Source organism: Notolabrus celidotus, chromosome 17, assembly GCF_009762535.1.
Source record: "Notolabrus celidotus isolate fNotCel1 chromosome 17, fNotCel1.pri, whole genome shotgun sequence".
Lineage (NCBI taxonomy): Eukaryota > Metazoa > Chordata > Actinopteri > Labriformes > Labridae > Notolabrus > Notolabrus celidotus.
The window spans coordinates 8,274,818-8,563,175 of NC_048288.1; the positions used below are offsets into that span (position 1 = coordinate 8,274,818).

Genomic DNA, 288,358 nt, shown 5'->3' on the forward strand with positions numbered 1-288,358 from the left:
ATCTTCATAAGCATCTCCGAAGCACATAGGAGTGTCTCCCCCTGGTATGGTGGGCGTATCTGAAGGCCGAAATGCGATTACATAAATCACTCTCTAATTTCGACCAAGAAAATATTCAGGAGCCAATTGAAAGCAAAAAGTAAACTTGTTTTCACTTAGGGCCCCTTTCAGAGTGATTGATTGATGAGTATTGGCGTTCAATAAAGTAGGCTATCTGTCTAATGTCTCCAAGCTATTAAAGCTCATATAGGCTTCTGCTTTCATGCCGTTTTTTTTATCTAAGCATGTGCTGGTAAGCAATAAGATATTTGCAATGGAGAGATTTAAGTCTGCAAGTAAACCAAAATAAAAATACTCATGTATAATGATAAAAAACGGGTTGATTCACTGTGATAGACATTCCTAATTGATGTAGGCCTAACTGGCTTGTGACTTCACTTATTTTTCTTTTGTTCTCATGGATTTACTCTGCACCACACTGCATGTGTTTCACAACCTGCTGCAGACGGGATTATATCATGTAAGAGGTTCAGCAAAGGAACCCCATCAGACGCTCAGTAGTCTTGGCGTTCGAAATGAAGTGTTTGCTCCCTCTGCCGGGTAAACCAGTGCACAAGCATCACCTGCTGTATTTAGTAAAAGCCGTAATGTTACGAAAGTAATACAAGTGAATGTTATATTAAAAAGTGTCCTGTTGCAAATTTTCACTAACAATGAGTTCATAGATTACAGACGGATATTTTCGCTTTACTTGAGTCGCTCAAAATGTGTTACTTTAATAGGAACCACTTTCCAAATACAATTAAACGAAAAAACACCCGAAAGACACAAAACTATCCAATTCAAACTGAAGTGTGACAAAAAACATTTTAACAAGATTGTGATTTATTTCAAGAGAAAAGAAAAAAAAAGCTTTTATTTTACAAAACTTTTGTAGAATAATGAATGAAATGTTCAAATCAGGCAACTGGGAGGACACTCCTTAGGGGTCCTAAATGCTTTAACGCGCACATGCGCACAAGAAAATTCCTCTTTCTCGGTGGACGCAATGGCGGACGCAGAGTAAGTGTTTTCGTCTATATGAAAATCTAAGTACATCCAGTGTTTAAATGATCATCATGGTTAATTTTACAATCCAAATAGATTGCATAGTGTCCTTACTTCTATATACTCATCGTATTAGTTAGGAATACCTTTGTTTTTGTGATAGAGATCACTTTATTGAAATGTATGTGTAGTAGCTTTACAACATGGCTGTCTCTGTAGCCTCTGTGCATTTAATACGTGGTATATTCACCTTTTAGAATATACAGTAAGTCAAGATAAGTGTGTAACAATATTGCCGACTGCTATGCAACCACACATGCTTTTTAGACACGTATGTTAGCACTAAATGAGGTTTGCCAACACGTACTGAAGCCGGTAAATGACAGGTTAGCTAGCTATCAGCTACTCACGACAATGTGGGCAGCTTCTCCGACTTAAGTCAGGTTTCCCAGGTTGTTTCATTTTCTCAGTGTTGCCTGTTTAGTCCTGACGGTATGTGTATGTCCTAACAGAAAAAAGGTTCCGGCGGTCCCTGAGAGCCTTTTGAAAAGGCGAAAGGCCTTCGCTACCATGAAGGCCATGCGCATCAAGAAGATGCTGGCTGACAAGAAGGTAAGCTACATGCTTGTGATTTGCCACATGGAGTCATACTTTTCTCGAATAGATGATATAGCAAGTGTCCCAATTTGTTATTGGGTTTCTGTAATGTTGTACTTAATGCGTGTTTACAGGCCCGCAAAGTGACCAGGAAGCTGATCTACAAGAGGGCTGAGAAGTACCACAAGGAGTACAGACAGATGTACAGGCGTGAGATCCGCCTGAATCGCACTGCTCGTAAAGTGGGAAACTACTACGTGCCAGCTGAGCCTAAACTGGCCTACGTTGTTAGGATCAGAGGGTGAGCAGTGCATTTTATACAAAGAAAGAATTCATACTAATAGATCTGCATTATATAAATTGATTGCATATCCAACATGTTATTTCTAAATGTTGGTGAAAATGCATCATCTACTGAGTGCAGCTGTATGCTTCCTCCAGCACAAAATCTTATGACAAGGATGTGTTTGCCTGGCAGTTTAGATATTATGTAAAGCCAGGTAAGACACAGATTCAATGTCTGGATACTAGGGTTACTGCTATGATGACTCTCAGTTCTCAAATTGTGGTTAATGATGCACCCTCTTTCCCCGACATATCGACCATGGTGATGCACCTAATGTAATAAGCCAATTATGTCTGAAACCACAATATATACAATCTAACACAGAACTGTACACATTTGTGAAACCACATGCTAATCATTGTCTGTGTTTTTGTTTTCTAGTATCAACGGTGTCAGCCCCAAGGTCCGCAAAGTCCTGCAGCTGCTCCGTCTGCGCCAGATCTTCAACGGTGTGTTCGTCAAGCTGAACAAGGCTTCAATCAACATGCTCAGGATTGCTGAACCTTACATCGCTTGGGGGTAAGGCTGGGATTTGTTTTTCTTTACTCTGCTCTTAATACTGAGCATCAGAAGAATAGTGCACTCTTAGTGTGGTCCATGCAGGATAGTCCTGTATGTCACTGTGTGCTGATGCTTACCGTGAAGGTGAATGTGTCTCTGGAATGTGGTTGATGATGCTGAACTTTTTTCCCCATCTTATCGACTATGGTGAATCCTGACTGAAACTAAGCCAGTTTTGTCTGAAACCACATTCTGGGATGCTTTCTGGTACAGGACAGCGTAGAGTATTAACACACCTGTACTTGGAGAACCTTCGCTGCTGTAAACTTTATTGTGTAGCTTAATTATGAATTGTCTTGAAATTAAAAGATCAGGCTGTGAAACTCCACTTCTAACTAATCTCCTGAACTGTAAAGTGAAAGTTAATACATTCACGATGGACCTGTTTGTCAATCTTCTTTACTGATGACATTGAAATCATGACCCTTAATTAAATGCACACAATGCTGCTCTGCTTTTAACTTATAATGCTAAGTAGAATAGAAATATATGTGCTGTAATCTCATTGCACTAGCTAAAGCATGGCCATAGAAAGTATAGCAGTGTTGCATACTTACATTCAGCTTAGCTTAACAGGGTTAATAGTGTTCTGCTTTTTTGGGGACCACTTTTTCTCAACACCCTGGTTCAGTCACCCCGTGAGTCTTTCTGTAAATGCACTGATACTAATGCTCTTGCCTTATATGGGCCTACTGAAAGCATTGTTTTAATGCTTATAAGTGGAACCCATGTCACTCCATACCATGCTGGTTTTACACTACATCAACATGTCTCCTCTGCACACAGCTCCCCCACCATCATGAAAGTGGAATCAGGGAAACTAGAACCAGTTTTTAAGTTGTCCTGCATCTTGTGAAGGCATGGTTGCATGGAAAGAGTACGTCAAAGTCAGTCATGTGAAAAATGCAAGTTGCAAGTAATCAAGCAGCACCTGTATGTGATCAAAACAAAGTCCCTGCAGTGCTCATTCCTTTCTCTTGAAGTTTGTGGAGTCTCCTGAACAACACTGCAGATGGTGAACAGATCACCATCAGCAGCTCTGTACAGCTTTTATGGAGGGTAATGAGTTAAAGATAAAACCCCTGGTTGTTTGAGTCTTTTGTCGTGCAGATGGAGATTTAAATATAACACTGCTACAGATGAATGCAGCATTTGGAGCTCAATCTTCTGGTGTGTTTGAAGAAAAAACTTCAGCTGCACTGTGCAAGGAATTAATGCTTGTACGTGTAGCACATATGCTAACAACCCTGTCACAGCAGGCTATAAGCCTTTGATCATAAATTGAATACAGAATCTAATTTCACCCCTTAAACACTACATTCAGCTCTCACTGAAACATCCTGTCAAACTGAACAAAAGACATCCAAAGAGGATCAGTATCAAACTCTGGTTATGAAACATGATTAGTAGGAGCACATTTTCAGTTGTTTTCATACCACTAATGTTCTGTTTTCCCTCAGATACCCCAACCTGAAGTCTGTGCGTGAGCTCATCTACAAACGTGGCCATGGCAGGATGAGAAAACAGCGCATTGCCCTCACAGACAACGCTCTGGTGGAGAAGGCTCTCGGTAAATGCATCTTTTTACTTATAACACATCACAAACACACATGAAGTGATAACTGTTTGAGAGAAACCTTCAGGTTTTGATTTAGGATGACTCTTAAAAATCATGGCCGTATACAAGTATTTTGTTTTAATTACTTTATTTACAAGGTACAGCTTTGAAAGCAGACTCATAACTTAAAGATGCTATATTGGATCAACATTAAATAAAGTCAAAGGGCTGCACGTGGTTTATGATGCATACTTTTTTCCCCGTCTTATCGACCATGGTGAGAAAAAACTGAAAACTAAGCCAGTTTTGTCTGAAACCACTCGTCAGCTTTAATCTTTATGTGATCTATTTAAGACATTTACCTTGAATGATCAAACATATTTGTTTAAAAGTTACTTGTCATGAGATACAACTAACCTTGCGGAAATGTAAAATATTAAGAACGGATTACTCCGTCAGTTTGATTGGAAGAAAATTCTCAATCACTCTTGTTAAACTGTGAAGTCAAATTTGCCTAACACACTTTTGACCTGGAATTGGCTCTGTATATCAACCCCCATCTTTCTTTACCTCACTTTGAAGAAACTATAGTTGAGTCTTTGAACATCAAGCGTGTTAAACACCCTACTTTTTGATCCACAGGCAAATATGGCATCATCTGTGTCGAGGACCTCATCCATGAGATTTTCACTGTTGGAAAGAACTTCAAGCCTGCCAATAACTTCCTGTGGCCCTTCAAGCTGTCATCACCCCGTGGTGGAATGAACAAGAAGACCACACACTTTGTGGAGGGAGGAGACGCTGGCAACAGGGAGGATCAGATCAACAGATTGATCAGGAGGATGAACTGAAGCTGTGGTGAGTCGTAGGTCTTATCAGCAAACGTTGCTCATGAGGTGTGGTTAGTGATGCATATTCTTTTTTCCCCATCTTATCGAATCTGGTGAAAACGAGCTGAAATTAAGCCAAATATGTCTGAAACCACATCTGAGCTTCAGAACACTTCAGTCTGTGCATGAGGCACAAAGGAAATCATGAAAGGGCAAAATGATCGAAATGTAGATGAGATTTGAAAAAGCCATACAATTAAGATTGTTTCCCATTTATAGTGTGGATTGTCCTGTTACCTCTCTTACACTACTTAAGCAGTGTTGCCAACTTCTCAGTGAGGAAAGAAGCTATTTTCTGTCCTAAAAGTCGCTAGAAGTTGCTAAATGACGTCATCACTTAATTTGTATTATTGAAATTATAATGAACGCTGTAGGAGTGACATGTAACGATGAGGGAGAGACAAAAAGAGGTTAAACACCCTAAATGTTTTTATAACTGCACTTAAGAGCCTACAACAAATCAAAGTAAAACGTGACATTTTTCAACCATAACATTTTCAAGATGTTTAAAGTATACAATCTACATTAACTATCTAAATGGACCAATAAGAGACAGTAGGCAGGATCAGCCAGCAGTGTCTTCATACATGGGTGATACATTTGCAGTCTGGATGCTGAGGTGAATGCCTCCTGCTCTGAATGCAGCTATGAGGGACTCAACAGCATCCACTGCTTGTTGAGTAGAGTAAGAATGATGTTTTCACATCAGTCTCCAAAAGTGTCCATTTAACACCAGAAAAAGTCCCTCATCACTTGAAGGAGTCTCTAGTGGGGTCTGAAAACTTGCTGGATATAGTGACAAAGTCACTAAGTTGGCAACACTGTACTTAAGAACTATTTTTACACTGGACATTTAACTTTATCAACAAATGTGTATATTTACATTACACTAAGGTGTTAACCTTAGCTAATGGATGTTCTTTGTATCAGATAACTAATCTCTGGTGTTTTTTCCTTTTTTCAGGTTTTCAAAGGACTCAAAATGTACAATAAAAACAAGGAAAAAAAACTCTTGGTCTGTCATTATTTTGTCATTGTGTCATTAAATTAACGAATGTGCTGTTATACATACAACCTAACAAACACAAGCAGATTATAAGCCTCTGAAATGTGTATTTAACAGTGATGGTGAGGACTAGTTTAAAAACCTGAAAAATACTGAACATTAATTTTTATGTTGTACAGATGATGCTTTACTAAAGAATATAAGAAGTTATTATACAGTAAATTGAAGTAGTAGTTATATTTGATAACAAACTGCATGAAACGTTGACGATACATAATGTAACGTTCAAACCAAGTAACGGTGAAGCTTGTTTCCATGACTACACTGTGACTCGTTAGCATTTCGCTGCAGCAGCCTAGCATAGCTGCACGGAGATGACCAGCTCACATTTCTCTTCATAATGAGCAGCTCTCTGTTTCACCAAGTTATTTAGGTGTCTCTATTTGTCGTCGGCTCCAACATGATGACTTTCCAGGTTAACCCGTCGCGACCATCCAAAGCAAAGGTGTTAATATCACAGGGAAGCTCAAACTGCAGCCAGCGCGGCCCTGCTGTGACTGAATATCCAGGATACAGGAACTTAAGAATGGGAGCAGATGGAGGACCAGCCGCTTTCAGGCAAAATAGGCTCGTAAGGAAGCAATTTCCTGCGATACAACCGTTGCACAGTAAGTATGGTTGCCCCGAAATACCTGCTACACATCCAGATGCTGCAGCTAGCTTAACGGTGTGTTAAATGGATGCTGACCAACAGTCATCTCTGCAGAGTCCAGGGACTGGAAGGACCTGGTCAGTGACTTCATTGTTGGAGGGTAAGACCTGGAGGATGCTTTTTCATGCAAACATATAAACACAGAATCATGCAAACATATAAACACAGAATAACTTGATTAACACATACACAATGCATTTTTCATATTACTTAGTGGTGCGGATTTTCTTGAATCTCTGTGTTGGGATGACTGGGTCTTACTTCTCTCTCTTTTCAACATGTGTAGGTCACCTTATTTAGCCACAGATGTCAAACTGGAGTTTGAAAACAGTGACCCAAAGGAGGACCTCTGTGGCAGACAGTTTCTGTTTGATAAGAGATGTAAGAACTGAAGAATAGGAGCTTATCTTTTTATATTACAGGTGATAAAGGTGAAGATAGAATATGAGCTATTATTTCGTCTGTCAGAGATGTGTTTAACACTTTTGACCTTAAAAATGGACATAATGTGAGAATCCTTCCTGGATTTAACCCCATTGGACAGTAGGTGGCGCTATTGTCACATGTAATGAGCAAATGTCTCTTTTCATTGCATATACACTTTACAACTTTACAATCAGATTAAAAGTTATTGATTTAAGCAAGTTATCTGCTATTTCCTCTTTTTCTCAAATATCAAAGAATCATTACTTGAGCTGCTTGTGCTGCCTCTCTTACTTTAATTTATTTTAGGTACAAGGTTAGAGAGAACCAGAACTGAGATTCCTCCGCTGACAAGGGACTACCATGTGCACAGACCTGGCAACCTGCATCCCTTCGGAGTGTCCAAGGAGCTGTCCCACAGCCACGTACAGCGGCCCTTTACCCTGGGGTAAACGCTGGATTCATGTCTCAGTCCGGTGGTTTGAGATGCCCTCTTCAAAGCACATTTACAGAAGCAGCTGCACAGATTGCAGTAATGAGACCGAGTCGCTCTGTGATATATGACAGGAATATGAAATGAGAAGAGGGCGGACAGATAGGATTAATACTGTAACTTGTTATTTATCTGTCACAAACAGAAGAGTTCAAGCTGTTGCTTAATGTTTGATATTCTGGTGACATGGGGTGCATGATTATAGCTTGCATTATTATATTGCAAAGTCAAGAGATAACAGTAATTAAATGCAATTACTCCTTCAGTTGTGGGAACAGTTTGGGTTGATAGCACATTTTGTAAATAACAAAACTCTGCCTTAACTTTCACAAAGTACATAAACAGTTTCTGAACTTTGAGAGGCATGGAAATGTTATTCTGCTCTTCTTAAAGGGAAGTGGTACTGCACAGAAAAACACCAAAATAAGTAATTCAAACATCCCATTGTGTGGACATATGTAACATATTTTAAAACCACAATTTCATCAGAGTGGGGACGCTGTGTAACACATTTATAAAAACAGAATTTGATGGTTTCAAAATCTTAAACCCTATATTTGACTGAAAATAGTGCAAAAACACGATATCACATTTTGAAACTGAAAGATGTGATTGTTTTATGAAAATATACTCTCTTTATAAATTTGATCCCTTGATCCCCTTTGTTGTTATTGCTGTGTCATGATGCTCCAAATGTCTTAAAGGTGACAAGTCAGGACTGCAGGCAGGCCAGTTTAGCACCTGGACTCTTCTACTACAGAGCCATGCTGTTGTAATACGTGCAGAATGTGGTTTGGCATTGTCTTGCTGAAATATGTTAGGTCTTCGTGAAAAAGGCATTGTCTGGAAGGCAGCATATGTTGCTCCTAAACCTGTATATATTGTTCAGCATGGAGCCTTCACAGATGTGTGAGCTACCCATGCCATGGAGCTACCCATGCCATGATCCCCATACCATCAGGGACGCTGGCTTTAAACTGTGTGCTGATAACAAGCCGGGTCCCTCTCCTCTTTAGAGTGGAGGACACAGCGTCCATGATTTCCAAAAAGAATGTCAGATTTTGATTCAGCAGACCACAGGACAGTTTTCCACTTTACTTAAGTCCATCTTAAACGGGCTCAGGTCCAGAGAAATCGCTGGTGTTTCTGGATCACGTTTATTTATGATTTCCTCTTTGCATGGTACAGTCTTAACCTGCATTTGTGGATGCAGCAACAAATAGATGTGAATTTGAGCCCATGCAGTGATTTCCACTACAGTCATTTCTGGTTTTAACGCAGTGCCACCTGAGGGCCTGACGATCTCGTCCATCCAGTCTCGGTTTTGGTCCTTGTCCCTTTTGTACAGAGATGTCTCCAGACTCTCTGAATCTTTGAATGATATTATGTACTGTAGATGATGCAATCCACTAACTCCCTGTCATTTTACTCTGAAGAACATTATTCTGGAACCGCTGAACTATTTCCTCACCCAGTCTCTCACAGAGTGTTGACTCCCCTTCCCATCATTACTTCTGAGATACTCAGCCTCTCTGGAGTGTCCTTTTTTCACCAGTCATGTTGCAAATTGACATAAGCAGGTTCTTTTGTTTGTTTTTTCAGTGTTTTCTTGACCCTGTCCCAACTCTTTCCACACATGTTGCTGACATCAAACTTAATTTATTTTTCATAAAACAGTCAAATTTCTCCACATTTGACATATCCTCAAACAATATCTTTAATTAAATATCAGATGTAAATTATTTGCAAACCATCAAATTCTGTTTTTATCAACATTTTACACTCTTATGGAAACGTGGTTGTACATAACGCCCTCATTTCTGTCTTACAGGTGCCCTGAAAGATATGAGCTCAATGCAACTCCAGAAATTCTCTTTCCAACCACTTTGGTCCTCAATGGCCGAAACACCTTCTCAGTGGGGAACTGCAAGATCAGCAGGTACCTTCGCCCTTAAACCAAATCAGACCAGGCCAGTCAATAATTCTCTTAATTATTCCTGAGCCCTGTGCCTCTTGTCCCTTATTTCTGTCCTGCAGGCCTAAGGTGAATTACCCTACCTACACTCTGCAGACTGTTAGAGAAAATCAAAAGAGTGAGTTGTTTTGAAGCGTTCCCTGTGAAGCCTTTAAAGTCTTTGGTCAGGTATTTGTTGCTCTTGACAAGTCAAGTCAGAAAGTCTTGTTGGCAAGTGAAAGAGAGAGTTCCTTCAACCTGTCCAGGTGTTTGTTGATTTATTGGCAGCAAACATGTCGTGTTTCATGGATTTTGCTTGTTCAAACAAAGTGGGGCAAGGGGCCACATAGAGACAGGCTGTGTTTAGAGCTTTCAGCTGCTGTTGGGGGTCTTATTTTGAACTTTTGCTCCAGTTTAAACTGCAGAAAGCTGCTTTTTCTCTTTCACTTTACATTTCTGTTTCAACTTCCTCCATTACACAAAATCTGTAAAGCAAAGTCAATTATCCATGGCTTGATCTCTAATTGATAAAACTTATCAAATGAATTCTACTTCACACTGAGCCTTTATTCTTGGAGGATTTTTATCTCTGCTAATTATGACTTACACAGCTGAAACCCAGCATGAATAATTAGCCCTTACATTGTACTTTTGTTTCCAGTGTTGTCTTCCTAATAGTTCTTCTCTCCCTTCATTTTCTGTCTGTCTGTCTGTCCTCATCTTTTTGCTCATAGACCAACCCTTTCCAGACCCAATGATCGGAGCGCCCCGCTCCTTCATCCACAGGGTCACTGAGCTGTCCTCTCTGGAGGGGGAGACAGTGAGACAAGAAAAGCTGAGGAAAATGAAGAAACACAGGAAACCACCATCCTGACAATCACCTTCTCCCGAGCCATACGGGTTAAGGATCAAAACCTTGGAGTCTGTGCCAATGAGGTCAGAGCAAAATAAAACACTATGTGCACCGTGCTCCTTTCGGTGTCTTCTTCTTAGCGCTTGTTTGTCCTCAGTGACGTTAGTTGCCTGCTTAACATGGCTAATCTTCACATTTTGGGATTCCTGACCTGAGCTCCTCTCCTTTAAAGATTATATGCAGTATTTACTATGGGAAATCGCAGCGTTTGCTACCAAAATAACTGCTGAAACTTAAATCTAGTACAAAGTATTTTTTATTCTGATGTCACAGCTGCATGAAAATATATTTATTTTACCTCTTAAATGGCTTGTAATGGCTGTTATGTAGTACTGCCATATTTCTCCATGTATCACCAGTATGTTAGGATGCTGTCAAGATTGGACCTCATTGCAATAGTGTTTGAAACATTGCTGTTATATATTTATGAAGCTTTGTTGAGTAAGAGGAATATCTATGAACATATTACATAGTTTAGCAAAACCATTATTGTGCCTTGTTGAACGTCTTCCTGAAATTGAATAAATTATTTTTGTTATTTGATTCCTTTGTCCTGAACTTCTTACCTGTTGAGACTATCTTCACTGGAGGAACACCAGCTAATAAAAAGAGCTGCCCTTTTGGCACACACACACAAACACACACACACACACACACACACACACACACACACACACACACACACACACACACACACACACACACACCACATATCGACCAGCACCGTTATGTGAAAACATGAAATACAGCAATGAATTATCTTCATTGCAGATCTACAGAGGAGACAGAAATGTGCCCCCAGATCCCAGAATGTGGTACTTTCCCACATAACACATTGTTTTGTTGCTGTATAGGGGGCAGTTCGTGTCTCTGAACAGTCTTCTCTTTGTTTTGACAATTGTCTTTTTGTTGAAAGAGGAATGAAGACTTCATCATGGTTTGAAGATTTGGCAGCAGGGATTCGATTTTGCACCAATTCAAACATTTGTGATAACACAGTTTGGTTCCCTGGTGTTCACCTCTGCACATGCAAACCCCAGTGCAAACGACTAGAGCAGAAAGGCAAGCATCATGATTATATGATTATAGATGAGTGAATTCAGAATAACAAACCTAAAATGGAATAAAGATATTCACCTGCTGTCATGTAGATGAGAATCACAGACGATGTTTGACCAAGAGTGTAAAGCGATGCGTCACAGCTGCAGATGTAGCTTAAGGCAGTGGAGAGTATAACTAGAATGCTCTACAACATACAAAAAGAAAAAAGGACAAGACCATTGACTGGATATTAGAGGTGAACCTGGCTTTAGAGTACAAAAAGTATGTTGAAGTGACAGAGCAGTAAACCTTTAGTTTCAAATGCCAGCAGGGGGCGACCTCACTGGCTGCAAACAGAAGTTTGACAGATAAATGTGAAGATGACTCTTCCTCTCAGCTCTTTTTTCCCACTGATGTAAACATTTCCTGATAAATTCATGATCTCAAAGTTGAATTCAGATCTTCTACGGAACATCATGATGTTCATTCTGTAGATGATGGTCCCCAGATAGAGTTAAATAGACATCACAGCAGGGAGTGCTTCATGGCCTATGCACTTGTGATTGACAAGTTGCATAGGGGGGCTTGACTTTGGAACTGGATTTTCATAGGAGAATGGTTCAAGTCCATGTGTAGTGTTTGTTCTGATCACTCATGTATCAGCAAGTTTGTGAATAGCACAAGTAGGTGATTCCCTGGCCTCCTGGAATACATCAGTAATAAGTGATCTGACCACCATTCATAAAACAAGTGTCTTAAAGTAGTTTATTCTTCAGACCTGACAAAGCTTGCATTTTCACTTCTCTACAAATCAGTGTAATGATGATATTTATTGCTTATGTGAGGAGTTTTTAGCTGGGCATGAAACAAACTGAAATGAATACTGATGCCTCTATATGACCTTTAACATCAAACTAAACCATACTAATACCAGTAACAGATGCTGGCAGGCGGTGTCAGATCAGACATTTGCTCAAACAGCCTTTATTCACACTTTCCATTGCAAAGATTCACACATTGATATGTTTGAATGTTAAAAAAACAGCAAGATAAGATTATTTTATCAGGAAACCTTACTCATGCCTGCAGTAAAGATCAACAAAGAGATGAGAGGTGCCACTTTGCCATCAGGGGAAGCCAAACACCACACAAACTGAAAGTTCCTTACAGGAGCTTTAAGCTTAAACTTGATTGAACCCGTTGATTCACAGTGAATCACTGGTTTCTTTTCAGTTTCACACCAGAGTGGATCCTCTTTGTAACTTGGAGTTAACAGTGAAACTGAGACCACCAGAAACAGCCTATGGGCTAAGAGATTACAACTTCACATCCAAACATCCACAAATCAATGAGTGACACTAAACCTCCTTTAAGTAGTCGAGCTGGAGACATAGAAGAATTCAGAACAGTTGCACGTCAAAGGTATGACCGAGCTCACCTTTTATTCTGAATGTTGTTTATTTGAAGAGAGAGAAGTTTACAAGCCTCCACTAGATAAAGAAACGGGTACTATCTTGTTATGTGTCATCAGTCATCTCCAGGTTTCAGAAGCACATGCATAAACAGCCAGGGCGTTTAAAGATGACTGTGCTTTGCAGTCTGTCGGTGAGAGATTTTTAGTGGAGGATAATGAGGGAGGCGGATCAAGATGTCTTGATGATCTGTTAGACTCTTAAGTGGGTGATTAAGGTTTGTTTTTTATTTTTCTAAAATCTCCATGTGGTTAAACAAAACTGTTGTGAATATGAAACCCTGCTGTTGAATGAGTTTCATTCCAGGGAGTGTATCCCTCCTAAAAACAAGTGTGATGTTGTCAAATGTTTGGCTCTGTTTGTGTTCCTCCCTCTCTTTCTGTGGATGGTGAGGTGTGCATTTCAGGGGACGCTCAGTGGCCTAGAAACACAGAGCCATCCCCTTATTCATGCTAAGTGAAGGGGCTGTATTCATGCTCAAATGGAGGCTGGGACTCCCTCCTCTTACAGAGTTTTTACCGTCCCTTTCAAGTGTAGTGAAACAAAATGACCTGGAACAAACAGTCAACAATGAGGGCTTTAATAAGAGCTGTACTGAGGCCTGCCCAGCGCCGGTTTATCGTTTCACTGTAGTCCCACTGAACTCTTAACCAGGACACAGTTCAGTACTTATTCAAATCAGGCGATGTTGGTAAATAACATAAACACACAACGTACAGGCTCTGTGTTTTTGTGTTTGTTTTTGAATTATATTTTCACTCCGTCTTCTATGATATTTGTAACAGAAACACAAGATACAGGTAGAGTCTGGAGTCCCCGGCTCAACCAGTGCCGTAGTGAAGAAAAGCCAGGTTGTGTTACTGTTTTCGCCTGATTTGATGTTGTGCCAGTTGAGTCTATCAGCAGGGATCAGAGAATGTAGCCTGCGTGCCAAATTATAACTTTGCCAACACTTCAAATCAAATATGCCCTAAATATGTTTGGGTCAGTATGAAAGGAGAAGAGCCAGGTCTGCTCCGGGGACAAAGATCTTTTTATGTTATACAACAAAATGATGAAGTGCAGTTTATTGAGCTCGTGCATTAACAAGAGTTAAAGCAACTTGATTAATAATATTTAAAACAACAATAGACCTTTTAAGTGTCTTTAAGCTTGTTGTTTTGTTTCTCGAACCTCACTCTTTTTGGTGCTATGGTTCAAATGTCAGCGTTTGCTGAATTGCCTGACATGAAATAAAAATGAATTTACTCTGGTTTTAGACTCTTGGGCAGACAACACAACATTTGATGATATTGTGTCATGACATCATTCACTCTTTTTTTGTAAACAAACATTTCTCACACACAAACATCATCATATGGAATATTTAAGAATAGTTTCCCCACAGTATTCTTTTTTTTTAACTTTAGCACCATGAAATTAAGGTGGCCTGCTCACTCTATTCATGCAAGATTTGTGCGTTTTAAGCAAACTTTTAAAAAGAAATGGTAACTTTTAGAACTAAATCCTTAACACAGTTAGAGACCCTGTGGTGACCTTTTCACCTTTGATGAAAAACCTTTGCCGGAGAGTGAGTGTCAGATGAAGTGATTGACAGCATACTGCAAAAACACATTATTTCTTTCTTCATTTTCTACAGCAGAGGTTCTCAGTAAGTGGCTCATTTAACTGTTAAAATAAAAAAGTACTTATGTATGTACATAACAAAAACAATGAGGAGATAAGCTGCACAGTTTCATCCACAGGGGGCAACAAAGTCAAAACAAACTGAGAGTTCCTCACAGGAGCTTTAATGAAAGGCCATCGAACATCTGCTGTGAAGCCCTCAATGTGGACGTTATCCTTTCTAGTGGAAGGCTTGATAACATGAGGTTATCCACCGGGTCATGCTCCATCTGTGAATGTTTTCTCATGACAACAGAATACATTTTTTGGCATAAAGTAAGCCGAGGTCAATAAATGCTCATTCTTTTATGTTATAATGATGTTTCTCCTGATATGAATCCAACAGGAAAAAGCTTATTAGGAATAAATAAACATAAATGACCTCCAGACTATGACTCTCCAGCTGATAGATTATGTGTGCCTTCTTGGCCTCTAAAGGAGCTTGTTAAAACATCCCTAAAGACACTTCCACTGTGCTCAATTACAAATGATAGAGCAAACAGGCGACATGTGTCAACAGGAACTCCCAGTCTCACAGCAACCTGTGTGTCTGTGTGTTCGTGTAGGGCACTCACAGGTCAGACCCTCACTTCTGCCGTCATACAAACACAGCTGAGCCTGAAACTTTATCAAGTCCATGGAAAAGGAGCTCATTGTGCTGCAAATATGCGTAAGATCTGTTTATTAGATCAAGATAGCAGAGATTATTTGTATCTTTTCAGAATGTTTGCATACACGTTTTTACAGCTGCAAGGAGGGGATGTCTTTTTATCTTCCTACCATAAAATCCAAACTTCAGATGTATCTATGGCCAGCTATGACTGAGATAAGACCTGATAGGACAAAGTGTGGCTTAAAGGTTCTGCTGAATGATTTTCGGTGCCAGTCCTTGATGTATAGCTTGTGCATTTTGTGATATTTATATACTTTGCCCTTGGCAGAGCGACAACACAAAAGTCAGAGCAGAGTAGCAGAGAAAGGGTGCGTACCCTTTCCTCTGCTATGTGACATTTCATTGTGTGATTTATGAAATCCACCGTGATAGATGCTCCCTCTCCCATACTCATTAACTAAAGTCTCATCTCTCTCCGAGGAACAGTTCAGTCCAACTACCCACCCACACATATAGCCTCATCTGCCTGCTTCTAATGTCTGCATTGATTTACACACATATGGAGGTTTATGCCAAGATGGCTGACTGATGAGAGGACAATTATCAATGATGATGGCAGGTCCGGGCATGGGGAGAAGTTTCATCAATATCTCTATCTCTGTTGTCATTAGGTCGGCGCCGCTCCAAGGCCAGTGTGCCTGCTGAAGCTTATGCCCTCGTTTAGCCATCATTTCTCTCTGGAGCAACCTGCAGCGAATGGAGCATCATTACAGGGATGGACAGAATGGCTCATCATGTAGATGCTCTAAAATATATCAGTATTGTACCTAGATTCACCTGTTCAGCCTCACTTATCTGATTCTTAGATCAGTCCCTGTCTGAATTGTATGTTTGATGACAAGCCAAGTCAAACATTCAATTTCTCAACTCTTCAAACAATGACTCATACGCCTTACTGTGCCTACGCGTCCTGGACAGGTACTCCATTCACAAAACGTACAACAATAGACTTTTAGATGTTTAAAAAAAAATGCCAGCTGCTGTACAAATACACACATCTAGGTTACACACACAAAGTAATAATACTCTGTTACACAAACAGTCGTACAGACACACACACATACACACTAATTTGGCTGATATACGCACAAAGGAAGGAAGCTTTAAATTTAAAGAACAAAGGCTTTCTATTCATTGGACAAAAACTGGCAGCCCTCATGAGAAGGGAATGAACCTGGAAAAAAATCTTTGAGTTCATCTTTCATGAAATATTTGATTAAGGTTAAATATTTTTGAGGTACATTGACTTTGAGGTTATATATTAAGCAATTTCTTCAGCTATTGTCTGACGATGATATAACCTCTGGGAGATATTGTGAACTCTTAATCTGGTGTAGCAAGCGGTGAGCGATAACAGACCTCCTGCCAAAGCGTCCTTTTCCTTGAGCTGCATTGTTTAGAGTCCTATTGACAATTTCAGGTGTAACTATGTGATCAGATAAAACATGGAATCAAATTCACCATAACAGGTATGTCTGAAGTGAAATTGCAGCTATTTCACTGTTAATTACACCCCAGCCTGTCCATCTGTTTCTGGTGAGTCTCAGTTTCACTGTTAACAGTCAGTATGAACCCCAAAATAGTCAGCTTTTCTTTTTGTTTACTTGTAATGAAAGTATATTGAGTTTTCTGGTGATGGGTATTTGTAAAAAAAAAAAATAGAAATACAAACTTTGTCGGTTCTCTCACAAGGAGAAGAAAATTACTTTGAAACTGCTTCTTGAAAGGAGGTCTGATCCAGCATTACTGATGCATTCAAACAGGTCAGGAAATCTTAACGCAGATTGAGTTTTGCAGCAAGTTGATTTTTTTCTATCGAAGAGGGATTGTAAGCTGAGCTTGCATGAAGATATCTGTGACAACACCAGGGGTTGTCTTATTGCTGGCTCATCAGGTTGATTGAGCTCACCTGGCTGCTCCACCTATACACCTCAGAAGCTGCTGTTCACTCATTGGCTGGATCTCAATTTCCTCCCTAAACCCTAAGTTTTACTTTACTTGAAACCGAGGCACTGAAGGGACTGCCTGATTTTAATGTGATCCAGGCTCTTGTAGTACAGACTGCATTGATAAATTGTCAGTTACTTCTCATCCAATTTCAATTCAATTCAATTCAATTCAATTTTGCTTTATTGGCATGAACAAAGACATGTTATTGCCAAAGCACATAAATTCATACACATACATTACATATATATTCATAACACATTATGATTATTATCTATCAAACTGTTTAACCACAAAATTAAAATAAATATACAAATTATACATATTTATATAGATGTATTAGGCTTACTAACTATTTTTTTTTTAAATGTCAGCATTGGTTGTACCTTCCATGCTTCCTGTTTACCGTCTCTCTCTTTTTTGTTCTAGTTATGCTGTTTGTTTACCTTTCCATGCTTGAGGGTTTCCCCTGACAGACACACAAGAAAAGCTTCTTTCAGATTAACATATTTTTCCTTCATCATTTGTTCATATGTGTTGTTTCAAAACAAACACTTTTGTGTTTGCCTCCTTCTTTTGTTACAAGTAGGAGTCAGCTTGTAACACTATCAGATAGCGTTCCTCCTGCTTTTGCTCTCCATGTTAACAGTTTTTCTGCATACACCTAAGCCCGCTGATACATGATTGCTCAAAAGCACTTGATCTGCAAATGTTCAACAAATGGAAAAAGGAAATACTAGCATACTGAAGTCAGACCCACAGATTCCACATGTTTATGTCAACTCTGTAAACAGGGCTTATACATTTGGTAATGCGCGTTAACATTAAGGTGATAAAAAATGACAACCCTGGGAGTCAGATGGATTCCTTACTGAACACTTGAGGGGAAAACATTCACTACTTGTCGGTTTTGAAGTTATAGTTTTTAAAATTAAAGCCTTTTTTTGCTTTAGTAGTTTTAAAAGACGCTTCCTCCACGAATATCTACTTGTGTGTACATGAGACACTGAAACTGTGTTATCTTGGTCAAAGGTGACATCACCAGCATACCTTTACAACCTGTGGCGAGATGAAAAGCAGAATCCTAGCATTTGTCAACAAAGCTTTAGAAACTATAGCAACCCAGGTCAGTGGTAACCATGGGGACTGCCACAGTTTGCATTCCCCATGTAGGCGAGATGGAGCCAGGATTCATTCAACCCATCTCCTTGACTCCCAGAGGAAGCAGCACGAACGCTCAATAACTCTTATCAATATCTCTTTGTCGTCTCACTCTTTCTCAATATGCCATTTTAAAATGAGCTGTGTGTGTGATAGTTATGAATGTGGTCTGTACAACAGAAACCTGTGACAGGATCTGAAGACCATAAACACATACATTTCTACCCTGCGACACATTACCACAGGCTTAGTCTCCTTTTCTCTTGACACTAAGAAAACTTCAAGCAGGGTGTGTGACTGTGGGGAGAGATGATCGTCTTTGACAAGTGCACAGTGAGGCCAGGAGGTCCAGGGTTGGGGGCCTGTCAGATGTAAAACACACATGCTTTGATGTGAACTTCCAACGTGCTGGAGCTGCAGCAAACTGATGCAGTTTGTAAGTCTCGCTTCGGTGGACCGATCCAATCAGCCCCTGATATTCAGTGTGTGTTCTTTAGCTGTGGTGACACTTTAAGAGTGCTCTGAGGAGACTTATGAAAAGGACTAAATATCATATGAAATATGCTGAATGTGATATTTGTTGATAAAACTGACACTGGAGGGTGTGGTTACTACTCAGGTCAGTCTGGGTTCAACGCCCCCCAACCTTACTATACACTGATTCAGACACATGCTCCGCCGTGATGCTGCTGCTGCTGATGATTATGGTGAAGATGAAGGCTATTACTGCCGCTTGACCTACCTGCTTATGATGAGAAGAATAATCAAAGGACCCAAATGGACCCCCCTCTGGTCTCTAAAGGCTGTTTTTCAGGCTAGAGTATCCAGATTCTTACAAATATCTGCTCCTTCTATGGTAGCAGCCACAGGGAGGCCTCCTCCTCTGCTCGTGCTCCCTGCAGAGGCCTCGATTGTTTCCCATGAGACGGAGGAGGAACCACTCAATAAAGAGCTGACCCACCAGAGTTCACAACATCCTCAGACATTCAGGCTCCTTGTGCAAACATTGCCGTGATTAATGCTGCCAGCAGCCTTCCAATTTATAGGCTAATTTTTCCTCAGCTGTATATGAAGATTCATCAGCCTTCCTTTGAACATTAAGAGCTGCACTGACGTCAAAATACTTCCTTTTGCGCCACATGAATGTAAGGGACTCGAACAGGGCAAAGTTTCATGTTGTGTTATTAACTTCAACACATTAAAGTCCTCCCATTAGACACCAACATCTTAATTTCCCTCACAACAGCAAATCTAATCATCCTGTTAATCAATCATCTGTCAGCCACGAGCCCTGTCCTAATGAGATAAAACAATTAGCCTCGCTCAGGCTCTTGTTGACGCTCCTCTGCAGCATTACAGTATATACAATAAATGTATCATCTTTCAGTAGCCTGCACTGTACGTCCAGAGTCATAAATTCAGACCAAGCTCTGGCCTGTAAATAATGTGTCATGTGCACTTCAGCTCCAGCTGATTTATATACCTACACCTTGAGTGAAACTGAGAGAATTCACCTGTTGTGCGTTGGCTATTTCACTGTGAGTTAGCAATAAGTTAGCATGCAGTTAGCATATCATCAGTCACATTTTGGGAAATATTCTCTAGTTGTCTAATCAATCAGTTGCCCAGTGATAAATAATATGACTGACACTACTTTCATGCCTGACGAGAGCGAAGAGCCAACGAGACGGTTAGCTTAGATCTGTGTAAAGAATAGCCTATCACTAGCCTGGCAGGAATTCACCTGTTGTAGTCTCTCTGTCTCACTGTGAGTTAGCACTGAATTAGCATGTGTTTAATGGAAGCATACCTACACATTTTGTGAAATATTATTTAATTCTCCAACTTTGGTGCCTGTTGAGGTATGAGAAGATTGATGCTTCTTTTATGCAAATGCATTTAGTATTACGTTAGAGACAGTTAGCTTAGATTAGCATAAAGAATAGCACCTGCTAACCCTAGCTTTGCCACAGGACTTCTTTTTCCAAAGATAAGAAAATATATATATTTTTTTACTCTAAATAAAAAGTAAATAAAGAATTAGTTTCGTGATTTTATGGGTAATTTAGTGCTAGACTGTTTCTTGGACAGGGGTGGGTACTTCCTGGAATCTTGCTATTGTGAGATTTTGAAGCTAAAACGTGCAGTTTTTACTTTTTTGGGGATTAAAACAATAAAATATGGTAATAAGAGGATGTTCTTTAGGTTAAAAATTTAAACTAAGTTAGCATCTTTGCCTGTATGCTAGGCTAAGCTAAGCTAACTTTTGTCCATGCTCTAAACCTGAGCTGGGGTTATACTGCATTAGCTTACTTACATGAAAGAGAATAAGCTGAACTCCAGGAATGCTAACCTCTAATTTGAATAGGTACATGATATTTAATCTAAGGTTAAAGGCAGAAACAGGAGAAGCTTGTTTGAAGTGTTGGGATTTCTAGTACATTACAGCAACAATAGCAGAAGTACAGAAATGAGAATAGGAAGAGAGGTGAGAACCAAAGGGTGGCTTTACAACTCTCAGCAGGCCCGCTGGCACAATTGTCTGGACACCTGCCAAGTGCTCACATTCCTCCCTTTCTTTGTGGACTCACAGGTCTTGGGTGGCAGAGAGTGGCCGGGCAAGACTGGCATCAGGGTCCAAGTAACTCTGCATGGAGAGGGCAAGAAAGAAAAACAGTAGACGACAATACGACAGGTAAGAGAGAGAGAGAGAGCAAAAACAGGAGGAAAAACACACCCTGAACCCACCAGCTCAGCCCTCCCTTGCCCTCGCTGTCTCCTCCCTTGTGTGACTTCTGAAGGGAGGTGCTCAGCTGGGAGCAGGGAGAGAGACAGCCAGCAGCTCCAAGGGGCAGACACAATGTGAGATGCATGGGAGTCTGTGCAGAGCTGGAATGGGGTGTTTCGTACAGTAGGTTGCTTTGCAGGCCTGTTTTCTGGAGGGAAAGCAAGGGGCTGGACACAGGAGACGGACACAGGAATTCCAGGTCACAAGGGCTCCTGTGGCAGAAGTGTTGACTGGGTTGGGCTGGTTTTCCAACCTCTCCTTCTCTGGACCATGAGTACGACATAGTAGCACCAAGGAGGGAGTAAACATATGAAGGAGAACTTTGAGAAGTAACTGAAAGCTGGTGTTTTACTTCAGGGGTAGACACCTGGCCTGACCTCCTCATAATGGGATCCTCTATGGGCTTCACTTGTTTGCTGCTGCTCGTTACAACTCTGGGAAAGAACCACTTCTTCGTGTGCGGAGGTTGTTCAGGGAAATGCTGCAGAGGCAGAGACTTGAGCTGCATGACCACAGACTGGAGGATGGATCGAGTGTATGGGACGTGCTACTGTGACGAGGGCTGCGTCAGGACCAAGGACTGCTGCTTTGACCACTTCACAGAGTGCCCAGGTGAGGGATGAATGGAGGGGCTGCTCTGAGAACAAATGAATCTCGAGGAGAGGCACTGTTTGTTCTTTTTTTTTCACAACTGGGCTAAATGATACCTGTGGGAGATAAACTGTGACATTAGATAACCTAATTATCTTCTGAATGTGTCTATAGGACAGAACGTAAAGATAGCAGGGGAGGAACGTAAAGATAGCAGGGGAGGAAGGATTGTTTTCAGCACCTTGTTGTTGCAGATACAGAAAGGGTGGATCCAGATCCATCTGTTGCATGTAAAATTGTTTGCGCACATTAATCTTCAGGGTTGGGAGCCCTGTCAAACTCTCATGTGTGATATATTTGTCCTTGTGCACTTATAATTCAATGTAAACATTTACTTTTCTTTTGAGGCATGTGTCATGTCTGCTCTGTAACAAAAGGCAACAATCAGTGCAGCAATAACCCCGGCAGCTCTGCGTCTAACCTCATTTCAGTAGACTGGCCCACATAATGGAATTAGTACAAATATTTGAAGAATGTGATTCTGTCAATCAGTTGTAGCAATTACAGTTCCAGTCAAACAAACCGAGCATACCTAATACGTGTGATAGGCCGGTAGACACCAAATCTGCATGCTCAATACATCAAAGCTTGATCATCAGGCAGAGAGAGGAAGTGGAAAGAGAAATCACAGGACCTGGTGATTGAATGGTTGCTCACTTGGCATGCTCTCTGAGTGCATGTAGCAGAGCAAGAAACACTAATTCTACAAGTCACAATCAATGCTTCATTGAGCCAAAGTTATTTCCGGGATATTTAGCTCCATTACTGCGTCTCACAGGAAAAATGTAATTATGCAGGTTGCAAGAACTCAGCGTCAGGGTTGGTGTCTAACATCCAGGGGCGTGTCCACATGGGTGGCCAGGGATGGCCTTTGAAATCTGATTGGCCAACCCTGGTGCCACCTAAATTTTTAAACTATGATTGGCCATGTGAAAGGTGGAATTTATATTAAAATGTATTACTTGAACAGTGTTTAAACAGGCTGATAGTAGTTTTCTTTGCATCTTCTCGTTGATTCCTTCAAGAATTGAGAGCAGAAGGATGAAATGTTGCTACTTTGTTGTGTTACACAGTAAAGTTTAAGAATTATGTGCAGGAGTGAAACAACTGTGTGTTAAGTGGACAGTTGGAGTAAATAAACAACATCCATTTGGTTTACATGCACACATGCATTGTGCCACCCCTGCATAGGCCAGTGCCCCAGTTGTGAAAAAGTCTGGACACGCCCCTGCTAACATCTGATAACTTTCTCTTGAGTTTGATTGTTTTCTACAAGAGTGGATATCCTGTAATAACTTCCTCTCTAACAATGCATGTGCCAACATCCAACAGCTCAGGCATGTGCGGTGAGCAGCTGGAGCTTTTGGAGCGGCTGTGCCAAGCCCTGCCAGCCCTCAGTGCGAGTCCGTGTCCGCCATGTGGAGCAGCAGCCCAGCAACAGCGGAGAGCCCTGTCCCAGTCTGGAGGAGCAGAGTGGCTGCAGGGAGTACAGAGACCACCAGGGCAAACCATGTGGACTCAACTCAGGTACTCAGATACATGACGCTCCTGGTTTTACTGGATCTTCAGCTTTGGGCCTTTAGCTGTTTTGTATTGTTTTTTAAGAGTTGTTTTGATGCTGCTACCAGTATTAGTAGGTCTCATATACAGCCTAACATCAGAAATACATGCATCAGGTATCCATGGAGCATCCGTGCATCAGATATCCATGGGTTTGCCAGTTGATGCACCAATTTGAGCCACATAAATTATCATGGGACAAGAAAAACAATAAGCATGGTGCTACTTGAGAGTGTGAAGTTAGTTAAATCTAACATGGTGTTTTTACACCAATATTGAGATATACTGTTTCTTATAGTAGTATCAGAAGGCTACTTGGTATCAGTCAGTGCTCCTGTCTAGTTATCAATCCTGTAATAAGGAAAGGAAAAGGTGCATCTGGACACCTCTACCTCTGTTTCAGGTTTATCCTCTTTGCAGTTAACATCTTTTTGTCTCTGCACATTTGCTGTCACGATTAGACATACTAAACACTGCTGTGTCTTCTTTCAGGTCCAGCATTAATCACAAGCATGGAGTTTAGTAAAGGAAGGCCCAAGCATGACCACTATGGAAACCCCCTGAACCCCGGGTAGGTTTCATATCATGCTTGAAAATGCAAACAACTCTTTAAATCCAGGAGTTGAAAAGTTCACAAACTCTCCAAGGGGTTAACTTTACTTTAGCATTACGCTGTGTATCCTGGACCATTTTCTATGAGAGATTACAGCCCTGTGTTTTCTCCATCTGCATGAGCGACCGATGTGTGTTTGCTCACCTGGACGTCTGTCTACAGACCATCAAATAAAGCAACGCTGTGAGATTGCCCACAACCTTTGAAATTTAATATCAAGGACTGTTACATAAAGGCACACACACAAAAGGTTTCGCTGACAGTGGATGAGTTATTGTTTGCAGCTCACTGTGTACCCATCAGCTGTGTTATAATAAAGAATCACTTTACTACACCGATGTAGTAAATTAAGTGTTAACTCTAATCCTCTCGTCTGACTCATTGGTTCTGATATCTCAGGATTGACTGTGTGACCCTCATGACCTCTCTTTCTCTCCCCTCAGGTTTTGTGTGGAATTCACTCTGGAGTCCCGGACGCCCCACTGTACGGTGCAGAACCGACCTCACACACACTGGATGCGCTACATAACCGAGGGCTTTAAAGTGTGTGTGGCATGCGAGCCTCCTGCCATGCGCAACAATAGTGGCAGCTGCCAAGGAGACGGCCAGGAATCAGACAAGTATGGAGCTAAGACCCTCTAAGTGTGTGTCCCCTCAGCTATGTTGTTTAAGGTTTTCTGCTCGATATAAACCCGGATCACAGGAACATGTTTGCTGAACATACATTTGCTCAGAATCACGTGAAAACACCTTCACTACCTTGTGAAATAACCATATTTAAAACAAATCTGAGCAGAAAAGACTCAACAGCTGTAATCAATGTGCCCTGTAGCAAGGCAGTAGATCTATGGAAGTGGAGTTCTTGAACTTCACAGATATACATGTGTAAAACTATTCATACAGTAGTGTTTTAACCATCAACATGTTGGGTCTGTATTGCAGAGAAGCTCTGCTCCGATGGCAGGCGGTTGGGAACCATCAGTGCAGCGGAACATGGAGGAAGATCCAGAGAACCCAGCACTGCAACTGTCCGACGCAACACAGCTTTGTCTTCATCTGATCCAAACTAAGCACCGCAGAACAACCTTATGCTGGTGTCTGTAATACCATCTCATCAGTGAAGCATAAACACTGAACCTGGATCAGATTTATCAGCCCCACAGGCTCTCAGTACTCAGAACAGACTTAAGACACCAGGTTGGTGCAGTGTTATGATTATAATATGCTACACAGTGATATAAGTTCATGTTTGAATCTCTGCAGCCATTATGTTTCCATTCTTGTGCAGGACTGTGTAAAGACACTGATGTAGGGTGTGCAGTACTTCAGGTTTTCCTAAGACATACAAGACACCCATCGAACTGATTCTCATACTTTTATTGTAACAAATATCTTGTATTCAAAGTACAATTTTCATTTAAAACATTGTAACTTAATTTGTATTTTTTTTTTAAAAGTTTGATCTGACTGTGCCTTAAACAAATATTTAAGAGGACACACTGCTCAGCTTATTACTCAGTGTTGATTGCCCCCTGGTGGTCATTTTGATGGCTATTCTCTTGGTGCAGACAGAGCAGCAAAGAGCACAGTAAATGTAAAAGTTCAGAGTGAAGAATTAGACGGTTATATAAATAAAACAAAGCAGAAACTCCCTTCTTTCATTCTACAGATAAACTAAAACTACACTGTACAAGGTGGAGGCTACAGATCAGATGTTTCTCATCACAGAGACAGTGCACAGCACATTTCAATATGATGTGTTGAGCGCCCTCTGGTGGAAATATCCATAGTGCAAACACAGAAGCAAATTCTAACATACCAAAAACATCTGAAGTAATCGAGCTAAAGGGATAAAATAAGAGGACCGGTTTCATTGATGTTGTTACTTCAGGCAAGCTGCTACACTATACAAATCAGAGACACACTCTCCTCCTTCAGCTGACTTTGTTGGTCTTCACTAGAATTCTCCAGCGGTCTTTAAGCATGGTGCCACTACGTCCTTCAAAATCATAATCAAGTAATATGCGAGACCACTTCCCCAGGCCGTGACATCTCACACCCTTCTCAAGCTGCTTATCCTGTGCTGTCGTCCATTTCTAAAAAACAGAAACACATAAAAATGAACATTTTTCAGAATTCAAACTAAAACTCAAGGTTGAATTTAGTGACGTGAATGAAAAACTGGGCATGACTCTGAATGAGCAGCGTGCAGTATCATACAGTACCTGACGCGCTGCTCTGGCTTTCTGGATATTCGACGTGTCCGCTGGCTTTCTGGGTGATACTTGAGATAGCTCTGATGGTTTGAGGTTTAACATTCTCTTTAGCTTTTGTTCACATTCACAAACACGTGCAAGCATTCAAAGTTCAGAGAGCTCTCCGGAGGAAAAACAAACGTACCATGCTCAGAGATTCTTTGGACGCAGACCACACTTTTTTTGCATGAATCAGGTTTCCAGACGTCGGTGATTTTGGTGGACAGAAGCTTCCGTCTTATCCTGTGGATGTATAATAGTGTAAACATGTATTCATAACCCCGGCGGTGTCCTACACTCTAGATTGGTTTCCACCTTTACAAAGAAAGAGAAAGATAAGAAAGTAAAATTGTTGCAACACTCATTTCTACTCACCTCACTCGTCCAGTGTTCATGCTCTCCCTGTAAGGACATAAATATTGTTTAACACTCAGAAGAAATTTCATTCTAACACAACCTTTCTGATGTTCACTTCCTACTTTGCATCCTCTGATGAATCGTCTGCTATTTCTGTCTGAGAGTGTTCCCGTTTCCTCACGTCGCTCAAACCTCTATTTTTCTTTAATGACCGGACCACCTTTGTAGCTGCCTGTAAACAGATAAACAATCAATAACACAGAGATTAACATGAACATTTCTACACTTTTGTATTCTTCTACAATGATGAACTTCCAGGTTTTAGGACTCCTATAAAGTGAAAACAGAACTAATGAGGCCTGTCATTACTGTACCCTTCTAAAGCGTAACCTTGGTCTGCTGTCTCCGCTGTATGTAAATCATTCTTCAAACATCCTCCAGTCTTTCAGACCCTGAGGAGCGCTCTGCTGAATGTAGCAGTTTGCCCTTCCAACTAATTCTGATGACAAATAGTCAGTTAACTGTGACTAATGAAGTCACATCAGCACCTTCAGCAGGGGAAACTACATCACTCAAAAGGACGAGCTGAACAGGTCAGAACACACCATGAAGGAAATGTACGTCTTCTCTATTTGCTAGTTAAATGAGGCGTCAACGTTAAGAGACGCAGAAAAAACCTGACAATTCTCTTCAGTCTCGTTCTTATCAAAGAAAGACTTCTCAGCCTCTGAAGCACAAACACAGCAGCACTAAATTTTTCATTTGTGAGCGAGGGAGGGGCGTATCCTCTCAGGTTGTTACCTTTTACAAAGACAAAGTATTTTCTTTTTAAGATTCTCTCCCCCCCCCCCATTTTTCAGAAATAGTAGTCTTTACATTCAGCTCTCCAGAGCCAGCTTCATAAATTACACGTTTTATTCTCATCAGGAATAAATTGAATAATCCTACCTCGGGCTAGAAGTCAAGGTGTAGTCTTACCTTGCTGAGAGTGCAATTTACAGCAACCCTTTAAACCTGAACAGCTGTAAAACGGATCCCTACATTTGTTCTACAACACTCAGCCTGAAAAAGGTGAGCTTAGGATACGTAACACTGAGTCCCTACAGGTTCAGGAGCTCATGTCTTATTTTCAGTGACTTACAACTGACTAAATCTATTTTTACAGCAGCCAGCTTGGAGCAGAGCTGTTACTCATTTGCATCAAGAGGAGCCAGCTGAGGTGGTTTGAGCATCTGTTTCGAACGCCTCCCTTTAGAGGTTTTTCAGGCATGTCCAACTGGGAGGAGACCCTGAGGTAGGACCCAAATCTCAATGGGGGGATTATACATCCCATCTAGCCTAGGAACACCTCGGGATCCCCCAGGAGGAGATAGAAAACGTTGCTGTGGAGAGGGATGTCTGGGTCAATTTGCTTAGCCTGCTGCAGTGTCACGGTCCCGGATAAGCAGGAGAAAAAAGGATGGATGTTTTTTCTTCTATTTTGCAACAAAGTGTGTAGAGGAGCGGCCACAATATCCTCAAGCCCAAGTTTATCTACTTTTTTTTTGCCAATCTATCAGCTCAAAACCAGACTTCTCATTTGGAAAATTACAAAACTGCAAAATCCTAACATTTAAAATGCAGAATCAGCAAATGTCTGTCATCAATGTTCCATAAATTATTGGAACCATAACCGATAATCGAATAGCAAACTAATTGCTATGCATTTTGGGTAAAAAAAAATTAATCATTAAACATTGACACACTACTCTGCGAGGTTCTGTACCTTAAGAAGGTAGTCAGATGGATTCTTCTCCAAATAGTCATCCAGGAAGGACTGCACCGTGTCCAGCAAGCGGCTGAAGCTGAAGCTCATGAGGAACGGGTGGTAAGTTTCCCTCTCTGTCACCACTGTGGACAGCTTAGCTTTCAAGCTCTGTTGGAAAATGTTATTAGTACATCTCTAGAAAATATTCTAGGCCACATGATGCTCCAGTATTGATTCTGTGTTTGTTAAAAGAAAGGAAGAAGGATGACTTGAGGACAGACCTGGGGGAGTTCATGGTTCTCTTCAAACCACTTGAGGGCAGAGGAGGCTGAGGATCGTCTTCCTTTCTCCAAGCACACAGCTACAGACTAGAAAAGACAAAATCCAGCAGACCGTGAACACCCAGAAGGAGTCAAAGCATCTTTTTGTGACATTAGGGGATTGTAGTTTTCCTAAAAAGCAGATATATTTGCATCATAACCAGCACATAGAAGGGGTCACTTGTTTAACAGCAGACATTTAAAGCCATGTCTAAGTGATGTTTGATTACCTGGACAAGCAAAAGGACGGTAATGTTTTTGAACAAGCTTTTGTCTGCCACCGTGTCTTTCAGGTCTGACCAGATCTTTGCAGCAGACATCAGAGGCATCACACGCCTGTCCTTCTCGTACTGGACGTCTGAGGAAAACAGTGCACGACTTCATGACAACACGAAATGATTACATTTTTACTTAGAAATGTTTGCAGGGCATAGGAGCACAGGGTATCTTTCAAAACTATAAATGTTAGCTTCAAGTCACTTCTCTGTTATTCTGGGTCATCACAACTTTGACTTTATGTCTTCAATATCTATTATGGATTTTTTACACAAGCTTTACTCTTGGCTGGGATCCGTTTGAAGTGTAAACATCCTCAGGCATAAACTGCAATCAGACCCACAAATAATGAGCGCTCTCTGCTCTCATGAATCAGAATGTGTAAGAAGCAGAGGGATAAACAACAGGGAGGCCTATTACAGCACAACTTACCCAGCTGTTTTCCATGCACGACTCGGGCAAGAAAGGCACAAATCAGTACTTTCTTATCATCAGTGGATCCCTTCAGAGATGGACTCTGGGACACGGCTGGAGAAAACAAAGAGGAACAAAGAGGAACAAATCGGCGTTTATCACTTTGTATTCACAGTTATATAATGTGTATTAAAGCACTGATATACTGTAAGCCTCACATTGGAAGTTATATCGTTGTGATTAGGAATTTAAAATGTGTAACTCCCTTTGTGTATTTAAAGAAATGCTTAAAAACAAACAGATAAATAAATATATGGATGAAGTATAAACTATTGATTTAAATTAGACTTCTCTAAGATTTCTGAACTGCTGCTTGTTGAGATTGAAATGATTTTCGGTTGTAAGTTTGTTTCTGAATGAAACATTTGAAGATTGCTTTGTTTTAAAATAACATAATTACTTGCACAATGTTGCCTATACTGTGTAAGTTATGTAAAAGGGTAGGCAGGATAAGCCTTGGCTTCAGCCTCCACCTTTTTTGGTCAGCATGTGATTGGCTAAAATATATGTGGATGTGTATGCATGTTTATATGTACTTGTGTATGCATGTGTATGTGTATGTATGTGTATGTATGCATGTTTTTTTACATGGCTCCCATGTTGTGGAGGGAAGTGTTGGTTGTTGGTGCAGACCAAAATAAACATAAACAATCAATATCAGAAGTCTTTGTGTATTTCTGGGCTGATGAAGTTACGTAAATATATCATTATGCTTCATTTGACTTGGACATTAAGTTTATACACATGAACTTACCTCTATGTTTAACACAGCAGGGTCTTAAAACTGAACTACACGTTACAGGTCACTTTAACACGTTATAAACGATGTATATCACGTTGTTACTCTGTTGACTGTGTATCTGGACTAAGATATCTCAGCAGTAAGACAGGATAACTCAAATTGTGACAACTTAAAACCCAGTCAAGACTTTTTAATAAGACTCACCCTCGAAACTCGACAGCGTTTCATCAAATGCATCCTCTCTGTTCTCTTTAAAATGTCGACACAGACTCACAAACATGAAGTCAAGCGTCCACCGTGTAGCCACAGCGGTAATGTGGGGGAAATCCGTACTTTCATCTATATGGTCAGCCTCAGTCGCGTCTATACTGTGAACTTCTAACTCCATGTTGTTGTTTTCGGTTTGTCTCGAATGTGGACAGTTTTCTTTCTTCTTCTTTGAAAGTTGTTTGATTTCCGCGCGCTTTCCTGTTCTGTGGTGATTTGGCGTCGCCTCATTGTTATTAGTGCCCCCTAGTGTTTCGGAGCTGTAACGATGAATGCCTTCTGAAAAAACGCTCTTACCAGATGGTTCTTACCAGAAACAAATAAAAACCTTGAATACTTACTTTCATAAGCGGAGCGAGGCAGAGGGGTTACTGTTAGGGTTAGGATTATGATTATGATTAGGGTTAAGGTTATGATTAGGGTTATGATTAGGATTAGGGTTATGATTAGGGTTAGGGTTATGACTAGGGTTAGGGTTGTGATTAGCATTAGGGTTATGACTAGGGATAAGGTTATGATTAGGGTTAGGGTTAGGGTTATGATTGGGGTTATGATTAGAATTAGGGTTATGATTAGGATTAGGGTTAAGGTTATGATTAGGATTAGGGTTAAGGTTATGATTAGGGTTATGATTAGGTTTAGGGTTATGATTGGGGATATGATTAGGGTTAGGGTAACTGTCAGGGTTAGGGTTAAGGTTATGATTAGGATTAGGGTTATGATTAGGGATATGATTAGGGTTAGGGTAACTGTCAGGGTTAGGGTTAAGGTTATGATTAGGGTTAGGGTTATGATTAGGGTTATGGATACTGTTAGGGTTAAGGTTATGATTAGGGTTATGATTCGGTTTAGGGTAACTGTCAGGATTAGGGTTAAGGTTATGATTGGGGTTAGGATTCGGTTTAGGGTTACTGTTAGGGTCAGGGTTAAGTTTATGATTAGGGTTATGGTTATGATTAGGGTTAAGATTAGGGTTAGGATTTGGGTTTGGGTTACTTTTACGGCTAGGATTCCTGTTGGTGTTACGTTTTATGTTATGATTAGGGTTGGGGTTTTTAATAGGTTTAGGGTTAGGCTATAAGCTTAGCCATCGCGGGCGCATAGGGTGCTTCCACCCAAGGGCCCAAGTTCAGCAGGGACCCCCTACTGAGCTATCATCGTTCAGCCATGATTATTATCCTATGTTATGACTGTGGTTGTTGTGTTTTCAGGTGTCTATTAGGGATATTGACAATTAATCGACTTTCGATTAATAACTGAGAATTTGTGTTTTTTATTGATAAGTAGGGGAGAAAATATAGTAGCTGTTTTACATTTGTGAATTTGACTATCAGAAGGGCCCCTTGAGGATGCTCCGCTCCCTTTGCGCTGAGATTCTAGCTCTGCCCCTGCTTAAATTATTTTAATACGTTTAGAATTTGTCTTTTTAAGTTGCCACAACTTGCAACAGTTGTATCGATCTATCAGACCACATAAAAAGGAAATGTGTGAGGAACAACAAAAACAGCTATCAGCTTTTGAATTGGACCACCATGGTAAAAAAAAAAGATCACTATGAAAATCCTAATGCAATTTTTCAAGGAGGATATTCTTACCCCTTGTACAGACATAATTTATTGACATCAAAAGTTTTTTTATGAATAAATGCGGAATCTGTAGTTGAAGGGCTGGATATTTTCCATCTTTGACTATATGCAGGAAAAATGTCTGAGCAAACTGGTTCAGTTTTATCCGTGCAATAACATACCTTACTATCGATTCATAAGGTAGTAAAGAGGTGTATATATCTCTTATATTTAATATAATTTATTTTATATTTACTTTATCATTATAATTATCATTATTATTGTTAATATTATTATTATTTTATTTTAATTTATTATTCTTATTGTTTTTAACCATGTAAGCACATTGTTGTATTCTCCTGTCCCGCCTTGCTATCTATCTATCTATCTATCTATCTATCTATCTATCTATCTATCTATCTATCTAAAAGGGTTGCATTCGTTAACTCACGTGACCCATCAGTAGTCAGATGGATAATTAGGCTTTGATTAATGCAAAGTAAACATCTATGAAGAAAACAATTAAATGTGTTTCTGAACCTCATTCTTGCTACTCAAGTTTCTCGTCGGACTGTAAAGAACGCACTGAAGAGTTGACCGGAAGTCCCCTTTGCTCACTGACGACACCTGTTGGCCTGAAAATGTGTCAATTGCCTCCAGAGGATTTACCTTGTCAAATGATGGTTTCAAGACTGTCGCCATGAAAAGAAGACAGCTAGTTCGATGTCATGGAGGAGAGCTGCAACCGAGCTCAAAGTAAGCTACGTTTGTCATCTGTTGTGCCAAGCTCACCTGAGCTACAGCTAGCAGCTACTGCTAGTTAGTTTGAGTTGTGTCTTGCTGTTTCCATTGAAAGTAAAAGTAGGCCTGTTAAGTTGAATTAATGCAGTTGTTTTTGTGTGCATCTTATATAGATGGGATCTGAATATAGATTTTGATCTGGTTGGTAATTATTTGTGGTTGATTCTTTTACTTCTTATTGCATTCATTCATCAGCAGTGTACAGAACTGGATGTGCTTGTGTTGTACATTTTTATATCCCACATTTTATTTCTCCCCTGTTTATATTGTGTCTTTTACATAATTATATTATTTTTTGTTATATACTGCCAAACCATACCTCCTGTAAACAATCCAGTCCTGCCCACCTGCTCGTTGGCACCATTATGAGACAATACACTGATTCCAGGAATAATGTTTTCCAATCTTTTCTAATGCAGTTACCTTCAGTCATATTCTTTGATATTATTTGCAAAAACTGAACTGAAATGTTACACTCTGACAGAAAACTAAGATTGATTAAGTTGTAGAAACATACATATATTAAATATAGATGTTACTGAGAATTTTGTCTTCACCAAATATTAAAAACATCCCTGGTGTTTTGAAGATATCTGTGGTTACGCCATAATCTTACAAAACTTAACCATGAATTATTTAAAAAATAAAAACATGCCTTTTTCTTATTTACAACATTGTTTGATTGGATGTGCAGATCTAGTTTCTTGAATTTAAAGCTCCTCCAAGTGAAGCAGTTCATTGGCACAAAGAAGCTGTCCAAGTGATAGGATACAATGAATAGTCGAATACATTATTTTATTGCGTTGTTGAACTTTTTTCTTTCAGTTATATGTGGTTGCTGTTAGTTTTAAGAATAACTGTTTGATCCCACGTCACAAATCGATTATTTTAATCTTCTGTAATTGTAAATATTTTCCCTCCAGTTACCTTTTATTGTTAGTTTTATCAACCAGTCACAGCAAAATTCAGAATTTATTCTTAATTTATGGATAAAATAACAGCATGCATTTGATTTGCTGGTGCAATATTATTCTTAAGTGCTGCACATTTTGAAATTAATGATTTTATCATATTATTTGATGATCCTCAATTTGTACCAAATGCACACCCCAACACTGCAGCGCTGACCTCAAAACAACAGAAACAGAAACACATGAGTTATATACACATTTATTTGTTATTCTGCATATGCTAATAGACGTAATGGGGAACAATGCTCTACAGAAATGTTGACATACATGTACCATAACAAAGTGTTCTGTGGTCACATAATTGTTCGGACTACTACATGCATACAAAGATGTCGCTTTGTACAGAAACAGTCTGTAGCTCAGAGTGTGTCTAATGATTATGTTCTCCAAAGCTGAAAAAAAAAGACGACTCAAAAAATGTAGGAGGCAGAATACATATAAATAAGAGGAAACGATGCGTTATGCATTTTAGGGAGCAGGGTTTAGTAAGCACGCATGAGCCACATGGACAATACCCATTCTCTCAGAGAAAATAAAGACACAACCTTCCACTCTGTACGGCATCACAGATGATAATGCCATTGTGAGACAGTAAGACAGCACAGTTCATTTGCTGCCAGCTCACAGAATTCATTTAGGTATCCACACAAACATCATCCCAGGGGAATATAGCTGATCAATCCAAATCCCTCGTTCCGTCAACCCTACCTGTCAAAATGAAGGATTACTCGAGGCTAACACATGGTTACTAGAAAACAAGGGATGAAGGAAAAAACATTAAATTAGGTACAGAAAAAAACTGTTGTCATGTTGCTTCCAAATGAATACCCCGAATAACAACAACCACCGCTGATCCTGCGTTTACTTTGGAGGAGTACCAAAGAATCTGTCTGTCCAATGAGGGATCAATAATTTCAAAAGAGCTCTCACATGAATCTCTGAGTTCAATTATGTTAATCTGGGCTTACAGTATGTACACAACGAAAAGGAAATATGAAGCACAACTGATGTGATGTTACCATATGGAAGGACTCAACCTAACCTCTCCCTCTGTACTCTGATCACCTTCCATTAACCTGGCCTTCCTTCAATCCATTGATCGCTGTTCCTGAGGGCATGCCATGGGGTTAGAGCCTCTGAAGCTGTAGGGATTGGAGCACTCAATGCTGTCAGCATGGGAAATAATCAGATGTATCAGTTCAGGGATCTCTTCCTACCAGTCTGCGGTAAATTAGACACGCACACTTCTCCTCGTTTTCTCAGCGTTTTCAACTCTAACTTGTTTCTGTCTCTCTGTTTGTGCTGCTTCCTGCCTCACTGAACACTGATGGGGGTGGACACTGGATGTGTTACACAGATTACCAAGGAGGAGGGAGAAATATTGCCGCTCCTTGCTCCAGGAGCCAAGACATCAATGTGGATTTGACAACATCACCTTTCAAAAAGTACAGAAGTTACTAGTTGACATTGAGCTGTTAAAGAAAAAACAGAGAATCTATCCAATCAGAACATCAGAGAGTTATAGAAAACCTGAGAACTCAATAACATTACTTGTATCTATTACATAAAGACCTGATTTCTCCTATAAAATTAGAATTTTCTGTACAGTGCTATATGAACAAAGCAAAATGACTCGCTACCTTCTCATAAACTGCAGTGTTATGAAAAGGCACGCATCATTTCAACCACCATATGGCAGGAAATTGTGGTCATGCTCCATTTTGGTTTAGAAAAAATAGAATCATTCTCAACGTTAATTCACAAAAAACATAAAATCCTTGTGTGTGGCCATTGAAATTAGATTATTTGAACATTTCCCCACAGACATTTGTCAGATTTTTAAATGTAAATCTAACAGCAATACAAAAGGCCAAAAGTGGTCAATTTGGATGCCCCCTCCCACTCAGAATCAATTTTGAGGTCCATTAATATCCGGCATTAAGGTGCTTGACAGCATATGCCAGCCATAGATATGAAAAAGTAAAATTTAAATTCTCAGTTGCATTGTTTGTGAGATTCTGGTAGTTGTAATACTGTTTTGCCTCATATTAAAGATATAACATTTGAAAAATACAAGTAATTTCTGCCTGTACACTTACAAATCCCATAGACAGAAAATAAAGTGCCACAATTCTTGGCCTGCATAGATTTGCAGTATGCGGTATTGCACATTCCACACCTCTCTGTAAGAACATAACGACATGAAAAAGAAAAGAAAAGAAACAAACAACACAGAATTCACCCACTTTCTTCCGGTCTGTACCATTCAGGGTTGTGCGGCTTTCACAAACACAACTCTAGTACACTCAGCCAAGTGTCATGCTGAAACAATAGACAAGTATTCCAGCTTTAACATTGGAATCAAAGGCAACATAAAACAGATATTTTCAGTCAGTGTAAAAACAAAAAAAAAAAGCGAGAAAGAAGACAAGAAAAAAATCTCCTTTGGGTTTAAGTTTGACTGAAAACAGTTTTGTTCACAATTAAACACAATAAATTACATATCAAGACACTACGGATATACAAAAGAATGCCTTAAACTCATCAGCAGGATCGGATAAAACTTGCAGTTGTTGGGAACAGATCTCAACAAAGACATCAGGGCGCTGAGGAAAGGACAATGAACACAATGCAGGTAGAAAAAGAAACTAAAACATAAAGAGAAAACTACTCTTAGAACACGTCATCACTGTATATGTTTCTATGCAGCTGAGATAGATAAAAGCTTGTCACTGTGCTTGATTTGGTCCATTGATCCTCCAGGAATATTGTCATCTTTTTGTGGTAGTCTAACCCTTTTCAGTTGCCAAAATAGATAATTATAGTTTAAAGCATACAGGTGTATTGATGGTCAGAACTACTGTGCTGAATTGATAAATAGTCTTTACTCTGTTTTATGGAATCTCACTTACCTACAGAAGAACTTTTCTACAACCAGTCTAGACCTACTTAATTCTTAATTTATTCTTGGAGCTACTTTAATGTATATATATATATATATATCTTATGTCAGAGAATAAATAAGGTTTATTTCTGTGATTTGGATGGAATCAAAAGGCTGAACAGGGAACTAGTCATCTTAAATTTGTCCTAACTTCTGACACTGCGTGATAAGTTTCTTGTAGTAGCGGCAGAATCGGATAGTTCCTGTCCTTACTGGTTACATACATATTTGGCAACTACATGTATTCAGAGGAATTATGGTGTTTTGTCCTTCTTTCCCACTGTTGTTGATTCAAAGACTGAACATTGGATGCTCAACTAATAGTTCAACAGTCATTATGGAAACCAAAAGCAATAATGTCAACGTTACAGTTTCGTACACCATTTTTCACACGAAAAAACATTACAGGGTTGTCATGGGGACACTTTGCATTTCCACAAAAGGTAATGATATGTTTTTTTTATAGGTCGCTACAATGCAACACCCAGTTTGAGGGCTCACACTTCAACACCCCCACCCAGTCCCTTTCACATTGCAAATATTTGAACCTTCAGAGAGTATTCCTTTACCATCCTGTGCATTGTCATTGCCTTAGATGTCCTAGTATTTACAGTGGAGCGCTTTCAGCAAACTAAGCACCGTAAAATATCTGTCTGTTTTTAAATGCATGCTTTATACAGATAAGTCCCTCTGTGCATTTCCTTCATTTGCTAGAAAAAGGAGACTGTCTTTATGTACATTTGGAGGACCAAAATGTCTACGCAAGTTGATGAATTCCCTCGAGAGCCTCCTCTCTGAGACCACTGTTTGTCCCAAAGTCGTTCTCAAATCTGCATGAAGCACTGCAGTTTCTTTTTCAGCAATACACAACAACACAAGTAAAAGGGACTTGTCATGCCATGCAAAAATTTCTGTCACTACAACTGCACCCTTGATGTTTCTTCCTGCTCTCCCACACTCTGGATTAGGTTGCAGTGGGTCTACAGTCCCCGCACAGCTTCTCTCACAGTCACATGCTGGTTTCAACGGTCGGAGAGAGACTGCCTTCCCCAGGTATCAGGTGGATATCTGTTGTAAACATGTGGTTCTCCACTTTGTGTCCACTTTGGTTGCTGTCAGCCTTGACGTCCTCCCCCGCACCAACCACACCTTGGGTGCAATTTTGTGCAGCTGTTTTCGGCGATAACGGAGCACCTGCAGCACCTGCCACCTCCATCAGATGCTTCTCGTCATGGTTCTCTGAGGATGGATCATCATCGCCAGGTGGGGTGTCCACAACCAACCTCTTTGGGGACAATGAACCGGGGTCCTCCTCTGAAATTGGAAACAGCTCTTCTGCCATTGGGATAAGTGGTGACGTCTCTCCCTCCGGCGATTCGTCTTCCAGGATGCTTGAGCTGATGTCTCCAGGAGAGGTAGTGCTGGGTGGTGTTAGTGGGCCTTCAGCAGAGGTTCTGGTGAAGTTGGCCTTCAACTCTTTTATTTTCAGAGGGTTATTCCCTCTTGGAGAGCTTGGGATGTTCTCCACAGCACTGTTGAAGCTCTCCCCCTCCTCTATCTGGAGCCCTGATCCATCTCTGGATTCATCTTTGAGTTTAATGCCTGGAGAGCTTTGTTCATCAATGGTTCCCAGAAAGCTAAGATCCAAATTGGGTGGTGCCCTGGGGTGTCTGTTTTGACCAGGCGCAGCATCTGCCTCACCCGAGTCTGCGCTCTTTCTTCTAAAGTCTGTGGAGCAGCTTGCCAAGTGATCTGGCAAGGAGGGTTGTACCTCCTTCATCTCCAGTTCTACTTCCTCTTTTAACGTAAATTCAGAGCTTTGTGATTTCTTAGGCGAGCCAGGGCCGGTCACAGTTGTGCTCAGAGTGCTCATGGAGCTTGTAGTGTTGAGGTTGGTGAAAGACTGTGACTTGGTCATCTGGTTGTACATCTCCTCCAGTTTTTGAGCACTAAGGTGCTGTGGGGTTCTACTTGTCCGCAGCGGGCTCCCCATGGTGTTGATGGCTATACGTTGGGGGGAGCTTTGCAGCAGAGACTCTGGGTTTCTTTTATCTGGGGATCTCAGGTTTGTCTCTGAGGAGTGCTTTCCTATGCCACCCCAACGGCTTGGCGTAAGGTGGTTGTCCATAGAGGATTTTTCCTCTCCTTTCTCTACCACCACGTCCATCAGTTCCATACTGCGGGCAAAGGCATCTTTTAAGTTCATTGACACAATGCTGCCATTCCTCTTCGCTCTCTCCAGCGCCTCCCTCCTCTTGATGGCCTTCTCCTGCCTCTTCTGCTCCTTGTAGAACTCAGAGAAGTTGTTGACAATAATGGGGATGGGCAGGGCAATGACCAGCACTCCAGCAATGCAGCAGAGCCCACCCACAATTTTCCCCAGTAAAGTCTGTGGGTAAATGTCCCCATAGCCCACCGTAGTCATGGTAATGGTAGCCCACCAGAACGAGGCGGGGATACTGGTGAATTTAGTGGCATCTTCATCTTTCTCAGCAAAGAACACCAAGCTGGAAAATATCATGATGCCCATGGCGAGAAATAAAATAAGCAGCCCCAGTTCATTGTAACTCCTTCTCAAAGTAAACCCTAGAGACTGGAGTCCTGTGGAGTGCCTGGCCAACTTCAGGATCCTCAATATTCTCATGATCCTGAATATCTGCACCACACGGCGCACGTTTTGGAACTGTAGTACGCTCTTGTTGGACTCTGTTAGGAAGATTGTGACATAGTATGGCAGAATGGCCAACAAGTCAATCACATTCAGTGGGCCTTTGAAGAACTTCCACTTATTAGGAGAGGAGAGGAAGCGAAGGAGGTACTCCATGGTGAACCAGGCAATACACACAGCCTCCACGTGGGCCAGCTGGGGGTTGTCGTTGGCATTGCCAAACTCATCTAGGACCTGGAGCTCTGGTAAGGTGTTGAGAGACAGAGCGATGGTGGAGAGGACAATGAACAGGATCGAGATGATGGCCAGGATCTGGAAAAAGAGCACAGACAGGAAGAAAACACGTTAACTTTGTTTGAAGGAGTTATAAGATTGAGTGAAAGGGCTTTCACTGTCAGAGCGATCACTTTCTCTCTTACATAAAGTTTAAATAAAGTATAGCTCAGCTGTTTGTGATTAAACGTTGGATAAACTGTGAATAATCAGATTAGAATTAGTGTCAGAAATAGTGACTGAGATTGCTTTAGTGCAAAATATAACAGAGGTCATGTTTGCCTTTAGGGTTTCATGGATTCTCTTAGATAAAATGAGAAACATCTTTTAGCTTCATAGAAATAAAAAAGAACAAACTATGTTTGAAAGTGGAAGAAGTTCTGCTAATGAATGCAGCATTACACAACAGATTAGTGAAGAGAAATCTAAATAAAGTACATTAAGTAGGCCAGATATCTATTTTTGAAAGAGCGCAGTGTGTGTGTTCTTGTGTTTGTGTTTGTGTGTGTGTGTGTGTGTGTGTGTGAGATCCATCCACAATAGATAAAAAGACTTTGGCTCCACCTGTTGGTAGAAGTCAAAACCTCCCCTCTATGTCATCAAATATGATCTATTGCTTTAATTAAGTGAAGTATAAAGTTTGAAAGAAACTATGATCCAGTCTTTCTGGACTCTTCAGTAAAAACTGAGTTCTTTGATATGGTTTCCTCTGAATTTTGCTCAGTAAGGGAATCTGTAAGTACATCCTGCATAATCCTGTGAGGTCAGCGCAGCATGAGGCTTCGTTTCAGGCTGCAGATCTTTACTCTGGCTGGGATTAAAAGATGTCGATAGATTAAATCTGTCCATGGTTGTGTGAGCATGATATGGTAGGTAGAAGTGTGTGTGTGTTTTGACAGTGACATAATGTGTGATAAGTGTTATGAGTAAGTGTTCCTTGTTAGTACAGAGTGAGAAGTGTTGCAGGCTCTTTCATCATGTATCCCTAGACTCCTCTTCTTCTTTAGTACCTGTCCAGATTTTATCTAAGCCTCAGCCTCTGTAACAAGCTGCAGACACACCTCCTGACGACTCTGCTGCAGGTGAAGAGTCTGTCCTACTCAGCAGTGCCGCAGCATAACCTCAACAACCAACTGGAATCCAGTGCATGGAAAAATTTGCATTCTCTCGTGTGAAGTCCTCTATGACCTTAGCGATACAAAGCCTATTAAAATCTAATGAACACAGATTGAAGAGTCTCAGTCAAGATAGGAAAACAAGGCCCGCTGAATACTAATCAAAAACTGCATTCAGTTACAGAACACACTGATTATCTTACGTAGATTTACACAGAGCCTCTGGAGACAGTCGCTTATCTCCTTTGAGACTTCCCTAATTCAGCAAATATCATGCTGTAGTGAATATCATGCCGTAACAGAGCTCAAGGATTTTGCAGGATTCAGGGTTTGGTCTTTTTTGTGAACCATCCATTAGCCTGTAGCTAGCACTGACACACTAATAAAAAGTAGCTTTTGACACTGCCTGACTTCCTCCTGTTTGGGGGGAAAAAAGGATAAAGACAAGGGGGTGTCATGGCTCAGCAGAGGAAGTGTTATCACTAAATTACCGCTGGTGCTGATTATGTTAAACCTATTAGCAGCTAAGTAAGGCAATCTGTGCAGGAAGACGCACAGTAAGGACACAGATTTCTTCCATTCCCCTGAACTTTTTGGCAAGAACATTTGATGCTGGACACCTGGTGCCAAGCCACTCAGGTCAGAAGACTTTTGCTGGTTTCCCCGTGGAGGAACACCCTGGCTCAGACGGTAGATTAGTGCATGAGCTAACGATTTTGTTTAGATTATAAGCTTACATATTCTCACTGACACAGCTGATTTTTTTGGATATAGCACAAAGCTAAGAATGATTTACAGCATGGAGGTCAATTGTTCTTCAGAAGTGGACTTCTCTTTATTTAGATCCACGGTAAATACTTCAGAGGAGACAGTCAATCCTCTACTGTTCCACACTTCGGAGCAAGTGAACCCTTTAAAACGGCCCTCTGAACAGCTGAATGAACCAACCTATGTGCATGCATGCAGACAGAGAGAGAAAGTGATTAATGTTTTCACTGACCCACACCCATGCGATCTCATCTTCCCACACACCCATACAGCCCCTGCTTATGGACACCAGCAAATGGCATTTGAGGACGAGCAAGCCTGAAGTGGCTTGCATTAACCTACTGTAATTGAGTGGGAGTTGTTAAGAAGATCAATTACTTGGACTCAGTCTTCTTTGGCCCTGATTTGCATATGCGGTGGCATTAAATATAGCACCAAATGCAGCGAGAGGTGGATTAAAAGATGGAACCAAGCACAGTCAGGCCTGTTGACCTGGAAGTGACCCAGCGGGGGAATCTATCAGAGACAAGAAAAGAAAGACGGTATTCCACTCAACTGGACACCCTCAAATATCTCAGTGATTCTTTGGAGAGGAACTCAAACAGCTTAAATGACTGGGCTTCATTTTCAGTACCCAGATCATTTCAGTAAGGTAATCAGTTCTGCCACTCATGCGTAGCGAAACCTTTGTTTGAGATGATTAAAGAAAAAAATCCCTAAAAATTACTTCCGTCTTTAATGTTTTTCTTTGTCCCTGAAGGGTTTGACTTGTCAGGTCACGGTCAGGCGAGTCATGAGACCTGATGAGCTTAGACAGAAGGGTAAGTCTTCAGATGATTAGGTGATATGTGCTTTAGGTGTCAACCTAAAGCCACGAGGCCCGTTTACTTTCCCTGCACCACTTCTACCGCAATGACTGTTTCACTTCAAAACTTACAATGAGATGGAAGACAGATGGTGAGAGAGAGACAGAGAGATCGGGAGTGAGGGAGGGAGAATCACTGCATGTCACATGACTTTTATTTTTATACAGGACTCTGAGGATTTCCCTAGATACTTTGGTCTTTACTCCTGAACAGGTTATAAAACACATCTTTAAAAATAAATCACTTGATGACAAAAACAAAAACCAGCTGGCTCAGTTCCTCAGGGGACAGCTTAAAATGTGGCACCAGCAACAGGGTAGGCAGCGGTGAAGGAGAATTTTGCTTGTGTATCAAGGGAGTGACTGTGCTTCGGCCAACAACACCCAGCCGCAGAATTCAAATCCAAGCGCTCCTTTGAGGTGGCATTAGATCCTCTGAGAGGAATTAAGAGGTGGATGCAGATGAGTTAAGAGCTCTCTCGAGCCCCTTTGTATTATCAGCCCCCTGCCATCTCCATCACTACCCTTGATATTGTAAGAATCCCCTTAATCCATCCACTTTTAATTCCCCCAGGAAGCAGTCAATAAACTCCCTCTAAATGCCTTGTCATCAGCGACAGCCTTGTGGTCGCCCCTCTTCACTTCCGCTGCCTGGATTTCCATCACTCCTTAACTTGCGGGCTCAGTAAGATTCTGTGGGGAAGAAAAATATCCCGTAACACACCGGTGGCCCATCCGGCTGCTTGTGGGAGGTTTATTGATTGTGTACACATCACATTATGGACACTGAGCCTGGCCCAGCGAGTACCTATTGATCCTCTTTGCTCAGAGCTCTTATGGACCATGATCCACCTCTGAAATCCCAACAGACCCCTCCCTCACTGGCTCCCTCCTTCCTCTTGTGTCATTAATTTACGTTGGACAAATTGAGCCATTCCTCAGGTATGATAATTTTTTGCTGCAGAATCAATCCAGGCGATTATGGCTATGCTAATGAGGATTGATCCTGGGACTTGTGTGCTATTTTATCTTCTGAGACTGTAACTCTTCCAATGTGACGGGCCTGTCAAAGCATGCACAAGGGCTGCGTGTCACATGGTGGAATCGCTTCGAGTATACATTAAACCAATCTCTTAATTTATTAATTACAGCTCTAAGTTTACATGCAGCAGTGTGGGATTTCAGACCAGGGGCTTTATATGCCTGAGAAAGGTTTTGGATGACTGTAATGGAAAGGTTTGACTCTCAAATGTGCCCAAATTGCAGTAGACACCCATTACCAGCCATTAATGATGGCACTAAGCAAATATAGCATTGTTAAAGAACCTGGCACACTTACTTAAAGAGACATTTATCAGGCAGGGATAGTGAGATTATGATTTGAATGGGTGTGCCCTGAGAGAGACTCAACATTAATCAGCAAAAAAGGGAAAGACATATTCCAACCCAATCTATCAAGATTCTGCCTTTTAAGTGCTTTTTCTGTGGCTGGTTTCCAAAGAGAGAACGAGCAAAGTGGGGGCTTTCCAGTTTGGTGGCCATCCACTGATTTCGTGCCACAGCTCCTGCGAGGTTCAGGGAGGTTTGGACGAAGGCTTCAGTTGTTATGATTTAGGCAAAACTGAATCAACTAAATTCCTCGAAACTGGCACAATATGTGTGCAACTGAAATATGTCCCAAGCCTTTTTTTTCCAAACAACTTTGCAACAACATTAGATAACAGAAACCACTCCAGTGTCCATCTGGCTATCTATTTTCAGCAGCTCCAGTGGGAGTTTGGTGCATCATAATGAAGGCTTGTTTTTTTTCTTCACACAAAACTTTTGAGCTCTTCATTTATCTTTCAGAGCAGTCAATAATTGAAGGGGATACGACCCATTTGTCTCGGCAAAATGAAACATCATATTGTGTCACTTCCAATTTAATTCATCGTCAATCACTTAGACTGTATTAGTTGTCTCTGTGCTTGGCAACCTTCATGAGGAGTAGTGGCATGGTGTGATTAGACTCACAATGTCAGGGTCAGTTTCGCTGCCTTACAATTAGTATGCACGTCTAATTTTGCATGTCAACTTTTTTATTTGCAAGGCAAAATGCCAGCACAGCACTGTCCCCTTCTTTCATATTATCCTTGCTGGAGGCATGCAACAGCAGGCATCCTTTGGGGTTCATTGTTATATTCTGAAGTTTTGATGATGCTTTGACCGAATGTGCTGACAGTATTTGGAGGAAATTAGTTACCAGATCACATCTGCTGGAAGGCAACCCACACCCTCTGCTTCCAGTGCGCTTGTCTTTATACCGCAATATTACATGCAGAAAAAGAGTAAGACCCCACAGATAAATAAAAGAAGGCAATTTTAAGGGATGCTTCTACATTATTCATGACTGTCCCTCCACCATCCGTCCATTCTTTTACTGTTCCTTCAGGTGGCGTGTTTTGCCTTTGTTTCTACTGTACTTGGTTTTCTTAGAGGGCTTCACCAAACTGTCCCCTTTTCTCCACATTGGAATAAACTGATTGTTCGTGTACTGCCACTTCGCCACCCCGTATCCTTTCAAGGCTTTATTTATATTCGAGTGATATTTGTTTTTGTTTTTTTCAAAGATTCAGGGAGGAAAGTGGGCTAGCATCAAATATTTATAGAGTGCGTTTGTCCGTCGGAAACACACAAACACGCCTGCACATGGGAGAGAAACAGGCGTGTGTGTCAGCATGTGGTGCTTCATTACAGCTCAGATAAGTTCAGGTTGAGTGATATGACAAATATAATACACATGCAAGCAAACAAATCACACTGGCAAGTCCCCTGTTGGCATTTATTCAAATGACATACTACCTGGGTCCAATTAAGACTGCTGCTAATTCAATACACAAACAACACTGGGAGGGAAATGTGCCAGTGTATGAATCCCTGGGAGCTCTGGGAGCTGGCAAACAGCACAGAGAAGAGTCAGACTCCTCTGTGGCGCTGCAACAAACCAGAAAGTTTGTTGTTTTCAAGGGAGGGATGATAAACTTAGAATGATCATGATTTTGAAATTTACAGTCAAAAGGGATTAAAGTAAACTTTAAGAGAAAGTTGAAAAGTTCAGCAAAATCAATGCAGTGCCTCAATAACAAAAAATGGATGTGGAAAAGTCCAGCAGAAGCATAAATTAGCAACCACCTTACACCTCCTCGTTCCCCTTCCTGGGATGACTAAGCAGATTTTTTAAAACAATAGGACATTAAACTGAGACCAAAGTTAAGAAACGACTTTATAAAGTCCATGTCCGTTAATTTCATCTCCATCTGTTCCTCGTAGATTCTGTAGCTCTAATCGGTTAGTGTTTACAAACTGACTGAGAGTCTACAGCTGACTTTTTAATGTTTCTATTTCACTGTAAGACAACAGATCTGTTCAAATATTCACGAGACAGAACATGATAGTAAAAAAAGCTAAAACTGGATACCATATGGGCAAAGAGTCAGCACAGTTCTCTGACTCTGCCCTCTGTTGTGGTAACATCTTGGTTCCCACACAGCGAATTTCCCAACGTCCTGAAATGGATTTTGCTAATTACTCTAATCTCCAAAAAGAGAAGTCCTGTGTTCACTTACACTGTGAGAGACTGAAGAGGGCTTTTTTGAGGAGGATCATCAAATCAAATACAGAATACTTTTACCACTGTGCAGATATTGATATCAATATTTAAAAGATGTCCATGCTACCTTTTATAAGGTATTGTTTTTTGAAGAACATGACATACAGTTGGTGGTTGATTAAAAAATAATGACCCCTTGAAACATAAGACCCACAACTTCTTAATTCTAAATGTGTCAAATTAACCAGATATTGTGCCTCCATAAACACTGATATTTCACAACACGGTAATTTAAATACTAACTAACTTGTCTAAATGTAAGAAAACACAGAAGACTGAGAACTGAGCACAATCTAGGTACACATGCAAATTGGTTTGCGGAGTGAGGCTACCATTAGCAGAGCTAGCACCACCAGCAGGTTAAAATCCTCATGCCTGTGCTGGTTCCTCATTGCTCTGGTTGAATAGTTATATGTTAGTTTAAGCAGACACAGCCTACATTCAATTGGAACTCCATTTACTAGATCAAAATACTGACAAACCACACTGTGCTACTAGATGACATCTGTCATCTGTGCTTGTTTACATCCAGGTAGTAGAGTGTTATGGCATTATGGCAGCAGACATTAATCAGAGCAACGGCCCTCGCTAGTGGAGGGTGGCTGCGATAAGAGTTAGACATGGTATCTGACCTGCATTTCAGGTCCACAATAATTAAATCTACTTGCAATTCTGGTATCCACTAACAAGGGTGACTGTTTAATTATTTACGCTTAATGCGCACATTCATAGTTTATATAAGGCTCAATAGCTGGACATGTGACTTCCTGCAAGTACAATTTTTAAATCTAGGTCATGCATAGTTTTTCTTTCTGATGGATCATTATTACTTCTTATTGTGGTTCATTAATAGTTTTCCCGTTTTTTGATTCAGTATATGAACAACCCTCAAACCCTTCTAAAGTGTTGGTTATTTAAAGTTTTATAAAAAATATACACTAGTCACATTAAAAAAATAAAAGTGCATCTATTTTTAAGGTTCATTATCCTGAGTCGCACATAAACAAGGAACTCAGAGGGCCAGGTGATTGGTGAGGGACATTTAGTTACCCTGAACAGTGTAGCTTTTAGGCTATAAATAAGCAGCAACACAGCACAACAGTACTCCGGTAAACTTAAACATTTATGAGCGCGCTGCTACACAACAAATAAAGACTTACACACGCAACAACAGTTCCTTAAAATGACTAACTGCACATCACAAGCTCGCCGGGCCATTTCTTTATTCAACCTTGAGAGAAATCTGCATCTGTCCTTCTCAATCAAGCGTATTGATGAGTTTATTTAAAGCTCTGATGGGATCCTGACTGAAATAGATACTTAATGCTTCGTCTATCCTACTCTATATCCTGTAACATAGCCTGTTCTCTCTGATATCAGATTTCTACACCCAATGTGGTCTTCAGGAGAGATATGATTACACTTCAACAGTACTTCATCGCTGTATTAGAAAAATATTACCCACATTGCGCTGATGCTATTTCTGTGTCCGGCTCAGCAGTTTTGTGAATTAAGCGTTGGATGTGGAAGTGGTTCCTGCAGAGACCAGGCCTCTGAGGAAGGACAGTGAGGAAAGTCATGAACACTGTGCCACAAAGAATTTAATGCATAGAACAAACTGTGATTTAGGACATCTTAGTGATAAGTCTCAGTGAGATCATCACTTTTAGCTCTTTTCACTTTGGCAAACTTGTAATCGCACCGATCTTTGTCACTGTCTTTATCAGGCTCTATCTCTCTCTTTCCCCCCTGTAATCTGTCCATCAGTATTGCCCTCCTGGCCACCTTGCAGCCAGTCATTGCATGCGACGTTCACATCACCAATGTCCGTAGAAAAAAAAGCAGCAATTGAGAGGGAATATGCAGTCAGGTAGGTCTGGGAACACGCTGAACTAGCAGCAAGGAGAAGCCGTTTCCTTTACACCAAAATGACAAATATATGGGAGGAAAATTCATTCAGAAAATAGAGGTAATTTATAACAAGTTTAAAACCTGCAGTAATAAACAAGATACTACGCCTAGTGGGAGGAAATTCAATAAAACTAATTTTCTAGTGGTAAAATATGTAAGGAGTTGCCGTGAGCTATGAGACAGGCAGAGCTGAAGGTTTGCTTATTTCAGGGCTTTTGTCTTACTTTGTTGCTGTGCAACTGTTTCACTAATGCCTCCCCATGACAATAAATCTCTCTCATGATGATTAAGATTTCTATATATTTATTTATATCAGAAACCAATTTCAACAATGCCATTTCTCTGTGTCCTTTCCTTGCGAGGAGAGATGGTGAAAAGTGTGCGAGTTTGTGCGTGTGCACTGCATGCTGCTTGTATGTGCGTTTCTGGGTCGAACAAGCCTTTGGCCATGATGTCGTGACAGCATTATTAACCTGTATGCCTCCTCTGACACCTCCCCCCCTCGTCCCCCAGTAGAGAGGAGAACAGCAGGCAGACCCTGAGATACAGCCACAACACCCCCACATACACAGACACAAAAAAGTGATGCACATGTACATGCACATGAGATTCTCTTATATGCATTTAAATATGTGCAGATTACATTTAAACACATGCTAATTCTGATATTTCTGCATGTGCACAGGATGAATTCCATATAAATAGCAAAGCCATAATGCCAAAGGAGAACAAACGTGTTATAGTAGATGACTTTGATATGTTTCAGTGTTTTTGTTTCTTCATGTATGACAGAGACAGAAGGCCAGATAAAGCTCAGTGTAATTACCGCTAAGTGTGCTAGCCTCTGTGCCTATGCAGCAATACCCGTGTTAATCACCAGACCAAGGCCCCATAATCAACACTTCCTCCAGGCGCCGACCAGAGGAAAGAAGAAGAAAACAAACACGCACCCCGGACACTGTTAATATTCATGATCCTCTGAATAGCTCGCCAGGCGCTTGGCTGCTCCACAGCTCGCCTGCACGTATGTAGATAACAGCCCGGTTAGGATCTTTTACAAGCTTCCTGCTCCCCTCCAGCACCAGGTCTCCTGATAGCATCATCCATTCGAGCTGGGAGGCTGATGGAGGATGGGGAGGTGTGGTAGCAGCGGTGTGAAGGTATACATGTGTATGTGGTGCTTTCCAGAAATATTTACACAGCATAAGAATTACCCTCCTGTCACCTCCTTTCCTTCACAGATAAGACCGGGAGAACCTCACAGGAAAAACTCCTCTCTACACCTCCCACACACATATTCACACAGGCGATTGTGCGCACACACACACACACACACACACACACACACACACACACACACACACACACACACACACACACACACACACACACACACACACACACACACACCGAAACACATACAATGCAAGTGCTTATAGAAATGCCCCTTCCCTGCCTCTTGTTCTCTCACCATCGTTCTTCTCTTTCTCCAGAATACACACTGTCACTTTCAGCTGCACTCAGCAGGCACCCATAGCTCACGGCTCTACACCCTCACATGAAAAAGAGAAGCCCCCCCATCCCTCCTCCTCCCCTCTTGTACCTCGATCTGTTCTCCTCAATGACTACGCGTCACCTTGCTGTCTGAGTCAAACTCTGTAACCATGGCAATGTCTCTCCCAGCACTCCTCAAGCGAGTGGAGCAGCGAGGAGCTTTATGACTTAAACATTGTTATTTTTCTGTGATGCAGAGCCCTTGCCGTTCAGCCGAGTGATTCGCAGAGGGCCTCTGAGCGGTCGGGATGACGGAGACGTATTTCGGGGTAAGGAGAGGTTACTCTGCACAAAACTGTCGGCTGCAGCAAATGCTTCATCGTGAATCCTCACAATATGCCGTTGGATAGAAACTTTTGCTTTTAAGTGGTACAAGCAGGAACATTAAGAGACATCTCAGAGTCACACACTGAGCTTTAAATGACCTCACAGACATTAGAGGGGTCACTGTTGGGTTAGTGAGAGTTTCTGCTCCCACAAGAGGGAGCTCCGCCTCCTTCTGAAGATGAATCACAGCAGAGAAAACTTTCTCTGACTTTGTGATTAGATTTTCTCCCTTTTTGCAAAGGGGCAAGATGGAGGTGGAGAGAAAACTGAGTTTTAATGCACAAAGGCGGAGTTGAAAAAAATCCCAGGGCTATTTCCCATATCCTTCATGCAGAGAATAAGAAATCCACCCTCTCTGTCTCCTTCGTTGTCTCTCAGATGGGACTGCGGGATAAGTGTTGGTCACCAAGGAGTCGGCTAATCCTAATCAAGTGTAAAGAAAAGGGAATAAAGTGCAACCCTGAACCCTATGTGGTACTCCGCTTTTCATTTATATTCCCCTCGACACCAGAATCCAGCATCCACCCTAACATCATCACTCCCAGAATTTGGACTGTCTGACTGCTGGCTTCAGAAGTGCACACTGTGTCAATCTCAATTGTACCTTTCACAAGAGTGTCTTTCAAGTTATGTGCTGCCGCGGCAAAATCCTCCAACGTGGCTGTGCTGATTTATTGTTATTCAGCTTCACTTTCAAGGACAGACCCCTGCCTCCATCACTGTCCTGCACATATGCACACTCTCAGTCTTTTCCCTTGTTTTGGTGAATCTTCGTCCTTCTGTCCTCAGAGGGAAACCGGAGTAAATATGTTAACGAAACTTTGTTTACTGGGAGAAACACACTAAGCAGACAACATGCTTTCCTTTCTAATGAGATTCACCCCGACGATGTTTGCATGAATATATTCATGAGTGACACGGGAGGGGAAACAAGACAGGCACAAGAGCAGCCAACTAAGTGAATAAGTAAATTAAGAGTCAAGGAGCAGACAGCGAGTCCAACAAACAAATAGCTGACCAAAGAGAAAAACTAATTAGAGGCTACAAAAAGACATAAAACCTTCTCTTTTTAATGAAACTGTCGTCCCACTTCATGGTAATTGATATTTCAGGGCCTCTACATGACTGCGGGTGCTTTTTTATACCAAGTTATGTTTCGTCTCTCTTCATCCCAATTAACAAACAACACCTTGACATCCCTGTCTGCTGCTGGGAAAAGTGTAGCCGCGATGGTGTAAACAACATATTAAAGCTTTTACTCATAACCATAGAGACACCCAAGGCATCGACTGTATGAAAAGATAGAGGGCATGACAGCTTCCCCAAAGAGTAGCCAAAATAATTGGAGCTTCTCCTACTGACTAGCAGCTGTATGTGATAAGCCCACCCTCCTCCATGTTAACAAATGGGACATGGGTCAAACTTTAAATTCAAAGTACACGTCAAATATTTTCTTTTCAATCATGTTTTCTGTCATTGAAAGTCGCATGTATCATGTTAGTTTATGTGTATTAGTTTCAGTTATATGGCGCTAGAAAAACTGATAAAGCACCATGATTGACAGCTCTGTTGACAAATACAGCCCCTGCTTTGTTTGGTGCACCAGATTAGCGAGAAAATAAGTAACAAATGCTCGCAAAAGAGTCATTCAACTTTTCATAAACATGGTAGTGCATGAGTGTCAAAGAAGCTGTTAAGTCACCAGGGAGTCTTTGCAGTTTGATTAATAAGCCGAATCCAAAAGAGGCGGGACATCAACACCCTTGCTCCACCTGCAGATCCCCTCCATGCAGACACTCACTCCAGAAACATCATCAGTGCAGTATGTTAAAGTCCATTGAACAGGGTTGTTTTGGCTGGCTTCACTTTTCAAAGGAAGGAGGTGTCAGCCATCTTTTTACACAGTCAGTGGTTCAAGACTGCCATCATTGCAGGAAAATCAAAAGAGACTTTCTATTTCTATTTTTTTCCTAGTACAGCTTGATGTGACAAACTCACACCCTCACACACACACACACTCAAATACACACTGCAGTTTTAATAAAGCAACCGATCAGCTGAGTGATTTCAGCAATTATCTTAGCCGGGGCAGCCCCTCATACGCACAGCAACACATGCTGCTCTCTCCCCTTACAATGTGCCATGATGTTTACTTCGGTAATGACTCATGCTGGATCAGACTCAGTGGTCGTCAGCGACAAGAACAGCCAACAGACCACAATAGAAATGAGACTTTAGGTGAAAAAAAAAAAAAAGGGTATGAATGACTGAGCAATCGAGCTGAGTGCTGCTTCATGGCGGAGGCAAGCAGGGAGCGCTGATAAGGGAGCCGTAATAACAGGCTGAATTTCACAGGCTTTGTTCCACCGCAAATGAGAGCGATGATCACCAGGCTTGGGAAAGGCTCTGGGTGACCGTTTCCATGGAGTTAGAACGGGGTGTGTGTGTGTGTGTGTGTGTGTGTGTGTGTGTGTGTGTGTGTGTGTGTGTGTGTGTGTGTGTGTGTGTGTGTGTGTGTGAGCATCTGAGTGGGTGGTGGTATTGTGCATAGGTCGAGGGGAGGCTGGGGTATTATTGATAGGTTGCCTGTCCTTGAGAAGGCCAGATTGGGACACCCCCACACTTCACGGGAGATTTCCTTTAATTAATCCAAATGAGGACACACACACACAACACATATAACATACACACACACACACACACACACACACATACATATACATACAAACACATGTGTCTGATGTTCACAACAGCAGCAAATGTAGGGCTGAGAGTGTAGGACTAATTTTACTAGACAGTTTTAAAGTCCTGTGATAAGATTCATTAGCAGATACACTATTATGAGACAGAGTTTATAGCTCCTTTAACTGTTAAGCCTGTTTAGGTGTAAAGCCTGGTTTATACTTCTGCTGTACGTCTGTTTAGTCCTGTTCCAATGCAGAAGCCTACGCTAATAGTCTGACGGGCACCTCCTCCAAAATTTAACTAGACGTTGGAACGACGTTGACCAAAAGCCCTGTTATTGGTCTGCTGGGCAGCATCGTATTTCCTGCATTTACAACATTTCCAGAATAGGCTTAGACTTCAACCTCTTGAAACCATAAATGGTGATCCCAAATATAATTCCAATGCATCCAATACGTTTTTTGTACTGAAGCGGTGGACCAACTAACACCACCAGCCAATGAGGGATACAGCTAAAAACCATCCAAACTATCAGAATGTCTTCTTGTAAGCAGATCTTTCAAAGTTTGTATAAACATCCTCAACATTAATAACTCTCCTTATTACCCATTTTATGCTGCCTGTGTTTGTCTCTTGTACTCGCACATCTATGCTTATGATGTGGCGATGAGTCAGTGTAGCATTACAGTCTACAGCCTTGTCAGATCAGGTAATCAGCACAGTAGGGCAGAGCAGGTATTGGATTAACAAATCTGTGTGTTTAAGATGATAAGCCCCCACAACATTTCTGCAAACACCACAAGAGGTCCCAGCAGGTGGGGCGGGGGGAAGCGTCTGGAAATGAAAAGCGAGGTGTGCAATCAGATTATTCATCTATTTCCGCTCATCTAAGGGTAAGAAAGAGTACAACTGTATTTATACCCTAACTAAAGATAGGCTTCAAATCCTATTACAATTATCCTGAATCATCCGCAGATTGAATGAAATGAATTCCCCCGTGGATTAGACTCTCCCAAAACTGCAGATCCCTTCAGGAGGGAGAGAAAGAGGGAGCCTCGGGTGTTGCACCAACGCAATGAGCGAATTCTCCACACTCAAGATGTTTTCTTTGCACAACATGAGTTAAGCACACGGCTGCACAGTTATTATAGCCCAGTGTGAGGCTGAACATTTCCGAGCAGACGCAGCGAGAGGCAAAAATTACAGCTGAGCGTTTACTGATAATAATAAAGTCATCATGCCCGGCGGCAGATCTGCGAGGAGGAATCAGAACACATAAAAGATTCACATGTGGGGGTATGACATGTTTTAGTGAGAAGACTGTGCGCCCTTCATGCAGACTCAATTTAATCCCACATGTTGGCGAGCACCAAATCCCAGGCAGCTCTGTGGCTGACCATGACCTTTTGAACTCTCACTGGAGGGAAGAGCAGACTGTGCTCAAGCTAATTCCTCTCTTAGGCTTTCATACAAATAAAAAGAAAGAATAAGTCAAAGTAAACCTCCACAAAAGTCTGCAAATGAGCCTAAACTGAGGAAATGAGAGTAGTTATATGCATACTAATGCTTTCAGAGCCAATTTAACTGCTGCTTGATTGTGGGGAAGCTAATAAACTTTACCTGACATAATGAAAGTCTGACAGTTTGGATCCTAAAATTTGCTGATTTGTGCATTTTTTTAAAGATGTAAATCAAACATCTTTGGTATTCCTCAAACATATTCTTGTATTTTCAACACTTTGTGCACCTGGTTTAGAAAAAGTTCAACAAAAAGTGAAAGCACTTTGATTTCCATCACAACTACAGTACTGTATTTTTTTGTCACCACATTCAGGACATATTAGATGGAAGAAGTCGAAGTAACGCTGAATAATACCAAGTAAATAATAACCCTGTGTGCTTGTGCTGCTGAGAATACACAGTCAAAGGATTGGTGGTACACTTAAAATTCATACTTAAAGCCAATAAAGAGTGAACAAACAATTAAACCTTCACACCCTGACATTGCGGGATGCTTAATCCTATTACTGAAATAACTGCTGTCCCTACATCAGCGCTCTGTGAAGAGGATCAGCAGTGTTGACAAACATGATGTTAACTTAGAGAATGATCTCATATAGTTGCTTTTGATAGGAATGATAGGGGGACAAGAAACAGTCTTAAAGTTCCTGGGGGTGATAAAAGGAGGAGAACATGCAGCTCTTTTCCAGCTACTTATTCCAGGAAGGGTGTGTGCTAGTTCAGATCATCAGGTCTTCAGAGGATATCTAAATCTTTCAAGTCTTTATCACCGCTCTAAATCAAGATGTTTTCTTTGGTTAAACATTGTCACCTAATTTTCCTGCCATTTTTGAAGGCCTGTTACTTCATGATTTGTAAGTGTTTATTTTTTCCCACCATTGTAAGGTGGTAAAATATTTTGTTGATGGGATGATGCATTGCCAGGGCTTAAAGTGTTGAATAATCACTCCTGTTAAATGGACTAATCAAAAGCTAACACTCTAACCTTGCAGGGGACAATCGCCTTTTTGAAAGCTTAATAATTTTAATTTATCACACAGAGAAAACACTGCAAGACAGGGGAGATCAAAGCTTAATGAAATCTTCATTAAAGGCACGGTGAGGAGTTTTAGCTGATTTTGACAGGCTCACTCTCACACTGATATCTTTTCATAGCATGCATAGTTAAATGAGATTATCTGCAAAGGGATTTTTTATTATGCTGTTATTTCTTTATGCTGAAGTTTAGTGCATGTGTTAAGATCGTATTTTCTGTGAAAAAGCTGAGTCGCTATTCCTCACTCACTCTGAAGTGTCTCCGTTTAGAGCTCAGCTGCTAAAGTTTGTCAGTGTGAAGTAAGTTGTGAAGCAGGAGGAGTTTTTCTTCTTTAGATAATTTTTTTTACATAAAGTTTTGTCCTCATGGCTGATACTGGAGCAGGGTAATCAACAGACAAATGTTTTATGTTGAAGTTTTGCTTAAGATGGAGAAACTCAACAACCAGGGCTTTGCTAGCTTAAAGAGCTAAATGTCTATGAACAGGATATAATGTTTATGCCGGCGTGTGAATGCTTCACTGATCTATGAGGACTGAAGAATTAAATCGTGTGCATATTTACATTATTCAGACAATTATTGGGACACTGAAGCTCACATCATGGCACCGGGGCTGTGATGGTAACGTTAAACCACTATGTCTCCTCATCTTTGGAAGCTAACTAACAGTAATAAATCAGAGTTTACAAAGATGAATTGTTATGACGTTACAGTTAATAATATGACGTAGCTACAAATCAACACATGACCTCATCACTCTGCATCCTGATAAAAGTCGCCTTAACAAAGAAAAGTAGGATTAAAATGAAGAGCTATGTTCATTATTTTACTCCAACAATAAAGAGACAAATCTTTAACACAGAGGGTGATGGTGCTCATTGGAAGTGCAATCTTCATCCCAGAAAAACACTACAGATTTCATCCAGAGGGGGCGCCAGAATCAACACAACATGAAAACTCCTCACAGTGCCTGTAAGAAAAATCCTGATGCATTTATTTTCTGTTTTGCATAAAGCCTGTAAAATAGCAACCTTCCTCTGACCTGATCTTCCCTTCCGCATCTTCAGCATCTCTGAAAAATAACTAAACAGTCAAACAAGATTTTCCCAGTGGAAATGAGTCCAGGTGAAATCCAGCACTAAACACAAGTTCTGCAAACAAGTCACAAACCAGCGGCGTCTTTGTGCTTTTGTTTGTTTCTGCTGTAACAGCCACCACACATACTTAAAAACATAAATATATTTTGGAAATATGCTCTCATGAAGGAGGCCTGAGCTCTGCATGGAACCTGTTAGTAATGCTGTTAAAGAAGAAGAAATCTTTGTGCCTTCATGAAAAGTTTAATGGATAAGTTAAGGGAACTTTACAATGTATAATTCATAACTGTGGATTTAGTTCTTACTGAGCATGTGAAAAAGTTTGAAGAATTGTTGGTAAAGGTTCCCAAACTTTCAGCCTTGCAATAATTGGCCTGCTTTTTAGAACTTGTGTTTTTCCCGTATTTGCTCCAGCTCTGGAAATCTGTCCAAGAAAACACAGAGACAACACTCCACGTTGTGATTTTACTCAAGCCTCCTTAGCCGGAGAAATTTAAGGTCAAGATAAATTGGCAGTGTCTCTTCTGGTGTCACTGATTCTGGGTCTTTTTTCCGCCACGGTGCTTCAGCTGTGTAACAGCAGGTAAACAATTTATAACAGTAACCCCCGAAACAGCAGGGGAGCTCCTCTTCTTCATAATTTAAGCCGTGGTACAAGATCCTAAGTCCCCTCTGTCTCGCTCTGTTAGTGATGCGCATCGAGCTAACACCTCACAGAGTGATTCTGGGCCGTGCAAACAAACATAACCACTCTCTACAACACTTAACTTACCAAGATTGATCCGCTGGGGGCAAGTCTTAGGATACAGCACACTCTGCCTCACAAAGCACACACAGAAAGTGAATAATGTACAATATAATGAGTATAAACTCATGCCCCTGGCTTACAAGGTTGAATACATTCACTTTTTATTATGAGAAATAGCACAGCAAAAGAAAATTCAAATTACTTATGCCATAACACAAATATTTTTCAAGGATATTTGCTTCAGGATCCTAAAATTCTGAAGTCGTATTCAAATGTAAAAGCAGATTCATCTCTGTTGATGTGAGAATAACATGAGTACGAGTAGCTCTACAATGCTGGCCTGTTACTAACCAGGACTAATGACCCGTGTTAAAGCCCCCTCCTGGTTTGACCTCCCTAGACTGTTCAGCTTCACGGCAGAGTTCAAATACAAAATTTATGCTATCAGAACGGCCCACAGAGGCACATCACACGCTCAGAAAATCCCTCAATCAATCTCAAATATTGATTCTTATTCATTAAGTCCAGTCACAGGCCCTCCCAGTGTGTTAGGGCGTTTTGCTCTGAAAATTTCCATCTGACTTAATTGGAATCTCTTGGTGGGGAGATGTGGTCGCTCTAACTAGGAGGTTTGTGTTTGTGAAATGGATTGAGGACAGTGGCTGGAAATAAAAGGATTACTGATGCAGTTGTTTGGATCTCTTTTCCACAAACGACAGTTTAATCCCCCCCATGATAACTTTTAACAAAGATAACAAAACATCTCTGTTTCTTTGTTTTTCGTCTGACGCACCTTTCCTCCAGTGAAGAGGAATAAACAGTGACATGACACCAACGTAACATAAATAACATCATCTGCACTTGTATCCAGTAAAGATGATATTCCTTTAGGGACACTGAGAGCCTGAGTGTGGGTGTGTCTTTGGTTTAAAAGCTTTCCTGTGCATCCCATTTATGATGTCATTGCTGGCATCAGTGGTTCCCCTGAAAAACAGGAACAGTGGATCCTAAGGCTGCCAGCGTATGCGGCTAAATTAAGCCCAGGGACAGACGACCACACTCTGATGTCACTCGGGGTCTTAGAACAGTTGCCACATGAACAACAGTGGCTTTAACCTTGGCACCTAGTTTACATTGCATTCCATCAGCGCATTCCCTGCGGAGCGTTCCCCTCTCTTTCTCATTCAAGTTTCCCCCACAACCTCTACCAGAAACCTCACTTGCACTCTTAATACTGTCCCTGATTCACCAGCCCCCCTGTCGCTCCTGGTTTGGGTGACTTTGAGAGTACACAACAACATGGAAGTCTAGAAAGAAGCGTTCTGCTCTGAAACCCTGCATGTATAGTAAAGTAATAGTAGTGTTTATACCTTAGACTGTGGACATAGTCTCAGTGGCATCACACGTTGGTCTCTGAATAGGTGTTTTAAGGACCACAGATGGCGGTCATCATGTTGTAAGGGCTGACTCAAACCATCTTTGCTCTGTGCTTTCCATACAGCCCTTCTTTTAAACATATGATATCCCTTTTATCACTTTCTTTTGTAAAATCATTTCATGGGACTAATGAGGAGCAAGTGGCACAGTGAGCGAACAACTGGTGTCCTTAAATGCCACACAAGTGTGAATTTACCAGTTAACACCATGTTTGATCCAGTAACCTGATCCAGCTTCCGATCAGTGGTGTCACTCATATCTTTTTAACACAGTCATGCTCTAACAGCCATTTGTTCTCCTTGTAAAGCGTCCCTTCTCCTTGTCCTCCTCCTCTTCCTCCTCCTCCCACCTTTCCTCTCAATTAAGCTCCTCATTACACTCCGACTCTGAACACATTGTCTTTCATCCAGCTGATACATCATCTCTTGTGACTGTCTGACTGGACGAGGAGTCAGCAGTGTGACAACCTCTTTGTTTCCTCTGACATCTTCTTTGAGGACAAGAAAAGGGACAAGCTGCAGCAGCTGTCTGTAACAGGATGAAGAGAAATCCTCCCTGGCATGCACACCTTTCACGTCTCTTTGTTTTTACAGTCAAAATTATTAGGAACGAGGCAGATATTAATGATAGTGAGTGGCACCGCTCGTATGCTGCATTGCACCGGAGCATATGGCTTCTGGAGGCTGCTGGGTAAACAAGTAATATTCTTCTCTCTTCTTTCTGTGCGCTGATGTGTGAGACTATGCCTGGAAATAAGGGAAGCAGGAGAACATAGACCATGTGGATGCCTTCAGGGTGAAGGGGGTTGGAGCGTTTTAAGCACTTGAATGCTTACATATTGCATGTGTGTGCAAAAACACACAAACAAGCACGCAAGCATGCAGCACACACAGAACCCTAACACCATGAATGTGCTGAAACATTTGTTTCCTTTGCTATATTATTTCTAATTAGCTGCATGACCCCCTTCCTTCTTCCATGTAATGATCTTAAGTTAACCTCAAAGACCTTTGAGGGATCAGACCCTGGTTATCAAAGAAAAATGACCACTTAAAATAGAACAGATGACACCGATTGGCCTTCCTCAATAATCAATCTCTCTCAATTATTAATATGAGAAGAAAACAGAAGCAGCTGTGCTTCTCTGTCTCCCATGTGTGCCATTACTTTGGTCTTAATGGATTCATGGACGTAAAGCGCTGATCCTCCTGTAAGGAAACGCTACAAATACCCTCGGTATTGGCTGGCTTTGTCTTCAGTTGGGACTGTCTATTCTGGGTCAGCACTTTGGGCAAGTTTGCGATTTACAGGAGTTCAAAGACTTTTCATGGATCCCAAAGGGAGGCTGTGGATGTTGGATGTGTGGATCAGGTAGATGTTGGAGGAACAAACACAGACAGACTGTTAGTTATAGCAGCAGAGACAAATTAGAAAAGGACAAGTGCACTGTAAGGGTATGAATGAGTTTGCATTTATTCATGTCTGATTCATGAATGGAGTATGAAAACATATCTAAAAGAGACAACAAGTCATCTCGAACCTCTCGAATGCCTCCTTGAACGAGATGAGGGTAGAACGAGACGAGGAGTGTGTCAAGAGAGTGAATCAAGGAAAGATGGAGGAGAAGAGAGGAGATCACGTGCTTGACTGTCTGAGGAAATGAGTATAAATATCCCTCTTCATGATAAATGAGCTGAACACACCACACACACACACACTGACAAAAATAGGAACTCCTTTTTAAGCAAATTTCCTCAGTTGCTCAATTTGGATTTTCATCCTTGGTAGAGTCCTTGGAGTCCAGCTGCATGGCCAAAAACCTGCTTGTAAGAGATCTGCAGCAGGTGTGATAGACTTGATGCTTTCCTTTGACTCTACACAAATGTGTGTGTGTTGGTTCAAAGGAGCAGGGAGTCTCTTATTACCAGAAAATACTGCAGATGGGAGTACAAGTGGGAGGACAAAGGAATCTCCCCAAGGGTCAGCACTGCATCCTTGCCATATTTGGTGCTTGAGAGTTTCACTCTCAGTTTAGCCAAGTTTGAAGTACAGTGTGTACATCATGTGGTGCACCTTGGATTTAAAGAAGTCTTTCCAAACTCATTTGTAATGTTTTTTCCACTGTTTGTACTGCTGAAGGTTGGCATCTACTGAATCAGCACTTCTCAAATCTGCCGGTGGTCATTCACAGAAACACGCCTGAACTTCCCCTAACTCCAGCTGGTGCTCTGTGCCTGTGTGACCAATCCAAACCATTTGGCACCTAAAGCACAACAAAGTCAGCTCAAACAAACTGTAGTGACCCTTGCTGGATATAAAACTCCCCTCAGCTGTAAATGAAGAGGCCAGTCTGAGCTGAGAGAGCCACTGTCCCTTCAGCTGCTCACAGTAAGCTCAAGGCTTTCTGAATCCTGGCTTTAGGTCCCCGAGCAGTAACAAGCACAATCCCTGCTTTGTACTTTATGATCTACACTCCCTGGGACACACATTTCACACACACACACACACACACACACACACACACACACACACACACACACACACACACACACACACACACACACAAACCTCATCTCTCCGTCTCGCACAGTTTTTCTCTTCAGAGCTATTGCTGAGCAGGAGCAGGAGCACAAGTTAGTAACTGTATTTTTGCATACTGCAGCTTGTCCTGCCCGCCGCTCTCTCCACTGATCCACAGCAGCGTTGGTGGGGCCGCCTACACGCCTTCCTCATCATCAGTTGCATCCTGACTCCTCTAAAGTAGTAAGTGTGAGTGAGCCCATTACCTATGCCAACATTTTGCCACCGTAAGCCTTAACAGTGGATGTTTGTGGGGTTGAGAGTAACTTGACATCAGGGGAGCTGTTCCATTTTTAGGTACTTGCATATTCACGTGCCATCGCTGCTGCTCGGGATGCTCTGAGCGAGCCATCAATTCACATGGGGATACAGCTATACAGACCGGATCAGAAACCTATAACAGGAAATGCAGGCTGCTCTCACACAATAGCAATGAAAAGCATCCTGAGATGGTGAGCTCCTGTTGCTGTTGGTCAAATGATGAAAGCCTGCTAGTTTGAAAACATGAAGTGGAAGGGGGAGCTGTAGCAGCAGGCTGTAGCAGAGGGAGGACAGAACCTGACATGGACATATCGCCTCTCCAGTGATGCATGGAGCACTGAGGCCCAGGGCAACTCCTCTTGACTGCCTTCAACCCGCAATAAAGACAAAAAGAAATCCCCAGTGGATGACCTCCCTTCTGTTACCCTCCCATCCTTTACTCCTTGTTCTTCCTCCTTTGAAGTGGCCACCTTTAACCCAGCAGCAAAAAAAGGAGCTTTTGTTTCCTCCCTCCTTACTCCCCCCCACTCACACTCCTGTCACTGTTCATGCTTCCAGAAAAGACCTTGTGATGGGGAGATTGCTGCCTTTCATTTGTCGAGCCCACTGCGGTGCTCACTGTGAAGCTGTAATTAGTGTCAAGAACAAATTTGTTGGTGCTAATAAGGCTGCAAGCTGTGGTGCTAGCAAGCATAACATGGTTACACACAGAGTGGAGGGACCAGATGTAGCTGCTGCTGGCTGATTGATTGGTAAACTGGGGAAATTTGAGGAAGTGACATGCAGTTTAAACCATGCTAGGTCATTTAGCCATGCTAGGTCGTTCTAGTGTGGAATGGCAAAATTGGTGTGAGTGTTTGAGTCTGTCAGCCCCTTCTCACACGGTTAACTACACTGAAATGTCTCAAAAATGAGCATATGCTTTACCATGACATTTGTACAGTAAGTCACGGTCCCCAGAGGATGGATTTTATCGATTTTCTTGATCCCCTTACTGCTTCCCTAATGTCATCAGCGGCTTGATGGCTTTTTTAAAAATCACTCAACCTTAATAAGATGGAATGTCTTGAAAGGAGGTTCATATTTCCCAGAGGATGAATCCTACTGAATTAAGCTGTCTTTCCTAAAATCAGTAGGAGTTTAGGAAATGGTTCCTCAGCCTTGAACCTTTAGAAGATTCACGTTTCTATGAATTTTAAGTGACATGTCAAAGGAGCTATCAGGTAAATTGCCATGACATTTTATATAGTCAGTAATAATCCCTGGAGGATGAATCTTCCCACTTCCGTGATCCACTTACAATTTGACATTTTTCACGTTTAGTTAAATAGCTCAACTTCAATATGATAAATTGGCAAAATGGTTCATGATTCCCAGAGGATGAATCCTACTGACTTTAGCTGTATATCTTTCCTCTCTTTGGCCTCAAACCATTACAAGGTTTAGATTTTTATTAACTTTGACCCAGATACTTCAGCAACTTTTAGGTAAATTGTCATAAGATAAGCAAAGTCTTTTGAATAGAAATTAATGGTTCCCAGAGGATGAACCTTCTGACTGTAGCTGTCTTTCCTGACTCTACTTTGCCTCAAATCATTACAAGGATTGCAGTTGTATGTATTTTGACTGAAGTGTCTTTGCAACTTCCAGGTAAATTGTCATGTTCTGTTGTACAGTCAGTCATGGTCCTCAGAGGATGAATTCAACTGATTTTTTTTATCCCATTCCTGCTCATCCGCTGTTATTAGTGGCTTGTTGTTTTTAGCTTTTAGTTAAAAAGCTCAACTTCAATTTGATTGGTTGGCAAAATGTTTTGAACAGAGTTTCATGGTTTCCAGAGGATGAATCATACAAACTTCAGCTGTCTTCTCTGCCTCTCTTTGGCCTCAAACCATTTTAAAATTTACATTCTTATGAATTTTTACCAAAATGTCTCAACAACTTTTAGATGGATTAGTTCTAAATTTTGTTCAGATATCCCTGTGCCCTAAGGTGACGAATTTCAATTATGTTTTTATCCCTTTAGTTTTCTTCCAACATCATTATCGGGTCAAAGTTTTAATTTGTCCAAATTTAATTTGGTTTATGATAACCCAATGGCAAAACTGCTGACATCCTCATCTCCCTCAGCTGTCTTCCTTTGAACACACTCACAAACATCTACTTGAGACTCTAACTGCACGGTCTCCTTTTTGTAATGTAGCAGGTATTCATATTGCATACATTTCAAGATACACAGCCCTGTTTTCCTGAGTTGTATATGCAGAGACAGAGTGGGAATTCATCCTTGTTATTGGAATCACTGGTTTGTCACATGACGAGACATTAAAAACCAGCAGCATCCTCTACCAGGCACAATGAGCTGCTATGGTCTTAATGTAACAAACATACAATAAAGTCATTCTGTCAGCCAAAATTCAATCACTGCTGAGAGATGAGACTGTAATTTGTTTTGACTAACACTCATTAGCATAACTAAACTATGTGGCGTAATAAACTGGATAAAGAGAGTTATTACAGAGACTGAGCTTTCACATGAAAAAGTGAATGACAATGAAATATAATAAAGATGCCATGGGATAAAGAACACATATGGCTGACCTAAGATTACACTGTGATGCACACAGGGAAGCCTTGATGAAAAGATTTATGTACAATGAGATTTTCTCCAATCCATATAATGATGTGAAATGAGAAAGCTGCACACGGTCTGACTGAAACCAGGCAATGCTAATGGAAACCCGAACAGGGAAATTTACCCCATTTCTGGGCAGAAAAACACAATTTCATGTCCTTTAAGGTATAATAGCCAAATCAATCATTTTCATTTGCAATGCGGAGAAATAATAGAAGCTTAATCTATCTCTCTTTAGGGCTATAAGCTTTCTATTCAGGACACCATTTCTACGCCTTCTCCATGAAAATAGATCTACGAAAACTTCCAGCGGAGGCGATCCCAATGTCACACCTAGGCCATCCTATGGAGGCACATTATCAAAGAAGGTATTACTCCAGTGTATTCAGACAGAGATAATCCATATGCGGCAATCTCTCAGCAGATATATGCCTTAGGAAAAGCCATTTCATACACCTATCACAGTTTTATTGCTTATGAGAGAAGAACTAAAATCCCTTACTGTAGACCGAGGTATAAGCTCCTCTGTGCTCAGTTGAGCAAAAAGCAGTGTTTGTGCAGCTCAATTCACCTTGTGATGCAGGAGATGAGTATAATTCAAGAATGGGCATGTAAAGTGCTATAGGCAGAGTGGTTCCTTTAAACCAAATTCAGCTTATGGGTTGAATAAACTATAAAACGCATGAAAGTAAAACCACACAATCCCTGAATGTTGTTGGAGTCCATCCTGACTAAATATTTGGCCTGACTGTAGATTCTTAAAGCCCTCTCATCCCACCCACTCGTCCCTCCTGTCCTCTTCCTATTTGTTCTATCTGACGTCCCTGTCAGCACTGCCCACCTGAAATAAAGTTAGTTTATCTGATAGTGGAGAGGATGTCAGTGCTGATTAAAGCTTGGCCAAACAACCTCTATCACTCAGGAATATAAATTGAGCCACAGGTAACGGCGATGCCCCCACCTGAGAGGAGAGATGTTCCTAAAATCACTCCTGCTTTTTATTTTAGACTCCTCAGTGGAAAGATTTGTACATGCAGTGAGGCTATCATTTGGTATTCATTATTTCTTGTACAATTGTAGTTTCCTCACACTGATTCAAGTCTGAGATGATCTCTGCTAGGTGAGGAAATGGACTCGGTGTCTTTGTGTGTGCTATGCGGTTAATTGGAAGGCTGAGTTCACCTTTGTATCTCTTGGTAACAGAGAAGGAGTAAGAAGCCAAAGGTCTCTTTTTCTTTTTATAAGCTGCAGGAACTGTAAAATCCAGGAGTTAAACTAATGGCTCTGGCTGCACACTCTGTCTTCACCCACTGTCTTTCATGGATGTTCAGATTGATGGTTCTCCTATCTCACTACAGAGCAATGAGACATTTAAGCAATATCCAAATACAAAGAGCACAAGAAATACGTTCTCCATGGATGTCTGTAACAAAATACCCACGCTGTAAATACGCAGTGACATGAATGAACCTAAATGTTCTCCTGCTTCTCAAGTCTAAATGTGAAATACTTGTTAATTCTAAGTATACTATAACTGTAATTTCTTCATAAGCCACAACAGGATGTGTTTAATTTAGTTTTGGTACAGTGAGTTGCAGGGATGGTCAGATTTTTTAATACATGTAATTCCAATGGCTTCCACAACCACAAATCTGCCATGTGGTTATGATTACCAAACAAGTGACATAAACCAACATTGTTTTATTGACCTACACCATTATTCCTTTAACATACACCATTTGTGTTCATACTGCTCTTCATTTATTCAAACCTCCCATATACTGAAATCAGTATCCGTCAAACTAATCCAGTATACATGAGATATTAACATAAATGTGACAATTCTAATACCCACATTGATTTATGATTTATTGTCAATCTCTTGGACATATTAGTTTGTAAAATGCGTTCATGGTAGGAAAAAAAGGGATGGGCGACACGACAGCTTCCCATAAATGAAACCGAAAGACTCCCTCAGTCAAATCCAGCGAGAAATGTGTGTATGTCGTCATCTTTAATGATGGCCATCACTGCTGCTACCTGCAGACTATGACAGCAGCATGGATAGTTTGATTGAAAACGTTGGACAGCTGCTGATGAAGGCACTGTAATCAGATGATCTCTGCATTATTTTGAGTTATCATATTAGACATCAGTTACATTAATAGCCTGATAACATACGGAGAAATAGAGAAAGAAACTCACCACGTCTGCCACTTACCCGCAATGAAGTGCTTTGTTGTGCAACATTACTCTGCCATGCTAATTACATACTGTATTTATCATTACAGACTGGTTGCATTGACAAAAGCGTTGTTTTTTTATTTTCATAAATATTCATTAAGCTTAATTTATTATTTGTGTACTTGCTTTAACATCTGGATTTTAATGATAACATGCAGCTTATTGATTAGCTAAAGGAGGAACATTATTTACGAGATTGTTTCACTCATCGCCTGGCAGCGAACAACAATCAACATGTCAATCAGAAAGGGAAAAATCACCTAGACTTATAATATTTCTGATCCACTTCTGAAGAATATCTTAGTCCCCTGTGTGACCCGTGAATCTACATTAAGTGTCTGATGTTTTGGGTAGCAGAGGGGGCATGATGCAAAGATAACGGCTCCACCAGCTGATCCTTTATGTGCACGTTCTGTCTCCAGAAACATCATAACTGCAAAATGTTATCCCCTGTCTTTGAGGGATGTATTTTGGCCTCACTTTTGTAAAACAGGAGGAGGTGGAAACAGGTCATCCATCTCACACAGTCATTAGTGTGGCTCATGACCAAGCGGCAACCTCCGGTCTAAAAATATGAGTCAATGTGGAAGTGTTAAAAGCTGCAGTTCATCGAGGATCCGCTTGATGCTGGCTCCGGAAGTACCAGAAGTCACATACACATGAATGGGGAAAAGACGATCTTTGCAGCATTAATAAACATGTTTACAGCCTGGTACAAAAGATGAGTGTAGTCTGAATAGCTAATTTCTCGACGTCCTCTCACTGTGAGGGGGGTGAATTTTTTTCTAATTCAGCAATTTCAAAGATATTGAGATTACCAGTCTTCCAATGAGAGACACAGCTGCCTGTGGGAACACTGCAGCTGTTGGCTAGGAGGCTCAAAGCCCGCCTCTTTACGTCACACTGGCTCGACAGAAGCAATATGGCTGCCGCAGCCATTGGTCTCAAAACAGCTCTTCAGAAACAGATGGGTGACGTCACGGATACTACGTCCATATTTTTTACAGTCTATGCTCATGACCCATAATGTCTTTATGTTGAAAAGATGGAAGCTGTTAAAGGATGAGTAATTTTCTGGGGCATGAAGAAGGACTCTCAGCATTTCTGGCATCACTCGTGACTTAATTGTACCCCAGAACCCAGATGGTTGGTGTGACACAGAAGCACACATTTTTGACAAGGTGGCTGGAAGGGCAGAGCAGATTACATAGGGGTCTGTTAGTGGTATGCAACAACTCAACGTCAGCAATGCAGTTCTGATATCTTCTTTCCCACTCTATTCCCCTTGTCTGTTTACTTCACTGACCTGTGGCCTGCTGCAGTCTCTCCAACATCTGCCCACAGGGGAACTAAGCAGATTAATTGAAAGATTTGGATTTCTCTTCATTTGGCCCGCCTGACTCTAAGACTTTCTCCGTCTTTCTCCTCTTGCTTGCAATTCTTTTGACCTTTATTCACACGGCCCCTCACCAACTCCTGCAGCTACACGTATCGCTGCGCAGATGAAGAAGGAGATGAAGAAACTCAAAGAATACCTTCACAGGATTGTTTATGACAGCATATCTCTGCTGATTTGGACTCTGCTTTGAGCAGGAAGACTTGTGTTTACCATTTAAAGAGAAGATAAAAACATGCTGGCAGGAGAAACTACAGGCCTGTGTGCAAGATGAGGACACAATGAGCTAAATAAAAAATATCTGGGGACATAAACTTGCGATCAATTGTCCCCACAGTGCAATGAAAAGCTAGTTTTACACATTGCAAATGTGCTAATAAGATTTTAAACAATAGTATTAGTGATTCCGGGGTTGCAACAGAGTCACATTATTCATATCTGTAAAGCTCTCCCCCGAACGCGTCTCACACATAAATGCCCAAACTCCAATGAGACCGAAGGACACAATTCTTAGGAGCATTTCCTGCTTTCATTGCTGTGATATTCAAAGACAGGGAGGTGATGTGTTTCGAGGACATGCATGCATTACAGCAAAAGGTAGATGGAAAAGCTGGGGAACAGGGGAATAGAGGTAGCGAAGGAAATTATAGGGGAGAAGAGGTAGGTACAGCTTGTAATCTGGAGTTTTGAAGGTGAACCTTCAAGGTAGCTATTACAGGCTCTGGGCACTTTGGCTCAACTCCATTCTTCAGCTCACACGTGATCCTGTGTGTCCGCGCACTCTTACACACACACACAGGCTCAAGTGCAGGTCCAAAACATTGGTACCCACATGTGGGCACATACACACCAGCACAAGAGGAGAAAGTCTCTGCAACACAGAAAAACTTTCCACTTTCCATGGAAAGGTCAAGTTGCTTGCTACAGTTCCGAGTTAATTGATTGTCATTCATTCAATATTAGAGGGCTTCAACTTAAATTTCCTGATGAACTGACGAACAGTCTCAAAGAATGTCAAATGTTACGGCTTATAAAAATGACATTTTGCCAGAGAATCCTAATTTCATACCATGTTAGCAGCGCTAAATGTCTTTAAATGTCAACTGAGGCAAATCCAGATCAGCACCCTTAAACTGCCTCTAATTTGATATGTTCTGTTCAAGTTAATGACTGCGCAAATAATTGCATTAACAAAATTAGATATCGGCATGCATTTGAAATCAAACTAATGCATTAAACCTCAACTGCAATTAAACAAAATGCTCACAAGCACACACACAATCAACTACACCCTGCATAATTAAATTCTGCATGGCACACATGTACAGAGTTACACAAACACACAGGCCCATGGGTCCCTTTAATGAGAGCGTCTGATTTAGTGTATTGATCAGCCGCTTTAAGCTGCAGAGGGTCCTTGGAGAGCATGGCATCACATAAAAGACAACATTAGAGCTTATCAGCTGGGGCCAAACACAAGGTGACCTTCACTTTACTGCCTCATGGTCCAGCCTGTTACAATTAGTCGCATGGGAAGGAAGATATAGTGTGTGTTCCCCTGTTTAGCTGTGTGTGCAGTCTGTGTGTGCATGTGCACGGACGTCCAAAAAGCTCTGTTATGTGTCACACTGAAGAAAAGGTTGAACAGGGGAGTACTATGTTGAGGAAATTCTATGAAACTGCAAACCTTATGTGTGGGCTTTGGGCAACTAATTCTACCTTGCATAGGAATTTGATCCATTAACTTACTTGTCATGACGGCATCGATTCATTTCAACTAAAAATAACAGGTCAGGATTTTTTTATATCAGCTTATTTTCATAATGAACCAAAATCAAAAGAACCAAAACTTAAGTTTCCTGCCAGACACACTCACAGAATGATTAAAACGCAGAAACTCTTATGCGACTGCATGCAAAATATGACTTCAATTTTGAATTATTCAAACTAGGGATGTGCATGTTTAATTGCCTAAATGATCAAACATTGTCTCCAGAACCAGAGATGCTAGTTTGTTGAAAAAAAATGATATTTTTATAATTGTAAGCTAATTCAGATTTCAGATCACATGTTGTATCTGAACTGTAGCGCTGGTTAATGAGTCTCATCCATTCTAGAATTGTTGCTGGAGGTAAAGTTGTATGTAGGCTGTGTTTGGTTTAACTGATAACCACTCAGCCAGAGCAATGAGTAACCATCACAGGCATGAGGACATTAACCTACAAGGAGGACTGAAGTCTGGTGGTGCTAGCTCTGCTATTGTAAGATATGCAGACTAATCTTGCATTGTTTACCTGCAGACTCTGTGATCCACTGAGTGTCTTCTTACCTATGGAATTTAAATTTATGTTTAAACGACAAACAAAGTAGCTGCTTTGGAGCAAAGTGAAAATATAATAACAAAAGTTTTTAAGTTAAAGCCAAAGGGCAGTTCCACTAACATAAAGGCCCCTTGTGTTCAGTCTTTATTTTAAGTTGAGCTATTCTAAGCTAAAAGCGCTCATTTATGACTTTGTTGTGGAAAATGTACCAGATTGGTTCCATCAACATCTAACTCCCAACAAGAAAAATCTGTTATATAAATTTGAGTTAATAAAGATTAAAAATAACTACTAAAACAACTTTTTTATCACTATCAGCACAGAGAAATATTGTTCACTTGCAGATTAAAAGTACATCTTCATCTCAGCCAAGCACCCGGCCTACCTTACATCAGGCACAGGCTGGACTGAACAGCTTGTCTATACAACATCCTTGGACAACAAACAGCATAAAATAGCATCATTAGCCAGTTCCTGCAGGAGGCCTGAACATTTTTACTCTGCATCCTCCTCTCTTGTACTTTCAAATGACCATATGGCTCATGCATAATTACGTATACGTTTTGAATTTATCACTCCTGCAGAGTAATCTGGTTTCTCTCCCACACTGTGAGGCACAGAGTAAAAGTGGAACAAGATGTTGCCGATACATACAAAATAGCAAATTCATTCAAAATCTCTCCATGTGTCACTATATATAAAATCCATGTCTGGCACCAAAAGACACAAAAACACAAACTTCAATGTGTTAGTGCAGCTCCAGAGGCTCACATGGCCTGTCTCCAGATGGAAGGGGATAAAAGAGAAATACAGTACATCTCTCTCCTTGACCTTTGCTCTGACAGGGGTTGGAATCACAACTTTATCATCCCTCCTGGGGAAACGACAGATCTGATGGGGCTCAACAGGAGAGAACCTTTTGTCAGGGGAGTGAAGTGATAAATACCTGTGCTGCCAGTGGCAGCTTCTATAGATTGAACTGTGCTTCTGTGTACTCTGAGTCTTGTGTTTGAGTTGATCATTTTGTTTCCAGCAGAACAGAATTTCTTTTATACTCGAGCACTGAATTTGTCAGGGGGGAAAATCCACTTTTAATGCAACCATCCATTGCAACTCAATTTAAGTCACTCAGAGCACTCTGAGCTTGTTTTGCTTTTTGTTTCTGCAAACTATATTTATTTCCATCACTGCAAGAAAGTAAATTGAAAGTGTGAATTTGAAGATTGAACAATTTGTCAAGTATTTTGTCCAAGAACGTTAGCCGCACCTTGTGTGTCCAACAAGAACTCCAGCTCCGCTTTCTGTTGTTAGTCTCCAGCTGCCCTTGTTATTCTTTGCATCTCTATTTTTAGAGATGTATGACGCCCCAGGACAAGCACTTTCTTGCTAAAGTTTAAACTTTTTTAATATGTATGGACGTATCCTCGATTCAATTTGCACCCACTGGCATCTTTCCACTGCATGCTATAGTGCTTCCTCTAATTTGCCTTGCGTTCTGTCTAAACAAAATCTAAGATACACCAATGGTTTTAATCTGCAGTGACAATATGCTAATTTGAAGAACTATCTATCCGGATGTCTGAGTTATTGGAGTGCTCTGGGTATTAAACCCTTGTTGCAAATGGAAATGATACAGCTGCTTGATGTGGTTAGAATATACTGCAACATGGTACATTAAAGGCCGCTTGGATCATTATTCATTGAGATTTCTTCCCACAAAGTGAATGTCATCTAACAGCGATTTCACTTGATTCGACAAAGACATTAAATTATTTCAGAGTTGTAGAGAAACTGTTTAACAAGCAAATGTTGCTGAAAGCTTTACAATGACCTTTGACAGCCTGCTGTAATGTAAGACACTAAGTGACATGTGAAGCTCTCCACAGTGAAGCTCTCCACAGTCCAAAGGGCATACATATTTAACCAGTTTACTGGATAATACAATCATATAACAAGATCCTCGTCTTGATACCTCTACGCCTGCGCCACTCGGGTGGCTGCTTGTTGCAGCAGCTCTCGCCTCGTTGTTCTTTTTTGACTTTTTTTTCATATCTGTTTAGTTCTCTTTGTATTTGGAGCCTGTCATGTCTTTTAATGACTCATTTGTTGGCCATAGACACCAAACTGGCTACGTTTGCAGTGGTGTTTTGTTATTTTTGTTCCTGTGTGTGTCCGGAGATCCTGCGTGTATCCATGGTAACAGTGTTTACATATGATATCAGCTGTTAGCTGCCCGTAGCGTGTTGATGCTAAACGATGCTGGGCCCGGTGTTCCCTGCGAGCTGAGGAGAAGGAGGCAAGGACGACGTGCTGGTACTGAGGTGCAAGCTAGGAAGGGACGACGTCGACCTGTCCTTCCACCCACCGTTATGGGGAATGTAAGATCTATCTACGACAAGGTGGACGAGCTAACCCAACACCAGAGGGAATACTGGCAGAGTAGCATCATGCTAGCATCATGCTAACAGAGCTAACACTGGACACGAACACCACATTGGAAGGATTAAACCTGCTGTGGACGGACAGGATACAGGAGAGCAAGACTGAACTAACTGGTGAAGAAGGCCAGCTCAGTCCTGGACCCTGTGGAGGTGGTGGCTGACAGGAGGATTATGGCCAAGCTGTCGTCTTTGATGAGCATTTCTTTTTTTTAGATATATTTTGATAGATTAGATATATATTGGCATAGAGTGGTCTAGACCTCCTATTGTTGTAAAAGCGTCTTGAGATAATGTTTGTTGTGATCTGGCGCTATACAAATAAAGATTGATTGATTGATTGATTGATCTTCTATCATAACCCAGGAATGATATCTTTATTGGACTTCTGGCCAGAGGCTGAAGGCTGGTGTATTTTGGGGAAACACTATTTGAGTGCTGTGTCCTCCAGAACGAGAGGCCAGCGCTCCTTGCCAAAAAGAGAAGAATACCACAATCGATTCTGCCACAGCTATTCCAGGGACAATGACAAAGTGGGTGTATCGAGTTTTCCACATTTTGGTCTGAGAGAGATGATTTTATTGGAGAAAACTCCAAAGTGTTTCCTAGGAATGGTCCGAGAAGCAATTCTCTTGATGTGCTTTTTGAAATAGCGGTGCTGCAAAATGACACAACTACCTCAGAGAGCTCATTTCTCTCGTTCCAGTAATGTCAAAAAGGCACCTGCCGTGTGTAATATATTTATCAAAGGCATTCAATTACCAGCTAGGAAACCCCTGACCTCCCCTGACGTCTCGCAGTGTAACATGGAGCTGACATCACCACTTTCAATTCCTCCAACTAACTTTAAGTACTGTGATTTAATTCTGAAGCTTGTGAGTGTGTAGGTGTATACCCGTGAGTATGAGGAAGTGTGTGTGGTAGTTTGTGGAGCTATAATCTTGTCTTCTCTGCTATGATTTTTCTTTCTCTTCGTCTACGCCTTTAATGAGGTGTCCATGGTTAAAGGCTTTTGCAGGCCCCGGTGCAGGAAGATGTATAGCATCTATAGTAGAGCAATATAACCCATTGTACCTCATGAACTGGAAGCTGGAGTCGACCATTACAGCTTGTAAGGATGAGCAAGTAACAGAAAGATCGGCTCTGACACTCATACTTCTTTTTATGCTCACTTTTCTGCTTCCTTTTCCTATATCCTGGTGCAGACAGGCTGTAAGTGAATATGAGGTACTCTACTCTATGTGGATGTAAGGTTGGATGATTTTCTTCATGTAGCTACTTTTTTATATATCAGCTGATTGGTGAAGAAGTTACATAAGTCAGCTCTAGTTCGAGGTGTCTTTCGGCCACGCTCGCTGATCCATCCACTCACGGGTGCTGAATCTGTCTTCCATTTGGCTTGGCCCATTAAGCCCAGTCGTCCTCTCTCATCAAACCTTACCTCTTTCCACAAAACACAACATTTTTTATTCATCAGTTTAATGAAAGGAAAAATATTTTTAAGGAGCTGTTTCATGGAGCGGACAAAAAATACACGTGACCTGACGACTCCTTCCTTCCCCTTCAATCTTCAAAGATCCCACTGAAACACACTCCATCAGTCCAACTCATGAATCTTTACGCATGAGCTGGAACAGACTGTTGAACATTTTTTATCTCACCAAAGTTGGAACAAAGTTGTCTAAGGGTTTCAGAAAATATCGATACCATGTGTATCACAGTTTTACCTTAAATGATACTGTATTGATCCTCAGTGGTTCAAGATCCTGTTGGGTTCTTCAATGTCAGGCACACTACTGAAAATTAGTAATTAGTTGCAACAACTTGTAACTACTATCAAAACATTAATGAGTAACTGCATTATAAAAATAGTTAGTTATTTGTTTAAGTAATGTATGCGTTTCTTCTTTCTGATTCCATACTCCTATCCATGTCCCCTGCCTCTGGTCTCAGCAGTGTTTAGCTACTTACATTTCTGAAAGCAGCAGACTCAAAGCTGATCTGCAGATTGACATTATAACTGGCCTGTTGGCCACGATGCATGATTGACCGACTCCGGGCCTGCTCGCACCAACTAAAATACTGTCTCAAGAGATCATGTCACATACTTTCACCTCGTGATACTGTGGTTTTGTTAGTGATCCTCCATCTCCTTACTTGCTGCTACAGCATCAACGTTTCATAAGCACCTGCTTGAGCGTGTCATAGTTTTAAAGGAGCCATGTACAGTTGACGTATTATCTTTCTTGCTAGTTTGTGTTTAATACCACTGCTTCCCGGCCAAAAGACGGGTAAAAGTCAGACATAAAGAGAAGAAAATCACCAGAAGAGTGGAGGGAGAGGGATGGGAAGTATGGAGGAGACAGAGTTTCAGCCACACTGCTGAGACTGCTGGAGTTGGCTGGAATATGATGCAGCTAAATATTTAGACTTTTGCCAAATCTGCCGGCCAATGCTGGCATATGAGGTCAAGTAATTGAGTAAAGTAGAGATAGGTAGTTTACTTGGGTGTTGTAGGAATTACTTGTAACTCTCTTCTAATGTGGACATAAATCAGGAGATCTGCTAACTCAGCCTATACAGGATAACTTACTGGCTGCAGCATTAATTCAGTGTGTGATAACTATGTTAACATAATCCCAACACAGGGTTCACAGGTTACCCAACTGTTACATAAACCTGCTGACATTGATAGACAGGCAGGAAGTTCCCAGGATGCTACGGTGCTGATACAAATGTAGCCTCGTCCTCTGAGTTGACGGTTTAATCTTATAAAGTTGGCGTAAAGAAATGAATAACAAGTCCTTTAAAATCTTTGTAGCAGTAACGCCGTTATGAAATTTGGAAATGAGTAGTTACCCAACTAGCTACAGCAAAAGGTGGAGTTACAGTCACTGTCAGTGTTTCTCACATGTAAATCAAACCTTTGCTGACCATTTGAGTGATTTTGTATTTCTATCCATGCAACATGGATTTCAATAAACAAGAGGAAGACCTTTCTCTCTACTCCTGGTAAATATGTCATGAGTTTTTGTCTCTGCAGGTAACAGTGAGGGAATGACAGATTGTACAGTCAGAGTTACACCATAAGAACTGGTTCCTCTCGGGGCGCTGGTGGCCTAGCGGTCTGAGCGCCCCGCATACAGAGGCTATAGTCCTCGTTGCAGGGGTTGCCGGTTCGATTCTGCTCTATCGTCAGTTTGGTCACTTACACTCCATCGATCATATTGTTCATGTTGTGTTATATTTCAATTCATAACTTCCTGAGAGCAGAGTTGAAATCCTACTTTTTGAGTCCGTCTTTCCAGTGAACTAACATCAATGAGACAGCAAGTCAATAGGATCATGAAGCAGGAAGTGATGAATGGTGAAATATATCCTGATATTGCAATATATTTCACCGTACCCTGTGTATTGCAGAGCTTGAAAAACAAAGCCCTCCTTACACAAGCTGTTCAAATATATATCGTGGGATTTTGAGTTTAATATCCAAAGCTTCACTAAGAAAAATAAGGCAACAGTATCGCTCACCTTGCATCAGCCTCGGTAATGTACAGCGTTCGTATGTGATCTTTGTTCCCTGTGAGTAGCTGCTCCGAGCTTTACAGGAGCTGGCATTGACGTGGTTTGTTGTCTTTTACAGAGTCCTTTTACTCTAACTTAATTGAGAACTACAGCTTCATGCAGCCTTAGATATCTGAGCACAAAGCCATGACCTGTTACCTTCACAGGTTTTGTTAATTTTACTGCAGATGGATAGACCCTCAAACCCCAGCGCAAGACGATCATAGCACAAGTGAGAAGAGTCATGAATGCAGATGTGTAGCATCAAGTTTAGTGACTCCCAAGGTTATGATTTTATCAGCTGCATTTCTCTGGACCTGTATTAACTCATGAAGCACCATACTGTAAAACAAAGCACTGTAAGTGTTCTTATGTTTCCACTAAGAGATCGTTATGCTTTACATAGCGTAACGTACATACATATATATCTTCATTTGGCACTGTGTTGTGTCTGCTTGAATCTGAAGCCATAGGTTATAAATTATACAGACCTATCCAGCTATATTAATAGAATGAGCAGACATTGCTATGACTCTTCATGCCAGCTATATTTGCATAAAATGCTTCATAAAACTGTCTTGTTTTATGATGATAAGCTCGTCAGAGCCAGTTTGAAACATAAAGTAGTTTAACATTAGTTTCTACTGAGGAAAAAAACAATTCAGTTTCAAACACCACTTTTGAAGAAGTGTGAAAAAGCAGCAGAGGCGTATCTTAAGCAGAGCGTAGGTGTTCAACAAAAAGAGAAAATAATCCTGGTGGCTTTCCCGTCTTTAAGAACACAATACAGGTTGCAGCTCGTGGATATGCTCCTGCAGAGAAAGGTGTGAAGAGTGAGGTCGACTCTCCTTCGCACAAAACCTTCGCCTGTGGAGGCCCAGCCTGTGACAGTTATAGAAAAATGGAAGACGGTCGGTAGTAGAGTAATTCAGAGGTGAAATTAACCCTCGAGCCAGAGAGAACATGACAAAGAAGGAGGTTGGAGTAGGTCGTTTTGTCAGGGACATGGCTGCAGGGTAGTGATTAAGAAGAGACAGTCAGCAATATGGAAATGTAAGAAAGATTAGGATGTCAATCTGTGCTGGTCGGGTTTCTTCAGGTGAGTCAAGAACAGTCTAGAGGTGAAGAGAAAGGGAGAACATCTGGGCAGAGAAAGCTACAGTTAAAGAAAAACGACAGTAGCTATGGCAGCGAGGCCGAAACACCAGGAGCAAATAAAGGGTATGAGACAGAGGAGTTTAACGTCCAATAAAAGGAAGGGATGGTTATAGATTGTCTTCATAAAGTTTGGTTGTGCTTTAGAGTCTGGTCCTAGCAGTGTCTTGAAGTTTGGTAATGTAGGGGAGCAGGGGCCCATCCAGAGGGGCTAGGGGTGGCATGGGCCCCCGTTGATTTCAATTGGCCTCCTGAGGCTTTCTTTGCATTTAAATGCTGCACTTTATTTATTTATTTATTGGTACTTTAAATCGTAGATCAATACCGTCTGTTTTATAAGACAGGTGTGTTGGAGAAGAATCAGTTCCTCAGAAATTACAAGAAAACTCCTCCACGCTGTTCAACTGTCAAAAACTTGTACTCTGCAATGTTTGGGTGCTTGAGTACTCTAAATTGTGACTTTGGACAAACATTTACTTTTTAGTGTGACTTTTTAAAGTTAGTGGTTAGATTAGACATGATTAGTGCAGACAGAAAGGGTGGGGGGAGGGGGAAAGATATATGGCCACCAGTTGGGCCACCCCAGTCAAAAAAGTCCTGACACGCCCCTGGCAGGGAGAGGGTACTGCTCACAAGCTAAAAGCTGCAAACTTGCTAGCACTAGCCACTGCCAATGGTACCTTACAGGGATAATTAAGTATTTTTGAAGAGGTGTTGTTTGAGTTACAGGTCACTAGTAATCATACTAGCAACAATAGCCCCCTAAATGAGAAAACTGCGGGGAGCAACAGCACACAAGCTAGGCTACAGTTTTCTGCAGACATCGCCGAGTTTGCCATGACATTTAGCTGATTTATAAAGACTCAGACCCGAGCACTCACATCTGTTTAAGTGTACATTTTTCAGCTCTTTACTTTGCCACCAGAAAGCAGGTTTATTTTTGCACAACAAAAAGTTCGGTAAATCCTCCCGCCTCTCTCTCGTTTTGTCTAAAATCTCCTTAATTCGAAAAGTTCACGATCTAATAAACAGTCACACCCAGCATTTTTCTCCACTTTAACACAGCTTTCACACTCCTACATCACAGCCTCTCATGTATGTGATTCAATTAAGGGGCGAATGCAGCTTCTGCCAGTTGCTGAACGTCCGTGTAGTATCCCTTGAGACTTTAATTAGCTGAATGTTTTTTCTTTGTGGGGAGAGACAATGGCTCCCTTTCAGATATTTCAGTACAAACAACATCTCCTCACTCTTTCTGATTACAAGATAGTTTTTTATTTTGGTACTTTTTCAGAGAAACAGGAAGACAAGAAATGAGATCCTCCTCGCCTCACTTCCAGGTTTGTAATTCAAGCAGCATTCAGTCTTATCTCAGCTCACACTCCATGAAATCGAAAGATAAATAATTAAATTGATTAGAATCCAGTCAATAAGTTTAAAAGTTGACAGAGACAAGTTCCCTTCACTTCCCACACCATCACCTTTCATCTATCGCTGCTCCTGTGCTCTGAAGTGAAGGAGGAACGGGAACATCATGATATCAGCAAGCGCAGGGACACACACAAACACACAAACACACACACAAACACATACACTTCCAGACCAGAATTAATGAGGTAAGAATGCCAGCTTAAGGCTTGCATGGGATAAATCCATGTATAGATGAAGCAAAGCGGGGGAAATTCAATCTGTTGTCCTAACCTTTTTCGCTGAGGCTAACACACTAACACACACGCTCTCCTCTCCTCCCTTTCTCATTTGTGATCACCAATGGCCATTGAACATTAGAGAGAGTAGCCGATACAGCTTTCATCCATCAAGACCAAGCAAGTTATTGAGAGATAGCAACCAACCAAAAAAGCACCTTAACCCTAATCTGAATGTCTTTAGACAAGTTTACTGAGGCTTACACAGGAAACACGCTCCACATCATCTTTCTCTTCTTAATCACAGTATTATGGTTTCAACTGAGCGAGTTGTCATCGGAATAGAGCAAGAGGGGAAGACGGAAGAAAGATATAATCTTCCTGCCTTTTACTTTGAAGATAGCAGGTCAAGCACACTTCAGGCTGCAGAGTACGCTCTTATGTAAGTGACATGTAGGAAGTCAACGAGTCCAACATCGATTTGCACTTACAGGAGCAGAGGCATCCAGGCGAGAAGTTTTAGACTACATACCATAACGATCGTTTAAGGTTTGTGCTGGAATTTCACTCAGATGCTAGAAACTATAGTTCAAACTCAAAGTGACGGCAGTATGAATAAAATGTCTGTGCAAGCTCTCAGTCATCCAGGTCACGGGGATTAAAAAAAACACTGGACTTTGTTGAAGTACTCAAAGATGCATCGTGTCTGATCCAAAACGGATCTTTGATTCTGAGCCTGAGAACCATCCAGGGCACATTGTACCTTGACAAATCATTTCAGAAAGACACCTATAGCCACCGTGAAAAGCTTTTTCAACGTCTGTTTATAGCCGTTGATTAAACATCTAGACCAGATTCAACATATATTCATACTCATTGATGTCTCATCTCGTATGTATGTAGCTGCATAAAAGATTGGATTTCAGTCCATCACAGTCACCAACAAAAAACGTACAAAGAGGGATGCAAACTTATGACGCATTGAATGACAGTCAGTCACTCCTGCTGCAGTTTGTCAGGCGTTAATCCACTACATCAGCATTCGTCATAGTCAGAGCTGCATCGCAAAAGCACCAGCTCATACAGTCTTTTGTTTACAACAGCTTTCTTTATGATATCTCTGAAACTTAACGTTACAATTAAGGCAGCCTATAAAGTGCCATATGTGTGATTTTGTACGAAAAATAAAATATGTTTAATTTATGTCTTTGCGACTGGAAAATAACTTTGTAGTGAAGAAATGCCTTCACTACACAATAATCATGTACATCTTACTTTCACCCCTAAAATAAGTTTATGTCATTACTGTATTTTAGCTAGCCGAAAACTGGTTGGTATTTGACGTTCAGACCACATCTAAGAAGCTCACTGAGTTTCTCTCTTCACCTTCTTCATGGAGTAAAGAAACCTTTCAGATGAGAAGAGAAATGTCTTCAAGGTCTTCAGCCAAGTCCAGTCTTCTTTGCATCAAACTCTAAATCACCAGGGCTGTCAGCAGTAATGAGATATGATTAAGGTGCGGAAATAACATATTACTTTATTACCATTTAAGCACACCATAGTTATGCCACTGCTTTGTCTCCCTTCTCTTGCTGCCGCCATGATGGAAAATGACAACACTGCTCTTTTAAACGGCACATTTCACTTAGACGGCTCAGTTGACAAGACTTTGTGTCAAATGCAGTTAAAACTATTTCAAGTTTGAGCTACCATCTATGAGCTAAGCACACAGGTGCAGCTCATCAGACTGATGTCAGCAGGCAACACATCACTAAAGCTACAGAGCAATGTTATGGAGCGTGCAATTCACTAATTCAATTAAGTGGAAACTAACTGCAGGCTAGTCATGATGTGGAAGACTCTGATCCAAAGGACATTCTCAGGTTGCCATGTCATGTGCCCGACCATCACGGGGAACATTAGTTTCACTGATACAGGCCCTGCATGAAACAGAGACAGCAACCAAAGTGGAACTCCTGAAAAGTGCACATGCTGTAACACTAACAAGGAATCACTGGACATTAGTGAGTAATCAAGAGAACTTGTAACAACACTGATTGGACATTATGCGCATGCACTCCTGCATATTTCTGAATGTGTTACAGTGTTATCCATTATAATAAATCAAAATAAACCCTGTATTTGACAGAACAAATACTCTGTAGTTGTCTCCTGTCTCTAAGTCATGGTTTCAGAGCATACTGGTGGAGCAGTGCAGATTTTAAGTGAATATTAATCTAAGAGTCAAGATCATAAAGAACACTTCATCCCATTCATTTGATGCACAAATCAAGACCACGTTAAGAACTGATTTACAGTGTTTCTATGGACTTAAGAATTGTTTTCAAATGCAACATAATGGAATTTAAACATGCAGTAGAAAAAGAAAATTAATCAGGATTAAATATTAAAATTTGGACTAATTGCAATAAAAAAAAACACTGGGACAGGCCTACTAATACATTTTTTACCCAAATGGTTTCTGAAATTTGAAGCGATATTTGACAGAAGAGCGGTCATGTCAGATTCCTGACATGTTGCGTCTTGTGTTCAGCTTCAGATCGAACACGGTAATCTTAACCACGCTCTATTTCAGGAAACATAAACATACCAAGGAGCTTATTACACACTGCTTCTCTTACATCCACTCATCACTAATTCCCTCTTCAAACTGCAACTACTGTGTCTGCGTTTCCCTCTCATGGAAATGTAAGAGCCACGGAGCTGATAGAGCTTTACATAGCTGACGAACAAAAGTAAATGAAAGCCGTGCAGGTCAAACACAGTTATGACATATATAAGTCTATAAGAAGCTTAAGGTATCGCTGACATGTTTATAGGGAAGGCTTTCTTTACTGGGAAGCTTTCCACAAACATCTGCCCACACCAGGCCAGGAGGAACAGCTAAGCCACTGCTTTATGTACTCACATGTGCAGACACACTCATGCATGCAGATGAGGAAAACACAAGGAAAGGTTCTCATTTATGCACATTATTACATCCAGAGACCATATCAATAGACGTTTCGTGGTTTCACAACCTACTGTGGAAACAAACGGCCATATATCCCACTCTACGGAAATCGATGGTCCCCTGGGCTCATTTCACCAATCCCCCTCCTCACCACTGTGACTCCCCACTGCTGAAAAAAAGCCACGCCACCAAGCGTATCTACGGATATGTATGCATGGCAACAGTTGCCCAGAGCTACCGAAGCTAAGAATAACTCGATTTTGGAGTGAGGGCTTCAGAAAAATCATTCACAAGAAACCTTTGCGGTTCCACTTAATGAGTCTGTGCTCTCACGCTGACAGTTAATTTTAATGAAATGCGGCTCTTTTAATTTACATAATGATCCCTTCGCAACAAAATTAATAACAATGATGCAGAGTATCAATCACTCCTAATTAGGATATCAGAAAGTCATTTGACTTCCTTATCTTTATGTTAATTTTCTTATTTATGCAGGAGGTGGGAGCATTTCATGGCACAGAACAAAGGGCGAAGGAGGAGCGTCACTTTTACACAAACTTCAATGTTAAACTCCTGAAAACTGATTTTACACATCTCAAATAGTTTGTGTGCAGTTCTGCTTTCAACACAGGAATAACCTAGACTTATGCAGACTCTCTCTCTCTCTCTCTCTCTCTCTCTCTCTCTCTCTCTCTCTCTCTCTCACACACACACACACACACGCTGCTGTCAAGAACTCACTCTGGCCTGCAGTAGGTGCACGACCATGGCAACGGCTAAATGCCACAGCACATTTTACCCGGTGGGAACTCACAACCACAAATCCAACTAAATGTCAAAAGAATTCTCCAATAAAGTGTCTCATAAGTCTGGGGAAATAAGGCAAACACCTGCGTCCTTTCTAGCCGGCTTTAATAAATCTGGAGATTTAGGAGGTCACATCGGAGCTTTCGCCCGCACATCAGTCGTGTTGAGGTAAACACCTTCACACCAAAAATGGATAGTTGAAGACATGTCGGAGGAACACAACAACAGATACTGTGGAGTGAAAAGCATAAATCCATGTAAGCGTTCATGCTGTTGACCTTTTGCCATCTGTCATGTTTTTCTCCTCCCCTCTTTACCGTCCTCCCTCTCTCTTCTCTTACGTCTTTCCTGTCTTTGTACGATTATCCGTTGTTGTGCTGACTCCCCATCTGGCCGTCTGCCGTCGGCTCAGTGAAGGTCTTTGTGACCATGGCTGATGCTTTTAGACCCATAGATTGTATAAAAGGGACAACATGACAGCTCCCCAAAAGTGAAGCCAAAAGATTAAGCGCTCCCCTTTCTGACTGTCGGCAGCACAGGTCACAGAGGGTTGAACATTAAAGTCAAAATACATGAAATCACAGTTTCTGCCATCACGGTAAACTAAAGTCTGTGAAGTTTCATTTGAATGACTTATTGCTGAAATAAAAGGAGGTATAACACTGTGATTGACAACTCTGTTGACAAATGTCACTCCTGTGGTGCTGTGTGCCTCAGATTAGCAGAGGAGAGGAGAAACAAACACATTACCATGAATCTCTTCCTTAAACTGCAGCAGGAAGCTGTTACGCTGTACACTGTGCGCACAACATCAATGCCAGGTCTCTTCCAGCTGTCACCAGAAACCCCATGAGTGCAATTCATCGGCTGCATTGTGCAGGGATTTTGGCTTCATTTTTTAAAATGGGAGGATGTAAAGACGTGTCGTCCAGCTTAACAGTCAACACTTGGAGCCTGAATGCACCGTCTGACTGTTGCCGATAGGAAGAATACCTGGCTCTCCTTGTGCTATCATTAGGCCGACCCTTGTATCCTTCTACTCCCCCCTCTCAAACCTCCCTCCTCTCTGCTCCCCTATCATTCTCTTACCCACATTCGCCCACGAGGGAGGGACAATTAGGGAGGCATTAGACTGGTGAGCCAAACCGTCTTTTTCTACACGACCTCCCCCATGGGGAAGGCGGGCGAGTCAGGAGAGAACAGGGAGCTGAGAAGGTGCCAGCAGCACACAGCTGCACCCTGTCCTCAAAGGCTGTAACCTCAAGAAAATAACACAGAGATGAACAGAGCAGGGAGAGGCTGGAGGCTGGAGAGAGAGAAAGAGAGAGAGGTGTGACACAGTGGTGGTGCAATCATCGCACTGTGACACAGTGGCCGGTCCAATCGTCCGACTGTGTCCACAGTGGAAGGTGAGAGATGAGGGCAAGGGAGTCACATAATTTACGGCTGTACCTCGCTTGTCTGGTGGAGCACCAGCTGCAGCAGAAACCTCACCAGTCTGACTCCAGCTTTTTTTAAACAACCCTTTGTGTGCAGGTCATTGGGAAGAGTACGGAGTGTAAGTTTAGACTTTGAGGTGAGACGTGTCATAAAATAGTTTAAAAAGTGAAGTAAAAATAACGGTGGGACTCTGAAAAATAAATATGACTGAATTTTAACTACTGCCAGAAATTATTCACACTAAGTGTTTTCATGCTGACTCAACAAATTTGCATTAAAATGACTAAAACTAATGTTTTATTTGAGTTAAACAACCCTGATGAGGAAATTCACTCTCATCTATTTTAAGATCGGAGTTTTTTTCCACCTGGTAGTCTTCAGCCTGAGTCACTCCACCTTCTCAACAGTGATGCACACAACACTCCAAGCCCAGTAGTCTCCACCTGTGCCCCTCCACCGCCCCTGTCACTGTGCAACAGGTCCAGAGCAGGGTAACTAGCTCACACCATATAACTTAACCACCATCATTCTAGAGATAATAACGGGTTTCACTGCGCCTGCCTTTTTCAATGTTTGTATAACCCGCCATTGAGTTGAAACTAAGTGCTAATATTTTAGTGTATTACTCGGCTGCCTTGTCTGAACTAAATTGGTGCGCAAAGAATCATTGGATGTGTAGGGCCATGAAGGATGCTCTCAATGTATCCTTTGTAGCCAAGAAAATGTATGGTGCAATCATCTATCACATCTAAAGCAGCCAGACTTTGACGCGCCGCTGTCTTCTAATTGGCTGCAGCTTCAGTCTTAGTCCTACAGGAATAACTAAGGCCACAATTCAACATAAGCCACAATAACACCAGTAACAAAGTTTTAAATGACACTCAGATTCTTTCATTCATACACAGTTAATATGAATGTTTTAATTAAACCTGAAAGAAGCTAATAATTGCGGATGTTAGCTTGAGATGTTTTACTTATTTTCTTCCTCTCCAAAATAAATTATTCAAATTTAGTGATTAATTTGGCCCCTTATAAAACTATTTACCTTAGACCACACAAAAGGTGCTCAATGAACAGTCCTGTTGTGGTTTCTATCGAGGATTTCATAGGACAACTTTTACTGATACTGTTTAAGTTGTTGAGAATCAACTCATTAATTCACAGCACCGCACTCGTCAATGTCAGAGGGGTGGCTACGGAGAGTTGGTCGTTTCTCAGTGGTAAGGCCTGGGTTCGAACCCAGGTCCCTCCGTCCACACTCTCAGACCAACCAATCAAAATCAAGGAGGCTAGAGACATCTGATATCAACTCTGCCAACAACAACAGACGTCCGTACAGAGGAGGAACTAACGCAATTATGAAGCGTTTTAGAAAAAGACTGAACAGTCACCACTGAGGGACACAGAGTGCCAGGGGACAACTTTGCTAAGAGAGTGAGAGGCACTCTGTAAATGGACAAAGATGCTAAAAAGCCAAAGTTGATGCCTTCAGTATTCAAAAACTTACTGAAACAATCATTTCTCCCACTTATTTATTGTTTTTTGAAGAATAATCACGTTGATGATGCAGGTTCAGCTTGTATCTCTGAAAACTAGAGGAAGTTTGAGGCGTTCTGTCAGTACAAGGTGAGGAGTTACTTAGTATTCTATAAGTGAACGTGGCCCCGAGGCTCATTTTCCTTCTCTGCATGGTTCACCCCTCTATGATTTGAGCTGGATTTAAACAGCATCAAAAGATATTTACAGAGGAAAGCTTTTCCCAGTTCTAACTTCAGATTTAAATTAGGTTTCTCTCCAACTCCACTGCAGCCTGAAACCTTTTTATTACTATCAATGGAGTTCTTGCATCACTTTCATTGCTGCATTATGTTGCCCATGTTTACATAACTCCTCTCATTTACATAGTATTGTAATTAGGCTTCAGCTTACTCATTTACAACCTTAGCTGACATGTGTCTCCCTCACTATTCATACATGTGACTGAACCACCCCCATGTCTCTCCTGTGCTGTGATGCACATGCAGTCAAATACATAAATATGAGCACTTGCCCAGCCATGTGCAGACGTACACAAAAACACATCCCACTTCAGATTCACTCCCTCTTCAGTCAAAATCTTTCAATGTTTTGGAAAACACTCAAATGCCCCTGGACTTTGTGTTGACTGTGCCAGAGTTTTTCAGAGCAGGTAACGAAGATGAAAATCAGCACTAAAGAGGATTCAAAAGGCAAGGAAGAGTGAAAACTGACAGCTAAAGTGCAAAGAAAGATGACAGGTGGAGGAATGAAGGTGAGAAGAGGGATAGGGGAGAGGGAAAGAACACTGGTGAGTAGATAGAAGAGCAGAGGAGTGGGTACAGTAAAAGCTCTCCTCTGTGTTGGCTCCCTGCCAGCCCCTGGACAGAGATGCCGCTCGCTGCTCTCCGCCCACTGACCGCCTCCTCATCTGAGCGCTCACTCTGCATTAAGCGCCCCAATCAAATATTCATTCTCCAAAACCAGCACTTATATAACCAATGCAACAAGTGTGTCTCCTTCCTGACCCGACTGAGCAGAACAATGTGTAACTCCGAGTGAGGAGCAAACAATCATCTGCGTGGCGAGCAGAGGGTCAGCGGCGCCAGCAAACTCAGAATAGATGATATTCTGGCAGAGCAGCTAACAAGCTGTGGCTCTGAAGTGCACTGCTGCAGCTAATTAATGAATAAATCACTTCAGAGGGAAAGTAGGAGGCTCAGTTCATGAGGCAGAGGAACGGGCGAGCACGGAGATGCCCAGGATGCTTTGTTTGCTCTGACAATGAGAGCAAAACAGTTTTAAATGAAAGCTCTAAATAAATGATAAGAAGACATGCCTACGTCCTTGGGCTGAAAAACATGCTCCTCATAATGTATTTGCATTGCTTGCTGTTGATGCAGTTTAAATCCTCCATTGTTTACATCAATTTTTCTTCTCAGCAGCCTTCTTTTTTTAAGAGTGTTTTTCATGTGACTGTGACCTCCACAAACTGTTGATTGAATAACGCCAAACTTCTACCAGATCTGTGTTGAGCCCGTCTCCGCTCTGCTGTGGTTATGAGCAGGACCATCGGACAGTTACAGTCATGAGGATATCAAACTGAATCCCCCTCCATGATGACCCTCTCTTCATCCATGTTGTCTTTATGGTCCTCTGAAAACCTCTGACCTGTTGACTCCGGGCCTGGCTCCGCTCATCATAACGGTTTGTTGTTGTAGTTAAGTGAAATACGATCTGATGACGACAGAGAGTCTTTTATTCTGAAAATCAACCGGATGTTTTATTTATTTTGCCGACATCCAGCAATCATAAAAATCTTGCTTGTCTGCTGTGGAGGACTCTGGATTGCCAGACCTGAACGCAACATAGCAGAGCCAGTGATAGGAAACACATTGACTGGAATTGAAATCAATCAACTCGAGGAGACAGACTGGACATGGATCTGGTGGAATTTAGCTGTCAGTCTGAAATAGCTGTCAGCTAAGTGTTACTTTTCTTTGTTGCCACATGACCCCTGAGGTGAACATGCCAGATTAACGTGAGCATCTATTTTTTCAGTTTTGGTTGGCCTATGAGTGCATGTGAGAAATGCATAACCACCTCGAGGGACATTGGGTCACAGGTTTCTGGCATCATTATTTTGGGGTTGTTTCTGGCTGTTTGGGGACCCCTTCTCCAAAGTGCTACTAGTGGTCAAAAAATCTACACAATAAAAGTCCTTCAAAATAAACCAAGATAAGCTGAAAGTTACTTTTTTGTACATCTTGTATGAGTGTATTTACTTTTTTTGGTATTTTCTGTTGCATATTTTCGTTGTAGTTATTTAAAAGCTGTTTAAAAGATGGATCCAGTTGTCCTCGCGGTTCAAGGTCCCATGCAAAGAGGCTGTGGGCCTTGTTGCAGTTGTTGCTGGTTCGGCTTCTGGCCATAATCATTTGCTGCGTGTCTTCACCCACTCTCTGCTTCCCATGTCTCCTGTCTCTCTTCAGCTCTCCATCAATAAAGGCAAGAAATGCCTAAAAATATAACTTGAAAAATAAATTAAAATATGTATCTAAAGTGCCCAAATCAGTTTCGGAATTCAAAGCAGAACCTTGACTTTTATCTCTCAAAATTAAACCCTTTTATCTGCTCACTTTTAAATATCTTCCTTATTATAAGTAGAAAAAGACAGTTAAACCCAATATTGGCTTATCCTAGCAGTGAATAAACATAATCTTTAGCTTTTAAACATCAACCCTCATTTGCTTAAATGTTGAACACCATGGTTTAATGAAGCCCATGGTGCTTGTCTTTGAGATGATCTTAGCAGCACTGAATTTTCTAACTTTATGTACATAAAGCGAAACACTGGCTCATGAAAATGTTCTTAGAATTATAAACTAGTCTAATAACATTTAGTAAAACTAGCAGAGGTGTGTGATAACATTGTTTTAGTTTATCCCATTAATGTGTTCAAGGACTCCACTGCACATGAACGTCTGCGTCATCAGAGTTTCACTCCCTCAGATAAATTCATGTTCCTGAGCCTCAAATCATCAGATCAATGCATCCTGGGTGTCCCGCTTCTCCTATACCACCTTGTCCCTTTAACAGAGTCGCACCCATCTGATGTAATCTCATCACAATCCCACTCATTACCACAACAGCAAAGCTCAATGGCCATTACATTCTGTCACCATGGTAACTAGCCTTATCAGTGGACACCATTGACGCCTTTGTTATTTGTCAATTGACCTCAATTCTTCTGGAGGATTCGACCTGTGAGGCAATGTCATCTCAGCAGAAAGGCACTAATCCAGGACAAGAGCCGGGGCCAGATACGACAGAGTGAGATCTGCAGAATGAAGGCACTTCTCTCTGCTGATGAAATATGATTGGATCCCATTGAAAGGAGTATTATGATAAGTCTTGAATGAGTAAATTACACCATACTTAGCATGATTCAGGGGTTGAATTAAAAACGGTGTGTGCAACGAGTTGTGAGATAGTTTAAATAAAAACAAGGACTGCAGGAAATTCACCATCACTCTCCAAGTCTTAACATTTGAATGATTTGCAATATAATCATATTTCTCTAGACTCACAATAAAAAGTGTTTTAAATAGTGACTAATAACCACTGATATCAGGGGCTGAACTGCTGTGATGGTGATGTGTCAGGAAGCAGAGTTTGTGCAGTCGAACCTGCTGGTGGAGCGTCTGTTTTAGTCCTGTCTCCTCTGCTAACCAAAACACTCATTTCAGTCAGGACCACTCTCAGCAGGAGAATTAATTATTTGCATGTGATAAGTTGTATTTGGTGGTATGGCTCCGTTCTGGGAGCTCCCTGCCCTTCCACATGCTTATGTGGAATGCCAAAGCCTGAGGTGGGGAGAGCACAACTCCCCTCTCTTTCATGTGCATACATGAAAAGTCAAGGCAGGGAGAGCAGCAGCAAAGACCCCGGGGTACAGAACAGAGCGAGCATCAGTCAATACACATGACACTGGTAAAATCAGACACAGCAGAAAGGAGGAGTTGGGGTGGAGGAGGGTTCAAGGTGGTTTGCAGGGGAAACAGCAAGAGAGGGCAGGCTGACGCAGTTTAGACATCCAATTGGATGCTTAGATGTGATCAGCTGAGCTGCGCTATGCTACATTTAATTAACGGATAAAAGGGTGATAGATCCTTTGGCCCGGAGCTTACTAGATGTAGATACTCATGGTTAATGAAAATTCAATGTCTCTGAACCTAGTTTTCGTAACGTTTTTCTTGCCATTCCTTCTCTACCCTTATCTTGAGCAAGGGTCCCCAATCTTTCAGTCTGTGACCCCTAAAATAACAGTAGCAGGAGATCAGACATTACCCACCGTCAGTCATTATGTAACTTGATTTTTATAGTTCCACTCGTGTACCATCTTTATAGTTCCACTCATGTACTATCTGATAACATGGAGGAGGCAGGCTTTATGACCTTCATCACAACTAGTCAAAAGAGGGAGCCCCAAATGTTTTGGCTTCACTTGGGAGAACTGTCAAGTCGTACATCTTTCATGTCATCTATGCTTGTAAGTCGTTGAGGTTGTATTGACTGACGGATGCCACATGAACCCCAATAAAAGCAACCACTGTCCACCAAAATCAATAAATCGTGAGCCACAGATCTGCTTCCTGATAACTTCCTAAAGGGCAATTAAGTTCAGATATGATTTCAACCTCAATACTTTCCAATGCAATGTTTCCCGCAGGTCTGCCTTTATGTTACATTAGAGAATTTCAAGTCCCAACAGCAGACTTTGGCAGCTTGATGTGTGTTTCCTAGTTGATCTGTCTGCAACCTCTGTCTCCGGAAAGTGGATGAAATAGAGTGCCTATCATCTAGACTTTCATAACCTAGATGCTGCTGTGTGTGGTGTTTGGGGTAGAGGAGGGGAGCCACAGTCTCCTCTGTTGAGTGGTCAGTAATGGCGATGTAATTCAATCCAAGTGGGCCTTTCTCTATCCACTCAAACTTTGGGTACAATCCTTTCTTGTTATGCGGGTGGGGAAGCTTTCAGGAAAAACACACCAAGACATCTTAAGCGACTACGCCAACAAGCCAGTGATGCAACAGCTATTAGAATGCAATTAGTGCTGCAATTGTTCCTAAATTGAATTGGGTTTGGGCTGTGGTAATAAAGCATGCAGGACACATCCTAATCTTGGGATATAATGTGCGTAGTTCTGCCTGCAGAGGGTAGGCAGCGATGCCAGGATTTAAGGACAGTCTGAATTTTGGGCTAATCCCCCATTGGAACACGAGATTAGGGTTGTGTAGGATGAGTTCCAAGGCATGGGAAAGGAAAGAGAGAGGCAGGGAAACAATGAGAGACAGGTCTGAAGTTCAAGAGGAAGCAGATGGATTTTTGTTCTGGCATTCATAAAGGTCAAAATGAATCTTCCCTCACATGTACCTTTTTCTGCTCTACCCCAAAGAAAAAAAAACACATCACATGTGGAACAAATTACAGCTGCTTCTGAAACTATTTTTTCTCTCTTACATGAGGCAATCTCTCTCTCTCTCTCTCTCTCTCTCTCTCTCGCTCTCTCTCTCTCTCTCTCTCTCTCTCTCTCTCTCTCTCTCTATATATATATATATATATATATATATATATATTTATATATATACAATATTATAAAAGTAATATTTGCACTGCTGCTGATATACTGGAGTCACAGATGTGCTAATATTAAGTAGAACAGCACTCTCGTTTGTAATACTGCGGACATGTCCCTTCTGTTCTTGACATCCATATGACCTCCTGCATGAATTTTCCCTTTTATGAATCACAGTAAGATTGAGCTGCAAAACTAATAAAATATAACCCACCACCAAGTCCAACACATAAAGATTACAGGGTTAAGTTCAGGACCCCTGTCTGTGATAAAAATACACAGGTCAGCGTTTCTTCATTTGTTAAAGGGGAGTCAGGGTGTTGAAAGTGAAACAGAGGTGGCTGTTGCAGAAGTGAACTTTATGTGCTGCTTATAGTTCACACGTCTTACTTTAGGCTACTTGTCATGAGAGAATGTTTATTAGGTGACAGACTGTCAGAGCAGCACTGACACTTTCAGGTCACTGAGCTGAAGCATTTCACAAATCTACAAGAAGTGGTACAATGTCAAAGTTGGTGCCAAAAAGTGCTTTGCCGCTTACCAACAAAGCAAAGCTTCTGCTGCTGGGGATGCTCACAGGACACCAAAGCTCAGTCTCCTTCAGAGGTGTTTGGTGCTAAAATTGGAGACAGTCACATCTGAGGTTTTGTTGCACTGGAGTTTACAGACCTTTAAATGGACAGAGCAGCTGCCATTAAACAAGACCAGCTCCTTTGTTGTGCCGTGAAAGCTAAAAAGCACCTAATTACACACTTTAAAGGTTAATTGTTGTTCTTAAACGGCTTCTGAAATAAACCAGAAACACAGTTTAAGCCTGATTTTCTACGTGTAAACAATTAGGCTTCACTTGCCCCCTCTTGGCGGTATTTTCTGAAATAAACCAATTATTACGTCAAAGCTACCCTCGTGTCTGAAGCTCTGTTTCTGCATATTCAACATTTATAAGTGAGCCTCTGTTCTGCTTGGTTTTCCTTGTCAGAACAATTTAGCCCGTTCTCATATCTCTTCTTATTTCTTAGAGAGGTTTTATACCGAGCCGTGATGAAACAGACACTTCCAGAGCACACACACTCACACACACACACCTACACACACACAGTCATACACACACCGTGTGGTGCAATCCCATTTAACTAGATTAACCTCAGCCAAGCGCTTAGCGAACATGCAACACTGACTCAGACAGGTTGTACAGCAACTCTGACCATGGTGCTTGTTAAACATGACCCAACTCTCCCTCATACACACTCACACACACACACACACACACACACGCACACACACACACACACACACACACACACACACACACACACACACACACACACACACACACACACACACACTGAAAAGAGAAATCAGAGTGAGTATCATTCAGTACATGTGTAATGATGTTATGAATTATGGATGTGCTGCACCATTGTCTGTTGAGAAGGTGGAAAAGGCGATGCAGTGCCAGCTGATGTCATATCACAGAAAGGGTTCTTGATCCTAACTGTAAATGTTTTACCCTGTCCATAATGCACAAGCATACAGTATGTGCACGTAGATACATGAACAGAGATGTGCTCTATCTGTCTGTGTGTGCATGTATAATAATAATAAATGTGTGTTTCGGTTATATCTTCTAAACTATGTGAATGTTTCGGCAACCTTCCTTCCCCGTGTGCACATGTTGGATGTCACTTTATGTTAAGCCTCAATAATGTAACAGGTCGGCTGGACGCCAACAGCCATCCTCTTATTAACTGTCATTGTTGTCTTTACCAGGAGGGCATCCTGGGAGTGCACATGGAAGACGCAACGAACCCGGAGACACCACGCTTCGCTGCATCTGCCTCAAACAGTGAGTCTGAGCGTCTAGTGCAAACACAAAAACTAAGTGTCAACATTGTTGTCTACATTTTATCCTGGAAGTGTCCTCACAAAAAGGAACAATATCACCCTTCCAGTGTTGCAGAATGAATCACTCCATTTAAGAATCAAGGTTTCTGGTAAAGTAGGTTTACACACAGTACGTGGAATTTGTTTTGGTGCAACAAAATGGACTCAGGAAGAGAATATGAAAAGTAACAAATGAAATAAATATATCTTCGGGAGCATAAGTAGATTAAAGTAGACTTTAACCTACTTTATAGGGATAAATGAGGAAATGCATTTCAAGGTAATAATGGAGCAGTGTATATAAGCACAGCATGGTAATAAATGAATTCCTTCTAACCCATTATGCAGCTCTCTTGTGTGTATCTCTTCCAACAACACATCGCAAAGTTATATGGGCGAGTGAGAAGGGCTGCATGTGGTGAGAAAGCTTTCCCCGGTGATGGCAGGGATCTCTAAGAGCTTTTACCATCTCTATTTCCCATAACAGACTTTAGGGAGGCTCCGATATCCAACAATTAGCAGCAGAGTGTATCATTAATGTCCACAAAAACATTCTGGCCAGCCACAGCACGCTGTATAATGCAGGGATGATGCATTATGTATGGGTTGTATAGTCTAACATTGCATTATGCACAATCTGAACACTTTGATTTAAAAAGACGATCAAATGAGAAAGCTTTAAAACATGCAAAGCTACAAAAATGTGTGTCCCTGCCAGTGTATGACGTGGCACACTAAGGGGATGATGCTGGTGCTAAACTGTAGGATGTAAACAATGTGAAGTTCAACCATAAAAGCAAATCGATACTTATTCAGAGTGAGATTTATGAATGCAGGCAGTTAAAGAGAGTGTGCCAGACTCTATGCACGCTGTTTGGGTTTGGATAAAGTAGGGGCATGAATCATTTGCACATGGCAAAAGCCATGGATAAATCATAATTGGCTTTTACTGAGTCACGCGCTGGTGCCGGCTACTAGACTGGATCTACAAATTGCAGCGGGGATGGACAATGGTGCGGGGTTATGATGATGGCTTGCTTCTGTAACTTCTTGAAATGGGTCTCATCATGGGACACGGACGAACTCTTTGTCTCTGTTAACAGATCCTTTCATGCAGTGTCAAACCTGCTGCGCTGCGTGGTGAATGGGCTGGCAGATCCTATATGTCACACAGTGAGGAGACCACACACACACACAAACACACACACACACACACACATACACACACACTAGACGTGTCGCATGTGGACAGGAGGAAAGTCATCAAGTCCTTGACAGTCACAAAAATAATTTCCCCCTATAGACCGCCACATACACACACACGCACGTCCATGCTCAGTGTCCTCCCCATCCTGATAAGCATCGTCAGTGATAATGGCCTTGTTAATGAAGTGAGACGTGCTTGAGACCAGCGGCTGATGCAGCCGATGGTTATCAGTGGGTGGAGCCGTCAGTGGCGCAGTAATAAAGTCAATATTTCCTGGGACACACTGCTGAGATGAGGTCGAGCCCCGCTATGTACTCAAACATCATCTTTGCAAGCTGTTTCTTTATTGTAAGCGAGCTTCTGATCATGTGTTTGCTTGTGTAATGTGATAATCCCGCATGATGATGACCTGATGAGCACATGGTGCACATGCTTTGTGTGTTTTTTCCTATTGAAAGGAGCGTTCCGACAGCTTCCTGTAATCAACAGCCAAGTATCCCTCAGCTGCTCACACTAATGACGGCTTTCATGCAGCAAATTACAACATTCAATTGTAGCAGGAGATCACTGCAGGGCCTCTTGACCATTAGCAAGTCCACCGAACACACATCACACAAATTTATCACCCATTTAAAAACAACCACAGAAAGGATGCTGCGTCTCTGAGCATCCTGTGGTTTGATGGGAGGTGGATTGGGGAGTGTTCTTTAATGTCTCTGTTCACATTGAACCCCATTACATCTCTCAACCTCTCATTTAGATTGCTAACAGCGCTGGACCTCAGAAACTGTGTCGTCATAAGATTTAATCGATGCTTTCATTAAAAGCAGCCGATGGGCAGAACCCACAGAATTCCTCTCACGTCCTTTTATCCTGTGATGAAACCCTTCAGGTGTGTCACTGTGTCATATAACTACCTTGCGTTAAATTAGACTCAGGCTAATGTCACCCCAATCTCAACAGGGTGGCTAATTACTGTCACCATCTCTTCATCCCCCTGGAGATGGGAGGTCAGAGGGAGGGTCAAGGAATAGCAGCCAATGTTACCTCTCCAGAGGGGGTTCTTCTACAAAACAACAAAGTTGATGACCAGACTTTGAAAGAACTGAAACTTTTTCCTCTTTGAAAATAAATTGGAAAGGGGAGTATGGATTCACCTGATAAATGCATCTGAATTTTCCAAACCTTGGGCGCTATGGTGTTCCCAAAATGTCGAATTACACTGATTAATTACACTGAAGTCTAAAATGGGGCATAACAGATCATTTACCAGCCTATACATCAAACCAAACATATCTATCTTGTGCATGCAAGGTGACTGACAGCCATCTGCTCACTCCCACCCTAGATCAAATTCTTTAAACATCAATGCCCATTATGTGTCATCAAAAAAAGAGGAAATGACTCATCCTTCACTACATTTCCTGGTGTTTCTGTTAAACCAAACAAGCATGGAGAAATGGAGTGAGGAAATACAGAAACAAGAGAAATGAAATGAAGACAAGAATGTAAGGAGGGAAAAGAAGGAGATGTGCACATGGACATAAAACCCCCATTAATCAAGGGGCTGTCCTGCACGCCTCATATGACAAATGAAACAGAATAATGGTTTCTGTGCGGAGGAAAATATGGCATAAAACAGCCCTCATCCTGTAATTATCCCCCCACCTCTCCTCGGCAGCAGGATATCTAACTAATGCCAGCTATAGGAGCCAACTCAGAGTGTGCAGCCCTTTGCCACACAGGCCTTTACCTAATGGATTATTCCACTGTGTTGCATGTTTGACAGAATTTATATGAACTCATTTGCCAATTTTCTTCCACTGAAGACCGCCCTTCCACCCCAAACACAAGTGACTGATTTAACATAATCATGATAACAAATCACCCATCCAATGCACCTGGCTCTGCCAGGACAGAAAACTATTACAGCTGAGAGATCGGTTGTGCTTTATTCCATGCAGTTCGCCGAGTTGTGAGAGGTCTTAGGAGATACGCAGTGGATCTGAGTGTTAATGATGTTATGCCTGTAGGCACAAAACTAAAAAAGAAAACAAAAAATCCACACAAAAGAGAGGTTTCCTTTGAAATACTGGAGGACTTCAACTCTAAAAAAAACTATACAATTCCAAAGACCAGCTAATTTAGAGCTCAAACTTAATCTGAACCCCAATTTCGAGTTTGGAGTTGTTGGCATCAGCTGCAGGCGTTGGCACCGTTAACAAAAATTTGTGGTTTAAGAAAGTAGTCTAAAGATTTTTACTATACACTTACTTGACATCAACCCGCTAACACAAATACTGTATCTACTGTACACACAGCAGCACCCAAACAGTATCCCAATTCTGCAGGAAAAACTGCAGACCTGGAATCTCTGCTTGGTGTAGAGCAGGGGTTCTCAAACTTTTTGGAGCCAGGGACTCCTTACAGGTGAGAAAGTTGTCCAAGGACCCCCTCATAATTGTAACACAGATTAAGCACATGCTTACTACCATTTACACTCTTAGATGCCCTTGGAACTATTTGTATTGTAAAACGTATCAATGTAAATACTTCAGACCTGTACCATAGTGATAAACAGATAACACTTCAATTTGAATCAAGTAAATACCACTTGTATACTTGCAAACAGAGGGTCATTTCATTCCTTGTGGACTCAACATGACAGCATTTATACTTTTCAAATAATTGATCTTAAACACTTTCAGACAATTAACAGTAGCAAGACTCACATATCTCTTTGAGCCACTAAATGGTATCATAACAATGGAGTATATGCTGTTTTGTAATGACAGCACAATTTTATAATTTATTAGAAATGTATTCTAATTATTTCACAGACCCCCATGCTATGGTTCGCGGACCCCCAGGGGTCCCAGGAACCCACTTTGAGAACCACTGAGATAAGGTACTGGTAAAACAAAAAACTCAAGCAGAAATGAGTGTGTTACCACAAGAAAGGCAACGCGTGGAAATAATTACATAGAAAACAAAAGATAACAGAAGATATGTTTATAAATAAGACTTGGTTTTTTATTTTTACGTTACTTTTTTTCTTTCTTGATAGGACAGCTAAAGAGAAACAGGAATTGTGGGAAGGAGAGAGTGGGGAGACAGGAATCGAACCAGCGACCAATACAATACGGAATAAAGCCTCAAGGCCAACCAACGCCCCAGAGATGTTTAACGCCAAGCTTATCATATTTGATCAGTTTTTGAGACCTCTGCATCATCTGTGTGAGATAGTTTTTTACGAAAAAAACTGATGTATACAATCAGATATACGCAGTGCACAGATAATCCACCAGATATGAGTAATTCATGCACCAGAAGGCCGTCACTTGAGACATCCAAAATGGCAGCTATGGATCAGTGACCCTCTCGATGTTTTTCAGGAATATTTTTTACCAATTTTGAAAAAGTTTGGATGAAAAACCTTTCAAATTGTTACTGAAACTTTAAGAGGAATAGTTACTGGATTGATGCAATGTAAAACTAATTAATATTTAATTACTTAATTTATACTCAAATCGTGTTGAAAATGTGTGTATCATAATAGATACACCAGGTATATATGGTAATTTATTTGCAGATCAGTCAATCATAATTGTATTAAATTTCATACATTATTCCATAAAGCAACAAAAAGTCTTTTTTATTATCTAAGAACACATTTAAATGACATAATGAGGTATATTTAGAGGAGAAATTGAGATATTTATCATTTATATTGTATTTTTAATAAATGCAACCTGCTGTATCATGATGACTGGTTGAATGTTACACAGACTCTCTAGTTTAAAATTGCCCTTTGCTCATTGATTTCCACAAAAAATTGAATAATTCAGAGAAGAAACATACAATAAATTAGTTTTTTTTTTTTTTTGCTGTGTAGTAGATACAAAACATGTATGACGTTGTAGTGCAATATGGAAAAAAATAATTTCTATGTTTGAAATTACTGGGGTAAAGATTTGAAGGAAACTCAAAGTTTCACAGGCTAAAAATGTTGTTCTTATATGTTTGAGTTTGTTTAAAATAGAAGAAACTTTGAGCAAAGAATTTGCACCAAAATGCCTGATGTATCAAATATGATACAAAGTAAAACTCACATATGAAAATTGATATTTAGTTTCCTATTTTTATTATTTGGCAGAAGGTCCAATAGGAGCTGTGATGGTGATGAGAAGTGAGGCAGTGTTGAAAATAATTAAAATAAAAACAAACCCTTGAATGTATGTATGTTTAAATGAACAGAAAATAACATATACACATGTTACTGTGAAAAAAATTCTCTAATATATGAATAAAAACAATAAAAGCTCAGGTGTGTCAGATGACTGTGTTGCCTTCAAGTGCAGACAGGAAAACACAAAACAGCACAAAACTAACTACAAACAGATTTCTGTCTTTTAATCAGTCAAATTAGTATTAACATCACTGACTGTTTAAATGATGTCTTTTTAATGCAACACGGTTCACAGCTGAAGAAATGAACATTTACACATCCACAAAGACTCTATGATATTTATTAGTAGTTTTTGTTTTATTAGTTTGTTTTGTTCTTTTTTTTTGGGGGGGGGGTAAATTAGAGTGACCAGCTATGATTGATCAGACTAGGGGTAATAAGATCTTCTTTCTCTTCCTGAAATAGAATAACTTGTCTATGATCCAACGTATGAAACTGTCCAACTTATTAATTCTTCTCTCAGGCTGGATCTCCTCATCTTCACTGCTTTGGTCCTCAGGTTCTGCAGTTGGGGTGACAGTTCTTCTCTGGATCCTGCTATGTTGGTTCTCTGGTCCTACTGTGTGTTTCCAAGAGAGTTCCTGACCGTCTTCAGACATGGCCTCTTCAGCGTCCGTCATATCTATGCTGACGTCAGCACAGGAGCTCTGAGGGGGGCGGAACTGGAACTTCCCTGTGATCCAATTGACGACCCATCTGAACCAGCCCACGTTCTCAGCTCTTCTCTCAGGCTGGATCTCCTCTTCTTCTATCATTGTGTCCTCGGGTTCTGCAGTCAGGAAGGTGGTTCTTCTCTGGATCCTGCTTTGTTGGTTCTCTGGTCCTGCTGTCTGATTCCCAGAGAGATCCTGACTGTCTTCATACATGACGTCTTCAAAGTCCATCATATCAATGATGACGTCAGAACAGGAGTTCTCAGGGGGGCTTTCAGTCAGGAATGGATGCTGCAGTACCTCTAGGGGTTTGATGCGCTGCTTTTGGTCCCAAGGCAACATCCTTTTGATCAGGTCCACCAACAGACGGTGATCACTGTGTGGTTCTCTTTGCTGCTCCATCAGCTCCTCAAGATCATCTAAACTCCTAAGGTGGATGTATCTATTATCTGAAGGTGCGTCCCCCGTGTCATACTCATACTCCACTGGTCCTTTAAAGCTCCAGTGCCTTGGGCAGTCACTTTGATAATTAAAGAAATGCTCAGTAGCCATCCCCTGTTCCAGCACATCATCTTCTGGATGGCCCTGAGTTTCAATGATGTAGCTCAGCACATCATAGTCCATTTCACCGGGGTAGAGAGGACACCCTGTAATCATCTCTGCAGCTGTTAGACCCAGAGACCATATGTCGATGGCCTCATTAAAGGGACCATGCAGGGAGACTTCTGGTGCCCTGTACCAGATGCTCTGCACACACATACCAGGCTCACAGGCTGATACTGGACACGCTAGACCAAAGTCGATCAGCTTGACCTTGAGTGGCTTCTTGTGGCGGTCTACAACCATCATGTTGTCCGGCTTGATGTCCCCATGGACAATTCCGAGGGAGCCCAGGTGGGAAAGGGCTGAGGCCGTCTGAGATATAACAGCTCTCACCTCTGTCATGGAGAGCCCCCGGTCTCCTCCGTCCCTGATAAAGTCACGCAGACTTTGGTCTAGGTGCTCAAAGTTCAGGCAGATGTTGTTCTTGTTGAAGAAAAATCCATGCCACCTCACAATGTTGCACGTCTCTGGATCCAGACTCCGCAGTTTCTTCAGCACGGCTATTTCCTTTCTGGCCTGGCGAAATATATCAGCATCATTTTTGTTGACCTTGATGGCCACATACTTGTCGGTAATGGTGTTACGACACTTGACAACAACACCAAAACCTCCCTCTCCGAGAAAGCACTCCACTCTGTGGGAGTCTCCGAGTAAGCTCCCCCTGAAGACCCCGAGCTCTGCTCTCTCATTCATTATTGTTGATTTGAAATGTGTCTCCAAACGTGACAGAGAATTGTTGTTGAAAGTATTTAGCTCTCAGTCAGGCTGAAGGTCTGAAGTTACTAAATGTTTCTCTGTAGATTCTCACTTATACATGTTAGCTCTAACATGCTATGACATCATAGTTCAATTGTCCTTTGATTCTCTCATTGCGCAACCATTTTGCAGCCAGAGTGCGCTGAAGAGAATTTATGTGGTTGCCACGGTAATTTCTGTGTTGCCACGGTAACGAGCTCCGCCCTGCAGCGTAGCGTCACATGATCCTATGGAGTTTCCCTCTACAGCAGCCGTCAATCAAAGTGAATCCGGAAGTAAAACCCCATTTTTTTAACCTCTAATAACTAACGAAAAAGAAACTTTTCAGAAAAAAGAGGCATTGAACACAAAACAGTCAAATAATAACTACATATCACCACAGCATACAGATGTGAGAAACATTCGTACCACGTGTATTTATTTTTTAAAGTTTGACTGCAGACCCATTCAAATGAATGGGGGAAGACAGAGTTTTTGACCTATACTGCAGCCAGCCACCAGGGGGCAGACACTTTGGTGGAAGCTTCACTTCCAGCCGAGCGAGCTGCACCCCTGGCTGTGACAGAGGAGAGTTAGGCTGTGTCCAAAATCACTCACTCATTCCCTACTCCCTACTCGCTATATAGTGAATTAGATGTAGTTGACTATATAGTGCACTCGCTCATGGATTTCAGTGATAACTAATATTATAATTACTTATATATATACTTTTACTTTTGCCACAATAATCAAATATAATAAATCAATTTATTACACATTATTTTCAATAAATAAATACCAACCATATATTCGCGCCACAACCTATTTGAGTGTCTCGTGCCCGACTTTTACTGTCACTCCGTTTCAAAACGTTTTTTCTGTGAAACCTTCATCACTTGACAGCCGAAAGATGCCTCCTATTAATATTTCTGCTTTTATTTTGACTCTTATTCAACTCATTTTTAGTCGAAGAAGAATCAAAATAGCAAGAGAAAGACAGAGAGGACTGAGACGTGCCGTCGTTGCTATACTAGCAAGACGTAGCCAAACTGTAAGTTAAAAGATGATACTAGTCCTTTGCGTTTATATTAGATATATTAGATAATGTTGAATTACAGTATGTAATGTCAGACTACACCCCCTCCTGGGGAAACTTAGACATGTCACAGTATTGTAGCCACATAAATCTTCTACTGAGTAAAAAAAACACTGGTGTAGAGAATCCGAGTGGTAAACTGACCTGAAGTCGTGGTTTTGCTCAGAGTTGAAGGATGTGTTTGTTAATTCCACTACTGTTCTGTATGGACTGGACCTCTGAGTGTTCACGTAACAGCACTCACATTTAGCTAGTACCTAATTCTTTGTTAAACCCAGTTTTTAACCAGCAGATAATCCACAGCTATCCTCAATATCTATCAGTTAGTTGTAGTAAAAACAGAATTTGTAACAGGAGATGTAAAATGACCTGAAGTGACGTGTTTACTCTAGCTGCTGAGTAGATTCAAAATCAAATCAATGAGCAGGTTTTTATTGAATAACTGATTGAATGTTTCTAGTTGTTTGTCAAGCGCTGCCCGTCAGTACAAGTTTGTAGTGTTTATCGTGGGTCAAGCATTCTGACAGACAAGCAGTGTTTGCACAGCGCTCCACTACCTGTATGCTTTAGCGAGAAATTCAGAGGAGACTGATGCAAAGTGATTCACTTGCACTACACAAAGAATAACAAATTTGCCAACTTGCCTCTCCACGTATCATCTCCAGCTGTTGCGCTGCTTCAAACCCCTCCGTTTGTTCATAATTGATGGTGTGCCGCGTTGTGGGACTTGAACAGGAGGACGCAATAACACGTCCTTGTTTGGTTTAAACATGAGACATTGTGTGTGGAGTGGTACAAACACGGGTTAACAGCAGTGAGAGGTGGAGAGAGAGACAGAATACAGATTGGGCTCTGTATTGGATGAGAAAATGAGAGCTATTACTGTAGCTTCACACTCGGCTCACGGCCCCCAGTTCTGCCCTTCCTGTGGGTTTTAGATGAAATGTCAGGGTATTATGAGGTTTGATGAGGTGAGGGGACATATGTGTGTCCTCACCTTGGTGTGTGAAGATGAGAGAGAGAGAACGTATGTACAGTAATGGGGGCATGTGCATTTATGCATGAAGTACAGTTACATGATCTGTTCAAATATAGCTTAACTAGCATTCCCTGAGGAGCACATTGTGGGAGCTTTTTTGTGTTTCTATGTGGAGGTGCAGGTGTATATCTGTGTGTGTGCCCCAGCTTTGTTCAGGGCATGTAATATAGAGTTATTGTTCTCTCTGAAGTAAATACAAGAGAAGAAAATAATCTAAGTGAAATTGCTTTTCAAAACTGCCAACACCATCTCTCTGAAAACAGGTTCCCAGTCGGGTTAAGTACAGCAGAAAACATATAGCTAACCGTCGTCTTGCTTTATCATTGCTGCTCTGTTATTGAGTCCAGCTCAATGAACATCATACCCAAAAAACACACAACAAAAAACCACCCAATAATAAGCCACAGTGATGCTTCAAATGTCACCAAGTAAACAGTGTGCACATCCACATAGCATCCCTCCGAGTGCTTCCTCGTACTCCCCCAGAAGTCCATTAGCTTGTCATTCGCTTTCTTTACAGTCATTCAGCTTTTGCACATGGCCCGTGGCAGTGTGGAGCAGCTTGCTCCACATGAATAACAATATCTGATTATTCAGACAGAAGCCAAGTGACTCAGCTGTCTCTACTGTATTCTATCATCTAATCTCCTCCTTCTTTCTCCTGCATGTCTCCTCAACCACTTAAGTTCTTCCTCTTCTCTTGGTTTTGTCTTTCTCCTTTATTAATCTTGCAGGTTAGGGTTCATGTCAATCATTTCCCTGCTCCATTTCGGTCTTCTCTCTCTCTTTCTCTCTCTCTCTCTTCCTCTGACTGTTTTTTATCTTGTGTGTACATTCTCTGATGGGTGCAGAAAAGCTAACTTTGCCAATGGCCATGTCGGCTTGCTGTTGTGTGGGCGGGATCACAGAGGGATGAGGAGGAGTGTGCCACATTCGTAGGACAGGTAGAGCACAGCAGAGTCAGTCCTGCTGTCGAGACATAAAAATAAAGCCTGGGAGGGAGCGCCCACAGGGATTCTCGTCTGATTCCACCTTAGACTATACCCAGCCTGCATATGGATATATTTAGACAAACAGTCTTGTTTATACCTCTCCTCCTTGTACTTCTTCTAAACTATGAATGGCCGGCCAAGTAAACAAAAACCAAAATCCCCTTTATAACTGTTCAGTCAGCTTTTTATCAATCCATACTTTGCATTTTAAATCCTGTTAGATTTCAGTCAGGTTTGATTTGGCAACATCCCCTGTGACTGGAGGTAGCAAGCGTGCATTCCAAGAACTGTGAAAATACTCTTTGTGAAACTACTTTTCCAGAAATAAAACCAAGGTGGAACCAGTGTTTGTGTTTGCAATGGAGCCAAACAAAATCAGCAAAATATTTTTAACAGAACTCAGTAAAAATAATTGGATTTGGGAAATATAAATTGGATTGCAAGGTGCACACAGCGTGAATAGTTAGCAACACAGCAACAGGAAGCCAAAGAGTCGGTCTCCTTCCATCTCCTCATCTCTCAGCTCACTATTTAAAACTTTCTGCCATATTTAGAACTGTTTAAAAAATGCAGAATTTGACCTCTTTGTCAACACATTGCATGATTGCTGTCAGATAACCAAGGTGATGAATACATTTAGAGATTTTGCAGCCGTAACGCAGCGGTAAACGCTCAGTTTGCATTAGCAGGAACTTAATACAGCTCTAAAACAGCTTCAGAGATTGAACAGTAAACATGGAGGCTGGTAGCAATTACATCAAGCGACACATTAGCAGCAACGCAACATTTCCAGAGTGTATCGTTTCCTGTAAATCCTTTTTGTAGCAGGATGACACAAATTCTGAAAAACAGTCCAAAGATGATTACTTTCAGCAGTTGCAAATGAATATTTTGAATGCAAACTCAAAGTTTCACTGCCAGCATACTAACAAATCAGCAGGAGCAGAGCGAGGCGTTCCTGCACTGCTTCAACAGAAATGGAAATGCATGCCCTGCCCTTCTGACTCGCTTGCATAAAAGCTGGATTCATTTAAATAAACTGACAGGGCGGACAGTAAGGCAGGCTCACAGTTATGGTTTCTGAGAGGTAGCACGCTTTGATAAGGAAATAAGCCCCAAAAGAGCTGTCCGAGTCAGCCCGTTTCAGATCTGGGCAAAGTGCACCTGAACAAAAGAGGTGGGACTCCCACTGAAGCCAGACCAACTACATCAAAAGGTTTCCGTCCTGTCCTTTGCCTTTCATAGACTCTCTTTCTTCTTTATTCCCTTCTTCACTTTCTATTGTATCTTATACGTTCCCTTGATCAGCCCTGATGAAATACTCCTTCCCCTCATGTTGACTGCTGTGAAGTGAGAAACTTTATTTATTAGCATAAATGCAAGGACAGGTTATCCCCGGACCCTTTTAAAACACACCAACCCTCCTTCCGTTTCTCCCATAAATGCATGCTGTCCCATGAGGAAACTTTTACATCCAGTGTCACACATACAAACACATACATTACATACGGTGTCTTTCATTTCACCTCCTCTGGAATGAGAGACCTGGTGAACTGAAACATAAAGCTTTAATTGGTGGTGATGGAGTGTCGCCCCGTGATGACAGGGGCCACAGGAATCACTCTTACAGCAGGGTCACTGTGTCATCATGAGTGAGGAGATGGAGGCATGCTGATGAGACACAGAGACACAGTGAAGCCACTGTGAGCAGTCCCAGATTGTTCTTGTGACTTACTGAGAAAAGCACTGTGGACTTGTTACACTCTGTTATGTTCAGTGTGACAGTGCCTCTTTTCTAACTAGTTTCAAGTACCTTTCTTACCCACAGCTAGATTCAAGATTCATGATGATGACACTGTTTCAAAGGAGGCTTCACTGTGTGTATGCAGAGCTAATCCAGGCATTCAGGTTTTGCCAAGGTTCTGATGGAGCAGCACAGATCCTACCATGCCTAACAATATTGAAATTCCAGCTCCACCCAATAAGCCAAATGTTAAAACCTTATTACACAAGGTCCCCTTCAGTGTCTGCATGAGAAGCTGCAGGCTTTCAACTAAACATAACATAAACCCTTCCAATGTTAGACGCCCAGAGAATCTGCTGCTGCTGAAAAGTGCAAGTTTTAAGAAGTTCTGCTCAGGGTGATGATGAACTAAACAACTCAAGACTGGGGATTGATTTCCAAATAAACCCCCCATTATGTTAGCCCTAACTTTGAAGATGAAGGGTTTTCTTTACCTTGAACAGAGAGAAAACAGACGCTGCAGGTTTGTCTGCATGAGCAACCGCAACAGTCCGGATTAAATAACAAGAGAGTTCCCATATATTGTTGTTCCTCTGGTATTAATAAAAAGGTATTAATATTGATTTTAACAGTATCATATTTAAGTTTCAAAATCTGGCATCATGATGGCCCAGTGTTGTAATTGTTATGGAAATTCTGAATAACTTAGTTGTAAATATAGACTGTATACTTTTGATCTCCCCCTACTAATTGGCTGCAGTACAGCTCATAAACCCAGCCTCCTCCATTCTAACAGATGGACACTGTAAAAATAAAGTACACATCAAATAAGTATTGTTTCTGTCATCATACTTCTTATCACGCTGATTTATGTCCAAGTGATCTTTTTTTTTCTGGGAAGTTTAGTTTTAATCAGCTGTTAGAGGCTTAAAAGAGCAAAAGTGACATCATGATTGACCTTTTATCAGAATACAGGGGGAAGGATGAGAGTAAACCGGGCATTGCCATGTGTGTCTGCTTTAAACCAACACAAGAATCTGTTCTGTGCTGGACTGGACCCACCTGAGGGATCTTTGAGAGTTTATCAGTAAGGTTAATGCATGTTTTGGATTGTGGGTGTAAGGTCAGTACTGCAACTCTACCAGCCAGGATGCTTCTGTGCATTCCTTGGCTGCACCAGCGCTCCACGTCTGCTCCCAGGGAGGCGGTCTTTAGGCTTCAAAGCTCATAATGGGCGGAAAAGAAGACTTGTATCGTATAATAAAACCTATGCCATGTATCAGAAACTGTACCAGCATCATGTTGATAATGTTTAACAAAATCTTGACATTGGTTGTTATCACACCCTCTGTGCTCAGTGACTTGCCATTTGTCTTTCAACTTTCTAACCGTAGAAACTTCTCTTTCATGTTGGGAGTGAAACGGATCAGTCCTCTGTTTGGGGTTTGGGGATTCAATGTTCTGGACTCAGGCAACATTTAAGCAGTTACCAAATGCTGAGTCAGGATATGTCTACTTAATAGCAGTAGGATAACAGAGCTATCCTGCTCTACCAAATGTTGTGCTCCAGCTCAGTGTCTTGGGGCTCTGTTTGATAATTACCCTGCTAATGAGAGTAGGGGGGAGGGGGGGGGACCAGATCAAATCAGTCCTGATAATGGGGGTTAAGTGAATTGTAAAGACCAGAATGTCCGTCTGTATTCTTCTGATGCACTAATTACTGTTCAGCATAGCAAACACAAAGCCATATCATGATCCTCATTGTTGTTGCTCTCTGCAGCACAAAGAGAACACTGAGACTAACATGAGGATCAGCATCTGACAGGTATCAAATGTCAGGCAGGATCAAAAGATTCAAGGGAATAGTTCATATGAGGCTGATGTGACTTCCTGCACAGGGTAGCTGGACCTCTTGCAGGACCTCTGATCTATGTCAATCATAGATCAAAACCAGCTGTCTGAACAATAGCTGCATGACTCTTCTGGAAAACGTCATTAATAATGGACGGGTCAGAGAGATGAGACAAGTAGACAACCTAGTTATGTTGCATTAACCATGAAAGGGTCTCCCTGCATTGTCTTCCCTTGCTTCTCTGGGAAACAGGAATAGATAGAAATGAGTCCGGGTAAGGACAGAAAGCAGGTGCTCTGGCATCGCAGAAAGGCCGGGGATTGATCGGGGGAAATGGAGAAGAGGCTGTGGGCACTAACAGAGGTCTGGGCCACCGGCCAGAGCGGACACAGCTGCACAATTCCCACTGTCCAAGCCAGGTCTGGTGGCGAGGCGCCTCCATCTTGCGCTCTGTGTGTCTAACACGCTTGATCTGCCAAGTGCTCCTTTTTAATTAACTACTCTATACTTCTGCATAATTACTGCTCTAACCTTCCCTAATCAGTCGCTCGCTGGTGCATACCATATTTTTCTGCCCTTGTTCATTGTTCATTACCTGAATGCATCCCTAATGTAAAGCCAGCAGAGGAGTCAGCGCTTACCGTTTCAGACTATAGTAAGAGCGAGTGAAGCCCCGCTTTGTCTAACTTTGGCACCAACTTGAAACACGAGCTGAGTCGCAGACAAACACTACTGGAAATATTCTATGAGATGTTATTGTGTGAAAGGTGTTTACTTGCTGCACACAGTCGCCATGTTTTCTCCAGCTTGTGCACGCTCCGTCTCTATAATCAGGCAGCTGTATCGCAGGAAACAGACATAATTGCATGCTTTCTTTTCCATTCAGCCCAGTTCAGTGTGAAGTGTGAAAGTATCCACTGTTGTCTTGGTTACATCTTCCTTCTTGTCTTTTCTGCCTCTATAAATAACACTGAGGGCTCTGAACTCAGAGGAAGCCCCTGTTGGTATGAGTCAACAGTTGGAACACGGTGTGAAGCAGCAAGTAGCAGAAATGAATGACAGCGGGGAAAAAGGGACTTTTGGATGCTGGTGAAAAAACGTTGTTATAACTCGTATTGATCCAGATTAGAAGGTGATGTTTGGACATGAGAGATTAATCTGAACCTCCCTGTCAACCTCATCAATAATGAGGCTCAGTGAATAAACTTAAACTTCAAGTGCATTAGTAAACAAAGACTCAAGGCGACATGACACATTGGCTTGTGAATCCCATACTTGTGGTAGCCTGACCTTCTCTTAAGCCGCTGCATGAGCAATATGACACTGGAAACCTGCGGATATGGATTCCAGCGAGTTGCTGTTGATCCTGGCTGGCAGGTAGGATTAAAGACAGAATTTTAAATGCATTTTGTTCTCAGTCGTTCTGTTTTTAGTGTAATTGTGAGACTAGGTAAACAAAGGCCAACTAACATACAATCAGATGTAGCAGCAACACGATGAATGTCAGACCAGGTGACGAGGTGACATGTATCAAAACAGGAACTTTCTAATGCTGATGCAACTTTAATTTTAAGTCAAGTATAGTGCTGCACTTAAAAGGAACCCTGCATAATATGGCATGTTGGTCTCATCAGATTACCATTGTTATCTTATGTATGTCCTACAGCAAAACAAGCTAGCTTTCCAGTTTGAAGCAAACTTTAAAAATAAATCTCAGAGGTCACCATTGTTGTTTACCTTGCAATGCACTCTGGGTAGTGACATCATTTGTTGCCATCATTCTTGATCCTTGTGGCTTTTCTAGACACGAGATCAACACCATGTTGAACTGTTTCAATTTGAACCACAGCGCTGCTGACAGAGAGAGGGGATCTTGGCAGCAAACACTTTCTCTCTCTACAAACATTAAAGTTTTATTTTTCGGAAAAATCATGTTATTTCAATTTGTCAGCTGGGCTTGAGGAAATCATCATAAGTAGTTTATTTTTGTCGTTTTGTTGTCATGCCATGCACCAAAAAATAAAAATAAATCTGGAGATTGATGAGGCACAAGAATACAAGAATACAAGAATAAAGTCGTAGAAAAAATAATACATTTGAGGGATTAAAGTCGTAGATTTACAACTTTATTATTTTCATTTCAAACGTTCTTCTTCTATATTGTGGACCTAATACTTCATGCATAAAACTTGATTTGAAGTCGAAAAATGACTTAAAATCTGTGAAATATCTTCCAGACCTGCCAACCCAAAAGCATTGGTCATATGCCAACGCTATCACACGCTGTGATACTTCTTCTAAAGGTAAGAAGTTCAGATATTTTATTAAGATGTTATGTGCTAAGAGGCTGCCCAGCCCATGTGGGCTTATGAGAGTGACAATGAATAATTGTAACTTTTTTTTAGAAAAGTAACTAATATGTTTCTACGGAGAACACAGTACAGCAGTTAGTTGAGCTTTATTTCAACCTTGGGCTGCCTTATAAAGATATCATGGCTTTGCTTGCACATCGTCACCGCTTGATTGTCTCAGAACGGCACCTAAAACAGATTTTGAAGTCTTACGGTCTGTTCAGGTGTAAGGGATACAGTCTCATAAATCACAAATGCACACAGAAGGATGTGTTACATTTATATTACATTCTATTTAAATGTAAAAACAAATCCACAAATAAAAAACAAGATTCACAAACGTATTTCTGATTCACACACAAATATTTATTGTTTTTTATGTAATAAAAATCCACAAATACAGGATACGTTTGTATCTTGTTACATTTATATACAAACTCTTCAGTCTGCATTTACGAACTGTTTGTAATTTATGAACCTCACTGCATTTGTGTGTGGAATTTTTGAGACTCTCCTGCCTTGGTCAGATTCGCAAATGCATCTTTTTCAGCAGGGCAATGTCTGTATCCAATCAGATGTCTCCCTCCTATTCAGCCAATCACAGTAGCATGGATTCAAGGATATGTGGTTGTAAAGCGATCCCTTTAGCCATGCCTGAGACCAGAGAACACCGAGACCAAGACTAGTCGATATCTTGCTCCTCACCCTGTTACTGTATTATTGATCAGTCTGACGTTCGTTTATCTGCATATGAAAAGTGCTAGAATTCTATAGAATTATAGCACGACAAACTTTCTCGTGCGCACCTGAAAGTATCTCGTGCGCACGAGATATTTTCAGGTGCGCACAAGATACTCTCCAAAAAAAAAATTCTGCACATGTCACTTTAGGGGCTCCGTATGTTTCCATTCATGATTGACAATAACAAAATCGAACCAGTGTTGGGCCAACAACACTACAACTTCAGTACTTTCTGAGCACCTGCTATAACTTTCAAAAATCAAATGTAATGTAATGTAACCAAGAGTTCTTGGTCACAAGCCATTCCCCACTCTCTCTTTACTCTTCTTCTACTCTATCCACCATCCTACCCCTCAACTAAAGGCATGAAAGAGCCACCAAAAGAAGTCTAACCTGAGTTGTCCTCCTGCACTGCTGAAAGGAACAAACTAAGCATGCTCTAAAGAGGCACGTTCAATGTAAACACACAGACCCACACATACAAGTGCATTAAACTAAATGTGTTCATACGGAGTGTAAATAGAGAGCCAGACTCACACCTCATGCAGACTTTACATTTCAGATATCAGCACACACCTGCAGAATGAGAAAACTGAGTTCATATATTTTGTGTGTGCACTCTCCTGTAGACTTAGTGGCACTTCTTCAACAGTTCATAGGGATTACATGTTGTTTCTCTTCATCTTACATGTTGTTGCTGCTTTGCATGTAAAAACATGCAAAGCAGCAATAAACACGCCTAACCATAGCGGTTGCAGCATCCTGCAGAGAGGCTGCTCCCATTGTTCCCTCAGGGAGATGTAACTGCCTGTCTGGGATGGGCGGGTGATGTCACTGATGCTTTCCGGTGCACTGCTCCTGTAATGGAGTCAATTTAGCTTCATGCTGAGCCATTTCTGTCCAGCCTCACCCCATGAAGGACACATTAGTCCCCCCCCACTCCCCGCCCCTCATCCCACTATCTCTCCTTTCTTTTTCTCATCTCGCTCTTTCACTTCTTGCTGCTTCCTCTGATCTCTCTCTCCACGCCTCCCCTTCTTTATATCTTCCATTCCACATTTACATTTTTTTCCAACGATACAGTCCATCAGCTTTTTCCATATCTCAGCCCATCAATACCACCCCTACAATCCGGTCCTACAATAAGTATGCTCCACCCTGTTTGCAGAGAAATATTTTCCCATTATAGTCAAATAAAAACTACATCACAGTCACCTTTTAATACTCGTCAGTGGAATTCAAAGTACAGACAGGAAAAGGGCAAAAACACATCCACGCAAACACGAAGAAGCATGAGAGTGTATTTTGGAATGAAGTAAACATCCCTTTCACCGGGTTTCTCTGTGTCTTGGAAGCAGTTGCGTGGGAGTGCATTGTGTTTAAACACCCCACTATCTGAAGCAAACACTCCTGCTGCCTCCTTTTGAAGCTGCTTCAACTTTAACCCCAGACAAGTTTCACATTCTCTCAATGTTTTCTCTGATTCTACTAGAAGCATAAACACAGGCTGCAATCCATCGCGGTCATCCCCTCTCTGTTACCTTTGCCGTATCCGCAGAAATATGCAGTTCTTTTCTTTTTTCCCCTGCTCCTGCCAGAGTTCAACAAGCTTTTGAACATAAAACTCACACTACTCAAGACCCAACCTCCATCTCCATCCTCTCTATCTCTGCCTCCTGCATGGCCACACAAAGGAGGGATTAAGTTATCAGGATGATAAAGTGATATCCATACGCTTCTGGAGCTGCGCTAAATTTGACTTGTCACAGTGGAAACTGCACTTTGAATAGCCCACTCTGTGTTTATGCCAGATTAGTACCAGGGCATGGTCGGCTCACTTGCTAATTTGCCTAAATTGTCTTACCCGGTGGCTTGAGATTATCTGGTGTGATGACTTGCACTCTTCCTGCACGGGCCTGTGGGCTTGTCGCGAAGAGTTCAATGAGGGGGAGAGGATGAATACACACAACAACGAGAAATTCAGGCCTTGATTTGTTGCAAAAAATAGCCGGGTACAACAGCATGAAATATTAAAAAGCAGCGTAAACTATTATTTTGGATGATAGAGGTTACATGCTGTGTCCACCACAGGGGAGGAGTAAAACACAGGGCAGTTTTCTCTGCTGGAAACAGGAGCTGAGGATGGTGGGTGGGCGTGTGGGTGGAAGCAAAGAGAGGCCAGAAAAAAGGGATTGACATCAAGCGAGGGAAAAGAAGAGAAACATAGATAAAGCAGCAGACTGGAATGAAATGAGAGGAATTGAAACAGGATTTAAAGAATTGATGCCTTGGTGTTTTATGGCATCAATAATGGACTGAGTGCAGGTAAAGTGGATCACCGTCCTGAATGCAAGATTAGATATTCCCTTATGTGTAGAAATCTCTGCTCCCAAGTCCCAAAATGAACCCAACACCTTGACTTTGCTCAGGTTTTCTGTTTGTACTGCTGCACATTATCCCCTGTCACACTTTCAGCCCAGTCAGCTAAAATGCAAATGTGTCTCGTACAGTAAACAAACAGAGATATCAGCTTTGAACTTCAAAATACAGAGGCCACGACTGCTCGGGTGAAGAGGAGTTCAAAGTGGAGAGGAGTCGCTGTGAATTGGCCTCCAGCACTGCCTAAAGTGTGTTAACGGGTATTGGCAAGTATGCAAGTCAATGCATCAGTTGAATAACATAACCAATTACCTCTATGGATTGAATAAATAGCTGGATGACATAACAGCAACCAAAAAGAGAAGCCATAACAAAAGTCAAATGTTTGTTTTGGTTAGCAGAAAGGGGACGTGAATACCACAGCGAATACCCTACTGTGAAGACTCCGGCTCCCAAAACACTCCTCCACACACTGTACATCCAACTAGGGTTGAGAAAACACACAGCCTTTCTTTTGTGCTGAAGCAGAGTGTAACATGTGCTGAGCAAAGAGTGGTGCACCTCAAGGCGTGGGCTGAACACATATGGTCATTAAACATTTACCCTAATCTGCTGCGACCAGGAGAAACAGGGAGGGGAGAGCCAAATACAACATTATTTCATTTGACAGCAATATTGATGAAAGCCTTGGATCGAAGCAAACATCAAATAAATAGAGTTAGGAAATTATTTAGGGACTATTGATTGCGCCTCAGTGGTGTGTTTTTCCTCTCTTGTTCAGACTTCTATGTGGTGGAGGAACAAAAACTCTAGGAGGATGGGAGGAAGAAGGAATCAGGAAAGGAGAGGAGGAGAGGAGATGAGCCCTGAGGCTATCTGTAAAATCTTTTGGATGGTAGCCACGTCCCTGTTATGGTCACAGAGTCACAACCTACACCGAAGAGCCATCCCCCATGAAGCAGGGACTACTGCGCTTTTCTTTTTTATGCCTCTGCAGTCTGTTACTCCGACACACTGTAGCTCATCCCTCGCTCTCTCTCTCTCTCTTTTCCTCAACTGTGCGTTCTCTATGATACATTTTCTCCATTCAAAAACTCCCTGTTTCTGTCTGCGAGCACTTTGTTGCAATTCAAGTACACTGCCGTGGCTATCAATATTTCATATCAAAGTACATCTCCTTCAGTGACTCCTCCTTTAGATACGATTCACTGTTGCTACCGGATACATCTGAGTGCTTTGTCGGAGCTCGGCGTGGATATCAGGCTGATAAGATTGGAGATTTCATTACCATACCATTGTAGTTTATGAAAAAAAACTCTCAGTCAGCGTAATGTTCATTCAGCCAGAGCTCATGTTTAATCTAAAAGACGGAGATTTTGTTTGACATTTACTATTGGGATACTTTGAGATATATTCTTGTGAATGGAGCTGCAGAAAAATGGAGCTGCAACGTGCTTTGCATGATGCTGTCCATGCAATGTTCTACATGGCTGGCTTCACTGTGCTGCATTGGCACTCTTACACAAGCATGCACACGCTGTGTATACACATGTATGCAGCATGCACTAATGTAATCTGTGGGCTGTGTACTCTGCATCTTTCCCTGCAGGGACCTGTGGGGACCAATGGGAAGGCTCCTATGCACTGTTCCTGCAGGCATGTGTGCTGCCCACCTGGCAGAAATGTGGACACATATGCAAACTCATAAATACACTAACACCTTTTGGCAGGTGTGTATACGTTCTCAAATATTAACGTGAGTGTGTAAATGAGTTCAGCTAAATCTATAAATAACATTTCGGGGACGTTGTTTTCTAGGGCAAAGGTAGCACACTTTAAGTATGGCTAACTTTTGACACTCTCAAAGTAACACAACAGGGGTGTAAAGTATTGCACTTATAGTGGCGATATGAAAAGGGCTCATGGCGATGATATCTGTTTCAGGTCTGTTATTTTTCCTCCTTTTTGCTTTGTTTTGGTTTCCATCAGCTCCAGACAACATTGGTTGTCTCTTTGGCCACTAAATGCCTCCATGTTCCCCGGATGTTGTGTAAATGATTAATTTATTTCTTTATTTGAAATATTTGAAATAAAGAATGGTACACAAAAGTAGATAAATCACTGACAATGACAAATGCAATGAGAAAATAAAAAGTAAACATAAACAAGAGAAACTTCTGCCATATTCAGCACAAAGCAAACAGAGCATATTTCTCCTAACAACCATCCAGTGTCAAAGAGAAAAATATAAACATCAATAAATCAATACATTTCATACTACTAAACATATTTAAGTTTGCACTGGTATCAAGCAGATTACAAATCCACAGTGACATCATTCATGGCTTTGAGAACCTCTTTTTTTTAAGCCTTGATTTTGCATTTTGGCAGCATCCATCTATGGACTGGGATAGTGACATCATGTCAATCACAAGTAGCTACCCTGCTCTACCCTGCCTCTATGACCACTCTAAACTAAAATGTATTAAATGAACGTTATGCTGTACTGAAGACGACTTCAGAACTTACACTGATTAAAAAAAACGTTAAATGAGGTGATCCGTCTTCTGAGAGTTTGACCCGCTATACCTCTGTATTCTTACTATTCGACTCATTATCACGACCAGAGGAGTCTCCTTCTGCTGGCCATGAAAAATAATGCAAGTTAAAGACACGGGGACATTTTAAACCAGAGAACAGGAAACACTTCCGCCACACAATCCGTGGTTAAACTGGTGCTTGCTGCTCTGAAAGCTCTGACGATTGCTGTATGTAAATCCAAATCACAGAGCAGAGTCATGTGATTAAAAATCATTGATTAGATCAGCTTAGCATCTGAACAATTTACATTCTTAAACCATGTCCACCTACCCCTGTCCCTTCCCTCCTATTCTGGTCTTCTCTCAGTCTGGGTGCAGGGAAGCCAATCCCTCTGGATTAAGATGTGAACCCTGGCAATCCACAGTGTCTCTCAACAAGTTTAGCCCTCCCCTATTAAGCCTCCGCTTGGCTTTCTATTAGACGAGCCATTTTAATGAGCCCGCCTCTGGACTTGTTTAGTCTTAATCTGATATATGGCAGCGATGCTAATTGATTCGCCATCGTCATGAGCATGTGATTGTTGCGATGACAGACAGGCAGGATGTCACTGCTGACACAGGGCTGTTAATTTCTGTCCTCAGACTCTGTAGTGTCGTCAGAGGGGATTAGGGAACAGCACATCAGGTTGGGGGTGTGTCCGCCTGTCAGTCAGACAGACAGGAGGCCGGATTTATACCTCTCAACACCACAGTTAATCCCAGCAGGGGGACAAGACTCAGGCGCGCAATTAGGAAAGAGTAATTTGTGGAATTTTCTTGTGTTCGGAAAGATAAATTACTCGGCCGTGATTAAATCAGTGCTCCTATTAAACGCACCAAAATGGTGAACATTTTTAAATGAATATTTATTGAACTTTTAAACTATTTAACATAAACAACATTCCTCTACTGCAACTTTCCACTGCTTAAGAGTGTGCTGTTTGTCCAGACACATTCCTCTAAATGTGATGACACTCAGCAACTTTGTGAGCTTTAAATCTGGTTAAAAGGAACCAAAATCAGAGTATAGAAGAAGAACATTTCAGAAATACATAAATGTTTGTTTCAAGTGTTAAATCAATCAACAAAAGTCAGCAAAATCTCAGATTACTCCCAGTCTTCTGATGGAAACATAACTCTACGCCTTCATGAAAATGAAACAGACACCATGTTGTCTTTTTCATCTTTCATCTTTCTTGTTTGAACACTCCTCTCCTCTCCTCCTCCTATGTCAGCGCTGTCTGTGCATATATGAGTGTACTTTTGTGCTTAAGATTACTTAAAATTCCAGTTACCGTTTCTTTTAAGACATTCATTCACACACAAACACACGCACACGAGCACAAAGAGCCAAAAAGGTCATCCTGAAAGCTGAATTCAACAAAGATTAAAGGCCAGGGCTCCTTCAGCTGTGACATGTGAAGAAAGGGAATAAATACATATTGGAGTAATAACAGCGGAGATGAATCACGCATCCTGGGGTGGATGAATCACTCCCGTACCCGATTTAATGCTTCACATTATAATCCGCATTAGCTTTTACCCATTCACAAAGCAGATATGTGTAGAAATGAAACCTCCTAATCTCTCATTGTATTCCCCTGGACTAAGCGCCGAGGAGAAAATCTAGATTTCCAGGATTTATTCTCTGCATGATTACACATTGTTGCTTACTTAACGTGTTGTAATGCGGCCAGACCGGCCGTCTAGCTGGTATTTTTAGAAGTGATTCCATGTACAGCTGCTTCTAAGTGTTGAGCATTTTTAATACTAAGCTTTATGATGTCTGTCTGTTGCAAAGATGACATTTATGGCAGCATAAATGTATTTTGAAAGCAGTATAAACGTGATCCAAATAGACTGAGAATACTTACTATAGCAGCGGGGAGCAACTACTCAAAAAGCCAAGAATAGCAACAGTGGAAACGTGACAAAGGCCAGCGCAACTGTGCCTTATATCACCTGTCATCCATCAACATTAGTATTGTTATTACTTTTCATACACCTTATTCGATACGTATAGGAGGAGGTGAAAATAAGGATGCTAAACAGTGCTACCTAACAGGCAGCCTTAGACACCGTCACGCTACTTAAACGAGGATTTATTGCAAAACAAGTATACTTTAAAAGTCTTTAGCAGAACCAGTGCCAGAAACCAAAGCCAGCACAACTAAGTCTGAATGCAACTCTGAGGAGGTTTGGTTGAATCATTTGCAAGCACATATAAGAAATCTAATAGGAAAAGGTGAAGTTCAAAAGAAGCTTTTATATAGAAAGACGGAAGAAGGAGACTTAAAAAAGGATGCAAGTGATTTGGGAGCAAGGGTGAGTGATTAAAAGTTGCTAAGGGGAGACGATAAATGGCATAAGAGAGGAGGTAAACAAGCAGATTTCTCATAACAGATGCAGATAATAGAAGGAGGGCATAAAGAGAGTCAACTTTATAGTGAGTCACTGAAGGTGAATCATAAACATGCACAAAGGGAAGAGCTGAACAGCTGTAAAAGAAGCGCAAAGTTCAGGAAAATAAATAAAAGAATCCAGACATAAATGCAAAATATGAGCCGGAGTGGAGGGAGCCAAAGAGCAAATATTAGACACATGCAAGTATGATCAGTGGTGTGTGTTGGTCAGCACTTAAGTGTACATGCTACACAGCACTGTACTCTGAAATACAAAGAGACAGGTGGAGATTTCAGCACACCGGTCAATACCTGGGAGTTATCCTATCGATTGGCAAGACTTCAACCAAATGTCATCACCCAACAGACTCAAATCTGCCCTGATCCTGCAGTGATGGAGGACACATCCCATGTAAGCTGACAGCACAACATAAAAACACAAAGAAATATGTGCTGGGATGTGTCTGACAACACTTCAAGGAGAGGACAGCTTCAATTCTTCTTTCCATTTTACAGAAACACACACTAGTTGATTAGACCTTAAGCTGCTCGTACACCTGAACTACAGAAATGTGCCTGACCTTTCAGATGTCTGAGACGCTGATTCTTTGGCCCTATGCTGAGCTTCTTGTCATTGACACAGGATCACATGGTGTGGGTGTATGTCGTCACTGTGTGCCCTGGAGCGAGCCAGGTCCTTTTCCTCCAATGGCAGTAAGCTGATTACAATCACACTAGGGAGCTAAATGACTGTATCAATGCCGCTTGTCACCTCGGCCGACTAGACGCACAGATGGACTTTTCCAGTTGAAGGCACATCTAGTGATGTGTTTCACTGCTTTTATGAATGAATTGGATGTAAACTGAATGTGGAAAGTAGAGTGGGGTTGAAAAGAAGAGTGAAAGGTCGTCAGTCTTGTGAAATAGTTCACACAGCAGCTGTTGGGGGAATTAATGCTGTGACCTTTTGGTTACAAAGAGGTTTTAGTTAATGGCAGGGATCCTGCTGTCTAAAGAAACTGCACTAAATGAGGTGTTTTAATCAATTTATTTAATGACTTTGTTCTTGAAACAAGTGTGCCTGACTCAGCAAAACACTAAAATGTTTTTAATTTATAAGCAAAAAAGTGAGCCTCCTCTCTGAACAAATCTAAAGCTGGGACCAGGGGCTTGTACATCAAGCTGGTAAAGGGGTGCCATGCCCCCTCTTTGAAATCTCAATGCCACAACAAAGTCTGAAACCATGAATAAATATTTTTCAGAGGCGGGACTTGCTTTTAAATCAACAATTTGGGGTTTGTTACAACATCATGCCAGTGTAGCACATTTCCTTTTGTTGCTACCTAAAGAACTTCTGATGTTAACTTTGGCAAAAACAATGCCAGCATCCCATGGAGGAAATAGCCACAATCGCTGTTTTGAGGTAGAATTTCCAGGTCTATAGCTGCTAATGCTACAACAAGTTCTACCATTTGTTGTCTTCTTGAAATGGCATTAAACAAAAGTAAATATAAAATAAACCAAGCTTTTAAAAGAAAAAAACTTAATGGTCACTGCCAAGGGAAGCAGAATTGCCCAGGAAGTGCTCTGACATTGAGGTCATGAGCGCTGCCAGTACAAATAAAATGATGCAAGTCGGCACAGGCCCATTAGCTCGGAAGATATGTTACTACTCTGTTGTTGTACTTTTTTAAATCAAAATTTACACATAGGAATATCACATTTGTCAAAATGTAAGAAGGTAAAGTAGATATAAGTAGTGGGAACAGAAGTCACTGCCAAAGGTGGGCCATGTCTGTGTATGTAATAACTCTTAAGCACTCAAATTTTCGGCATGGCATCAGAAGTTTTAAAGAGATTTGTATTCATTCAATAGTGTGCTCAAAGTATTCCACGATGCAGTGTTATTAGTAATATATTCTAATAATAAGTCATTAGCCCAGCTTGTTATGCCATAATGCATTTTACTGAAAGAGAAAAAACAACAGTGCAACAACTAATGGGAGAGAAAAAACTTTGCAATTGAGCTGACAACACCAAAAACCTCCATATTTAGGGCCTGGGGGGTTTGAGACACAACGTGAGAGCCTACAGTTTTACCAGCTTTAGGAGCAGACGTTACTTACAGAGGGCTACATAGTAATACGCTAAGAGCTTCCAAAAATGTTGATGTTAGGAGGTGAAAATCATAGATATACTTGCCATCTGAATTCAGCATGTTTGCCGTGTAAGCAGAGTCAAATTACACAGCGATTCTGGTGAATGTTCTCAAAACTGAAGTAATGGCGGGGGAATAAAAATGCAGCGAGGCATCAATTCTTCTCCAACTCAAACTTATTTGTGAGAAACTTTGACACACGCCTGTTGAGATATATATATACCAATACTAGTGCATATCATTGGCTGTTGTACTGTCTGGTCCTCATACTTGGGGATATGATGGTACAAAAAAGATAATTTCAACAGGCATGCTAACATTTGTAAATTAGAGACTAACACAAAGTGCAGGAGGCTGATGGGATGTTAGTTTTGCAGGTTTATCGATAATTCAGAGCAAAGCCAACATTTTGATGATACAGGTGATGCTAGCTTAAAAGTCTGGGCAAACTGTTTAGACATCATAGATCTGCCATCCTTAAGCCAGATCACTAGCAGCAGCAACGAAAGCGCTTCTTCTGGCTTGCATCTCAAGAAAATTCAAGCAAAGAAACTCTTGGAATAGCAAAAAGATTGTATCCCCCGCCACGGCCATAAATACTTTAATACTGTGCTAAAACTTTTATGGCTGGGTATGCGGATACACTTTCCCAGATGAACTTTTTTCTGGATGAATGTCAGATAAACTGAAATTTAAGGCACATCCAGGCATTTGAAACAGTACAGAGTTACTGTGGTCAGCACTGTGGAGCTCCTGTGGCTCAGCAGAAGACACAGGAGGCCAGCACACACACAATTACACACAAACACACACACACATTCACACACGAGCAACAAATAGCGGGAGATATAATAATAATTTCTTCTGTCACTTCCTGGGATGTGGGGGGACAGCAAACAGCTGGCAGCATGGCCGACTGTGACGCAAAGAGCGTGATGACACAAGAGAGGATCGATGTATGAAGTTGGAGGCCGGCCAGCAGAGGAGCTAAAACAGGAAAAAGGAAGAGCAGGAGGAGGAAAAAGAGAAGGTGGCTGGTAATAAAAGGGGAGTAAGACAAAAAGCTTTGCCCACTCACAAAACTCCAGATTTCACTCAGTTTCCATGTGGCAATTGCTAACATGCAGCTTCAGCCCTTTTCAACCTCCCACTGATCCACACTATCTGTCTCTTTCCTCTTACACATCCTCAGAGGCTCCTTCTTAAAGCAGAGGTTTTAATTAATCTTTTATATCCCTACAAAACCAAGTCCCTGTTCTGTTGCTTCGGCTCCGGAGACCCTCTGATCGGCCTCCAGAAAGGCCGAGACACCATTCTTCTTTTTTTCTTTCACATCAAGACAAACTTAACTTTAAGAATCTGCCTCTTTCCTTTCTTTATGCTCAAACAGACGAGAGCAGATTATTCCTTTTGGTACAATTAAAAATAACGGTATAGCTACGCCCATCATATCACAGTAGCGACTGCAAAGAGTATGACTGTGTGAGCCCATTTAAACACTCCGCCGCACAATAGGAGGTAATTTCAGTGTCAGCGAGAACTATTGAAGCATTGTTAGAAGTGACACAAACAGAAAAATTAGCGAAAACACTTCAACACGGAGGAGAAAATCATCCCAGTGAGGGCTGAACTGTACCAATGATGCACAGCACAAGTGTTTCCCCTTACATTTGCATTCGGGGTTGGTTTGTGGGGGCTGAGCTACCAGCTGCTCTGCCTCTCACACAGCCTGTATAGAGATGAATTGCTCCCTGGGTGTCGATAAGTCACCATGGCACACCACGGTCACCATGGAAACTACGCAAACACGGCATTTCTGAGGACACAAGTAAAATTAAGTTGTTTACACATGCCTTTTTTCCCTTCTGGAGAGATCCTTGAAGGGGCTTTCTCGGTCTGAGGAGATAGAAAGCCCTCTAAAGGATTTTCCTCTTTTGTTATTGAGGATTCTCAACATGTCATTTATCAGATTATGCAGATTGTTGAAGGATTTATTGCATGTTAAGCCGCCTGATTTATAAAGAAGCAGAGCACCTCAGTGCTGCAGCTCCAAACAGAAAGTGGAAACACCTGAGGAAGCACTTCTCCGACCTGTGCTAGTAAATCATAAACATGACTAATATAGAGCCAAATGTAGAAACACCCACAATGAATACCAATGCACTCTCATATCACTGCCTCCGTGATGGAGCATGGAGCAGGATCACAAATCAGCTTTTTCACCCCAAGAGTAAATAAAAACAAAAGTGTGGAGGAGAAGGAAAACAGAGAGGAGAGGGAGCAGGAAGCCAGAGGTTTAAGAAGAAATAAAAAAAATCCAATGCAAAGCAAGGCTCTGAAGGCAGCTTGGGTGGCAAACAGGGAATGCAGAAAAGGTGAGGGATATTGAAAGAGAGATGGCACAGGGGGGAGCGAGGGAAACGACAGTGTGGCACTCACTGTGTTGTGGCACGCAGAGAACGCTGGCTCAGCAGTATTTGAAGGTTCACTGATAAAGATTTGTGTGTGCGTGTGTCTGCATACGGGCACCTGTGTGTGTGCTGAACTACTGAGGGCACATTGTGTGTATCAAAGTTAACGTATGTGCAGGGATGTGGAAGACTGACTGTTAGCTGTGAGTACATAGTGTGTGTTCTTGTGTATTTCTGTGTGAAGTGGGTTCACTGAAGCACGTAATAGAGACCTGGTGTTCGTAGCGTTTAGAATGATGACTCTTCTCTCCCTGTCCCATCCCTGTCTCCCCCTATTTTCTGACTCCTCTTGAGACGAGGACAACAGCAGAGGACAGGTCGAGCGAACCTCACGGGGGGGCAGCACAGGAGGCAATGAGGAGGAGGACGGGGAGGATACAAGGAAGGCAGGAAGTAGGAAGGAACACATTAGCCTCTTTCCCAGAGTGTCAGTCAAGCTGGCAGTGCCAGCCAGCGCTGACGCTCGTTGTTGGTTCTCAGCCACTCCCCGCCTTCAATGGGATTTATGTCTCGCTCTGATGGTGCTCAGACCCAGGGCTTACTGCCAGTTTGTACCTCTGGACCTCTTGCAGGAGGAACAAGCATGAAGTGTGCAACTCGCACAGAGTGTAACAAGAAATGGTAGACCAAAAGGAACCATGAGGTTTTTAGAACCTAAAATACGTAGTCACAGTTAGCTTAGCATTAGGGCTATTGTTGTTTTCATGTTAACACCTACCCCCGACTTATTGCAGACACATTATTTTGTAGATAGTTTTGTAAAACTGGCAGAGCTTTAAGAATTCAAAGAGCTAAACATTTCCTTGAGAGTTGGAGGAGACCAAAAAAGAGCATAAAAGGAGATTAAATATTGGGTGTTCATCAGGTAAACAAAACCACATGTCAAAATGAATGATGCTGCACTGTCAAGCATTTGCAAACAAATGATCATGATTATATCTGGGTGTTACGCCCCCAAGTGGGCAAAAAAACAGAAATAAGAAGCAAATTTGAGCTGAGGATGGATTAACAAAAACATTTTCTATATATGCAAATGTCATAAAAGGCGTCATAATCAATTAATAAAGTGTCAAAGTTATTCAGCTTAGCACCTCCTGTTTTTCTGGCTCTTGAAATTGAAGGAAGCGCTCCTGCTTTGAGTTTCATTCCTCAGTAACCCAGGGGTAAACATCTTAAAGTTTTTAATCCACTGGTCTGACAAAGCAAGCATTTTGAAGATCGCCCCTCTGGGAAATTAACATTTTCCACAGATCAGATTAATTGATTATGAAAATAGTCCTCAGTAGCAGCAGTCTTAGTCATAACAGATTTGTTCCTAGGAAATGTGAGGGTGTTTTCCGGGGATGACAGTAGAATTACTAATAAGACTTCAGCCATCAGGCCTCTCACACCATCTGGCCGCTCATTAGCCTTGGCTTGTACTGGACATGTTGTTTGTACTAGACTTGTTTCAAGCAAGTTTATCTATTCCCCTGAATCTAGTTGTGATTCTTTTCCTTCATGTGCGCAAATAACAGTGAAGCCAGGCCCGCCTCTTGAATCTCATTTCATGATATCTTCCTTCACGAATCAGTGTGTGCATGTTCAGTAATATGCCTAAAGACGTGCCTGCAGCTCTGCTGGGACACCGCTGCTGCTGAGCTGCGTCTTGACTGTATTCCTCTGCATGCCAGTTCCTGCTAATAATCATGGAAATGGAAGAAAGCAGCAGCAGGTCTTTTGTGCAAAGCAAAGCAAAACCAGAGGAGGATGGAGGTGTGTTTTCCTGTTACTGCAGACATTGATGAATGGGTATTTCTGAAATAATTAAAAACGTACAAGAGCATGGTTTCTACAGATCAATTCGTAGAATCAAGCTGCATCAATAGCCTTCTTGTGCTTCGTCTTCAGCAACTTCCCCTGCCTCACTTTAGATGTTCCTTTTCCACCCCGCGGGTTGGACTCACAGATTCAACGCTTTAGTTAAATCAATAAAGGGCTGCAGTGTCCTATCCTGCTCTTCAGTTTAAATATAACCCAGGGATGCCTCTGCTGGAAAACCCATGACATCCAGTCAGCCTCTTACCAGGAAGAGTTTACAGAAAGTCTCAACAGCACTATTTTCAAGCATTCAAAATTAAAGGCTGTGTTATGTTTCCCTTGCGTGTTAATTCCTGCTTTATTTTGCATCAGCACAATCATGCACCATTAAATGAGTTTATAATATAAACACATCTAATGCTCAGAATCACGCCGTAAGACATTGTGGATTAGTGTTCTTGAAACTAGCTTTCTATTTTACGGTTAGATTGTATCTGATCTGACTGAATGTGAGACTTTTATTATCATCAAAGTAGATATTTTTGCTTCTTAGTAACAAAACCATGAATTTAGACAGCAGCAGCAGAACTGCGGAGAGTAGAAAGTACTCTCTCTGCTGCTTACACCTCTTGAGCAGATGATTGTCCTTATGAGGAAATTTGCGTTAAGAGCAGAACAAACTAGTCAGTATCCCCAAAACAAATCAGCTGGCATTGTTATGGCAGTTTTAAACAAATGAAAAGCTCACGTATAAAAATATGAACAGACAAAAAAGCTTCCTGTGGAGTTTAAGGAGAGTGACATTAGCTCAGGAGAAGAAGTGTTTCTAAGTTAGTATGTACAGCTGCTTGCCTTTTTGAGCTCCCACCCTTTATAACCCTCATTTTGTTCAATTCTCAAACATCACCAGAGACGTCATTTCAATGGCTACGTTTACATGAGACTTTTAATTCATCTTTAATTCAGAATTAAAATTAAATCCTCTTTAAAAAGATTTAAAATGACCATGTAAACACCTGATTCCGAATGAAAATGATCATTCTGAATTAAACTTAAATCTGAAGTAAGTGGCTGGTTTATTCTGATTTTAAATCCGAATTAAATAATTCCTCTATCATGTATACGTTCATTCCGCTTTAAATTAATTCTGGTCGTTCTGCGCATGCTCGTTCCCTTGTCCTGTCGCGATGACGCACATATTCCGTGCTGGCGGGCACATTTTTCAGGCTGAAGTAGAGCAGCTGTTGCACTAACCGGCTTGGATTCGCCAAAGTCTGGTCTTCCGCCTCCTTCTCCGGTCGTCTATCTCTCTTCTCCTCCTCAGTTGACGAAAGTGAAGCAGTATGTTTGTGTCGAGCTGCTTATTCCGAACTATAATCAAAATTATACCCCAGACCTTAAGCGGAATTGAATAAAGACAATTAAACATGTTTTCCATGTAAACCTCAATTCCGAATTACTATTTCCATTTAAACACGATGGAGAATACTTTAATTCTGAATTATTTAATTCTGAATAATTAATTCTGAATTAAAAATCATCATGTAACTGTGGCCAATGAAGCACAATCTTTGTGTTACAGGTTTTCCATCTGACAGAAGATACAGCGGTGAACAGGGAGACATGGTTTAACTGTGTCATGGAACATCCAGATGATAAATGCTGCTTCCTCCGCCCATGCACTATAAGGACTCATGTCACCTATAATCTAGGAGGTTCACCCTTATCTGATTATGATTGTGGGGTAAAGAGGATTTAGGTGCTGCTGCCTAAATGCTAGGCTGTACTGATTAGAGGCCTGGAGGAAGGCTTATGTAACCAGGAGACTGCAGAAGGTGTGCACCGCCTAAAAGACAAACTCCTCTCCTGTAATACACTCGGATGACTCACTAAAGGCCAAATAAGATAATGTAGTACAATACTTACTGCTGCAGCTTGGTGCCACTCTTTGTAATGCAACAGGGTATCACCTTCAGAGCAGTAACTGACTTAAAAACATCAGAATTTGATTTCAACAGGCAAGGTCAGCATCCAGCTGGCATGCTTTTCACCAAATAAGCAAAAAGTTAAAAAACAATGTTTGCCAGAGAACATTTTTCTCCTAAAACGCTGATGCCTATTGATTTAACCTTCTGAAGATTGACCACAATCCTCAAAGAGACGAAAGGATGATAAGAAGACCTCCTGCTGGAGTTTGACCCAAGGGCATATAATGGGAGAACGTTTAACTTTAAACAGACTTAAGGCCTTCAATCTTATTTCCCTGTCACCGCCTCCCTCCATCTTTAACTCTCACACTGTCAGAAGCTGCATCAATACCCACAAAAGGCCAACTGCTTGCTCAGTGCTGTAAAAGCCTGGGAGGAAATGGATGGATGGAGAGTAAGAGGCTGTCAGGCTCAGCAGCAGTGATCTGAAACTAGCGCCGTGAAGTTAGAGTGCAAAAGTGTGCTAATTGAATATTCTCATGTCACACATTACGCTGCTTTAAAGTTGAATGTGTCACCTGTCCAAAACTCATAACCTGAACAACATCGACTGACTTTATGTGCTGGGTGATTTACAGCATTAGGTGCTGGCTAGCAGCTAACAGGTTTTCATATATTGTTGCAGACATTACTCCATGTCCCCCTGAATCTTTACAATGAACTGTCTTTTCAGTGATGAGATGATACAGGTTGTTTACATAGTACCTTAAATGAATACAGCCTTGAACATGGATGCAGCACTACACCACTAACACAGTGTTTTAGCTTCCCGCCCTGAGTGTGACATCGGAAAAAAATGGCTGCCGTGTGAGGAAAAATAAATATGACAAAAGTGACATTCACAAAGACTGGCATTGGAGGTGTTTGTTACAGTATTGTATTGTGCTACAGCTTCATCATGTTGTGTCATCATCCTTAGCTGTGTCTGTGCTGGACTCACTTTGGCTGCTCCAAAGCGTGGGAGAACCAAACAGCAAAAGTCTGCGTCCATACAAGCCCATTGCTTAGCATTCCCACTAGATAGACTCGATTATTAGATAAGGAAAGACTAATGGTGCACATCCACATTAAGAGCGAGCACAAGGCTAGACACGGCTGATGTAGAGAGGGATGAGGGAGATAGAAAAACCCAACTTGAAAGGTCTGGCAAGAAGAAACATTGATCTCTTTAAAATGCTTTGAATCTTCAGCCATTATTTCCCAGGACTGCCCACACACTAAATGGACTCTAAAGTGAAGAAAATCCAAAGGGGGGAATGGTTCCCGTCTCATACTGAAGGTGTGTTACAGCTTTCATGTTCCATACCACAATGTTAATCCTCTGGAAAGCTCATACAGTAACTTTGCATGAACACAAATCAAAGCAAAACATGCTGCTCTTGCAAACTGAGCTCCACATATATTAAAACTGAGCACTGAAGGCATCCATGTAAAAACTAATAGCATTAATTTATGATCGCAGCACCACAGCCTGACTCGTGTGTTAATATTGAAGCTCTCACTAAATCACTGGTTGTGAAGCAAACAGTTGGTGACGTCCTGATATTTATAATACACTCACTGCACATCAGGCTTTTCTGAAAATAGAAGGAAATGCATTTAAGATATCCGACTGCTCATGCCGGCACAGTGACATACGACATGCAGCAGAAAAACACTGACAGTTTGGAAATTACAATTGAGTTTATGTTATGTGCTCACAAATCTGTATTTGCCTTAATGTGATTGTTTATAGCAATGCATTTAAAGAAGGAAAGTCAGTATATAAGAGACTCCAGTATCGCTTGTATTTAACCGACGAGATGCTTATTATTATTATTGAGCATGTTGGTTGCAAAGATGATCTTAAAAGCACTTAATAACGCTAGATTCTGTGTCCTATGACAACTACATAATAAATTAATAAGTATTTCCCTTAAATGATCTCCTACTACGGTTTACTAATAGAAAGGAAGTACTTTTACATACACAGCGAGGGTTGTTGGTTTTGGTCAGGACTCAGAGGGTGATGGTACCACTAAAGTAATGAGCGGCCTAATAGCTGCAGAATATTATCATGACGACTGATAATAATGCTTTTTGATGAGTAATAAAGAGATAGTGTTATGTGAGTAATGCTTCTGCTGCCAGTCAACAGCTCACATGTATACTTAGTTTAAAGTGTATCCAGCTGATGCCTTACAGCAATGCAGCATTTTGTATATGGCTCCCTTGTATGAGCTTTGCTAAGTGCGTCGCTCCAGAGCTCAAGCAGTGACTCACTGTGAAAAGAAAAGGGTCAGGGCATTACAAATCCTTCTGGCTCCATATCAAGGATGACACGTTCTACTGGATTAATAGAAATTATAGCCTACAGTAAGAAAACAATGGCAATATCCATTTGATGTTTGGTTACAATAATCTTATATAATATAATAGCACATGGCGGTCGTTTACCACAGGCTAGAAGCCGTGAAAATGATGTTTTTATGCAATTTCTGTAATGCTTTTTTAAATAAATCTTCCCAAACACACTTTTAATGGGAGTTCATGTGAGGATATTCTGATGTGAAGCTCCTGCAGGTGCTGCTTTCAGTACAAGGGCTTACAAGATCTTGTTGTGACATCAGCTTCTTGCTTTTCCCCCTGGACGCACACCTATGACAAGCCAAGCACCAGATAGAACCAGACACAGAGTAACTCCCTGCCCCTCCTCCTCCTCCTCCTTCTCACGCTACTGGGTCACTCAGCTAAAAGTCATGCAGTAACACAGAAAGGCCACGGCACTAGCCCATGCACCCTTTGTTTTGACCACTGTATTCATTATTCATTAGAAAAGGTTTGCAACGATCCACCTCGGCATCCTGGGGCGTAACTAACAGGACTGGATCTTTTAGATCACTCTCTCTCTCTCAGGGCTTTCTTCTGCAACTATCCTTCCCAGCACATCTTTTCACTTGTAGCTCTCATAAGATCTTCTGTACTGCTTGTTCCAGACTCTTTTTTTGGTGCAATATCTGCAACCTTTTCAATTCTGCAAGGGCTTGCAAAAACTCCCAAAGCATGCGTTTCTGTTATTGCTGATAAATGTAATCCTAGCTTGATTGACCCCCCTGAAAAGGTCAGTCCTCTCATGCCTAACCTTTACTTAAGGGCAGAGAGCGCCATAGGTTCCATAAAGCAGCAGTTAATATCTGATTAAGGAAAAGAGAGTGAGAAAAAGAGAGGATGTGTGTGCCAGAGTACTCTGATTGCATCTGATAAAGGGCTCAGTCACCTCATATAAAAGCACACAGCTGTGTACAAGCCTGGTGAAGGTATTTCTTCGGTCAAGGGCTTTCGAGGGTTCTCATTGCCCCCACAAAAGACATCCCTGACCTCGGGGAACTGCCTTCTGACAGTTGAACACCCCCTGAGAGTCCACTTTTGAATGTACTTTCAGCTGTGGATAACCTTTGCGCAGTCGTGGGGCAGAGCCATTACAGTCGCGTTCAAGTCCTCCTAGTGGAGCACTCAGCGGAATATCAATGCAATTTGAATTAGGGTGGGATTTCCCTTGAAGGTTTCACAGGCTTCCCCCACATGATAGTGTTCAGGTCAGCAATACCCTGATGCGTCTGGAGACCGAGGAGCCATATTAAGGTGGTAAATCACTTTAAATATCCTACAGCTTATCAAATTACCCTGCTGCTGCTGTCACCCGAGTTTGCCTTAAGTTAGGTATTGGCAGCCTCCTTATAATTGATTCTTGAGATATATAGCTTGCTCACAGAGGATGAAGACAATTATTAAGCTGAGGCGGGAGGCTTGTCAATCACAAATCCCAGCAGCCTTGCATTACTAATACAGCAAGGAAGAATAAACATGTTTCGATACTCTTTAAAGGGCTCTGGACTGTAATTGCTCTGTCACATTAGCATATCGTATTCATACCCTTTAGAACAACAGATACAGCTCTGTGATTCCAGATCAAGGTGACGTAAACTGAATCTATGCTCTGGGTTCTTAAATCCATGCTGCAGATCCTTTAATCTGTTCTTGTGATTCTTCATTCTTTGCTTTACATTTTTGAAACTATGGTTGTATTTCAAACAGGCTGATACGTACTACCTTCAAACACAGTATGTAGTATATAGTATGTACAGCATACTGCTTTTGAAGTATGCAGTATGACTGTTCTGATCGTTCTGTTTTGCAGGATGCTCGGTCAGACTTCTCTGGTTTTTCGGTTTTAGAAAGCTGAAGTAAACGATGGCCAAGCTGACAGCAAAACCGCTTCTGTAGCATCCACTTATAGTCAGAAACATTTAAGATGTGCTATGTGAGGTGGATATCTCCTCTGTAACAACCTGAAGTTACAAGATTCACAAGCGTTTCTTGTGTATTACTTCCCTGTAAATGTAACAGGCCATTAAACAATAGTGTTGTAGTTTTGGAAACATCCGTGGTCCACACTCCCACGCAGTAGGAGGCAGTAATGCACCTAAAAACTCAATGTCACTAGCTATAAACTGAAAAAAGATGATGAAGAACGTTGGCGCTGTGCATTGTGGGACAGTACGTGAGGGAAACTGGTTAATTGGAGGATTTCTTTCTGAATCAGGGTAGTTTTGGCGAATTTTGCTCTTGTTTACACATTACATACTACATTTTGGCCAAACCAGTTCATACTGCTTGTATATAGACGGCTTCAAAAACAGCCAGTGTTCATGTTTGTTCACTGTGTTCAAAATCTACAATCCAGATTCTTTGACTGTGCTCATATTTCCTGAATTAAAAACATGTGATTCTTGAATCTAAACTCTGGATTCTTTAATTTATGCCCTTTATTTTTGAATCTATGCGCCTGATGTTACAATCTACACTCTATTTACTTGAAAGTACATTTTTGTTCTATAACTCTCTGCTGCATATTCATGCATCTTTTTTATTCTTCAAACTTAACCAGACTCCTTTATTTATGTCCTGGATTCTTCAATCCATGCTCTATATTTCTGAATTTGCCCTTTTGATGCCTGAGTCTACACTCGATATTTTTGAGTCTGCACTCTTGATTCTTGAGTCTACATTTTTTCTCCTGAATGGGAGAGTCTGCAACAATGAACCACACTGCACTCACAGAAACAGGAGCTGTTTTTTCTTTCACTCAGTGTGTGTGATGTTCCTTCGATCTTACGCAGGAACCCCGTGTTTATGAGCCGCTGACAGGGAATATAATCCTGGGGCCAACCCTGTCCTGTACTGCACGGTGATGAGATCAGGATACTGGAGACCAAAGGTAAATTACCAGTGATTGGATTTCATCAAGGTTGACCTACCTAATTGGGTAGGGTAAGTCAGAGCAGGGATAGGGTGAGGAGGAGGAGTAGGAAGAGTTGAGAGAGATGTCATAATTTTAGCAGCAATGACACCGCTACACTGTTGTTTTATTTCAATGAGATTGCTCCTGGATGAGTGAAACCTGTAGCCGTATTCTACACATGCTATCCGTGGGAAAGGGAAAGCATTGATGACTGCCTCAGTTTGCATCAAGCCAAGGAAATAAGCTCAGAGTAAAAATAGCAAATGCCTTCAGACACATCACTTTTCCTCAACACACCTGCAACAAACTTTTGACATCATGCTGTCAAATCCAAAATGAAAGACTCAGACTAAGACTGACGCATGATAGCAAGGAGACATGTACCAATCCCTACAAGAGAACTGCCGTGTCACAAATCATTGACAAATCTGCTCAACGCTGACACACTTAATCCCTGCACAGAATTCAACACCAGCACTGACGTACTTGCCAATTAATTTGTCAAAGCAAATGGAGACTAAATGTAGCTCCTGTGGTGACTTCACTACCAAGCTATCAGCGACAGAACTATGCATTTTATTTAACCGTGATGTTTGTTTGCATGCTGTGCGCTCACATGCATCTTTTTCTATATTTAGTCCAGCCCTAACAACTGTTGCTCTGCACAAAGATGGGAACCAGACAGATGGCACAGGAAAACACCTGATGACTGTACAGTACACGCCTGTTTAAGATTCAAATAGAAGGACTCTGCTTATTTATTACAGGTGAGAGCAGGCCTGTGAGGAAAGGTGTATTTGTAATGTGCTATGATCCAGGCAGAGTGTTCTGCTTGGAGCGCGATCAGGGAATGTGAGAAGGGGGAGGTGCGATCACACTTCCCGATTTGGTTCCTTACCTTGGCAGCCACGGAGGAGCTGGGCTTCTCCAGGAGATCCCACAGCTTCTTCCTCTTGTCTGGGCAGCAGGTGTTATCAAACTCTCCCTCGCCTTCCCTCTCCCTCATCGTCTCGGCCTCCCTCCGCAGCTCCTCGTTCATCTGCTCCTTTTTCTGGTGGTAGCGGGCCTGGCAACAGGACTCCAGGTAGATCTCGTCAATCCCCCAGTAGTCTAACTCCTGGCCAAACGAAAGGGCGCACATCTCCTCCATCATGTGTAACTTCCCTGTGCGGTAAAAGTTCAGAATGGAGGTGAAGGCCCCCGGGTGACGATCGAAGAAGTACTCATTTTCGTTCAGGCTGTAGTCATCGCAGACTTCCATCAGGGACTCGTGGGTGTTGCAGTCTCGGAGCTTGCCCAGCCGGGTCCTGGGTAGTCGGTCCAGTGTCCGCCATAAGACTTCATGGTTCAGCCCCCCTACATTAAGGCGGACTCTGCGGGAGCGGGCTTTGGTGCGGATGATGTCGATGGGTTCGGGGGGCAGGGAGGGAGCGATTCGGATGTTGGCGGGCTTGAGCCCTGCTGGTCCAATCCTCTCGGCCATTTTGGTGGAAAAAGAGACCGACTAAGAAGATGGTAAAATTACAAAAAATAGGAGGGGGGTAGAAAAAAAGAGGAGTCTAAAGTTTTGATTTAAGTAGGATCCTCTTTAGAAAAGTCCCTCCATGACTGAAAAAACAAGAGACAAGAGACAGTCAGTGAGACGACTACATAACTGATCATGAACTAGTTCAGCAAACTGAGCATCAATAGATGAGTTTGTTAAATCTGTATGCTCTGCACATGTTTCAAGAGACAAAAATAAACCTGTTCCTCTCAAGCTGCGTGAGGACACACTCACAAATAATCTGTATTTTCAGTCAAAAATAGTAACACTTGTACATTTATTGATCCCTGTCGTTAGTTTTCAAAGCAAGTGTTAGACAGAATCAGTGATTTTGTTTTAACAGTCAATATGGCTGCTTTGCTTTGCTCTCCCTTCCGGCAACTGCTGTGGCTGTAGAGAGGGAAGGAACTCCAGCTGGAGCACTACTTTCTATGCAGCCCCATCGCTCCACACAGGACTCACTGAGTGGTTAGTCAGGAAACAAATGGACTGAAAGGAGCCTTGAAATCCACTGATATACCCTCCGAGGATAAAACACGTTTAAGGGCAGGTTAGATCTTTTTATTCAAACTTTTTAGTTATTAATACATTCTCCACTGTCATGTTTGCTTTTTCATATTCACACTCTTTGATCAATTTCAAATCAAACTCAAGAATAAAAGTATATTTTTTAAATATCCTTCAACACTTACATTTAGATGAAAGTTATAAATATACAAATCTCCTAATTAAAGGAAACAGGTTGACAGTTTAACTTAGTAACATCCTCTTACAGGATTGAATTAAGCGGATGTACAGTACATGAATGCAACAGTTTTTAGCTGTATTAAGCAGTGCCTGATAAATTGTGCCATAAGCCCCAGAGCAGCATATTTACACTCTAAACGGTGTATTGTGAGTATTTAAGTAGCAGTGGGGAATATAAAGCAGAATGTCATTACTAATCTGTCCGTCCTGCGTGTTCTGCAGTCCTATAAATTCAGAAACACTGCATACCTGTTACTCTACAACGTCTTTTCCCCTGGTCGGGTTTTTGTTGCCTTACACCTTGCACAGAATGTAAATTAGTCTGACAGATCTGCTCTGCCAACACACGAATTGTGCTTTCGATATCGTTCAATGTGGGCTCCAAATTCATTTAAAAGTCACAGAAAACAGTTTCCCTCACCTTGCCGAGATAAACCACCTTTTGCATGCAAACTCCACTCGTTCCTAAGGGAGTAGCGGATGAAAAGGGAGCCGGGATCCCCCTCCAGTCAAGCGGCCACAGCTGAGGAGAGAACTCCGCGGTCTCCGCGTAGAGAACGCGCGTCCCACATCTTGTTGAAAATGAGTCGCGATGAGAAGAAAAAAAACGTGAATGTCTTCATCTACAGAGGGTTACCGGGACGAAACCAGCGCTGTTTCGCCATTGAAGCACTGAGGTGAAAAGAGTCCTGCCTTGACTGCCTTCATCCAAATACAGCCTGGCGCGTGCGGAGAAGACTGGCTCACTGAATCACTGTGTGCTGCAGACGTCGCGCGCGTAAAAGGCAACGGGAAGGAACGGGATAAGCGAACTGCGGAGTGTCCCGCTGCACACTACATGAGGAGGAGAAGAGGGGTGCAAGCAGGCTGCACCACGTCCTACACCTCATTGCAAATTGATATCAGAATGCTGTCTGGAGGAAGAAATTAAACACAACGACGTTTAGATCTGGGAAGCTATAGTGGCTGGAGCACGATTTTTTTTTTTAAAGTAGTTTAATTATTTTTAGATATTGGATTAGGCTACAGTGCAATTACACTTTTATACACACACACACACACACACACACACACACACACACACACACACACACACACACACACACACACACACACACAGTTTTAGTTGTAAATGATTTAAGTTGACAATTTGCCTTAGGTGACTTTTAGTGAAATGACCATGAAATGTTAGTATTTTCTCTGATTTTGAACACTAAATCCTGAGCTTTTATTTTGGAGCTGTGTGAAGAATCTCCTCTGTGAAAAAGGGGAGAAAAGTGTCTTAAATGAATAGATAACGTTATATTTCAGTTTCGTTCAGGAACACAAGCACAACAAATTGCTTTCCCCACCCCCCTCCATCCTTAAAACACACAGCCATTACAAGCAAAACATCTACAACCTCAAAGGTAACAAAAGAGGTGCTCCATTTGAACCACAATATGTCACCTGATCTGGAAAAGGCAGAGCTGCAGCTGACCTGACCCCTTTGTCGTGACCACTTGAGAGAGCAGTCAGCAGCAGCGGTGATAAACCCAGGTACACTGTACGCCTCCAAGTAATCAAAACCATCTTATCTATTAGCCATCAATATGTAATGGTGTCCCGGCTCCCTGGTCTTAAATGAATAAATACTGATATTAAATTATGTATCCTGTGTTATCCCTCAGATCGTTACCTAGCTGAAGTGCTCTCTCTCCTCCTCTCTTCTCTTCTCTCATCTCCTCTCTGTCACTTCATATGAATACTGTTCAATATAATGCTGATATTTCCTCCATATAGAGCTTATGTGTCAGTTGAATATTTACCCTTAGCCAAGCGTTTTTCTCCGAAGAAATTTGATTACACGCTGCATATGTGTAATTGATTCTCTTGCCATGTTCTTTCCTTCCAGTGACAAGTGATCGATACTGCTGCATTGAGTGGACAGAGCCTGTGAGAGTGTGTATATATGTTTTAACTGTGTGAGCTCTGTTGAATGAAGGTCAAAGGCTGTGATGGTGTCCACGCCACATATAGATCTGCTTAAACACCAACCCAGTAGGCCTACATCTTATTCATGGGCTTACATATGAACCTGATTAGTTACTTGAATGTGACTCCTGCACTCTGGCTCTGCAGCCACCTCTTTGCCATGCAAATTTGATTTGAATATGGCAAGATGGTCAGAGGAGTCGTGTGAAAATATGCATCCAAGGTGCAAATATCAGATTGAATGCACATTTGCTCTTAAATTCACACAAAGTTTCCAAATGTTTTATTATACTTTGACACCATAAAGACATTCATTTGACAGAGTTCAGGGCTGAATGAGAGAAGCATCCCCCTGACCCCTAACTGACAGACGTAGATTAATCTTTTGGAGACAACTAAACTACTGGTGACACAGCCGTTCCTCAGTGTAAAGGGAAATGATTAGGGGCAATTGGCTGTGTCCCCTTTCATCAATTATTATCAAACTGGCAGCCAATAACCAGTCCTGGGATTCATGATGCGAGACATAGTAATGATATAAAATAATCAGCAGAGCAGGATTGTGCACCCTCGCCAAATCAGGCAAATATATGACGTGTCATAATGTTAGACTTTTTGAAGTAGTAGCTTTCAGGTCTTTTCTGACACACCCTGCATGAACAGTACCTCTGAGGAGTTACTGCTAGCATGAGTCCAGGCCAGTGGGCTTAAAAGCTGTAAATCATAGCTTTGCATAAAAGGATGTTTCCATGCCCTCAAAGTAAGATGAAGACCACTTAATGTTTCTTCTCTAGAAGGTTTCCATGAGGATGAGGTTATGCAGGTTTTTCATTTGCACATGAGCTTGCATGAGCTGTTAATATAGAAACCTTCGAACATGCACTCCTGAACATTTCTAGAAGTTTTGAAGAACATCTACTTATGAAATTTTCCAAAGTTGCTTATTAACACATGTCCCTCACAGTGTAAAGTTTGCCCTGTTGGATGGGTGGGGCTTGAATCAGGGGGCATGTGTTAGTCACTGTGTAATGTTTGGAAGATATGAAAGACGATGGGTGAAGCAGATCGTCTGACAATGAGACAACGTTTTGCCTTTATATCGTTGCTATGTGTAAATAGATGTGTTCACTGTATCAACAACAGAGTAGAAAAGAAAACCAGGCGAGCAGAAATGGATGAAGCAGCATCATTACAGTACATGCACTTTGATTTCATAATACAAACTTCAACATCCTCTCACACCAGCTCACAGTAAGTCTTCCTGACTTCTACCTGCTGCATTCTTACATCATCTCACACCAACTTATTGCTGAAATTTCCAACCTCTTGTGGGAAAATCTCAGCACAGAGTCAGGGGGAAATATTAAGCTCCACACATGCAGCCCACCCTGAAAGCCTCAGGAAGTGTTCCAGAGTTCTGTGCATGTGTGAATAAGATTTATAACGTGCACATTTTAGCATCACATTAACAAACTACTTTGGGCCATGGAGTCAGAAAAACCTGCACGTTAGCGTAGCTGACAGTGATTGAGTCAACTGTGAGATCAATTAACCTTTGCTGTCCGTGTTTATCAGAATACATTAGACACCCTGACAGTCATAATGGGATGTGATAATGGAGACTTACGGTGGCCGACAAGGGTAACAACAGCCTAAGACGTTTAAGTAAGATGAAAACAGGATGAATGCAAACACACATATGAATTTTCAAAAAGGAATAATACATTTATGCCTGGAATTTAGAAAAATGCTGCAGGAAGTAACATGAGTGCATTTAAAGAAAATGTCCTGCAAATACATAAATGATGCAAAATAAAATATGCAAATTAAGTAATAAAAAAATGTGACAGAGAAACATTATATACTTAGTTATCACAACGGAGGTGCTTCAGGCCTGTAGGGGGCGCTGTGTGGATTTACAAAGGTGATTAAAGCCGCCTTGAGAACTAATTTATGAGGTCTGCAGGAGAGAAAAGCCGGGCTGGGTTAAAAACAGCCCTATGAGGGAGGTCAGTTTGACGACTGAGGATAATGTTTTGCAATTTTGAATTTGCATTGTTTTTAAATTTACTGCCTGTTCTCCCTTATAAAAATCTCTTGGACTGTTACAATGCATTTTCCCTTCTTGAGACTAGACGCCTGGCAGAGTTTTCACAGAGCGCATCCTGCGAGCAAAGAACGAGAAAAGTTAAAACGAAGAACTCAAAGCTTTGAAGCTAAGCTAACTCCTCAGTCATCTCCAGCTTCTCTCTCTGTGAGCAGATTCCCATCAATCCCAGACCAAAAAGAGTTGACTGACTACCCTGGCCGCCTCATCTCTTCACTGTCACTGCCTGCTGTATTTTCCCTTTCCAATTTGTCATAAAATGTGTCCACTCTATCATCCAAACAACACTGCGGACACACTCACAGTCCACAGCTCCTACCTCTGACGCTGAGAGACACACTGTCATCTGCTCATAACGCCTTCATTAGAGAGATACACTACAGTTCATGGTGAGCTCCCCCCTGAAGAAGCTGGATGTATTCGCTCATAGATAGAGAAAATACTGCTGCATTGGGCTCCTGAAGTATTAAAGTGCTGTGTGGAATGTGAAATGAGTCTGTGTGTGGTGGAGGAGATAGAGAGAGAGAGAAAGAGATGTGGATGGCTGTAATTTACTGTGAGCTTCTGCAGGAGCGGGAGAGCAAAAGTCACATTCAGTTCTATTACAATAATAAGCATTCAATCAGTTCTGGTCACCTTTCTATTTATAGAAAGCTGCAATACTTCTGAAGGAAAAAAGGCATGGGTGGTCTGTAAGATTAAAAATGCAAGGTCTGGGTGTGACATCTTTTCGAAGGCGTCATTTATTATTCCTTGAAATTCAAATTTGATAAAGGCCAATAGCTGACTTAATGTAAGGGAACAGTGAAGACTTGGTAAGGTACAGTACAGTGAGAACAAATGTGTGTGTGGCCACATCTGTACCTGATTGTGTGTGTGTGTGTGTGTGTGTGTGTGTGTGTGTGTGTGTGTGTGTGTGTGTGTGTGTGTGTGTGTGTGTGTGTTTTGTCAATAAAGGGGAGGAAACACGCCAAAGCAGCAGCCTGTTTATTCTCTTCGGCTATTTTTAGCATCTGGCCATGTCAAGGTCCACACAATCCACCCACCCACAGTGGGCAGCAGTGGCCTTCAATATAATGGTCTGCAGCAGACCCGGGTCATTAATCTATGTCATGTCTTCATTCATCCCAGAAAACACACCTGTTCACTTCTGATGCTGCCAACAACAGCGAGCGTGTCAAAAATACACACAACACAAAGAACACGCTTTGGTATTTTGTTGTGCGAAGTATGGCGGGAGTACGCGGGTTGTCCAGGGGGGCTTATGAATCTAAGTCTGTACTGTGTAACCGTGCATCCACTAAATCCAGGTTATAATCCAACCAAGGACCTTTGCAATTTGTCATCCCCCCCATGGCCTCCCGAGTTTGTCGTCACTGCCCTCTGCCATCAATCACAGTGAGGAAACACTGCCTTAAAAACAATCCTTTAAAACAATATATCCTGCTTTAATGTGCATGTTGAGTCTATAAGGTCTGACTGGAGCCTTCTGTTAGCAGGGGACACACAAACGTGATTGATTACAACTCTAGCCTGCTGGTTATGTTTGCATACATCTAGGGCAATGGATCAGTAATTGAATTGGGTTTTCTTTATATCTTTTTTATTAGGATTTCAGCTGTGAACGCTGGACAACTGCTCTCGCATTCATGTTTTCCAGCACAGCAGCAGCACACAGTGGTGCTTTAATCTGCTTTGCCTCCACAGCATCATTGTTTACCAAACACAAAATGCCACATCCTCTGCAGCTCAGCGTCAGTGTAGCCGCCAAATATCAGTGATTTTTTTTTTTTTTTGCGCCACACTCATCAGCATTCACAGGTGTGAATGATACTGCCTTGCAGGGGGGAGACAAGGTGCTCAGCTCTGCACCTTAACCCAAAGTGCTTGTGGCCGCATGATAATGTGAATATAATGCACTTGGTCTAATTGCTGCCAAAACACCCAGGCTTGGCAATTTGGCCCGCTGCTGCTGTCAAGAGTCTTCCAAGCATTTATGTAATCGGGGCAGGTGTGGCACCGCTCGCTTGTTCCAGTGATCACTGCGTGTTGTAACTGAAGTGAAAGACAGGAAGGAGAGAGCACGGGTTGAATAGCAATGAAGACACTTGTGGTGTAGCTGGCATATTAGCAGGGATGGAACATTTGGTATACTCACTCTGCACCTGAGTTATATTAATGTTTTCAACCTGAAAGTGAACTTTTCTGTTCTGTTTTTCCTTGTTCGCTGTGTACTTTATTGCAGCAAGCATCGGAAATTTAAAGAAATTTATATCCAGGCCCTGCTAGCTCATGTGCTTTATTGTTACCTGCTCCCTTGTTTATTTGTGTCTTTAACACAAGAGGCTAACATTTCCAAAATAGCCTCTATTTGCATCCACCTGCTAATGTATGCAGATCGTTTCTGTAAATCACTTGTGCTGATGTTGCAAGGTTGCCTTGTTTATGCCGCCATAAGTCAGAGTCGCATTGATACTGATGTCAGAAGTGTAATTGGGTCCACAGGTAGTGTTCTGGTGTTATGAGTCCCTCTGCAAAATAATGTGAAAGATTAATCATTTGGACAGGAAACCAAAACTTGCCCATTCCTGGGAGGGATATTGTGATGGGGGGAATTCTTTCAAAGCGACTCAGAAGAAGATGAAGAAAGGAGGACTATTCAGATGCTGACTCTGTATCATTTCACAAGTGATCTCATCTTAATAACAGGCAGAATTGATGAAAGTGAATGAAGAAAATCAACAGTCCAAAACGCTAATGAGCTAAAATCCACAGTCATGATAATAATAAGGCATTTTCAAACATAAGTAGGCATAGATTGGGCAGTTTGTTTGGATAATAGTCTCATGTTGTACAAAGGTGTTTGGCCTCCTGTAATATTGATACCATACTTAACTGCTAATGTGTTGCAATTTCAATTTTGTGGCCTTTTGGGGGGATATTTTGTATTTAATGGCTTGCTTCCTGGAAACAACATTGACTTTATTATGTGTCCCTCTCAGGTTTTAGTATAAAGTTTTACGGATGCTCTTAAACTGAAATCTAACTTCATCTGTGGCTCTCATAGTTGTTTTTCCCTACCTGCATCAATCTTTCTCATGCCGTATGCCTATTTTACACAATGTATGTATTCATGTCTGGCCTATATGTCCTGCTGTGAACACACCAATAGCTGACGAATAGGGCTAACCGTAGGTGTGTACACACATACATTGTCCTATGTCAAAGTAGAGCAGGTGATGTGGCCCTATCTTGTTTCCTTGCTATGGTTGTTGGTTGTCTGTCAGCATGGCAACACTACTTCTAGGCTTTAAGTACGGGAGATGGCATTGCAGTGACATCCAATCTCCCCATCCCCCGACCAGCTAACCGGACAGTGCGTGAGTGACTGATAACCTTGGATATTAGCATTGACCAATTCATCAAGTCACTTTATGTACAGCATTCTGGTGCACATAACTGACATGTTCAATCACTATGAGTCTGCAGTGGTGGTGATGGGATATCATTTCATCCTGCCCGTGTCCTTCAAGGTTGCACATATTGGACTTTAAAGATAATGCTAACTGCTGGAGATGTCAAGGCTCTTGATGGACTCAGGTACAGGCTGTCTAAAGGGGCCTTCTGATTTGAAGTATTCTATTAAAGAGGTCACCGGCGCTGATCTCCAGTTCTATCCTTGAAAGTGGGTATCCCATAGCAGACCTGTCAGGTAACTGGAAGATGGAGCACTATAGGGACCAAGCCTGGGTTCCCAAGTGTCAGATGATCTGTGCCAGTTTAAGTGTCAGTTTGTTGGGGAATATGAATCCTTCAATCATCAATTGAACTACCATGATAAGCCTTAAGGTAGTGCTCTGCCCTGATCTTGAAGTCCAGTCAAGAAGAAAATCTTTCAGTTAGAAAATATATGTCGAATTAAAGGGGACATATCACGCTTTTTTCATCAATATATACTGGTCTAAGAGGTCCCCAAAACATGTCTTTAAAGTTTATGCTCAAAAAAACACTTTGAAATCAGATTTTGGCATGCCTGAAAAGTCCTCTTCTTCATTCCTCATCAAAACACTCTGTTTTCCCTCTGACCACGCCCCCTCCGGAAGTGGATGTGCCTCGGCTCTCCAGCACGTTGATCTAATGTTTACATGTTGGCTGAATATACACGGCTGCTCAGAGATCGCGTCACTTCAACCCTCTGAATCTGATCCTGACGGAGAGGCGCCTGTAGCAGGACCTTTCTGAACGATTGATCATAGATTTAGTGTTTCCTGTTGTTTTATTTATCAGTATGTAGACGTGTGTCTTGGTACACAGCTACGAACGTGTAGCTATGTGGCTATGCTAACTAGCGCTAGCACTTATCCATGATAAATAAAAATCATCCACTAGATCTTCAAATCTGCAGACGTGGGGAGTAAAACCGAACTCTGCCAGAAAGGCAGCAGGACCTTTTATGAAGGATTGGTCACAGATTTAGTGTTTCTTGTTGTTTTATTTGTCAGTATGTTGACGTGTGTCTTGGTACACAGCTACAGCTACAGCTACAGCTACAGCTACAGCTACAGCTACAGCTACAGCTACAGCTACAGCTACAGCTACAGCTACAGCTACAGCTACAGCTACAGCTACAGCTACGAACATATAGCTATGTGGCTATGCTAATTAGCGCTAGCACTTATCCATGACAAATAAAAATCATCCACTAGATCTTCAAATCTGCAGACGTGGGGAGTAAAACCGACCTTTGTGTTTATTAAGACAGCCTACAACTAGCATGCCTCCCTCCTAAGCTCCTTGTTAGCACACATTTGTGCAGGTAATGAAAAACGGGGGAGGGATTCAGTATTATTTTATACAGTCTATGGGCTGAACAAGCTCCGAGCTCTGACTCCGTGACAGACCGGATATTGTTGTTACGTAACAAAAACACGGAAGTCTGAAACGGCTCGTTTCACACACATTTACAGAAAGGTGTAGAAATCAAAACAGGGGCAGAATGGATTTTTTTCATTCTCGGGGGGTTTGTAGACATGCCAGGGACACATATTTCAGGTAAAGAACCATTAAAAAGTCAATTTTGCATGATATGTCACCTTTAAATTAAACTATTTTTCAGCTCAGGCAGTATAGTGGTAATAACAGAAAACTGTACAAAATGCACACAAGGTGCACATAAGTTAAAGCACCAATAGAGTGGATGAGGAGAAAATCTGCACTGTGGACATTGTCCAAGATGCAAAATTCCATACCATTCAATTATTTGTTTCCTTTCTATCATTGAAAAACGACTGTTTCACTCCAAAATTGCCCCATCAAGGGGATCCCTTGCTCTGAGAAATTGTTAAATTGTGCTTTACCTGTTACGTTTCTAACTAGCTGCACACAAACACATGAAAACAAACAAAAACCTTTTGGATCCAACCTTTCAGAAGTTGGTGATGTATTTGTTGCCAATTATTCCCGACGGCCTCTGATGAGAACAAGAAATAAAGGAGCAGCAGCAGCAGTCGATTCATTAGCTTAAAATGTCTCCAAGAGCTGACATAAACAAGGTTTTGTTTATGTCAGCCGGAAAAGGTTTAACCTTTATTAAGTAGCCATATTGTCTGAGAAACCCTTAATTCACAGTAATGGTCCACAGGATGGGTCCCAGGGAGATTAAATGCTGAGCTCCACACCAGTTTGAGGATCAGGGCCTTACAGTTTCATTGCTCAAAGAAGGAAAGGGGTCATCTGTTTTTTTCCATCCACTTCACTTCCCTAACATGAGGCAGCTGCCTCCCGAGCAGTGCTGGAAGTATAGTTCACTCATGGCCCTTTCTTCAGTACATACAGTCATTAATTTGAGTCAGTAGGGTCCTCTGCCATTCTAAATCTGAGACCGAACGCTCAAGTGTTTTGTAAGTGTTTGTACTTTACATCCTTTCTTAGCTTGGTTGAGGGTTAAAGGCAAAACATTATCTGGTTTAAGCAAGGCGGCAGTTTCAGGTTTAAGAAATGAAGCCAATGCGGAAGTGTTAAAAAACCACAGTTCCACAAGTGTCCACTAGAGGCTGGCTCCAAAGAGCCCTAAAGCCACATACAAACCCATTCTAAAAAGCAGGTATTTACTGTAAAATAAACTCATTTACAGAGTGGTGCAAAAAAAGATGTTGGTCTGAAAAGCTAATTTATTTTTCATAGACACAGTACAGGGAGATTTTTTTAATACCTCCTTTGTTTTAAGATATTCAGGTTTGGAGTTTGGCATTATTAAGGTTGCAGCTGAATCAGCTGAATTGACTGAGAAGCTCACACTCCAGATGTTAGTGTGGAGGCTAAAGGCCCAACTCAACTCCACCTCTAGTTAGGTTTACTGAATGTTAAGTTGATTTATATTTCCAACATGGTGCCCATCATTGTTGGGCTTCAAAGGTCTGCTTTAGAAACCACTAATGAATATAAAAAAAAACAAACAGAAGCCACTTTTAGGTACCTCCTTTATGATATAATATCTGATATTATTAACGATATGCCACCATACAATATGACACATTATGATACAAAGGATTTAAATGTTGTCTCCACTGTAGTGCTAATATAAACCAAAAAGCAATGGCCCTTTGGGTTCTTCGTTTATAAGATAAGATAAGATAAGATATCTTATTATATATATACTGTATCTTATCTTATCTTATCTTATCTTATCTTATCTTCTTAGTACTAATATAAACCAAAAAGTAATGGCCCTTTAGGTTCTTCCTTTGTGATACAATATATGATGTTATATGATGATGATATATGATTTATGATGTGATAAACAACTTGATTTACAAAACTCCACTATACAGTATCACACTATAATAAGTCGACATATTTTGTTGGTCTCTAAAGGCTGGCTTATCATAGCACTAATAAATTAAAACAAATAAATGAGCCGCAGCCTCTTTAGGTACTTCCTGCAGAGCCAAGGACAGTCCCGGTCAATTGATCTTTGATGTGAAGCATCTGTGAAGTGAGGACAGCCAAAATAAGTTATTAAAGGGAACCACAGGGCCAAGTTAGTTAGAGGTATCCTAACATTTTTCACATTATAAGCATATAGGCTTAGATTATCTTCACTTCCGAAACTCTTCTGATGAAGCAGGCTGTATGGATCCCATCAGGATCTGAGGCTTCCTTCCCTTCATCCATCATGCAGCGTGCCTGGCATCTCGGTGCAGCTCAACACGCCCTCTACCCGGAGCAAAGGTCCAAGCCCTTGTCCAAAAGTGGAGCCATGATGAGAAGTATCAAAATGAGTTATTGCTGTGACCATAAAGGAGAACCCCTGAGGACAGATGGCAGTCCTTGGATCGTTGCACCCACATTAACCTTCCTGTGAAGGGATCAGGCCCAGGCTTACTTTCAGTTCTAAGAATACATTTTCTGGTTTTTGGAGGACACGGATACAGACCAGCGTTCAGAAGCCCCTTTTGGCCGAGAAGCCCTTCCGGACCTGGCAGATAGACAGAAAAGGAATGAAGCCCTCAGAGGAAATGTCAGACAGGCCCTTGGCAGCGGTGGTAATGTTATCCCCCGGGTGCTTTGTTACTCACACCTGAGGGAAAGGTTAGCATGCAGATGAACTCTATCTGTTTGATTACCACGACAGAGGCAGAGGTAATTAAGTTAATACAGTTTAATTAAGTTGAGATGGATTCAATAAATGTTTCATTGTGTTCCTGGTTACTGGCAGCACACTGCAGCGTGAGATAGCCATGGCACCAGCAAGTGTTGCCGGATGGCTGCTTGGCCGTGGTTCCGGTAACGAACACTCCCACAGACGGCTATTAAACATGTATAGCCAAAAGTCAGTGGAGAGAAGCAGGGAGATCTGTTTGATAATTCATCTGGAAAATGGATTGTTTTTCTTCACTGATTGTAAAAATCATCACAGTAGAACTTCTATGATGTTAATCATGCTTTACAGTATCTCTGAATGAAGCTTAAAAAACTCCAGCTTGATTTGAACAAAACAATTTCAAAGCCATCATCCCTCATGCTGTGAGGATAGATGGGTTCCATTACTGTACTAAATTAGAGTGTTTATGCAGCACAGTGGCTTTGTTGTCAGGAACACCATCAACTTATCTTTCAATCGTGCATTATACTCAAATTGGGTCCTTTCAACATGTCACAAGATGATTAATTTAAATTAAAAGCAAACATCACCGCTCTCTCCCTGTGTGAACACACACTTTATAAAAGAGTTTGATCCCGAGTACACAAAAAGAACCTGACTGAACTTACGTTGCTTCAATGTTGGCAGTTTGTTTACTGTTCTTTGTTGAGACGCTATTGAGTCCTGTCTTTTTTAACGACTGCATTCATCAGTACAAGCTTTCAATCATTTGAAATACAGCTCGACTGAGTTCTATGCAAGGTGTGTAATTGTCTGCTCTTTCAGTACACTCGTGGTATTTTATTGAACTAATTTATTCTGAATGGAAACCCAAGAGGGGATAAAGCCATCTGTTTGACATTGCCAGCTGGACCATGTCCGATAAGAGACGTTTTTACAATGAGGTTAAGCGTCAGGGTATAAAAATACACAATGCAGCATGGTTGAGAAGTGTGCGGACTGTCAGAAATGATGATGGTATAAAAGTGATTCTAAATGAATTGCCTGATTAGATCATAAATTATGATCTCAATCTTGTTTGTCCTAAACTAAAGACAGTGTTTGAATAAGTGATCAATAATCTGCAGAGCGCAGGAAGAGACGCTTTAGAACTACTGAGATAACAGCTAAACACCTGATGGAAGACAGAGAGTAAATTTGTGCAATGCCAATGAATAAATTATTGTGTTTTTTTACTGCAAGGTCAGCTCTGGTGCTCGGTTTCTCCAGGGAAACCTCCGCCAACACATATGAGCTTACACACAAACACACACTGCAAAACACACAGATCCACACACTGGTCAATCACAGGCAACCCCACCAACACACACATCAGAGCAAAAGTCTTCCTACACAGAAATGCATCTCATAAGAGAATGCACGTGAACTTACTTCACAGCATATGCATATCACGTGTCTGGATGTTGGAGATGCGTTGGTGCATAAACACACATAACAGCACTTTTGAACCCAGTATGTTATAATGAGCACCTTTACAGGAAGTCTCTAGACCTCTACATGTGGGACGCTACTTGCTGCTTTAAAAGAGGGTTCAACAGATCTATAATCAATAACTCATTAAAAATAATTTTCTTATGACATAACAATAATGAATGTGTTTTTTCCCTATATTATGTTTTCCACAGGAACATAATGTATATAGCCTAAAGTATTGAACAGCTACAGAACAAAGAGGCGTAGAAGTTGTTTAAAAATCTAAATATGAACATGTGGAGCAGGCTCATAAAAGTAATCTCCACAGACACATAGTCATATAAAGTGAGGCTCAGTCTCCTAAATGTGGGACTGCTGCAACAAGAGAACTGCACAGAAAAACATGTAAGACTTTGTGTACATTTTTCATCCTACTTGTCCTTGTCGAAAAAAGTAAGCATGTCTACATGTTTGGGTGTCAGACACAAGCGTGAAAACGGACGACAGAAAACGCCCACTCTGACGGCTGATGTGGCTGGACTGCAGACACACTGTACCTACGTGCCAGCTTTGCCAGTCTGGGAAATCACTCTGCTCTGACTTGCCACCAGTCTGCCAGCTCTCTTGTAAAAAGTTCTCAACCTCGGTGTCATTAGTGGCGATTGTTGTGTATTGCTCCCCCCCAAAAGAAAGCTCATGGAGACCTGGTAAACAGGCTTTAACCTTCAATCACCACTCTTATAGCTGAATATAATATGAGACCACACGTTGTTTATCTCCAGCTGATTGAAAATCAAACAAATAATGGTGTTCGAGTACATTCTTAACAATCAATTACTCTATATTCAACTAATTGTTAACATCCTTAGTTTGAAGGATGTCAACCGACAGCCATTCTCCTCTGGTGTCATGTAAAGTGTCATTATTTTAAAATTTTAAAATTTATTAGTGACTCAGAGAGAATTGAAAAAAATATATATATTACAATATATATTAGGCACTAATTCAAGTTCAGACAATCTATTTGATATTAACAGCTCATGAGGTGCAAGCTCAGCTCAGTGGTTAAAGCCCACATCATGTCACCCCGCAGGGTCAACTCAATGTGTTGGCCTGTTGCTGCATGTCAAACTCCACAACACTCCATCTTTCTTCAGATATCCGGATAAATAATGGCCTAAAATATAGTCTAAATAAGTAAAAAAAATTAAGATTAAATTAGCATTCAGCTACCTCCTAGCTAGTACTGATGTTAGCAGGAAATCAAACGTTTCTAGGTTAAGACTTTGTAGTTACAAGACATGTGACAAAGTAAACTGGTATCCAACATCAGCTTGCATTAGCATTTAACTTTTTTCCTGTCATACGACACAGGCTAACATACTATTAGTTTGTTGTTGTCTGAGCATGCTAAAAGGTTATGGAAAATTAATTAAATTCTAAACACAGCAAGGAAGTGTTAGAAATCAAACATAGCTATAATCTGAGTGATATTGTGTTTTCAGTACTTTGGTCTTTTTTAAGTCGTTCAGTATGACAGGTATTGGTCAACACTTTCAGAAAGTAATTTTAAAGTTAAAGCATCGGATATTAACTGTCCACCATCTTTGGATTTACTAATCAATGATGAAGCGTTGGCGTCACAACTTAGAGGCACAGCACTACAACAGTAAAACAGAACTGAGCTTCCAACTGTGAGAGTGGTGACAGAGAAAAAAGGCTGCCCTGTTTTTCAAGTGTTGGCTCGTCACAATCCTGCTGGCTCAACAATTTTACTTTTTTATACAACTTTACTAAGATCTCGCAGATTTGAAGGTGACTCATGGGGTGAGATGGACAGATAAGCCTCTGCCTGTATGTTCTTTACAGTAAATATATACGCTCACATAAATATCCTCCAGAAGAAATTGGATGGATTGAGAAAGATTAAACTTTTTAGGATTATTTATTGTGTGCTGAGCAGACATGCTGTGAGTTATTTATTCGTGGACCATCAAAAACATTTATGAGTCTGTTTCAGCAGTATGCTCGAAACAAGAAGTCGTAAATCTACCAGTGTATCCTCACTCCCTCCTCTCACTCCCTCCATTGAGCTGTCTCCCCCTCGCTATCTCTCCCTCCACCTCCTCTTCCTCTCAACCCTCATTTTTCATCACCTCTCATCACTCGAGGTAAGTGCCAGGGCTCATAAAGATTTGCCATCAATTTCAACTTCATCAATCCTGATTGGATTTTTTTTGGTGAGGGGGGGCTCAGTTTGATTTGGTGTTGCCTCTTAACTAGTGATGTGGAACACATTTCAAAACTGGTGTCCTTGATACGGCAGTTCTGAGGGAAAATGTAAGGTATTATGGCCACAAGGTAAAAAAATGTAATAAGAGTTGTCACTATTTTCAGGATTATGCTGCATCCCCAGGCGCATTTGATGAACACTTCCTCTCTAATTAAAAGTGCAGCATCCTGCCTGTCTACGCACATGATGTTTGAGAACTGCTTGTCAGATGAGCTTCAGCAGTGTGTGTTTGAGTCCCTCAGCTTGTGTGTTCCTGTTAGAAATCTGTGTTGTCTCCACAAGGTGGTGTCATGCTCATTAGCTTTGTGTTGCAGCTCATTTTTGGAAGCCTGTCTGACTCCTGCATCACTAGCTGAGGGAAGTAAAGCAGAGCGGGGTAGTTCTGTAGTGTGCATTTGTTTTTTATTGTTCATCACAGTCATTTCAAACTGTCTGTGGACTCTTGTTATCCTGTTGTATAAAATGCCATCAGTGACAAAACCGCTGAGAGAAGCTCAGTGAAGTGAGACGGTGAAACAACCGCACAGTTAGGAAGGTTTCAGTCAGCAGAGCCGGCTGTTTTGACCCGTCCACTGACCTTCAGAATAATGGTTGAGTTAGAGGGAGACAGTTCATTACCCACAATGCCTGTCAGTCCACTATCTCGTACATCCTCAATCACTGAATAAGGGCAAGAAAACAGGCCATCTAAGAGCGCTTACTCTCATCTCTATCACCTATTTGTCCTTTTCCTGTTCAACCTAATCCCTCACACATCTCTGCCTGGATTCTTTCCTCCCTTATTATCATCTGATTAAACCCATTCTACTATTTTCCTACACATATCTCTTTTTTAAAATCTATCTTTGAATCTGTTATTCCCAGCTGTGCACAAAAACAAATGCAGAGTGCTAATGCAAAACAATTATGAGTAAACCACTCTCGTCTCTAGTGACACACTGCCTTGTGGTCAGCTCTGATTGTGGCTGAGTTTACCCACGCATAACCCCCCTGGTGTCAGTGTTAACAAGCTTTGTCTGAGCAGAGCAAAGGGAACAAACCATGAGTCATGATCCGCTTACTGATCCTTAACTAGTGTTTCTAAGCTGTGAATTATGAGCACTGGGTGTCTGACAACCTTCATCAATTCACTGCTGCTCAACTGATCGGCAGCGATGAGTGGTGAAAATACAAATAGTCATAAGATTGCAATTAAAGATAAAACAACATGAAGGTGGTATGTGCATGACGTCACAGATGGTGGGAGTCACTGCAGTGTAAAAAGCACTGGTCAGTTTGGATCTCTGCACCCTGACTACAGGCTAAAGTTCTCCACCACCGATGGGACCCGGGCTTTTGTATGCTTTCAGGCTTTGCTTGTGCGCTCCCCCAGTTTTGAAATCAGGTACATAAACTTCAGGAAACCCAGTTCCTTACACATCACGTCAGTGTTCATGAACCACTGGGTCTTTGGAAAATTGTCAGGATTCCTGTTGAGCCATGCTGCAGGATGTTTTGCCTCTCTTTCTGAAATTTCCCTGGTGAGAGAGTGACATCAACCTCTACTGGATAACACATTAACAACAGTTACACAAAAGCTAACTTCAGCATCTAGCCAACTGCTTGATATTACTGTTAGCAAGTGGCAGAAAATTAATATAACTTTGGAAAGTTTTACTAGAGCTGTGCACATGTCTGTTACCATGTGTGGTACTTTTTAAAATTAACTTTTAACATGGACGTTAATTTGATAAATGATTATGTAAATCTTTATCTTCCATTGAATTAAATTTTCGTTTGTTTTTGGGCATTTCCACCTTTAATTGATAGGACAGCTGAAGAGAGGCAGGAAATGTGGGGAGTGGAGAGCTTGGAAGACATGCAGCAAATTTTCGAGAAAAGGGGTTGAGCCTGCGACTGCTGCGACGAGGGCCGTAGCAGTCGTTGGCTCAACCCCTAGACAGCTAGGCCAACGGTACCCCAAATTCAGCTTTCTTTAACGTTGTCACATTTGAATTACCTGACTCAACCGCCCAAATGCAGCACTGTGGCAGTAAATGGGGTCTACACCAAGCGGCAAACTCCGGTCTCAAACGATGAAGCCAATGCGGAAGTGCTATAAACTGCAGTACATCAAGGATCCGCTTGAGGCTGGCTGCAGAAACACCGGAAACTACGTAGATATGAATGGAAAAAGACGATCTTTGCAGCATTAGTAAACATGTTTACAGCCTGGTTCAAAAACCGTCTTGGCCCTATGAAGCTAATCTCTCTAATGGCACACACTGTACGGGGGGTGAATTTTTTTCTAACGTGACGGTTCAGAAGATATTAAGATTACGAGTTTTGCCCAAATAAGGACATGACTGACGTGACTCCCGGTTGGGAACACACAGCCATTGGCTAAGGGGCTCACACTACGTGACACTCTGCCTGGTTGAGTTCCGCATTACCAATATGGCTGCTGCCGTCGATTTGCTTCAAAACAGCTCTCAGGAACAGATGGGTGACATCACGGATACTACGTCCATATTTTATACAGTCTATGGTCTACACTGAGGTGGGGAGTAGACTTGTCTCTGTTAGTCAAAATAGTACTATGAGGAGCGGTTTCGGATCCAAAGGAGTCGGTTCTTGCTGAGCTGAGCCAAAGGATCTGGATCACTAAAAAAGCTGGACTTCCTATTGAAGCAAGTACAGCGAGTTTGTTTACCTTAGAAAGAAGAAGAAACCGTACCCTGCTCGTGCAGGAGGAGGGCGAACTGCTGCACTTTCAACAAGTTTTTCAGATAGGCCAGCTGAAGAGAAACAGGAAAGGAGAGTTAGTTATGGGATTATCTGTTATTAAAGCTAACGTCTTTGTTAGGCATGGAAAAAAAAACCAAGTCAATGCACTGACTGGCTAACGTGATGCGGACACCTAGTGCTAGAGCTTATCAAATGAGTTATGAGTTATCAAATTAGCTATTTGACTTTAATTTGTTCTGTTTTGTTGCTTGATTATCATGACATGGGGAATGAGGGGTGCTGTTGGCCTAGCCTTGTAAGCGTGCACCCCGTATACAGAGGCGATAGTCCTTGTTGTGGCAAGCTTGACTCCTCGACCATTTGCTGCATGGTTCTCTCGCTCTCGGCTCCCTGCATCGCCTATCTCTGTTCAGCTGTCCTAACAATCAAAGACGAAAAATGCCCAAAAAATATCACTTGAAATAAAAAAAGAAATGGGGAATGGAAGGTACACAACATTAAATGACATGATGGCATCTGTGCTTCTCAGTAAAATAGCCGCTGTGTGACTATGGTGTACCCTTTGGCCCACATGTGACCATATAAACTTTTAGTTCCAAAAGTAAACAGCTCTAAGAAGTACTTTCAATAAATTAAGATACTTAAAGATAATACAAGTTCCCTTAGGCCTCTATCATGCAATCCAGGAAGCATAAATAAGAGTTACACCTGTCATACTTGGCAACATTAGTTGGAGAAGAATGAGTCTGATTCTTGTTTCAGATGAGTGGGTGCCTGTTTTGATTTATGGAGAATGGGAGCAAGCCAGGAGCCTGTCGCACCACCTGTTCTGAAGTTCACATTCGTCCAAGTTATCCAACATTTTGTGAGGTGGAGATTTATACAACACTATATCAAAATGCTCAGTACCAACCACAACAGTTCTCATATATTGATGAGCTGCTTCTCAATATTAACAGCAGCTAAATGTATATGTAAATGTACATTACATTATGTTATGCTGATAAATAATAAACATTAAATTAGAACTACATTTTTTCAGAATATTTCATTTCATCTGGACTTACATGTTTCAATGTTAATCATATTTTTGTTCTGTCTAATTGTTTTCTTTTGTCCCTGCTGGGCCTCCGTACACATAAGAGTCAAAACATGGATTTCTTGACCGTTTCATCATTGTCTGAATAAAAACAACATGCTAGGTCTCTACAGCCATTTGATCAAAACCCTGTTCAACAATAATGTAAACTGTAAAGATGACATTTGACAAAATATATGCCTAAAATATCAACACCTGTGACTTTAAACTAAATGACGACAGATCAACTTTGATGTTACCAAAGAGAAAATTCCCTCTCAGTCTAGACTTCATGGGTCTGTACCTTATGTATTTCCGTATTTTATCATGTTCTCATAACCTAAATATGTAAGGTTTTATTCATTACCCTCAAAGATTTACATTAATGCACGGTGTGCAAATGAAAAAATATATATATATAGACACATAAATTGGTGCTGGATCCAAAACAATCAAGCCTATCGTGATGTGACAAAAGTGACATTTGGAGCCAACATGCTTTTCCTCAGACTCATACTTTTCCTTCTTCAGGGGCTTCCTTGTGTTCGGATCCATATGTTTTTTTCAACAGTGTACAAATGACACACAGTGAAGTCATTCAAGCATCACTGAGGTCTTTTCAAGTTGATGTAGTTTTATTGATTTAACCTGAAGTATATTCTTTTTTAAGTTGTAGTTTGTCAGTAAGGCTGTTTTCTCTGAGCTCTCACGTTTCTGCTCCTGACTTTGTAAACTGCTCTGGATGCTAACAGGTTGGTGTCTGATGTGCACATTTACTGTTAATGATCCGCACAGAGCATGGCATTGACAGATGGATGAATGCAGTTAAAGAGGATTTAAGCTCGGCTCAGGGGAAGTTGTCCTCCAGGTACATGACTGGCTGAAGCTGAGGGAAGCCCATGAAGAGCATCGATTGCTTTCCGGAAGCAGCTGCAGCATACATCCTTCTCCTCTGCAGGAGTTATTGCTGATTGTGTGATTTGAGAATGACTCAGGAAGCATCAATGTAGTTAGTCTTTGACTTAGATAATCAAAAAACATGATTACATGATGATGAAATCCAGCACCAAAGTGAGCTTAGAAAAAATACTGAAAAAAAAAAACAATTTGGAGAATTTTGAAAAAAGGAAGGATTACAGATGAAGACCAATGCTCCTGTTACAAGTGTCGAGGGCATGGCCTTACAAACTGAGCAGATGGATGGCTGGGATGGAAATGATACTGTCTCTGACCTGACAAGCCGCAGCAGCCTGTGTAGCCCATGATTGTTTTTCCAATTTGACCTGTGTGAATCCACACGGATAATCACCGACTCCAGGATCAAGGATTTAGGCCTCGGGGGGTTTCCAGCAGTCATAATGCCCACGGCGGTCTCAAGACAACACAGTAGAGCTCACCTCAGCTTAGATGAGACCAGCTGGGACTCGGAGCGAAAGAGAAAAAGAGACAGAGACAGAGCGAAAGAAATAGAATCTAAAAGTCTCCTGCAAGGAACATCATCTCTCTATCTGTTAACCTCTCCGCCTGTCATGCTCTGAAATTTCAGGATTTTTTTTGTGCTATGCTTTAAAAAATGACATGTTGGCTGACAAGGAAAACTTTTCAAAGAGTTTCTCTCAGAAAAAAACAACATAATTCATGCAGCAACAGAGAAGAAAAGTCGATATTTCTATTCTGAAAGTCTGTAAATGATTTATTATAGCTGTTGGCTCTTATTCATGCTGAGCAGCGCCTTGTGGTTTGATGTCATTCTCAAAAATCAAAGTTTAAAAGCAAATTATTAAATATTTTATTAAGCAGCTCCTTTTCCCGTCAGATGTACTTTCCAGGTTTTTAAACTCATCAAACATTTATCAATATTTCATGCTTTTCTTCAATTATTTTATACTATTACTCATACTTTGTCTTCTGTAATGAGGCCCAAATGACAAAAATTCACAAACAAGATAGATCGAGTCTGCATGATGTCGTAGTTGGAGGCGTGTGTCCACGTGGGGGAAAATGATCCGTTCCCCCATCTGCAATACTGAAAATACAAAGTCTGATGCTAATGCTACCAAGCTGTCATGACCTACACTGAGTCATTAGTCATCTGACAAAGACTGAGACATTAATAAACTAAACAAGGATCAGATTGTTGTCTAAATTTTATGCAAGGTTTGACCAATGATCCCACTCACAGAACCCACAGATATAATTTACTACCTGGTTGAGTAACCAGGTGAGAGCTAATATCACATTTGCTATAAAAATGATGAATTAAACTTAATAGCACTAAATCAATGAGCATGTTTTATTCATTATAATCGACGATGTGGTGTATCACGCTAGGATTTACACACAGAGCAGCCTCTGGAAGCGTGGTATATAGTTTACTTGTCTTCTAACTATTAATCCAACATTCATGGTTTCCCTGAAATAATCTGACACTGTTTGAATAAGATGAACAAAATGTTAGATTAACTGAAGTGCTGATTACAAATATACACGTTTGGATTTTTGATCCCACAGGCGACTTAGCTCATCCTCTCGCCCAATGGCTTGCAGCCACAGAGTTCTCCTCTTGTGCCCTGTGCTTTGGTTGGTTTATAAAACTTTAGATCACGATTTTTTGTTTATTCATGTATTCATGTTCATGTAAAAGAGAACACGGCAGCTCTTCAGCACTGTGGCAAGTATGTTTTCCCCCTCAGTGCAAACCGGATGTGGCGTTGTGCTGACTGTATCTATGAGATATTTACGTCAAGAAACACTACTTACACTGTCAAAGACAACAAGAGAGTATGGTTCCACTATTTCCACAGGGGGGTGCCAAAATCCCTGCATCAACACAGACGGAAAGTTCCTTACAGGAGCTTTAAAGCTCCATTATAGAGCTTTCTTTTTTTTTAATTACTACAATTCATTACAAAACAGACTGAAGGTAATATTGGTGCCTCTTTATGAAACACAAAAACAAACAAGACTATCAGAAACAGGATTGAAAAGTTTTCTGTTCCCAGCAGCTGAAGAAAAAGCCTTTTTTACACTTCCCATATTAAATATTCACAATAAATTTCACATTTGACTTAAAAATCAGCACGTAGATATTTTTTCTCAGAAGACACTACTTAAGCTTAGAAGACAAGCAAGCAAAGACAGACCCTCACAGGACCTGTAAGTCATTTTTATACACGATAAAGTAACGCTATAAAAAGTTAATTAAAAATCAACATTGTGTAAGTATGGACATTTACAGGACAGACTGATTTCATGATTTCTTAAACATATTTTATTGTAGCTGTAAATTTATTTGTTAAATGTAAATCTTTTTATTATCTTGTTATCTCCGAGCCTCTGTACATCGACATGTGAGTCAATTTTTATGTCTGAACATTTCTTACCTCTGTTGTAAGCAAAAACACCATGTCCCTGAAAAATTGCTGCACAATGAATACTTAATTCTGTGAAGGCGCCCTCAGTCTGTGACGTCTGCACTGAAAAGGTTTTTTAGTGTTTAGTGCAGAAAACAAGTGATGAAAAAGAAGCATGATTGAGAATAACTGATGTTTCCAGGTGTACGATGCCAACCCTGCTGTGCTCCGTCTTCTCTGACCGGCTGTGCGTTACATTTAAATCACAGTTCTTCATAATTCATTCAGTGTCGTATAGGAAAGCTTTCAGTTGTACCTTTGTACTCCTGCGAGTAAAATCGTCATTCACAATGTTTTAATTGCCTGGAGGAAATGTAAGCACATCGCATTTTTCCTTTCATAAGAGGGAAGCATTCAAATGTGTGTCTCTGGCATAAATCCATACCTCAGAAAGCCTGAGAAGCAGCCTTTGAGCTCTTAATTATATGCTTAGAAAGAATCTAATCCCTGGTATGACTAAAGAGATTCCCTGTGTTAACATTTATATTGAAATTTGTATCTTTGTTTCTGGGTGATTTAGAGGCACGACACTGTCAGAGCAGGACAACACAGAAAAGAAAATGTGATGGAGTTTTAGTTTGATTTTAAATCACTGATGTGAAAAGTCAGACATGCTGAGTGTGTTTCCAGCAGGGGACAAATAGAGTGTCAAAGAGCAGGCTGGCAGTGGGGCACACTCCCCAAGGACATCCCCACTCTTAAGAGGTTACTTCATATATAAGTGATGGAACACCAATGCAGTGCCACATGTTACAGCAAACACACACTCCCACACTCACACTAACCCCATTAACCCCACTTAGGCTGTTGTGAACTTCTGATTGACAGCTCTGCAGGTGAAGCACTCTGCATAGTGCTGCTCTCAGCCACTTTTTTCTGTGCAGCAACATGTTAACGTTTGTGCACCAACTAGAGGCTTTTCTACACTGAACACGTCACTCATAATGCGTCAGAAACGATCCTCCATGTTGCCTGAAGATGTTCTGGAACTAAAGGAATACTCAATATGTAAATCAGAGCAGTGGTGTAAAATTGGAAATAAAGTTTAATGTGTGTTAGTAATGGAGGTATCAAATGCACGGGTGAGCATATGGGGGAATATGTGAGAGATGATGGTTTTTATGGAGCGGTGAGTCTTGCTTTGTGTATATCCTCTGCTCAACGTCGTGAATGTATAATTCAGTCCCCGGCAGCCATTCAGCACCTCAGTCAGCGACTCGTCAGCAGTTAATGCTTCGTTCGACAGGTGCAGTGAAGCATCCAAACGTGACAACCACTTCACTAAACACACACGTCCTGTGAATGAACAACAAAACATTCAAATCATTACATCCAAAAAACACATATTGACTTAAGTTAGCTCCTGAAACAAATCTAGTCAAACCACACGCATGCTCATCACTCTGTCTTCCTCATCCTCCCTTTTACCTGTGCTTTAAATAATGACCCCACGCAAATTTCCAACACAAACACAACCATATTGTCCTCACGTATAATGATTCTAACTGAATATACCTGCACACTCAGGTAGTGACATAAAGCTTGTTCTTTTCACAATGGCCCCACTCCTGTGTATTTGTTTCGGCAAATATTACAGAGAACAGCACATCTTACAAGAAAGAACAATGACCAGGAAATATCAGGTTCTAGATTCATGAGAGGCCCTGAGTCATGGTCTGAGTAAAGGAAACCCGGAGACTTTTATTACAATGGATACTTTGTTGTTTGGCAGAAAATGATGACTCAATAATGACTTTCAAAAATTAGGGTCATTGTTTGCCTGGATAAGAGCTAAGTGTGTCCTTTCAGGAGTTAAACTGTAGGTGTTCTCTAAACCAGGAAATGAATCCACATTTCTTTCTGAGGGAATTAAGAGAACATGAAAGTATTTTTGTGGATGTTCTAGAAACCGAATGGCTTATACAAAAACTGCACCAGGAAAACCTTTTTAACCCTAGAACACTATCGACGGGTGATTTTCACCATAGCAAACACATTTACATGATTTTCATTATGTTGCGTTTGTCTGAGTGTCATGGGTCCCTGGGTAGCTTTAGCATCGTCTTTGACGTCTTTGAAGCGGTGGGTGTTAACCTATTCCAAAACCCGCTTTTTCCTACAGGCACGTGTTCGGGTGATTTTCACCCTTTTTTGTTTCTCTCTCCTGCAGCTTTTTGTGTGTCAAGGAGACTGTGCCTTCACCAGGGAAGTCTCAAATGTCTCAGGAATGGGTGGACCGAACACCAAGTTTCCAGTTTCATAATTTTTTGTTTTAGAAATTTTTGGTACTGAATTCCAAATTTTCAGTAGTTTTGGAGCATTTTTATAAGGTCCCTCATGATAATTTTTTTTTCATTTTGTTAGACATGGCACAGTTTGAAATAAAAGAACACTACTCTAATTTGTCATGTATTGTCATATTTTGATATATTTTGATGACAAGTACTTTTTATTGGGGATAACATATCGGGTAAAAAACACCCAGCATTAGTGATGGTGTTATTAATTTTAGCGATAGTGTTCTAGGGTTAAGCTAATACAAAACCTCCAAAACAATGTAAATATCAGCGTTTACGTGGGATGTGCATAATTTAAACTAGACAAGAAAACAAAGAAGAAAAAAATACAATAAAACTTTAAAATTAAATCAAGCATGATTTTTAACTAGACAAAGAAATAACTGATGATGTATTTTATAGATGTTTACTGTTCAAATGGATATGAGTTTGACAGAAATGTGTTTCTGAGCCTTGATTAATACACAATCAATGACGTAGAGGGATTCATTACATTAACATGTTTATTTGAGAAGGTGACTCCACGATTTTTCACTGAAAATTGTCAGAGGGATGTGTTATACAATGGAAGATGAAGATTTCTGGTCTGTCAAGTTGGTTAATTATGCAACTGAGAATTACTGACAAAGTAATCTGAGTCTGAGTAATGATACCCAACTTTTAATACAAATGTGCACTTGATGTATCAGATCATATTTGGAAAAAGTAATGTAACAAACTTCCTCTGAAGCTGTCTGTCACGATCCTTCCTGTGAACAATGTGATGGAGCCACATGTGAACATCTAAGCCAGGTTCATCACACATGGCATACACAACCGCTTCCCAAACAGCGTATTGTCGTGTGCATATAAGAGAAAATCTTCACCTTTGCAAAACTTCAGGGGCTCTGTACTTTTCTTAAGTCATGCATTTTATTGATTTCATTTTAATCTTTATTTGATCCAATCCACTTTCGCTATGTAGCACATTTTAAAAACCAAAGTTTACCAAAGTGCTGCACAGTGAAATAAAATGAGTTAAAAACACAAAATGCAGGTTATTGAAGTTTCTGGAAACAATATTAGAAATGCTGCTGTTTTCAGCTTTGACAACCCTCTGATATTTCCTCCAGCTTTCTATAAGACAATCATCAGACACCTGGAGCTTGTCTTTCTTCCACTTATGCTCAGCCTTCCTGTACTTCTGTGGAGCTGCACAAGTTTTATCATTTATCCATACCTTGGATTTAGGTTTGGGGTATTATTTATCACACGAAATTAAGATTACGAGGATGGCAAAGAGCCTGAGGGTTGTAAGATGGAATATCAATAAATAGTAAGCATATAAACGCAGCTCATACATGGGAGGGAATAAAAACAGAAAACGAGGTAAACACAAGGACAGTGATACAATAAGAAGAATAAAGAGTAAAAGGAATAAATAATGGAAGAAAAACTGCTAAACAAGATGAAATAATAGAATGTACTAGTTCATTAAGTAAAGACAATAAAAGAGCAGAGGGCACCATTAAAGGATGATGAGGTTGTTTGTACAACAGAGATATATGGGTGTTTGGAGGAAGGAGAGCCTGAAGTGATTACTTTTATATCTGCTGGCTCTGTAACGTGTTCCTGAAGGTAACACTTCATATTCAGAGTACAGAGTATGAGAAAGGTCCTTTAAGACTGTTTGAGCCTGACTAACGACACCAGGATGCCATCTCACATCTGATCACACCTTCCATAGCAGCCTTGTAGAATAAAGACTGCATAGAAACTGAAGTCTTTGAGATGCATTTGTATTAATATTCTATACCAACCAACTAAAACTAAAACCACTATTGTTAACACTGCTTTGCTGCAATAATATCTCCTTCATACTGAAGTCTTCATCCAGCCACATGGCCGTCAAACTCAGCACACTGGATTGATGTCAGAAGTCCATATGTGGTCTGCTACCTGGAAAAAGGTGGCTCATCAAGTGCTGTAAGTTCACTGAGTTTATCATTCATTGCTCTAGCTCTTGGTTGTCTCTGGGAAATTGCCTGCAATTTTCAAATATCTGTTAAATCGGCAACAAGCTAACGCTAGCTGTGGTTACTGCTGCTTTGTATTCCTTTAATACATCCTCTTTGCAATGACTTTGAACTTTTCAGGCAGCTTGAAAGATAAGTTCAGTCAGACAACTCATGTTTCTTTGAGCATAAAGTTTATTAATGCAGCAGGAGTATTTATGATTGGCTTCTAGGCTTCAACCTCATTACTCCTTGCAGATCAACTTTATATGGAGAAATTGAGGACTAATGAGATAGGACTAACCACCATCAGAGCCTACAGGTGAATGCTGGGGAGGAAGGGGGTTGAAAGTTTACACGCAGCACTGGAAGAGGTCAGTAGTAAAACTGGAAAGGCAGAAGCAGAGACAGGAAGTATTGTAGCATAAAAATAAATAATATTTGGTCATAGAGTGGATGATGTGTTAGTATGAATCAGCACAGCTCAAGTTTTCTTCCTGAACTAACTTGCAGGTGATGCTTCATTTGTATTAAAATGTTAGGAATACTTCCAGCACATGTTTTGCTGGAATTGATTCTTCCTCCTCTGCAAAAGTGAAAAACGTCCACACCGGTGACGTCATTTTTACTCTCGTGTTGCAGCTGCACACAAGGGCTTGTAAATAAGTACATGAAAGCAACTCATTTTAACGGAATAATGGTATTATTAGAATACTAAAATATTCTCTTAATCCAGTAGATGTTGAGACATTTCCAGGAAAAATCTAAAATTGTGGCGCTTGAGAAAAAATCAAAGGATCACAGAAGTTATCTTTTGTCAACTTCTGTTACTTAAAACGTTTGAAAACACAACAAATGAGTCTCCAGTAGTTATTAGACAAAGTGGCAAAGTTATATATTTGCATGGTATTAACTTCATTATGTAGAATGGGGTTTAAAACTTACTAAAGTATCTGCTCAGTGTGGTCAGAAAAACTGTCTTCAATCACAGATGATACTCACTCCCATGATGATAATACTGAAACACCAGTGTAATCCTGAGTTAATGATATACCTTATCTGATAATCCTGCATTATAAAGATCCCTCTGGAATATATCTTAATCCACATGATCAACAAGCAGATCTGAGAGGATGTCTTTCTTTCTGTCGTGTCAGTAGTCTCTTGCTCTAAAAGGAAAAGCAGTGGCGTCATCTTAACAACAAGAGGTTTGACATTTCTTTGTCAATAAAATTGAACTTTGAGAGGTTGCATGAAGTCTGTTGAGGGTTTGGTTTGCTGAAAATGTCAGTAAATGAGATCAGCTTCCCAAACGTGAAAGGCTTTTTTTAACAACATGTCAACTTTGGAAATGAGACAGAAAAAAAGCCATTTCTCCCCCGTCTTGTGTCTGAGATTAAAACTCACATTTCACATTTAATCCACTTACACTAAATTCATGTGATGGAGACAGAAGTATCATGTTTTCTTCTAAATGTACTGCAGACAGTCAAATTTCCTCTCACATTACAACACAGGCTCGCCTCTGTGAAAAACATCATGAGAGTTTTTGGTCACAGGGGGCAGCGTCTTCTCTGCATTAGGAGACAGACTGGGTGATAGCTCTCTCCACTACACTATTTAAAGCCACAACCCAGCTGAGACGAGCACGACTGATTGCTCAGCTGGACGCAGGCATCACACAGAAACAGTAAGTACATCCTACCATCCACTCTGTCTCTCTCTTATGTTTGACTCTTACTGCTTTAGTATCAAAACTATGAGCTAAAATGAAGTTATTAGAGATTTATCTGAAGCGGATAAAAGTTTTCACTTCGGGAAAAATACAGTTTTATTGAAGATGTTTGATTAAGTGAACTGTTGTTATGAAAAGTGTGAGAAGTAATCAATGAGTGTCCACACAAAAGGAGGGAAGGGATAGACACATTATCTTTGTCTTATATTCAACTTTTAAATCTCTATGGTTTCTGTTGTTTGTTAAAGTTTTAATATGCTTTTAATGCTGCATGTTTATGATGTAACTGTCTTGTGTGACATTTTAAATTTGAAGTTTTACTGCAGGAACTTATTCTTGATTACCATTCCATCTATTTTCTAAAGTCTGTCTGATCACTTTAACTTTTCTGAGGTAATTAAACGTTTTTTCTCTGCTGCTATAAAAAAATATCCATCCCACATCTACACAGTTGGTTTTAAACCATAAGAGAAATCTTTGCGATGAACAAATGTATTGTTTAAATGCATTTACCGCATGTCTCCAGCTGGTTTCTCAAGTGTTTGGGGAATGAGTTTACCACCGTCCATTAGTGCACTTCCTGCACACTCGCCTTCTGCAAACAAATGAATGGCAGGCTCAATTACACAAACCAATGACACTTACTTACCGCTGCTTTTCGGAAGTGATGGGGAGGGTGACCACCAGCTGGTGGTTATCAAATCCACAGATTTAGGAGATGTCATTTGGGAGAGTGCTTTAGAGACTGCAGAGGAGGGAAATTAAATATACTTCTGCTCTGTGGTTGAGACTTGAGTGATCAGCTTAAAAACAACATTCAAATATTAAAGATCTGTGATGGGAACCTTTTATTTTGAACAGTGTCTTATTTCAGTGGGTGACCTGAATTTGACTACATCAACAGGTCTTCTTCTGCTGTTTCCTGTAACACATGTACCAATCTATACTCTACACATGTACGTGCTGTATGCTCCTCATTCTATACTGTCTTAGCTCCCTGGAGCAGAAACCATAAGCCCCAATAAGAGCTACACCTTTACAGTATGACTCTTTTATTTACTGGTCAGATAAATCTATTAGTAATCTGCAGAGCGGCCTGAAGAGAAGTGAATTAAATTGATCGCAGTGGTGACCACAGCTCACAGAGGTTACGGTTAATTATTGATCTCACATCTCAGGAGAGCCTCACTGCTTACCTTAAAGGAGCCGGCAGAGGATCAAGTCTCTTTAGAAAACCACCCAGGTGAACTGACCCATCCATTCTTCATTAAATATAAATTAAAACACTAAATTTAGACAATCAATTATAGTAGTATTAATGAAAAAGAATCCGTCTGTCACACAGGTTGTTTTGTTTGCCTGTAAAGCCTGTCCCTACAGGTAATATTTTTATCTTGTGTGCACAAGGTAATGACTCGTTCATGTAGCAGTGTGCCTTCCTTACTCTGTGTGTTGGACCGGTTATAAACTTGAACCTTTGGCTCCAACATGCTGTTTATACTGATAACAAAAGCCTATCGCAGCAGCCTTTGTTAGGAGTAATGGGCTTCTTGTATTGTTAAAACACAGAAATAACTTAGACAACTTAGGGTTCATTGACTTAATGATGATGCTACGATTTAGCAAAGTTTATCATCGCAATTAGCAGAAATCACTCTCAAGCAATTCAATATCATTGCTTAAGTGTTTGATATCGAACGTGGTGGTTCTCACAAACACGTCACACGGATCAAAAGCACTTTCACCAAGAAAAAAAGAACTTAATTTAATTGAGCATAGCGTTAGTCAGGCAGGCCACAAAGTCAAGCTCAGTCCACAGAACATCAGCTGCTCTAAACGCCTGCCTTCTCTAACTTCCCTTGTAACCCTCCTCCTCCCCAGCTCCTCCTTCCTGCTGTGTCTTATTTTAACAGTGTCAAATTTATCATCACTGATGCCTGCTCTGTTTTGTACCTTGTGGGTCTTTGCTGCTGCTTTCCCTACCTTGACTTTTCATGTATGCACATGAAAGAGAGGGGAGGTGTGCTCTCCCCACCTCAGGCCTTTGCATTTCACTTATGCACATGGAAGGGTAAGAAGCTGCCAGAACAGAGCCATACAGCAAAATAAAACTTAGTGCATACAAATAATTAATAGTTTTAATGAGATAAGTGTTGACGGATTTTCTTTAGTGAAGCTTTATCAACACAACATGGGGCGCATGTTCTGATAATACGTCATTTTTTTTTACCCAATTAGCAAATTACTGTCAAAAAATGGCAAATAATGAGAAATTATTCTGATCTATGGTAGATGGAGTCATTAGAAAATATTACAAGAAAACAACTTGTCCACTCAGGATAATAAATTGTGCCCACTAAACAAAAAAGGGCTCCATATAAAGCAACAAATCAGCTACAGGACAAATGAAATAAATGGTACCACACAGGTGAGGGGATCCCTGTGAGGATTCTCCATTCCTGCTCATGAGAAATGTCACCTCTGATTGGATCTCTGATGTGACGATTACAAGGTCTTTTCTCAGTCTAGCTCGCCCAGGATCACCCGAGTACACCTGGGACCAGCTCGAACAAGCTCCCCCCTGCTGTGACAGATAATTGCTTTCTTTAACAGAGGGGCTTCAACCTCCAAACGCTCAGCGGACGTGAATGCCCTTTAGGGTAAAGACAAAGTCATCTGTATCCCCTCATGATGAGAGTGGCCTATAGCTTAAGGCATTGTCTTTAAATTTGTCTAGCTTGTAATGCAGGATTTTTACCCTCAGTCATGTGACTTATCTTTAAATATAGTGTCTGGTTTCTATTTCTGTATTTGTCTCTGCCTGTGAACAGAAATCTTCATCAAGTGGTGCCACCCTTCATGTGGGAACCCACGATTAATCTCCACTGAGTGTCACCTGAGTGATGAACTTCGGCAGGGAGGTGGCCCGACAGACCAGTTGTTATACATATGTGATAGAGGATGAAGATCCAGCCCTGGCAGGCCTTAATGTTTTCGGGGTGAGGCTGTCACTTCACTGCATGGAAAATAATAATTTTTTTTAAGTGGACAAACATCAAACCACAAAAGTCTTAAATGAAGCCCTTTAAGATGCAGTTTCTGTAATCTGAGGAGAGTTTATGTAACACCAATCTGTAATCCCACCTTGTGTAACCTGAAGTCATATTCAAAAGCTTAATGGAGATGTAACAGCATCCCTTGTATTGTATAATAATCTTACGTGAGTTGCAGTTTTAAAATCTGGAAGCCAGTAGCAAACAGAAATTATGTCATGCATGTTGTTACACCAAAGGGAAGTCACTGATAGCCAGTAATGCTTGTTAAATGCTTAAAACCCATCATCGTGTACTCTGTGGAGAAATCTGAGACAGACAAATGAAGTCTACATACATAATCGCCCCTTATCTCCTCTCCTTCTATCGTGTTACGCTCTGTATGATTATGTAGTTGGCTGAGAAGGGCGACCTGGCACTCCTGGAGAACCTGGTAAGGAAGAACCCAGAGGTCCTGAGTGAGAAAGATGAATTAGGAGCCAGTCCTCTTCATCACGCCGCTGCAGGTGGCTATGTCCCTCTCATCCAATTCATCAGCACTGTCATCGACTCAGAGGGTAGGCACATCTCGTCATCCATCATGGGTTGCACTCTGGCACCGGCAAAAAATGTGTGTCGTGAATCAACATACGATGTACACAGCTGCTGTTTAGGGATTATAACACAGCTGTCTTTAGAGTCTTTGATTTGTGTGTATGTGTGTGCACTTATTCCCAGAGCGAAACAGCTGTGATGATCAGGGCAACGTGCCCCTACACTGGGCCGTGGAAAAGGACAAGCCAGAGAGCTGCAGGGCTCTGCTGGACCTGGGGGCCAACCCCAACATCCTCAACACGGCCCTCCTGTCCCCTCTGCACCTGGCTGTCAGCCTGGGACACAACAACCTGGTGGAGGTGGGGACGCTGGAAGTGCCCAGCTGAAATAACAATTTATCTGAAGTGGATTTGCTCCAGAGGTTTTGTGTTTTCACAAGGTTATTGCACATGCACTAGATTTATTCAGGTACAAACTCATCATGTAGCGGCCGTTATCTTGAGGCAGGACAGCAGTCATAGTACATTTCACTTCACTCCTTCATGCAAAAAGAGGTGCTTCAGTTATTGTCAGTGAACATGTGAGCTGGGTGAGAAGTTATTAGGGTGTGAGAGTAAGGGAGGAAATGGGTGGTGAGTTTTTTGAAGCTCAGCCGGACACAATTTACTTCGATTTTATCAGAAATTGTACTTGCATTTTGTATTTCAAATTTGTGACTGCACATCTGGCGTCAGTAAAGTCTTTGAGGGTTCAGGGCTCAGGATGAGGGGGGAGACTGGGACTTGCTACTGATTGTGTACTAATTGTTTTTTTGGACACACTTAGGTCTCTCTGATAGACTTACCAAACCAACGAGAAGGGCAAAGTAAAACTGCATTTTACCTTCTTACCTAAAAGACGATGGCCGGCAGAATGGTCCTTTTCAAAGAAAGGGGAAAAAAGCAATAATGTTATCACATCACATCTTTGTCTGCACATGGACTTGTCACTTAGAGCAGCAACCTCACTCCAAAGTCATCTGTTTACGTATCTGAAAAAACCTGACTCAACTGTCTACTTGGAAAGACCTTGTACCGTCATCCCCGTAGTGTTTGGCTGTGGTCCACAAACTGACACAGTAAGAGTATGTGAGAGGATAAAGGAGGAAACAGGGTGTATGTTAAAGAGAGTTCAGGAAGTAAAGATGTTAAAGTTTGTGTCCTCCCCCTCCCTACAGCTGCTGCTGACCTACAACACTACAGACAGTAATCTACAGGGAGACCTTGGGAACACCCCACTGATTCTGGCCTGCTCCATCAATAACTGCGAGGCTCTCAACATATTGGTATGAACAAGAGTGATGTATTCATACTTGTGTATCCACTTCCTCTACCTCCATTAGCCTGTAAAGGATAACTGTCCAGCTGTACAGGACAGACTGTGCGGTTGCCAGACCTCTGCAGCTTTGTCTCTGACAAAGAATCATCTCTGTTTGTCTTTCTCTCCATCCATTCTCCTCTATGTCAAAGATGACGCATGGAGCACACCTCTGCCAACAGAACAAGCTTGGCCATTTCCCCATCCACGCAGCTGCCTTTGCCGGCGCAAAGAAAGCCATGGAAGTGATCCTGAAGGCCGGTATGACAACAGGATCGATGTATCATAAAAATTTTTTAAAGTGCTGACAAAAATGAGAAAGTTACGACAAGGCCACGCAGCACATTACACTGATAGATAACAAGAGAGTTTACCTCAGCCCCCCTGAGAGCTGAAACTGCTTGTCATTCTTCACACACAAGCCAGATGCCACAGAATGACAGGATGTTTATCCACAGTGGGAGGTCTTTTTGGTAAATGTTATGTTATTGGAGGAAAGTTTAGCTAGATCCCCAAAATATTTAGGATGTTACTGTGATTACTCACCAAAGAAATTAATGGGAAGCCTACTGTGAGTAGACACAATGACTCAATACTTCAAAACACCTAAATATAGAGGTCAGACAAGGAAGGTTTAAGAAGGAGGCCGACGTACCAATGAGGTCAAACCATCAATGTACATAGAGATGAATGACATGTCTCCAACCAAAAGTGAAGCCAAATTACTCCTAACAATTGCTGACATTTTGAACAATTTTGTGAGATTTCTAGAGGTAGAGTCTGCATGGTAGGGATCAGCTGATGGAGCCAAGTCTCACCCCTTCTGCAAACCAAAGACGTATTTAACTTACAGATGAAAAGGCAAAGATCTCTCAGCTTGGCGGTTTGCACCACATGACAGATTTCTGTGCAGATCTGAAGAAAACACTCACAGTTATGGAAACTTTAATGACTGATGTTGTGTGTGTGTGTTTCTTTTTCTCTCCTGCCCTACCTGCCAATCGAGTCAGTTTGTTAACAGAGCTGTCAATCAAACCGTGATATCACTTTTTATTGCATCAAATGACCAATTAAAGCGCCACAGAAAAATGACCACTTGGACATAAATTAGCAGAGGAACTAACCATGCTTCAAAGCTTCATCCATGTCCCATCCATTAACTTGGAGGAGGAGTGGTTTATGCCCTATTCAGCAGCTAGTGGCTTTGGTTGTTTTGCTTCACTGTTGGTTAGCTTTCATATCATCCATCTTTTTATACAATCCACAGGACAAACTAATAAGCAGTATTGTAGTTAGCATATTACTCAAGACTGTTTATTTGATCTTCTGCTGGCAGGCGATAAGATAGGCCACCAAATTGAATCCCACATCAACTACATTGACAAGTCCAGGAGCAGCCCGCTCCATCTGGCTGTACGCGGCGGAAATATTGAGGCCATCCGTCTCTGCATCAAGATGGGGGCCAAAATTGACCAGCAGCAGGTACTGGCTTCCAGGTCTCTATAAACACAACCAACTGCATATAGAAATATGATCTGTGAGTGGGGAACAAGACTTTTGGTGTGAAGTGGTTTCTCTTTTTGAAGTATCAGGAGTAATGTCCTGAAGTTGTTCAGGAACCTTTGGTTGTTTGCAGGAAAAATAAGTGAACGGTGAGCAAAAGAAGCATCCTGGAGCTGTTGGTTATGTCAAATGACTTAGTTAATCTCTGTAACATGCATCTGCTTTAAGTCATCTGCAAACAGTAAGTTCATAGACATCCATTTTCACCTTACTCACAAGTTGCTTGTCACACTGGAAAAATGGTCTAAAACACCCCACGTCTTTGGTAGATGATTGTAGATTTATGAGATTGCTGACACACTGAAACAAAAGAAAAGATAATGTATGTAAATTTGTACATTTGTTGAAATTATTAAGAATGGCATGCCTTCATTTGGTTATCACCACTTTTTTTCCTACCACTAAACACATCAGCACTTGGAAACTGCAGCTTATAACTACTGCTAATAATGTGCCATCTGTCCATGCATGCTTTTTCATATTTGCATTGTTTTTTCTGCCTCAATCCTATTTGCTTACACCTGTTCAGCATTCCCCATTTGGCAAAGGGTCCATACTGTTAGAGCATATCATTGTTATCATACCCATCTGGCAGTGATGGTGCTGTCCAGGCCCGGGGTCGTGGTCAGAGCTGCAGCAGCAATAGTGACCATAGTAATGGCTTCGGTTGCCTAAATTGATACAAATTACCTCCACTTACACAGTGGAGCTGAGTGGCGCAATCACTGGCCTCCCCTCCTCTCTGCCAGTCCTGGTTATCTCATTAAAGGCTTGTGTTACATCCCCCAGTGTTGCAAGCCTGCAAGTCTGGGAGATACTCTGCTAGTGTTACACTGGGGAAGTGAACAATATGCAATGTGTGCGAGTAAGTGCCTGTGTGCATGCTAATTCATGTTCTGCTCTGTCTGATTCAGCCTGTCACAGTGTCTCTGTGTGAAGGAGAGATCATGTTTGACGAGCGTGTGAATATTCATTATTATTATTCATTATTCATCCCTCATAATGTTTCCATGTTTGTTGAATTCAGAATGACAGGTCCACGCCGCTTCATTTGGCCTGCACCCAGGGTGCCACTGAGGTAGTCAAACTGATGTTGTCCTCCATCGACCAAGTGGAAGACATCATTGACCTGACTGATGGGGCGAATCAGACCCCTCTGCACAGGTGGGCTCCCTCTATCCCTCGTTGTAGTCCATTGATGGTCCTCATTATATCGCTTCCATTCTAAATATTTTTGGATTATGAAATATGTTTGTCTGAGGCTTGATGTCGTTTATCTGCTGGGTTTTAAAAAATGCATTAGAAAAATCCCTTTATCCAACCGTTTATCTGCTGAGCTGACCTTCTCTTGAGATTGAAAGGCACAAGTCAACACATACGGAAAGGGGATTATTTGCCTTCTTTTTGCAAGTGAGATCCAAGCCATGGAGTGTTATAAACTGGACTATTTCTTGTGACTTTTTCTGTGTTTGGCTTTATTGCTTGGTGACCAACATTAATTTCAGTAGCCTAGGTCACTTATAGCATGTAACCTCAAATATTATCACTGTTGTTTTTTGGCTTAATTTTCTTCTGTTTTAATTTTTTTTGATTGAATAAATGACATACAGCATGCTATTTATCAAGTCTTAGAGGTGCTAGCAGATCGACTGAGTTTTACACTAAGTTGGGATAATGTTTTGTCAGACTCTGGTTGTTTTCTCTGAGGCTTGCTATACCAACAATGATAACGAAATTCTGTATCTTTATCAGTAAGACCCCTTGCCTACTAAAGTGTTTCTTCTTGAGGCTAGCATTGTTTACATTTGTTCACCCAGGAGTGCTGCAAAAATGTATTTGCTAACTCATTAACGAAGTAACACCAGCTAGAGCTAGCATTCAACTGCTGTGCTGCTGACCTCTTGGCCAGGTCGCCCTTGTAAATGAGGTCTTGATCTCAATGGGTCTCATCTGGTTAAATAAAGGTTAAATACATTTTTTTTTTTTTGAAACCTATTACTGCATTTATGAACTGTCGGAAAACAAGGTTCCAAGTAGGAAAATGTATGTAAACGCCGGCTCAAGTCACAACAATAACTAAGAGACTTAGTGCCTGACTTACCGACTTTATGTTATATTGGTCATCAACATGGCGGCAAACAATGTTTTTGTTGATTTGTTGATTTGTAATCAGTGGTGGACAGTAACAAAGTACATTTACTTGAGTACTGTACTTAAGTACATTTTTTTAATGCATCTTAGTATTCTTTTTTGGGGAAATTGATGGCTTTTACTCCACTCCATTTGAAAGACAAATATTGTAGTTTTGACTCCACTACATTTCTATCAATGCTCTCATTACTCACTACCTTTGCTCTGAAGTCAACTGATTAATTTTCTTTTCTTCTCTGAGATCTGTTATGTACCATCAACCAACTAAAAACCATCCTGGCAGTGCTTATACTTTCAGTGATGTGCCAGTTCAAACTTAAAAAATTGCTTGCTCAAAGTTTAGTTCAAACAGACACAGCTCATGCACAACACAGCTTACCTTTAGGGACTCCACAAATCCTGAAAGTCCAGAAGCTGGAGAAAAGCTCTCTGAAAGCTGAATCCCACGATCAAATGATACTTTAAAAAATGTATAGTTTAAGTAAAGAAGATGAAGTCATCCATGTAAGAGATGTCTCATGGTTGTAAAACTGGAGTTGACGGTACATATATTTTGAATTAACTAACTGAAAGCATGTGACCTCAATGTGCTCTAGGCAACACCAGACACAAATGCATTTGTGCCTCAGCCAGCCTGAGTAGTTTTATACTCGAAGTATAAGTAATATAATGTTTGGAATTTAATTCAATGTTTAAAAAAGTGTTATAGAATGTAATTGTTCCCATCAAACTTTTATAGATAAGTTAAAATGCCCATTACTGCAGTCATGTCTTTGTCTTATCTGTAGTTCCTCTGAACTGCTTGCTCATGCTGTGAAAAGAGCAGTCCATCTGCATAATATCAATACTGTGACAAACAAGAGGGACATAGATATAAAACCCATGGGTATGACTAGGCGAATAATGATTTTTTAATCAGGCACCAAATAATGATATGAATACATAAGTAAGCTCTGCTTCCAACTTTGTTTTTTTCTGAGAGCTATTTGTGTTGGCTCGGACGGCCGCAGAGTAAAACAGATAGAAGAAGAAAAGAAGAGAGGATAAAACTCTGTTTGTTTAACTTTAAACAGCCATGCCTCTGTCTCCTGCTTCGTTCGGGAATTTTAGATTTTAGATTTTCAAGTCTCTGCAGACCATCGTTCAGACGTGGAAATCCTCCTCATATTAAATCTCTATCTTTGTAGGGAGTGTAAACAGAATAGCCGTTATCAAACTGCATAAATGCAGTGAGCAGTGGAAGTGATAAAAGAAGTAACCACAAAAGGAAATGTGTGCTTGGGATATCATGCTCTGACTCTGCAAAATTCCATTTGGATTGTTCTCATTTAACACATGATAGTAGCTGAGACCTCGGATCACAAATCACATGTTGTGTGGCTGGTTTTACAACAACTGTGTTTACTTTTCCAGGGCTACAATATTTGACCACGCTGAGCTGGCAGAGTACCTAATTTCATTGGTAAATAATGCAAACACACACACACACACACAAACACACACACACACACACACACACACACACACACACACACACACACACACTCCACAGCTGTCATGCATATGGCGTCCCCACCTGTAATATCAGAGAGTATAATTAATCTATTGCAATGAGCGCAGGATCTACTTCTCAATAATATTTGCAGTTTTAGACACACCTTTTGGCTTGATAAATGCTCAAGGTGCTGTCCATTGCTCTGTAGACCATCTGCTACCACCTGGTGCGAGTCATAGATCACATCGAAGTTATTGTGTTGGTAGAAAAAACCTGGAGTCAAAGATTAATCTCTTGCCAGTTAATTTTGTTAGCAGAGACTTCCACATGAGATAAACATTAGGTGTATTTAATTAAAAATGATGATTTTTAGCTAACGCTCTATGTCAAAGGGTTAAAGTTGGCATACTCATTAGCTGATGTTTTATACTCTGTACTCCAAATATTAGTCTAAGATAAGAATGCAATTTTGTTCTTATATCACCCTCTTTGTGAGCTTAGCTTACATCCATGTTCACATTTTTAAGCATCAAGCTGGTTAACCTAGCACTAGCTTAGGTGACATTAGTTTCAGTTGCTGATTTAAACCTCATGGAACTGTTTTTACAACAAATTTGAGCTGTATGTTGTCTGTTATACACTTGTGTTGTAAATGCTTACTACTATGCTTCTCTGGCTGGAAAGTAGGCTACTACAGCATGCTATAGTTAGCTAGACTGGCTAATGATTGCAATTTACATTAGCACAGACAAAAATTGTGCTTGTGTTTGTTCTGTCAAGTCAGGTTTGTTAAACTTGTGAGATTCAGTGTAGAATTTGCTACACATGTTATTTTGGTATAATTTGTTTGGCATAATTAAAGCAGTGTGTGTTCCAGCTGATGTGGAAATCAATAAGGTGTTTTCTCTCCTCAGGGTGCAGACCTTAACTGCATCGATTGTAAAGGGAACTCTCCCTTGCTCCTTGCTACAAGCTGCGGTGCATGGAAAACAGTGACTTTGCTACTAACAAAAGGTGAGCCACTTTACTGCCCTTCGCCATAACAAAGCTGTTAAACTTTCCAAACTGCCTGACAATGCAGGTTATGTGTTTTGTCTTGTTTAGGGGCGAATATAAACATGAAGGACAGATTTGGTTGTAACTTCCTTCACCTGGCCATCCTGCAGCCGAAAGGTCTGAAAAACCTCCCAGAAGAAGTCCTCCAGGTATTTTAGAACAATGTTTATGACTCATTAAACTCACCGTGTACTGCTAAGTCATAGACATCATCAAGACTTGGATTTAATTGCAGTACTGTCCTTGATCAATTAGCCTTGAGCCTAGTTGAACACATTCAGGGCCATTGATGGAGTTCATTATACTCTCACTAAGCCAGATGATCCCTTAAAACATTGTAAGCATTACCTAAAGCTACAGTGATGCCTTTGAAATGAGCCACAGAGGATGCCTGATATTTACACTGGGTATAGGATCCACTCATATCTGTGATCAAATATTATTACACTACATTATTATTTATATAATCTCTGTGGGTGTGTATGTATGTGAATAACTGCAGCCACTGTTATATAATTTGTTCCCTTTATGCTGCACCACTGCTGGAGCACACTCCTTCTCTGCCTTCATGCTTAGTTAAATATGCATATTACTGTACATAATAATGTATGAATACATAAATGCTTTGATAATTTGTCTGACTTCAGCATAACAGCGTAAAGGCTTTGCTCAGCTGCGAGGATAACGAGGGCTGCACCCCGCTCCACTACGCATGCAGACTGGGGATCCATGACTCAGTGAAGAACATGCTGGGTCTCTCGGGGGAGGTCGGCCTCGCATGCAAGTCCAAGGACAAGAAGTCTGCCCTGCACTTTGCTGCTCAGTGAGTTCGATTGGTCCCTGAGGGCTTGACTTTCCATACCACTGGACTAAACAACTCTGATTTGACCTGATTTTTTTCCTCAAAGTTGAACAAACCTCACGAATTTGATCAAGAAAGTGCCGACAGTGTCCCTGCTTTTGATATTGGACAGACAAGACTGAAGAGTATTTTCTCCACTCCTTTAAATTCAATTCTGTTATTTAAAAGCTGAAAAATTGAAAGATCAGAAAAGCTACAGCTCTCATCAATGTGACCACAACCCCCACTGTATTAGATGGAAACCCTAAAGTCCTGTAAGAGAGTTTTATTTTGGTGATGATCAAGCAGCAACCTCTGGTCTTAAAATATGAAGCCAATGCATTGTTAAAAACTGCAGTTCATAGATCGTCCACTTGAGGCTGACTGCAGAAGCACCAGAAACCACATACACACCTATTCAAAAAAGACGATATACACAGTTGAGGTCAAAATGATTAGCCCCCCTTGTGAAATCTGATAAAACCCTTGATTTCTCCATGGAAATTACCATTAACAACAAGTGTTTCTAGTTCATTTTTTTTTTCTTGAAAATAACAAAGTCAATATGCTCAATAAGTTTGATTGGGATAATTTATTGATGCAATTAATTGAAACAAGAAAAGGTAAAAATGATGCGTCCAAAATTATTAGCCCTCTGGTCATTAGTTAGCTAAATTAAGAACAGAGTTCTTCATATTATCGCTCAAAATGTCAACATAATTTTCTTCGTTCATGATGCCATGCACCCGAACAAGGCTCCCTGTGCCTGAGCCTGCAAAACAACCCCACAGTACAATTCTCCCACCACCATGTTTAACTGTGGTAATGGTGTTCTGAGGGTTGAAGGACTCTCCCTCTCTTGGACAATCATAATCAACATCCGTGTGCCAAAACAGTTCCAGTTTAGTCTCATCAGATCAAAGGTTGGACTTACAAAACTCATCTTTACCTTTCAAATATTCACGGGAAAACCTCAGTCTGGCTCTGATGTGCCACTCTTTTCTCTATCGGCACACATTATATGGGGGACAAGTTTTTTTTATAACTCATTAGTTTAGAAGATATTAACCTTAAAGTTGCACAATGAAGGGCACAGCTGACTTGACTGACAGGTGGGAACAATGTAGCTGTTAGCGAAGAGGCTAAAGGCTTGCCTCAACTCTTCTTTTTTGCCTCATATTATATGGGCTGAGGTTAAGTTGTGTGAGCATTTCCAATATGGCTACTGCCAAAAATAGGCTTCAAAACTCAGCTTCAGAAACTACCAGGTGACGTCACTGGGACTACACCCATGTTTTATACATCCATGGTGATGATACGTAGCTGGTAGAAGCATGAGTGAATAGTTTTGAATAGTTGCAAATAATAACAAATGATGACAATCTGTAGTGAAATCACTAACACTGCTAAATTCATCCATGATAACTTGTTTGCACAGGTTGGTAACTTGTATGCACAATTATTGTTTGTATAAAATAATCTGTTGTTCACACAAAGTCAAAAATATCACCTTATGTGACTTCAGGCCTCTTTGAAATGCCCATTAAAAGTCTGGAGAAACACAAATTCCTTAAATGGAAAAAAAAAATCCATCTCCACCAGCATTTGTAGCTCTCATTCTGTCATTGGTATTTTATTTATTCTGTAACAAGAGTTTAATATTGATCAGTCATACCACAAGGGAATAAAACATGGATAAAAAATGGCTCCTCAGAGGACTTTGACTTCGGATCTTCCTAAAGTTGAGACTCTATCTTTATAATTGAACAACAGTGGTCAGATGAAAAATGAACACCTGACTTTTACCTCACCAGTTTAATCCAGTGAGCTGATCTCAGAAGCCTTGTCATGATTAATTGCCATGACATACCAATTATACAGTGACCTGAGAGCGGTTGTCACAAGAATAGATTTCAATTAGCGAGGCACGTGTAAAGAAATGTCACTAATAGTGTGAAATGAGAGAACATCCAACATTATTGTTATTGATTTTTCTACCATGGACACCTCTTTCATTAGAGCTAGAGGGCAAATGAATGCCGCGCTATGATATCATGCTTTAAGTCTTACAGACAGCCCGCTGCACTGACACAAAGTGCTGCTGACCTCCTTAAAAGGTTCAGAGACAAAGAAAGATCACGGCACAAGCCAATGTGGCATCAATTTGATACGGCAGTTTGGAACACCATTCGTCATTAACATTCCCAAACACTAAACCTATATTTTACCTGCAAGTTCAAGCCCTGCAGCAGCAATCTTAAGTGTCTGTGAGCAAGATACTCAATTGCTGAGATGAACTGTGCTGAAACTGCCCTCTGGCTCTGCTGTGCTGTTGGCCGTGCACAGAAAGCATTTCCATTTCAGAGATCAACAGATCATAACAGTGAGAGAATGTCCTTTCAAAAGCTAATGCTGCTCTTCATCCCTCTCTTCTTCAAGATATGGGCGAATCAACACGTGTCACAGGTTACTGGAGACCATCACAGACTCTCGCCTGCTGAATGAAGGTGATGAGCGTGGCCTGACTCCTCTCCATCTGGCTTCAAGGGAGGGACACACCAAAGTGGTGCAGCTGCTGCTGCGCAAAGGAGCTCTCTTTCACAGGTAAACTGGAACATGTGCGAGTGGAAAGAAACATGCATACAAAAACATGAATATGTTCAAATGTTCTGGCACATGCATAGCTAAACCCTAAGGGCCTGATCTACTAAGATCCCAAATAACGAGCGCTAATTTGCGTGTGCAAATAATAATTATGCACTTGCTATTTCTGGGCGTGTTGCGGGTGATCTACTAAGACTGCGTGCGCAAATGATAACAAGTGCAAAAGTGGTGCGGGCCACCCTATTTAAGAGGATTTTGCGTGCGCTATTGGCTGTCACCATGGAGAGTTTGAGAGAACAGAGTGGCCTTAAGCAATAAATGAAGTTTGAAGCCATGAAGTTGGAGATCTTTGTGGAGGAGGGACATAAACACATCGGTGAACTCCAGCAGAGACATCTCAGCGTTAGAGACACGATTTGGGAGGCTATCTGTGAAAAGGTGAATGATGTGAGAAAAAATAGAAGATCTGCCAATGAAATAAACGCATCTACTCTACTCCAAAACGCAATCAGTGTTTTGATGGAGTTTAGAGACCAATTTGATGAGGCTAAGTCTTCCACTCTTGCTCTAGCTACTCAATTTGGAAGTCAATCGCAGTTTTGAAACAACCAGGGCCAGAAAAGTAAGGCATCACTTTGATGAAGACAGCCACCTCACTGACGCAGAGAGCAACTTTCGGGTGAACGTTTTTAATGCCTGATATCATCATCCAGCAACTGGCCCAAATATTCACCAGCTTAAATGGAACTGGGAACATGTTTGAGGCAATTCACCCCAACACACAGCTGCAAGTACGAGATGAGGAGTTACACCAAGCCGCCTGGCGGCTTAATGAGCGCTCATTCTCCAAGTTAAAACTAACTAAAAACCCCTTGATGAGCACGATGGGACAGGAGAGACTGAGTGGACATGTCATGTTATCTATTGAGAATGACAGTTCAGAGGAAATAGACATACAGCGCATTGTAGACACGTCCGCGGAGCTTAAGGCTCCTTGAAACCGTGGTGAGTAGACCGAGTACTTCATATTGATTTTTTGTTTGTATGTGAAGATGTGGGCCGCTGTGCCAATTTTACTAAACTTTATATCTGTTGATACAGTGACCTACTGTGCTCTCATTAGTTGATAAAGTTAAAGTGGGTGTCAGAATGATGCGGTCGCTATCCGTGGTGCTGAACTGCTTTGAATTTGGGTTTTATTATTATTATTATTTGTTTGTTCTCTTGGTTTTATTGACCAAAAAAATGTTGTAATGCTTGTAAGCCCGGCTGTTGCGGGCATGTTGTAAAGTTATGATGAGCTTTACAGCTTTACAGCGTAATGCTGTGCCAGTTTGCACCTGCCTTTCAAACATGCTAAGTATAGACGCAAAAACAACGCTCGCTATCTGCTTCAGGTTTGATAGATCACATTGCGTGTGCAAAATGATTACATTTGCATCTCCTCCTCCCAGTATTTTGTGCGTTCTGATGATCTACATGTATTCTGTATATTCATGAAGGCAAACACGCTAAATGGATAGTGAGTGCTATTTTGCTCATTTAAAAGACGCAATCCTTGGTGCACCCGGTTGGTACATCTGCTTTGCGTGCGCTATCAAGTTTGCACGTGTTTTTAAACACGCAAACCTTTAGTAGATCGGGCCCTATGACTGTCGTGACCTCCTGTTCTTTTCCCCTCAGATGAGACAAAGGCCTTCCCGGCTGGTGTTGATCTGTTTTTCAACACTATTAATTCTTAAATTAGGAAAATGTTCATTGGTAAAATCAAAACTAGACAGCCTACTACACCTTTCAGTTTTTATTTAAAAGTAAACATGCTCTGTTTGTTAGATGAAGTATTTGGCTGGGGTTAGTCTATGTTATTTTGAAGGGGAATTGCAGCACTCATTTTTTTTTGCTTCATAAAATGCTCCATGGGCTGTATAGCGGTGCAGTGGTTACTACTGTTGTCTCATTGCAAGACGGTTCCTGGTTCTAAGTGTGCATGTTCTCCCTGAGTGTATCACTCAGTTCTCACAACATTAAGAATTGTGCCACAAAAAGATATAACTGTGTTGTCATTAAATATTAGCTTCATTCTTCTCATTATAAATGTTGATCTTGTATTATTACGACCTAATTCTCTGATGACACTATTGTCAAAATCTCAGAATGTATTTTCTCTGAAGTGGCTGTAACACTCTCACTCACTCTGTTGAATGTGTTGCATTAGTTGCACTTCATAGGATATTCTGGTTTTATGTGGAATCATGCTTGTTTCATGTATGTTTGTTCTTTTTTTTTTACAGTGATTATAAGGGCTGGACTTGCCTGCACCATGCTGCAAACACAGGATACACACAAACTATGGACATCGTCCTCTCAGCCAATCCTAAACTACTGGATAAAACAGATGAGGACGGAGTATGAACACATTTTATCTTATATAACTTAGTCTCTGTTCACAGATTCTTTATAAAAATGTTAAAGTGTTCTAATTCCCATTTGTAGTTACATTTGTAGTCCGAGTAGTATTGACCAATCAGGTTTCAGCAGGCTTTTAGTGTATGCAGAGAAAACTGACTGTATGGAGAGCAAAGCAGACGTAACACAATCTGATGTAATGACATCTTCACTCCTATAGGTTCTCCATAAACAATTTGCATGTAGTGCAGCTCACAGTCTGTCCTAGAACAAACATTTCAATCTGAGCAATCAATCTGCTCGACGCTGTGTCGTGAAAGTCATTCGGTGAGATTCCACAATGTATGGGATGCACCAGAAAAATGTAAAGCCTCTTTATAGTTGTTTCCTTTTCTAACTGCATAGTTTTTGCAGACCGATCTGGAGGTGCAGATTTTGCTTGACCATCGACTTGAACATGATAGCTTCTCTCGTTCCTAATCAGTCTGAAGTCAGTGCATGGCTAGAAGTCATTTACCGCTTGCTACTTTGGAAGCCCAGACTTTATCATCAAGCCCCATTTATCATCATCAGACAATAGCAGATGGTTCTGAGATTGGATTTAATTTAGAATAATTCAAATCTTTTGTAATTTTACTCATTTGTGATGCGTATGCAAATTGTTTTTGCTCAAAAACTTCCCCGTACTTCCCTGTGACATTCATACAACAAATCCCTCTCTGTTGCATGATTAATGCATATCACTATCTCCTGTCATGTATTGATACGACAGAACACTGCACTCCACGTTGCAGCCAAAGAGGGTCATGTGGCTGCAGTGCGTCTCCTTCTTAACCGTGGAGCAGAGCCTATCTTGAACAAAAATGACACATCGTTCCTTCACGAGGCCGTGCAGAACGGGAGGAAGGACGTGGTCAACGCTGTGATTGACAGTGACAGGTATGAAACCAGTGTCAGAAATAAGAAATAAAGCAGTGTGGTCTCCTGTTTGGTTTAACTTCTTTTGAAACAATTCAAAGGGTAGCCCACAGGTTCAAAAGGTTGATTTTATTTCCTTTTCTCCTTCTTGCAGATTAAGCGAGGCTATTACACTGTTCATTCCCGGCTCCAGCCAGCGATGTCCCATACTAGATATGATTGAGTTTCTTCCTGAATCCTGCAAGGTTGCAACTAGCAAAGGACAAAATATGCATGTCATAAATCTGTGCAAATCCATACTCACAGCAGGCTCAATCGTTTTCTTTCTGCAGTTTATTTCCTCTTTTTTTCTTAAGCAGATAATGCATAGCACTCAGATTCTCTGTCATTGTGTGTTTCTGCTCTCTTTATTAGCACATGTTGGACAGCTGTGTGAAGGAATCTGACGATGACCACAACAGCTCTGACTATCATGTAATTCAGCTACGAGTCGCAAAATTAGAAAATCATGTTCATGCCTTGTGTGCCTGTACAGTTTTAACTTACATAACTCTGTATTTGCAGATCGAATACGATTTTGCATATCTCCAGGCTCCCATTATTAGTTTGAAAAGGCTGCCTGACAAGAGCATGAAGGTTCCTCCGCTGGCTGCTCTCAATGTAAGAAACTTTATCTTCTTCAGATAGCTTTCACGTGCAGGAGAATACCAACGATATACACCCCAAGTGACTGATAGGTAGCTAGTTGTATTGTTGTCACACATGTGACAACAATACAACATAGCTGTATAAAACAGGTACACATGGTTGTGTCATACTGGACTCATTGCTTACATCAAAAGAAGGATAATCAACTCTGGTAGTAACTTTCTGTAATTATGTTATGAATGATTTTCAGGCTCAGATTCAGAATGTAATTGTCTGAGTAAAATACTCTTGCTTCTGTTTGAAAACAATCCCATGATTGTCCGACAACTTCCAGATTTTTATGGCTGCCAACAGCTTCTTGTTTTGACATCTCATATGGTTCTATGTGATTTGGACAGCTAATGGCAGCTGTGGCTCAGTGGGTTGAGCCGGTCGTTTATCAATCGGAGGGTTGGCGGTTCGATCCCAGCTCTGGCAGTCACATGCCTAAGTGTCCTTGAACAAAACACTGAATCCCAAATTGCTCCCACTGTTGATCAGTGATGTATGAATGTGAACGAATGAGATTAGCTAATACTGATGGTCCCTTACTATTGCAGCCTCTACCAGTGAGTGAATGAATCCACCAGAACAACACTCTTTCTGTGCTCTCAAAACTTAAAATGTACAAATTAAGCATTGCAGGAAACCAATGTGTGACATTACAGTGGCTGTGTCCATTATTTAGCTAATCAAAAATAAATAGCAAATCATAGTTATAAATTATGGGCTAGTACCCCGGGGTGGCCATTTAGACTTCAGGGGGCCGTGTCATCCCAGGTCACGTCCTAGGCCCAGCCCTGCAGCTGAAGAGAAAAAGGTGTAGGCAATAAACCTGCCTCATATTAATTCACATTGTGACACTGAATGTAATAGTAATTAGTTTATAACAGATCTAATTTGAATGCAAATGTTCACAGATGTAATTTGGTGACTCTACAGAGCCTTATTAACGGGCTTGTAGCTTGCAGCTTCTTTTAATACACAGTGGCATTGAATTATTCTATTTGTTACAAACACAAACAGCCTCCTCTGCCACCATTTGTCAGGAACAGCTCGTAGCATGTTTGTGCCTGCTGATGTCATCTTACATTATGCTCGGGGAGATCGATAAGATGTTTTCACATTTAAATCTTTTAGGCTCTAGCTGTCAGACTGCTTGTAGAAAATGTGCCATTAACAGCAGACTATTTTTTCTGTTTCTCTATCTGCAGGCGATGGTGCAGTACAACCGCATTGACCTCCTCAACCACCCTGTCTGCAAGAAGTACCTGGCGATGAAGTGGTGCGTATTTGTAATGGGTGTAATCCTTGAGGGGGGACATGTCTCTGTTATATTGCTGATTTCTTGTGTTTGATCCACAGGGTTGCTTACGGGAGCAAGGCTCATGTGCTCAACATGTTCTTTTACCTGCTAGGCCTTCTGCCCCTCACTCACCTGATAGTGAATCTGAGGCCCACCTTGAACATCACTGACACAGGCGATCATCATATCATCATGGTTCCCGTATCGTTCATTGAGGTACAGATGACAGAGTTGATCTCATAAAGACTTTAAAGCTCTGTGATTTTTGAAAGTGGCAACCTGTTGATGTTGAAATATGATGCCAGTTATGAAGTGCTGAACACTGCAGTTACTTGAGTGTCCACTGGAGGGAGGAAGGCCCGTTAACACTGTTACAGTCTCCTATGGAACAATGATCTAAGGCTCAAAAGCCGGAGACCACAACATATAAAACGGGATGCCACACATAAATAACTATTGAACCCCAAGCTTTATTTGGAAAAATCAAATGTTTGTTTTCACAGAAGACTGTATTCCTGAACTCGCTCGCAGCTGACGCTCTATTTCTTTCCCATAGATGACCCTGCCTCCATTGGCCCTTATATAGTGCTAAACTTTCTACTTGCAAAAACAAATTTTTAACAATTTTAAGAATATTGCATGCACAGAAAGTCACATTGACCCCGAAGAGAGGATAAGAACTCAATGTAGAACATAATGCATATTTTCTGCATTTTGAAGAAGACAAAAAAAACTCATCAGTGTTCCTTATTCATATACAATTGGCAAAGAATATAACCAAGGTGCTACATTTTGAGTCAAAATAAGGAGTTTTTTTTATTGGATAGAGTAATACAGCTCCTCTTGTAACTCTGTAGGGTTTGTCTTTGCATCCGTCTTACACTCTGACCTTTTGAAGCAGAGAGGATTTTTTATTTATGCTTCTGTTGTTGTAGTGTTTATTTGTGTTTGTTTCATCTTACTAAGTTTCATTTCTAAACTGAAGTTCTTCATTTTCATTTATTATTTAGGCAAATTCACATTACTCCACAAAAAAATTCAATAAAAATATCTGACAATTAAACAAATACATCAGACACGTGTCACTGTTAGTTTCACATTTTATTCTTCTTTTATTTTGCAGCAAAGTGTTCTCTTGTCCGTCTGCATGTTGATGGTCCTGATCATGAACATCTACTCCATAATAAAAGAAGTGGTGCAGATAATCCAGCAGGTACTGTAATGCACGTGTCATTACCTCATAAGAAGCATGTGCCCATAAATCAAATCAGCATCAGGTCTGTGTGGACGCAGTAACGATCAGCTGTGATGGATGGAGTAACCTCTGATTTAGATGACCACAGTCACCTCCGCACACTAAAGTTGCTCCGTCTGTGTGTTTTGTAATTTTGCTGTTTTTCTCCTCTGGTCTCTTTAAAGCGTTCAAATTACTTCAAGGATTTCTCCAACCAAAGCGACTGGATGTCGGCCATCTTATCCATCAGTTTCGTCATTCCTGTCATGCTGAATGTAGAGTCTTCCTATCACTGGCAAGCTGGAGCAGTAGCAGTTTTAAGCTCCTGGGTTGGATTCCTTCTTTATCTCCAGAGGTGCTGACTTACATCGCTGAACTTACAGTTTCTCACCTTTATGTTTTTTACAGCGTGGGGGCCACTAACTGGTTTGACCTCCTGTTTCTTCAGGTTTGAGGGAGTTGGCATTTACGTTGTGATGTTTGGGGAGATCATGAAGACACTGATGCGTATCGTGACGCTTTTCATATACCTGCTGTTTGCATTTGGCTTGGCGTTCTATGCTCTGATGCTCAACCAGGTATGAAACAGATAACTGTAAAAACATCTTAAACTAAAAGTTTCTCTATTAAAGTTTCTAAAAAAGACTTCTTTTTACTAAAGGATGTAATCTCTTGGGGATGTAAATGTCATAGTATGCCAATTTGAAGATGTAATTGTTGACAAAGATCATCAGATTAAGCCAGATTTATTTCTGTAGCACATTTGTGAGCTGACCAACAATCTTCATGAAACAATAAGCTGAGCAGACAAATATTGAGATGAAAACAAAGACTCGCATTTTGACAACCCGAGAAATTGATAGGGTCAGAAATCCTGCCAACCAAAATCTGTTAAGCCCCCTAAGTTTGAACAACTCCAGAGGAAAACCTTTGTCTTATTTGTTTGTGCCAAGCTAAATTAAGCTAAGCTAAGCTAGCTAACTGGCTACAGTTGGTGGCTTACATTACTATAAACAATACAGGGATGATTCTTGCATCAGTACTGATCCTCGAAGCATACCCAAATGGTCTTTCTAATTGTCCATGTAACTATATGTCAATAAAACTAGCCAGCTAGCTTTTGTTTGTCATCTTACTCTGGACCACGTCCTAATTCTTTTTTGTCCACTTTTGTGAAATGCACATGATATTCTGTGTAGTCCTGTATTTTGTCCAAGATAACTCATAGTACTACAGTAAATTCCTGTTATCAAGAAAAATTAGGAGGGGGGATTAGATGTTAGGGTGCATTTTGACGAGAGGTACCAGGAACTTTTGTTTCCGGGAACTACTCTTCGAGGAACTGAATGATTCCTGTGGCCTACTGTTGTCTGCGTTTCCACGGAGGCCTTAAGTCCTGTGAAGATTATGCAAATTAGGGCAGTGACATCTGGAGAAGCAGTAAAAGTAATTGCACTACACCGCCAGACCAGTAGAGGGCAGTAAGAAAGAGATGAAGAACGCAACAGACAGCTGGCATTGTCATAAACGACACTACAGCTAGCCTGTTAGCATGGAGGAGATTCCTCTTGTGCTGTTTGTGATCGCGCTTTATTGCACTGCCAAAGGATTCACTGAATTCATGCTTGGAAGGAGACAAGGCCTAGAGTCATTAATGTTTCAAAATGCCAGAAATGCAAGAAGACAGATTTTAAAAGCCATGGTACAGATCGGCCAGCATTTCGGTTTAAAGAGCATCCCTGTTAACTGGAGACTTTCAGCCGGATGTATCCCTCGCTGATGTCTTTATACATCATTAAACATTTACCTGATGAAGACATTTTGAATACAAACTAAACCATCATTCATGAGGACTCCTGTGTTTCAACAGCTGTTGTAAACAACCACTGACACGTTCAGCCGAAGGTCTCCAGTTAACAGGGTCACTTTTAAATCTATAACACCCCATACATGCTATTGGGCTCAGAATGTTCAGGAGTTATTACACCAAGTGAATCACAGTTGTGTTTTATGCCATTGTGGACAGCAGGTGAAATATAAAAAAAACAATGCGGTACTCTACCAATCAGAAACATTCAGCAAAGCCCCCCCCCCCCCCCCCCCCCCCCCCACACACACACACACCTTCTGAAAGTACTGCCCCCAGAGCATGTACTTTTAAGGGGGGAGATTAACTCTCCCGGTACACCCTGGTTCCTGCTGGTTCCTCAAAAGGTTCCTAGTTCCTGGGGAAAGTTCCTGCTTTTGAAAAGTATTTTTGGAGAGGAAAATAAATAATTCATCCTTTATTTTAACATCACTATCATTCAGATGAATGTCTCACCATTATGAAGAAAAGCCCTCTCACTCCTGATCTGAGATTAACGTTTCTTTCTTGTTTCACCTTCAGAAAGAGTTTGACAATGTGCCGCTCTCAGTGATGCAAACCTTTGCGATGATGGTCGGGGAACTAAACTACCAAAACAACTTCCTGGAACCTTACCTGAAGATGCAGCTTCCTTTCGCCCCCCTGACTTACTTCATTTTTGTGCAGTTTGTTCTGCTCATACCCATCCTGCTGGTGAACCTGATGGTGAGTATGTGTGGTCATTGTTATCCACTCCTTGTAGACATCCGCTGCTCATAAATTACACTTTGTTATACATAGCTTAGATTTTTATAAGAGGTCTTGTTTTTGTTTTGTTGTGTTGTAGATTGGTTTGGCTGTTGGAGACATCGCTGAGGTTCAAAGAAATGCAGCCCTGAAGAGAATCGCCATGCAGGTACATCTGGACTAAGTTCATCTGTCACAAAAACTTTCCTTTATGTAACATTTTTAACGCACTCTACTGGCAGGAGACTTTTTACCAATAAACTTTAAATCAATATATAGGTAACAAAACCCAAGCACGGCTTTAGGACTATTTAGAATTCAATAGACATAAAGAAATGGGTTAGTGTGAGTTTTGAGTACAGAGGCTGTAGCCCTCAAAGCAGTTTGAGTGTAAAATTCAGTAACAAAAATTATGACGATACATGTCCGTTAAAAACTTTTTGTCATGACCAAGATGAGACGATGATTAGCTAAAATACATCTCTGATAATTAAAACTCTGACAAATGTATGTTTTGTGTTCTTTAATGAGACAAAAATGTCAGTGGTGAGGTGTGGATTTAGCCTAATGGTTAAGTTGCACATCCATGTATGGTGCAGCCATTGTTTGAATTCCTACTGCAGCACCTTTCCTGCATGTCATTCCCCAATTATCTCTCCCAGTTTCCTGCTCTCTCCACTGATGTCTCCTCTCGAATAAAGATGTAAGAGCCCACAAAATCTATCTTAAAATAAAATTTAAAAAAGTTAGTGGAGGGAGCCAGATGTTCAGAATCCATGATATTTTCCTCCACTGTGTGTCTAATCTGTCAAAATACACACACTGCAGTCCTGGCTTGGTCACTTACCTGCATTAAGTGTGCTGTGCTCTCCTGACTCCTTCCAACTTTCTCATCTTCATTGATAATTTTACTCCCTGGGGTTCGTCAGTTACAAAGACACTACCAGCCACCGGGTGACGTCTGTTTAACATTTCACGTTTGGCACATTGTGCTGCTATTACCATTAACAGCTCTGTTTCTACAGCTTGATTCATCCCAGTTTGGTGATACTTTAGACACGTTTAGTAAGATGTTTCAAAGTTTTGATCATCTCTTAATAATCACAGAAGAAGATGCTCGTTCAGAGTGTCGTGTAGTGGCCTGTCACTGGAGCGGGGGGTCATCCCTATATTCCCACAACCCAATGGTCCCACAGACCTATTTTCCCACATTTCTAGGACATTTTTAAAATTAGGTCTTGTGTTCCTACATTTCTCTTCATTTTAAGCCCTATCCGTCCACAAGATTTTTTGGAAGCACTTTATAGTAAATGAATGAATGAATGAATGAATGAATGAATCAATGAATCAATGAATCAATGAATGAGCAATTTTATTTTGATCAGCAGACGCAGAAATTGTCCCAATCACAATCATTACAAGAAAAAATCAAATAGGCTGATCGAAAAAAGGGTTTCGGCTGAAGCAGAGCATACAGATGCCGACAAGTGGGAACATAGAGCTTTGGGAATGAGTGTTTTCTTTTTACTTGACTTGGAGTAAGGAACATTCGTCTATATCACTACTTTTATCTGTGTGTAATGACACAGATAAAATATATGACACAAGCAATAGTGTTAAAAGAGTGATTTGTTGCAGATTGTATAACTTGTTATAACCCAGATATCAATATCTGATCGACTACACGAATGATTTCAAAGAGATAGAATGTTTAGACTAAAAGTAAAGACTAGAATGTGACTAAACTAACCTGCATTTTCATCTTAACTATATTTAAAATAGCTGCCAAAATTAACACATTAATCCACTGTCTTTCATTAAAGGCATAAAAAAGCAGATAAACTAAAAATAAATACTTCCTCCTGATCAAACAGAGCTTGTTAAAAAACATTCCTCTCTACATTTTTATTTATGTCTAAAAGTCTACATTTCTGAACCCAGATCGACCTCCACACTGCACTGGAAGACAAGCTGCCTTATTGGTTTTTAAAACGAGTTGACAAATCCTCCATCACCGTCTACCCCAACCGCAAGTGCTCCAAGGTAGGCAGCATGTCTTGAAAACAAATAAACCAAACAAAATAATGATCCGTCCTTTTGATTAAAGTCCCTTACCTTTCATTTCCCCGACAGCGTTTTATTTGGCGCCTGATCACAGGCGATGAGGACACAGAAGAAGTGTGGGGCCGTGTGAAGGCCAAATCTCAAAACTGCTCTCTGTTACAGAGCGAGCTCAGGAAGCAGAAGAACAGGTAAAGCTCTGGAGGATACTCATGACAGACACATAAAAGTTTGTTTTCTACTCCCCGGAATCTTAAATATTCTCCATATCATTAGTCATGCAACAACTGAGGTGTATCAAACAGTTGAGTCCTGTTTTTGATGCTGCAGCGGCCCCTAGTGGCTACAAAGAAAAACACAGCTTGTGGCAGGAGAGCTCTGACTCACTGTATCCCTTTCTATAAAAAGCACATTGAAGCACTCAGCTCTCTGTAAATCTACTCCAGTTTACAGTAGGTCTGTCTCTGACATGTTCCCCTTTAGGATGAAGGAGATGTCGAGCTTGATGGAGAAGCAGCACGACCTCCTGAAGCTCGTCATCCAGAAGATGGAGATCACCTCAGAGGCCGACGAGCATGACGGCCCTGCGAACGTCAGGGGCAGTATGTGGCCCAGACTGTGTCAGGCCAAACCTAAAGGTCAAAGTGTGTCTCGCTGGGTCCCTCTGATGAAGGCCATCGAGGCCAAGAGGAAGTGAGGAGCATCCCAGAGATAAGAAATGATAACAAAGCAACAACTACATATACCATTTAACAAAGTCAGTTATCTAGAAGTAAGATAGCCTTGGTAGAACTTACATAATCACACTACTACAGCACAATGTAATGAATACTATTAAGATGTGGCTCTAATGTGAACTCTATACATGCAGCTTATTTAACAAAGTGATCTTGTTTGTTGGTTTGATGCAGCTTTGTCTGTTATACACACTATTTATCTAACGTAAGGATGTGTTTCTATGTGCAATATGTTCACTTTAGAGCCTTTAATATGACACTATATAATATATATTTTATGTCTTCTTGCTTTGTCTCATCATTAAACATGTCTGTGATTCAATTCAATAAATTATTGATCTTAGCAGTTCTTTTTTTAGTTTGTTGGCTGAGACAAATTTACTGCAATTTATGGTTATTGAAACAAACCCATTCAAATGGGACAGTGTTGTAGAACTCGAGTCTCGAGCACTGATTGCACAAGGACTCTGAAGCTAGAGAGGAGGACTTCAACTTGTATATGGATATAGACTGTTAAAATGTTTGTTAGATTTTTGATATTGTGTATTTATCTCAGAACACATAGATACCATGTGTATTTATCTATTAACTATATCCTATACAAGATGTTGGATATGAAAGAGAATAGAGCAGGACCACTGGATAGCTTGAGTCATAAGACCGAGGTTTTCCCTCAGTAATCACTTAATCAAGGATTCTCCTCCTCCTCTCCTCATCCATGTTGTCTTTCTGGTCCTCTGAAAACCTCTGACCTGTTGACTCCAGGCCTGGCTCTGCTCATCATGACGGTTTGTTGTTGTAGTTAAGGGAAAAAAACGATCTGGTGATAACACAGAGTGTTTTATTCTGAAAATTAACCGGATGTTTTCATTTTGTTTTGGTGCCTGACTTCCTGTCCCGCTCCATCTGCTCTGTTGAGATTGATGTGTCGTGCTCCGGTATACGGCAAAAATAGAAGTCTTGCATATCTGATCCGGAGGCTCCAACCTGCTGGATGAGAAACACAGCCAGAATGCAATGGAGTGGATCCAGTGGAAGTTAACACATTGACTAGAATCCTATCAGATCTGGTGCTGTGACAGATCAGAGACTGACCGGACATGCGTCTGGTGGATTTTGACCGTCAGACTTTATCAGACATCTTTCCAGAATGAACGTAAAAAAGTAAGTCAGATGCTACAGTTCCTTGGACTGATGTTACTGTGTTAGCTAACGGTAATGTTAGCAACTAAAGTGACTCAACCCCTGGGTCTCAGATGATTGGTTAGTTAAAATCCTGATTAGTATCGGTTGGGCTGCAAGCATTTTTTAATATATATGACACCTGCAGCAGAATCGATGAGTGTGTCCCTTCCTTAAGAGGAGTGAAGTGTGAATTGCTGCATGACTAACAGCGCTGTAACTTCATTTATAATTTAAATCTCCAGACCCAATGATTATTACTAATAAATTAAGTGTATTTTCTACACATCCAAAAGGTCCCGCACAGTCAGTCCAGGACTATGTAACTGTATATATGTAATGAGGACTGGACTCAGACTTGGACTCGGATTCAGGTAATGGGAACTCAACTGGGACTTGAACACCAACGACTCAAGACTCTACCTTGACTCGAGGTTTGGTAACTGGACTACATAACTGCCATGGGATGTTCCGGGAAATCCTGACAATTTCAACAGAAAACAAAGTATCAGAGAGTTTTAAAATCTTACAAATGCAACAATAAGATAATATTTGTAGAAGACCTAAAGTAAAATGTGTAATTACCTTCACATTTAAATGTTCTAATCCAGAAGTTCTCCTGAGCTGTCTATGACTTCAGGTGCTTGCCTTGCAATTCATCATTTTCACATGGCTGCCATTTTTCTCTGACAAAATGCTCCTTCAGGAGGTGAGTCTTATACACATGGTTAATCACAATAATTGTAATGTCATTGCTTGTCAACTGATCAGCGACTGAAAGAAAATTGACAGGAGAATTACCAGAGGGCCAGGTGATGGTGAAATGTGACCTGCAGACTACTGTACATATTATCACACTTATTACCCAGCTACCAACTAAAGATTCGTACAAGGTGACACTAGGTATTGATGTGAGGATGATTTAACTGATTTAAAAGTTGTCCCTCTGTTGTTAACAGCCTAGTTACAGGCCAAACATAACATAACATTAAACCTAACATTTTCATTCATGTTTAAGTCTTAACATAAGTCTGCTTCACCGTTATAAATCACATTGAAGTTCACATTCTTTTCATGACAAAGTCAAAATGTTGGCATTTTCTACTCATTTAACCAGTCCTGTGACTCTGCCAAAGCTCATACCATGTTGTGGTCTGTGGTTACATCATGACGACTGTTTCTTCAGTTTGGTCGAAGACACTCAGCTCCTCGTGTGATTTAACACCCCTCACCAGTTTCTGCACAGGTTTCCTCCTCTCAACTTTTCTTTGATGGTGACTGGTCAGCCGTAAACCACAAATCTAAAGTTTTGTGTTCTCCAAATGAATCAAATTAGAATTCCTCCATGTTGTTTAGTGATACTATCTAAAATTAACGTTTTTGGGACATTGTCAACAGGGAGAGGGGAAATCATAAATCCTTTCTGTGGATTGATTGGTACGTGTGTCTAACTGATAACATCCGTAGGATATCTTTAATTTGTAGGAATTTACAACCTTGAAAAAAACTTTAAACCAAATACTTTATAAGTTTTTATTCGGCATAAAAGTAATGAAACGGAGTGCTGTTGTGATATTCTATGTTTAAATGTGGTCTCTATTGTGTCACATTATGGTTAAACATCCAAAATAAAAACCTTCATGAATTTCTCCTCCTTTGCACACTTAAGCAGTTCTGAGCACTTGAGTTGCTTCATGGGAATCACAGGAGGTTTAAGAAATGGCCTCTGACATCATCAGCCTGCACCTGTCCCTCTGCTTCTCCAGCACCGGGCCCCGATCGAGGTCAGGACCCCTGAAAGTCTGTGCTGAGAGACGAATGCTAGCGCTCCCTTTAAGTCAAAGTTTCATGTGATATTTATTACTGTTGGGCCTGAATTTAATTATTCCCAGAGCAAATACAACAAGCATGTAACCATCAATTACACTCATGTTTTGAACAATATTTTCAAGCTCCAGCTAAAGAATGACTAATGATCGACCTTGTGTTATCTCAACCTGCTTGTGTCGACATTGAGCGAAGCAGCAGGTTGAAATATGTGTCACTTAGCCGACACCTTGTCCTGTTACGTACGAAAGGATGACAGCTTATAAAATGAAGAGTAAATCCAGCCGCAGTATCCCTTAGCTTAGTCCTTCAGGTGTGTCAGTCAGGCTGTCCGGATCGCTGACGAATGCAGTGACAGGAGAGGAGATGGCAGCCAGTCTGAAGCCCTGACCATAATATCTCAACCCTCATGACACACTCAAGGATAAACCAGGAGAAAAGGTTCCTCCAAGGTCCTGCTGATGTTGGGTGTTTGTGGGAAAACTGTGAGTAAACAGGGATTATGAGAAGTGTGAGAATGTCTCTATATTTAGGAGCATGATTGGACTGTAAAGGGGGAAATTTAAGCACAAAACACTGAAAGTCACTGTAACATTCATTTTGGCAGTGCGAAATTCCATCATAATAAACAATGAATAAGTATAATATGTTCATAAAGACTTGGTAGATTGGTAAACTAATAAAGTGAGATGTTGGAATAAATTGCACACTTGTACATGAGCTGTGGAGTACAGTAAAGCATTCATAAGTACAGTAAGTCCCCCTTTTCGCTCCTCTGACCCTGGCATGGCAAGTTACCAAAATCCAGCATGTATTTCAGCTGCAGTTGGGTAATTCTTGGCAGAGCCTTGCTCCTAAAAAATCCAGATTTCACACATATTATGTGGAGTAATAGCTATCAGGGACTTGGGATTTTCTGGGAATACGTTGAGAAAGCAAAAAGGGGTTCCTGTCAGTGCTCTGTGTGCACACAAGTTTCCTTTTATCCAGAGATATCAGACTGACACTCTTCCAAGCTGTCTTATAGTTTGGACTCAAAGCTTGTCTCACTTTTTTCTTACTCTGCTTGTTTGACTTTTAACAGATATTCTGTTCGTCTACTGTTTCTCAGAAGCTTTCAGGCAGTTTGGTATCTCTGCAAACACAAGCTGCAATCTTGTCGCTCAGAGGCCCGGAGCAATCTCACTTTCTCTCTCTCTTTCCCAAACCTTCACTCGTTATCTCAAGCCTTGCTAAAATAATAAAATGTTCTATGCTGTCTGATCTCTGCCGGTGGATGCTCTCAGGAAAGCTTCAAGTTTACAGAACAAATAGGATATCTGGCCACGATGCACAATCAAAATGTTTGTGATTCTATGGGAAGTAACTCTGTGCCTCCTCGCCTCTGCCACACCCTTGTCATGCCAACGCTCCAGATGTCATGGGAACCGATAACAGCTGGCGCTGGTGCACGCAGGCTGCGTGTGAAAGGCCGCTCCATCTGCAGAAACCCAATCCCTCTGTGAAAGCAGCAGAGGATTAGGCACTTTTGATAAGGTCATCAAGACATTTCTATCACCTAAACACATCTGTGGGACCGAAAAACTTCAAAAATGTTTAGTATGTGAGCATTTTGAAATGTAGCATTAGATAGTGTGCATTATTAAATTTTACACAGCATTTTGGAAGGATTATCTTTCTGTTTTGGCAAATCAATCCTTAAACTTATTTACCATGTACCTCCCTCTAGCTTTACCAGTGATACTCCATGCGTCTACATGGATTAGTGTCATTATCAAGCTGCAGATGAGCTGCTGAAGTCCTTAACAGAGTCCACAAGGAGACAGTTGTGGTCTCACTGAGGTCATGGTGGCTTTGAGAAAAAGGGGAGGAGAAATGCACAGAAAAAAAGTGTAAAGATGCCAAGTCCTGGACACTTAAATTAGAGGGGCAGCCAAGAAAGGAGGCATGTTTTAGTTTTTGGATAGGGCTGCAACTTCCAGACTTGACCCAGGAGGTTGATGCTGAAACATTGACAAGAAATAAGTTGCAGGGTTCTTTAATTAGAGTTTGATAGTCTTATCCTTGTTATTGATACACTTAGACTTTAAATTTGTAGTACCTGTTTTTGCCAAAGAGCCTCTCCAGTGCGCTTTGGAGGCACAGGTGGTGCATCATGTCCACCGGCTCTGCTGCAAGTGATGCTGAGGACTATGAGACATGTCACAGAAGGACTACCACGGCCCTCGAGAGAACAAAACACAAAACCAGCTGCTATAATCCCAACCACTATTCTGATGAGGATTTGGAGGAAGACGCCGAGGAGGGGAGGACGAAGCATCTTAAACTCAAACCCTCCAAAGCGCACCCCCAGAGGGACGCGCGCCAGACGCAGAGAAACGCGGCCAACGCCAGAGAGAGGTCGCGCATGAGAGTGCTGAGCAAAGCGTTCTCCAGGCTGAAAACCAGCCTGCCCTGGGTACCCGCGGACACCAAGCTGTCCAAACTAGACACGCTGAGACTCGCCTCGAGCTACATCTCTCACCTGAGACAGCTGCTGCAGGAGGAGCGCTTTGAGAACAGATTTGCGCACCCGGTCAACCTGGTAAGAAGATACGACTTTTCAACGCAAGCGTGGTGACAATAAAGACTTCACGTGAAATATACCAGCAACATATTTTAAAAAGTGCATAAACGAACGGAAACCGCTAATGGTTGTATTTTTAGAGTGATCTGGGTATGTGTTTGGGTGTTGCTTCGCTGTTTAACCTGTTGCTCTTTGCCTGAACAGACTTGGCCTTTTATGATGACTGGACGGTCAGAGGACAGCCAAGACATCTCATCCACTGTCAGGCTGTGTGGAGCTACAGCATGAGACTCCACACTCCAATATGTAACGTAGACTCTTCCCGTAAAGAGGCCATCTTTGGAGAATTTTCCTCATGTTTGTGGAGCAGTATCCCACCCTGGGTGCCAAAAACAATGACTCTGAACCCTGAGCTTCAAAACACGAAGACTGTGAAATTCAGAACACGTCTTTAGAGAATAAAGACATAACTCCCAGTCTGCTCTCATATATATATATTTGTGTGCATGTAATAAGTGTTAAAGCATGTTTACACTGTGTGTAAGCTCATTTATTTTTGACTCATGCTGATTCTAAATGTAAAACAATTTAGATGTGGCAAAATGTAGCCATGTATCTCTTTTGTCTACCTTTTTTGTGAGTATGTTTTACATGCAATTAAATGTTAAAAATATATATCACAAAATATAGATGTATATCTATATATATAGCTTTGGAAGTCTACAGTTTTGTGTGTGAGTGTGAAACATTGACTCTATATCATTATAATACGCAGCAGAACTTTTCTAGTTTGGAGAAAGAGCATTTATCGTGTTTGAACGTGTAATATTTTTGCATTTCAGATACAATTTGATCAGTAATGTTTCACATCTTGTGTTAAATCAAATTTAATGCTCCTGTGAGGAGTTTTAAACTGGTTATGAAAAAGACAAAAAAAAATTCTGATGTCTCTTTATGGCCCGAGAGAAGCAAACAAAACCATTAGCAACAAGATGACAACTAAAGCAGAGTACATTTTTAATGCTTTCATTCACTGCTGCATGGTAGGTTTCAGATCAGCTGATTGAATTAATAGCCTTTCTTTGCATTTCCAACATTAAATATTTACAATGGGTGACAGATTCAACAGGATTAGATATTTGTTAAAGAAACAACCTATGTAGGTATCGGACAGAATCATCATTAAGATAAGATGTCCTGTTTTGTCCACAGGGGGCGTGAAAATCAACATAAACTTAAAGTTCCTCACTGGAGCTTTAATACTGTAGTTAGTTCCTTATAATTTGGTTGCAGCTTATTGTGAGTTTGCTGAACTGGAACTCTTGTTGTGAGTTTGTTAAACACTACAAGCTGAAACGTGAACTTTTGTGTAAAAAAAGGAGTAGGATGTTTGTGACAAAGGTTGATGACACTGGTCAAAAGCTGCAGCACGCATAGGCCTTGAGGAGGAGGCATGAAATAAGCAAATAAAAAGTGTTAATTTGTGTGACTCAACTAATTCTACTTCAAGGCATAGCATGGGAAACATTTGCAGATTGATAACCCATAAGATAAAAAAGTGTCTATTTTGTTTAATCATGTTATATAAAATGTGACATACTTGTACAAACACATACAAAACTAAATGAAACTTTGATACTGCGTACTGCTTTGCATATTTCTGCACGTTCTTTTATTCTGAAATGTGAAATCTGATGCATTGCAGATGATGCAGCTGTGTTTGCTGTAATGCTTGTTTAATGGATCTTTAAACACCATGAACATGATCAGTAAATGTGCAAATCTCTTACAGAGTCATAAACTGTCAAATTAGAGACAGAAAAACATCAGCTAATCGTCTCTGCCAGCAGGCCTCCACGGATCCTTAGCTGTGTCATCAGACGAGCTGCAGTTGTTCAGATTTCAGTCAAAACAAAAACCTTCTGAAAGTGTTGGTCAAAAGTTCAGAGAGCAGCAGAAGCCAACCCTCTTTAACACACACATTTGAAGCCAAACATGCACACACACGCTCATAAACACACACTTCATGTTGGACAGTGATCTCTCTTTCATTCAGTTAAACCCCCAAAATGATGTGAGTACAGACGGATAGGACAGACGGACAAAGTTCTGAGACGGACAAAGAGACGGAGAGAGGAGAAACTTTTCATCAGGTTCATGTGGAGCTGCAGCTGTTGGCGCGTCGTTGAGGTTCCCAGAAGTCTGAGCTGCTCTCCTGGGAGAGGGAGAGAAACCGCTCTGCTGGATCCGCACGGCTAATGAGCTGCTGCCTTCTCACACTCGGCCCGCTCCCTACTCGCACCATCAACTCCAAATGTGCCACCGATGGAAAAGAGGGACTTGTAAATGTCTTATGTGTGTGTTGACTGCACTGAAAATGAGAGGACATTCATCAAAATATGACATGTCAGCTAAAAATGATGATGTTTGGGTTTGGCATTCACTCACAGTGAGCTGATATCAATTTTTAAGGGGGATATTTTTGTATTTCACAGACAAACCAAAAAAAACATGGTGCCAAATGTATAGGAGCACGAACTGGGCTGTCAAAAAGGACACTAATAAGATGAGAAGCTTTGCTGTGTGGTTCCACTTCTCTTTATGCAGGTTGTCATGTTACGTGAGCAGCATCTAGTGGAGAAAAGTTTGATACCATATTTAGCTGAGCAAGGCAGATGTCTTTTGAAGTCATGTGCAGAGTTGATACTTAAAATAAGAATTGAATGAACATTTAAATCTTATGATAAAAAGGCATTCTCTTCATCACTGAGGTACATCTACAGTCTGATCTGTAAGCATTCAGCATCATTTTTTGAAACACTGAGCCTATAAAACACAAAATAACCATCCTTAAGTTAAAGTCAAACAGGCATTTGATTAAGGTTTTAAAACCCTGAAAGTTGAAACATTGCTCTAAACTAAAATTCCAGCTTTGCATAAACTCAGATTTTAGCAAGTGTTTGACTCACTTCTAGTCAAAATATCTCTTTACACTTAATAAAAGTCACTTCAACTAGATCAGTCCTGAAATTAATCTATAGACATAAATAATTTTACTCAAAACTAGCAATCCAGACCTCATTTCTGGCTTTTTAGATCTTGAATTAGATATTATTTCTTGACTTGACCAGTGAATGTAACTTATATTGAGTGTAAATAGACAGTTTTACCAGACAGAGTTTTGCAGTGTTGAGTGTAGTGAGTTCCCATGAGGATACATTTTCTAGTACTAATGCTGCGATCTGACGTCAAACCCATTGTACGTACAGTATATCAACACACTAAAACTACCTGCTAAAACATTATCTTTAATAAGTATTTGTGTTTGGCAAATATTGTAAAGAGTCATCTAGTTTAGTAAATGTGAAGCTCCATGACAGTGTGATAGACACGGAGGGCAGAAGGCAAAGCATGTTGCTCTTCCACCTTCAGCCTGTTATTGCTCAGTGTAACAGAACACAGCCATCGTTACTGTGATTAGTAACACCTGTTCAAAGTAAGAAGATGTGCTGTGGAAAAGAGATGTGGATTCATTGACATTTATAAATTGTGTTGTGTAAACTGAATAGCAATTGAAGCGTTTGTTGTTGGTTTATTTAATTCAAGAACATTAAACTGAAATTAATTAAACTTCCTTGATATTAGCCATCTTAATGCAACAAGGCTGAAGTCTTTGCCACCTGCAGCAGGTTTGAAGAAATTAAAATGTCTTGACTCAGTCAATATGAGCAAGAGAACAGCTGTAATCTAATTATGAACCATAATAATTTTGTCCAGCAGAGGTCAGCATGTGTCCACATAAATCGACATGGTCGCCACAAAAAGGGAACTTTTCCTGCACAGTGCAGAATATCCTGCATAACACATTTGTTTCCCTTCGTATATGTTCACCAAATATAAAATGAACTGTAAACTTTTCTTTAAATACAAATAAATTTGCATTTAGTACAAATTCAGCAACAGCACAGCTGACATTGTTGCTCTAAATGTTCTTTTGACACTCCAGTGAGGCCACATTTATCAGAGCTCATTTTTAAATCCTCATTTTAAGCTAATTTATCCATTTTCAAATTTGATTCATTCAGACTACACTGTCTTGATGCAAATGTTCACTCCAGTCATAATGTCTCAGCACAATTCAATTTTTTTTATCCTCCTGAAACATTTTTGTAGAAGAATTTGCATGAACAGGAAGGAACCACGGGTCCAAAGCCAACATCAGGGGTTCAGTGAGGTTGCCTTTGTAGCTGCACCGCAAGCTTTAACTTTAGTCCGTACTCCGTACAGTCAGCAGGAATCCAGCCTGCACACTTTGAGCTTTCCAAACTCGCTCTCTGCATGTTTGTTATTCAATATCCACTCACTCAATGCTGCTAATGAGGGAAGGGATATGTAAATCCCAAACTAGTTCAATCATGCTTGTCTAATGTATACACTTCACTATAAGTTCCTCTGCGGTGACCAGCCTTTGTTTATAAAATGCATTCTTTCCAGGTATGAAAGTGTTGACCCCTGTTTAACCTGGAACACAGGTTTAAGGCAACTATAGTGCTGTTTGTTAAAAAATGCTGTAATTATGATCTTAGAATTGGTTTTAATGCAACATGGATATGGACGTTGATTTTCGGATTACGGGGTCTGACCGCACCAATTTTAAGAGCCTCTCCAGAAACCTGGCCCTGAGCTGAGAACCTGGAGCCCACTTTCACCAGATCCAATCTTGAGTTTGGCTGAAGGAAGTGATGGAAAATGCTTTTGTCTGAAAAGTCAGTGAATGATAAAGACAACGGTTTTAAAGTTTTATTCGTTTTGATTTTTATTTAATTTGGACTTGTTGTTTTCTATGTCAGGTTAGTTTTCTATCGTTTTAAAGCTTAGTTTAAGAGTTACTTTAAGTTTTTTCTGTCAACACGCTGCCGCTGTGATGCCAGAGAAACTAGCATTGTAAACAGATGTCACTTGCTGCCATCTGCCGGTGTTAATCTGCCACAGCTGATCATTTCTCTCTTCCTGGATTGTATTTTTCTTTTAAAATCAACATATGATTGTCATTTCTAAAAAAAGCTCTGTAAAAATCAATATTTAAACGTTACACATTTGCAATGATTATTATGATATATTAATTGTTTTCTAAAGCCTTCAAATAGGTTGTTTTCTTAGGACTTGCCACAGCTGAAAATTTTTAAAATAGTTGACGAAGACAGTAATTCAAGATATGTTGTGTATAATTGTGTTTTAACTTCGTTATTTTTGTAAACTGAAAAACAACACACTTTCAGTTTTTTATTTTGTAGTCATGAAATTTGCATAAAATGAAACAATTTTTTGCTAAAAGTAGCAGTGTGTTTGCTAACAACAAATACTACACAAAAAAACCAATAACAGTGTATAGCATGTTATTAATTTTCAATTCATAGCAAACATTCCTCTGAAGTTAAGATTCAAATGTTTGCTTTCAATATTTTTTAAAATGCGTATTATTGGTTAAAACAGAGAAATGTCCATCTGGGTTCAACACTAAGTTCATTCACATGATTTCATTTGTGGTTCAGGTTTCAATAGAGACCTTTAAACAAAAGAAGACCACAGAGGAAGGACTTGAATAATCAATTAAAAAAACATTGAATATTAGACATCAAGTAATAAAGAATTCATATCAAGGTGAATATCACATTTCATGTATGTATGTATGTATGTATGTATGTATGTATGTATGTATGTATGTATGTATGTATGTATGTATGTATGTGTGTATGTATGTATGTATGTATGTATGTATGTATGTATGTATGTATGTATGTATGTATGTATGTATGTGTGTGTGTGTCTATGTATGTATGTATGTATGTATGTATGTATGTATGTATGTATGTATGTATGTATGTATGTATGTATGTATGAGTGTGTGTGTGTGTGTGTGTGTGTGTGTGTGTGTGTGTGTGTGTGTGTATGTATGTATGTATGTGTATGTATGTATGAATGTATGTATGTATGTATGTATGTATGTTAATGCCCTCCTGTGTGTCGATGTGGCTGAGAGACAGAGACGTAAAGACAGAGGAGATCTGTCTTTTGCACGAGACTTCCTGTTCCTCTGTAGAGATGACACACTCTTCTGTTAGAGAGGTGATCTGGTTACAGAGCGGGACTGGCAGCCTCCTCTCAGGAGAGAATGGAGGCTCTTTGTGGCAGGATAAGCTGGACACACTGAAAGGGAAGGTCGAACCAAGCGCAGAAAAAAGACAACAGAAGAAGATGGGAGGGAAGATGCATAAATTGGTGCAGAGGGGTGAGGAGGAAGAGGCTCACACAACAACATCCTCCCATACACCCTGGAGCTATTTTTTGGCCTTGTCCTGTCTCAATAACTAGGCGACAGAGCAAAGGTGAATACCAGCTCTGAATGTTGTTTGTTGTCTTCTTCGGTGGCGTCCTGCTGCCAGTGTGAGCGCAGGAGAAACAGATATTTGTGTTTGCTCTCAGGGCATGTGGAGCTATCCCTTTTTACGAGGACTGGGCGGTGCCCCCTGGCCTATTATGTTGTCCTCGCCTCTCTGTCTCTCTCACAGAGAGATTTACACCAGCAGGTTCTTTCAAAGGGCTTGTTTTACGCACACATTGACAGCATATTTCTCCTATTGTGTCTGACTCTCTGGATATGTAAGATGCTCTGGGAGATATGCTGTTGCAGACATGCAAACAGATTTATGATGCACACGCACATAAAAGTAAATCATTTTATCCAGAATTTGTATTTGTTGGATGCTGGTTTTAAGCAATTTTGTTCAGATTCATGTATGATAAATAGTAAATGACTTAAGGATAAATAATGGCTGTAAATGTAAAAAACAATAAATCAGTAAATCATTTTCAATAGTGCCAAATCCTAACAAAAACTGTCATAATGCTAAACATGAGAACAGATGTAAACCGTACTTTTTGTAGTTTTATTTAGAGCGACCCAACTTTAATCTGACTGACAACAGTGGCAGGAATAAACTTCATTCAAACAGGTTCGTTGGTGGAGAGGCAGCTTGATGCGAACTACGAATCTGTTCTGAAACAAAGTTTTTAAACCTGAACCTTTGAAACCTGCACTCTGAATTTTGTTCACACAGTCTGAGCTGTTCTATTTCTGCTCCAGTCCCCCCTCCGGTGCCATTTTCTTCCTGAGTTCATCTTCTGACATTACAAAGACGACCACAGCCTGACAATAGAGATAATATTTTCCCCTTTACAATGGTCTCCCAGTCTCCGCTCTGGGCGAAGGCTCAGCCGCTGTGAGCAGCCCGGGTTTTCCCATCCCTGTCAGATGGCGGCCCTGCCCAGTGGAGAAATGAGTCCCCAGGTTGCTTAAAGGCCCAACCTGTCAGCGGTCCAGAGGGATTAGCCATTCACAGCCTCCATATTGTTCTCCAGGCCACAATGGGGCTGCATGGGGCCCAGCCCTTTGTCATCAAGTCTGTTGTGAACTTCTGCTGGGGCAACAAAGGTGTAACACACCTGCAACTATGGATTAGATCTTTTTCTGCCCTCCTTTTTCTTCTCTCTTGTCTTTTTCTTTCTCTTCCCTGACACGTTGCCCATGGCAGTGTTGGCCACATCAAAAGTGAGCTTAGAGACAAAAACCAGGTCAACATCCAGAGTCATGCCAGACCACATATGCATACCATTTATTTATCCTTTTTTATGACTTCCAACATTTTTTGTTACAACACTTTTGATTAAAAAGAGCACTTTGGATTTTTTACAAGTCCAAATAAATGTCAGGAAGGATATATTTCCCAGGCATCACTCTTATTTTGACATTGCTACATCACCTTTAACCTCATGGAGAAAATACTCCGTCAAAGTTTCTCTGATGGTCACATCCAAGCAACCAAACCCCAAATCCAACCTCTTTTCAAAGAGGTTTGAACTTTGCGTGACCACATGAGAAATCAAAGTGATTTCATGGTGATCGTGCAGAACGTGATGTCTTAAAAAGTCTTGGTGGAAGAAAGACATTTATGGAGTTGTGGTGTTTTTTTTCTTGTTTATTGCCTTTGGAGGAACGCTTTTCCTGCCTGCACAGGTGCAAAACCAAAAATATTTTCCTTCCAAAATTTGAGGAGAGATATATTAGATAAACTTTATGCATAATGTTGTATTGTGTGGTTGAACTTTTGTCCACGTTTAGGAGAACATTTGCAAAAGAAATTGGAATGATGTCTCATTTAGAGGCCAGCTTGGATTTTTTCATATTATTTTTTTGTATTTTTAAATTGATAAAGTTGTTGCATGTCTTTCAGTTTTTCTGTGTAGTTAACAAGAATACAAATAATAAAATAGATGTGTTTTATAAAAATATTTATAATCAATTTATTCCTCAAGTTTTCTTTTATGCACCCAGATGCTAATTTATTGGTAAATATAGAAATATTAGACAATATTCATCCATTAGCTGTAGCCTACCGCTTATCCCGTTTGGGGTCGCGGGAGTAGACAACATATGAATCAATATAGACCTTCCTATTCACACTGCCACACTTGAAGATTAGATTTCCAGTTAACCACAGTCCCTGAGAAAAATAAGTTGTTAATATACCACAATTGGTCGGACATAAAAATAGCCTTAGCCATGGAGCAGTCATAACTTGATGCATCAGTTAAAATATTGTATTAATCTTCAAATATTAAAACTGTCCCCTTACCGAACCATCCCTCTAGGCTAATTGTTAGAGACCTTTAAATCAGACACATCTCATCTCTGGGATTAGTTTTATGGTGCGTCCAGTTCCAAATTGCTGAAGAGGGGATTGTCATTATGGCCCATGATGGTCTCTTTGGGCTAACCCCGGGGTCGCCATCATACACCGAGACACAGCTGACAGCAACACTCGGCCAGTTAACGCTGTTTGATGGATCGCCTGTGCGTGTAAGCGTGCAAGTGTGCGTTTGGGTTGAGTCCGTGTGTGTGTGTGTGTGTGTGTGTGTGTGTGTGTGTGTGTGTGTGTGTGTGTGTGTGTGTGTGTGTGTGTGTCCCTCTGGAGAGCCTCTATGGCCGGATGGTGTATCGGATGGCACGTTAATTACTCAGCCTTCAAAAAGGGGGGCTGTCCTGTCCAGGAGCGAGGGGAGAGCTGATGGCTGTGTGGTGGTCAGAGAGGCGGCCCGTGGGGACAAGGTGTGGGGATGAGGGGGCACATGTGGAGATCTGTGAGCAAACCCAGTGATCACACAGACACGCAGCCAGTCACACAGGTGAGAAATGAGATCAGACTCATCATACAGGGATACAAGGCTTTCTCTTTGTGTCTTATATTGTTTTTTTTATTAAATGAGACAAATAATAAATGAGAAAAAAATAAAATGAATAAAACATCCTAATTAAAACATTTCTTGTATCCTTTAAAGTTTGGTGACATAATGAATGAAGTTGCTATCAATCGTAGCTGGGAAAAACATGTCAGGAAAATAATGTTTTTAGTAATTTGGGGAAACAAATGAACAGTAAATGCAGATTTGAGGTGTGATGCTTAGTGCGTTTTTAACTTGTAGCACTCCTTTTTACCCTTTGTACATACTTAAAACTGTGATATTATATAAATGTTTATTATAGCAGCTTTAAACCCTCATAGCAGCTTTAAATGCTCAGTTTCAACAGCTTTAATCTGTGGCTCCTGTGTGTTAATATATGAGTGTGAGTGTGTTTTGCCTATATAATTATCTGATAGCTGTTTTTCTACGGTCAACAAACAAGACAGTTGGGATGGACACCGGCCTTCGACCCCACCTGACCTGGACCATCCCCCTGCCTTTCTGTCTGCTCACACTTACACACAGAGCTCAGAGTTCCCAAAGCCCTCTCAGACCCCCTTCTTCTTCTTCTTCTTCTGCCCGTCAGATCAAAGCCTGCTGGGGTTTAGAGGGACCTGACCCGTGGGAGAGGTGGAGGACCCTGCTGTTTGGCTAGCCGGCGGTGTGGAAAGAGACAAACAGGCAGCCCCAAGGACAGCCAGAGAGAAACCCCCCCTACACACACACACACACACACACACACACACACACACACACACACACACACACACACACACACACACACATACACATACACATACACACACACATCAACCCACCCAACCCCAGACTCCACCCTTGGGCTGATGAAGCTTCAAATCCATGAAGGTTTTTTCGAGGCTGGGTATGACAGAGGAGGTTGGTTGTTGTGTCACGGTGGACAGACACACGCACTGTGTTTCTCTCACTGTCTCTTCCTCCATACAGGACACACACACACACACACACACACACACACACACACACACACACACACACACACACACACACACACACACACACACACACACACACACACACACACTCTCCTCGTCCATCACTACATCACAGATGAGCCGACACGCTAAGCATTTCTTTCTTTATTTGCAACTCAGTTCGATGTGGACCTTGTCCATCCATCTTCTTTCCGGCTGTCTGGGCCTGTGACATTGATTCATTTGTGCTGTAAAATAGAGAAATAACCAACACCAGGATAACTTTTCAACTTTTCAACTACTATTCAAGCACTGTGACTATTGTTTCCCATTAGTACTGTAGAACAAACTTTGCACTCCTGACTATAATTCAAATGTATTAACCAGTGTTAAAGCTCCTGTGAGGAGTTTTTAACTGGTTATGAAACAGACCTAAATTAATACTCATGTCTATTTGTAATCTACAAGAGCAGACAAGACCATAAGCATAAAGAATAACCTCTATGGTTATCTTTAATGTCTGAAAAGACAATGTGCCAACATTATTCACAGTAAAGATTGTCAATGAATCATTTATTTGACTTTTAAATAAAAAAAATAAAAAAAAACACAGCTCCATTATGTACAAAACATAATTAGTGAAGAGATAAAGGGTGCCACTTTGTCCACAGGGGGTGCCAAACTCAACACAAACCAAACCAAAAGTTTCACACAGGAGCTTTAAGTCAATGGAAAACACATCCCTGATAGTCCTGTGTACAACATCAGATGATAGTGTACAAATACAGTAAATACTAAATAAAGGTTAACATTTTTTTTCTGACTTAACAATCAACCCTGGAAGGTGAAGAAATGTAAGGCTTTTCAAGCATGGTTGGCAGTTTGATATGTCTTAACTTTATGAGGAATTCATCATATACTCAATTCAATGAATAAGCTGTTGAATAAGCACTTAGTCCCATTTTCATTAGAATAATGGAAATGACAGAAATTAGTTTTAAATCTCCTTTAAAGCTCAGGGTAGCTTTTGATAAAGTGCATTGTGTTATTTGAACATATATTTGTTAATAACAGAAGATAGAACTTTAATCATACTGAAGGAAAGTCTGATGCCAAATTTCTCCACCTTTACTGTAAAAAACAAGAGTAACACAAAAGAGCATAAAATGTGAAAATATAATTTGCATAATTTCAAAAGTTTGGTAAGAAAGGTTAATACAGAAGCCACAACATTTTTGACAGTATAGTATTTGAAGATCGATGTTAAGATTGACAAGTGGAAGCTTATATAACACCAGATAATGGAAATAAAATAATGAACAACAAATCTTCTGTGGTCATTACTTTTCTTGAACTGTAAATCAGGTGTGGTGTACTGCAGAGCTCAGTGTTAGGTCCCATTTTGTTTTCTATCTATGCACTTTCACTTGATTTAGTGATGTGTTTGGGCCATGCTTAGGGTAAAAATGTATAGGAAACATTTTTTAATCACCATTCTGTATCCATCTTGAACTGTGAGTATTCTATCAGCCTGCTGCATGAGTCTGGGGCGTTGATTAATCTGTGTGATAATAAAGACACGCCACAAATCCTGGTGGGTGTGTAATCACCATAATCACTTAATAATTATGTTGTATTCATAAGGAGCGGATGTTTCATGATCCGTTTACTCACTTTATCAACACTTGATTAGATCTTATCAGTCCTCAGTGATACAGAGTTGTTTTTTATAATAATAAAGTCCAGCTCTGGTGATTACATAATTTGCCCTTTCATTTATATGTGAGTTTTGAAATGTTGATGGCTCATTTGCATCTATATTGAAAAAACAGAAACTACAGCATATAATATCTAATGTCAACAATCATAGGCTTGTATTTCACAACCCCTCTTAGCTGAGACCCATAAAATACACTTTTGCAGCATGAAATTTCCTTTGAAATCCCAGAGACACCTGATGCTTGTTTGAGCTACTTCATGCGTCTCATACTTGCCTCCTCCGCGTTTTTATTAAGCACCGTGCAATTTCAGACCCCTTGCTCCCCTCTCTGCTCCCTTCTGCCTCTGGTGTGCAACAAAAAGACAAACTGTAGTGCCACTCATTGACTTCTCTGTCTCTCCTCTTTTGGTTTACAAGGTGACAAAGCTGCTGTGGTGTCTCAGTGCAGCTGGCATCTCCAGTAAACGGGGATCTCCCATGTGATCTATCCGCATGGCGCTCATGTTATCTCCAGTGAGGGCATTTAAAGTTCTATGTCTTTTCCACATGGCTCAGACTAGTTTAATTACCCTGCACTGCCTCAGCTGTGACTGAACGCCCACATCTCTGGTTCACTATGTGGGAACCAGGATGGAGGAGGACACGGACCAGATGCAGTAATACTAATATAAACTAGTTAAGTTTTACACTAATGAAAGAACATCAAAGTTTTGAAACACAGTACGCCGCACTTTTTTGCAGTCTACTTTGATTGAACACACATCTCACAAAATCAAAGTTACTTCTTTTTTGTAGGATGTTACATTCATTTTAAGATTCATTTTATTATAAATATAAAATGCCTCTTTGGTGTATCATAAAACAATCCAGAGACATGAACATGGCCACATTAGCATGTTAATCCATTTGCATGAACACGCAGCTTATGTGCACCTTAAATCAAGTTGAAACCCTGGATGCCTTTTTCTCATTAATTCCTTTCTTCAATATCATGCCTCAATTCTTTTTTTTGCCTTCTGAAGTATCTGAACCCTTGCTTATCTACAGTTCTGTGTTGTTGCAGTGACACTTGACACACCAAAGCAATAATGTATTTTAGCTTCACTTTTCCACATGCATTCATAAAATAATATTACCTGTTATTTTCAAGCTATCTGAAGCTACAGACAAATAATTATTACATTTCATCACCCAGCTTAATTTTTCATCACTAGACTGTGTTAAATACTTGATTCTGATTGGTTTATACCCCAGAGCAATGGAAATTAATTCTCAATAGCAAAGGCAAAGGTTCCTTTACTTCACATTAGGATCCTGCTCGCCCTGTTAGGATTCTAATTCACATATACCTCTTCACTATACATTTTCCCTTTTATGATTTACTTATTTATACAGCTCAGGATTTAAAGCAGAATTAGAAATTGATTAATCACACTGATTGACATTTTCCTCAATAAGTCAATACTAAAGGGGCATCCCAAAACCAAATACAAGTTTTCTCATTACTTTCTGTTGATATTTTCAACAAACACCATTATCCTTGTTGAAATTCTATTGTATTTCATTCTATTCTATTCCATTTAAATCCGTTCTATTATTATCCATTCCATTCCATACTATTCTATTCTATTCTATGCCACTTTATTCAACTCTATTCTATTCCATCCCATTCTATTCTCTTCTATTCTATTTTATTCTATTCTATTCTATTCTATTCTATTCTATTCAATCTTTTACCCTTCCTTTTTGGTCTAAACCTGACCTCCTTAAAGAGTGACCTAATTGCTTTAATGCACGCTCCATGGTTAAGTTGCAGCGCCCAATAGCTCCAAATCCTCAAATTTCCTCCCAGCCCTCTTTGCTAATTGAAACTCAACCATGAATTTGTTTTAAATTTTCAGACAAAACATCAACTCTGAAACTTAAAGAACCATGGAGCAGTTTGGTATGCATCTTTGATTTGCTAGGAATGCATCATAAACTCAAAGATGACATATTTCTGTAAACTGTAATTACTTCAGTGGAGGAACATCATTGAGTTTAATTTGAAAAAGCTCCAAAAAGTATTGCAAGAAGCCAGCAAAACAAATAGTTTTGAAAATTGTAGATGAGAAAGCAATGCTTCCATTCTTTTTCTTCACTTGTGTATAACTTTACAGTCCTTCAGATTGATCTTTTGGTCCCCCTTTGGAACCACTACAGTAAGCAATACTCTCAAAAGGATTCTAAAACACTCACAAATCATTCATGTAGTCTAGCTCGCTACTTAATTTACTGGAAAGCTGAAACTACACACATACCCATCATTACACTAAATGATAAAATGCAAATTGAAAAAAAGCCTAAACATTTTTTGACACATCCAGTGTTGTGTTCATACGATACTGCAGGTCTGGGCTCAGCCTGTGTCAGGTCTTCTCTGGCTCTGAGCAGTATGAGAAGGTGAGACACTCTAATAGGATCAGCCAGTGTGACCTTTTCACTCCTCACCTCTCTCTCCTCCCCCTCCATCACTCCATCCTGGCAACGTTGGCGCTGGGTGGCACCCAAGAGCCACTCGGCCTACAGGTATAGGGTTTCAACAGCCAGGGCTCACATGTTTTAACAATTTCCTCAGTCCTCTGTGAAATTATGCAAATATTTTAGTCCAGTTTCCTTGAGTCTGGAACACCAATTAAGAGTGTCTGTTTGGTTTTCATGACAGCTGTTGAGGAGGCTTGCAGACTGTTGGGCCTCATGCTGGAGTTGCAGGGCTCCTACCAAGCCGGCCTGGACCCAGAAGAACAAATATGCTGCTGCTGCAGCACAAAAAGGAAGAGCTACTGAAACTTGAAGAGGCAGAGAAAAGAGGGAAGTGTTAGACAAAGGTGAAAATGAAGTCTATCACTGGATTCAGAATCAAGGCTTACTAATGTGCCTTGAAAGTTTAATTGAAGATGTTCACTCCGGTTTTAAGTACTTCAAATGTAGGGAAACTGACGGATCATTTTGTTGTCGTTGTTCACAGATTGTTCAGAGTGAACAAACAAAAAACTGCAAAAACAAAGAGGGACGTCAGGGAATATTTTAAGTTGAAACAACGAAAAGGAAACCTGATAATCCATAAACTACATTCATAAAAGAGCCAACCTTATTCCAAAAAAACATAAACTAATATAACTGTTAGCTAGTAAGTGATTTAAGCAAGTAAAACATTTGATAGCTTTACATGTTACATGTTCAGAAGGAGCTTGCCATGCACCAGCTAATCAAAAAAAGAAAGCAATATAGTAACCCAACGCCACAACGTGATGTTCCAAAGAAAAGGATGCACATGCATAGTTGCGACTGACCAACGCAGATTGGAAGACGCGTCACGCGGGAGCCTCGTATCAAATGTGTATATGTCATCTCATCAATTGATTTCGTAGGCTATTTACTGATCGAAATTACTACTTTTTCACAAAAGTAAAGATAGCTTGGGAGAGATTAAGAGAGAGGGCAGTCAAAGGTGTTAAGGTAAAGGAACAAAATACAGCTATTTACAAGAACTTAGATAATATATCCGAAATCTCACTCTGAACTGACTTCAAAACTTGAGAGCCCTTTCATAAACCAATAGCATTCCAAAATACGTGCTCTAGCTAAGAATTGCAATAGAAATTCTAGCTATTGATTCGAAAGCTAATACAACGTATTTGATAGTTCTACCGATACATCAGGAACTAAATGTCAGCTAGGAAAGGACCATACGCTGGTATTAGCTGTCCTCTATAATTGTGATCAATGTAGACAAGGTTTACAAGTAAGGATCCTCATATGCTAAATGGAACATAGGAGTATGACATTATAACAACATTAAGTCGCCCACCCTGAGCATCACCTGAGGAAATTGACTTTTTTTTATTGTTGGTGGTGGGATATGGTGAATGGTAAACTTGGAACAGCATGTGCTGTCGTATATGCTGATGATGCTATGTAAAAATACAGAGACTAGCAGGGGAACACATTAAACTTGTGCTACTGCTGGAGGAGCAGACTTCTGTGTTTCCATTCAGTCCCACACCAATGCTGTGTCCAACTTATTTTTACATCACTGAAAGTCCGTCTCAGCTTTAAAGACCCACTGGCTCAAAACTTCTCCATCATTTTTAAAGAATTTGATCCATGGGGATTGTGGCGTCTGGATAAATGTTCACGGCACTCTACGAGGGGAATGGATGGAGGTCACGGCACTAAAGTATCTACTGCAGTTCAAAGGTGGGTATGAATGTGAGTCGTGAAGAGAGATTCATCTTGGTCAGGAAAAAAACTCTTTAAAGTAGGGCATGTAATCGCAATGCAGAGCGTGACGGACCATATCGTTATTAAACGGTATTGTTAAAGGAAATAGGAGAGAGAGGTCAGATCTGATGTAAGCCGCCTTATTGTGAAATTTGAGACAAGTCCTTCAGCGGTGTTGGTGATAGATCAGGGTTGACTTTGATGAGCTTATCCATCACTATAAATAATAGTATGGAGGGAGATGTCATCTAGGGATTGTTGTCTCAATCCTCTCCCCCCACTCCCCAATTCACTTACTTTAACGCTACCTGTCCCATGAAAGTGACCAACCATAGACCTTTCTGGAGTCCCTGTGCTCCCTTGTCTCGTAGGTTCCTCTGAGTCTCTGCCGCTGTGGGCATTCCAGACTCCAGCGGCAACAGCTACTACTACTACTACTACTACTACTATCAGCCTCATCACTATCATCACTATCATCACTATCATCACTATCATCACTATCATCTCTCTCTCTCTCTCTCTCTCTCTCTCTCTCTCTCTCTCTCTCTCTCAGTCTCAGCAGATGTGTGTCTAACATGAGTCTGGTCCTGCTGGAGGTTTCTGCCTGTTAAAGGTAGTTTGTCCTTGCCACTGTAACTTGCTAAATGCTGCAAAGTGCTCTGCTCATGGAGGATTAAGATGAGATCAGACTGAGTCCTGTCTGTAAGATGGGACTGGATCTTTCCCTGTCTTGATGTTGGGTCTTTGTTAATAATTGAACATAGAGATAGCGTTTGTTGTGATTTGGCACTATACAAATAAAATTTGATTGATAGTATATCATCTTTGCTAACTAATCTTAAAATTTAAGAAAAACTTCTACAGAATAATTGCTGTCTTTTTTTAATCATGAAATATTAAATGTTTTGTACTACCTATGTTAACACCTATCTTTAAAAAGCCTTGCAGTTTCAAACTTTTCTTGCAACTTTAAAGGATATGTGCCTGTTTCGTCTTTTCACAGTGAAAACACAAGATTTCCCTGAAGTCCTTCCAAGGTAATCATTTTTTTTAAAGTTATATTTTGGGGGCTTAGAGTGGGTAGGACAGTAGATAGTGCTGGAAGCAGGGACAGAGTGGGGGAGTGACATGCTTGAAAGGGGCTGCAGGCTGGAGCGAACCCGTGCAAACCGTTTCATGGGCGCGCAATTTAGCCATCAGGCCAAATCCGTGCCCAAGGTAATCATTTTTATCTTGTGCGTGGAAGAATAGTCCGGTGTATCACGAAATCGCAAATATTTGCCTCTGCAGAATTTGTTACCTTCAGACAGATCCAAGCTAGCTCATTCCCTGTTTTTAGCTTTTGAACTAAGCTAAAGTAAGCAATAATAACTGGCTTACTTTAGCTTGTAGGTACTACGGAGAAATGAAAATGATGTCAAAAATCTCATCAACCTCACAGAAAAAGTGCTTTTACCAAATTTGTATCTATTTCTCTGAAGCGCTGGAATTATTAGTTATGATCTACTTAAACCCTTCTTTTATAGAAGTTATGTAATTAAGGGCTAAGACTTTGCTTCCCAACTCTTTCTTTCCCCCTCCTTTGTTTCCTCATCCAACTCTTCACTTTGTCCACCCTGTCCCTCTCTCCATAACCCCCCTCCGCCTCATTTTCTTCCCTAACTGCGGTGTCTCCCAGAGATCTTAGTGTAGCCGAGCTTTTCTGCTCCAGGTGGTCTGTAGCCAGCCACCTGTGCCGTCTTTGTGGCGCTGTCATCTGTCTCCGGGCAGGCTTTGTGGGGTTGCCAGTGTGAGGACAGGCCTGGTGAGTGCCGATGACGGAGATAGTGCTCTCTGCTGCTGCTTCTCCCAGACTCTCACAGGACTCCAGTGTTGCCGGACACAAGGAGCAATGTTTACATCCGCAGGCTGTCAAAAGGGGAATCCCGGGGAACTGTTTTAACTGGTATTCATGTTTTATTATTTCTAAAGTGTGATGTTCCACATGACTTAATATTTAATCAAACTCTTATTACAGAAAGGACCACACCATGTTATCCTTTCCCAAAAAACAACACAAATTTTGATCCATCTTACTGAAAGTTACTGCAAAGCAAGCATCATGAATCCTTCAAACTCTTATACACTAAAATTCCCCCATTAGTTTATACCTTAAAACATTAAAACACCCATGAAGCTTTAATCCTGACTGAAGGCTTTCTGAGCACCTGCTTGTGCAGGCACAGTGTGAGACACACACAGTATCACAATGCCTGCAGTTTTTAGCCCCAAACCAATGCATTTTCCCCGACCTCCACTTGAGGGAAACATTATGCAGCGATGGTACCTGTTTGTTTCTGTGCCACACAGCTGGCAGTCAAGACACATCTAAAATGAAGCAGGTTATTAAAAGATCCCACATAAGTATGCATTGTTTGGCAAAAAACACTGTATATTATTTTCCCAGTTGATGAATACATTACTTGGCTGTCAAATGTTAGTACATTAGCTGCTAAATGCTCAAGGGAACACTTCATAGAGATATCAAGTCTATCGATACTTCAACAAAGTTCTCCTGCTGTTTCAATGAGTTAAATAATGACTCTGCAAGAATACAGCAAGAGTCTTTGATACCATAAATCTGTGGAAATATATTCACAAAGACTCCTGGAAGTCATTGGAGTTACTCAGAGTAAGGTCATTTCTTAGAATTTAAAGTTCAGTTGTATCATAAATAATTGTTATGTTTACTTAAAAGTTGCCCAATTCATAACTAGTGAAAGTTCATTTGAAGGAAGGAAGAAGTAAAAGAAAATGTTCAATAAATAAACATCTTAAAGTGATGACTGCTTGGAGGTCAGAGTTTAGGCATTTCTTTATTTACCATTACACCAGTGGATATGCTCGACATCCCAGGACACACGACCCCCTCCTCCTCCCTCAGTTACAAATTCAGAGTTTTATTTACTCCTCATCCGGAGTGGAGAGTGTTGATAAATGACGGCGCTGCGCCCTGGGACTCTCCTGTTTAAGGAGCAGCGAGGCGATTTATGAGCACGCCCTTGCAGGCTTCACTGTGATTAATCGACGCCGTCCTCCGCGGCCACAGGCGGGGTGGGGGCAGCCGGCCCTCCACTGTTTGGATAGGGAGATAACATCAAAGCAGCCTGCTGCTTGTGTTAAGAAAATACTGCATTCTGGGTCAGCGCAAATGAATCCTGGAGGAGCTGGAAACTGTTTTTTAATGGCAGTCCCATCGATATATATTATCACTGTGCAGAATGGGAGCTCAGAGGTCACACATGACATTTGCAAATGTCTTTGTACTATAACCCCAGAGCTTCCTTCAGGCCATGCTTGACTTTGATGATTTAGCTGTCTATGTCGGGCTACATTTATGAATTCACAGGGGGAGTGTAGTCAGTGAGTGTTTAAATTGATAACTGTTCAAGCGCTAAAATTATGAATCACCTTCAGTCTTTTTGAAAGAAGTTTGCTAGACCTTAACCCAACACATTTGAGTCCCCAAAGTTTATACAAAATTATACTTTAATAATAGTCACATATAAATGTGGAGACATCAATCTGGCATACAAGTTTATGTGCAAATATTTTTGTGTACTGGTATAACAGTGACACGATGATGATCCTTGCTGCTTGTTGTGCGATTTGATTGTTTGGCTGGTGTCATTGCAAATCTGGTTTAACATACGGAACAACTCCAACAGTTTCTAGTCGAGGAAAGATTGAGTGAATTCAGCAGAAAACAACCGGTTAGTACCCGAGTTATCCAGTGAGCATTTCTTCTGAAAAAACATATGGAAGACGTCGGAGGCCACTGTTGCAAAGACATTTTAAGATTGTTCAGAAGTGAAAGTTTTCCGATGTTTTTTTGTAGACATTGATTCAATGTCTATGTTTAGACCAAGAGTGGCTTCTCTCACAAGATTCATCACACATTCAAACATTAACAGTCGTAATATAAATCTCTTTCTGCCTTCCCAATCAGAGTCATACAGCCTAAGTGCTTGAGCATCTGAGGTCTTTGTTTGTCCTCTATTGTGCAGAGTGATTAAAATGTTCCCTCTATGATGTCTCTGGCCCTTCTTGGTGACATCACACAGTCCATAAAGAGCACTATTCATGATCTTCGATTGAAAAACGAAACGCATCTTAAAATGACATGTTTGCTTAAACAGGATTTCAAATACTGCTTGAAAATTCCTTTAGGCCATCCTAAGAATCCTCTCGGTCCAAGAACTTCAAAGACAAAATTGTGTTTTGAGACATGTTGAGTCTAAGTCTAATTTCTGCAGTTAAAAAATGGTTGAAAATAGGTACATTTAAGACGTTCAGACCTGATTTCACGCTTTTTCCAAAACAAATCTTAACGTTCACTGGATCAGTGCTAAGAGAAAAGTTAGAGTTGAATTATGTGTGATATAATGATTACAGCCTGCCAATAAATAAATACAAATAATGGAGACACTGTGTTATCATAAATGGAGGACAATGAGGACGATAAAAGGGACGGTAAAGACGAGTACCGTCAAACCAAGATGCGCTGTTGTGGATTGATAACAAACTAATACATGTAATATGTGCCCCAACCTGACAACAACAGCTGACAGGCAGATGCTAGCTAGCAGTAAGTGTGAATCACAGTTTTTTTTTAATGATGTAACGATTCATATATCTGCCTTATAAAGAAGTATTTTTCTCCAGCCAGAGCTGTAGTAGTTTTCTGTTGCAGCTTTGTGTATTCTGTGAATCCATAGATGCTTTTTGTGGCGACTTTTACTGTAATTATCTGGGGTTGTTGTAACTTTTAGTTTGCTCAGTAGGAATTAAAGGACTTAATTTGTGTGTACATTTAGCTATTTGTAGTTCAATGATAAATGGCTCTCGTTTATATGTGTGTATTGTTGCTGTGTCATAAACCACCAGCTCCCCCACTCTTAATTCCCTAGTGCTGCTGTTGGTTAAAGGTGTTAGCCTTTGAGACATATTCCAGACCCGGTGTTCTCCTCCACACCTGCACCTGTGATCTCAGGTCACACTGATGAGCTGCTTGCTTCAGGGCTGACACTAATGCTCTTTGATCTCTATTCTTAATGACCTGCTCACCACTAGACCTGAAAGGCCTCCTCATGTCAGATGTGAAAAGGTTTTTGTCTCAAAGAAATGACACCTCTAATACTGAAATGAAGATTGTTGATGTGTTTGCTGCAAAGTTCATTGAGTGCAACATATTTCAGTGAATGGTTTATTCATTGGTGACACAATTAGCACAGTCAGATCTGTTCCATTAAGCAATAAAGTTAAGCAGGCCTGGCCAAAGCTCTTTTTTAAATCTCATTTACACATCAAAATACTTTCTCTCCTTTCCCATTGTTAGAGTCCCATACTCCTGCAGCCAACTGGGAATCACTCTGCAAATTTCCGCTCTTTATTTTGTAGATCCGACTGCTTCCCGTGGTTCCTAAAAGGATACCAATTTAGCTGAATTCAGGCGGAGTTGAAAGGCTCTCTGTTACCTGTCCGCTGGGGTAGAACCTCTGCGGTGGTTGCCCTTTCCCATGCTTCCACCGCGGGACCTCGACCACAGGCAGACAGAGGGGACACCTGTTCCCTCTGAGAGGTTGGCCAGCATCTGAAATCTTAGCGTCGGCCCTGCCTATTCAGGGCGAGCAGCGTAGTAAAGCTCCCGTACTGTGATGGGGCGGAGGAAACCTGAGGAGCGAGCAGGAAAAGGGATGCCTATAGCCCGATGAATCTGATGCAATTTGCCAAAACACAGTGCCTCCCTCCACAAGACGATTACACACACTTGCAATAGAAAAGCCATTGTCTGCTACCAGTCTCCACTTATCTGTGTATTCTTTATCGAAATGCAGACGCACAAAGGGCTGCCTGTGCTGCAGCAAAGGGCAGAGTCAGGGGGAAATTAAATGTTTCTGTAGCCGTTGGTGTAAATCACTACAATTATAGCCTAGTAGGAAAAACATTGGCCTCTCCAGGAAATACCTTTGACTCAAAATCATAAATTAATGGCACAAAAACCCATCAAACTTTACACTTTTTGTGCTATTTGTTTGTTTTTGGCCCCACTTTGCGACTCTTCCCCTCCTAAAGAAACAAAAAGGGTTGATTTCAGACCCAAGAAGGACTGCATGCCCCATTGGACATGATAACTTTTTAAATGTGTGGTTACACAGAACGTGATTCTTGTCTAACATTTTTTCCCCTCATGCTTTGAGTATAAACTAAAGCTTGGCTGGTGTAAGACGATTGCTTTGGGGCATCTTTAGTGGAGGAAAAAGTAAAAATATTTCTCCCTCTCCTGACTGAACACGGGTCACGAGGTCACACGCGGTGCGGCGAGAGTTTGTCCAAGAAGTTTCCGCATAAACCCCTCTATGAGCCTCAAAGTGTCTCCCTCCTCACTCCATATATCAGCCTCCCCTGCTGAGGGTGAGTCACCTACCCCATACCACTTTTGATGTTCTGAAAAACCTGAAGCACAATTTGTGATCACTGTTGGACCAGGTTAACCTCGTGCAGGCCCCAGTTGACTCTGATCTTAAAGATTGTCTTAATCCTTCCACTTTTTCCCTCACTTCTTTTTTTGTAGCATCTCACAAGTGCACCCTTGCTGGTTGAGTTGCATAAGTTACGGCATAAAATGTCGAGCACCTCAGTGCTCAACGATGCCGAAGATGGTCATAGCGAGGGAGGATGGCCACTGAGGGGCCATTACTGAGGCCTATAGGTCAATGTCTAGTGCTGCATTCAGGAGCCATAGGGAAATAACTTGCTGCTCTGGAGTAGAGAGCAAACAGAACAGATGCATGCGCCTGAAAACTTCAAAGATGGCTTCCTTTGACTTTCACTATCGAACATATGTGCAGTAAGAGTACTTTATATGATGGCAAAGGAAGGCGGTGGATGATTTAAACAACAGCAAGTTGAAGTTTAGAACAAAGGGATGCTGTTTTTTCTACACTTGTCAGTGGTGATCTCTGAGGGAAGATGATTTAAATAACTTACATAGATAAATAAAAGCTTCATCAATACCACCCTTAAAAAAGGGTGCTCAATAAGTGCTTGAGTCCAACATTGCTTAATGAGTTATTTGTCAAAAAATCTGTTTAAAATCCACACCAAAGATAATAGACTTGAAAATCTGATTTCAATCTGGCTCCAAGCTGCACCAGTTTCTCAGTTTAGGGTCTAAAAATGTGCAATCAAGTGTAAGGCATGTCCATGTTGTTCAAAGTCTGGGCTGACAGCTTAATGTAACTTCCTAATTTATTCCCCCTGTGCCCATCCATTGACTCAACACCAAAGAAAAAAAGAGTCCTTTACTAAGCAATAGCAGAGGGACAGTTCGTTAAGCTGTCCTCACCTTTCCACCTGGCCTGCGCTAAGATGTTTCTAGCCGAGGCATCCTTCCTGCTGGAGGAGTGTAGCAGTGATTCATGGCCCAGCATGTGTGTTGAGAGGGAAATATAAGGGCACCCGCTAAGAAGTATTGATCCTGGGAATCAGCAGTTAGTAAAGAGGAAGTGGTGGAGAGGGATGGGAGGGCTGGTTAGAGAGAGACAGACAGGAGACTGAGAGGTGGATCAAAGATCTACTAAGTGTTCATGGCGTTAAAGTACCTTTTACATTACCAGCTGCAAAATCTGCTTCAAAAAGACACCTCAAACAGTTGAATACAATCCTCAGATTTACACATTATTCAGCAGCACTTTTGTAATTTAGACTTCAGGAAACAATAATCATTCGGTCATTTTGATGTGCTTTTGGATTCTTTGTGTTGCAGCGACATTGGTATAAAATGTTACACAGTTCTTATTTTCAACTTTGCATGCTTAAATATCCCCTGCTTTGCTACATAGCATTTTTTAATGCTGATACTATGCATTGTTTTTGTTCACACATATATAAATGGTAATGTAAAAATATCCCATGTTGTCTATAAGCAAGTATCATAAGGTTTACGTGATTAGAAGTGCTGGTAAACTGCACAAACATTACAAGACCACAGAATTATTTAATTGATGCCTAAGACATTTTGGATGACATGAAAATATTTCAGAATCAGAATCAGTTTGATTGGCCAATTACGTGTTTACATATAATATTTTTTTCTCAGGTAAACCTTGCCTTCTCTGTACATCATTAAACATGATCATTGAATATCTGATGCATTTGTTTCTGGTTGAGGATAACCTAAATATATAAATATAGTTACTAGCTAAAAAAAAAAAAGCATTATATATTTTTAGCTCTCCAAGCTACAGTGTGTAGAAACTGTATATTTAGTTACATCTAGCAATCAGATTTTGGAATGATGTGTCCAGCTTTTACCATCAAAAATGTCTCTCATTTAATTTGTGCACAATAACAACAACCACTGTGATCCTCCTATGGTGAAATATGGCGGCCTCGATGGAAGGTGAACCGCTCCTTAGGTAGTGTTAACAAAAACCAAATGATTTTTATATTACAGCGATTACACACTGATTTAAACATACTGAATAAATGCTACTTAACACTACACACTGTACCTTCAAATACCACACACTGTACTGTTAAATAATACAGACTATACCTTTAAATTCTACACACTGTACCTTTAAATACTTCACACTGTACCTTTAAATATTACACACTGTACCTTTAAATTCTACACTCTGTACCTTTAAATAATGTTATGATAACAGTGATCATAATAGGCTAATAGCAGGTATTTCAAACACTGCCCTCAAACTCTAGGCCAGTCATCCAGTCATGCTAACGGTCACTCTGCCGGTGGTCCTGATGGACAGTCCGACTCTGGCTGCATTCTGCACGCCAGGGGCCATTAGCCTCTTCCCCTTCCAGGAGAAAACAGACATTGATGGTGCTCTCCGCCAGAAAGAGGAGGAGTGGAGCAGAGGAGGGGCTCTAATAAGATAACTCCCCCATTAACCCAGGGGAGCTGCCTTCCAGAGATGCTATCAGTCTGAGCACACATCTCCATCATGCCTGTCTCGCTGTCCCCATAACAGCCATAGTACACACTCAAAATCAGGAAAGGCAGAATCTGTCTATCATCCTATCAGACAATATATTCCAATCTGTTAGAGAGGACTCACTGTGATGGAATCAGATCAGCGTTATTGTTAAACTCAGGCAGCAGAGGTGGTAATAGACTGCAGACTTTCTGGGTTTACATCATTCTGGTTTTCACTTTGTGTTTACGTTGCAAACATCTGCTCAGAGCTGCTGAGCTCTCAAGGAACTGTGCGTCTAACAGGCAAAAATAAACATCTCCATGGTAAGTGTCTTTAAAAGGTAACTGACAGTACCCATAAAATGTCATGTGATGCCATCTTAGCCCACAAATTCAAAATATGATGTAATCAGTGTCTAATTGAGAGTGTTTACAGTACAGCTTTATTGCCAAATGGTTGACTGTGCAAAGGGGGAAAGTTTGATTGCAGACAGAGAGAGAAAAAATAAAAGTGTTTTATCCAACTCACCCAATATATGTATAACATTACAAGTATGGAGAAAATGCTAGATTCTAAGCCAAATAACACTTAAAGATACTTGATTGTTTCTATTCTTCTTCCTGCTTTGATTAAATAAGCTACATACTCTATTGTTTATTGGAAATGTATTAAGAACGAGTGTCTCCGGACACCTTGAGTGGATAACCATATGCTGTCACAGTAGACCAGACGCGCCTCATATTGAGAGCTTTGTTGACCTGGGAATTGTGTAGGAGGAGGTGGAGAGCGGGGGTGGAGGGGCACGGGGGACTTGTGAGAGTTTTCAAGAGGTACAAATCAAGGATTTAACTACTCCAGCCCTCGCTCCTACTCAGAATGTAACGGCCAGTGTTTACATTTACAGTGCAGAGGAGAAAAAAGCAATCAAAAAGAAAGTCCTGGGCTGCGTTGCAAAAAGATGCTGTTTTGAAGAGAGTGTGAGAAAAGATATTGCACCAGTGCTATGGGTATTTATTGGGCCACACATTAAATCAAAGGCAGATGTTCCCTTTGACCAAACCACATCAGCTGTCGTTCTCCCTGTTTCTCTTAACCCTCCCCAGTAATTCCTCAAAACGGGGAAGAACCAAAAACCAACCATCAGTAAACATGCAGACTCTTCAAATTCCATTAATGTCAAGCTTTACAGACTACAAGCCAGCCAGCCAGCCCGCCCGCCCCTGTTTCTAAAGCTGGGAAACCCCTCTCTGGTTCTGACACAGGGCTACAGCTAGCACACTAGCTTGGGAGAGGTGTTGTTAGGGTTTAACATGCCAGCAGTTCTTGCAAAGTGTAAAACAAACACACTAGACCTTCACACAACAGTTGGAGAGAACATTATCATTGGCTCTGTTAAAGTCTTACTTGTGGTTTAAATGTTCATACTGCAGTAAAAAAATTGTGTGAATTAGTGATGCAGCAAAACAAATGCTAATTTGTAACTCAAAGCTAAACGTGTGTGTGTAGCAGTTACACATGAATGTGGTGCTGTTTATCAATGCCAGCATAGTATCCTTTGAAAGACGCAGCCTTTGGAGGATCCAGCCTTCATAGTGTGAGTTGAACCGAAATAAGACGGTCTGGTCAACAGAGGATTTCCTGTTTGCAACCTTTACTGTTCCCACTTTCTGCTGCGCCGCCCTTGTCACCTCACAGCAGATAGCTAGCTTGGTGAACTAGCCACCATAGTGAGCATCACATAACTTAATCACCATTACCATCATTTTACAGATAATTTAAAATTTCAAGACAACTGTCATTTTGAACATTGATATCACACGCTATCTTATTATGTTGAAACCAAATGTTAATATTTAGCGGTGTATTAATTGACCCTTTGAGAGTCTAAGATCTTATTTGAGCTGGTGTGCAAAGAATGACAAAATAGGCCTATGTTTGGACATGAAGGCTGAATCAGGTGCATCCTTCAAGCCCCTGCAAAAGTAGGACGTGTGGTCCGCTGCATTTGAAGGAGCCTTCGAAGTGGGACAGTCTACTCCATTGGGATGCAATTGATCTTCAAGTGTGCCCTTAGAAGGATGCAGCCCCTGAATTGGGACACAGCTCCTCATTTTTAAGTAAGGTAAATGTGCGCTGTTAGCGCTAATATACATTTGGCAGCAAACTGGAGCTGCTGGCTAAGAGGTCAACCCAAAAATCATACAGACAAACCTTCACAAATCCATTTCTACTTAAATTTTCATGGGAGATAGACCTTGTTCCCTTCCATTACTTTGATTGCCTGTATGAAAATGTAAAATTTTGAGTGTGCTGCACATTTAGCTCCTGCTCGCCTTAATGGTGCCCAATCAGTTCCACCAGGTCTGTTCCAATGGGGTACAGGCAGCCTCTACCCTGATTACACTGAATTGTGGGTATTTCCTGCCTCTAAGCCTCGCATATGGATTGAGTAAGGCAGTGGCTGAGGGGACTACCGTTTCTCTCCACTACATCTTCATTTCTTTCTGCCTCACTCTTTTTTTTTTTTTTTTTTAACAGAAAAGCAAAACACTTTTTGTTTTTTCTGGCTCTGCTGTCAAAATACTGAGCTGGGCTTTGGCTCAGTGTCTGCCTGCACCTAGCCAAAGAAAAATCCCATGAGACAAGTGTGGCTAAATGCAGTTTAATCCACATGATCACTATCCGTCTGCGGACTCAACCACACCTATTGCTGACCTATTGCTACAAGGCAAACACATTTTTACTCAATGCATGTTTCCCACTTCAGGATATAGATGTTTTCAATACATTGAAGCCCTGGTGAAGGTTTATTATTAAGTCAGCTGCACCATATGGGATGTGGCCTGTTTTTATGGCAGAGGTTACTTTGTCTTTATTAAGAAACAGCAGGGTAGATGCTTTACAAATCCAATAAGACTTTTCCCTCTAAAAAGAAAATTATTACATCATCCTGAAATACTACCTCCTGGTAGAAAGTGCCATGATAGCACCTATGAGTGACAATGTGCACATAAATGCTTTTAAAGCCAATACCCAGTCTGCCAGCACTATTTTATACATGTTTAATGTTCTTATAAGACATACTCCTGTCTGAACATCCACCAGTTATCATATAAAACCACACATAAGTGAGGCAAACCTGGCAGAAAATGGTGTCAGTGTGAAGCAAAGGAGTGAGATTTAAGAGCTTGGTTGCAGATGGCACATCAGTCAAATTACATTACATCCAAGACGAGCCAATAAGGTAACCTTGCCCTGGTGTGTCTTCTGATATTCTTTACTTTCACACACATTATTTCCTACAAAAGTGAGTTTGAATTACAACTCTAAGAGACTTTTTTCTGGAGTGATGAAAAAGTTCTGTATAATAAAAAAACTGCCAACTTTGGCAAGGTTTGGATGCCTTTTTCAATCATAAAGAGCATCCCATAAACCATTCTGACAGAGTATAAGGCGAAGGAGAGGTCTTACATTCACCGCCAGCTTTCTTCATCACATATTTAAAAAGATCCATACATGCAGAGTAATTGTACCGAGCAGTTTTGGAGCACTTCCCCCGGCTACAAATTTCCCATACTTTATGTTATCCCACCGGACCTGGCCTTCATAAGCTCTTCTTGTGGGAGATTTTGGCATTTGGTCCTGGTGCTTGTATGTTTGTATTAAACATTTTTTGGAGTGGACGGCTCATTATTTTGCGCTCCGCTCTCAAACATTGGCTGTGCTTCCTCTCCAAAGTAACCGCTGATAGAGGACAGATTGAAGTGCATTTTTCAGGGCTCTGCATACCTGCAGGGGTATTTGATTTGGCAACTGGACAGGCTTCCCCTTGAGGGCGTATACCACCAGAGTAATGAATCAAAGTATTTCAGTTGTTATTGTATTTGGATATTTGGGCAGAATGTCAGTGAGTCAAACAAATCAATGAGCAAAGATGGCAACTGCTTATTAAAGGACACATTGGTTTGTTTTGTTGGATAATATGTTAATTAATATTTAGAGCAGTTCATTAAAAACACATTACTATATCTACACTCCAATACATTTAATGTATTATAATATATCATGTTTAGTGCTTTAATTTTATACACATTCTGCCTTGAATGAAGGCTTACAAGGAACGTTTTACTGGCTTCCTTAACCCTGGCTCACACTAAACAATTTTAAAATCTTCACATGAAATGAAAATGTGAGAGCCCACACATGAGGACAAATAAACAACAGGTTAAACAGTTTTATTCTCAAAGTGTGTGAAGAGCAAAACATGGCAGACACAGCACACCACACACTAACAGATTCCATTCACTGGAGTCCTCACTCTCAAACATGGCAGATGATGGGGTGGTTGTTGGGCTAAAGTTTCTAGCTGCCTAGCTGCCTGGTTCATCATTGCATCACCTATGCAGCTGCATGTCTGTTCAACTTTTCCACTTGTTAGTTTGTTTGTGGTATTTTTTACAGGACACATATAAACACTTGGGTGTTCGCCACATATCATCAAACTGGTCCTCCATTTCTTTAGTTTACTATGGCAGCATTTGTCGTGCTTCTTCCTTCTTCAGTCAGCTTGCTTCCTGATTGGCTGTTCCCCATCCCAATCCAGTGTGTGCTCAGCTATCCTTGGGGTCCCTCACACAAAAGGATATTTGATCGTAAATATTGAACATGTTGAATACTTATAATTTCAAATCAATCCAGCTATAGTCTTCTTCCAGCCTGATTGGGAGGAGTAAAATCACTCTTAACACACCTCACACCACAGGAAAATCTGGCAATATAATATTAGGATCAAACCCTTTCCTGACTCCTTTAAGAAGAGGGGAGTCTGGCAAGAAATCAACCTTATTATCTCATTGTGTGTACCCAGCTTTAAGGGTTAAGAGATTCCTCCTTAAACGAGCAATCTTTGATCAAAAAGTAAACAAAAGGGTGGAACCCCACCAGAATTCAAAACACAATTTTAAACCTGAAACTAGTTCAGAAATATGAGAAAATCAGCAGATCTATCAGATAACAGATAGTTTGAGAACACAAAAATATTGTTTTTTAATTTGAAAGAAGAATATTAACACTCAAAATTACATGTTGAGCTTTTAACTGTCAGAGCGGCTCAAATTTGCCATGATGAAGTTGCTTGTCCATGATGTTATAGTATATTATCAACTGACAAAAATGTATCAAAATCGTATCTTATAGTTTCAATATAAGCAAGTGTGTGACTGTAGTTCTGTGATTTATAAAACCGTCATAAGGCCTTGTGTAATCTGATTTTGGGAAGAACTTTACATTGTTTTCTGTGTCCTCAGCTGTTTGGAAATCATTTTGCTGTGTTGCTGCTCTCTCCACCTGTCACTGCTGTCCCTGTGGCTAACAAAAGAGATAGGGTGACACCTGCTAAATTACTGGAGTACAAAATGTGATTGATTGACTTGTTGTTGGCCTGCCATGACCGCTGGAATGTACCTCATGTGAAAGGTGCCTCCAACAAACACTGTTCATACCTCCTCAGGTTACCTGGGCGGAACACAGGTATTATTAATCTCAGTGTGCTATTTCAAAAAAAGAGAAAAGAAAGACAAAAAAAGAATACTTTAAAAAACACTTTCCCTTTACGCACTTTTCTCCAGGTGTGGGTCATTTCACTTTGCTTGTAATGTGATAGGAGACTAATACAAAACACCTGACCCCAATGTGAAATGCAGCATATAATGTAATAAAGTGCATTGTCTGATTGGTTATGGTAATTCTTCATTTAGCCACAATAACCTACAGCTCAGCCGCCTCAAATCCAGTGAAATCACCTAAAACAGATGTTGCTCAGAGGTTCCAGATAGCTCTATGAAAAATGCCTCGTACCACCAGAAACCGGGTCCCCTAGAGTGTAGGAGTATCTATCTGCAGAGAAGAGCATCGGAGCATTGTTTTATTTTACTGTGTGGCATAAATCAAAAATTATAGAGGTGCTGAGAATAAAAAGCATTTGACATTTTTAGCGTGACAGTTCCGCCGTTCCCGTGTTTAAGTGGCGTTGGGAGCTTTGTGGAGCTAGGCCGAGATCTCCTCCTGTTAAGCACACATCCTGTAGGCTTTGTCCCATGGCAGTGACCTGATCCAGCAGGAGGAAGCAACCAATCAGGAAAATATTAGATCAGCTCTGGGAAAAATTAATAAAAAAATTCTCTCAAGTCTGCCTCACCTACTGGAGTGAACCCTGAGATTCATACACGAGAGTAAAGGCGTGCACTTTATACGCTTTCATCAGAGCGACTCCATTAAACTCCCTCCCTCCTCTGCAGGTTCAAATGATCTATGGACATCATGATACGCTTGTGGAAGGTGTTGTGTTCCTTACTGCCCATGTCCAGACAAGGGTGGTCTGTGCAACCGGATCCTTTGACATTACAGAGAACATGAAAACATGAAACATAGTTATTGATCACAGCGTCCGCCCTAATCAAATAGCACCCTAGTTTGTTTGAAGTTAAAAATGGTTACAGTGGGTGTTTACTGTTGCACTTCAGGACCCTCCAGCCGCTCCCCTCTCAAACATACACAGACAGAAGTGTTATTTGTATTGTTAAATTTACATTAAGTCCATTTTAATTGCATCAAGCCACTAAACAGATCTTACAATAATGGGCCTGACAGAGAAAATTGCAATCATCTGTGAAGAGCCTGCGGCGGTGTAATGGACAAACCTGATTAATTTAATCTTGTTGCACTCCATTATGGCTGCACTTTATCATTTCAACAGATGGAGCACCAAGAAATTAAAAAATGCTCTCAAGGATACGTGGCGCTTTGCATCCACTCGAACCCCTTTATCAGAAGGTGTGTGGGCTGCACTGTGGAAATGAAGGCCCGGACTGGAACCTCTGCATGAGTGCATTTTCCAACCCAAATGAGATTACAGGAAGAGTCAATTGATGCAACAAATCATCAGAATTGTCTCTTGATGTATCGCTGAAGGCTGTTAACTGCTGTCCATCCAATCTCCCAGTGCAATGAGCCGATATTATCAAAGGAGTAATATGACAATTGCTTTACAGTGTGGAGGCCATTCACATACGAATGGATGTTGCATTCATTCAAAGGAGAAGATCTGAAATACTAGAATAACCTGGTTGGATGGCTGTACGTTCAAAGGTGTGAGGCTTTGGTTTAATAGTGTATTTAGTTTTTATTCCAGGAATACCAAAAAAATTAAGAATAAAGAGCTGTTATTATTTTAATACCACAAATGTTGGGTTTTAACCCCGTTGGACTTCTTTTCTTCAGGTTGTTCCTTAAAAGTAGTTGTGCATGATCCCTAAAAAAAATATAATTAAAACAATACCTAATTTAAGCAGTGTAGCTCTTATTTTTTCAAGTGAGACCCTAAAATAAAGCAGTTTCTCATTAAAGTCTCTCTTCATTGGGATCTGCATGCACACAAGTAATTTTGAGTCTATTTCTCCTATACTTGCGTTAATTCTGATTATTTGTTGAGGCTCAAAAATGCCTAAAGAGGGAAAAAGAAGATTTGAATAGATATAATTCCTGAAACAAAACTTGTTTTCCACTTTAACTGCTTCTTTGGAAATTATTTCACAAATCATATTGTCAAATATTCGTTTTAACACAATGGAAATATGGAAAATTGAAGTATTTATTTATATTTATTGAGAAATTCCTGGTGAGATTTTTATTGTGATGGGGGAACCTATGGGTGGCGCTGTAGGTCACGTCCAGAGAAATATGAAGCGATGAGCTGTAGGCTACTTCATGTGAAGACTGTAATAACTCTGCATCATTAAGACTTTTAAGAAGAACTCAAGTGAGTTTTAATTCACATTGTTGAGCTAAATGAGATGTTTAATCTGCTTGGACTATTTTAAAATCTTCGATGTTTAATTGTATCATTCAGCTTAAAAACCCGTTAGTGAAAACAGTTAATCACAATATACTGTGCTGTGTATGGAGTTTCCCTCGCGCCTGGTACATTTGATACCGGTGGGCAGCGTGCGCGCACACGCGAACCTATCTTGTCAATTCATTGTAACCTTCCGAGTCTTCAGCGAGCGCCTGAAACTTATTGGCAGACACTGAGAGTGTTTCTTAAGCCTGTGTGTCTGTTCATTTTAGAGTTGGTCAGTGACTAATGTTCCTGAAAGCGGGGGAGGAAAAAGAAGCAGACGGAGACGCGGGTCGGAAGGCGTAAAATCCATGTTCCTGCACGGAGAGACTTGTTGCATGTGGTGACAGCAGTGATACAGCAAGGTAGGCACTAATGAGACGAGTTTACTGCGTTTGGTCTGCTTTGCTGTCACTTTCCTGCTTGTCTGCCTTGTATAATTGGCACCCATTTGTTTGTTTGTGAATTGACAGCGTGGTGTGGAGCTGTTTCCAAATGGGCGGAGACAGCAGTTACATGGAGAGGGACTATGAATCATAGCTCAGGATCATCTCTGTCATAAGGATCAGACATATAGACTGTGTATCCATCCGCCGCTATATGTTATGAATGGCTCACATTTGACAAAAACACAACACAACTTTAAATCAAATAATGTAATTTTGTCATTTATTTTCAAACACTAATCTCAGTTTTTTTTAAACCTACTTTAAATTGACTTTACTTTGAATGTTCAGCCTCCAAGGTAAGGCAAATTTACTGTGGTGCAAATTTAACATTAGCCCAACATTACCTTGACTTGCAGTAGTTGACATAAGAATCTGACATCATTCTTTCATTAAACCTGCACCTGCATTGTGCAGCGTTTTACTGCATTTGTTGTCTCTTATTTTCCCTCAGTGGCACAAAGAGTTAAAATTAACACACTTTCACTCCCAAAAATAGGTCTATGCAGGTAGTGGGAGCTGCACACAGAACATTTATCAAAATATAATTTGCCTTAAGTTAACATGAGTTGTACCTGGGTTTGACTCTCATTCATTCTGCCCCAGGCTGCAGTCATTTTTCTGTCTAATTACTTCCTCTTTCACTGTGCACCACACTTGACAGTGATGGATAACAGGTTAAAAATGGACATTTTCTCCTCAGTTGGTGTATGTTGGATTGACTCAAGCACACATGGTGTTCCTCCCTCAGACCAAAGGACCTTGAAAAGATTGTGTTCCCCTCTGCTTTTCCCATTCCAATATGATACAGTTTGTCTTCATTTTCTCCTAACTTGGACTCATTTTCATGATGTATAGCTGAAGCACATCATCAAGACAGAAGTGTAGGTTATGTCAAAGTTATGCCATCATGATTACAGTCCAGGCTGCAGAAGTATGCTGTGTAGCAGAGAGAAACAGTGGATTAACTGTGGAAGCTCTGATTGGATGCTTTTCTTTCACATAAAGAAGTCATCTCAGTCGTCTTTGTCAAATTAAGAAGCTGCTGAAACTGATGCACCTGAACCAACATGATGGTGAGTTCACTGCTGAGTATTGGTGCATGAGTGCATGGTTGCACAAATGATCATTCGGGACTATAAAGTCATTACAGGGGATGAGAATCTGAAGCAAATAATGTGTCCATCTTTTTAATCTACAAGCGTCAGGTTTACCGTCTCTCCATCTTGGCACTCAGACTATAGATTCAGACTCTTCATAAGCGAATACAGACAAGGAACATGCGTGAAATATGTACAACTTATAGGGGTTGTCTCAAATGATAATTCTCACTGCAGATTAATCTAATGATTATTTTTACATTACCCATAAATGTCACTGACCCATCACAGTTAGTCTGAAAATGACACAGCTCAATTCTTGTTTGAAATGACCAACATAAAGACATTCACTTCCTGCTCACACAAGGCGGGGAAAACGGCAAACTCACATTGAAGTGAGGAATGTTTGCATTGTGGATTTAGGTATATTTTTCTTTCAAACAACTACATTTACACAGCCAATAATATACTGTTAATTACACAGCACTCTTTTTGAACAGTGATTAAATTCTCATCCAACCAGGCCACAGTTTCCCTCTCCTGTCCTTGGATTGCACTGCTGGAATATCATAGTTCAAATCCATAACCTAATAAATGACACATCTATTGTGACTTATAGCCTTTACATTTTAAAGCTTTTTATTTTTCATAGGGTGATGTCACATCCTCTGAATGATATATTTTATAGCCGTCTTTATTGGCATTTGGGAATGTCTTGTTTTGTTTTGACCCCGTGTGTTTTTTCTTTTTGCTGCATTTCATATTTTCAGTCTCTGACCTGAGCTGCAGCAGCTGTGACCCAAAGATTCAAAGTCTGAATTCACTCTGCTTTTAAAAGTGTGGTAGCACAGCAGGAACACTGCAGCGTATCATGTCTGCATCAATGAAGAGGACAATTTTCATTCACACATGTAGCAGATTCCCTACCGTACTGTACATGTGCTTCACGTTTTCTTTAAGACTTGACTTCAGAGGAAAGTTCTCCAGTCTTTTCTCCTCACTTTTGAAGTTACATGCTCCTCCAATTACTGGGGCCATGCAGTCTCCCCTATGGTGTCCTTGGACAGCTCTTTGAGTGCCTGAAAATGTTGCGGACCATTAATTCTGGATTGTCTTCATCTGTTTGCATAATTTTCCCTCTGTAACCATTTTCCTCCTCCTTTTCACAGTCTGCACACTTGTTTTTTTCCACTTTTATAAATGCCTGAGTCTTCAAGTGATTTTTATATATTTTTTCTATACCACTGACAGTTGTTAAACTTTAACATCAGTCTGTTTTATGGTGCACAGCCTGTCAGCTGTGTACTGTACACAGCCTGTGTGTTTTACAGCCTCTGTGCTGATGTTGCTATTGGAACTCTTCACCTGCCAGCAGATAGGTTTACAGATGTATTCCGCTATATTTTTTATTCTTCTTATACAGTTTCAAAAAAGATATAAACCCACAAACTCAGCAGGGCAGGTAATAAACAGAAATCCATTTCACGTAAAGAAAAAAATCTGTTTAGCTTCCTTTACTTTTTGCATTTCAAGGTTTTTCAGTTAGACTAATTTGCTGTCAAGCAGGAGGTTGTTTTTGCAACTCAGGCAGACTCCAGAAATTAATTTATCCAAATAACCGAGTCCTCCTGGGCCATGGAGGTTGGGACACTGAGTGGCCCTGGTAGGCAAAGCCGCCTTTTGAAGTCTGGAATGTTTTGGCTGACTTAGAGCAGGCGACTGGAGTGGAGGGATCATTTTCACTGACCCATGGGATTTTTAACCATTTTCATATACTGAGAACAAAACAGAGAGAGGAGAAATGCCTGAGCTGATTTGCATCGACTTTGCTATCAATAACCGAGGAGGGAAAATGAAGTGGAGCTGATTTAAGGGGTCTTTGGATTTTTGGAACATAAAGTTTTACCTGTGTGGATGCCATGATGCGAGACGTGCTGGAAATTAACCTTCAAAGTTTCCAAAGTGTTGATCTAAACCTCTTTGTCCTTGATAGAAAAAGAGATATATTAATGCAATGCTGGTTCCATCCTAATCATACAAACACTGTGATTGAACACTCCCATAGTATAACTTCTCATTAGAGGCTCACACGTTACGTTGTTATTAGTCATATCCATCAATAAAATCACTGCTGTAGTTGTATTAATGAAATCAATTCCTATTTATATATCAGATCCTCTCCAGGACTTTAATTACAACAAGTAAATGCTTTTATTAAACAGGCCTGAGGAAATGGAAGTGCAGGAAACCAGGCGCTCCTGAGTAACGGGCCGCTTGAGTTTCCAGCGTAATAAATAATTCACAGCTCTGTGTGATGAGCTGCTGAGGACAGAGATCCCTAATGACAGCTTTTTATAACCTATGACTCAGCTGGCCATTATGCTTCTGACATCCCAACACAGACCACATTCCCCCTGCATGCTCGGTGCTCACTGTGCTCTCACTGTGCTCTCACTGCGCACTGCTTCACATTGACAAAAAGGAGTTATGTTACAGAGTGCTATATGGAGTCACTGAATGAAGAAAATTGAATGGAAATTGTTTTAAAATGAGATTATTGTTGTTTAATGTAGTCTTCTGATGTGGTAGATCTAAAGTGCTGAGGCTGTTTGTGTTTTATTTAACATACAGAAATGTTTCAGGGCTCTCTCTGTGTGATGTCTTTGAGGTTACAAATTATACAGAGAAAGATGGCGTTCATTTCTTGACATGTATGGAAGTGCTATTTGTTCTTTTAGTCGTTATCTGTTTGATTTGTAGTTTTTTGTCAGCTTATGTAGGCTTTGCACCTTTTCTTGCATTTCACATAAAAAAACTGCAAATAATACCCCGATTATTTTTTTAAACTTCACTTTAAACAAAAAACGAAATGATATCTACCTCCAAATCTGTACAAGTGTAGAATACAATTTAAGTCATCTTAAAACAAACACTTTTATTCTTCTCATTTCAGAATTAAAATCAGAATAAACTTTATTTATTGTGATCAATATTTTATTGATGTTTTTCATGACAGCATACATATTTATGAAGTCCATGTTAGAGTACATAACTTGTAAACAACTTAATTTTTGTCCTGAATAACCTGAATAATAGCTGCTCAATCCATGGTGACTGTCCTCCCCACCCCTAACCCGAGATCTCTATTAATAGAATATCCATAAAGAGAAATATGTACATATGTCACCTTCTCCAGAACAACTGCCAAATCAAACATAAACACCCAATTATTACCTAAAAATATTCATTCATGCTCTTTCTAATTGGTGAGTACTAATTGTTAAATTATGGCTACTGTCTCTGACCAAGATGAGACGGGTTACCTACAGGCACCATGGATTTTGGCTACAGAAAGCGCCATATTAATAACTTCCTTATAGGTATTAATACCCTGTGATACTGTGAGGACATGCGGAGGTTGCCAATGAAAAGCGAACATCTTTTTTGAAGTGGTTAGGCCAGCTAACATTATGTATTTCTGTAAGTACGTCAAGGATAGGTTTGGGATGTCATTAAAGGAGTAAAACAGCAGAAGCACAATGTATATAGAGATTTAACATTCTGATGAAATGTGGAAAACTGGGATATCTCTCTGTAATTCAAAAGACGTGCATAAATGTGGCAACCTGATTATCTGGGCAGAGATAATCACAAATTTGAGAAGAAGAAATTTCATGAGGTAATGTAGGATCTATGAGTGAAGTTAAGGTGTGTTAGTTGGTGATTTGGGTTCTGTGAAGAGTCAACAATAGTTCCCCAACTATCCTCCAAATAGGGCCTCAAGTTCCCCAGACCAGGGGCTCACAATCTTTTCTGCCCAAGACTCCTAAAATAGTGCCACTGTGAAATGTTCCTCACTGCCATGGCAGTGCACTGTTAGACGAATCTAACAACAGACAAATAGATAAAAAAAAAATGATTAAATTGAGGGTAGAAAAATAGACCACCTTTGTGCACAAGTTGTTGTGTTTCCCATGCTACTGTGAATGAACCTGCTGGCTTTGATACCATCGTTCATCTGGCTCAGTCACCTCAGACATCTTTGCATGGTTTTATTTAAAATTTAACCACAATATTCATTGATAATTATGAATAAAATATAGTATTTTAAATTGTTTTTGTTTTTGGAAGGCCTTTCACCATCCCCCTATACGTGTTTCCTGACCCCTACTTTGGGAACCACTGCCCGAGATCTGTATCTAGAAATGGTTGCAAGAACAAACTTTATCATCACTCCACCAAGTAACATGTGAGCTCTAAAAAGAAAAGAAGAGTATAACAATTAGTGAATAGTATTTATCATCTATATGACTGTATGACATTTGAGCAGTAGTTCTGCCCATTAACCACACTTCTAACAAGATTCATTTATCCCTCTTTGGTTTGTCTTTGAGTTGATGAAAGTGTTTGAAAACTGCAATTTTTGGTTGAAAGTATCTGAAACATTTCTCTGTCATAAATATAACTGTAGTTGTTAATTTCATTCCTTTGTCACTTTCTTCATTAGTTCCATGCCGGAGGGGCTGGGCTCACCTTAAGTCCTGCTACTGCTTTAACTCCTGCTGCTCCTGCGTATGTTTGAGGTAAGAGTCTGGATAATGGAGTTCCTCCGGTCTGCTTTAGTCCTGTGACTGATCAAGTGTTAGAGTGTTTGATTGGCATAATGACACCATACCCCCCTAGGTGAGGTCACTCTGAGTGACATCTGGGCCTATTACGCATCATGCAGCTCCCTGAATGAAAGACAAGGCCTCATGTGGTACTGGCTGATATCATTATTGTTATCATTTCCAAACCTCAGCTCTCACTTAGCATAGGTGGTTAATATTAGATGCAAAAAATGATCCAATTACTCAGGCCTCTGCTTGTGGTTGTCCCCAGAGTTAGTGCAGGGAAATAAATCTGGTGGCCTTGATTAAGTACCTGACAATAGAGTTAGCACAGCACTAGTGGTTTATAGTGATACAGCGGACATGCACAATTAGGCCCACCAAGTAATTTACTGTACTGCTTGCAGGTGGTGACCCTCCGTGAGCATGGGACCACCTCAGTAACAAATTAACTCGTATAGTCAAGCTGAGTAGCAGCTCTGTAGGACTTCCAAATAAAGCAGAGCAATCAAAGATCATAAAGAGCCTGATGCATATTTCAAATGTGTTATATTTTGTTCTGGTGAAAGGAATAACATATGGCACCAGGTTTTTCATACGTTATTTTCTTGAGAGTGAATGATCACTTTTATACGTTGTTGATCTTTTTACGTCAGCGTGCACCGTTCTCCTCTCTCTGCTACCTATTAATTATGAAATACTGTAGGTCTCGGCCGTTTCTTTTTACTGCTTCTTCCTGCTGAACTCGGTGTGAAAGGCTGCTGTTCTTAAAAAGGTGTGTAAAAGTAAGAGCGGGGAAAGTTCCCCACCAGCAGACCCCACTCTCTAAAGGATTATGTCATCCGAGTCAAAAAGGCACGGCTGAAGAAAAATAGCTTGTTTCACACATGATAGACACCTTAACACATGGAGCAAATGGAGCGAGGTATGTGGCTACTTCTCTTTACTACAACAGGACTGCACTTGCCTCCATACACAGGAATCCATACATTCATTCAGAGGGAGAGCTACAATGCTAGTGTTTGGGATTTTAGAGAGATTTGTTTCTTATCTTGAAATCACATTGATGATTTTCCTGCAGTAAGAGAAGAAAACCCTGAATGTCTTAATGTTTACATGCTGTGTACTCCCCTTTATGTCTTTTAAACTCTTTAGATTGGGGATCAAGGACATTTTTATTAATCTGCAAATGTAATTTGTCGTGCAGTCAGGAGTAACCACATAACCAACAAACAATGAGCCAAAATTAAAAATATAAATATGTAAATGAAATCCAAAACAATCACATGTGGAGAGTCAAAGGGTTCATGGCAGCAGGGACAGACCTTCAAAATATTAGTCCTGCATCTTGCATTTATTATATACTGCTGTTTAGTTGATTAGTTTACAGACAGGGACCATGAACAACACAACTGCTGAGCCAGAGTTAGCTGAAAAAGCTAATTTACATCTGTGGTCCCAGGAAGATCTAAAAAGCATACAAACAATCTAAAAATATAATATTCAAACAACTAAAAACAATACAAAGTTCACAATATTATGCAGTTTTGGAAATCACTGATTGAGTTCCACTTTTCTGCAGCTTGGACTGAAAATGCAGATTGTCCAAAAGCAGTTTTCTTAATTTTACCTCTTGTAGAAGCCCTGTTCTTTCTAGCATAGTTCCAGCTGAGTGACATGCATTGTTGAAGTAGTGGTGGGGTCTGATCATGAATCGATTTACACATCACACACATGTCTGAGAAACAAAGAAAACTGTCAAATGTTAATAAATTATACTTCTGAAGGAAGAAACTGTGATGGTAGCTCCTCAGTTTTTTATTTGACTGTGTGTGTAATGTTTTAAGAGTGGTCAGCTCTGCCTGAGACCAGCCTGTGACACAGTAAAGTAGAAGAGAAAAAAATCATAGAGTGCATGAAGAGCTTAGCAATGGCTAAAAGTAACACGTTTCTGGAGACATTTTTTACGTGTTTCTTGACGTTTATATTAGAGTCAATGAAAACAGCCAGAAACTAAAAATGCCCATCAGTTTTCAGAACCTCTCCATCAACTGTCAGCTTGATGTTTATTACTTCTCTTGATAGAAAAATCCATGCCCACAGTTTTATTCCATGCCTACAGAAACAGTAATGAAAAACAGTGCCCTCTTCTGCTGGCCTGCCTGCCTGCTTCTGTCTTCCGGCCCTCAGATTGAAACATTACTTCAGGTTTGGTTGTAGTTTACAGAGTGGAGACCGCTGCTCTGTGTCTGTGGCTTATCAGCCTCTTGTACAGGTCAGATCTGGGCTGAGTGGCAGGACCCCTGGAATAACTCTGACCACCCTGATCCCCACTGTCAGCACGTCGGCTTTAGCGTGAGGGGATTTCATCAAGGCCGCCACAGTACAGTGGTCTCCCTGCTCCACATGATGGACCACTGCTGGGCGGGCTTCCTCAGCCTGCTTGTTTCATGAACTGTGCGCTCTGTTGATTCTGTGATTCATCCAAAACACAGAAAAATAACTTTATGTGTTTTACACTTCAAATTGTAAATTATTCTTAGAGTGAATGATAATCTATTATATGTTAGCCCTTTTATTTCCAGCTCTCTGCTACACAGCCTTCTATTTTTATGTGCGTCATTAATTCATGACGAACGCCCTCAAATAGGGAGAAAAGCTAATTGGCGTGTACTCCAATGATGTAAGCAGCACCACACCACTAACAGCTGTGTGTGGCCCTAAAACGCTTGCACAGCTATTTTAAAGCTCCTCCAATCCAAAAGAAATATACTGTACTGCTACACCTGCAATGCAAGCTGGTCCTGCAGAAAGACAGTGTTAGCAGAAGGACATTTAATGTGTTCCCCTGACAGAGAGAGGATTAGTTCTGTTGAGCTCAGCTATTATATTTGTGACCCTCTGTCAAAACTAATACACCAGCAATTATTAATACATGAAGCCCGTCTTTTCTGAGATGATTGCTTTTTCTATTTTTAGTAGATATTGTGAGTGAGCATTGGTTGGAACAATTATCACATATGTCATTCATGTTTTTTTAATCTACACAGATGCTTTCTGGAAGACAAGAAAGAAAATGCATGAATAAGCTTCTGATTATGAACGCTATTTCCACTCACCCAATTAGGAAATGTTCCCAGGTTATTTCCACAGATGCAAGTAGGACTACTGGAACAATATTTGGCATTTATGCTACTGATGTTTAATCTCTCATTAGCCTCTAGGTGACATGAAATGGCATCAAGCTCAATCTTAGGTTTGCCAATCAGAGGCGGGTTGAGTGACAGGCACAGAACAGCACATCCCTTATGTAAACCCTTCCTCTACCACCACGAAATTAGAGTAGCTGTTGCTACACGCCGCCGCCTCCTGCTTCTACACAAATGAGAAAGTAAGCACTCCGGTTCAGAAGTTCACATTTTGGATGCGTGCCGGAACTACTTAAGGCCGGTGACGTTTTTCAGAGGAACAGGTGGTCAGAGTGACATAATTCTGGCTCAGTGTTTGGATCCTTAGAAATTAGGCCCTGTTGCTCTGCCAAAAGGGTCATTACTCTGTCAATATGTATGAGCGCAAGTTTATCCGACTTATTACCAATGTAAACTGATAAAAGACAAAATTAAGACGCGAGCAGGAACACTCCTTTACAACAGCTCCCTCCGTATGTTATAGATTTCTACAAACAAACAGATAAATAATGCTGATATGCATCCATCTTTGACATGTCTCAAGGCTTGGCTGAGAAAGCTATTTATTCTCATACACTGTTAACTCCTGGCACGTCTGCGTTAGAGAGGAATGCCATTCAGAATGCAGAAAATATATTTAGTTCTCGCCAACAGACAGCAAAAGGCACCAGAGGGTCTAGCCCCTGTGTGAGAACAGTTATTTCTGTCGCAGTATGGACTTTCAATTACTGTAATCTGCTGCTTGACTCCTTCAAGAACATCAGGAGCCATTTAGAAACATCAAATGTGACACCTACAGGACATATTGTAGAGGAATATCACCTTATTTTTGGCATGTGACTGATTTATGCACTCTTTATTTTGTATCTTAACTGTCAGTGGAGGTTGGGATCTCACTAGAAATTGAGATTTTCTCGCCTCGTTTTAAAAGTAGTTAATACCGTCTACAGGAAATATAGACATGAAACAGGAAATTCAGTTTGAACATCTGCAGGCCTTTTGTCTGATTAAAAAAAATGTACGGAAGAGGTTTAGGGCCACTGAAAGTTTTTTGGGTTAGGGCCAGAGGAAAAATAAATTGGCTTTTTTTAATCTGACATTTAGAAAAAAAAGACAAAATTCTGACTTTAATTCAATAAACTTGAAATTCTGAAATAAAAGTCAGAATTCTTTGAAAATAAAATTCTGTTTTTTTTTTGCTGGCCTAACCTCCAAAGTTTTTATTGGCCCTAATCCTCTTCCGTAAAATAATCGTATCTAAGTGTTAAAAAAATCTGCAGTAATGGTTTGACATGCTGCCCATTCATAGATAGGTGCTTATAGACGTTGGAAATACCCCACAGCTGCAGTCTGGCTGCTGCTCCATATGTGATCCTCCTGTCAGACCTCTCTACCACACACAACAAGTCTCAATCGCAGCTTTACAGACGTGTGTCCAACAAATGTCCACACTGCAAAATGAATCTACAGATGTTCTGCTTTTACTCAATACTGATTCGCAACAGTCCTTTTTTGCACGTTTTGTGCAGATGCGCTTCACTTTTTTTTCTTGTTATCAGCATTAAACTCTCCAAACCGTCTGCATGGTTTTATTTTAGGAAACCCTGTGAGGTCCGAGCTTATATTTGGTGGAGGTTTTACCTAAAGCTGGGCAAATCTCATAGCAAAGCCTGGTGATTCAAACAGGGATGAACAGAGAACAATGCCTAGATAAGTGAATTACCTACCTGGTAGGAACACACAGAGCCTGTGTCCTGAAGCTAGGCAACTGGCAGGACTGTGTTTGTATAAGGAAACAGTTGAGCAGCTCCTGCAAACACAACTTATCTGGTTTAATTGGTGTGTAATTCCTGAAGAGTTGTCTGTTTTTCTTGACCTGCGCAAACAATAGAGGGAGTTTGAATGGTCATTGAGTGGTTAACTGGAGAATCTCTTAAAGGGTAACACATTGTTGGTATTGTTTAAACACTGTTTAATGTTTGTGTTCTTCTTGGTGTAATCTCATCTTGGAGTCAGACCGTGACAAAACTGTTTCTATGAGTTACATTTCTTCTAAAATGCTAAAATATTCCAGACTGACTGAACTTAAAAACAAACCCTGTTGTCTCCTTATTTTCTGCTAATCAACAATTAATTAGGTTATCAGCTAGACTGCTGAACTCACAACAATCCGTTGTACAAAAATTCACCAACTAAATAAACAAGACCCCCACACAACAAGACAGTTAGTTACTGCTACATGTTTAAAAAAGGCTTAAAGCTCCTGTGGAAAGTTTTTAGATGATAATGAAGCAGACTGAAATTAACAGTGATGCCTCCTAATGACTTACAAAAGCAAACAAGACCATCAACGTAAAGACTGACAGTTTTAATATTGCACTTTTTAAAGCTTGTATCTTCTGCGAGAGATCAGCAAAGAGAGACGGGGTTCAGCTCTGTCCACAGGGGGGCGCCTAAATCCAATATCATAATAACTTGTGCACACATTTAATATTTGGAGGAATCTAAGTGTATTTGGTAATTACCTGTCTCAATAAAACGTTTTAAATGTCCTGGAGGAGTTCCTGCTCAAGTCCCAAACCTACAGAGATCTCTAATGAAGGCTTTACCTTCAAGGCAAGCATATTTCTCCAAATGACAGTAATTGTTTACAGACATGTAGGGTTATGGAACTGTCTACACACTTCACTGTATGTTTTATTTGTTGTTAAAATACAAATGTTATAGGTCTGTATCATATCCAGTAAGTGATGGAGGAAAGACGTTTATTTTTCATTGATTTTTCAGCGTTTGTGTCAATGAGTCCTCCTCGTTCCTCCTCTAACTGTAAACGTCTATATACTTCATCCTGATCAGTTTGGGGGAGACTTTCAATGCTAATTGGTGCTGTGCTCTTTCGCATATTACACTCCGGCTGCCTGTTAATTTTCCTGTTTCCGCCAGGATGAGAGTCAACTTTTCACCCCTTCCTCCTTGTTCTCTTGACATCAATGTAGAAGTTTTGTACTGCTGCATTTAGTGAGGAAACTTGACAATCGGATAGCATTCAGGTCCCCTCTGTGGATAAACAGCCAAAATGAGATGTGTGGCGTTTGAGTGAAAGTAAAAAAAACAGGTACTTCACAGTAAAGTCTTGAACGTATGTTGGCATTTAAAAGAGTAGACCCTGAATATAATATGATCCCATTTTTTCACATGTATTTCAAAGGAAAAATGTGTCTTTATTCAGACCAATATGTTTATTTGTATTTGTGAAGACTGCAAGCAAGTGTTTCCTGGAAATAAGAGACGTATATATAGTGATGTAATGACGTGACTCTTAGAGGACTCTCAACTCTGAACTCTAGCACCAGGGCCACTTTGGGGTAAAGGGGTATTTATGTACTGCTCTGTTTTAGTTATATCACTTAGTAAATTACTTGATATTGCTTCTTGTTTGTCGCTGCAACACAGTAGTTGCTTGTAGAAGCAAATATATATATCATTTATACTGAATTTATACTTGGTATCAGAACAACTTTATATGGATTGAAACAACAGAGTTACACTCACAGGATTGTTTCCTATATTACATTTATCCGTGCCCTCAGCTTTGGAACAAAATCCATCCGGTTAAATAATGAGAAATAGATTTCTTAGTTATTTCTCTGTTCTGTTGTCATGAGCAAACAATACCTGTACCTCCTCTCAGCACTCAAACTTTTTAAATGTCCTGGAGGAGTTCCTGTTCGAGTCCCAAACCTACAGAGATCTCTAATGAAGGCTTTACCTTCCAGGCAAGCATATTTCTCCAAATGACAGTAATTTACATATGATGTATTTAGAGAAGAAGAGGGCAGGCTAATTCTATTTAAAGATTTTCCTTTGTTTTAGGAGTCATTAGCAGCTAGCTCAAATCTAATTTTTACAATTTCATCAGGCCATCTTGGAAAGCCTCTGTGAGCTCATCAGAGAGGAGCATTTATTGCTAAGTGTTCTCTATTGCATTAGCACACAATAAAGCGGCCAGGGACTGCTACAGACGTTTATGTGGAATCCAGTTAACACTCCGCCAATTCGTTTTTTATTGGGACACAATCAATTTTTATTCATTTTAAAGCCAGAATGCTTTCTTTCATTGTGTGCCTCCTCCAGCTTATTACGCCCTAAACTAATTACTCAGTTGTTTTCACAAAATGATAATGTTTATGTTAAAGATTTCCTCTTAGAAATGCAGGACAGAGATGCATGTAAATGATTTGAAATGCTCTGTCACATATGTTTTTCATTATCACATACTTACCTCTATTTCATTCCAGCTTCATAACTGCATTCATTTAATTTGTATCATATTTAGCTCTTTGTTTTTAAAGGCAACATTTTTTCGTCACTTGGTTGCAGCATAAATTTGCCATTTTTAATCTTCGTTGTTAAAAGAGGAAATTTAGAGCCTGATGACATTATGTGATGCATAATGGCAAATTAAGCCTTATTTTGTGAGACAATTCAACCAAATAGAGTTGTGATGTTTGACTTACAGATTAGTGTTAAGAGAAGACGCTGGCCTGCTTCAGAAGTTTCTATCAATAAGAGAGTAAGAGTTTAAATGCAGCTCTTTAGTGTTTGCTACATATGTTTTCAGAAACATACAGTCAGGTTTATATTACATATCAAAAGCTCCTGCTGACATGAGCACAGAACTACATCAATGTGTGTCTGACAGCAGGCTGAGTTCTCTTGCTGCGAGCTGCACGTGTGCATCCTCACTCCTGTGTGATAATTAGAGTGCTTAAGTGCTTTTGGAGACTCGACAGACCCAGATACCCTCTTCCTCTTCAGCCCCTCCTCTCATTCACCAGGAAGGTCTTTAATGGCTCCCGTTTGACTCTGGTATCATTTATTGTTTGGTATCAGATGAACTCCTCGTACCCTTCACTATTTTCACTCCTGCACATTTGACCTAAGCTGTAATGCAGGCAACAGATGTCAAGTCTTACTCTTTGCCCTCCCATCAGTAAAAAGCACAGGCATCCTCTGTTGGGTGTTACATTTCAATATGCACAAACAAAGAATATTCATAGCAGTATCCTGTGATGACAGGCAGAAGTGTGTGTGTGCATGCCGATATGTTTTTCTCTTCCAGTTTTGGGATCTGTCCTGATGCAGGCTCCGGGATGCTTTCAGCACATTGACGAGATGACAAGTTATCATTGATCCGTCCTGACTCAGTGGGATCCATTAAATAATGTATGCGCTGCTGTGCATTACCAATGCACTCTCCTGTCCTCGACCCATTAGAGGAGCAGGGCACGGGGCCCCTAGCGGCTCCAGGCCCTCAGAGGTCCTCAGGCTTTCATTTAATTAAATTATCCCATAATGAAAACTCCAGTAATGAGATTAATTTTAATTATTTATCAGCGGCCGATTTGAGGGAGAGGCTGCGTTAATAATGCATGAACAGGCTAAACATTTTTCAATTCATCACCTTTTCCTTTTGTTAAAGGTGCAATTTATTAAGTGCTCTGCAGCTGCTCGAGGTGATGGTGCTGGAGATATGGACGACCAGGCCCGGAGGTCAGAAAGAAGGGCTTGACTGTCATCTGATAACGTGCAGTATTTTACAAAATCAGACCAAGATGTGAGCTTTACTGTGGAGGGAGCACAAGTTTCATCCTGCTTTACTTTTCTGAAAAATCTGCTGTCACAGTTTCAGCAGTCCTCAAAAAGACAGTGATGTTTTCTTTAGTTTCTTAAATCTTTGTGGATTTTATATCAACACCTAGAGGCAGAGGAGTAATCAGAACTATGCCTGTAATTCTCTGCTGTTGTTTGTGTACTTCCATCAGGTTGGCATGTTGATTCCCCTTGTGTGAGCACATTAGAAGACTTTGGTGTCCAGCCAACAGAATTGGGGAAGATTGTGGACTGTCACACAGTGTGAAGCTGTAATTAGTTGGCATGGAAGTGTGTTTATTTGAGTTCCTGGGCTAGAGACATAGCAGAAACGGCGAAGATGTGTAAGTGGATACTTTGTCGGAAAACAATTACTTTTGTGATTTTAAATGAGCACATTTCACATCTTCATAACTTTTGCATCAGCTGACAGAAACATATAGGCTGGCAGAGCGGCAGAAGTGGCCCAGGGCAGGAGACAAGAATGTCATTGGGACGGTGAGCCGAGTGCATTTATCAGGCCTTCATCAATAGTCGATTAATAATTCAGGTCGAGTCTGGGGCTTCTTTAGGGCAGGGTTTCAGCTAGCTTGTAATTTTGTAAATTGCATAGTCATCATGCTATGGACAGGCCAGGGCGCTCTGAGAGTCTGTGTGGAAGCAGGTCGGCCTTTTGGTTTATTTAGTGACAGGTAGAAGAAGAGTTTACACAAGATGTTTACTATTTGGATTTACTACTAATGCTCTTGGGACACAAACATCTTCGTTAGGACAGAAACAATACAAAGACCTGCTTTTAAAAAACACAACATTAAGGTTTCTATTAAGAGTAATAAGAAAGAGACGAACATAATCGGACGTTTAACAAGCAATCCACTCAGTACTCTGCACGCAATCATTGTCAGAGTGGATCCCTTGCTTATTTTATCTTGGCTGCAGAATGACAAATGTTCAAAATGTCACTCAATATTCAGAGAGCAGCTTTTTTTCAAACCATTAGTCCCACCCTGTGACAGATTCTTCCCCTGGCTGTCAGAAAACAAACAGCGTTTCTTTCCATTGTGATTCGTTCAAGATGCCTCGGCCCAGGTGCAGCGTTCAGTCTGAAGCCAGTGAAAGAGCAAAACCCCTCAATTACCCCTGTCTCCCCCAGCTCTCTGATAAATCCCATTCACCTGACCAGTCTTACCTGTTCTGCATCCAAAAGTGCGCTATTCTTCCACATTGTTTCCAAGGCAACTGGAAGTTTTGGTGACCTATAAAAAGTTGCTACTCCTGTAACTGATCCGAGGCTCGACGGTTGTTTGTTTCCATGGCAGGCTGCTGAGCTATATATAGGACGTTGTAGCTTGTTCAAGTCACCACAGAAAGCATTACCAACAATTTAATTCATTCATTTAGAAAAGAGAGATTCTTGTGTTTGTGCTAGATTGAAAGTTAACCCAAGGTCTGACAGGATGTTTTGAGAATAAAATAACACCTGAGGCTTCAGAAGCTGAGTCACAAAGTGAAGAGGAAGATGGTTTCACACTCTCAACCCAGAAGCAGATCCTTGTAACAAAACGTAATGTTTGTTTTGGAGTCAGAGGCAATGCCCCGGACGGCCGGAATTCCTTTGTTGTGGTTTGGTTTGTGTTTTTAGTAAAGACGTGCAGAGCTGCTGGTACTGATGATTCATCCGTTCATCATCAGAGGTCTCTGGCAGTTCATCGTGTCTCCATTCACCCAGAAAAAGGTTAATCAGGGAACCCTTCTTATTAAAGTGATAATTTATCTGTGAATCACAGGGGTTGAAAAGGTAGATTCATTATCAAAGGTGTCGAGTACAAAGTTCAGGAAGGGATCTCCCTCCAGGCATTTGGCAGCTGCAGCAAACTTCACTCCAATTTCAGATTTTGTCTCTAAGCTCTTGCTGTATTTTAAGCTTCTATCCACAGTCGTCTTTACATGCATGTTACTGGCACAGCTTCATTTTGTTTCTAAAACATTTCAGTTTGAATCCTGTAGTCTTGATTATGAAGTCTAATCGATACTGCTTCTTGAAAACCAAATGTAGATACAGGAAGAACCTTTGAGTCCACAGATAATATTTAAAGAGGTTTCACAATAGATGGAATGAGATGGACTTTTAAAAGAGGTGAGATATCGATAGGAATCCATTTAGTTTATGGACCAGATACATTAAGTTAACTAACAATCAATCACCCCCGTCTTCAGAGCTTTTTAATGCACGTAGATCTGACATGTCAATACATTTCCAGCGTCCTGCTCACTCTTAAGTCCATTGTTGTGGTTATTCACCTGCCAGAGTCAGATTGTTACTTCACTCCTGCAGGGCACCTTTTACTGCACAGAGCAGTGAATTCCAGTAACACTGCTCTGCAACAAATACAGCTTTAGTGTGGAAGAGGGGGAAAAGTGTACAGCTGTGGAATTTGGAGGGAGAAAACAAATTAAAAAAGTATGTTTCACTGCACTCGGTCCGTGTCCTCTAGTGCAGGAGTTCCCAAACGTTTCACTCAGCGACCCCCAAAATATAGATGCCAAAGACTTGCAATCCCCACTGTCCCTCGAAGTGATTAAATGTTGCTTCATACTTCTTTTATCTGGTCTATGTGGCTGTGTATCCTGTGCCACTGAGAATTCACCTGCTGCTACTGATGCTTTTGTGAATTTACTGTAACTAACCCTAACTCTGACTGTAACCGACCCTTGTGTATGAAATGCGCTACACAAATAAAGCTGCCTTGCCTTGCCTAATCTCAGGAGTCATATGGCAACAAAGAAAGGCAGAAATGTAATTTAAAAAAATGTATTTGCAAGGTTTTATCTCAAATTTAACTACTATTTTTCATAATATTTTTACAATAGTTGGTTAAATATGTCATTTTAGATTACTTACTTTCAATAAAAAAAAATAACGTTCTGGAAGACATCTTGTGACGCCCCCACTAGTGTCTTGTGACCCCCCCAGGGAATCCCAACCCCCACTTTGGGAACCCCTGCTCTAGTGCAGTGGTTCCCAAAGTGTGGGAACACTGATGAAGGGGGTCTTTAGATGCCTTCCAAAAAACAATACAAATTTAAAATGATCTAAAATTGCATAAATTGCTATTGTTGTAAAATGACTACAACAATTGTCACTTAATATTTTGATAAAATCATGTAAATAAGAAAAGTCATCCATTTTCTTCTTTGCCTTGCTGCCACATGACTCCTGAGGAAGTTATGCTGCTTCTAGCCTTTTTTAGATTACAAAGAAATATGCAGGATTTCTGATTGGCACTTTAGTTCTTGCATGCAGCTGTGAGCAACATTTAACCACCTCAGGACAACGAGGGGTCTCAAGTCTCTGGTTATTTTGGGGGTTGTGAACTAAAAAGTTTGGGAACCCCTGCTCTAGTGGATTTAAACTGGCATCTTTGCCTCCTGTCTGGAGGAGGTCATGTGATGATTTCATCCGTCAAGTTTATTCATCTCTTTTTTTTTTTTACTGTTGCAAAATGGCAAAGTGGTGTGAAATTGTTCAAAGGAATGGCACTGTGGACACAATATGGTGAAAAAAAAGAAAAATTACGCAACTGCTTTTCCTCAAATCACTTGTAAGAAGTTCCTGCCAGATGAGATACACCATCTTTTCACACAGTACAAAGGGAGTGTGTGCTTAAAGCAATGCATTGCAAATTTCATTTCCTCACGGAGGAAGTCACCTTTTAGCGGTCCCTCAGCTGCTCCAAACACATCAAGAGGAAACAAACATGGAAAGTTGGCATATCATTTAGTCCAGTCCGTTTCTATTTAAGTCTTTCACAATGTTATCTGAATGAGCTGCATCAGGAATCTTCAAGCTTGGACGTCTTGAGAAAGCGGACTCGCATTAAAATTGGACTGGTTTTGAACCCGCTGTTATCGGCACCCTTACGTGGATGATGCAGTCTTTCCTTTTTCATTTGAAGACTTTCATGCACAGCTCTTCCAGCTCACTGGTTATTGATGTACTGTGTAGTACTGCTGTAGTAAAAACACTAATGAAAGGCTGTCTCCGTTACTCATGATGACGCCAGCGACAAGTACCAGACACATGCACAGAAGTCACCAAGAGGTAGTTCAGTTCAAGGCATTAGCATAAATGTCAGCACTCTCCTTGCATACTCCTAAACTGCGATTACAGCATTGGTTATTTCCGAACTTCTTGTCATGCCTGAAGTCTGACTGCTGCATGATTGGAGGCAGCTTGTAGTTCAGCAAGCCGCTAATAGTTCACACTGTCGTCCGGGCTGTGAAAAATTGTGCAGCTCAGCATGTTTCCTGCTGTTCTGTAGAACGAGTGACATTTGGTGCCTGGATAATCTGAGCTTCGTCTTTTTTAAGTGCCTGATAAGCCCAGCTGTTAAGGGGTTAAAAATGACTGAAAACTGGTGTCCAATGGGAATGTCCATTCATCACTGTTAATACCACTGCTGTGTTTAGATGCATTTGCTTCCTTCAGAGCACATGTGCATGCAGGTTATATATAAATTATTTTCCGGTCTGTATTATTTCTGTTATTTTTATGCTGGATATAAAGCTGATTGGTAACGCCACAGGCTTAAATAGCCTTGTGAAAGCTCTTGTATTCGTCCTTTGGCACACATAGGAGCAGAACTTGAATGTGGTTGCGTATTCTGTCAGTGAGACAAACCGCTGGCTTGCACAGCTCTGCCTCTTTTGTAACTGTATTTAGTTGCTAAGCAGAATGGCACAGACCCAATCTAAGTGGCTTTCATCTGGCCAATTCAAACAGACGTTTGACCCCAGACATTTGCCTAATGTGTTTTTGTTATGTGGACTCCTGGCTTCACAAATGTCACAGTGGCTGGACTAGTGGGGGTTTGGAGAGAGACTCAGGGGGGGCAACAGGAACAGGGAGGCAGCCTAAGGGGGTGGGGTTGCAAAGCAGAAGTCTATAACCTCTGCATTTTGTACTCTAACCCACTGGGAGTTGGTGGTGTGCTGAACATAAGTTCCCCGTGATATGACCGGCCCCTCCCTCCTCGCGGGCCGGGAGCCACTAAAGCCTGCTGATGAGCGGCCCGGCCCCCAGCGCTCTGCTGACCTGGACCCAACTGCGCAGGCAGCTGTGGAGGAGACGGGGAGTGCCACATTTCTGGCCGCCCGGGTCGCGCAAGTCAGAAGCCGTCCCAGACAGTTGGAGCAGCCCTGACAAATGCTGCCATTAGAGGGGTGCTGAAAATTTATTACCAAACATATTGGTATTTTAGGGTGCAGCTGACTTAGATTTAGTGGCATTGCTGATGAGGCTCAGTCTTTAAACTGTATACCAGATTACTCCCAGAAACTTTCACAACTCACAGCCACTCTATTAAGGGCGACTGACATGTGCCCTGCTTCAAAAGTTACAGTACCAAGGTTCACAAATTTAAAAGTAGAGCTCGGGCAAGAAGGGAAACTTCAGCAAAAAGAACAGGAAATAAATGTCCTGGGTTGATCAAGTGAACTTACATTTAAATCTATTATTCTTTAAGTTGAAAAAATGTAATTCACGTTTTTTTTTCAAGACTCAAAAATTGTGTTTATATTCAAACTTTCATGTCGATTTTATACGCTGCAGTTAATCAGATGTCGAGATGCATCATAATATGATTGTCTTTTTATTTATTTTTCTAATATGGCAGAATGAATGTGTTGTGACAAGACTGTTACCATGGGTAATGTAACATATTTCATTGTGTTGTAGTTTATTGTATGGTATTATATCCTGTCACATGTACCATATTGTACCACATCCTAATTGTATCGTTTCTTTGTATCATATTGTATCGAATCATGTGAATTGTATAGTTTCTTTGTATCGTATCGTATCGTATCGTATCGTATCGTATCGTATCGTATCGTATCGTATCGTATCGTGTCATGTCATATTGAATCATAGCGTGTCGTGGTTATAGATCTGTTGAAATGATAAGCCTGTCTTCCCTCACAGAAATGCATATAATAGCTTTTAAGGACAAGCATAACATTTTTTTTTACCTAATTTTATGAATTTAAGCTTAATTGACTCGTATTATTCTCCTTAGCATTAACAGGCTATATATCCTGAGTGTATTGCCCTCTGTGATACTTGCAGCCATAGTGATGTCTCATTCTGAGTAATAGGTCTCTAAAGTGTGCTTGTATGGCTTTTTTGGGGCCATTGGAGAGCAATAAAGTGTCTGTCTGAGGATTTTCGGGGTCCTCATAGACTTTCCCCAGGTGTGGCTCAGTGGTCATAAAGTGTAACTTGTCTCTCATGGTGTGTGCGTGAATAAACGTGCCTGCTGAGTCCTCTTTACAAAAAAAATAGTTGTTAAACTTGTTTTTTTACTGAAAAAGAAAAAACTAAAGACTAGTCTTTTGAAGTAATTTAGAAAAGACTGCAAGCTTTATTTTGTGAGAAGTACGGATATTTTAATTCAGAGCACGTTCTGCCTGTTTAGTTTGGATCCAAGATGGCTACGACAACAAGGTCCCTCTGCTAATCTAAGTCTGTGACGTCCTCTGAGGTTTACCATTTCCTTTGTTCCCCTGTTGTGTGGAGGGAAGCTCCGATGTATTTTCATGTTGAGGTATGCTGTGTTTACTTTCATCACTGCTCCTCGGCGAGGCAGGCAGACCTGATGTTTGTTTATAAAGAACCCGGCCTCTTCACTTGTAACTTTCATTCACCACTTGAAAGCACTTGACTTGCTACTAATTTACCTTGAGGGACTTCAAAATTATCTGTCTGCACTTTCAAATCTCTTTTTTTTGTTGTGGTGAAGACTTGTCATCAAAGTTTTTCTTCAGAGTCTGATGAAAGTCGGACAGATAGATGGTTATGCAGAGAGACATCTTTAACTCAAGGTAACATGTTTCTTTGGCTTGGAAATGGTTGTTTTTGCCTGTCATTGTTGCTATGCTTATTACAGAGTTAAAATGGAAACACAAGCAGCTGGAACAGAAGAGGATTGGGGTAGAATTGAAAAAATGATCTTGATCAGGGTATGTCACTCGGTTGTTTTCCACAGGAAACTATGCACATGAAAAACTCAGGAGTATCCAGTTTATAGCACTTATAGAGCTTTTTGACTAATTGCCATCCAGCAAACTTTAATGTGCCACTTGTGTCAGGGGCAAGGCTATAGGGCGGGAGGTTTGTGTAGTTAAGGATTTTTTAGTATTTTCCCCTTAGTCAGTAGGTGAACACTTCACCTGGTAATGCTTGTATAAATATATAAAAGCTGTTATTTTATCCAAAGTTAGCCCAAGTTCAGATTTCCCTTCTTGGGGGAAGCTTTGGGGTGTAACGCTCTGTTGAGACCCCTGTCAAAAAAGGAACTTGATCCCCCGATGTGTGACGTTGTATAAACACTGTAGTGGTCCTAACCAAACAAATTTGCAGCATATGCATATGAAAATATTGCAACTGTGTCACAGGGGTGTCAGCATTTCGTTTCATCTGCACTACTTGATCTCTTGTCACAGTGTCCCTGCACCTCTCACACTGTTTATGTTTTTTTTGTCAAGAAGCTCACTCGTGGAACAACAGACTAAAAAAATAGAAGAATTAAATCTTTCAAAGGATTGCAGTGAGACGTACATTAACTCTCCATTCCTTATCTCCAAAAAGGAATGAGCCGTTTGGAAGTGAGTCTATTTTCATGTGTGAGAAGCTGAGTGGATAACCTGTTGGCAGTGTAGGACAGTGCAGATCTCTCTTCACTCTAAATTGCAGGCAGGCATCTCTGAAACCCCACATGAAGACCATTGAGTCCCATCAAGATAATCCTTAATAAAGAACGGCTTCGCATTTAATCTTAGCTCACTTCTCAAATTTCTGACTTGATATAGTTTTTGGCAAGTGGTGTTTTAGCGCTGATGTCAGTCGAACGGTATCAGTGCATCTTTTGTTAAGCCTCCATTTGGCAGATGAAGAAGGTTCTGTTAAGTATACAGTTTTTATAGCTGCAGAAAAGATTATTACATTTCTCTAATTTGAGCATCTAATGAGGTGTCTGGTGTATTATGTCGCAGTGGCTTTGAGAGTGTAATATTTAAATCAGTATTTTTCATCTGAAGCAGGAACCACTAAAGGACATTTTCCCCAACGTTTTGCAGGAGATACTCTGCATGCAGCAGACTTTGATTTTACAGCATATAAAATTGCCATCACGGAACATCCACAGATACTGTGAGCTCGATTGGAGCCCTGATTCAAAACATACCATGCAGCTCTGCATGCAGGAGAGTCCTGCAGGAAAATCTGAGTTTAGTCTTTGAGACATAAACAACACTGGATAATTATACTGTGCAATTTGAAAATAACTCACTTGCAAAATTGCATCTCGGGCTAATTTTATACAGCTGCTTATTGAAAAAGAAGAGTGACAGAGAGAACGCACAGACTCGGCTGGCATGTTTGTCCCTCCTCCGCTATTAGAAAAAGTCACCTGAGAGTCCCCAAGCTTCTATTAGTCAATTGAGTTATCTGTTGAATGTGCAATATATTTCATGCTAAGATATTGAAACATGAGCGTATGTGGATTACCTGTGGGCAGAAGAGGAGGTTGCACTTGTCCACATCATTACTGCAGTGTGTTTAAATCAGGAGCGCTGCAGTTCAGATCTATTTCTGTCAGCTCCTTGTTGACTGCTGTTACAGTGGCTGCTCGGCGTTGACCTGCTTTCAGTGCGGGTTGTGAACTCTGCAGCTGATCAAGAAGACTTTTGCTATTTTTTTCAGTTTTTTATCCCATATAATTCAGTGAATGAGCTCTCTATGTGACACACATCTTCATTTTTTAAATTGTATCATCACCGACTGACCATATGGCAACAGAGCAGACAAGCAGTGCATACATAAGCCAACCGCTAACACAGTAAACTATTCTTCCAACCGTGGGTGTTCTTCTTCTCTCACCACCTCTTTACAGCAGTAAATGTATGATTTCCCCTTTCTAGGTAATCATTTTTCAGTATTGCCGTTGTTATTTTACCCACAGTTTTATTATGTGGAAATCAAACAAATTTAAAACGCTCCATTGACCTCTCAACCATCCATTACACAGATTGATATTCTTGGAAAAAAACGACATGACATATTGAAGCAAAAAGCTGAACAAGCCTCATCACCAGCTTGAATAAATCACCAGTTTGAGCTCATCAGTAGCAGCGTGGCCTTGTGCGGCAGCTTCGCACAGTTGAAATAATAACCTGGAGCAGACAGAAGGCAGTCATTACCTCGCACACAGACGCGCCATGTATGTGTTGATGGAGGACTTCCACTAGTCTGCTACAGCAGGAAGACGGACAGAGACAAGCCGCTCAGCCGCCACTCGGCTCCCCGTCACCTAAGCTAATGACCTAAGCTGTTGTTTACCCTCTCTGACAAAGCAAAAAACCAGCAACGACCTAAGACTTACAAGAAAAAATGTGGTTTGTGGTAAAGAAAAAAAAAAAAAAAAGAGCATAACAAAAACAAGAGAGAAACTCTGGGGGAGAGGAAAAGTGTGGGCCCTTGGGGGGTGTGGGCAGAGCAGTGGACATGCAGGCCGGTGGAGAGATCTGCCGTTTCATTGTCTTAAGTCTCCACTGATACAATCTGGAGAGGGCTCTATTGCTTAAAGCTGTGAGTGAATGACATATGGGGAGCTGGTGTGAGGCTCAACTCCCCTGTGCCTCCTCCAGACCCAAAGTCTTCCTGTGAGAGAGAGCGCCGAGCAACTTTTCTGCTTTTTCAAAACGGCAGCAGCCTCCCTCTCCCTCCCCTCATTCCCTCCCTTCCTCCCTCTCCCTCGCTCTCTCACTCTCTCTCTTTTTTTCCCTCTTCCTCAGACACTCACTAGTCACTGCCTGAAGCAGTAATCGGACAACTCTCTTTCTCACTAGGACCGAGTCTCCTGAGATAGCGCGCGGGGCTCCATGGGTTCCAACACTTAAAATGAAAAAGAAAAAAGTAGTTTTGTAGTTTACATTTATTGTGCTACAGATTCTACCAACGCCTGAAAAGAGTTTTAGAAAGTCTGCTGGACTGATGAGCTTTCTGTAGATGACTTTTTTTAAAAAAGAAGATCTAAGAGGGGATAAACACACACGGATTCAACCATAATTGTAGTGAGTATGTCTTTAATTTCTACATGAAGTTTGACATGTTCCTTACCTAACTGTCTTTCCCTTACTTGTCTGGTTTTAGTGTTTTAGTGTTTTAGTGTGTGTGTGTGTGAGTGTTTGTGTGTGTGTGTGTGTGTGTGTGTGTGTGTGTGTGTGTGTGTGTGTGTGTGTGTGTGTGTGGACTCAGACATTTGATTCATTTGCATTTGATTTATTTAGTTTTTAATTCTCATATAAAGGATTAACATCAAGAAAGCAGAGGAAACAGCAATTACATTTTGGCACTAATTTAATTTTCTAAGTGTCAGGGTAAACAACAGAGTTCAATATATCTTAATAATTGTTGTAAAAAATGCAGTAATGTAGTGCAAATTATATAAAATAATAATGGTAATAAAATCAGATAAAGACAGAGTCTGTGATCTTTACGTTTCAGCTGTAGTATTGAAGACAGTCGACATTAAGCTAAGAGGACTGGACGAATGTTTGGTGTTTATTCAAGTGAAAATAAATTAAAACCAGATAAAAAAGTTAATTTAAAAATGTAATATGATGCTATTTAAATAAGGATGAAAGTAAATCATAATAAATTCAATATTTAGCTAAACTCACCTTTTATTCTGTGGTTATAATACATTTAGTGTGGCAAATACACTTAAAAATTCTGAACTCAATTTTATCTGAAATTAAAGATGAAATCATAAAACATGTATCCAGAGATTAATTATTTAAACATGAAAACCTCACATTTTCTAAACTTTAATTTAAAGCATCCTAAAAATGTAAAACCTCAAAGAAAAGTTTGTGGTCTGTTAGTCACAAATGTGTTCCCCTCTGCTCTTTGAAACATGTGATCCACGTCTGCTGCTCGGCCCAGTTTACAGTTTTGATCAGGCGAGGCAAACACGCTGCTCCCCGCAGGAGTCGTCTTTTTTTTTTTCCACTGGTAGAACAAACAACACCAACACAGTTAAAGCAGTTGACATCTAATGCCATCTGCTGAGGCCAGGAATGCTGCAGGGAGACCTGAGAGCCTCTCAGCGTCTCACAGAGACAACAGGCCTGGACTCCCGGCCGTGCTGCGTCTCCGCTCGCCAGCGTCCCGACGCGTGTAGCAAAGATGACTCAGCCGCTGTAATCAGCAGCCGCTCTAATTGAAGGATGTTCTGGTTTAATGTTGTGTGTATGATCCCAGCCTCACATCACAAGTCAGGGGATTATTACATGTGTGTAAAGTGCTTTTCATCTCTTTAAATTGAACTTTTTCCTCTTTGCTTTTTCATCCTCTGATTCCTGTAATTTGAAAAAGTGCTGCTCTTTTTAGCTGTGTAGTGAGGTGTATGTTTGTAGATGAAAGAGAGGAAATAAAGAGGTGAGCAGAGGCAGACTGCTCACAGAGTGGCCTCCGCTCAGTGTAGACAAACATGACAGTGTTTGTGACCGCCTGCTGCAGCCATTCACTCACACAATAACCTTATTTATCCAATTAACAGATAATGAGGCGGCTGATTTGTGCCTGTTTACTCTGTGTATTTGCTCTGCGCAGAGAGAGATCAGGGTCCTTTCGTGCATGTGTGTGCGAGCAGGAGTAGTCGGCGGTGACGGTGGCATTGTTTGCCTAAAGGCCTGATGTCTTTCGTGTAGATGTGTCTAGCCGGGGCCAAGCCCTCGTCCTCTTCTCTCAGAGAGGAGATTGAAAACGGTGAAAGACAGAGGGCTAATTGAAGGAGAGGAAGAGAGAGAGAGCAGGGCAGAGGAAATAAGGGACCTCTTATTAAGTAGCCCTTACAGGATGATTAGTGGACAGGGGTTGTTTACTAAATACTATGGGCTCTTATTTTGTTAACACGCCACTGTTTGGATCAGGATCTGAGGCTGTAAGGACAGGAAATGAGCTTTAAAGATTTCTGTTGATTGTAATTACAATCCTCAATCAATAAAACCCACTTATGTGTTTGTTTGTTAATGGCAACATGTTTACCGGCGCAAGATAATCAGGAAGTCTGATTACAGATTTATCCAAATAATCTGTCAAATATATTTTTTGTAGAAATCCCTCTGTGAGGATATTTTTTAACTTAAAAATAAAAAATAGCTGCTGTATTTCTTCATCCCTGCATTGCATTTTCTTTCCATCCTGAGTAAAAGATAATTTTACAAACACAATCGATCACTTTCTCTAATTTGTTAGAATTAAAATAACATGCCCCGAGCATTAACGTGATAAAATCCTCAAGATTTGTCAGCGTACTGTCTTTCATCTTTGTGTGTAAAGCCCCTCTCGGGCTGCGGTGGTCACGGTGGTAGGCAGCTTGTGATAAAATGTGCACCTTAAATCTTGTTTGATGGCCCCTCAAAGGCGAGCCGGCCTTCTGGAAATAATTTTGAGGGTTGAAGAGAACAGTATTAACAGATTTAATGTAGCTATTGAGAGAGCAGCCGGAGCAGCATGTCAGATTGAACTAAATGAGAGAGACAAATTGCACATCAGCAAACAGAACATCTGTTAATAATTGTGCTTTTAATTACAACACCATTACAAATACAGTGTTTGTAATTACGTGTGAAGCACCGCCTGCTTTGACAATTTATCGCCGCAACTCTCCTTTCACAGACCGGTGCAGGGCGACTGTTTGAATACAGGTTTTTTAGGATGTCAGTTTTTAGGATTTAATAATAGAGAGTAATATTTCATGTTAGTTTTACAGAAAAAATGGGTCACACATGTTTTGTCTTAAGCTTTCTGCTGTGTTTACATCTCTAAACAAACATTTTTTAGTCTCAGGTTTAAAATTGTCCATCTTTACTCTTCATGTTATCTTATCTATAAAACATCTATTTGGTAAATTAAAAAACACAGAGCTGTTTCACGTTACTTTCGTGGGCAGCTGTCATTTCTTCGGCCTCGTATCAGGACACAAGTGAAGTGTAGCATTTTGTAAACTGTGCCTAAATCCACTCACATCTGTGTCCAATTGTTGTCTGCATCTACATTCTTTGAGAGTGGATTTATTTTTCCTGGGCCACCATGTGGATTCAGCTGACCAGCTTAAGTGGAGATTAGTTGTTTTAAAGTTAGATTTTGATTAAAGCATTGTTTTCCAAAAGTTGTAACTCACAACACATGGCTTAGATAGACTGTAAAATTCAAAGAACAGGGGGCTGTGAGCCTATAAAATTATTATCTCTGAAGGATGAAACGGGGAGGGAGTGGAGGATGAAAAACAAACAGAGCACATCAGTGATATTTTTCATCTCTGCTTTGATTATTTAAATTTTTCAACTTGTAAAAAAATGCTAACTCTTGGCTGAATAGTACAAAAAATGGACAGGAAAGGTGAAGGATAGATTTGTGCCGGGTCAGGCAGCCTGCATGCTGGGATGATCTATGCTTAAAGCTCGGCTGTGGCTTTATTTACTTTTGGAAACGCAGGTCTTGGAGTAAGTAAAGCGAAACAAGGGGCCAGCAAACAACCGTGTGAGAAACGTGTTGTGGCACTTCCTCTTGATGACACTTGCAGCGCCTCGTCTTGCTTTGCTTTGTTCCTGTTAGCTTCAAAGACTGTTCAGGTTGAGCTAAGATGCACATCAAAGTTTCTGAATGCACCTCTCTTTTTCCTTTTAACAATAAATATTTAGCAGCGCAGCAGAAAAGAGAGCGAAAGGCTTGTTTTTGCTTTTAAATCCTCCCCCTCTTCCTCCCTCTTTCTCTTCACCTGGCTGGCTTCACCTGCTGGCTGTGGCTCACACACCAGCATGGTAATGGCTGCATTGGCCTGCACTGCTGCACAGAGAAACCAACCACCACACACACACGATACCACATTAGTCCACCACAACACACTCCCTCCACAGCCCTGTGATCGCTGTTAATGTGCTGTGGCAGAGTGTGTTTCTCTTTCGTCTTTATGGCTCTTACCTCTGTGGACTTTCTTTTCCATTGATATTTTTTCGTCTTTCTTTTTTTGACATCGCCGGCATATTTCAGTGTTGGGAAATGCCAGGAGGAGGCACTGCTGTTGTCTGCAGCTGAAAGTGAGAATTGTTTTTCATTTCGCCAAGATAGCTTTATCATAAGCAGTTTGAAAGTAGGCACAATGCAGAGTTAGACTGGTATTCATGAAGGCTTTCTTTGGTGTGAAGAGCAAAGCCGGTTGAAAAAAAAAGAGGAGGAAAAAAAAAAACCTTAAGACCATGCAGCTCAGGTTACCCCTGCTCATGTAAACAGTCAGCCATTAAAAATCATGCCAGGATTTTTTAAAAAAAGAAGAAAACTTTCATATTTCTCTCCTTTCCCCTGACCAGTTGAATACCTTTGACCTCTTTTGGACCCTGTAACCCCACGGTGGGACAGAGTCAGCTCTAATATAGTGTTATAGCCGTGCATGTATATGGCTCTGCTTGATGTTTGCAGCGAGACGAGCAGAGCAGGAGTGGACAGCGAGATGTAACTGTCAGCTAACGGAGAGTAATAGAGGCATTCACAGCGTCATAGGAAACATATGTGGCTCCATATGCTCTGCGTGTTCTTGTTTCCAGTCTCGTTCATTGTCTGAGATGCACCACTGATCTGGGGGCCTCTAAAGTGCCCCGCGTGCGCATGCAAGTGTGTTTGTGTGTGTGCGCATTTGCACCACTGATCCGGGGGCCTCTGAGGAGCCCTGTGCACAAGCGTGTGTGCAGACATACAGACATGAGTTATGTGTTTCAGAAAAGAGAATAAAAAAAAGACAGAAGCCACAGAGAAAGAGGGGATGTGTATGATGTCTGTGTGAGAGTGTATATTGTTCTCTCTCCGCCTTTGTGTCCCCGGTGAAGTGAGGAGTTTGTGTGTTTCTGTGCCATGGCCCCAGGCTGGGGCAGGCCCGCGGGAAGCAGCCCTGACGGTCATTAGGAGCTGTCAGTGTGCCGGGAGGGGGGAGTGCTGATAAATTTCAGATAGTGTCAATTGCAGATGAAAGATCTGCTGAAGATGCTGGGGGTGTCACGCTTGACTTGCCTCTGCTCAACAAGTCCCATCTTCCCCTCCAGCAGCAGCAAAGCGGGTAGACCCCCCCCCCCAAAACCCACTCACCCCTTCTGCCTACCTTCACCCCCACACCCCCTTCCCCAACCACCCACCCACCCCTTCCTGCTTACCTTGGCTAAGCCTCTTTGCATGTTGATTGGGGGAGGGCTAATCCAGTTTGCAGCTGTCGTAGACCAATGATGAATCACCTTTCCGTCATTTGGCTGTGCTCCCCTTGCTCAGGGAGGAGGAGGAGGGAGGAGGACCTGGAGGAGGAAACAACAGCGGAGTAGTGGCCGCGGCTTGGAGAGAGGAGACAATGTGCGCCTCTGTTCCCCTCTTAGCCTTCTCTTCCCATTCTGCTCCACAATAACAATAATGTTTTCTCAGACAAGCCTTTTTGTGTCATGGATGGCTCTGGACTGTGACATCGAGCTTCAGTAACAAGGAGTGACATTGTTTCTGCTGGGGCAGGTGGAGGCAGAGCACAGGGAGGTGGAGTGTGGTTTGTGAGGACTCTGAGCCCGTCTAGGTGCAGGTAAGAGCAGTGTTGAGTCTGTGCCAGCAGCATCAGAGACTTGTAGCTCTCTGCAGGGCGTCAGAGATTTACTCTGCGAAACAACTGTCAAGTTTTTTTCTAGCCATGAGCTAAAGAGAAAAAAAGTTCAGCCTATGAGCAGAAACGGGATTAAATAGTGAGTGTGAAATGTAGATGTAGGATTAGTAATTCTCAGGATTCTTAACGTGCTTTATTTTGAACTCTGTTCCGTCGTATTCGTGGTGGGTGTGATATTTTTAGTGGAGAAGTAAATTAATATACTTCTGGGAAAAGAGCAATGCAGCTTCCATTATTGGAGGATGTGTGACTAAGGCTGACCGAGCTTTTTGCATCATTGTTTTCCTTTTCACAGATTTTATTTTATTTTATTGGAGTCATTTTGCTTTGTAATGTAATGCTTGAGAATATATTTTCTTTCTGTTTATAATTAAATTGGACTTAAACCACACGAAAGAACACATCTTCCAAGCTATGCTGCAAAGTATCATAATATCATAACAGTGGAATAACATCTTAAATAGAGTAAATGCATATCATAATTTCATCTTTTTATCTGATAATTCTGGTTTCTGTGTGCCATCTGATAGCACTCAGACTGCTCAGACTTTCTTCAGCATTTCTCTTTGTGGCCTCGCGTAAAAAGCTGATGTGTGTCGATAGCAGAGATACCCAGAGCTCTGGAATATAATTGGAAATGACAGCATAATGTACCAAACATTTTGTCCTAATTTCATTAACGCAGTGTAGCAAAGTGGCAGAGACAAATGGGGTCTGGAGTTTGTGGCTGTACTTTTCAAATCACTCGTGCCTCCTCTTCTTTATTCTCTGCCGTCTTTACTCGATCAAATCCTCCGAGCACACAAAAGAGGAGAGGGAATAATGTTTTTAGTGGCGTGGTCTTTTGTGTAAACACAGAAACAATTAAGGAGCTTGCCAGAGCAAACGCATGCCTCATGAGCTTCTCATCTGCCCATCACTGAGGCATGGGGCTCGAACAATCAGGCTGCACTTTTAACAGGCACATTAAGCATCGCCTCAAACCAGCAAACATCTGCTAACAGTCTTGGTTACCGCACAGAACGACACATACGCTCGACAGCAAACACAGCAGAGTGTGATTCTTGTAGTGAGGAAATCAGAAATAGTCCAAATGTTTACTTTCTCTTAGCCTGCAGGTCTGCTGTTTATTTGTGCTTATGTGTGTGTGAGTGTGTGTGTGTGATGATTTAAATTTTGGCCTCAGTATCGCCTCTGATGTGATGCTAATTTTCATATAAATGTGTCATTAATTTAAATAAAATATATCCCAAACAATAACGATGACTTGCACATTTTAAATGTTTTTGTGTACTGATATAATTTTTTAAACCTGAATTTCTCTGTGTTATTATCACAGATTATTTCTCAAAATCTTGTCCATACTGTGTTCACTGCATTGTGAATCAGAGCTGCATGTCTTCCGTGAAACAAGAGTGATATGCGTAATTTGATTTAGTGTGTGTGCGTGTTTGTGTGTGTGTGTGTGTTTCTCGTCAGGTCTATGGAAATGCAGGATCTAGCCAGTCCTCACAGCCGAGTTAGTGGAAGCAGTGAATCTCCTAATGGTCCCAACCTCGACAACTCACACATCAATAACAATTCCATGACACCCAATGGCACTGAAGGTATGTGTGCTTCAGTTCTCCCTCTCTGTGTTGTGTTGGATGTTTTATATTAATATAAAAGGGAGTGATAGAAATATATTGTAGTATTTTGTTGTATTAAAATTTTTAGTCATTTTCATGTTGATAGTCCGCACCTTTTCTGCAGCTGTAGAATATTAAACAGACAAACAAAAATGTTTTAAATCTGGTTTTCGCTTTTTGCAGCTCACACAGTTCAGCAGCAGTTGTTGTTTTCGCTGAGTTTTAGCTGTTTATTTAAGTAGCCATGTAATTATTCAAAGCCCACAGCATGGAAATGACAGAGTTTTGCATGAGGTCTCTACTGTATGTAGTTATTTACTCAGGTGATTCACCTGTGCTTAAATCTGAGCCTTTGTTTAGTGAAGCACTCGTGCTCATGTCACAAACCAACATGAGAGCTATTAAAAACATCCTCCCCCATCACGTACTCTTCAGGTTCGTCAGTGTGTATGTTTTTTATGTGTGTGTTTGTGTGTGTTGATGCGACAGAAAGCCGACGTGGTGCAGACTGTCATGTGTCCCTCTGCCACTCTCTCTCTCCTGTAGGTGATAGCATCACAATGCTTACCACTGCAGACTGGTTGTTAGGTTCTAACTCACAGTCCTCTGCAGGTTTGTCAACTTTTAGTGACACAATGAAAGGACAATACTTGTTGTATTTCCACTTAACCAAGAGAGCGAGGCTGAAAGTCCACCCTTTAAATTACATAAACTCCAATGAGTCATTTTAAAACCAAAGTTTTAAAACCCGATGATTGATCATCCCAAAGTTGCCTCAACTATTGTGCCTTTCATTCAGAAACTCTGGTATTTGCTGTAGTTGTTGTGGTATTCTGTTTGGAGCATGGTTTTACACACTCTGGATTTGACTCCATTGTTACTGAATGGTCCGATTGTGAACTTGCACATTTTATTTCCTTATTTTCATTTGGACGTTTCTTGAACACAGTGGTTATTTTGTGCTCTGTGGCCTGAGTGTGTTCGTTTGTGCATGCACCTTACCGCTATTTTTTCATGAGTTTGTTGCTCAAAAGAATCGCCCCATTGTCAACATGTGTTTCTGCACCGAACGAGCATAGCTGAAACATGTAAAACATGACAGCAAACAGCTTCTTCAGCCATGAGGGATTTCACTGAGCATGACTCTCTTGCCCACATTGTCAATTTGTTTTGCCAAAAAGAAGAAAAAAAAAATCCTGCAGCTTGCCTGAAGAGAAATGGATTGATTTCAAAGATTCCTGTGCTGTCAGAAAGCTGTGAAATTGTCTTTATAGATGTATCGCTGAGCTGTATGATGGAGCCAAGGTCAAACAGTGTTCGCTACACTCTTAAAAAGATTTTATACACCATACGTTTCTTTGACATTTCAATTGTGCTTTTGCCTCCCTGTGGAGCTCTTTTTTTAGATGCATTCATGCTACATTTGAGTTCAGAAAAGACAATAATTCATCATGACAGGTGAATTATTCTGTGAGACAGCAGTATTTTTAGATAAGTAGGAGGAAAATGTCAAATTAAAGTAGGATATTTAACTCCAGCAAACCTTTTTTTAAACATAGGAAAAAAAGCTGAAGCACATTTATCAGAATAAAAATCTTTCTTGAGGTTAAATAATAAGGAAAAGTGATTAAAAGTCTTTTGAAGCATCTAAAAAATGCTCCATAATAAAATGTAAAATCCATTTGAATTGTTCAGATGTAACGTGATGTATAAATAATGGATTTAGATTATCTGGCAGTATTTTAAATTGTGTCAAAGTGTCTGAATGTTGTTTGACTTCTCCCTCCGCTCGGTTTTTATTTAAGCTGAGTCACTTTTTGCTGTAATGTCAAAACATGATTAGTGGAATGTGAAAATGTGAAAGCCTGAGACAGTGAGACTTTAATCTGATTTATTTTTGCTTTTTTTTCAGACCTGATTTGGTGCTTTTGGTGACAATGTGGCTTCTTTGTTCGCAGTTAAAACCGAGCCAATGAGTAGCAGCGAAATCGCCACCTCAGTAGCAGACACCTCTCTAGACAGCTTCTCAGGATCAGGTGAGGCTGGATGAGGGAGCACTGTTGTGTATGTGTGTTTCTGTCTGTGTGTGTGTGTCCACTGATGTGTCTGGCTGCCTCTCTCTCTCACACACACACACAGCTGCAGAACTGATTAGTTAGAGATGAGCCTTCAGATGGGTGACTGATAAGCCGAGGCCTCAAGAAGAGTCCCTGCAGCTCAAACACAGATATAGTGTGTGTGAGACTCTTACCTTACATTTGTCAGCATATTTATGCTGTGTGTGTGTGTGTGTGTGTGTGTGTGTGTGTGTGTGTTTTAAACCTGCTGGTTCCCATGCCACTGAGCACTGAATTATGACCTGTAATGCACTGAGCTTGTCTGTCTGGTGGAGTGACATGGCGTCCCTGTGGCCCTCACTCTCCACGGGCTGTTACCCTATCGCCCTGTCAGAGCCAGGATTTTCACACCCTGCTCTCGGCACGGGAACATCATACACACACACACACACACTCACACACACAGGGGCACTGCTAAATAAAACCAGGAGCTCGGAGTATAATGAGCATTGTAGGAATTGTTAAAGAAATAATCTCTAATGTGATAATTTTTTAGCTTATTGCTTTTTCCACTCTCACTGGTGTCTGTGTCAGTCTGCAGGACTCTTTTAGATTTTCTGCAAACATGTATGAGAAGCACCAGTGCCAACCGTGCATGGAAGTACCTGGCTGCTAATTCTCCTGTTTAACTAACTATTTGATACTCTACCCTCGAAGCGAATAAATCACAGCCGTGACTTTTGTCTTTGACAATATTAATGAAATTTAGTAATCTTACACCTCATATCCTCCTTGGGGAAACCCAAAGCTGCGTTCAGAAGAGCAAGTTTTGTCCAGCGGCAGGTGCTGCTGATGTGGGAAAAGTGTTCAATATTAATAACGTGTGTGAGGGGTTACAGCGTACAGTTACATGCAGTTAGCGCTCCCCCGCAACCAAATCCCTTATTTTACATGTCACGACCAATTAGACGGATGTTTCAAGACTGAGCCACTCCACTGCAGTTAAAGTGCTGTGGCAGAGATGTTATCATTGTGGACTCAGTGGTTCCTGTTTTTGAGTGAATTTGCAAATAAATTCAAAGTACTATTTGATTGAAATTATGTGTATTTCGTCTACATTTTAATTTCCTAAAATTCTGCAATAAGTCAGTCCTACTTTTCTAGAATCATTGATAAAATAAAGAGTAGATTTGATTTATTTATGCACAGCTGTTCAGTTTGGCTCGGCAGTCTTGCAGAATGGATTTGAACTTCCTTTTTTCGAATATGGACAAAACGTTGTAATTGAAACCTGCATGTAACATTTACAGCAGCTCTAATTTAAATACAAATTTAGCTCTTAATATGAGTTTATTTGAAGTATACTTTAAAACAATATATAGTTCCTGCTTCAGATTGAAATCAGGTGTACTTCTCTGTTATTCGTGGCCGAACTTTCACAAGTGAGCAACACCGTGGAACCACAGAGTGCTGCACTTAATGAAGGAATGATTATGCAGTAGCACTCATTACCTGCAATCAGTGATGTCACTTCCAATGTGGTTGTGGCTTTAAAGGCCTGAGGCAGCTGAAGCTACAGGCCAACGCTGATTCAGTCCATCCTGTGTGTGTTTACACCAGCGGTTGTCATAGCGGCACAGACATATCTCAGAGATACGCGGGTCAGCAGAAGGACCTGATGTTCCTACCTGATTATTTGACTTCATTATTACTCTCCGGTTTTCAACCTTAAATAAGGTTAGCGAAATAAATAGAGTAATGCAATGTAATTACTATTTCCTTGGAATCCAGAAGTCCTATTGGCGAAGGATAATATTTACCTTATTTCTTAATGTTTAAATATGTGCTTGCCTCTTTTCTTTTTAACTCTCCTCAGCTATTGGAACCAGTGGCTTCAGCCCAAGACAAACTCACCAGTTCTCTCCGCAGATTTACCCTTCCAAGTAAGGCTTCTTTTATTTTTCTTTTAAAAATAAGCAGCATCCAGCTTCATTTGGATCTTTAATTAGATCCTTCTGCTAGTTCGGGGTTTTTCGAGCTGCTTTGTTTGCCAGGATGTCTGCAGCTTGCGCACTCTTAAATCTGTTGTAATTATTATCTTGCGCAAATTTCCTATGCCATTTATTGTTCTTTGACCGTGTGTACGAGCAGTGCGATGCTATCTGCCTCACAGCTCAGCTGTGTGTTTAAAATGAAGTAGCACAATCACAAGGAATTTGTCAGTTAGCAGAGTCTGTGTTATGGTTGTAGGGTACAACGTCGTCCTCTTTCTTCCTGCGTTCCCTTCTCACTTTTTGTCCTTTGTTTCTTTTCTCAAATAGCAGAACATATCCGCATATTCTTCCTACCCCTTCATCCCAAAATATGGCTGCGTACGGGCAGACGCAGTACACCACAGGAATGCAGCAGGCCGCAGCTTATGCTAGCTACCCCCAGCCTGGCCAGCCCTATGGCATCCCGGCCTATGGTAAGATTTCTCCAAGACACAGCATAACCTTTTCCTTCCTTGCTTAAATATGCATGTCATCTGTTAATGCTCTTTATATTGTATGCATGCAAAGGAGGAGAAGACAACAACTAAATATATTCCCCTATTTCTGGACAAACTAACTTCTCATAAAAAACTAAGTTCCCTATAAGTTCTTCCAGAGGCAACAGAGATGTGGAGTAGATGTTTGGAGCTTGCACATTCTCCTTCATTGCAATAAAACAGAATTTGCTTGTCAAGCTGTTCAGAAAGATCCAAAAGATTAGAGATAAAAATCTGAAAACAAAACCTGCTTTCCTCTGGCATCGCTCGAGAAAGCACCGAGGACATGGCTCACAGAAGGCTTTATTTGTCCAAAGTCTTTGGAGTGTTTTGACCCCAAAAGACTCTCCAATATGTGGAGGAATTTACTCTGTTTATTTGAATGGAGCGCTGCAACCTACCGCTGCATGGAGGCTGCATCGTGACTGATTCAGTGTAAGCAAAAGCAACTTTAACTCACAAACACGAGCAGAATGTTTTATTACTTGTGCATCTTTTTCAAAATGGGCTGTCTTGAATGGATAACAATAATAACACAAATGATGACATTCAATCAACAACCGTGGTTCTAACAAGCATTTTGGATTTACAGCCTCCTCCGCAGTGAGATCAAACTATTCAACTCATGATAGCAAAATCTTTGATCAGATAATCAGAGCTTGTGCTTTGTGATTAGCGTGTTATGCTAACAGACAGAAGCCGTGTGCAGTGTAATTTAAACCTGTGTTGACTGTTGTCTGTGCATCAAACCGATCTGGTGTCACTAACTGATTTAGGTCCATTGTGGGCAGGCATAAAGACGGAGGGGGGTCTGAGTCAGTCCCAATCCCCGGGACAGACGGGCTTCCTCAGCTACAGCTCCGGCTTCACCACGCCGCAGACGGGACAGGCCCCTTACAGCTACCAGATGCAGGGTGAGGACAACTTTACAACAACTCTTTGTGCATCTTCACGCAGAAGTTTTAAAGGAGTTGAAATGCAGCGTGGGAGGCCATCCCTCTCTCTTTAAGATGGATGCATGTCCCAAAGCAGAAAAGCTGAAATGGTTGACATCGTGTGAGGTTTACAAAACCACTAAGCAGATTTTGATTCCACAGTCTAAAAATATGACGGGGAATGGATGCCAGTGTGTTTTTTCCTGTTTTGCTCTCTGTGTGTATCTATTTCCGTCCTTTAAGCCTCAAGTGCTCATCTCTTTTTGTCTTCTCTTTTCTCTGTGTTCTGATTATTCTGATTCCCTCTTCTCTGCCTATCCAAATAAGGTTTTTGAGGCTCTTTAAAAAAAGAAAAGGGTGTCTGTCCCTGATTTAATAGCTCACAGACCTAGACTGATTCACGACAGGGCCCTCTCCCTCAACCCTGAAGATGGCTGCATCCTGGCGGCCGTTATGTGCAGCCACGATGGCTGCCTCTCTCTCCTCTTAAAAGAATCAACACAGATGGAAAGATGGCAGGCACTTAGAAGGCATGTTGCTCCCCACTCCACAGCCTTTGTTTTTCTCTCCCTGGGATCATATTTGTATTTGTTTAAGAGCTGAGAACAGAGAGATTTATGGCCTTGAAAACGATAAAGATGAGTTGTTGCACCCTGCACTCCCCGTTTTCATCTCCCCCTTCTCAGTCTGTGTAAATGTAGAGCCTTCTGCTCTGTAAAGTTTCTATTAGTCCTTATTTGTACTCGTTTAAAAAGCCTCTGTTCCACCTGCAAGAGAGAAGTATAGGCTCTGTGTTCTCTTCTGCAGCATCTAATGTGTGACAGTCGAAACATCTCTGCATGTTGCTGAAAAGCCTCCAGAGCATCTCACAATAAATAACGCCAGCTCAGCAGCAGATGTGGCGTGGGGAAGCCTCTTTTCCACGCCTCTTAGGCAAATACAGTCAGCCACAGCCAGAGTTTTGCAGCGTGCAGCCGATGCGCTTCAAAAGGGAGAGGCAGCGAGAGAGAGAGGCGGGGGGGAGAAAAGGGAACAAGAGAGGGAGCATGTGCAGCAGAATGCAGAAGCTGCTATCCTGCTCTTAGTGGTTTAACTCACGATGACAGTATTATGTGCCCATTCATCTTCCAAGTATTATGCTCTTACTCCGTCTCTTTCTAGCCCTCCGTCTCTCTCTATCTCTCCCTTGCTCCCCTGCTATCTCTGTTTATCCAATGCCCCTCGTAGCTTTAAGTGTGTTAGTAATTGACAGCCTTGTCAGATGACAGATTGACCACTATTCTGGCCTTGAATTTTTCTAACTGTGGCTCTGGCCCTCTGCCACACCATCATCATTACTCTCTCTGGCCTATTGATCTGCCTGTGCGGTGCCCTCAGGCCCGGGTGTCCCTACCAAAGACCCCTTCTTTTTTTTCCACACATCTGATACTCCCCCTCTCCGTCCGTGTCCCTGCCACCACCCTGTGGCCAGCTGTCAAGGCAGAGGACGATTAGATTAATGTTTTTGCAGCTTGCTTTCATTCTTGATGCCATGGAGCTCAAATCATGAAGGCATATTTGTGTGCAGTCCCTTGTGTCAGTTTATGGATTGTTAGAAAAAAAAGCATCAAGCATCGGAGGTGTGTGAAGATGAGGAGATATTTCTCTGATAGTCAGACTGAGCAGATGCTGATTAGGTGAATAATTGGATTCCAGCGTTCTGTCTCAGTGCGAGCTGAAGAAGTCGTCTTTTTTAAAAGCAGGGCCCATCTGGAGTTGATAGCCTATTCCCAAGTGGGGCATACAAACTTCTGCTACAAATATTGTGCACTGATGATAGACATAGCCCATGGCAAGGGGACTGATCAAGCAAAGCAAATGGACTTCCAATTGTGGAGCCAGAAGGCAGGAGGGAAGGAGGAGAGGAGGGGAGGAGGAATGATGTCTGCTCTTGAGTGAGTGAACTAACTGGAGCAAGGACAGGGGGAGGGAGAGAAAACATGCCCCCTGGGGAACCACACGACCCCCTCTCTCTCCCCCCAGAATATAACCAGCTCCACCACTCCCAACAGCATGGGCTCATTCTCGCCCGGCTAGCAAGGGTCCCCTCGGCTTTTATGTGGCTCCTTGTTCTCCACGCAGCAACCCTCCAACCCTGCCAGTGGGAGCTTTTACGACTTTTTGAACTGTGCATTAGGCTAATTTGTTGTCCTTCGCAGCCTCACTCCTCCTGGTCTCTGTCTCATTGTTCTGCAAGACTTTCACTTGATGTTGAACTTTCAGCGGAGAACGGAAAAGTTTTAAAGTTCCCCCTGCAGGCCTTGAAATATCAAATGAAACAACAAAGAGAGAGAGAGAGCAGCTCTGGTGAAAATAACCAGTGGAGGCATGGATGGAGAACAAGGTAAAAATCTGCTGTGTGTGTCATTGCTGGAAGCAGGGAGTGAGAAACTGCACAAATAATTATGGGATATAGTAATCTTGGGAGCTCGGAGGTGTTTGTTTCTCTTCTTTAGCCACAGTGCTGGGTACACTGCTAACTGACAAGGCTAAACACCAGTATTTTCTCTGATACGGTACCCTTCATGTTCCCCCTCGCCAGACTGCCCTGATCCTTCGCCTGCACTAAAAGCTGCTTCACGTTTGTCACGGTGTGGGAGGGCCCTCCTGATGGGGCCAATGACCACAGGATGAAAGGAGCTCTCTCTGTTTGTCTGTAGGAACAAAGGTGTAATTACGCCCCCGTTTAGAAACATAACATTTATCTCCCCCTTCGTTTTCACTCAAGTCCAAAGATGATTTTTGACTTTTTGGAGGAATGTATGAATAAATAATGTATCATTAAAGCCAGGCGGCATGATTGTACAGGTTGAATGAGCTTTCAAACTTTTTGAATTCATTACTCATGATAAAACTGAGGTCCTCAACATTCTGTTATTCATTTCAACAAATATCAAAAGCTTTAGCATTGTCACAGCTTATTATAAAACATGGTAATAAATGTGATAGTTTACGTGCATAAAGATAAAGCTTACAAAAAGCTGCACAAATATAAAATAAAAATTGCAGTCACTTTTTTTGCAGATACAGTGAATCAGATATGGTGATGTTGATATTTATTCCCTTCATTAAGATCATCTATATGCATTAAACAAACACTCATAGATTCATTCACTGACTAATACAGAGTTTTTTTTTCTCAATTAGAAACTCTTTATAAGCTAAGATGTGGCTGCAGTCACATGAATTCATATTCAAATATGCAGCCTGTTTTTTTTAAAGAGGTATATCAGTTTTACTTCAGTGTATTTTTTGCTGAACTTTAGGTCTGTAATGTTTTGCAGTTACATTTGTCAAACTTAAGGGATACTTTTTATTTTTAAAGATGAACATGAACAAGTCATAGAAGCTCTCGTATTTAACGTGAGATTTGTCAAGGTTTTAAAAAGTAGTAGCAGCTCTAAATAAGAGTGCACAGCTTGTTTCAAAGTGATCATAAATGTCATAAATGGTGCAGTTCTGCTTATTCTCTCTCTGCTGCTCTGTGATCTCCTGAAAGCTGCTCCTCCAGCCTGACATGACAGTACAGGTGGATTTTCTGCTCCAGAGAGAGGGAGAAGTCTTGCCCTCGGGGGCCACCGCTGCTATAGCTCATGTCATGTATATTATTAAGTCATTAGATGCTATCAACCCCTTTGAATGATTTAATTACCCAGGAGGACCATCCTTTGAGCAAGTGAAAAGAGACACATACATATTCATTGGCGCAGGATCTCTGCAGCTAACCCTCCCCGCTCATTGTTACTCACATGGACTTCAGCCCTCCCTCCTCATACATCTCTGTCGCACCACACTGCCCATGCACACCCCCGTTTCTTCTCCTACGCCCCCCAGTAGCATACACACAACAGCCTCTTGTCTTCCTAACATTGTGAGGGCTGGAGCGACTTCTTGAGAAAGGTTCTGTCCACCCCTCTCCCTCCTCTGCCTCCCCTCTGTCATTCACCAGGCCTGATCCAATCACTGATAAGGAAGGAAGAGGAGAGAGATAAGGCCGCTGTTGGAGTGCTCCCTCAGGCCTCCCTCAGTTCCACAACGCAAAGAGTTGTTTCACAAACTTTTTCCCCTGAACAATGTCCCATTTTAGCTCTGCCACTACTTGAACAACAGATTTAATGTTTTTTTGTATATAAGGCTGTATATACTTAACCCAGAATGTCTCTTATTTCCCCCTCAAGGAAGTACTTTCACAACAACGTCAGGATTATACCCAGGAAACAACTCCCTGACAAACTCCACCGGCTTCAACAGCACACAACAGGTATCCCTACACTTCCCTCTGCTCTCTCTCTCCTTCTGCTCTCTGCTATCAGTATGAAGCTATCAGTTCATATAAGTTTGAACTAGAGGCTTCTTTCCAACCTGGAAATCTTTATGAAACATGCATACCCAATATGTTACATTTCATCCGTGACATATTCAAACATAAATCACTCAGGATGTCAAAAGCTTTGTACGCAGGATTAACTACTGTGCCTCCTCCAACACAAATGTCTTATGCCACAGAGGAATAAGAGAAAAAAGAAGACAGATCATTGTCCAGATGTAGGACAGAGCAGACATGTGTTTGCATTTATGTTTTGGAATCTGCGCTGTAAAGTAGCAGCACTGGTGCAGGGCATATCTCACATTACTCTGCCAAACCTCTTTCTTCTCCCCCTGGAGTCTACCTCTTTTTCACTCCACCTTTTTGATCCAAACCTCCTCGTTATACATTTCTTTATCTCTAATGTTTCTCCACTCAGCTTCTCTTCATCCCTTCTTTTAAACCATTTCCATCTCCCTCTCTCTCCACAGGAATACCCCAGTTACCCAGCCTTCGGCCAGGGGCAGTACGCTCAGTATTACAACAGCTCACCCTACACTTCACCCTACATGACAAGTAACAACACCAGCCCCAGTACGCCCTCCACCACCACCACCTACACCCTCCAGGAGCCACCCGTTGCCATCACCAGCCAGGCGCTCACAGAGAACCCGGCAGGTGAGAAACAAACCTGAGGCAGCGGGATGCCTTATAAAAATTGATCGAGCTGAAAATGCTCCTGATAACAAAGCATGAGTCAAAAACTGAACATCAGCATCTGTCCGAATTCAGATGTGAGTTACTTCATAATGTGAGAAAAGTTGAAGACAGGAATCAGGTGTACAAATTACCATGATTGTTTGAGACATTAATGCATCCTCTGGCAATTCAGCACTGATTCTATCTGTAAGTTAAATTTTATGACTACATTTAAAATCATCACCAGTGACACTAAGCTTCAACATGTAAACATTTACTTTGTCTTCAGTTTTAGATAAAGACAATTTTCTTTATAGTTGGCTTGTGATTTGTTACCTCGTCTATAGAAGCAGTATGGCAGACAGTAGCTCGTGTTTTTTTAAGATTTTCATTCAGTTGATGTCAGTAGAGAAACAAACAACATGATTAAACAGACAAAAGAACACCTTTTGTGCACAACTGAGCTTGGGAATAATCCGCATACATCATGTCTAAAAGCCAGTGTTGGTCAAAAACTGTCCCAAGAAGGTGGTTTTCCTCCTCCTCTTCTGCATCTTCCGCCTCATTTCTTTGCAAATGTTGCCTTGTAGGTTATGCATGGTTCTTACAGGTACCTGCCTTTTTTTTATCCTCTCTCATTAAGCCACAATAAAGGACTTGACATCAGTGAGCCCATCACACAGAAGATCCTTCTCATACTTAGAGATATAGTCACCCAGAGTGTTTGAGTGTTTGATGAGATGAACATTGCTGACCTCTAAAGGGAGGTGTTCAAATAGACCAAGACAAATTATCTACAGCCTCATTCTTGTTTCCACGTCTTAGAGCTTGTGGATGAATCTATATTTAGTGCCTCTTAAGATATTTCTTTTTTCAGTCATCTTTTTTTGTTGTATCCAGTTTTATTCCCTTCCAGCTTTGGGTATAGTTTATACTCGATTCAATACATCTGACCTGTTGGCCCACATGATCCCTAATCTTTGAAGGACTTTTGTCCTTCATCAAGACGATCGGTTGCTCAAACTTCTTTTCTAAAAGCAGATAACAGCTCATCTTTGATCGGTTTTTATTCGTCTTTCCTTCCTTCCAGCTGAGTACAGTACCATCCACAGTCCATCAACCCCCATTAAAGATTCAGATTCGGATCGATTGCGCCGGGCCTCGGATGGAAAGTCACGTGGCCGGGGAAGAAGGAACAACAACCCATCACCGCCGCCTGACTCCGACCTTGAGGTAGGGTGAGCCCGCTACCTTGGCGACAGACGGCCTCGCCCTGTCTGAGGCCTGCGGACACTAATCCACTTACTATATTGCTGCCACGCTGCCTTCAACACTTGATGGGCATTAATTCTTAAATATTTGATTCCTTAGCGATAAATGCATTATTGATGGTTTGTGGAATATATGACTCCACTGAACTTATGTAAAGATCTCACGTATACCTCCTGAATTAACAATAAGCCATGAGATTAAGTGAGTCATCACTGAGGTGAATAATATATATATTTAGTCATCAAATCCTGGACTCTAGCTGTGAGTAACAATGGCAGCATGAGGCCATAAAACTCTTTGATAGTGACCATATGTCAGGATAATCTCCGGGTAATTCAGAGGGCTCTTCATTAATACCATATGAATCTGAACAAGGTTAATAGCACCCATTATAGCACTGACATCACTGCATGTTAACATATCTAGTTAATTAGTTTGTCACTATTGATTACTCTAATGTAAAGGGCAGGAGATGGAAAGCGTGCGGTGGAGTGATAGGAAGAGTGTTGCGGTGACCAAACCAAGCAAATGGATCCCGGTCCCTGTGGCGCATGAACACACGCTCCTGGCCTATTGACCAGGAGGATCACCTTGCAGCCCTACAGAGTGCCCCATTGATTTTTACCTCCCTGTTTTTCTTTGTGTCTTTCTCCCTCCATGCATCCCCTCATCCCTGCAGCGAGTTTTCATCTGGGACCTGGATGAAACAATCATCATTTTCCATTCCTTGCTTACCGGTTCCTATGCCAACAGATATGGACGGGTGAGTGACATTAGACTGTGGCAGTAGCTGTGTACTTTATCAGCAAAACGTATAAATATTACAAGGAGTGAAGAAAAGGATCAGAAAGAGGGGAAATCGAGCAGAGGGTAGATTTCACTCACAGTGAGGAGAAGGAGCAGAACTCAATGTACAGATAATTGTTTCTTATTTTAATAGGTCCAATGAGGCTTGGCAAGTATTTGAGTCCTCTGTGCAGCTGTTGGAGCTATGCGCGGCCGGACGGGGCTCGGCTGCAGGGGCTCACAACAGTTGCACTCTGGATGTCTATTGACACATCTTAAGTGTTCCTTTCTCCTTCAGAAATGCCACATTGTTAGTTTAATTAAGTGCTTCTCAATCCATCCTTTTCAGGCCGCGATCTCCCCGGAGACCAAGCCCACATGTAGAGCACAAATGTTCCCTTAAACCTGCTTTAACTAGGATTTACTTGAAATCTATGACATATGTATAAATACACACACAAACATATATTATTATCACACGGGCAGGTCACTCTGCCTCCCATGTCACTGTGTGTGCTCATAAGAAGAAGAGTTTACTTTTCCAGGCTCCGATATTTGTTGTCTCATGTAAATTGCTTCTCTAAATTTAAACTTTCAAAGCAAACAATTTGGGAAATAAGGCAGAATCCTATTCTCATGGTTCAGTGGGGGTCATAGGTTTCTATATAGCCTTCAAAGTGCTGCTTCCACTAATATTTTCCCATTTAGATTGAGTACACATGAGCAAAAATAATCACAAATACACAACTCTGAAGGCGATGGATGAATCTGCGTTTGTGTCCGAGGCTAGCTCCTCTAATCAGCGGTTGTTTTGGCTCGGAGGTGTCTGGGTTTGAAGTCAAAAATGACATATTGCTCCTCATATGTCGGATAGCTTAGCGTCTGCAGCCGCTGCTCTTTGCCTTTGTTCTGGTATGAAGGGGTGTTTGATGGGGGCAGTGTTTTGTTTTTGGGGTGAAAGAGGGCTGCCCCGCGACCCTGCACTGTTTATTTACTTTACTCTCGGCCCTGCATGCTGGGTAAAGAGAGAGCTAAGGCTTAGGGAGCTGTGGCCGAGTGATGAGGGACTCTCCAACCACACATGCACACACACACACACACACACACACACACACACACACACACACACACACACACACACACACACACACACACACACACACACACACACACACACACACACACACACAGGGTCCCCAGTGTGCTCCTCTGGAACAGGAAACGCTCCTGACTCTATAAGGGCCCGCTCCATCAGAGCTCATATAGGATGTGACAGCCGCTAGAGTCCCTCTCACTCTCTCTTTTCTCCTTTGTTCTCCCTTTTTCTTCCACCAAACTTTCTCTTCTTCCCATGCTGCGACCTGCTGACAATATCTCATTTTTAAAGGAAAGGCAGGGTTAGTCAGAGCAACCACAAAGCACGCTATCAGAAACTCAGATCTTTCAACTACCTCAGAGAAGAGAAAGTGAAGACACACACCTCCTTTTGTCATTCCTGTCATCTCCGTCCACAAACAAAGACTTTAAAACTACTTTTCCCTTCCCACAGTTATAAACTAACTATATATGGACGTATAAATAGACGTGTATCTGAGTGTGTGTTCATCCACACTTTCTCTCCCTCCCTCTGACCTCCCACCCACTCCCCTCTTTCTTTCTTTCTCACACACACACACAAACACACTGCTGCTCTTATCAGCTCTTTTAATTGGCATCAAGGCAGCTCACCCCCATAAAGCTGATGGCTGAGGCCAGCTGTGCTGCTATTGGGCTGCCCAGAGCTCGAGCTTAAAGTGGGTGGGGATGGGAGGGGGGGGGTTGTTATTGGTAAGGGGGTTCAGGAGGGGGAGGAGGGGGACTTGGCGCCCCTGTGGATGGCACTGACGTCTCGGGACAGGTGGTGCTGCAGCAGTGACAGCAGCAGCACTTTGGCCTTCTGGCCTGCTTGTATTCTTAACTCCCTCACTGACTGATTGTTTAGATTTAATTGGAAAGGATTCACTCACACCGGAGAAGAGTGCCCTTTCCCACCAAACTGAGCCGTTGTGCTAAATCACCCAGCAGCAGCAGCAGCAGAGGTTGGAGAGCGGGAGGTGGTGCTCTGCTGATGTGGGAGTCTAATTATTTTTGATGAATTCTGCCTGAAAGATTGATTCAAACTGGGAGGTTAAGAGGAAGGAGAGAGCAGCTCGAAGTGGGGATTGAGCTCTACTTGTGTGGTTTGTCCTCCTGTCATTTTAGTGAAAACATAAGCATTGTGAGGTGTGACAGCTAATCAGGAGAGAGCTCAGGTGTGTCCTCAGGTGGTTTACATTTGTAATCCCTGCTTCTGGTCCTGCCTAATGCCGTCTCGACCAGCTGCAGGAAATCCTTCTGCACAAACTACAACTTTCATCCTTTGCTTCAGGAGACAGTCTGCCAGTCATAGTTTGGATTAAACAAATTCAAACTTACAGGGAAAAAAATCTCAGCAAGTCTGTGCATTTGATTTATTCACTCAAATGTATTTAAATAGAAGCTTAATGCTCATTTGATCATGAACACAAACGACAGGAGAATATGAGAGACAAATTCAGCTAATCTGAGAAACTCACAGTATTTATATGTTTGTAAATGTGTTTGAGAAAAAACAACTTTTACAATTTCATCATCTTCTTAAAGATAAATGTCACACATTGTCACGGACTCATGAACTATTTAAAGTGCAGCTCACTCCTCTCAGGTGTTATCTTACAGACTGTGCAACCTAATCACCATTACAGCACGTGTCACGTTACTGACAGACAGCACGATTTGAGCAACTTTTTATAAATGCCAATAAAGGAAATTAAATATTTTACGCTTGTATAAAACACTTCAGTGTGTTTAGCTTGGGGAAAAAGTGTGCAGTCACATGATGCACCAGCATAAGTATGCTGAGAGTGGGCTATTTACGATGAGCCTGTGACCCCGGCTCTTCTAAATCGACCGCCCCTCCTGAGAAGAGACATGCTTTTACTGCATTCATTCTAGTCTGTGGCATTTCTGATGACTATTCTGGTCCCTGTCGGAGGGTCGTAAACGGAGGCCCAAACTTTCAAGTCCACCTAATGTCTTCTTTTATGGGAACGGCCCACTGAGGAATTTAAAAGGGATTCAGCGTTAATTGAGTGACTAAGAGGGAACAGCGTTATTTATTGTTCCACTTGAACTCTTTCAAAATGGAAAAAAAGTGGTGTGCAGAAGGAAGGTATTTAATCGTTTCTGTCTGTTTTTCAGGATCCGCCGACCTCTGTATCACTCGGCCTCAGGATGGAGGAGATGATCTTCAACTTGGCCGACACACACTTATTCTTCAACGACTTAGAGGTACGTCGGTTTCTGTGTCGTCACTTTCTTTTCCTGCACTTTATCTTCATTTCATGGTGATCTATGTGGTCAGAGGAGTTTATATATTCAAACAGGAGTGTAAGAGGAGTCTGCTAAGTTTGTAGTAAAAGCAGCAACAGTCTTTTGATAGCGTGACGCCTGTTTCTCAATCATCGTGTCCCGTAGTGGTGAAGTATTACCTTGGAGCCCAGGGGATGCCATGAATTTTACATGTGCTGTCAGTCTCCGTCATTCCCGGGTCAGCGGCCCTGCCCCCACTCCCAGCTCCCCGCTCAATTTGTCAGGCTCTGGTGTTTCTGTGGCCGCTCTGTCTGTCTGTCTGTCTGTCTGTCTGTCTGTCTGTCTGTGCGTGTCACAGTGTGTGCGTGGTGTCGCTGTCCACCCACAGCACAGACCCCTCTGTCACAGCATGAAATCCCTTGCCGTCTCCCCTCCCACGCCTCTTTGCCTCCCTGATTCATGTACGGCTGGTGTAAAATCTGCCCCTGGGGCTCAGGAATAGAGGGATCAAGGATAGGGAGGTGTGTGTTTGTGTTGGTGTGGGAGTGTGTGTTTGAGATTGTGTGTGTGTGCTGGGGTGTCTGAGTGTCTACTTTACTCTGGGGAGAGCTCAGACTGTAAGCATGTGTCACATTTTCTCCTACATATTTAGTGCAGACTTCAAACCACGCTAATTATCATTGCTCCACAAATGTTACACACAAACTTATCTCTTCATGCTCCTCGCTCTGTCTTTTTATCTTTGGAGGATTTCACTTTTTGTCAGAGGGATTTTTTTTTTATCCCTACCTCCTCCTCAAAGTCTCATGCTGAATGTGATCCCATCGTCCGAGCACTCTCCCCTCGCTGTCCTGCTTTCTGCTGACCTCACAGTAGAGGAAATGTTTTGTTTGATACTTAAGTGTGAAGAGATCTGCAGCCCCTCTGCCAAGTCTCATTACTCACCACCGTGTTCGGCTGTGTTATATGAAACAAACCCGAGAAGGAGGAGGGGAAAAAACGGAGACAGAGAGACAGAGAAAAATGCTCTCCCAGACGAGTGACTGAGATTCCAAACGCCGTCATTGTGATCAAAGTTAATTGGCTGCAATTGGCTGGTTAAATATTTCCTTATGCCCTGGCCGTGTAGAATTCGTCTGAGCTGCACTTTATTTTATAGATCTGCCCCAATCATGTGAAAAGATGGCAGTTTGTGACGACATTTAAATGTGGTTTTGCCCAAACATCTGTCCCGTGTTTTGATTTCTTTTCATGTGTGATGGAACCGCTCACAGACGAATTGGCAGCTCAGGCTGCTTATAGAATTAAGTAAAAATGAAACACGTAGGTTTCTTCTGCTCTATCTCAGCAGCAAAATTATAAGATTTTGTTTTGACACTTTAAAGCTTTAGACTTTTCTCCTCAGCTAAACTGAGCATTTCTATGACTTAAATATCAATCTGTGGTCTGCTGCTGCAAGCTTCTTCAGAGCATCTAATGTAAAGCTGTCTCTGCAGACGCTGCAGAGATTGTCATTAACAATCACACCAGAGGAGGAGCGACATTCTCTTGAAGGCGTATTGATCTCTCCTCTTAAAATGAGCTGGGCCACTCCGAGTGTTAAGTGCCAGTTCTCAGCAATGCCTAACCAGTTGTGTTTCCTGTCTTCTGATTTACAGTCCTCCATCTCCGATACAGCTAAATAGAGTCCAACTATAAATACCTTCGCCAGCAGCAGTTATGTATTTAAGCATGTGCAGAAATGCATATGGTCCATCTAATTTAGTCGAAGCCATAAAGGGAGACCCCAGAGGCTGTGCAGAAACACAGGTGCAGAGTTAGTGGCCTTAGTGGTGTGTGTGAGTGCTCCATCTAGGTCTTAACACTGTTGTTCTGCCAGCCTCTGCACCAGAACATTAAATATGAACTCAGAAATGCACAACTTGTTCCCTCACATTTTACTTAGCTTGTGTTGAATGCACAATAATGCACAGACCTTCTTAACATGTACCAGCTTTTTAACATCACAATTAAGCATAATATTGTGCTCAGCCTGCAGCAGCCAGAGAAAACACTCTGTTCTTGTGTATAATGTGTACAAGTGTGTGTGAGAGATAGAGAGAGTGTGTGAGAGTGGAGGCTGGGCCGTGTTGATAGAGCTGGTGAGTGACGATTCAGAGGAAAGTCATAAAAAGAAAGAGGGCATGCCGAAGGGGTCAACAGGGATCAGTTTCACCCCTACGTCTCTCTCTCCTTCTCTCCTTCTTTCCACTCAAACCCTTTTCTGGATCAGTGCTTTCTTTTTCCTTCATTGTTAGCCTAAAGATGCATCACAGAAAAAGTGCACCCTTCCTAAATAGTTCCTTGAAAATATCCTGGTTGATCCTCCTGATGCCCCTTTAAAAGAACAACACAGCCACTTTTTTTATCTACAAATATGCTCTCACTGAGGAAAGCAGGATCCCTATTTCACTATCTCCTCTTTATTCATTTTCCTTATAGAGGAGATTTAATTTTAGCTTCTGGGATAAACAAAAATCTAAGAAATTTGACTCAAGAACAGCAACATGTTGCACAAATTTACCGTGCAGTAAGACACGTGCATGCACAGAAATCAACAGCTATAACAAACGAAAAGCCAACACGATGTCCATGAAGACGAAAGGAAATTTCTTTAGAAAGATCTCATAGTTTGTCAATCTTCAGACAAAGAACACACCACATGTTTCTCAGCTGTCTTTAAGTATCATAATTAAAAATAACACTCAGCAGGGGGAAAAAAAAAAAATATATATATATATATATATATATATATTTTTTTTTTTATAAACACCAACATTTTTAACTGTAAATTAAAATCTGTGTTTTTTCTAGAGTTACTCTCAGACAGAAAAAGGACATGGGTGGATTATTGTAGGTTTGCTCCTCTTGATGCGTGCTCTCTGTCATGTGGTTGAGCATGGACTATATTGATGGACTGTAGTGATGTGTTTAATGAAACCCACTGAGGCCGAGCTCACTGAGAAGACTGACAGCTCTGCTGTGACTCAGGGTGTGAGTTTACTGTAGGTGCGTTAACGCCGAGCAGTATGTGGGAACCGGAGGCCTCTCTCTCACTGACCGAGCCTCCTGTGCTCTCTTCTCAGTGGGGTACAGGGGGCTGACGTCTCCCCCTCTCCCTGGGTGAGAAAACAACCCTCCCTGTCTGGAGGATAAAGGGCACGGGGGCAATGCACTCACAGGGAGAGAGGGGGAAAGGTCTCTAAAGGTGGGACCATTTTAAATCAGCCCAGTGATGCCTCCTTGCTGTGCACATGGACACCAAACACTCACACACACACATATTTAAACACATGCCATGCAAACATTCAAAAACACACCCACAAACTCTTACTCTCTCACTCATGTACCTGTGGACTAACCTTGTGACACCACGAGCTGCTGCCTTTTATGGCTCCCAGCCTGCAGTCACAGGGTTGAAACCTCCTCTGTCACTCTTGCCCAGCGGCCGCCTGTTAATGAGAGATGCTGTGAAATGCATGGTTACCTTTTTCCTCGTGGCTGAAACGGCCCTCCAGAGCCTCTTACTGTGGAGCGTTCTGTTGGTTTTATTTCCCACCGTAGAGAGTCAGATCCTGTACTCGCCATTCCACATGATTGGTAGCTTTATGGTGTTTTCCTTGAAAGTGTATTTTTGTGGTTTTATTCCCAGTGAGGTAAAACATAATGCTGACTGTTCTTTTCATTGAATGTGGAAATTCAGTCGTTGAGTTGATAGGGTAGCATTTAACACTGCAGCTTTTTGGCACATGTGTTTGTTTAAATTCCAAAATCTCCATCCCAACTTACAAGATCTGCACCGGTTAAAATCTATGAAACCCCTAATTTGAAGTTCCTGTTCTTCACATGTTCAATGCAGTGAACTTAAACAGGCCTTTTTCACACAGAGTTTATTTGGTCAGATGGGCTTCTTTAGGTCTGCTCACTGATGTGGGTATTTCATCATGTGCCTGGCCACTGATGCAGCACTTCTGTCATGCTCCTCGACAGAACTCCATCACGTCTCGAGGCGGGACTACTGATGTGTTTTGGAACAAGTACAGAGGGAAAATGAAGGTTTGAAAGCCACCCTGTCAATCTTCCCTCCAAAGAGCTCCACCTCACCCCCACCCTGCTGCACACTTCACAGACGATTCATAAGAGGAAAATATAGCATTACTGTCTGGTGACAAATGATGATTTTTAGGAGTATTTCTTGAATTAAAGGCAGAGTGACAGCACCTGCCCAGCGTGCTCCGAGGAGAGAAGAAGAGAAGCTTGCACTTATTCGTCCAAACACTGGTCCACTTGGCAAGAATGAACCGTCTCTCAATTTCAAGGAGGGAAAACGCTGAAATGACTGAGATTTGATATTGTATTTAATGTCGCCCTCCTCCAGGTGTGGTTTGGACTTGCAACCTCATGAATAGGAAAGTGAAAAGCAGCTCATCAATCACACATAACTAATTAGTATCCTTCACTGCCTACCTGCAGGGTGCTTCTGTCTCCTCCAACTTTTCCACTCACCGCACGAGTGCTTTTCAGACTACTTTGTTAGGATTCAGACTGTTTGTGAGCTCTCCTGCTCCCTCTGGATCCCTCCTCCTGCTCGTGTGAATTTCTGTAAAACCAGCACGGACGACTCTGTACCTGTGCTTTGTTTGGCGCCGCTGTTTGAATTCCGTGGCTGTTCAAGCACAGATTGTGGATTGGAATGAAGTGGGCTTGAAGAACTCTCCCTTTGTTACCCACATCCTGTGTTTGACCCCCAGGTAATCACAGCCCCCCACCTCCTCCCGCCCTTCTCCTCTCCCCCCCAGACAGGGGTGCCTGTGGTGGGAACGAAGGAGGAAGTTGCTGGGGGTCACAGACCGCGGGGGGGATGACAGCCATTGCCGGTGGAGTGGCGGTATTGAGAACCTGCGAACCATGGATGAGCCTTTTTCACATGGCATTAGCCTGCAGGGTCACGAGGAATGCTGTGATGACGGCTGTTATCGCTCACAGTGCCGACCTGACCACCCACCCCCACCCTGACAGCTCACCTGAGAGAGGGGGAGTGAGCTAGATGACAAAGAGTGGACACTGTCTACATGGTGACCTCAACCTTCATGAGAAAGACAGGTCCTAGAGTTTAAATGGCTCCATCTTCTCTGTGTTTTGGCAACACATATTTGTGAGTCGCCACGTCTTTCTTCCCCCGGGCTCTGACTGCTGCAGTCACCACTCGGAGCTCTTTCCAGGGCTACAGGAAGACTCGGGCCGTCATCACTGATTGCTTAATGACAGACGCCACAGGAACAAAGAGGGCTCTGATAACTTCCTCTACAGTGAGGAGTTTTCAGCAGACTGGTGGAAAGACGGAGAGACAAGGGGAGGAAGAGAGAGTGAATGATGTGGAGATGGGAGCATCCTGAAGCAGAGGAGTCCTGTGTTTTAGTGTTTTTTCTGCACAGATGCAGACGGTCTGAGGGCTGAGAGGACTCTGATAAAAGAAGAGAAGGCAGCTGATGAATTTAACAGAGCGACGTAGTGTTTGCATAAGGAGTAATTGTGATGGCTTCTGGTGGAGGGTCTTCACTCCTGAGTACAGTAGGAACATCTGGTGCGAGTTAGCGGTGATTGTAGGTTTTAGTCAGACCACTGTTTGCTTGGTGAGGGGAGAACGGGGGGATTCGATGGAAAAGAGATGTTCAAAAGGTTCTACGAAATTTCTCAGGCTGCCCCTCAAAGTAGCACTGCGTTGAAGTTCTGTCATTCTTCTGTGTGTGTTACACAAACAAAATAAAAGCAGGATGTTATTTTCTCTTTCAGGCTTTCAGTCAGTAAAACTCATCACCCCACAGGTTTCCTCTCCATCTTATCCACTTCGACTATACGACTGTACTTAACTGACTAACCTGCAGCGTGCATGCCTCTGTGGTGTTTACGAGGCCTTCAGAAGTGGCTCCTAATGAGTGCGTGTAAGGGTTACTGTATGACATTACCCACAGCCACCTCCTCCTTTAGCTTCTCCCAGTCCTCCCAGGAAGCCGGTGCAGAGGTTCATACCGGTACCAGCTGGGAGCCGTAATTGTTGGAGTCTGCGCAGCCCCCGTCCACACACACACACACACACACACACACACACACACACACACACACACACACACACACACACACACACACACACGGAAACTGGAGGTATTTAGGGCCAGTTCAGCTGTTAAATTAGAATCATAATTTCTCTCAAAATTAATATAATGGAAGGTGTTCAAACTCAAACCGTGGTATTTTTCTTGGCTGTTGAATATTCAGACGCTCTGTTCTTGTTTAACTTTGAGGATTTGGAAGAGTTCATGTGAAATCCTTCATAATCAGCAGCAGTTTTAATAACTACAGTTTTATTACTTGCACATATTTATGTGTTAGATCATGTTGAAGTCTCATAATTAACGCTTTGTGTAATATCGCTCCTTGATCATTGTTCTGATCCATGCTTGCTGTCAGAGTCCGAAAGAAACACATGACGGTTGAAGAATAAACACGTCTCTGTATTGTTATCAAGAGGACAGCGTATAATTATCCCGTGATGAGGCAAACAAGTTGAGCTGAGTGGTTTTGGTTGTCTGTGGTTCATCAGCAGGTAATTACTGTAGAATAGAAGCATTTCAGTCACTTGCACCAGAAAGGGAGCTCTTTAAAAGACGGCTTTACGAGGTGCTTAACCCAGCCTGCTGTTTCTGTTGTCTCAAACAAACAAACATACCTCTTCTAGTTAAGTAATTAAGCAAACCAACACGTCTGGCTTGACTTCTAGGATCTGGGGTAACTCGTGAATATCAATTACCCATGAGCGTTTTGGCTGCACATCTTCAGGCGGGGACAAATTGCTGCTTTCTTGGACTATTAGAGATCTGCTGGAGAGTGTCTGGAAACAGATTAAGCCAGCCAAGCTAAAAGCCCGTCTACGATTGGCAGTCCATCTCCTGGAACGTTTTCTCCATGTGAGGTCACTTTGGACTCTCTCCCCCTGCCTTCACACGCCGCTCTCCTCCATCTCCACCTCTCCACCCCTCCTTATCGAGGTGCCGGAGCCCCGGAGAGGAGGGGACAGGGGTTACGGGGTCAAAGTCTTTTCCTCTTTGGATCTCGGGGCTTGCTGGGAGAGGCTTGGCGAGAGAATGGCTGCATTAGAGCAGGGGTTGGGGGTCAAGATTTTAATTCTGTTAAAGAACAGCTGGTTTGAGTTTCTCCGCACGTCGCTCTCACCCTCCCTCTCCCCACAAATCCAGGGAGATGAAAAATTTGTTCAGAGGGGAACCAGTAAAATAAAAAAGGTTTACAGTCCAAAGCCCTTACCCTTACCCTGCTCCGGCATTAGAGAGGAATGCAATAACGTCAGCATTTGGCATCAGTTAGATTGACTTAAAACAAGGAAGTCCTTTCTGTGTTTTGGTGTCTTAACAACCGGATGAAACTTAATTAAAAAGCTTAAAAAATCGGGAGGGATTTTTCGAACTTGAGGCTGAAGGAATTCTCTCCTGCTAATTTCAATTTCCACCAGAAATTATTATTTCTCTCCTAACTTCAAACAGGTGAGACCGACTTCTGTAGGATAAACAACTAATTTAAAATGTGCAGCTCTCCGGAGAAGCTCTTCAAGATTTCAAATGTTCTATTATGCACTCTAAATAAGCTGTGAGTTCATTTTCATGTCTGTTTTAAAGCCTTTCACTCATCTCCGGTCTGACGCTACATGCTAGTAACCTCCAGATTTAGCTAAAATAAGCTTAGCTAGTTTTTCTGCTGAGTCCTATGTGCAATGTGTTGATCTCAATGCCAATGCAGGACTCCCTCACATTTCTGGCTGAGAGGGCAGAGAGAAGAGGGGGGAGGGAAGGGGGAGGCACTAGCGCTCTCCTATAAATGGAAAACTAATAACAGATTTTCAGTCTGCTTTCTCCTGAGCTCTCTTGCCGGCTGCCTGGCCCCGGGGCTGTGTTGGTGTGTGGCGCAGCAGCAATCAGAGGTCATAATTTCATTGGCGGTTAGCATCAGGTTCAATTTTTCTAGTAGGTTACATTTACCAGAAAGTCTGGATTGTGTTACCGTGTACCGGTGGAATCAGTGCAGAGCTGCAGAATCCCTCTACCTTTCCAAGAGGAGCCCGGCACCCCCACAGGGGGAGAGGAGTGTGCACACATGTTTGGAGATGCACACACTCCTTCACAGACACACACGCACATGCACAGACCATTAGTGCCAAGGCTTTTTATACATCCAGTGAGCCCACATACATCCTTCTACTGTCTGTATATATATCAGTACTTTCAGAATAGCTGCTCAGATTCAAACCTGGGGAGTGTTTAGAGTTGCTAGATTGAGACTTAATTGGTTATGTCTGTGGGTGTGCATATCTTTGGACCCCTCTAGTGGTAGCAGTCCTTTCCCACTGATGATGAGGTTAGTTTGTGTTTGGACAGAGCTGCTGAGGAAAGAAAAATGGGGGGGTTGATATAGAGAAAGTCAAGGCGAAGAGGGATTACGGCCGAGATGTCCGGCCAAAGCACAAATTCCTGAATAAATATGTTGTTTTAAGATGAAAAAAAAACGTCCTTTTGAAAACCTTCTAAGAGTTTTTAGATCCTTTGTTACTCAAGTTATTTGTTTAATGTGTTTCAGGAATGTGACCAGGTACACATCGATGACGTGTCCTCTGATGACAACGGCCAGGATCTGAGGTACAGAACTCTTCAGCAGCCAAAACAAACTCTATCATTCGCTGATTTCAACTTTGTGCAATCTGTGTTGACAGTTTCTGTCTTTTTGTGTTCCTCTCAGTACGTATAACTTTGGCGCTGACGGTTTCCATGCAGCGGCAACCAGTGCCAATCTGTGTCTGGCCACAGGCGTGCGGGGTGGCGTGGACTGGATGAGAAAACTGGCCTTCCGCTACAGACGAGTAAAAGAAATCTACACCACCTACAAAAATAACGTCGGAGGTAATCCCCAATGCTGCGTACAGATCTGTCCAGTAGAAACGCGCAGTGCCATCATTATGTGTGAGAGTCTGCGCGTGTTCACGTGTGTGTTCTCAAAGCACACACCACTCGGTCAGGGTTAGATTTTGAAAATTTCAGTGGTATTTTTGAAGCGCAGGTCCAACCCAAACAATGTTCCCCTGCGTTTCAGGTCTGCTGGGCCCGGCCAAAAGGGAAGCCTGGTTGCAATTGCGAGCAGAAATTGAAGCCTTGACGGACTCCTGGTTAACACTGGCACTGAAAGCACTAACATTAATCCACTCAAGGTAGGACTGCAGTGAGGAAAATTGTACCCAGTCCCATACCGCACTTCTAAAAACACACATGTGGTGTAAATAAGTCAACTCCAAACTCTTGAGCTATTAAAGAAAACACCAATGCAGCAATTTGTCATTTGGGGGCATTTTCTTGTCTGACTTGAAAGATAAGTGAGCTAATAGATGTGGCTCCCAGGTTTGAAATGTACATGTGATTTCCTGCACGTTGTGTTTTCTTTGTCCTCCCTCAGAGTGATTTAGAGTAATCTCTGTGCTCTCCTCTGTTTTCTCTCCTCTGAAGGTCAAACTGTGTGAATATCCTGGTGACCACCACGCAGCTCATCCCTGCCTTGGCTAAGGTGCTGCTCTATGGCCTGGGAATCGTCTTTCCTATCGAGAATATTTATAGTGCAACCAAAATAGGTGAATACCGCCCCTGAAATGTGTGATGTGTACACACTTAGGTATTACTGATTACTTTAGCTTGGTGAGTTTAAAAATCAGACACATGCTTCCTAAGTGACAGGACAGAGGCGTGGATTGGGTGGGAGATTCAGTCACTGGAGAGGGTTGATGTTCTTCCTAATCAGCCTAGGATTATTTTCCTGGAGCTGGGCCTCTCCTGTTCAGTCGGTCTCTGCATATGAAACCACTTCTACACATTTCTGTCAGCAACAGCCCCCCCCCCCCCTCTCTCTCTTTTCCTCCCGTCCTTCCCTTCTTCACTGTTTCAAATGCAAAATAAACATCCAGCTTCACTCCTGCACCACTTTTAGTCCCTGTTGGAGCTGAGTGTAGCTCGGGGTTCCTCGGAGCGTTAAGCACACTGGTCCTCCTAACCAAACCCTGCAGCATGCAAGAGTGATTTAACTGGTTTAAGTGCATTTGTCCTGTGTTTTAGGAGCAGGAGGGCAGAGTTAATGCTTTTCAGATTGGCTTTATCTTTGGCCTGATCTTATCACATCTCCTGGCTGAGCTCAGAGTGTTTACTCTGCTCTGTTTTGTGCATGTGTGGTGTTTTTAAAGAGGCTCTTGTCACACTCTGCCTTTGAATCAACTTAAAGTTTAGTGGGGATCTATGTGCGTGTGCGTCTGTTTGCATCCACTCCACTAACATCCTGCTGTCGACTCTTCCACAGGGAAGGAGAGCTGCTTCGAGAGAGTAATTCAAAGGTTCGGGAGGAAAGTTGTTTACATTGTTGTCGGAGACGGTGTGGAAGAGGAGCAAGGCTCAAAAAAGGTAAGAAGCTGTGTACACATCGGCTCGTTTGGTGTGAAATACACAGAGCTCAAAGAAAGGAGGATGTCTGGGCTTGTTTTTGCTATCAGGAGGTCAGGAGTTCACGATGAATGCTCACAGAACACAAAACATCCCCGCCATACTGCTCCAGCTCGGCCTCTCAACAGTCTTACTTTTCTTTCATTCGTTGATCCTCTTATAGCGCGACCAAGTACAAGAGAGAAAGTCTGTAGTGTGTAATCAGCGCTCTTCCTCTGCCAGCTCAGGTTTACAGAGCAGGGGAGGGGAGAGATGGCATAATTATATATTCCTGCTCGGTGCCCTGAGCAGCGTGAATGCTGTGTGTGTAATGCTAGGCAGGCCCTTTGAGGCACATCAGAAACACAGCACATATAGAGTCTGAAACCATTGTTGATAGAATTAGAATATTTACTGCTTGTTAGTACAAGAAGGATCTCATGCTGAACTTCTCTTGGTACCTGTTGCTTCCATATTTGTACATTCAGTATTTCTGCCAAGTTTGAATGTAAACTAAACACCGCACACAGCAAACATATTCATTAGAAATGAATCAGAGCGTATTTCACTGTCAGTGTCGGTACGCCACCGTGTCAGGCTGAAGACGAGAAGTTTCCTTTGAAAACTCTCCAGCTCCTTTTTCACCTGTTTCTCAGTAAACAATGACGGAGTCGTGAGGACAGATGAAGAGTGATTAGGCAGCGATTTGGGAAGAAGTAGCAACCTTTCCCCTGGATAAGTGTGTAAGAGAATAGCTCTGTGTTATGAAAAAGCAAACACACCCTGAGAATAAAGTCTGGAGGGATGATTGTGGAAAAAGATGCAAATATTTGTACTCAGTCTTGAGTTGTCGGAGTGTGACATTGATGGAAGGATAGAGTGCTGTGAGTCCCACGACACGCCATGCGGTAAAAGGTTTCTGTGTCAACATCAGAGAGGACGTGAAATAACATGACAATTTCAGCCGTCAGGAGGCACACATCAGATGTGACAGTGTGAGGAACTACAAAAGCAAAAGTCCAAAAGTCCTCTCAGTGCTCATTCCTTCATCTGAAAGAGAGGAAAAAAAACCTGCAACAACTCTGCTCTCAGTTATTACCATTGCCTGGGAGAGGAGGCAGAGATAGCATCTGCAGCTTTTAAACTTAAAAGGAAAGACAATTTACAAAACAAAAAGCAAAGAGCTTTTTAAGGGTCAGTGCAGGCTCTCCTAAGCGGAACATATGCCTGGGAGAGGCCGTACCTTTGATAAAGGAGGGGTGGGGGGGTAATGGGCTCCACACAGCGAAGAGCTGAGGACTCTACCTGACAGGCTCCTTTCATTCTCTTTGATTCTCAGGTTTCTGCCCCCGTCCTCGGCTCGGGAACAACAGCTCATTTGCACTGTCCTAAAAAACACACACAGGCAGGCAGGAGGTTCATTCAAATGACTCTGAGGGGAATTTATTTCTGCTCAGGTTGAAGACCACGTCTGGATAAAAGTACACGTTAGTGCAGGAGAGGAGGCAGACAGAGGAGGTCATTTGGCTGCACTGATACACCAGTGAAGAGTCAGGTTATTAAAATAAGGTTCTCCTGGTGAATGGACAAAGTTCAGTTCATGCATTGTGTTTATTAGCTATGAGAGGCATCCTGTTTATGCACATCTCGCTGATGCTAAGATGGTTTGTCTGTAATGTTGACTCTGATTATGTCTGTCTTTGTCTTGTCATAATGATGCTTTTAAAATGACAGAAAAAAAGAAAAGATGTTAAAATAAAAAAGGAACTGAATCCCATTTTCTGTCTGCAAGATGCAACAATTTTAAACATTTTCAAAACAGGATGAACAAAGTAAAAAATCTACATATTTGTGAAATTAAAATCACAATCCTTTTAGAAATGTTCCTGTGAAATAAAC

At 41.2% G+C, this 288,358-nt stretch overlaps 8 protein-coding genes, 1 long non-coding RNA gene and 4 other non-coding genes across 25 annotated transcripts in view; 11 read left to right on the plus strand and 2 right to left on the minus strand.

Annotated features, from left to right (window-relative positions):
* The first annotated feature begins 980 nt into the window (after positions 1-980).
* On the plus strand, positions 981-6,000 carry rpl7 (ribosomal protein L7). Its single transcript, XM_034706532.1, has 7 exons — positions 981-1,062; positions 1,560-1,659; positions 1,779-1,945; positions 2,372-2,509; positions 4,012-4,121; positions 4,752-4,967; positions 5,964-6,000. The coding sequence occupies exons 1-6, from the start codon at positions 1,049-1,051 to the stop codon at positions 4,958-4,960; spliced, it is 738 nt and encodes a 245-aa protein (XP_034562423.1). The 5' UTR covers positions 981-1,048; the 3' UTR covers positions 4,961-4,967; positions 5,964-6,000.
* Positions 2,207-2,296, plus strand: LOC117829429. The gene has a single exon (XR_004634629.1). It is a non-coding gene; the product is annotated as a small nucleolar SNORD12/SNORD106 (small nucleolar RNA).
* LOC117829428 lies at positions 2,652-2,743 on the plus strand. The gene has a single exon (XR_004634628.1). It is a non-coding gene; the product is annotated as a small nucleolar SNORD12/SNORD106 (small nucleolar RNA).
* Positions 4,341-4,432, plus strand: LOC117829424. The gene has a single exon (XR_004634625.1). It is a non-coding gene; the product is annotated as a small nucleolar SNORD12/SNORD106 (small nucleolar RNA).
* Positions 5,005-5,097, plus strand: LOC117829423. The gene has a single exon (XR_004634624.1). It is a non-coding gene; the product is annotated as a small nucleolar SNORD12/SNORD106 (small nucleolar RNA).
* Positions 6,001-6,311: 311 nt separating the features above from the next.
* si:ch211-171b20.3 lies at positions 6,312-10,556 on the plus strand. Of its 3 annotated transcripts, none has more exons than XM_034706531.1 (7): positions 6,312-6,673; positions 6,760-6,817; positions 7,004-7,098; positions 7,450-7,588; positions 9,465-9,572; positions 9,671-9,677; positions 10,322-10,461. In XM_034706531.1, exons 1-7 carry the CDS (start codon positions 6,466-6,468, stop codon positions 10,343-10,345), a joined length of 639 nt encoding a protein of 212 aa, XP_034562422.1. In that variant the 5' UTR covers positions 6,312-6,465; the 3' UTR covers positions 10,346-10,461. The 3 variants fall into 3 exon arrangements, with proteins under 3 accessions (XP_034562422.1, XP_034562420.1, XP_034562421.1); XM_034706529.1 differs by having other exon boundaries at positions 6,314-6,673; positions 9,671-9,726; positions 10,322-10,556; XM_034706530.1 differs by having other exon boundaries at positions 6,317-6,673; positions 6,772-6,817; positions 9,671-9,726; positions 10,322-10,556.
* An 8,271-nt stretch (positions 10,557-18,827) lies between these two features.
* LOC117829159 (somatomedin-B and thrombospondin type-1 domain-containing protein) lies at positions 18,828-25,719 on the plus strand. 5 transcript variants are annotated; one of them, XM_034706735.1, is made up of 6 exons: positions 18,828-18,895; positions 21,053-21,859; positions 23,231-23,425; positions 23,951-24,029; positions 24,515-24,691; positions 25,014-25,719. In XM_034706735.1, exons 2-6 carry the CDS (start codon positions 21,634-21,636, stop codon positions 25,129-25,131), a joined length of 795 nt encoding a protein of 264 aa, XP_034562626.1. In that variant the 5' UTR covers positions 18,828-18,895; positions 21,053-21,633; the 3' UTR covers positions 25,132-25,719. The 5 variants fall into 5 exon arrangements, with proteins under 5 accessions (XP_034562626.1, XP_034562625.1, XP_034562622.1 ...); XM_034706734.1 differs by lacking the exon at positions 18,828-18,895 and adding an exon at positions 19,853-19,997; XM_034706731.1 differs by lacking the exon at positions 18,828-18,895 and adding an exon at positions 20,031-20,321.
* On the minus strand, positions 25,433-30,710 carry terf1 (telomeric repeat binding factor (NIMA-interacting) 1). Its single transcript, XM_034706730.1, has 10 exons — positions 30,447-30,710; positions 29,459-29,554; positions 28,981-29,108; positions 28,712-28,798; positions 28,449-28,598; positions 26,806-26,915; positions 26,702-26,728; positions 26,472-26,569; positions 26,297-26,367; positions 25,433-26,167 (listed from the first exon to the last, which is right to left on the minus strand). Exons 1-10 carry the CDS (start codon positions 30,628-30,630, stop codon positions 26,006-26,008), a joined length of 1,113 nt encoding a protein of 370 aa, XP_034562621.1. The 5' UTR covers positions 30,631-30,710; the 3' UTR covers positions 25,433-26,005.
* Positions 30,711-32,602: 1,892 nt separating this feature from the next.
* Positions 32,603-189,188, plus strand: trpa1b (transient receptor potential cation channel, subfamily A, member 1b). The gene is made up of 28 exons (XM_034706822.1): positions 32,603-32,830; positions 92,830-92,905; positions 165,698-165,860; positions 166,021-166,196; positions 167,054-167,161; positions 167,346-167,454; positions 168,530-168,675; positions 169,784-169,920; positions 172,321-172,369; positions 173,317-173,416; positions 173,507-173,607; positions 174,106-174,281; positions 176,739-176,903; positions 179,195-179,309; positions 180,082-180,248; positions 180,382-180,472; positions 180,642-180,701; positions 180,792-180,887; positions 182,129-182,199; positions 182,280-182,436; positions 183,344-183,433; positions 183,640-183,809; positions 183,903-184,032; positions 185,844-186,026; positions 186,148-186,216; positions 187,989-188,090; positions 188,181-188,299; positions 188,592-189,188. Exons 1-28 carry the CDS (start codon positions 32,775-32,777, stop codon positions 188,803-188,805), a joined length of 3,396 nt encoding a protein of 1,131 aa, XP_034562713.1. The 5' UTR covers positions 32,603-32,774; the 3' UTR covers positions 188,806-189,188.
* kcnb2 (potassium voltage-gated channel subfamily B member 2) lies at positions 34,031-132,871 on the minus strand. Its single transcript, XM_034706823.1, has 2 exons — positions 132,162-132,871; positions 34,031-39,770 (listed from the first exon to the last, which is right to left on the minus strand). Exons 1-2 carry the CDS (start codon positions 132,744-132,746, stop codon positions 37,800-37,802), a joined length of 2,556 nt encoding a protein of 851 aa, XP_034562714.1. The 5' UTR covers positions 132,747-132,871; the 3' UTR covers positions 34,031-37,799.
* LOC117829226 lies at positions 49,158-50,390 on the plus strand. The gene is made up of 2 exons (XR_004634582.1): positions 49,158-49,199; positions 49,791-50,390. It is a non-coding gene; the product is annotated as an uncharacterized LOC117829226 (long non-coding RNA).
* A 4,791-nt stretch (positions 189,189-193,979) lies between the features above and the next one.
* Positions 193,980-195,019, plus strand: LOC117829145 (musculin). Its single transcript, XM_034706709.1, has 2 exons — positions 193,980-194,438; positions 194,625-195,019. Exons 1-2 carry the CDS (start codon positions 194,010-194,012, stop codon positions 194,706-194,708), a joined length of 513 nt encoding a protein of 170 aa, XP_034562600.1. The 5' UTR covers positions 193,980-194,009; the 3' UTR covers positions 194,709-195,019.
* A 32,351-nt stretch (positions 195,020-227,370) lies between these two features.
* eya1 (EYA transcriptional coactivator and phosphatase 1) overlaps positions 227,371-288,358 on the plus strand; it is a 63,780-nt gene continuing 2,792 nt past the window's right edge. Inside the window, exons 1-19 of one of the 7 annotated variants that reach the window (XM_034707010.1) lie at positions 227,638-227,899; positions 233,588-233,663; positions 259,762-259,889; positions 260,457-260,522; positions 261,869-261,946; positions 263,844-263,910; positions 264,289-264,434; positions 265,289-265,411; positions 269,650-269,732; positions 270,269-270,455; positions 271,567-271,709; positions 272,428-272,511; positions 275,793-275,882; positions 284,586-284,644; positions 284,745-284,905; positions 285,096-285,210; positions 285,503-285,624; positions 286,341-286,441; positions 287,799-287,979. In XM_034707010.1, coding sequence (XP_034562901.1) covers positions 259,766-259,889; positions 260,457-260,522; positions 261,869-261,946; positions 263,844-263,910; positions 264,289-264,434; positions 265,289-265,411; positions 269,650-269,732; positions 270,269-270,455; positions 271,567-271,709; positions 272,428-272,511; positions 275,793-275,882; positions 284,586-284,644; positions 284,745-284,905; positions 285,096-285,210; positions 285,503-285,624; positions 286,341-286,441; positions 287,799-287,921 — 1,872 coding nt within the window. In that variant the 5' untranslated portion in view covers positions 227,638-227,899; positions 233,588-233,663; positions 259,762-259,765 and the 3' untranslated portion in view covers positions 287,922-287,979. Of the gene's footprint in view, positions 227,457-227,622; positions 227,900-233,587; positions 233,664-259,761; positions 259,890-260,456; positions 260,523-261,868; positions 261,947-263,843; positions 263,911-264,288; positions 264,435-265,288; positions 265,412-269,649; positions 269,733-270,268; positions 270,456-271,566; positions 271,710-272,427; positions 272,512-275,792; positions 275,883-284,585; positions 284,645-284,744; positions 284,906-285,095; positions 285,211-285,502; positions 285,625-286,340; positions 286,442-287,798; positions 287,980-288,358 lie in introns of those variants that run through there. The other 6 variants (XM_034707016.1, XM_034707011.1, XM_034707012.1 and 3 more) reach the window with 6 other exon arrangements.

Excerpts from the sequence above, each read along its gene's own strand:
- rpl7 (XM_034706532.1), top strand. Across the intron at positions 1,946-2,371 it reads TACGTTGTTAGGATCAGAGG|TATCAACGGTGTCAGCCCCA; the intron begins GTGAGCAGTGCA and ends TTTGTTTTCTAG. Across the intron at positions 2,510-4,011 it reads GAACCTTACATCGCTTGGGG|ATACCCCAACCTGAAGTCTG; the intron begins GTAAGGCTGGGA and ends GTTTTCCCTCAG.
- si:ch211-171b20.3 (XM_034706529.1), top strand. The coding sequence starts at position 6,466 with ATGATGACTTTCCAGGTTAACCCGTCGCGACCATCCAAAGCAAAGGTG. Across the intron at positions 7,099-7,449 it reads GTTTCTGTTTGATAAGAGAT|GTACAAGGTTAGAGAGAACC; the intron begins GTAAGAACTGAA and ends AATTTATTTTAG. Across the intron at positions 9,573-9,670 it reads GGGAACTGCAAGATCAGCAG|GCCTAAGGTGAATTACCCTA; the intron begins GTACCTTCGCCC and ends TCTGTCCTGCAG.
- LOC117829159 (XM_034706735.1), top strand. The coding sequence starts at position 21,634 with ATGGGATCCTCTATGGGCTTCACTTGTTTGCTGCTGCTCGTTACAACT. Across the intron at positions 21,860-23,230 it reads CCACTTCACAGAGTGCCCAG|CTCAGGCATGTGCGGTGAGC; the intron begins GTGAGGGATGAA and ends AACATCCAACAG. Across the intron at positions 23,426-23,950 it reads ACCATGTGGACTCAACTCAG|GTCCAGCATTAATCACAAGC; the intron begins GTACTCAGATAC and ends GTCTTCTTTCAG.
- terf1 (XM_034706730.1), bottom strand. The coding sequence starts at position 30,630 with ATGGAGTTAGAAGTTCACAGTATAGACGCGACTGAGGCTGACCATATA. Across the intron at positions 28,799-28,980 it reads CCGTCCTTTTGCTTGTCCAG|TCTGTAGCTGTGTGCTTGGA; the intron begins GTAATCAAACAT and ends TGTCTTTTCTAG. Across the intron at positions 26,368-26,471 it reads CCAAAGAATCTCTGAGCATG|AGCTATCTCAAGTATCACCC; the intron begins GTACGTTTGTTT and ends TCAAACCATCAG.
- trpa1b (XM_034706822.1), top strand. The coding sequence starts at position 32,775 with ATGAAAAGAAGACAGCTAGTTCGATGTCATGGAGGAGAGCTGCAACCG. Across the intron at positions 173,608-174,105 it reads TCCCAGAAGAAGTCCTCCAG|CATAACAGCGTAAAGGCTTT; the intron begins GTATTTTAGAAC and ends GTCTGACTTCAG. Across the intron at positions 188,300-188,591 it reads CTCAGGAAGCAGAAGAACAG|GATGAAGGAGATGTCGAGCT; the intron begins GTAAAGCTCTGG and ends GTTCCCCTTTAG.
- kcnb2 (XM_034706823.1), bottom strand. The coding sequence starts at position 132,746 with ATGGCCGAGAGGATTGGACCAGCAGGGCTCAAGCCCGCCAACATCCGA. Across the intron at positions 39,771-132,161 it reads GCTCCTCCGTGGCTGCCAAG|ATCCTGGCCATCATCTCGAT; the intron begins GTAAGGAACCAA and ends CTCTTTTTCCAG.
- LOC117829145 (XM_034706709.1), top strand. The coding sequence starts at position 194,010 with ATGTCCACCGGCTCTGCTGCAAGTGATGCTGAGGACTATGAGACATGT. Across the intron at positions 194,439-194,624 it reads TTGCGCACCCGGTCAACCTG|ACTTGGCCTTTTATGATGAC; the intron begins GTAAGAAGATAC and ends TTGCCTGAACAG.